We start from the raw sequence: 272123 nt of genomic DNA, 5'->3' as shown, positions 1-272123 counted from the left end.
TATTACAGTAGATGGAGGATTGTGTTAATGTGTAAAAAATATTGTCTCAAATTTTTTCCTCCAAGTGACTTTTTGCTTTGTAATCTCCGTCTCCCGTCCTCCTCATACATCAATTCTTCCGTCCTTCTAAAACTTCAAAATTCAAAATATTCCACCTCTTTCACAGAATTGTATCTCCATTTTCTAGAACTGTATGTGGTCAAACCAAAACATACACTACTCTGTACCTCAGGTACATGCTTTATGGTGTCCTCAAATCTCACAACAGTTACAGAACTGTCCACGGTCCATGAGATATTTCGGTCCCTCAACCTTTTGCAGACCCTCCATCTCACCTCTCTCTCTCCTTCTTTCTTCACAGCCCTCCTCCCTACCTTCTTCATGCACTCTTTTCAGGGGCACAGTGGTTGTCCACTTCTCTTTTCCAGCTCACTGGCTCTGAAAATCCTCAACTCACTCACTGTCCACCCGTTTCTTCTCTCTGTCTGTCTGTCCTTCTCTTCTCCCCCGGTGTCTGTCGCTCATTGTTTGTCTGTTAAGCTTTCCTCCCTCTCACGTTCTCTCTCTCTCCTCCCAACTTTTCTGTTTTGATTTCTCCAGTGAACTACCCCCTTCCTCTACTTCTCTGTTTATAAATACACCACTGCTCCTGCCTCCCTCCCTTCAAATCAGCCTCTCTTTTTCTTTTCTTGTCTCTCTATTTTATTCGAATGTTTCATTGTTTTCATAGCACATCCTGCAGAAAGCATGCTTTATGCTGATGTATACTTACTGCTATTATAAACTGGTTACCAACTTAGTTAGAGCAGTAAAAATACATGTTTTGTCATACCTGTGGTATATGGTCTGATATACCGCGACTTTCAGCCAATCAGCATTCAGGACTCGAACAACCCAGATTATAATTCAATACGGTGTTCATTTAAACTCCATATTGATAAGTGTGTTTTGAATTGTGTTTCTGTGCGTGTGGGTACACACTTGCATATTGTGCCTCTCAGGGCTGGGTGTCTCAGGCTCGGCACACTCCTGGATTGCAGATTGCAGTCAGCAAGAATGTCCCTCAAAACTTGAGACATCTGTGACATTGTGTTAGGTGACAAAAGTACACATTTTAGAGTGGTCTGTTATTGTCCCCAGCGGTATAATGATCATGCTGTTAAATCAGATCTTGAGATGCCAAACCTGTCAGGTGGATGGATTGTCTTGGCAAAGGAGAAATGCTCACTAACATGGAAGTAAACAAAATATGAGAGAAATAAGCTTTTTGTGCATTTCAACATTTTCTGGGATGAACATGGGACCAACACATGTTGTGTTTATATTTTTGTTCAGTGTAGCATATCCGTATGTGCACAGTGTGTGTTTGTATTATGTGTGCATAGCATATCTTAGACGTAATGAATAAGTGTGTGGTGCCCATGTGAGAGGGTTTGTGTGCTGTTGTGGAGCCCACAGCAACAACAGCACAGCAGTGTGGTGCAGACGGTGTCAGTGGAATGTTTTCCTAAGGAAGTGGTGCTCTGGGACACGCCAGGAAACAGCACAGAACACTGGGCAGCTAGCTTGCCATGTGTGTTTTGTCCTATATTTATATTTTATTTATTTAAACATTTTAATCCCAGCCCCCCTCCCCGCAGGAGGCCTTTTGCCTTTTGGTAGGCAGTCATTGTAAATAAGAATTTGTTCTTAAGATCTTAACTGGTGTCACACCCTGACCATAGTTTGCTTTGTATGTTCTATGTTTTGTTTGGTCAGGGTGTGATCTGAGTGGGCATTCTATGTTGGATGTCTTGTTTGTCTGTTTCTGTGTTTGGGCCTGATATGGTTCTCAATCAGAGGCAGGTGTTAGTCATTGTCTCTGATTGGGAGCCATATTTAGGTAGCCTGTTTTGTGTTGGGTTTTGTGGGTGATTGTTCCTGTCTCTGTGTTTGTTGCACCAGATAGGCTCAGTCACGTTGGTTTTTCTTTTTTTCCTTGTTTTGGAAGAGAAGAGAACGAGCGCCATTCTCCTTGCGGAGATGGTGCAAAATACATCAACACGGTCGGTCCCTGGGATTGGGCTAGCCAACACGATTCGGTTTGCTTGGAAGGAAAAGGAGTTGGAGCCTTTAGGACGGGAAACTTTTGGAAGGATAATATTGATGGGGATTCTAAAGCTGACGGTGAAGGACGTGTTTTGTTTCCAAGGCAACTCGTTGGAGGGAGCATACGACGTGGCACTATATACAGAGGAGAAACACGATGATATCCTGAGAAGGGCAAGAGCAGTGGGAGGTGAGAGGCTGATGAACCACTATGAAATAACAAGCCTGGCAAAGAATAACTTTAGGGTTGTAACTGTCAACATTTACAACCCATACGTTAAGGACGAAGAGGTGAGGGCCTTTCTGGGGAGATACATGGATAACGTCTCCTCAGCAAGGCACCTCAAAGACTCTCTTGGGGTTTTGGAATGGGAGGAGAGGCTTCCAGGCACTCCTCAGGGAGGACCCAAAGGGACATGGTGGCTACCTCCATCCTCCTGCTATGTTCTCCCTAGGGGCTGACAGGGGGACGTTGTTTTATGCACGCCAGCCCCCATTTTGCAGGCGCTGTATGGCCTACGGCCACATTTTCGCCTCGTGCAGCACAAGAAAATGCAGATTTTGTGGATCTGAGGAACACAGGCGAGGGCCCGGCTCGTCAGAGGTCATATGCGTCTGCGGCTGGGGGGGGAGCAGGAGCGGGGGATGGGGGAAGAAGAGGAGGGAAAGGAAGCACGCCTCATGACCAGAGTACAGGTCCAGAGGGGAAGGCCAAGGAAGGAGGAGGAGCAAGAAGCGGCGGATGGAAGAGAGAAGGAAACGGAAGCACGGGAGTAGGAGAACCAGGAAAAGTGGCGGAAGAATGCACCGAGTGGAGGAGGATGAGAGAGAAGAAAGTGAGGGAGGAGTGTTGGAGAAGGAGACGGTGGAAGAGCAAGTGGACTGGGGGGAAAGTGCACTGGTGGAAGAGATGAGGGGTATGGTGGAGGAGCTAGCGGGGGGGTGGTGGAGCCAAAGAAGAGAATGAAGAGGAGATGGGGGCCGACAGTGAGAGGGAGGGGATGGCCAAGAGAGTGATGGGGGTGGGAGAAACCTCTGGGTTGCTGTTGGTTTCCCCAGGCCCTCAACTTCTGTTGACACACCTAACAAGACTCAGGACTGGGTACAGGAGGAGGTGGGGAGCACTCAGCCTCCCCGATTTCTTTCCAATCCAGCTGCAGTACTGGGGAGGGGGAGGATGGAAGAGGGTGCAGGGCACCCGGATTCCTGCATCCTGGGTTGGTGAGATGGAGGAAGAGGGGGATGTCGGGAGGACATGGTGTTCTCACCGGTAGATATGGAGCAGGGGAGCATCGGGTGAGTCTCCTGTTTTTTTTCTGTCTGGGTTTAGAATTTGAGTGTATTACATGTTTTTATTTTATTCTTTCATGGGGTCTAATTTTACTTTTGTTAGTTTAAATGTATGGGGTTTAAGGGATTTTGTTAAGAGGAGGGCGGTTTTTAGTTATTTGGAGGGTGTGGGGTTTGATTTTTGTTTTTTACAGGAGGTTCACCTGAGGGATGGAGGGAATGTTAGTAGGTTTATGAGGGAGTGGGACAAGGGGGAGTCGGTTTGGGGTATTGGGGGGTGCACTCATCGGGAGTAGGGATTTTGTGTGGGCACAGGGAGGTAAAAGTGGAGGATTCTTTTGTGGTAATGCAGGGGCGGGGTATAGGGGTGGATGTCACGATAAGGGATTGTAAATTTAGATTAGTGGTGGTGTATGGGCCACAGGTGGTGGCAGACAGGAGGGAGATGGTGGACTGTCTGACGCCCGTGTGTCACAAATAGGAAATTAGTGATAGGGGGGATTTTAATACAGATTTAGGAATAGGGGCGGGGTAGCAGTGCAGGCGCCATTGCCGGGCTAATGGCTTGCCATGGTCTGGTAGATGGTGGTCTGCACACTACTCCGAAAATGGACGGTCCTACATGGCGCAACTCCAGGGGGGTTGAGCGGAGGCTCAACTATATTTTTGTACCCAGGTCTTTGGGTAAGTTGTCTGGGCGGCTGTTGCCTGTTTTCTTTTCGGATCACGATGGGGTGCTCCTGCAGGTGGGGTCGCCAACCTGCCTCTTTGGTAGGGGCTACTGGAAGTTAGATCGGGATGTGCTGGAGGAGCAGGCTTTTGTTGACGGGTTTTATGGTTTCTTTTGGAGGCTTGAAGGCCTCCGGTCCATGTGCGAGGGGGTGTTAGAGTGGTGGGAATTAGTTAAGGTGAGGATTAGGGCTTTTATAATAGGATATTGCAAGAGGAAAAAAGGGAGGAGAGGAGGGAGGTGGATCGTATCCAAAGGTTAATTGAACTCGAATACGAGGCAGGCAACCTCGGCGGGTCGTTTGACTGGGAGAGATCCGCAACCCTAAAGGCGCAGCTCAGGGAGTTGCAGGAGCGGAAGGCTCGAGCTTTCCTGGAGCGTGCGCATAGTGGCTTTCTAGAACATAATGAGACTTGTTCTGCTATGTTCTTTAAGTTGTTAGGGCCAGACAGAGTAGGAAGGTAATGCATGGTGTTAGGGAAGAAAATGGTAGTATAGTTAGAGAACCAGAGGATATGGTCAGGGTGACAACTGATCATTTCCAAGGTTTATTTAAGGAAAGGGAAATAGATGTAGAGCAGGGAAATGTGTTTTTAGAACACTTGTCCAGGCGGTTGCCGGAGGAAATTAGAGAAGTGATGGAGGCCCAGATTTCACTAGAAGAGGTTGAGACCGCTCTTAGGAGGATGGGAAAAGGGAAGGTGCCTGGGATGGATGGTCTGCCGGCTGAGTTTTATCTCAAGTTTTGGGGTATACTTGGACCAGTGGTCCTCGAAGTCTTGAAGGCCATCCTTGAGACGGGGTCCCGGGGGATCAATGGCTGTTGGTGTGCTGTCACTTTTATATAAGAAGGGGAAGTAACAGACCTTGGCAACTGGCGGCCGTTGACCATGCTGTGTGTAGATTACAAGCTACTTGCAAAGGTTTTAGCAGACCGGTTGCACACAGCCCTTCCCTACGTCGTCCATGAGGATCAGACATGCGGGGTAGAGGGCCGCTCTATTAGATGGAACCTACAGTTAATCAGGGACTCCATCGCTTGGGTTGAAGATAGAGGACTGCCTTTAATGGTAGCAGCGCTAGATCAGGCGAAAGCTTTTGATCGCGTGAATAGATCCTTTTTATTCAGAGTGTTAGGTCGATTAGGATTTGGGGAGAAGTTCATAGGATGGATTCGTACATGATATGTCGGAGCGGGGTGCCGAGTTAGTGTAAATAGTCACTTGGGTGACGTTTTTGACCTCTCGTCTGGGGTCAGGCAGGGGTGCCCACTCTCGGCTCTCCTCTTCGTTCTGTATATGGAGCCTCTGGGGGCTGCCATTAGGGCAGACACAGGGGTGGAAGGCTTGTTGATCCCTGGAAGTGGTGGGCTGCGTGTTAAGATGACGCAGTACGCCGACGACACTTCCTTGCTGCTGTGTAAGGACTCGTGCCCGATAAGGTCCCTTGCCATCTTTGGGGATTTCACCCGAGCGTCGGGAGCAGTTCTGAACCATGCAAAGTCTTCCGTCAAGTTTTTCGGAAGATGGCGCGGTAGAACGGATGTGCCTGGGGGGTTATCTCTCTGTGAGGGGGCCCTGAGGATTCTCGGGGTCCATTTTGAGACCTCCGGCTCAGCGACGCTAAACTGGAACATGCGTATCGCAGTGGTACAGAGGTAGCTAGCAATGTGGAAGGCTAGGTATTTGTCATTTATGGGCAAAGTCCTGGTCCTAAAGGTGGATGTGTTGCCGTCTCTTTTGTTTTTGGCGTACATCTACCCATTGCCGGCTTGTCTGAGGAGGCCTCTAGTGAGGCTTGTGTTTCAGTTCATGTGGAGTGGCAGGTGCGAGTGGGTCGCCAGGGCACGCATGCTCTGTCTCATCGGGGAGGGAGGTAGGGGGGTACCACATTTCCCCCTCAAGTTGGACGCAATTTTTGTTTCTTTCTTGTTAACGGAGCTTGCTCAGCCAGTGATACACCCGTCCGGTTACCTCCTGCGGGTATTTTTCTCGTATCAGGCGAGAAGCATAATGGTGTGGTCTAACACGGGTCCTCGGGCGGAACAGCTGCCGTGGCACTTTGGTCATGTGGCCAAGTGGCTGCATGCGCACCCTGAGGTTGAAGTTGCCAGAGTAGGTTTAGATCACAGGCACCTGTACGAGGAGGTCAGAAAGGCAGGGAGTCCGGCGACTGTAGTGGGCATCTCGGAAGTGGTCTGGGAGGGGGTGCAGGCGCGGGGTCTGGACAACAGGCTCAAGGACCTGAATTGGTTGAGCCTCCATAAGTGCTTGCTGGTACGTTCCATCATGTTCCGGTATAGTTTGGTGCAATCCCCCACCTGTCCAAGATCCTCTTGTGGCAGGGAGGAGACTGTGCGCCATGTCTTTTGGGACTGTGCCTTTGCCGAAGTAGTATGGGCTAGGGCACGGGTGTTGTTAGGTTTGGTAAGGGGGGATTTTGTATTGACGTGGGCCAGGTTAGAGAGGGGTGTAGGGAGAGCGAGAACGACGGATAGGGACAGGTTTCTGCTCTGGCTTCTCATGAGTCTCTTTAAAAGGGGGCTGTTGGAAGCAAGGCAGAACATGGTGAAGACAGGGAGAGATTGGGGGGTGGAAGGGATAGTGAGGAGGGTGGAAGGAGATTTGAGGGGAGGATGAAGAGGGAGGAGAGGAAGTCGGGGCAGCATGCTGCTCGGGAGAGGTGGAAGGGGGTTTAGGGCTGGGTGTTATTTAGATTTGTAAGGGGATAGATTAGGGACGGGGAGATAGGGAAAGGTAGTTTGTAGGGTGACGGGGAGGGAAGATGCTCCCCTGAGGTTTTGTTTGGGGTTGTTGTATAGTTAAATTAAAATACCATTATTGGAGTATGTATGAAAATTATGAGTTGTAAAGAATGAATGGTATTGAAGGTAATAAATTATTTTTTATAAAAAAAATAAAAGAAAATAGGGCTGTTTTTGGTTTTTCATGTTTTCGTGTTTTGTATATTGTTCTATTTTCATCTTTAGTAAAGATGTATAAAAATAACCATGCTGCGTTTTGGTCTGCCTCTCTTTCAACAGAAGAAAACCGTTACAACTGGCTTGCACATTAAACCTTTTTTTTTTTTAAAGCTTCACCCTTGTCAGACCCAATGCTGATCTAATGTTAGCATTGACTGGTTAATATTGGGATGGGGTAAGCTGATCCTAGATCTGCTTCAAGGGTCAGCTCTGTCCAAAACCAATGCATGCTGGGAGAGTAGTGTGAGCACCAGGGTTGGGGTTAATTTCCATTTCAATTAGTTGAATTCAGAAAGTGAACTGAAATTCCAATCCCAATGTTCCCTTTTTTCAGTTGACAAAATCTCTTTACCTCCTTGAATAGTTTCATTAAAATGGAATTGACCCCAACCCTGGTTGGCGCCCACATAGACCACACAGAGTAAAGGGAAGTTGCCTCTCGATGCTGATTTATGATCGGTTTTTGCATTTTACCCTAAATAGTTGTGGTTAGGATTTGAGGGAGAGTAATCTGACCCTAGAGACGACTTCTACCCAGGCACAGTGTGGGCGCTCATGCAAAGACAGAGACAGAATCCCCTTGTGAAAAGAGGAGTTAATACTCTGAGGGACACATCTTAACACGTGAGCCACAATACAGTAGAGCCCATGAGTCATTGGGTGTCCCCCAAATGGCACCCTTTACAGTACACTACTTTTAACCAGGGCCCAGTGCGCCATATAAAGGGAATAGCTTGCTATTTCAGAGGCATCCATTATCAAGCACACACTATGAGACACTGTCTGGGTCTTTATTTTACTAGGCAAGTCAGTGAAAAACAAACTCTTATTTTCAGTGACAGTCTAGGAACAGGGGGTAAACAGCCTTGTTCAGGGGCAGAACGATAGATTGTTTTTACCTTGTCAGTGTAGGGATTCAATCTAGCAACCTTTCAGTTACTAGTCCAACGCACTAACCACGAGGCTACCTGCCGGTCTATTGTGCAGCAGGAGAGAGAAGTGCTGTTCAGTCACGATAGAGTACCACTGCACACAGAATAGAACAGAATGTAAGAAAATAGAATAGTTATTTAGAATAGAATAGATATTTATGTCCATTACAACAGAAATGGGATATTTTGCTGACAGCAGCAAACAGAAACATACTGTACACACGTGACAGGCTGGGAGTTGCACACGGTAAGCCGCAGTGCAGTGCCCCTGGGGTGGCTTTGGCGTTAGACGCCTTGCTCAAGGGTACAACGGTAGTAAGTGTCACCTGAAATCCTGTCAGAAGTGCCCCTGTCAGTCGTGTTATTCAAACTTGCAACCCTGGCTCACCGATAATCGTTTACATGTACTAGTGCCGCCAGGTGGTCAACAGCAAGAATGACCCATGAATTGAACTATATTGGGCAGAGCAACTCTAACCTACAGACCAGCAACACAATCACATGCACTATCAATAATAGAAGCATAAAGACGCTGGACAAAACGCTTTACATCCATTTATTCTCTGTAAATCTGAAATCGACTCCGAGGTGAAGTTGCCCCTAGGTACAGATCAGCTTCCCCTCCCCAACCCTAACCTTTACAGATTGTTTTTTTGTCCACTTTTGATACAGTCCTGAAATGTTTAGCATGTCAGCAGTCAAGCTTTCAAGATATTGGACTTTCAAGAAGCAAAGTATCACTTGCCACATCAATATGCATTTTTCATAGTTTGGAAAATGCAAAACTGAACCAAGATCAGCGTCTAGAGGCCACTTCCCCCTACAACAAGAAACGGCAACCAAACAAAATGTCAGTCACCGTAGCTTTAACATGTCAATTCAAGTACATTTCAGAGGTGGAGCTAACAGTTACCAGAACGTGTCTGTGTCCATGTGCTGTGTTACTGCAGCTTATGCTCTAGCTCTCCCCTGATCTGGGGATACACTCATTTGTGTTAACCCTCCATCACTAAAAGACATCTATACCTATTAATTAAAGTAATCATAAAAGTATGATTTGCATAAGTAGTGCACTATAAAGGGAATAGAGAGCCATTTTAGACACCGTTATTTTGTGTGATGTAAAATATGGGGTGCTTTATTAGCTGGGTCATATTTACGAGGACACAAAAGGAATCAAACAAGCTGAAACAGGACTACCTGAGCTCCTGCAGTAATGAATACTTCCCTGGACTCTCTGTCTGCGGTCGCCATTTTTCTCATGGCTCCTTAGTGGCCAACCCCGTGCAACGATAGTCACCATGATGTCACCTGCTCATTTTTAATTTAAAGTGATGTTAAGCCGGTCAGTCAGTAAAGCTGGCTTGGGATCGTGTGAGTGCATGAGTGTGTAGGAACTTACTGTATGCGTCTGTCAGTGAATGGGAGACAGAGAAGAGAGAGGGATCGAGAGAGAGAGAAAGAAGTAAAATAACACAAGAAAGACAGAAACAAAATCCAAAAGAGCATCAGACTTGGGTTCAGTTTTCGGGTGATGTTCCTGATTGATTTGATTTGAAGGTTTGGACTATCTTCTGAACTCAGTACAACCATTTCCAGGACTCTCCATTGGAAATGGTAACCCGGTTACCCTCTCCCCACAGGTAAGATCCGGGGGGTGACGCTTCCCCTAGACACTGATCTTGGGCTGCTTTTCCTCCAATAATTGTTAAGGATATGATTTCGGGAGGGGAAACTGATCCTAGATCTGTACCTAGGAGAAACTTTACCCCGGAGCGTGGGTCAATGCTAGAGCAGGAACATACAAGCTTGGCATTGGCAGCTCAGTACTGACTATCATTCTATAATATGTATCCCCAAAAATTAGGGAGTGTGACAATATCTAGAGCTAAAACAAAACTGCTCAGGGAACCACAACTTGTTGATGTAAATAGATAACATAATGCAAATGTGGTTATGTTGGTTAGTGTCTGTTGGTTCCTGTTACATTGATGATGTTGAGCGCAGAAAGGTGGTTCCTCATTTTGTGTGCTTGAATGTTTACCGGTCAGTAAGCGATCATTGACAACAGAATTGGTCAGTATTAAAGTTGGGGTCAATTTCAATTCAGTTCCTTCAGTATACAAATTTAAATTAAATTCACGATATCGGAAGGGCAATTCATCTTCAATGAGGATCATTCAAGTCACTTTTTCAAATGAATCCAAAATAGAATTGATCCTAACTCCATTCAGTATTTCTGGTGTCCAGGATTGGGGTCCCACCCCCACTGGCAATGGAACCACATCTGTGTTGTGACTTTGTGTCCTTGTTTTCTGCCTAATCATCCCTCTTCCCCCTTCACTTCCTCTTTCCCCAGGAGGGGTGATGAGTCATTTGGGCGTGCAAGCCTGTTACCTCATTAAGGTCTTACTGTGGGGATTTAGCTAACGAGGAGGAGGAGAGACTTTCTCCCCCTTGCCATTAAAGCTACAGCCTGTGATTTGGAAACCACATTTGACTCTGTTCCATTAATTCCACTCCAGACATTACAATGAGCCCATCCTCCTATAGCTCCTCCCACCAGCCTCCACTCTACATATAGAAGAGGGCAGCCCCCAATTGCCCTGTAGAACAGCCAGTGTTGTTTGGGGACATAATGTCACCTGAGCAGTGAGCTTTGATGCATTTCTACTGTATTACATCAGTCACTGAGGCTTTGCTTCGATTAAACTACTTTATGATACAGAAAAGAAAGAAGATTCCTTTGTCTTGAGTCTCAGCCAAAACCATCTTAGATATTGTGGATACTGTATGTAAAAACACTTGTCTAATTAAAGCTAAAGTCTACGATTTGAAAAACAACAAAATGTCCGTCCGCCACTAAGCGATGGTGCTGGAGAAATGTAACCACTGAAATTCATAGACATAGCTATATGGATGCAAGGACTGACCACCCATGAAATTAAAATTATATTTATTATACCTTTATTTCAACAAGGAACACAGACTGAGACCAAGGTCTCTTTTACAGCTGGGCCCTGCGTATACATGTTTACACATACAGTTTATGTACAATGATCAAGAAACTAAACAAGACCAACAAACCGATCACAGATAACACAAAAAATACAGCAGCAGATTACATTTACACACAGGTTATTCCCCTAACAGGTTATTCCCCTAACAGCACAAGAACTTGCATTACCCAAAATTATATTTTAAACCATGGCCGGGATTCAATCAAAGGCATGTTTTCGACAACTGCACGGAACATGACTCTGTAGGTTCTTGTGTGTGTGGCTGTGTTAATAGTGTTAAATGATATCTGTGTGCTATGTGGTGGCATCTTGCTGTGTTTTAACACACTCTTCTTGTGTCTGTGCAGTGTGAATGTGATGACTGCTCCAGTGGATTCAGCAGATCCAGTGCAGAGGAGAGAGAGCAGAGTCTACCAGGTACTCTCTCTCACTCACTCACTCACTCACTCACTCACTCACTCACTCACTCACTCACTCACTCACTCACTCACTCACTCACTCACTCACTCACTATGTATGACAAAGTGACCCACAAACTCAATAACTCTCTCTCTCTCCCTGCCACCCCTCTCTCCCCCTGCCTTTCTCTCCCTGCCACCCCTCTCTCCCCCAGATCTTCCCCTGCACCCTGACTCCCATGGCCACAGAGTCAGAGTCGTTTGCAGAGGACCCTATACACCGCAGGGGGCGGCTGCCTTCCATCGTGGTGCAGACTGACGAGGCAAGTGAGATGGGGGAGCGGCGCTGCTCCCAGGGAGTGGAGGAGAACGACCTCTTCAATGAGCAGAGCCTCCCCCAGACAGAAAGCTGCATCAGTGGGGACAACCAGGATGATATGGTGGTGCTACAGGGGTAAGAACCAGAGATAAAACTAAGAGGGACAAAGGCCCACTCAGGGAAAGCTCTTAGGCTTAGGCACATGTGTAGATCTGAGAGGCCTGGATAGGTGTAGGCACAACGGTTGCCACGATATTGCTTGTACCTATACAATTCTTTCAGATCAGCACAAGTGAATGCTTGCCCTCAACCTACCCACCCACTCACCATCTCTCTCTCTCTCTCTCTCTCTCTCTCTCTCTCTCTCTCTCACAGAAGACGAAAGAGTTCTATTACGGCTCAATCCCTCAACGTTGCCCTTTTGACTCCTCCCCATTCGCCCCTCCGCGAGACTGCCCCGCCCAAGCCTGAGGAGATGAGCCAATAGGAGTGGAGCACAGTGACGAAACTACGGAACTCTTTCTGACATCACCATCGGAACTCTCTCTGACATCATCCGGACATACAGCCTGTGGATTTTTACCTCTCCGATATCTTATGTGACATAAGATGGCATATTTCAATTTCATTGTTTACTGTTAAAATAAAGATTTAAAATGCCATATGATATTAATTGAAACGTTAGGGCCTCCCCTCTTGGGAAACTAGTAAAAATGTGTACATAGAACACAAATACAAAAAGATATTAGCTACCTGTAGTTTTCAGACTGTGTTCAAGAGACAAATCTGTTGCTATGTGACAACATGGAAACAAGCAACTGGCTAGGGCTGCCTCCCTAATGGCATCCTATTCCCTATATAGTGCACTATTGACCAGAGCCCTATGCCCCGTGGTCAAAAGGAATGCACTATATAGGGAATAGGGTGCAATTTGAGATGCAACCCAGGTCTGAGAGATGCTACAGTGCAGTGGGCTACAGTGCAGTGGTTTCGCCTGCGCCAAGTAATAACGTTCGATAAAAGACTATGGTGTCCTCTATCGCCGTCATGGAAGTCACAACATTATTCGCTACCTGAAACAAATAAGCCCATTACACACTCAAGTTGTACAGTACCAGTCAATAGTTTGGACACACCTACTCATTCAAGGTTTTTTATTTTTATTTATTTTTACTATTTTCTATATTGTAGAATAATAGTGAAGACATCAAAACTATAAAATCACACATATGGAATCATGTAGTAACCAAAAAAGTGTTAAACACTGACAGCTTTTCACACTCTTGGCATTCTCTCAACCAGCTTCACCTGGAATGCTCAAAGGAGTTCCCACATTATGCTGAGCACTTGTTGGATGCTTTTCCATCACTCTGTGGTCCAAACCATCTCAAACCATCTCAACTGGGTTGAGGTCAAGTGATTGTGGAGGCCAGGTCATCTAACGCAGCACTCCATCACTCCCCCTCTTGGTCAAATAGCCATTGAAAAACAAATGATAGTGCCACTAAACACAAACCAGATGGGATAGTGTATCACTGCAGAATGCTGTGGTAGCCATGCTGGTTAAGTTTGTCTTGATTTCTAAGTAACTCACTGACAGTGTAACCAGCAAAGCACACCCACACATCACACCTCCTACTCCATGCTTCACGGTAGGAACCACACATCAGGAGATCATTATCAATTCTACCATGAAGGCCTGATTCACACAGTCTCCTCTGAACAGTTGATGTTGAGATGTGTCTGTTACTTGAACTCTGAAGCATTTATTTGGGCTTCAATTTCTGAGGTTGGTAACTCTAATAAACTTGTCCTCTGCGTCAGAGGTAACTCTGGGTCTTCCTTTCCTGTGGTGGTCCTCACGAGAGCCAGTTTCATCATAGCGCTTGATGGTTTTTGCGACTGCTCTTGAAGAAACTGTCAAAGTTCTTGAAATTTTGACTGACCATGTCTTAAAGTAATGCTGGACAGTCATTTCTCTTTGCTTATTTGAGATGTTCTTGCCATAATATGGACTTGGTCTTTCACCAACTAGAGTTATCTGTTGTATACCCCCCCCTACCTTGTAAGAACACAACTGATTGGCTGTTTGAGCATTAAGAAGGAAAGAAATTCCACAAATTAACTTTTAACAAGGCACATCTGTTAATTGAAATGCATTCCAGGTGACTACCTCATGGATCTGGTTGAGAGAATGCCAAGCTGTTGTCAAGGCAAAGGGTGGCTACTTTGAAGAATCTCAAATATAAAATATATTTTGATGTGTTGAACACTTTTTTGGTTACTACATGATTCCATGTGTGTTATTTCATAGTTTTGATGTCTTCTCTATTATTCTGCAATGTAGAAAATTGTAAAATGAAGAAACACTTTTGACTGGTACTGTACAACTGATGTACAGCACATTTGGCACAATGGTTGTGATACACTCTTTATTTTTGTGAAACTGAGAATTTGTGTGCACATATTTTTTTACACAACCATTGTGTGGTGTCTCCACAACAGTTGTGTAACACTTTTGTCAGAATTGGTTGTACATCAGTTCTACAAGCTGCTTGTGTCGTTACCCCTGCATAGTTACTCCTGCATCTCCCTGTTGATAATCTTGTAGAGACACGTTTGGATTTTATTGAGACGCAAGCAGCTGCACAGTAGAATTAAAAGGTAGAAATCACTTGTTTGGAGCCATTTTGAAAAGAGGCTGAGAAATAATTGAATGACGCTACATAGTGTTGTGTAGGACTACTATACTATTTTGATATCTTTTTTTATTACCATACTACAAGTACGTTTTTGTGAGCACGTGCCACTGATTGGGACATTCAAATGAGGATGTTGCACTTCTCTCTAGCACAAAAAGGAAAATAAATGAATACATGAACATAGCTCATCATGAATATTCACCAGATCATTTTTATTCATCACGAATGCATGCAACTTCTAATTGTGGCAGCACAAATGTGTTTGTACATTATCTCCTTGTGTTGAAATTCCTTTAAGGATTATTGAATATTTTGCACGCCAGGCACCATCAAATAGTATATGTTGGAGCAAACCCAAATGGCCCATATTGAGTAAAACTCTGCATTTATGTGTAATATTTCATCAAAGATATTAGTAAACACCTCCTTCAATACTGGTCTGGCATAGTCTTTCCCTATGTGAAACAAGAGCACTGAAACTCAAGAAACACAGCATTTCTGTGAATCCATCCAATTACAGTGCGTTGGGAAAGTATTCTGACACCATGACTTTTTCCACATTTTGTTACGTTACAGCCTTATTCTACAAATTGATTAACATTTTAGTTTTAGTTGTTTTCATCAATCTACACACAATACCTCATAATGACAAAGCAAAAACTTTTTGTTGTTGTTGTAAATGTATAAAAAATAAAAAACATATATAATTTACATAAGTCTTCAGACCCTTTACGCAGTACTTTGTTGAAGCACCTTTGAGCCAGTGAAGAACCTTTCACCTTTGAGCCAGTGAAGCACCTTTCACCTTTGAGCCAGTGAAGACCCTTTCACCTTTGAGCCAGTGAAGCACCTTGCATCTTTGAGCCAGTGAAGCACCTTTCACCTTTGAGCCAGTGAAGCACCTTTCACCTTTCAGTCAGTGCTTAATTTGAGCCAGATCCTGCCGGAACAAGATCTGGCACCTCTCTGTTTTGGACTGTTTTGTTCCGGAACCTATTTGGCTGGATCCTGTACCTCTCGTGGCATGAAAAATAATTAACTTTTTTCAATGTAAAAATTATTTTAAAAAGCGATGTTGATTTGAGTTGTCTCTTCATTAATTCTCCTACCTCCACAAAAAAAAAAACATGTGAAAAAGTACATTTTCAGCCTGGGCCTGATATTCTAAGAGTTGATTTGTGTTGGGCCGCCCGGGCTTATGGTTTGCTCGACATTGTAACATGTTTGAGACCAACGCTTGATGGTGGCTGTGTGAGAAACGCACCAGTATCTCTCACATAACTAGAATGAGATTCCATTGATATGATCCCTCTCCCTCACTGCTCTGATAGACATGAGCTTGCAACTCATGCACTTAATCATTTTTTCCCTTAATGAAGCACTGCAGCACCCCTGATAAATTAAAATACATTTGCCAAAATTATTGAATTACTGCTGTCTGTTAATGACATCATTCAGAATAGCCTACTACTGTACACCATGAGAAGGCCTATAATTTAGACACAGACGATCAACAGCTTATTTAAAAAAATAGCCTAGCTGTGGATTGTAGCCCAATAACAAGGATTAGCCTACAAATCTCTCAGTGAAAAAAACATAATGCAGACAAAACAGGCCTTTCGCAATATTTCAAATACAATCGATTGAAAACACAGGTTGGAAAGTAAAAAAAAGAAGAGAGAGAGTGAGAGAGAGAGATAGGCTTTCGGCATGAGCGCATCAGCCATCACCAGTGAATGAGCTGTGCATCATTGGGTGAGTCAGTGAAACTGGAAAGCATTTTTAGGACTATAATTTCCTCTTCATATTGTAGCCTACAATTTGTCTCCACACACCTATGCCTAGGCGGATGGGGGATGCAAGACAAGGTCGTTTTCATTGATCTCAGATTTTCAGTTTGTCAGTGTCAAAGTAGCCTGCCATTTTGTTAATTTGTGCTCTATTAAAAAATATTTTGCCAAAGTCTCCAGTCATGTAAAATGACGTAGAATTGCATGAAATGCGTTTATAAAAGGCCACGTTTTTCCCAGGCCCTTGGCCACTAAAAATGTTCCCCATATGTGCAAGTTCTTTAAATGCTTCTATTCTACTGCTCTGTCACTACACACATGTGATGATATGCATGCTTTATTATAAAGGTGATCATTTTTTTCTCATGCATTCCGGTACCTCAAAACTTCCCAGGTCACCCCCCTCTTGCGCTCACTTTTGGTTCCGGCACCTCCGGTTTTACATATTGCCTTCATCAGGACAATAACCTAAAACACAAGGCCAAATCTACACTGGAGTATTTTTGTTTTTTTCCAACTAGGCAAGCCAGTTAAGTACAAATTGTTATTTACAATGACAGCCTACCCCAGCCCCGGACAACGCTGGGCCAATTGTGCAACGCCCTATGGGACTCCCAATCACGGCCAGTTGTGATACAGCCCAGAATCAAACCAGCTTCTGCAGCGACACCTCCAGCACTAAGATGCAGTGCCTTAGACCGCTGCGCCACTCAGAAGCCCTAAAGTTGCTTACCAAGTTGCTCCCACTCGGAAGTTGCTTACCAAGAAAACAGTGAATGTTCCTGAGTGGCCGAGTTACAGTTTTGACTTAAATCTACTTGAAAGGACCTGGAAAGGGTTGTCTTGCAATGATCAACAACCAATTGAAGAACTTGAAGAATTTAGAAAATAATAATGGACCTTGCACAATCCAGCTGTGAAAATCTCTTAGAGACTTACCCAGAAAGACTCACAGCTGTAATCACTGCTAAAGGTGTTTCTACAAAGTATTGACTCAGGGGTGTTGAATACATAAGTAAATTAGATATTTCTGTGTTCGTGTTTCAAGAAACGATGCAGTTACACTACCAGACCTCACGTGGGCAGCACAACAGCAGGCCAACTCCACTTTGCTCTCCAACCCTCGCCCAATAACTCCAATGCAATTTCCAACAAGATACAGTTACACAATTACTACTTGAGCATAAGGGCATTTTAGAACAAAGGATCTTGGAATTTTGCTACTAAAATGGCACTGAAGATGGACGAGACAACTGCATCCTCATGCATTATTTATAAAGCAGGATTTGTAGGCTACTGTGGGTTACAAATGTTCAAGCATGCCTCAAATTATTGAGTCTAGACCTCCCAGATGTCTATTTCTGAAACAAAACTCTGTTGCGAGGCACAAAAGGAGCACAATTGTATTACTGCCATTTTAATAGTTGAAGAGTAGCAATACAACCCTTTAATCTTATGTTTACAGTGGTCCTCCACATGTAAAAAAGTTTCAACCAACTCTCATCTCGTATATTAACTCTGAGTGGTACTCAACATGGAGCTTGGAACTTGAAGGAACAACTACATGTACGACATCCATATTAGGACAGTTGTGGCTGCTTCACTTGATGAATGGTTGTCTCTACCTTTTTGCCCTCTGTTGTCTGTGCCGAACAATGTTTGTACCATGTTTGTGCTGTTACCATGTTGTGCTGCTGCTGTGTTGTTGTCATGTTGTGTTGCTACCATGCTCTGTTGTTGTCTTAGGTCACCCTTTATGTAGTGTTGTGGTGTCTCTCGTGTCCTGATGTGGTAGGCCGTCATTGTAAATAAGAACTTGTTCCTAATTGACTTGCATAGATAAATGAAGGTTAAATAAAAAGAAATCTGTCAGTTTCAAGAAAAAAAAAACTAATTTGGCAGTTGTTGTCAGAGCATGCAGTAGGGCCCCACTGGAGGCTGCTGAGGGGAGGAAGGCTCATAATAATGGCTGGAACGGAGCAGGTGAAATGGCATCAAACCATGTGTTTGATACCATTCTACTCGAGCCATGACCACGAGCCCATCCTCCCCAATTAAGGTGTCACCAACCTCCTGTACAATAGGCCTACTACTGACAGAGATCCAGATCTCACATGACCTCGTGCTGAAATTGATTTTTTGTGGCGTCTTTCACAACATTTCACAATGCTGCTTTCACAGTAGAGTCATTGTGCTGATACTGTTTCGTCTGTAAACAACACAGATCAACTGGGCTGTCACAGGAGTCTAAACAGTGGGTGAGAGCTGCTGCCCTTGCTGCAGAGAGAGCAGCACCTGCAAAGCACATCGCCTCTGAACTTTAAATCCTAGCAGACAAGGAAACTACAGGCCCCTCTACCAGAAGCGGGCTAAATATAAAAGCACTCCATGGCAACGAAGATTTAAAAATTAGGCAACCTCTGGGAGAGAACGGGCGAGAGAGAGGAAGAGGGAGAGAACAAGAAAGAAGAAAGAAGGAGTGAGGCTCCATTGAAAACCAAGTGAAGAGATTGATGTTCCAGACAGTGTATGTTAAGCTAGCTGGAATTTGTAGTAAGCCCTTGGTGATAGTAACCAGATTGCCACAACTAGATAGCTAGCAACATTATAATTAAATCACAATGGATACATTTTTTTATGAAGCAGCTGCCTGTTAGAAATTGTGTTGGTGGAGTAGCTAGCTAACTATGTTGTGCTAAATGGTGATGCCAACCGTTTAGCTAACTTTAGCTAGTGTCGAGTCTTTGGCATCATTAAATTGAAGACTGTTAGTTTATCAAATCAATTCTCTGTCATTATTATTACGTGATTAACTAATCAGGTAAATGTAATTAACTAGGAAGTCAGGGCACCAAGGAAAATATTCAGAGTACAAAGTTATAGTTTTCCTAATATAACTTTCAGATATTTTAATATCTGATCAATTAGTCTTCTAATTAATGAATTATTCTTTACCTCACGCTAGTCTCATTTCAAACGTCGTAAATTGTTGGTTATCTGCATGAACCCAGTCTTCACTATTAATCATCCATACATCAATTGTCTCAATCATTTACTTATTAACTCACTGAATAATCACATAAATTCATATACAAACAAAGTAGATATGGTTACTAGGAAATGATAGGGGATGTACCCTAGTGGGCTAAACCAGCATGGCGGCTTGGTAGACAAAAAGGGAAGTGGGTGTAGACTGAGAAAGGCGGGAATTACGCAAATGAATCACTACACACTTGATAATTCTAACAATTGAAATGCTAATCCTTTGCACATGAACGCTCACTCATTCGGGAATAATTGCAATCAATATACATATTTACGCTCAGTGTGTCGTCGTGATCTCTGTTGGAAAGTTTGTTTCTGTTGGAGAGTTTGTCCGCCCTCTGTCTCTCTGCCGTGGTTAGAATGGATAGTTCAGAGTAACATTCAGCGATGTTGTTATAGAATATATGTTTCGGCGGTTGTCGGCCTTCGCATTCACGGGTACATAATTTCTAGCTACAGACTAGCAATTAGTATCGAAGAGTGGCTCTTATTCTATTGGATCGATAGTCTCAAAGTTTAATAACCATGTGGTATGGTTAAAAGATTCAGCAATCTACTCAAACCTTAACTCCCTCTGTGATGAGGTACTGGTCTGAAGGGAATTCCTCCCGGTGGGGGTTATAAGTAAGACATATTTGCTAAAAATAAATAAAGAGTAACACAAAAACATTAACAAGAATGTAGAATGGTGCTGTCTCATGATCTCATGATGCCAGATCAATGTGTATGCTCATGGGGTGGGCCAATGATTTAGTTAAACTCCAAAGGGAATTGGAATTTCCTTCATTAAAGAGTTTAAAACCTGTTATGGCTTCACCCCTTTGTTCTCAATTTCCACCTGAAGACATACCCAAATCTAACTGCCTGTAGCTCAGCCCCAGAGGCAAGGATATGCATATTCTTGGTATCATTTGAATGGAAACATTCTGAAGTTTGTGGAAATGTTAATTGAATGTAGGAGAATATAACACAGTAGATCTGGTGGAAGAAAAGAGAAAGAAAGAGCATACGTTTTCTGTTTATTATTGTTGTAGTATCACATGTACTAGAATAGCCACACAGTCAGATAGGATGCTGGAGATAACACAAGAGGGCAACTGTAGGTGTGCAAAGTTTCAGACTGATAACTTCAGGAATGGGTGAGCTATATGACATTTAGCATGAAGTCACCCAGGTGTCCCACACAAGTTGCCCAAATGTACCCAAGTGGCCGAATTGGTGAAATGACCTATAACTATTTTCCACAGTTCAAAAAACTATATACAACATATCAAAAAGCAATTCTAACACACACACACAAAAAAAAACAGTACACCCCTTGGAAGTCCTCGTCACAATATTTTGCTGCCTGTGCCATGTCCCATAGCAGTCTCTTTCTGATGTAAAGCAGAGGCAAACTGAACAAGTGGTGCATTTCATGCGACACAGAACACAACAACGCCTCCATGCTGTGCCCTTTTGGCCCTGAGGCACAGTCATGCCTGCAGTAATGAACTGTGGCATATGAACACCACTGGGGGCAGAGGTAGAGCGGGCAGCTTGGCACCGGGGGCTCCCAGTTGGAGTCGCTATCACTGTGAAAGAAAACATTTAAAAAATATTTGTATTGTATGAGCCTTTTATCATCACATAAAATAAACAGATATGTATTGTATAGAGCAGAGGGAACAGTCACTAAGGTGAAGTGCTGTTCTATTCAACTCCGGCCATTGTTGTATGTATGTATATATATATATATATATATATATATACACACACACACACACACACACACACACACACACACACACACACACACACACACACACACACACACACACACACACACACACACACACACAAAACAAACCACACATTTCATTGCAAAAAAACTGTTTATTTTTATATATTATATATTTTATATTTCATAAAACGGCATTAGCACTTACCCGTCCAGAAGTACGTCCTGTCCTTGCAGAAACAGCTCCTCAGTTCGTTTGAATCATAACACTCCAAGATTCCTCAAACAAAAAATCTGTCTCACTCTCACTTTTTCACTTTCACTTTAGACTTTGACTTCGCTTTACCTGATTTATTCGCCATGATATCTTCAATGAAATCGTTGAAACTACAACTTTCCGAAATACAGCTGCACGTAAAAAGCCTTACAGCAACTCCTCTGATCGTCAAGGCGAGAATGGAGTTCCCTGCGTGTGCGATTACAAACAAGGAATTGTGGTCCAACCCCAAACCATTACATACTGGCATTTACCTCAGCTCATTGGCTATCTACCCAGCGAGATTTCAAGAAGATCAGTGGTCATTGGGCAGAAATATAGTCAATCAATGAAGCTTCGCTAAAATTATTGGTGCGTAACGTAGTCATTGTTCTTTGTCTTCAAATCAGTTCACTTCGGTCAATACTCCCCGCAAAAAAACCAATGACGTTTGGCTGTGTTGCAAACATCCAGAGGAATGCACTGAAACCAACCATGACTAGATAAACGATTGTTTACGGGGGGTAATCACGTCGAATGCTCCGTAAAAAAATTGATAGAGATGGAATTCACGGCACAAACGGTTTACAAAATGTTTCGATTTAGGCTATAAAAATGGAAATGGCACTTCATTTGATCACTGGGACCCTCAGGAAGAGAAATAAGAGCAAGATATCAGAATGTAAGTCATAATTATACTTTTTTTCATAATTTTACCAGATGTGAATGTGTAAAAACTGTCATGGCGGAAAATGTTTCTGTTGTTGATTGCTCTTCTCAAACAAAAGCATGGGATTTGTTCTCTGTAATAGCTATTTTAAATTGGAAAACTTAGTTTGATTACCGAGATTCTAATATTTTGAAGGGTGTAAGACACTTGCATTTTCAAGAATGTTTAATGTTACAAAGTTGTATTTTTAGTTGTCACTCTGAAATTTCCCCTGATGTTGATCCCTGTACGGGGATTGCAGTCAAAACAGGTTAAAATCACATTACATAATTTCACAAATAGTTTCATCTTTACTCATTCATTTTATACAACAATTATATGCAAGCCTCACAACTGAGACTCTTGTATAAATAGAGTTATGGTAATGTGGCTGTATTGTCTTTCCTGAGGTCACCAAATTGTACAAAACGGACCAGTTCGTAGCTGGCTACTTCACCGACCATTCATATATTCTCCAGAACATGAATATTGTTCAGTTCTCAAGTTCTGTGATGTGGAAGAAGTTCCTTTGTTCTCCCTATGAAAACTCACTCTCTCTTATACTCTGGCCATGAGGAGAGAACTCCTCAAGGAATTTATGAGCTGCCTAACAGAGCCTGTTGGTAGGGGGAAGAGAGAGAGGTGGTGAGAGAGAGGGATGGTGCAGAGAGAGAGGGATGGTACTCTCTATCTCCAAAGAGGGCAACGTCATGACACAAGCAAGTGAACTGGCACTGGTAGTATGGGATAATGGAGAGTAAATTACAGTACCAGTAAAATGTTTGGACACACCTACTCATTCAAGGATTTTTCTTTTTTTTCTATATTATGGCAAGAAGAGCTCAAATAAGCAAAGAGAAATGACAGTCCATCATTACTTTAATATGGAACATTTCTAGAACTTTGAAAGTTTCTTCAAGAGCAGTCGCAAAAACCATCAAGCGCTATAATGAAACTGGCTCTCATGAGCACTGCCACAGAAAAGGAAGACCCAGAGTTACCTCTGCTGCAGAGGATAAGTTCATTAGAGTTACCAGCCTCAGAAATTGCAGCCCAAATAAATACTTCACAGAGTACATATAACAGACACAACTGTTCAGAGGAGACCGTGTGAATCAGGCCTTCATGGTTCAGTTGCTGCAAAGAAACCTCTACTAAAGGACACCAATAATAAGAAGAGAGGGCTATTTGACCAAGAAGGAGAGTGATGGAGTGCTGCAGCAGATGACCTGGCCTCACAATCACCCGACCTCAACCCAATAAAGATGGTTTGGGATGAGTTGGACCGCAGAGTGAAGGAAAAGCAGCCAACAAGTGCTCAGCACATGTGGGAACTCCTTCAATACTGTTGGAAAAGCATTCCTCATGAAGCTGGTTGAGAGAATGCCAAGCGTGTGAAAAGCTGACATCAAGGTAAAGGGTGGCTACTTAAAATATTTTTTAACACTTTTTTGGTGACTGCATGATGTGTGTTATTTCATAGTTTTGATGTCTTCACTATTATTCTACAAAGTAGAAAACAGTCAAAATAAACATTTTACTTTTTACAAAATAAAATTTTTTAACCAAACTTTTTACTGGTACTGTATACAAATAATTTATTCATCATCTTGCTAGATAGCTATCTTGATAAAGCATTTATTGTTGTGTTCATTGTGCTGCACTTACCACCCAATTCCATTCATATTACGCGTGTGATTGTGGCTTAGTTAGTAAGCTAACATTAGCTAGCTAGCGAACTAATGAGCAGGTCAAATCAAATCTAATTTTATTGGTCACATACACATGGTTAGCAGATGTTAATGCGACTTCATGATGAAGGAAGTGAGTGCTACATGGCGATAGTCGTTTAGCTCAGTTACCTTTGCTTTCTTGGGAACAGGAACAATGGTGGCCCTCTGGAAGCATGTGGGAACAGCAGACTGGGATAGGGATTGATTGAATATGTCCGTAAACACACCAGCCAGCTGGTCTGCGCATGCTCTGAGGACACGGCTAGGGATGCCATCTGGGCCAGCAGCCTTGCGAGGGTTAACACGTTTAAATGTTTTACTCACGCTGTTTAGTTTATTTGGGACCAAGCTTCGGTGTCCACGACAGGGCTGGTTTTCTTTTTGTAATACGTTGAATTGCAACTCCACTTTGTCTCTATACAGATGGTTAGCTTGTTTGATTGCCTTGCGGAGGGAATAGCTACACTGTTTGTATTCAGTCATGATTCCGTTCGCCTTGTCATGATTAAAAGCAGTGGTTCGCGCTTTCAGTTTTGCGTGAATGCTCCCATCAATCCCCGGTTTCTGGTTGGGGAAGGTTTTAATAGTCACTGTGGGTACAACATCACCGATGCACTTGCTAATAAACTCGCCCCCCGAATCAGCGTATACATCAATGTTGTTGTCTGTGGCTATCCGGAACATATCCCAGTCCACGTGATTGAAACTATCTTGAAGCGTGGAATCAGATTGGTCGGACCAGCGTTGAACAGACTTGAACACAAGCGTTTCCTGTTTCAGTTTCTGACTATATGCTGGGAGCAACAAAATGGAGTCGTGGTCAGCTTTGCCAAAAGGAGGGCAAGGGAGGACTTTGTATGCATCGCGGAAGTTAGAGTAGCAATGATCCAGAATTTTACCAGCCCGGGACGTGCATTCGATATGCTGATAAAACTCAGGGAGCCTTGTTTTCAGATTAGCCTTGTTAAAATCCCCAGCTACAATAAATGCAGCCTCAGGATATGTGGTTTCCAGTTTACATAGAGTCCAATGAAGTTCTTTCAGGGCCGTCGAGGTGTCTGCTTGGGGGGATATACATGGCTGTGACTATAATCGAAGAGAATTCTCTCTGTAATGCAGTCGGCATTTGATTGTAAGGAATTCTAGGTCAGGTGAACAAAAGGACTTGAGTTCCTGTATGTTGTTATGATCACACCACGTCTCGTTAATCATAAGGCATACACCCCCGCACTACTTCTTACCAGAGAGATATTTGTTTCTGTCGGCACGATACGTGAAGAAATCGGGTGGCTGTACTGACTCTGATAAGGTATCCCGAGTGAGCCATGTTTCCGTGAAATAGAGAATGTTACAATCTCTGATGTCTCTCTAGAAGGCAACCCTTGCTCGAATTTCGTCTATCTTGTTGTGAAGAGACTGGACATTGGCGAGTAGTATACTCGGGAGCGGTGAGCGATGTGCCCGTCTACGGATCCTAAACGGAAGACCGCTCCGTCTGCCCCTTCTGCGGCGCCATTGTTTTGGGTCGCCTGCTGGGATCCGATCCATTGTCCTGGGTGGTGGTCCAAACAGATGATCCGCTTCGGGAAAGTCGCATTCCTGTTCGTAATGTTGGTTAGTTGACGTTGCTCTTATATCAAATAATTCCTCCCGGCTGTATGTAATAAGACTTAAGATTTCCTGGGGTTACAGTGTAAGAAATAATACAGAAAAAAAATATTGCATAGTTTCCTAAGAACGCAAAGCGAGGTAACCATCTCTGTAGGCGCTACATTATCAAACTGCACATTATCAAACTGAACCTAACAAAAAAATCTTAGCTAGATGTGAAAGCTAGATGCAGCTTTTTTGTTTTAGTTAGAACATTCTGATAAGAAGGGAAAAGTGTCCTTTTTTTTCATCGTTCTTGTCACATCTGTCGGCTCCACGTGGAGGTTTGTATTCTCACGTTCTCGGCCACTGACAAGCATTGTGATTCTACAAGTACAAAAGTCTGGTTCGTCGGTACCAGGACGATACACAGGAGGAACATCTTTTGTTCTAGCAAAAGCAGGAATGGCCTCCTACTGTGCTAAGTATCTACCAGCAGTCACATTTCTCTGTGTGTCTTTACCATTAAAGGTGAAGTTCCTGCGCTGTACTTGCAAGCAAAATCTAGAGTACATCAGTGTGAAATGTGAGATGGACATTGATTGTGGGACTGTGTTCACACACACACACACACACACACACACACACACACACACACACACACACACACACACACACACACACACACACACAGACACACAGACACACAGGCACACACACACAACCCTGTGCTGCACCGCTGCCGTGGCGTCACAGCGGCTGTTTTGTCTCCGATGCGGGCCACCAGTGTTTCTGTTCTATGTGCCTGCTGCTTAGGGCTCTGTCCTTCATCAGTCGGTCTGTCTGGCTGTCTGACCGCCTGGACTGGAGGGAAGAGGGTTTGGGGGCCAGCTATAGGGCTGGACCCTGGGGGGAGCTGTCTGTCATGGGAGGGGGGTATGAGTTATCCCAGAGGTTGGGGTGTCTGTCCACAAAGTTCTTGCCCCCTCCCCATCAAACAAGCCACTTTCACCCAGTCTCCTCCTTCATACACCCCCCCTTCTCTCTCTCTGTAACATTACTGGCTGGGCTCCCAGACCGTGGTATGCAGAACTGCGGCCCGACACATAGCTCCTGTGTGTGAGCCCCTCTTTATGTTGGGTTATGGATATGGAAAAAGGAAGACATGGTTATTGGGGGTTTGAGGGTGTGTGTGTTTGTGTGTGGTGTGTATATCAAATCAAATCAAGCATTATTTATACAGCACATTTCAGACATGAATGTGCATTACAAGAAAAAACAAAATAAAAGCTGAAATATTTACTACAGAACAAGCATAAGATTAAAAAAAACAAAAGAATGACACAAACTGAACTACTAAAAAGCACCCAGAGGAAAAGCAAAGCTAAAAAGTTTTAAGATCTCTTTTAAATATGTCCACAGAACCACTCAGGTTCTTTGGCAGGCTATTCCAGAGGCTGGGGGCATAATAGGGGCGGCAGGTAGCCTAGAGGTTAGAGCGCTGGACTAGTAACCGAAATGGTTGCAAGATTGAATCCCTGAGCAGACAAGGTACAAATCTGTTGTTCTGCATCTGAACAAGGCAGTTAACCCACTGCTGCTAGGCTGTCATTGAAAATAAGAATTTGTTCTTTAACTGACTTGCCTAGTTAAATAAAGGTTAAATAACTAAAGGCTGACTCTCCATGGATAGTTAAAAGGTCAGTACCTGAGGGACCTACTGGGTACATAACTTAAAAGCACAATTGTGGATTGTTTTAAAAACCTATAGAAGAATCTTAAATAATTCTAAAACTCACAGGCAGCCAGTGCAGAGACCTTAAAACCGGTGTAATATGTGCTCTCCATCTGGTCTTGGTCAGTACCCGTGCTGCAGCATTCTGTATGTTTTGCAGTTGACCAATGGCTTTCTCTGGTAGACCAGACAGGAAGGAGAGCATTACATTAGTCAAGCCTGCTTGCAATAAAAGCATTGATGAGTCTCTCTGTATCAGTCTGAGAGAGAAACAGCCGCCCCTTAGCAATGGTCCTCCTAAAAATATATTTAGGTCACATTCCTAATGTTTAGTTCAGATATCACTTTCCTGAGCATGTCTGTGCCAACCAGGGAAAATAAAACCATACTGCTCTTGCATGGTAGGCTAGGATACATATCAACAAACTTCTCATCAGGTCTTGCTTGACTGATACCCAGCCTAATGTAGGTTATCTTATCTCTGAAATATGCCGCAAACTCATCACATTTAGATGTGAAGGAAAGTTCACATAGGTTTACGGGGGTAGGATTTATCAGGCCATCAATGGTAGAGAAGAGTATGTGTGTGAATTTGGAAGGGTGAGGAGTAGGGGAGAGGAGTAGGGGTGAGGAGAGAGCAGAGAAAGGAGAGACACAGACAGAGTGAAAATGAGAAAAGGAGTGAACGGCTGCTCAGTCTGCTGCAGCTTTTTCTCTTGAGAACAGGACAAAGTCATCAAAGTCGGGGTGCAAGGAGATAAAGACAGCAATAAAAACTAGAGAAAAAGAGAAAATAGGTCAATCACTCTGAATCCAACCAAGTGCCAAAAATAAAGCCCCTTCTCTCTCTGTCTCTCTCAACACCATCCCCCGTTCTTTCTTTCCTCTCTCTCTCTCTCTCTCTCCCTCTCTCTCTCCCTCTCTCTGTCTCTCAACACCATCCCCTGTTCTTTCTTTCCTCTCTCTCTCTCTCTCTCTCTCTCTCTCAACACCATCCCCCGTTCTTTCTTTCTTCCTTTCCCCTCTCTCTCTCTCTCTCTCTCTCTCTCTCCTCCTTCACTCAACACCATCCCCCGTTCTTTTGTCTCTCTCTCTAACTCTCACTCCCTCCCTCTCCCTCAAATCAAACCCAGATGTGGCGCCGTCCAGGCCTCCATTCAGTTGAGTTTGACTCTCCTTTTCCCTTTCTCCCTCCCTCCTTTTCTCTTTCTGTGTTTTGGTTTCCTCTTCTGGCCTGGTGCTGGCTGACTGGCCGGCTCTCTTGTATCACTGCTTCTCAGGAAATACCCCAGGTTCCTTGCCCTGAAGGGAGCATGCTTCTCTAACCAAATCCAGATGGAGGGAGGGAGAGAGGTATAGGGAGGGAGGGTGAGAAAGAGAGGGGGTGGTGGGCGGGGAAATGCCTGAGAGCGAGACAGTGAACGAGTGAAGAGAGGGAGGCTACAGAGAGTTCTTTCTTTTGCCTGAGTTCTCCCTTTCTCTCAGTCTCTCTCCCTCTATCTCTCCTCCTCTCTATTTCCAGCAGGACTGATTAGGGTAAGGGGCTCACTAGTTTCAGCTAGTTTCTCTCAACCACCCATCTTCTTTTCTGGAGCCTTCCTCTCCTCTCCTCTCCTACACTCTCTTTTCTATTCCTGTTGCAGCAGGACAGATGACTGACACAGCTGGAACAGTGTCATAATGCCCAACCCATATCCCAGAAATCCATGTCCTCTTCTCTTCCCCCAGCCTCACACACTCCCTGTTCATTTACTCAATAGTGCTGTGTTCTACAGCTGCCCTAAGACGTGCATTTGTGTGTGTTTACCAGAATGTGGCAATGGAAGGAAAGGTCGTAGTGCAAAGGCCTTTTTGAAGTGTGTAACCGTGTGTGTAAGAATGGGTGTCTGTCAAAATTGTCATAGGAGTTCTCAGCATCTTCCATGATGAAGCTTTCCTGCCCTTCTTTCCCACTTGGTTTATGTGTATGTGTCTGCGTGTGTGTATGCATGTGTGTATGCATGTGTGTGCCTATGGCAGTGCCTATGAATGTGTATGCTAGTGCCTGAATGTGTCTGTGTGTGTGCCAGTGCTTGTGTGTTTGCTCAAGCATGTGTGTGTGTGTGTGTGTGTGTGTGTGTGTGTGTATATGTATGTGTGTGTGTGTATGTGTTTGTAGGAAGTTGCTCCGCTACATCTGGGGCTAATGATCTTGTTCTCCAGGGGAAGAAACTGATTAAGTGTTTATGTGAATTCCTGTTTTCTGGCTTGCAGCCATGTTGGTGACACGCCAGACTAGACCTGCATGACAACAACAACAAAAACAAGATACCATCTCTAACCCAGAAACCAGCCCCTCCCCAGCTTTCACCACTGCTCTCCCTCTGCTTTTCCATGTCCATCTACCCCGCTTTCCCTCCTTCCACCCTCTGTCAACTACCCTCCTTTACCCCTCCCCAACTCCCTCTTTTCTTTCAATTAACACCTACATCACCTGCAGCACCAGGCTTTTCACTGGTAAAAGGGTGTGTGTGTTTCCCTGCCTGTGTGTGTTCCACTACCTACCTCGGTGAAAGGTTATTAGTGCAGTTGGCTCCACTGGTACCACCCAGCACAGCAGATACTCGTTATGTCCCAAATGTCACCCTATTCCCTATATAGTCCACTACTTTTGACAAGGGCCCATGGGGCTCTGGTAAAAAGTAGATCACTATGTAGTGAATAGGGAGCCATTTGAGACTCCCCCACTGTAGTTTACATTTTATCTCCATGAGATAGAGCAACTGGACTGGCTGCAGTGTCAGATATGCCACATGTGGTCTGAATTGTCAGAAGGAAAATGTGTATCATGTATCTCTCTTAAAATGAATCATGTTATCGGTACCTTTACTGCAAGGTTGTCTTTCATCACGTCATAGCTTTATCCTTGCCCTGAAATGGACGTCCAGCTTGGGTTTCTTTTTCTCCCCTAGCATCCACTCTCCTCACCTCCCTCTCAAAATGCATTGGAAGAGAAGGTCTAAGTTTCCTCACCTCAGATCTTTTCCTCTAATACAATTTGACAAGGAGGCGAGGAAAGAGTAAGCAAGAAATTGAAGAAAGCATATTTTAGAAAGAGCCCATCCATGGACGTGTCTGAAAACATTTCTAGCTGACAAATCCTTGCATCCTCCGTCCTTGTTTCCACCAGTCCTCTCCTCCCTCTCAAAGTGCATTGGAACAGAGTACCCAAGATCCCTCCCCTTGGGCCTTCTCCTCCAAAGAACTTTGAGAGGAAGGTGAGGAATTGAGTAAACAGAAACATCAAGGATTTGACAGCCAGTAATGTTTTCAGACACAGCCCATGCATGGTCTTTTGCGTGGTAAACCTGGGTGCGAATCAGGATGGAACACTAACAACACTAATAATGCATCACAGCTTGAGAGCTTTAAAGAGCTAGAGAGGCAAACACACCCACAGTCACTCACTTTCACTCTCTCTCCATCCAATGAAACACACATTGACAGCCGGTGGTCGAGAGACAAGACCTCTGTGGTCCCCTTAAGGTTCTATGGTCCCAGCTCATTTTATTTACAGAATATATTCATAAATACAGGAGTGAGTACAGGTGGTCACACCACACAGGTGGTCATGTGCAGAGGAGGGCAGCGTTCCAGGCTACATTGCATACACCTGCCAGATATGACAACGTCAGATTTCACAGCTAGATAGGTGTTTAACGTATCAGCTAACCCATATGATTTAGCAGTCTGATACCCAACTGCGTTATGCAGTTAATAACATGGCATGTATCCATTTGTTGATACAATGTCTGCAAAGTAGTGTGGCCTGGAGCACAACCTAGACTACAGACACGTTGATGCTGAGTCACAAGACGGGACATATCATGCTCAAGGGGAATAAGGCCAACTCAAGCCCCATAGCATATTATCTTGTCTTAGACCCCGCCTGGCTGGGTTCAAGCAATAGCCGAAAGCTTCACAGCTCTGGGATCATAGTTTAGAGCTCAGGCTCAGCTCTGTTTGCTCGTTCAGGAGGGTTTATGGCAGATTTGAGGCCTGTGAAGGATGCATTGAAAGCCAAAGAGTCTATGTATGCATGTACAGTTAGGCAGTGCAGTGAGTTAAATTTGCTGTCTTCTGTACTTGTGGCTCTTCAAAACAGACGGCGCTTCTACACAAAGGAAACCAGGTGCATATAGAGAAAGACACTAAATTGTCTTAACCCCCAACTACTAAGCACGGGTCCTGTGCGACACTCTAAACGGTGGTCATGACTTTGAGGGAGCCCGTGCGAAAGCGCAGGATCTTCTTCTTCAGCGCGTGGGAGGCCTTGATCTTGATGAAGGCTTTGGGCTGCAGGGGGGCCCCAGCTGGAGCGGTGGCCGTCAGGGGGGAGGAGAGCTGAGGGGGGAGCTGCTGGGGCCACACCAGACCCCCGCTCTCGTCTGAGTCACTTGACAGCGAGCTGGAGGCCGGCGAGTCTTCACTCAGGCTCGACTCGGACTCGCCCTGTCCAGGGTGAGGGTAGCGCTCCTCGGCCCGACACAGGGTTGCGAGCTCTCGGTCCAGGTACTCCAGATGGGGGTGATGATATGGGTGTGGGTTGATGTAGGCATAAGGTGGAGGAGGAGGCCGGGGTTTGCGGGTGCGCCTGGAGCCCTGGTCAGCTGGGGGCGGCTGTGGAGTCTGCTCAGCTTCATCCTGGCTGAGCTCAAGGGTGGAGCGCCAGCGGCGGTAGCCTGTGCTGCCCGGCTGGGGCCTCTTCCCCTTGGACTGGCTTCCGCGGCCGCTTCCTGACCCTGATCCTCCCCCGTCTCTCTCCACCGTGTTGTACTTGCGTTCAGGGACGCCCCGTTGCCCATTGAGGCTGTTCTCAGACTGGGACCTGCAGGCTCGTCTTCCAGGCTTCTTGGAGCCTACTGGCCGCTCCCGCTCTCTCTCTCTGTCTCTCTCCCTCTCCTTGTCCCTCTCCCTTTCCCTCTCCTCGCTAAAGCGACACTTCTTGGGGGCGGCTTTAGACTTGGCTTGCTGCAGCTGCTGTGGGGCCGGTGGCTGTTGAGAACCCCTCTCTGGAGAATAGGCGCCCCGGCTGGGTTTGGGTCCCCCAGGGGCCCCCCTGTGGGAGTGGGAGTGTGCGGAGGCCCTGGCGGTGGGGGCCCGGAGAGGTTGGGCAGGGATGTACTGGGCGTTGACCAGCTGCTCGTCAGGCGAGGGAGGCGAACGGGGCGGGGGAGGGGCCGGGTAGCCGTGGTGGAAGGGATGGGGTGAGTCGGGCTCGTGGCTGCTTGGGCCCTGGGATGGAGGTATGCTGCAGGGGGAGTCCAGGGAGGCAGAGCGGGTGTTGGCCAAGGGCTGTCTGGGCCTTGGTTGGTTGTAGTGAGGGTAAGGGTGGTGATGGTGGAGAGGGGAGTCATTGGGGGGCAAGGCAATGCATGCGTATGGCTCCTGGTCCAGGCTGTGGCAGGCCCAGGATGCAGGGGGACCCTCTGAGGGAGTGGGAACAGCGGCTTGGTGGTGCTCAGGGATGGAGGCAGCGGGTGGTGGAGGCAGGGGGTCCTTGCGGCAGAGGCTGCTCTGGCGGGCCACGGTGATGGCGGTACGGGGCTTGCAGGGCCGAGGGGACAGGGCGCGCCGCTGGATCAGGCTCAGGATATATGTCTCAACACGCTGTGCCTGACGGTAGTCCTCCTCCGTGGGCTCCCCCTCCACATCCAGCCCTCCTCCTGGCCCTGAGCTGTGGTCCCAGGCCCAGGCCTTGTCTTCCCCCTCGCCGGCCCCCTCGGCGATGCCTTCCAGGGAGGGGTAGGGGGCCGAGAAGGAGAGGGGGACTGTGGGGCGGGACCCGGATTCTGGCTGTCCTTCCCGATTGGCCACGAAGAATTCTCCTGGAAAACAGAACCAATAACACCGTTATAATCAGACAAAGCAGAGAACAACACCACAGACAAGAGAACCCACAGACATGAGAACCCATAGACATAAGCTAATGATGCAGCTACCATGAGATTTTGTCATTCGGATCAACTTTATTTGGTCATGTGCTTAAAAAGACATGTTGGAGTGTGTCAGGACACAACATTGGGGAACCACGCTCATCTCAAACCAATAGTTTTTGCTAATTTGGTTTTCTATCCAAAACTGAGACTTTACCTTTATCCCAGATGAAATTAGACCCATGCTCAAATGGGCTATGGCGCTTCTGAAGAAATGCCATCTCTAGTCACTAGCCTGCAGTAGCACTTACAGTATTGTGAGGCATTGCTGACAAACTATCATTGAAAATGAGCACGTTATGGGAAATAGGTATACAAACCCACTCAGGTGAATGAGCAAACATACACCAGGCACCACGGACGTAGCTCTAGCTGTATGTACAATACACAGCTGCAAAAACAGCAGACACTGTTTATTATGACCAGGCGGTTACAGACACAACACAGGCTCTGTTCCAAAAGGCACCCTATTACCTACATAGTGCACTACTTTTGACCAGGGTCCTGCACTATATAAGGAACAGGGTGCCATTTGGGGCGTAGACAGTGTTCTGTTGAATCCTTCAGATAGAATGAGCAGCTGAGGTAACAAGAGGTTGACCACCAGGGATCTACTCTACTGTACATCAAACTGAAGTCTGGCTTGTGTCCCAAATGGCACCCTATTTCCTTTTGAGTGCACTACTTTTGACAAGGGCCCATAGGTTTCTGGTCAAAAGCAGTGCACTATAAAGGGAATAAGGTGCGATTTGGGACACACCTTCTGTTTTCCCTAAACTAGTCTGCTGCATCCCATAGGGACGCATTCCTTTCAGGAACGTCAGCTTAGCACAGCCATGGCCAGACTAAAATGCACTCTAACAGTGTCTATGTAGAGTATGTGTGTGTCTTTGAGAGTCTATGTATGTGTGGGTGTGTGAGTGTTAATGTTTGAGAGTCTCTCTGCCTGTGTGTTTGTTCAAGTGTGTGTGTGTGTGTGTGTGTGTGTGTGTGTGTGTGTGTGTGTGTGTGTGTGTGTGTGTGTGTGTGTGTGTGTGTGTGTGTGTGTGTGTAAGAGAGAGAGTCTGTAAGTGTGTGTGTGTGGCGTGTGTGTCTCTAACATGCTACAGTGGGTATCTTTCTCTCTCCGACTGAGTTTGTACAGAGCAGCCTTGTCTTAATCCCATGACTATAATCTAGGCCCCTGCATAATCACCACAAGACAGTCCACTGATGCCGTTACACATCAAAACATGAACAACCAGTCTCTCCTTTCACCCCTCCACCAGCACACCCAGTACCCTAATTTATCAATGTCACTGGGCACAGGCAGTCCCCTCTTTTACCAGTTCCCAAACTTTTTCACTCTGGCCCCCCTTCCAGCATTGAGGAACTGTTCCCAAGTATTCCTAGGCATAATAGAGAGATGTGATCATATACAAATGTTAGCAAGGTTTGAAATTATTATATTTTAGTCAAATATTATCTGTTTCCAACTCTCGCGGTCAATTTGCTAATTATTTGTAATTATATTCTGCCCCCCCAACCATCTGCTCAATAAAAAATTGACCCTCGGCTGAATCTAGTTGATGATCCCTGCTCTAAGGTATGCAATTACTGGTACGACAAGAGGAAAACTGATGATGTACTACCCAATATCGAAATTTCACCTTGTGCATTCTACTATTCTCACTTTCAAGAGTAAGTTGAAAGCCGGACTGGGTTCCTTCTTTTGGGGGGTAGGGGACCCCCGCGCCCCAGCTGCCTACCCGTCACGCCCCTCCTTTTATTTTTATTTCACCTTTATTTAACCAGGTGGGCTAGTTGAGAACAAGTTCTCATTTACAACTGCGACCTGGCCAAGATAAAGCATAGCTATTCGACACATACAACAACACAGAGTTACACATGGAATAAACAAAACATAGTCAATAATACAGTAGAACAAAAGAAAACAAAAAGTCTATATACAGTGAGTGCAAATGAGGTAAGATAAGGAAGGTAAGGCAATAAATAGGCCATGGTGGCGAAGTAATTACAATATAGCAATTAAACACTGGAATGGTAGATGTGCAGAAGACGAATGTGCAAGTAGAGATACTGGGGAGCAAAGGAGCAGGATAAATAAATATGATAAGTATGGGGATGAGGTAGGTAGATAGATGGGCTGTTTACAGATGGGCTATGTACAGGTGCAGTGATCTGTGAGCTTGCTCTGACAGCTGGCGCTTAAAGCTAGTGAGGGAGATATGAGTCTCCAGCTTCAGAGATTTTTGCAGTTCGTTCCAGTCATTGGCAGCAGAGAACTGGAAGGAAAGACGACCAAAGGAGGAATTGGCTTTGCGGGTGACCAGTGAGATATACCTGCTGGTGCCCTTGCTACGGGTGGGTGCTGCTATGGTGACCAGTAAGCTGAGATAAGGCGGAGCTTTACCTAGCAGAGACTTGTAGATAACCTGTAGCCAGTGAGTTTGGCGATGAGTATGAAGCGAAGGCCAACCAACGAGAGCGTACAGGTCGCAATGGTGGGTAGTGTATGGGGCTTTGGTGACAAAACGGATGGCACTGTGATTGACTGCATCCAGTTTGTTGAGTAGAGTGTTGGAGGAAATTTAATAGATGACATCACCAAAGTCAATGATCGGTAGGATGGTCAGTTTTACGAGGGTGTTTGGCAGCATGAGTGAGGGATGCCTTGTTGTGATATAGGAAGCCGATTCCAGAATTAATTTTGGATTGGAGATGCTTAATGTGAGTTTGGTAGGCGAGTTTACAGTCTAACCAGACACCTATGTATTTGTAGTTGTCCACGTATTCTAAGTGATAGCCGTCCAAAGTGTGGATGCTGGACAGGCGAGCAGGTGCGGGCAGTGATCGGTTGAATAGCATGCATTTAGTTTTACTTGCATTTAAGAGCAGTTGGAGGCCACGGAAGGAGAGTTGTATGGCATTGAAGCTCATCTGGAGGTTAGTTAACACAGTGTCCAAAGAGGGGCCAGAAGTATACAGAATGGTGTCGTCTGTGTAGAGGTGTATCAGAGAATCATCAGCAGCAAGAGCAACATCATTGATGTAAACAGAGAAGAGAGTCGGCCCGAGGATTGAACCCTGTGGCACCCCCATAGAGCCTGCCAGAGATCTGGACTCTGAGAAGTAGTTGGTGAACCAGGCGAGGCAATCATTTGAGAAACCAAGGCTGTCGAGTCTGCCAATAAGAATGTGGTGATTGACAGAGCCGAAAGCCTTGGCCAGGTCGATGAATACGGCTGCACAGTAATGTCTCTTATCGATGGCGGTTATGATATCGTTTGGAACCTTGAGCGTGGATGAGGTGCACCCATGACCAGCTCTGAAACCAGATTGCATAGCTGAGAAGGTACGGTGGGATTCGAAATGGTCGGTAATCTGTTTGTTAACTTGGCTTTTGAAGACCTTAGAAAGACAGGGTAGGATAGATATAGGTCTGTAGAAGTTTGGGTCTAAAGTGTCACCCCCTTTAAAGAGGGGGATGACCATGGCAGCTTTCCAATCTTTGGGATTCTCAGACAATACAAAAGAGAGGTTGAAAAGGCTAATAATAGGGGTTGCAACAATTTCAGCAGATAAATTTACAAAGAGAGGGTCCAGATTGTCTAGCCCGGCTGATTTGTAGGGGTCCAGATTTTGTCGCTCTTTCAGAACATCAGCTATCTGGATTTGGGTGAAGGAGAAATGGTGGGGGCTTTGGTGGACTGCTGTGGAGGGTGCCGGGCAGTTGACCGGGGTAGGGGTAGCCAGGTGGAAAGCATGGCCAGCCGTAGAGAAATGCTTATTGAAATTCTCAATTATAGTGGATTTATTGGTGGTGACAGTGTTTCCTAGCCTCAGAGCAGTGGGCAGCTGGGAGGAGGTGCTCTTATTCTCCATGGACTTTACAGTGTCCCAGAACTTCTTTGAGTTAGTACTACAGGATGCAAATTTCTGTTTGAAAAAGCTAGCCTTAGCTTTACTAACTGCCTGTGTATATTTGTTCCTAACTTCCCTGAAAAGTTGCATATCACGGGGGATATTCGATGCTAATGCAGAACGCCACAGGATGTTTTTGTGCTGGTCAAGGGCAGACAGGTCTGGAGTGAACCAAGGACTACATCTATTCCTAGTTCATTTTTTTTTTTGAATGGGGCATGCTTATTTAAGGTGGCGAGGAAGGCACTTTTAAAGTATAGCCAGGCATCATCTACTGATGGGATAAGGTCAATGTCATTCCAGAATATCCCAGCCAGGTCGATTAGAAAGGCCCGCTTGACAGTGATGAGAGGTGGTCGTTTGGTCGCAGACCCATTACGGATGCAGGCAATGAGGCAGTGGTCGCTGAGATCTTGATTGAAAACAGCAGAGGTGTATTTGGAGGGAGAGTTAGTTCGGATGACATCTATGAGGATGCCCGTATTTACGGATTTGGAGTTGTACCTGGTAGGTTCATTGATAATTTGTGTGAGATTGAGGGCATCAAGCTTGGATTGTAGGATGGCCGGGGTGTTAAGCATGTCCCAGTTTAGGTCACCTAGCAGCACGAGCTCAGAAGATAGATGGGGGGCAATCAATTCACATATGGTATCGAGGGCACAGCTGGGGGCAGAGGGAGGTCTATAGCAAGCGGCAACAGTGAGAGACTTGTTTCTGGAAAGGTGCATTTTTAGAAGTAGAAGCTGAAATTGTTTTGGGTACAGACTTGGATAGTAATACAGAACTCTGCAGGCTATCTTTGCAGTGGATTGCAACACCGCCCCCTTTGGTAGTTCTATCTTGGCGGAAAATGTTATAGTTAGCAATGGAGATTTCAGGGTTTTGTGGTTTTCCTAAGCCAGGATTCAGACACGGCTAAGACATCCGGGTTGGCAGAGTGTGCTAAAGCAGTGAGTAAAACAAACTTAGGGAGTAGGCTTCTAATGTTAACATGCATGAAACCAAGGCTTTTACGGTTACAGAAGTCAACAAATGAGAGTACCTGGGGAGTGGGAGTGGAGCTAGGCACTGCAGGACCTGGATTAACCTCTACATCACCAGAGGAACAGAGTAGAAGTAGGATAAGGGTACGGCTAAATGCTATACGAACTGGCCGTCGAGCACGTTCGGAACAGAGAGTAAAAGGAGCACGTTTCTGGGCACGATAGCATAGATTCAAGGCATAATTTACAGACAAAGGTAAGGTAGGATGTGAGTACATTGGAGGTAAACCTAGGCATTGAGTAATGATGAGAGATATCGTCTCTAGGCTAAGGCATATTGGTTAAGGCATATTGAGCAGGGCTACAGTGAAATAAGACAGTAATCACTAACCAGGACAGTAATGAACGAGGCATTTAGAGAGAGGAATGCATAGCCAAGTGAACATATGGGTCCAGTGAGTGGTTGGGCTGACTGGGGACACGGCGATTCAGACAGTTAGCAGGCCGATGCTAACACACTAAGAGTTAGTAGGCCGGGGCTAAACAAGCTAGCAGTTAGCAGACCGGGTTAGCAAGCAAGCAGTTAGCAGGGGCTAGCAGTTAGCAGACCGAAGCAGTCAAGCTAGCAGTTAGCAGACCGGTGCAGGCAAGCTAGCAGTTAGCAGACCGGGGCAAGCAAGTTAGCCTATGGGGGACGTCGCGATGGTGGTAAGTCTGTTTTTGCCTCGTGACGTCAATAGACCAGTTGTGGAATTAGTAGGGTTCCAAGTAGCTCTAGGTAGCTAGCAGAATGGGCCTTCAGCGGGCATCACGCCTGAGGGACCTGTTGGAATCCTCAGGCAGATTATGTCGGTATTCCAGTCATAGAGGATCAACGGGGTTCCTTGCCCCGTACCGGCAGTAGAAGGGGTTCGGATATTGTAGCCCAGGAGTGGGCTTTGGTGGTAGCACAGGAGCCCTGTCTGGGCTAGCTTCAGGCTAATTGGTACAACAAGAGGAAAACTGATGATGTACTACCCAATATCAAAATTTCACCTTGTGCATTCTACTATTCCCACTTTCAAGAATAAGTTAAAAGCCGGACTGGGTTACTTTTTTGGGTGGAGGCCAGAGGTGTATTGCCCCACAGTTTGGGAACCACTGCCTTGTACAACACACTGCATGTGTCCACAATGGCACCCTATGCCCTATTTAGTGCACTATGTATGAAACAGGGTGCCATGTGGGATGCAGACATCTCATAAGGGGTCTAATGCCAAGATATGCCCACATCCCATGCCTGATTTCTTGACCAACCAGGTTATTATCATAGAAGATCCAGTACCTGGCTAAATAAAGGTATACATTGGCTGTGTGGATCAACCCCAAATGAATGGAATATGCACAGCAAATCAGCAAATTTCATTCATTTTAGATAGTGGCATAGCTGGATCTACAAAACAGATGGCCTGGGACATGGATCTATCTAAAAAAAAACAACTTTTTTGTAGTGTAGTGTCCAGAAAATAAAAGCACAATACAACACTGTGCCTCCCCCAACCCCTCTTTTACGCTGCTGCTACTCTGTTTATCATATATGCATAGTCACTTTAATAATACATTCATGTACATATTACCTCATTTGGCCCGACCAACCAGTTTTCCCACACATTGGCTAACCAGGCTATCTGCATTGTGTCCCGCCATCCACCACCCGCCAACCCCTCTTGTACGCTACTGCTACTCTCTGTTCATCATATATGCATAGTCACTTTAACCATATCTACATGTACTGTACATACTACCTCAATCAGCCTGACTAACCTGTGCCTGTATATAGCCTCACTACTGTTATAGCCTCGCTACTTTATATAGCCTCGCTACTGTTATTTTTCACTGTCTTTTTACTGTTCACCTAATACCTTTTTTGCACTGTTGGTTAGAGCCTGTAAGTAAGCATTTCACTGTAAGGTCTACACCTGTTGTTTCTTGTGCATTTGTCAAATAAAATGTGATTTGATGCTCTTACCAACTGAGCCACACAGGACCAATACCACTTATGTCTCAGCCAAATGACCTTTGGGAGTACTGGTATGCAACAGTCTGTGTTTCCTGTGGATGGTTGTTTCTACAGTCATTGGGTATGCATACAGTCTCTTGCTTACTTTTCTTATGAACCGGAACACTAACTGATTTGAATAGAAAGAGACTGCCATGTTAACTTATATCCACCTTCACTTGTGTGACTTTGTCGGCCGTAGACGGGTGGGTCCCCCTTATATTATACTGGCCTCTCACTCTAGATTTCATTGTAATCTCTTTAGTGTAGTAGTGAGCTTTTTCTTTTTTCATTTGTTATGGTCTTTCTCTGCATGCCACTAAGAGTCATTTTAGGTCTGTGCATTTTTTAAAGGTTATGTTACTGTGAAATAATAAAAGTATAGTAAGCAAGTAAGTACAATTGGGTCCCGAAAATAACTACAGAAGAGTATCCACTCTTAAAAGACTTAAACAGCATCTCTTTCATTTGACTGTAGTTGAGGAACATTCAGTTATGAAGAGAGGACTGGTAGCACATCATTACTAGCCTAGCTTGGAATGTAGGAGAGTCTAGTGTTTTTCCAGTTCATTTAGTCTTTTTCTAAGGGAGATATACTGTGTGTTTTTCACATTGAAAGTGAATGGCACGTTAGTCATTTAGCCATTCCTGAAGGCATTTGATGCCTCTCAAGGTTTCCTTTTCTTAACCTGTGAAGGTTTCTCAAAGCGTTTTTTCAACGTGCCACCCTCAATCTCCAAATAGCCAGCCGTCTGTGTATATTTTGAGGTAAATGGCACAACATTAGCCATGGATTTAAAACTCTGGGAGCCGAAAGTACATTTTCATTGGATGGCTCACAACTCTCCAAGCCAAGTAGTTTTCAACTCCTAGCAAAAATGCTCCTCTGAAAATGGAATCCATTTATCCGTTTAATGTGGGCTTTGGAAACATTTTCTGCACTGATTCATAAAGCACATGCCCTACGCAGCCCTCGACAAATCCCGCTATATCACATATGACTTTGGGTCTCTCTCCAAAAAGACTAGCGTGAAATATACACTACAATACAGTAAGAATGAGGTGAGATAGGGGTGAGATAGCTATACAGATGTAGGATCTTTATTTGAGCCAGTTTGCTACAGAAGGAAAATAATACTGCAGCAACAGGAAATAGTAATAATTATGTGTATTATAATTCATACACATTTTGTAGGGGTTGATACATTTTTCATTAAGGAAAATTAAGTCTGAAATTTCATGGCGGAAATGGCAAACTTTTGAACCCTTTTCGAAACTCAAATACACTACAAGTTTGCATTTCCTTCTGTCCAGGAAAATTCTCTGTAACAAAAGAGTGATCAAATTAAGATCCTACATCTGTACGGAGCAGTAATGGGCCTACTGTGGGGTCATTTAAGTTAACCATTCTAAAATGGCGCTGGCGCGTCTGCCTGCAATTGTTCCTGCCAGGCTACCAAACCACCTCATATAATGATGTCAGCTTCTGAGCCAAGGAGAGAAACTAAATGGGCCTCGGTGACGACTCTCTCTGATGGAACTACAGCATAAAGGCCTGGAACTAGAGCAGGCTCAAGCCCTTGACTTGAGTCCAGAGTTGAGTCACGGTTCCCTAGGATGAGGTCTAAAAATATTTTAAACTATATTTTGTCATGTAGAATGCTAGCTGATAAGGCTAGCTGCTAGTACAGTGGCTATCTAGCATGTTGACTTATGCAAGGGAGAAAGGCTTTATGACAACAAAATCACAACTGGTTGAGTCAGAGTCGAGTCACGAGTCATGAAAATCGTGACTTGAGTCCGAGACTCAGGTAGTACAACACTGCTTTCTCCAACACCAAACAGTCATACTACCGAATATAGCTACGCTGTGTTTAGCAGAAATACTGTATGATAGATTGAACCAATGGCAAGGTTGCAAAATTCTGGTAACTCCCCCTCCCCCAAAACATTTTCTCCAGAAATCCCAGAGGAAGGTTTCCCATATTTACTGCTTATTGCCAGCTGATTCCAGGAATCTTCCAACCAGAATATCTGGAAAACCTGGGAATTTTGCAACCCTCCCTACTTAAGGGTCCAATTTGTGCAGTGTTGTGTTACCTGGGCTGGGCCGAATGTCCATCAGCTCAGTAGAGGCCTCCACCGCATTATCCTCTGTATCCATCCTCAGCTCCCCAACCTGCTGCTCCAGAGATGCCATCAGACCACATGGAGTACACTGTAGACTGCTCTGGAACACAATGAAAGACATAGAATCAGGGTTAAAGACTGTATTTGGATGTTCTACACACACACGCGCACACACAGCGTACACACACACAGCCAAATCTCAAATGGCTAGCGAAGGATAGGAACAGCAACGGCTTTGGAGAGGGTTAAAGCTGTCAAAACAACAGCCCTCAGCGGACGTGAAGAACCGAATATATTAGACAGAAGGAGAGAGAGAGAGAGAGAGAGAGAGAGAGAGAGAGAGAGAGAGAGAGAGAGAGAGAGAGAAAAGAAAGAGAGACAAAGAGTGAGAGAGAGAAGGGGGAGATAAAAGGTACAGAGTGAGAGATGGAAAATAAGAGACAACGGTGGCACCGTAATCGGGGAGGACGAGCTTATAGTAATGTCTGGAATGGAATAAACAGAATGGTATCGAACAAAGTATACATATGGTGTCCATGTATTTGATACCATTCTATTTACTCCATTCCAGACATTATTATGAGACATTCTCCCCTCAGCAGCCTCCTGTGCTATAGAGGTGTACAGAGTTACACACACACACACACTCTGCTGGCTTATAACATCGGGCGTGGTTTGACTAGCTGAGAAGGTAGACAAGCCTGCTGGTCATGTGGTAGAGAAAGTTCCATATTTACAGTAATTCAGAGGAGAGAGGAGAACTCTGGGAATAACGCTGAGACGTCTGAGTGTGTGGGCACACAAGCTGACACTGACAAAGCACACCTGCACACACACAAATTGTACACTTCGAATGAAAACTGACAAACTGATTGAAAAACTCAAACATATTTTGACTCCCCCACCCAAACAAATGCAGACACACACGCACGCGCACGCACACACACACACACACACACACACACACACACACACACACACACACACACACACACACACACACTAGACTCGCTGGGGGAGCCTGCTGTGTAACTGAAGTTAAACATCTGATGGAATGGGGGGGGGGGGGGTTCCACAGTGCAGCTAAGAACAAACTAACTCCCTAACAACCCATAGCCTTACTCAATGGTTTTCCCTGTGTAAATCAGGGCTTCTCACCCAGTAAAAAATACCATATAAAGGCAGGGAAGCTGTGGGTTAAAAACACTGAGATGCTGACCTGTCCATGAAATAATGGTGAACTTACTGGAAAAAGGGGGAAGGAGAAAGGGGGGAAGATGGGAAGAGTTGTAGAGAGAGAGAGAGACAGAGAGAGAGAGGAGAAAGCGATAGATAACAGGGAGAGAAAAGGATAACATTCTGTCTTACTCAGCCATCCTTGTTTTATGTTTGCTTTGACAATGTAAGCAGTGATGTAAAGTACTTCAGTAAAAATACTTTAACGTACTACTTAAGTAGTTTTTTGGGGTATTTATATTTTTGACTACTTTTACTTCCCTACATTCCCGAGTGGGCTCCCGAGTGGTGTAGCGGTGTAAGGCACTGCATCTCAGTGCTAGAGGCGTCACTACAGACCGAGGTTCAATTCCAGGCTGTATCACAAATGGCCGTGATTGGAAGTCCCATGGGGGGCGCACAATTGACCCAGTGTCGTCTGGTTTAGGGTTTGTCCGGGGTAGGCCGTCATTGTAAATAAGAATTTGTTCTTAACTGACATGCCTAGTTAAATAAAGATTAAATAAATAAACATTCTTTAAGAAAACATTGTACTTTTTACTTCATACATTTTCCTTGACAACCAAAAGTAGTAGTTACATTTTGAATGCTTAGCAGGACAGGAAAATGGTCTAATTCACACACTTATTAAGAGAACATCCCTGGTCATCCCTACTGCCTCTGATCTGGTGGAGTCACTAAACACACAGGCTTCATTTGTAAATGATGTCTGAGTGTTGGAGGCCCTGTCGCTCCATAAATAAATCAAAAACAGGAAAATGGTGCCGCCTGGTTTGCTTAATATAAGGAATTTGAAATGACTTATACTTTTGATCCTTAAGTATATTTTAAACCAAATACTTTTAGACTTTTACTCAAGTAGTATTTTACATGCGTGACTTTCACTTTTACTTGATTCATTTTCTATTAAAGTATCTTTACTTTTATGAAAATTGGGTACTTTTACCACCACTGAATGTAAGTGCTCTTACTTTCCATACCAATACGTTTAAAATAAATTGAATTGAAAGAAAGAAAGAGAGAGAGAGAGAGAAAGAGATCAAGACATCATGAAAGAGGGGGAAAATGAGGGAGGAACAGCATACACAATCACCACTAGTCCCTGCACACCATGCATCTTGTCATCACGAATGAGTCTTTTTCCGTTTAGTCTGTGAGTGTCAATCACCCTGACAAAACGCCAGCTCGAAAAACAGAAACTCTCTTTCTATAGCCCTAGTGGCCTCTGCCTTCCCCCTCCCCCTTCCAGGGGTCCATAGTTGAGCGACCTGTCAGACAGGGAGCAGGCCCGTCACTCAGGCCAGGGGCAGGGTCAGTCCAACACCCTCAGGGAAGGGGAGGGGGAACAGGGGATGTAAACATACCACCCTGGGCTGTCAGTCTCTCACCCCCCCCCATCTCTCTCTCTAGTAAGACTGAGTCAGTCTTTGTGCTCTCAGGAACTTTAACTGCTGAGGTGGAGGGGGAGGAGGGGAATTAGGGAAGAGTGGGAGGAGGAGGGGAGAGAAGAGGGAGGGTAAAGATGTTAGAGAGGGGAATGAATACATTCGCTAATTTGAGGGTTATCAGGGTAGTAGTACGACAGGTAGTGCTGGTCTGGAACAAAAGCCTGCCAGGATTGGGGGACTAAAGTTTGGTGACCCTTCCCCACAGTGATTTCTCCATGCCTTTTGAATGGACTGGAATGGAAGTGGAGTTGATTGGTGTACTTGGAGTGGTAATCACATAATACAGAAGATATAGGGCCAGAGCCTTTATAGTTTGACCTCTATAGGGTTAACAGCAATTTGATCTCAGGGATTATACACACAGTGGCTGTGAGGTGTGTGTGTGTGTGTGTGTGTGCGCGCATGTGCTTGTGTGTGTGTGCAGAGGAAACGTGCCCATTGAGCCGGTGTTGTCTCACTTGAGTGACTCCTAAACCCACACACAGGTCCTTTCATCCAACGCATGCATGACATTAGCCCAGTTCATTTGCACACACGTAAACACACACAAGCTATAGAATAAGCCCAAGCCATGCTCACCCTGTGCTTGTTACATAATGGCACAATAAGAGGATGACTTCTTCATTCATTTGATTATGCTAGTCTGGTAAGGTTCAAGGCCACGTGTCATGTTGGCATCACTGTTAGTAAAGACATGATACAAGAGTTCAGTTTACAAAGAAAACAAGTGGAAACAAGAGGGCAGCCTGACCGAGAGCACAAAACCTTTACTAATTTCCAATGTTGTTGAAGTAAAGTTTGGATGGAACTCAGTTCATCTTAAGTGTATCCCATGTGTTTTGTATGTCATACAGGATTTTTAAGCACACAGTATAACTCCAAATCATGTGAACCACTAAAACATTTTAAACAGAAATTGCTTTGAGTTACACCATTCACTGCAGTAAAGAATTACTCCAAGTCCCTCCCTCCCCTACATTTCATCACCCTAAGTGATTATTTTCTCTCGAAATGATTCAAGCCATCTTTAAAAAGTAATTAAATATGACTTAAACTCTTGACTCATTTACGAGCGGCTCTGAAGTTACTTCCCATGACACTGCAGTGATTATTCGCCCTAAAGCCGACACCGCGACGGCTCTGAAAGAACTACAGCGGACTTTGTGCAAACTGGAAACCGCATATCCTGAGGCTGTATTTATTGTAGCTGAGGACTTTAATAAAGCAATTCTGAGGAAAACTCTACCAAAGTTAATTAACACATCGGCTGCGCTACTCACTCATCGAGAACTCTTGACCATTGCTATTCCTCCTTCCTGCACGGCTACAAAACCCTCCCACGCACTCCCTTCGGCAAATCAGATCAAGGCTCAGGTAGCTTAGCGGTTAAGAACGTTGGTTCGAAATCTGCCATTCTGCCCTTGAGCAAAGAAGTTAACCCCCAACAACACCTGTACCCTGGGCTCCGTTGACATGAACATCAATGAAGGCAGCCCCCACACCTCTCTGATTCAGAGGGGTTGGGTTAAATGTGGAAGACACATTTCTGTTGAATGCATTCAGTTGTACAACTGACTAGGTATCCCCTTTTCCCTGTCCCTTTCCCCATTCTGCTCCTCCCTTCCTATAGGCATAAACTTAAACAGTAAGTTCCTGTGGTAAGGACTGTTCAATGTTGGTCTGACCAATCAGAATCTATGCTTCAAGTTTTGATTACGTGGACTGGGATATGTTCCGGGTTGCCTCTGAGAATAACATTGACTCAGTTCATCAGGAAGGGTGGATAGATGACAGCATTGAGCAAAACTGAAAGCGCAAAACCACTGCATTTAACCACGGCAAGGTGACTGGGAACATGGATGAGTACAAATAGTCCAGCTATGCCTTTAGGCGTGTTAACCCTCGCAAGGCTGCAGGCACAGATGGCATCCCTTGCCGAGTCCTCAGAGCATGTGCAGACCAACTGGCTGGAGTTTATGAACATATTCATAAACATATTCTCCCTATCCCAGTCTGTTGCCCCCACTTGCTTCAAGATGTCCACCATTGTTCCTGTACACAAGAAAGTGAACGTAACTGAACTAAATGACTATGTCCCCGTAACACTCACTTCTGTCATCATGAAGTTCTTTGAGAGGCTAGTTAAGGATCATATAAGCTACACCTTACTAGACCCACTACAATTTGCATACTGCCCCAACAGATCCACGGATGACGCAATTCCCATCGCATTGCCTTATCCCATCTGGACAAGAGGAATCTCTCTCTCATTGAATGTGCTAGACAAATAAAGCAGCTAGGTTGCTCTAGCTGAGCCAATGAGTGAGGGTGGAAATGCTCATTACATGTCATATGAGAGCTGACCTGTAGCCTGGTTACCAGTCTGTTTCAAGTGGGCATGACAATTCCATAGGTTGTTGGCAAGAGAGCAGAAACAGACTGTCACCCAGGCTAGCACAACCATACCTGATTCAGCTAACCATGGTGTTGATGAGATGTACATTAGCTTAGTAGGGTATCATCATAGTGCTGGATTAGAACAAAAAGCCTGCACTCTTCAGGGCCATGGTTGGCGACCACTGCCATAGAGTCATTTCCTGACTACGAATAGAAAACTAGTTGACCCCATAATACATTACTGACATTGAGTGAAAGGACATAAGATACGATGTCATTGGAAGCCAACACCAACAATGTTCTCACCGTGGTTCAGTTGATAAAGGTACATTCTATTATGTAAGCATATAGCAAATATGATATGGATTTATTCAATATGTATTTTAAAATTGGATTTTGACAGCTTCCCTAATACCATACCACTATATATATATATATATATATATATATATATATATATATCAATTGAGAGTCATTGATACCCCTTCAATATGATACACATTATACTACAATGAGATTTCGCACTTCACACTGCCTCCAAAAGTAAAATGTAATTATGTGCAAATGACATACTGTTCCATCTGAAATTCAGTATAGTGAAGATAACATTTGAATTGTGATAATTAAAAGGTGTTTACACAGCTGGGCTTGGAAAATAACTCTGACACCAGGGACACAACACATCCACTATGCTGACCCTCAACACAGGGGCCCCAATGGGGTGCGTGTTTAGTCCCCTCCTGTACTCCCTGTTCACCCACGACTGCGTGGCCGAGCATGACTCCAACACCATAATTAGGTTTGCTGACGACACAACAGTGGTAGGACTAAGGACTAATCACCAACGACGATGAGACAGACTATAGGGGAGGTCAGAGACCTAGCAGTGAGGTGCCAGGACAACAACCTCTCTCTCAATGTGAGCAAGACAAAGGAGCTGATGTAGACCACAGGAAACAGAGGGCCGAGCACGCCCCCATTCACATTGACGGGTCTATAGTGGAGAGCTTCAAGTTCCTCTGCGTCCACATCCCTAATAAACTATCATGGTCCAAATACACCAACACAGAGGTGAAGAAGGCACCTCAGGGCGCTGAAAAGATTTGGCATGGGCCCTCAGAACCTCAAAAGGTTATACAGCTGCACCATTGAGCATCTTGACTGGCTGCATCACTGCTTAGTATGGCAACTGCTTTGCATTTGACTGGAAGGCACTACAGAGGGTAGTGCGTACAGCCTATTACATCACTTAGCCCGAGCTCCCTGCCATCCAGGACCTCTATACCAGGCAGCGTCAGCGGAAGACCCTAAAAATTGTCAAAGACAGCCACCCAAGTCATAGACTGTTCTCTCTGCTACCGAACGGCAAGCTGTACCTATGCACAAAGTCTGGAACCAACAGGATGCTGAACAGCTTGTATCTAGCCAAGTTATCATTACTCATTGTGTATTAATTATTACTTTTATTATTACGTGTTTTACTTTTCTATTATTTCTTGATTTTCTTTCTCTCTGCATTGTTGAGGAGGGTCTTCACTGCTAGTCCACATCTGTTGTTTCCGATTACGAAGCATGTGACGAATAAGATTTGTATGGATTATCAATGGTATACTGAACATCATCAGTTTGGTGCATTACCTCATGTATTCCATGTGAATTGCACCACTTTCTGAAATTACTCCGTGAAATCAAGCCTGCCATTTAGAGACTGTGTCCCACATGGCACCCTATTCCCTATGTAGTGGACCACTTTTGACAAGAGCCCTATGTGCCCTGGTCAGAAGGCGTGTACAATTTTGGGAATAGGGTACCATTTGGGAGGCACACAGTTTCCAGAGTGGTGCATCTGAATGAAGTCACATTGTGCTTAACTGTATAGACTTTATTGTATTGTGAGTTGTGCAGTAGTGTGCACACACCCATGCTCACACACACACACACACACACACACACACACACACACACGCTCGCACACCCCCATTGGAGGGCACAAAACCCCCCAGTCCAAACAGTAGCCCCCACACTGTGTAGTGTACTGTGGTGCAGTGGAGTTGTGTAGTGTGTGAGAGTAAGCGGGAGGCCTTTGTGTGGGGCCCTCTCTCTGATAGGTCAACTCACTGTGGTGTGTTTGTGTTTTCTGACGCGGGGGCTTCAAGAGGGCCCGCTGGAAGCTCCCAAAATAAAATCAACTCTAACTTTGCATCCCAGTGTATTCCCTACATAGTGCACTACTTTTGACCAGGGCCCATCAAAAGTAGTGTACTATAAAGGGAATAGGGTGTCATTTGAGACACAGCCTTAAACTTGTTAGCAAACCCAATTATGTAACCCCCCCTACTTTCACCATGGCCACAAAGTGAGGTGCCTTCTCCAGGAGCGAGAGAGGGAGAGAAAAAAATGGGAAGAAAGAATAAGAAATGGGGAGAGATTATCCAGTTACATTGAATGAACTACAGGACAAAATACAAACCCTCCAACCCAAAAAGGCCTGTGGGGTTGATGGTATCCTAAAATAAATGAGAAAATATACAGACCACAAATTCCAAATGGCTATACTTAAACTTGTTAACATCACCCTCAGCTCTGGCAACTTCCCCAATATTTGGAACCAAGGACTGATCAACCCAATCCACAAAACTGGAGATAAATTTGACCCCATGAACTACCCGGGGATATGCGTCAACAGCAACCTTGAGAAAATCCTCTGCATTATCATTATCCGTATACTCGTACATTTCCTCAGCGAAAACAATGTACTGAGCAAATGTCAAATTGGCTTTTGACCAAATTACCGTACGACAGACCACATCACATATTCACCCTGCACACCCTAATTAACAAACAAATAAACCAAAACAAATGAAGTCTTCTCATGCTTAGTTGATTTCAAAAAAGCTTTTGACTCAATTTGGCATGAGGTTCTGCTATACAAATTGATGGAAAGTGGTGTTGGGGGAAAAACATGACATTATAAAATCCATGTACACAAACAATAAGTGTGTGGTTAAAAATGGACAAAAAACACACACATTTATTTTTTAAATATTTAAAACATACTTGCAGTGAAGCCACTCAACAACTCATCTAACAGACTCCCATCCAGAGCGACACACAGAAGCAACCAGGGTCAATGCCCCGCTGTAGGGCAAGTCGACAGATCTCCCACAAGGTCAATAACGAACCAGTGATCCATCAACCATCGGCCCAAGCTCCCAACCGCTAGGCCACAGCCCTCCAAGGCCCCCCCCCACAGTTCCTCAAGAGCTGCCCCCCACCGAGAAAAATACAATAACTCCTTTCCCCACCCCCAAGACCCCTCCCAAATGCACCAACAATCAACAAAATGAACAAAAGAGAAAAAAGATAGACAAAGGAAAACAACAATGCAAAAAACAAAAGATATCAAGGACAACAAAAATAACAACAGCAAGGCCAACTGAATATGTTTGAGTGCATGTATGGCACCATTTACATGTGTGTGTCCATGTATATTCACATGTGTGCATTCAAATGAGAGTGTGTGTATATGCATGTGTACAAACACCTGCATGGCATCAGCCTCAGGCAAACAGGCATTAGCTGTAACAACACTGCCCCTCAGTGTCATTCAAACTTACTTTCTGTTATGTTTAATTTGGACTTTTACCTTTGACCATGGTTCTATCCCCCGCCCAGCAACTCCACTCCCACTTGTCTCCAATTCCACATCCCAACTATCAGCTTCCCTCAGCTACTCTGCCTCCTCCATTTTTGAGCAGACCTTCCCGTACAATTCTCATAACTCCATGACAGACATAATGCTACCATTCCAATTTACAATATAATTTAAACAGAAAAGCCTTATTTCCCATAAATACAGGTATTTTATCAACCAGCATATTTGAGTTCATCCATAATATTTATTGTAATATTTGTTCTATCTTTTCAGGGGGATGAAATTGAAATTGTAGCCAGCTCTGCAATGCTTGTTTGAAAAAGAGAGTTACTTGGAAAAAAGTAGAATTTTCAATTAATCGAAAATGAGACATGGCAATCTGCACAAAGGCAAAAGGCCATATTTAAACAATGGATGAGCTTTTCTTAGTAATTGACTTGTGAACCATTTAGGGTTCAAGTAAAACGTTTGAATAAGTTGAGCTTTTAGAGAGGTTTAGTGCTTTAATATTTAATAATCTCAACCCATCCAATTCATATTCATGATACAGATAGGCAAACTTTATCTTGTCTGGTTTCGCGTCCCAGATAAAGCTAAATATTTTTTGCTCATATGATTCAAAAAACAAATCGTCAGGAGTAGGCAGCGCCATAAGTAAGTGAGTAAATTGAAAAATGACTAAGGAGTTAATCAGGGCAATGTTTCAATAAATAGACAGGTATTTACCTCTCCATGGTTGCCGGATCTCGTCTATTTTTACAAGTTTTCTGAAATTCATTGTGGAGAGCTCATTTACATATTTTGTGACATGAATACCAAGTATTTCTACTTCACCTTCAGCCCATTTTATATGTAAACTGCTGGGTAATGTAAAAGTTGTATTTTTTTAAAGATCCAATATATAATATTGTACACTTATCCTAATTAGGTTTTAGTCCAGAGATTCCAAAAAAGATATCTAGATCTTCAATGAGACATTGCAGGGATCTAGCTTGTGGACTTAATATACAACAACTTGAGTCATCGGCATACATAGACACCTTTGTTTTTAATCTTTGGATTTCTAATCCTCTAATGTTGTTATTGGATCTGATTTTAATAGCTAGCATTTCAATGGCCATAATGAATAGATATGGTGACAGCAGACACTCTTGTTTTACTCCTCTTGACAATTGAAAAATCTTTGAGAAGGAGCCACCATTTACTATTTTACACCTGGGGTTGCTATACATTAATTTGACCAATTTTATAAGAGAATCACCAAATTATAAATAAAATCCAGTCTTACTTTATCAAAAGCGTTTTTCAAAATCCATTATAAATAACAGACCTGGCTTCTTAGATGTTTCATGATGTTCTATTATTTCTACATATATTATCTCCAATGTATCGTCCATGTAAAAAACCTATCTGCTCAGGACGAACAATACCTGGTAAACCCTTTTCAATTCTGAGATCTATGCATTTCACTAGTATTTTTGCATCACAACGTTGAAGTGTAAAGAGTTTTTAAGATGGACTGGATCTTTATATTTGCCATCTGGGTCTTGTTTTAATAATAGTGAAATCAGACCTTCCTGCTGAGTGCCTTACAGACTACCATTTCTATAGAAGTAGATCAAACAAGCTAACAATGGAGCTTTGAGAATGTCAAAAAAATCTTGATATACCTCTACCGGTATTTTTTTATTTTTTTTATTTCACCTTTATTTAACCAGGTAGGCTAGTTGAGAACAAGTTCTCATTTGCAACTGCGACCTGGCCAAGATAAAGCATAGCAGTGTGAACAGACAACACAGAGTTACACATGGAGTAAACAATTAACAAGACAATAACACAGTAGAAAAAAAGGGGAGTCTATATACATTGTGTGCAAAAGGCATGAGGAGGTAGGCGAATAATTACAATTTTGCAGATTAACACTGGGGTGATAAATGATCAGATGGTCATGTACAGGTAGAGATATTGGTGTGCAAAAGAGCAGAAAAGTAAATAAATAAAAACAGTATGGGGATGAGGTAGGTGAAAAATAATATGCTATTAAGCCCTGGGGTTTTTCCAGACTGAAAGGATTTAATAGCCTCAAAAAGAGAGAGGGAGAGAGGGAGAGAAGAGGAGAGAGAAATATTGAGTGAGAGGAGAGAGATCAAGTGTGTGTGTGCATGTACAGTGCATTGCAAAAGTATTCACACCCCTTGGAGTTTTTCCTATTTTGTTTCATTACAACCTGTAATTTAAATACATTTTTATTTGGATTTCATGTAATGGACATACACAAATAGTCCAAATTGGTGAAGCGAAATGAAAAAAATTACTTGTTTCAAAAAATTCTCTAAAATATAAAATGGAAAAGTGATGCATGCATGTGTATTCACCCCTTTGCTATGAAGCCCTGAAATAAAATCTGGTGCAACCAATTACCTTCAGAAGTCACATAATTAGTTAAATAAAGTCCACCTGTGTGCAATCTAAGTGTCACATGATCTGTCACATGATCTCAGTATATACAGTGGGGCAAAAGAGTATTTAGTCAGCCACCAATTGTGCAAGTTCTCCCACTTAAAAAGATAAGAGAGGCCTGTAATTTTCAACACAGGTACACGTCAACTATGACAGACAAAATGAGAAAAAAAATCCAGAAAATCACATTGTAGGATTTTTTATGAATTTATTTGCAAATTAGAGTGGAAAGTAAGTATTTGGTCACCTACAAACAAGCAAGATTTCTGGCTCTCACAGACCTGTAAATTCTTCCTTAAGAGGCTCTTCTGTCCTCCACTCGTTACCTGTATTAATGGCACCTGTTTGAACTTGTTATCAGTATAAAATACACCTGTCCACAACCTCAAACAGTCACACTCCAAACTCCACTATGGCCAAGACCAAAGAGCTGTCAAAGGACACCAGAAACTAAATTGTAGACCTGCACCAGGCTGGGAAGACTGAATCTGCAATAGGTAAGCAGCTTGGTTTGAAGAAATCAACTGTGGGAGCAATTATTAGGAAATGGAAGACATACAAGACCACTGATAATCTCCCTCAATCTGGGGCGGTGAGTAGAACGGTGAGCAAAAATCCCAGAACCACACAGGGGGACCTTGTGAATGACCTGCAGAGAACTCTGACCAAAGTAACAAAGCCTACCATCAGTAACACACTACGCTGCCAGGGACTCAAATCCTGCAGTGCCAGACGTGTCCCCCTGCTTAAGCCAGTACATGTCCAGGCCCGTCTGAAGTTTACTAGAGAGCATTTGGATGATCCAGAAGAAGATTGGGAGAATGTCATATGGTCAGATGAAACAAAAATAGAACTTTTTGGTAAAAACTCAACTCGTCATGTTTGGAGGACAAAGAATGCTGAGTTGCATCCAAAGAACACCATACCTACTGTGAAGCATGGGTGTGGAAACATCATGCTTTGGGGCTGTTTTTCTGCAAAGGGACCAGGACGACTGATCCGTGTAAAGTAAAGAATGAATGGGGCCATGTATCAAGAGATTTTGAGTGAAAACCTCCTTCCATCAGCAAGGGCATTGAAGATGAAACGTGGCTGGGTCTTTCAGCATGACAATGATCCCAAACACACCGCCTGGGCAACGAAGGAGTGGCTTCGTAAGAAGCATTTCAAGGTCCTGGAGTGGCCAAGCCAGTCTCCAGATCTCAACCCCATAGAAAATCTTTGGAGGGAGTTGAAAGTCCGTGTTGCCCAGCAACAGCCCCAAAACATCACTGCTCTAGAGGAGATCTGCATGGAGGAATGGGCCAAAATACCAGCAACAGTGTGTGAAAACCTTGTGAAGACTTACAGAAAACGTTTGACCTCTGTCGTCATTGCCAACAAAGGGTATATAACAACGTATTGAGATAAATAAGTATTTGGTCAATAACAAAAGTTTTCCACCATAATTTGCAAATAAATTCAATAAAAATCCTACAATGTGATTTTCTGGATTTTTTTCTCATTTTGTCTGTCATAGTTGAAGTGTACCTATGATGAAAATTACAGGCCTCTCATCTTTTTAAGTGGGAGAACTTGCACAATTGGTGGCTGACTAAATACCTTTTTGCCCCACTGTATACACACACCTGTTCTGAAGGGCCCAAGAGTCTGCAACACCACTAAGCAAGAGGCGCCACCAACAAGTGGCACCATGAAGACCAAGGAGCTCTCCAAACAGGTCAGGGACAAAATTGTGGAGAAGTACAGATCAGGGTTGGGTTCAGATATTTTGGGGTTCAGATATTTTTACAGTTCTCATACTTTTTTTTTCATGACCTGACTTCCCGTAGAATTTAGTACAGCCATGGTGTTACGGAGCTCTCTCAGAAGAGCTGTCCATCTATGAAAATGTCCATCTATGTCCACAATGAAAAAGCACACTTACCCCCCTCCCTCTGTTTCCTCTGTACAGGATACAGCCTCTTGCGACGTTTGTTTTTTCTCCCGAGAAAATTGGTAATTGAGATGAAATTTGGTCCCTTTATGCTCCCTTCTCCTGCTTTTGATCAGCTCTTTTGTTAGTAATGTTCAAATTTTGCGATGACAGGTCGGGTCGCTCCAAGTCTGTGCACATGGTGGAAAGTAGAGTTGCAAAGGGTCGGAAACGTTCCGGTAAATTTTCCATGGGAAGTTAAGCCTGGGAATTTTGCTTAAAATCATCAAAAAAAGTTAGCTTATAACAGTTTTTTTGAGGAATCACATAAGGCAATTCTAGGTCTTGTGGCATATTTTGGTTAAACTATCCCCAATTCAATGGAATTGCAACCCTCTACATGCACAGTGCATTCCCCCATCACATGTGCAGTGCACTCTTCCATCACATGTACAGCTGATTCTCAAGATCTTGCACACTAATGAGATGCTATTGAGCCCACACTACTACACTGTCTGAGCCAAGGACTACATGCTTTCTGGTAAGTTTTGATTACAATACTGGGTGGGGTGAATATATTTTATATGACATGCATGATTTTTTGTTAACTTGTAAATAGTTCAGCAAGGTGTGTTTAACTTCTTGCGTCGAGCAATCCCGGATTCGGGATTCTATTTATAGCCTCAAGCTCATTAGCATAACGCAACGTTAACTATTCATGAAAATCGCAAATGAAATGAAATAAATATAATTGCTCTCAAGCTTAGTGTTGTTAACAAAAGTCTGTCATCTCAGATTTTCAAAATATGCTTTTCAACCATAGCTAAACAAGCATTTGTGTAAGAGTGTTGATAGCTAGCATAGCTATAAGCCTAGAATTCAGCCAGAAACATTTTCACAAAAACAAGAAAATCATTCAAATAAAATCATTTACCTTTGAAGAACTTCAGATGTTTTCAATGAGGAGACTCTCAGTTAGATAGCAAATGTTCAGTTTTTCAAAAAAATATTATTTGTGTAGGACAAATCGCTCTGTTTTGTTCACGTTTGGCTATGAAAAAAACCTGTATCCAGTTATAGCCTCAAGCTTATTAGCATAACGTAACGTTAACTATTTATGAAAATCGCAAATGAAATGAATGTGCTAGCTCTCAAGCTTAGCCTTTTCTTAACAACACTGTCATCTCAGATTTTCAAAATATGCTTTTGAACCATAGCAAAACAAGCATTTGTGATAGCTAGCGTAGCATTTAGCGTAGCATTTAGTGGGCAACATTTGCACAAAAACCAGAAAAGGATTCAAATAAAATCATTTACCTTTGAAGAACTTTGGATGTTTTCAATGAGGAGACTCCCAGTTACATAGCAAATGTTCGGTTTTTCCTGAAAGATTCTTTGTGTAGGAGAAATCGCTCCGTTTTGTACATCATGTTTGGGTACCAAAAAAAAAACGAAAATTCAGTCATCAAAACGGCGAACTGTTTTCCAAATTAACTCCATAATATCGACTGAAACACGGCAAACGCTGTTTTGAATCAATCCTCAATGTGTTTTTCACATATCTCTTCATTGATATATCGTTCGTGGTAGTCTCCTTTCTCCGGTGAATCGCTTGGAAAAAGACGTGCAGTTGAAGATGACGCACCAATTTCGACGGAGGACACCGGGCGGACACCTGGCAAATGTAGTCTCTTATGGTCAATCTTCCAATGATATGCCTACAAATACGTCACAATGCTGCAGACACCTTGGGGAAACGATAGATCGGGCAGGCTCATTCCTTGCGCATTCACAGCCATATAAGGAGACAATGAAAAACAGAGCCTCAAAAATCCTACTCATTTCTGGGTTGAAGTTTCATCTTGGTTTTGCCTGTAGCATCTGTTCTGAGGCACTCACAGACAATATCTTTGCAGTTCTGGAAACGTCAGAGTGTTTTCTTTCCAAAGCTATCAATTATATGCATAGTCAAGCATCTTTTTGTGACAAACTATTGCGCTTAAAACAGGCACGTCTTTTTATCCAAAAATGAAATAGCGCCCCCATAGATGTAACAGGTTAAATAATTTCTAACAATTTCTGCGAGTTAGTTTCTGCTACCATGTGGGTTTTAGCTTGCTTGAGCCTGCTATTTGTGTAGTGTTAATTCACCTGTTTCCATACATGTTCATTTTAAAACATTTATCTTACAAAGGAGTTGTTTAATCTCACTGCTTAACTATTTATATGTACCTGGAATTGTATTTTTTATTTATTTACTCTGTTTTCTAATCTTTACAGGAAAATACCAGGAAAATCTGATGTGTGGAGACATTTCACTTCAGCTAATGTAGAAGGAAAAGTTGTACATTTGCAAATATCATATGTAAAGAATGCAACAAAGATGAGGAATCATCTGGCCAAGTGCATAAAGTTCCCTCAACGCTCACAACAAGCAACCTCTGACAAAAGTCCATCTACTTCATTTTTGTGTGTTTTATTCCCCGAATTGTACCGGTTTTCTCCCCAATTTCATGGTATCCAAATGTTTAGTAGCTACTATCTTGTCTCATCGCTACAACTCCTGTATGGGCTCGGGAGAGACGAAGTTTGAAAGTCATGCGTCCTCCGATACACAACCCAACCAAGCTGCACTGCTGCTTAACACAGCGCATCCAACCCGGAAGCCAGCCGCACCAATGTGTCGGAGGAAACACCGTGCACCTGGCAACCTTGGTTAGCGCGCCCGGGCCCGACACATGAGTCGCTGGTGCGTGATGAGACAAGGATATCCCTATCGGCCAACCCCTCCCTAACCCGGATGACGCTAGGCCAATTGTTTGTCGCCCCACGGGCCTCCCGGTCACGACAGAGCCTGGGCGCGAACCCGGAGTCTCTGGGAGTCTCTGGTGGCACAACTGGCGCTGAGTACAGCGCCCTTAACCACTGCGCCATCCGAGAGGCCAAGTCCCTCTACTTCTATTCGAGGTGAAAATGACGAATGACAACTTAGATGGTCCTCCTGGAATCCGAAGTTAGTTCTCTGATTATGTTACTCAATGGAGTAACGTAGTCAGAGAAATGCTGATGAATGTCTTGCTCGAGCTGTGCACGCAACTGATTCACCTCTGATGCTCACAGGCAATGTGTATTGGAAGAGATTTCTGAATGTTCTTCACCCAGCATACACCCCTCCAACCAGACTTGCTTTATCAACTAATTTCCTGGATGCAGAGTTCAAGTGAAGGTCAAGCAAATCATAGAGAAAGCAGACTGTATTGGAATCCTCTGATGGGTGGTTGAGTGTTCGTGGGCAAGGAATAATTAACTACATCACCTCCACCTCTCAACCAGTATTCTACAAGCGCACAGACACAAGGGACAACAGACACACCGGTCTCTACAATGCAGATGAGCTGAAGGCAGTCATCAATTACGTTATATACGTTAAATACCACAGAAGGTATTTGCACTGGTGACAGACAATGCTGCAAATATGAAGGCTACTTGGTCTAAAGTGGAGGAGTCCTACCCTCACATCACATCCATTGTCTGTGCTGCTCATGCATTGAATCTGCTCCTCAAGGACATCATGGCACTGAAAACAATTGATACACTCTACAAGAGAGCCAAGAAAATGGTTAGGTATGTGAAGGGTCATCAAGTTATAGCAGCAATCTACCTCACCATGCAAAGTGAGAAGATTAAGAGCACCACATTGAAGCTGCCCAGCAACACGCGTTGAGGTGGTGTTGTCATCATGTTTGGCAGTCTCCTGGAGGGGAAGAAGTCTCTCCAAGAAATGGCCATATCACAATCTGCCGATATCACAGTCTGCCTGTGCATGCATACATTTGCCCACTTCACTGTTGCTCCAAGCAGAGGAAACTGCAGTTCTGAAAAACATCAAAAAGCGTGAAGACTTCTGCCTGAAGCCCAGCGTACATGTTGGACCCCAAGTATGCTAGCAAGAGCATCCTGTCTGGTGCAGAGATCAACAAGGCCTACGGTGTCATTACTACCATATCTCACTACCTTGGCCTGGATGAGGGCAAGGTTATTGGCAGTCTGGCAAAGTACACTTCCAAGCAAGGGCTTTGGGATGGAGTTGCAATATGGCAGTCGTGCCAACATATCTCATCAGCCACCTGGAGGAAGGGACTTTGTGGAACTGAGGCTCTTTCCCGTTGCCTCCATCATCCTCCAAATCTCACCAACATCAGTAGCTTCAGAGCGCAACTGGTCCTTGTTTGGGAACACACGCACCAAAGCACGCAAGTGGCTGACCAATACAAGGGTTGAAAAATTGGTGACCATCTGGGTAAATTTAAGGATTTTTGAGCTTGACAACGAGCCATCCTCAACAAGGTTGGAAAGTGACAGGGAAGATGAGGCCTCAGATTCTGATGTTCAAGAGGTGGACATTGAAGCGGTCCATGGAGAAGATATGGAAGCCTGGGAGGAAGACAACCAAAACTTTAGTTTCTAGACTATCATTTTATAGATATATGTTGAAAACATTTTTGAGAGATGCGATGGATCATTAGGATCATTCAATATTCCCTTTCTTTTGTTCAGTGAAATCATCCCATGTGAAGAGTCAACTCATTTAATTAAAGTTCAATTCATAAATAGTTTTTTTCCTATTTTTTTTCCTGTTTCCAAACCTAGTGGAAAACAACCTTGTTTACAGTCTCTAGAGGAAGTTTCAAAGCGGATTGCATGAACTCTGATTGCCCCCTCTGGATTATTATTGGATGAGTCCTCAGGAATCCCAGAAAATATTATATTTTCACACATGCTCCAGGTTTGTATGTCTAGTAGCGACCCACTTATCACCCTGTTTTCCCTAGACAATCCATGTTGGAATCGAGGAATTTTATCTTGGCTGTGAGTGCCTTGTTCTCTCCTTGGCACATTAGAATTTCACTCTGGCAAAACTCCAAAAACTTACCCTTAGCCCTGCTACCTGCAAACACAATTTGTGTTGCATGGATTCCAGCAAGTGTACTACCCTCTACTTCAACGTAACTAAATAGTCCGTGTTTGTAGATTAATCTGTCTTTCTTTTTTTTGTAGGGTTAGAGTTATTCTGTGAGGTACAGTAGGCAGATCTTTCCAGGATGGCGTATGTTGTTCCTCTATAGCATGAAGCTGTTGATTCTCATCAATTTCCCCCAGGATTTCCTCAGTATCCAGGTTGGCTCTGAACAGCAGACAGTTGTTTACAAATGTTTTTAATGATGCATATTTCCCACGATGACCGAAGACGTAATCATGAGTTGCAAAATGTGCAATCCCACTTCAATACAAAGCTTTCACTGTTTTGTTTGTAATTAACAGGCTGCACCGTGAAGAGTCTGAGGCCACTCCACTCTAATTTTAGCCAATTTTCTTTTTGTTCCAGTTTTCAATACTACTGTTGTCTATTCAGAGCATTCGACTTAACCAACTGTGCTTGATGCGCTGCCACACATTTATTTCCACAGGGCCAGGGGGTGAGACAGGGATGCAGCTTAAGCCCCACCCTCATTAACATGCACTACCGTTCAAAAGTTTGGGGTCACTTAGAAATATCCTTGTTTTTGAAATAAAAGCTCATTCTTTTGTCCATTAAAATAACATCAAATTAATGCGACTCCGGGATATTGGCCTTCTAGGCAGAGTTCCTCTGTCCAGTGTCTGTGTTCTTTTGCCCATCTTAATATTTTATTTATCAGTCTGAAATATGGCTTTTTCTTTGCAACTCTGCCTAGAAGGCCAGCATCCCGAAGTCGCCTCTTCACTGTTGACGATGAGATTGTTGTTGTTGCGGGTACTATTTAATGAAGCTGCCAGTCAGGACTTGTGAGGTGTCTGTTTCTCAAACTAGACAGTCTAATGTACTTGACCTCTTGCTCAGTTGTGCGCCGGGGCCTCACACTCCTCTTTCTATTCTGGTTAGAGCCAGTTTGTGCTGTTCTGTGAAGGGAGTAGAACACAGCGTTGTACGAGATCTTCAGTTTCTTGGCAATTTCTCGCATGGAATAGCCTTCATTTCTCAGAACAAGAATAGACTGACGAGTTTCAGAATAAAGTTATTTGTTTCTGGACATTTTGAGCCTGTAATCGAACCCACAAATGCTGATGCTCCAGATACTCAACTAGTCTAAAGAAGGTCCATTTTATTGCTTCTCTAATCAGCACAAGTTTTCAGCTGTGCTAAAATAATTGCAAAAGTGTTTTCTAGTGATCAATTAGCCATTTAAAATGATACACTTGGATAAGCTAACACAACGTGACATTGGAACACAGGAGTGATGGTTGCTGATAATGTGCCTCTGTACGCCTATGTAGATATTCCATTAAAAATCATCAGTTTCCAGCTACAATAGTCATGCACAACATTCACAATGTCTACACTATATTTCTGATCAATTTGATGTTTCTGAGTGACCCCAAACCTTTAAATGGTAGTGTATGTATATAAAAGGATTGGTGATGGCACTAGAAGTCTGCGGCACCCGGCCTCACCCTACTAGAATCTGAAGTCAAATGTCTATTGTTTGATGATAATCTGGTGCTTCTGTCCCCAACCAAGGAGGACCTACAGCAGCACCTAGATCTTCTGCAAAGATTTTGTCAGACCTGGGCCCTGAAAGTAAATCTCAGTAAGACAAAAATGGTGTTCCAAAAAGGTCCAGTTGCCAGGACCAAGAATACAAATTCCATCTAGACACTGTTGCCCTAGAGCACACAAAAAATTATACATACCTCGGCCTAAACAGGTAACTTCCACAAAGCTGTCAACGATCTGAGAGACAAGGCAAGATGGACATTCTATGCCATCAAAAGGAACATAAAATTTGACATACCAATTTGGATCTGGCTAAAAATACTTGAATCAGTTATAGAACCCAATGCACTTTATGGTTGTGAGGTCTGGGGTCTGCTCACCAACCAATAATTCACAATATGGGGCAAACACCAAATTGAGACTGCATGCAGAATTCAGCAAAAATATCCTATGTGTACAATGTAAAACACCAAATAATGCAAGCCGATACCCGCTAATTATCAAAATAAAATAAAAAGAGTTGTTAAATTCTATAACCACCTAAAAGGAAGTGATGCCCAAACCTTCCATAACAAAACCATCACCTACAGAGTAATTAACTTGGAGAAGAGCCCCCTAAGTAAACTGGTCCTGGGGCTCTGTTCACAAAGACAAACAGACCCCATAGAGCCCCAGGACAGCAACACAATTAGACCCAACCAAACCATGAGAAAACAAAAAGATAATTACTTGACACATTGGAAAGAATTTACAAAAAAAACAGAGCAAACTAGAATGCTATTTGGCCCTAAATAGAGAATACACAGTGGCAGAATACCTGGCTACTGTGACTGACTCAAAATTAAGAAAATCTTTGATTAATTGCTTTGCTATTGAGAAAGGGCGCCATAGGCAGACCGAGCTCTCAAGAGCAGACAGGCCATGTGCACACTGCCCACAAAATGAGGTGGAAACTGAGCTGCACTTCCTAACCTCCTGCCAAATGTATGACCATATTAGACACATATTTCCCTCAGATTACACAGACCCACAAAGAATAAAATAAAATAAATCCAATTTTGATCAACTCTCATATCTATTGAGTGATCACAGCTGCAAGATGTTTTAGCTGTTGGCACAAGAAAGGGGACACCAGTGAAGAACAAACACAATTGTAAATACAACCTAAATTTGTTTTTTAATTTTCCCTTTTGTATTTTAACTATTTGCACATCATTACAACACTGTATATAGACATAATGACATTTTAAATGTCTATTATTTTTTAACTTTTGTGAGTGTAATGTTCACTGTTCATTTTTTATTGTTTATTTCACTTTTGTTTTATATATTTCACTTACTTTGGCAATGTAAACATATGTTTCCCATGTCAATAAAGCCTCTTGAATTGACAGAGAGATTGAGTGAGTTATACACAGAGAGAGTGAGAGAGACACCGAAAGAGAGAGAGAGAGAGACAGAGTGAGTTATACACAGAGACTGAGTGAGTTATACAGAGAGAGAGACAGAGAAATAGTGAGACCGACAGAGAGTGCGATTGAAAGCAAGACACAGTGATCCCCTGAGAGCAGTGGTAAATCAACCAGTTGAACTGACACAAAAGCAGAAATATTTTCAGTCAATGAGCCAATAGAGGCCATAATAGGTCTCCCTGGTGGCTTATCCCATCGTTTGTGGATTTTTGGGTAAGGCATGAATAATGCTCCTGATTGGATAGTCTACTTTCATATTCTCATTCTTTTTGCATAATGTCTCACCTTTCCACAAGAGACTTCAGCTTGCAGTGAATGTTATCTTTGAACAGTGGTGTGGGGTCACGTGACAATTTCTGATAGAAAGTGGTGGTGTTCAATTGTCCCCGGATCTCATTCACATAGTCATTACGGTTTAACAACACCACAGCTTTGCTCTTATCAGCATTACGCCCCATCAAAGTGGAATAATTTTTTAAATCATCCAATGCTTGTCTCTGTTCTTTAGGGAGATTAGACTCTCTATTCTTGTTATTTATTCAGAATCAGAGACATCTTTCTCTGCCAATCTGCAGTATGTTTCTAGAGAGGGATTTCTGTATCTGGGCAGACAAAAGGTGGATTTGGCTCAAAAGGGGGTATTCGTTCTGTGGGAAATGTCATTCTCTATTGTGTCTGAACACTCGTCTCAACCATACTTGACACATTCACATTTAGACTCCTCATTAATGGGACAGAAGTCTCAATGTACTAAATCATTTCTAAAACTCTATTGTGGTGTCAAAGTCATTACATGATGCAGTGGGGATGAAAGAAGTGGTGATGGGAAGTGAAGAAAGGTTAATCACACTCAGGCATTCGGACTGCGTGCCCAATAGCAGCGTTGCTCCTTTAGTAGCCATAAAATGTGATTCCTCCCTACTTTCACTCACGCTATAACCAGCACTGCAGGTGCAATGAATGTATATAGCAAAGTGTTTAGATAAGCTTGCGTTGTTATTATTAGCATCTTGTGTCGTTTTTAATATTGAGGAATATTTCACTTTCTCTGGTCATAGGAGTAACAACATGAATTGGTGCATGAGGCAGAAATAATGCAATGCGACTTGAGTTTTGCAATAAGCTGGAAGACTGTGTCCCCTTCTCTCAGCGGAGGGAAGGAGGGCGGAGGGACTGTGAGTCAGGTGAGAGGCAGCCTCACCACTGCTCCCTCCCTCCCTTCAGAAGCAGGCCATCAGTCCAGAATTTTTTTTGAATTATTATGCTCACTCAGCTGTGCCTCACAAGTAATACAACAAATGATCTATTACGAGTGTGATCATATACCTACATTTTTTAAATATATAGTGCCTTCAGAAAGTATTCAGACCCCTTGACTTTTTCCACATTTTGTTACATTACAGCCAATTGTTCGCCACCCTATGGGACTCCCAATCACGGCCAGATGTGATACAGCCTGGATTCGAACCAAGTACTATAGTGACGCCTCTTGCACTGAGATGCAGTGGCTTAGACCGCTGCACCACTCAGGAGCCCTAAAATGTATTAAATAAATAAAATCTTCCGCATTCTACACACAATACCCCATAATGACAAAGCGAAAACAGGTTTTTAGAAATGTTTGCAAATGTATTACAAGTAAAAAACAGAAATTCCTTATTCACATAGGTATTCAGCCCCTTTGCAATGAGACTCAAAATTGACCTCAGGGGCATCCTGTTTCCATTGATCGTCCTTGAGATGTTTCTACAACTTCATTTGAGTCCACGTGTGGTAAATGCAATTGATTGGACATGATTTGGAAATGATTTCCCCACAGTTGACAGTGCATGTCAGGGAAAAAAGGATAAAGGAATTGTCCGTAGAGTTCAGAGACAGGATTGTGTCGAGGCACAGATCTGGGGAAGGGTACCAAACATTTCTGCAGCATTGAAGGTCCCAAAGAACACAGTGGCTTCCATCATTCTTAAATGGAAGAAGTTTGAAACCACCATGACTCTTCCTCGAGCTGGCCGCCCGGTCAAACTGAGCAATCGTGGGAGAAGGGTCTTGGTCAGGGGGGCAACCAAGAACCCGATGGTCACTCTGACAGAGCTCCAGAGTTCCTCTGTGGAGATGGGAGAACCTTCCAGAAGGACAACCATCTCTGCAGCAATCCACCAATCAAGCTTTTATGGTAGAGCGGCCAGACGGAAGCCACTCCCCAGTAAAAGGCACATGACAGCCCGCTAGGAGTTTGCCAAAGGCACCTAACGATTCTGAATGCCAAGTGTCACGTCTGGAGAAAACCTGGCACCAACCCCACAATGAAGCTTGGTGGTGGTAGCATCATGCGGTGGGGATGTTTTTCAGCGGCAGGGACTGGGAGACTAGTCAGGACAGAGGCAAAGATGAATGGAAAAAAGTACAGAGACATCCTTGATGAAAACCTGCTCCAGAGTGCTCACAACCTCAGATTTGGGTGAGGTTCACCTTCCAACAGGACAACAACCCAAAGCACACAACCAAGGCAATGCAGTAGTGGCTTTGGGACAAGTCTCTGAATGCCCTTGAGTAGCCCAGCCAGAGCCCGGACTTGAACCCAATCGAACATCTCTGGAGACCTGAAAATAGCTGTGCAGCAACTCTCCCCATCCAACCTGCCAGAGCTTGAGAGGATCTGCAGAGAAGAATGGGAGAAACTCCCCAAATACAGGTGTGCCAAGCTTGTGCCTAAGAAGAATTGATGCTGTAAATCGCTGCCAATGGTCCTTCAACAAAGTACTGAGTAAGGGGTCTGAATACTTATGTAAATGTTTTATTTCAGTAAATTTTTTATAAAATAACAAACATTTTAAAAAACCTGTTTTTGCTTTGTCATTATAGGGTATTGTGTGTAAATTTATGAGGGGGAAAAACTATTTAATACATTTTAGAATAAGGCTGTAACGTAACAAAATGTGGAAAAAGTCAAGGTGTCTGAATACTTTCCGAAGGCACTGTAATTTCAAAATGGTCTGAGAAGAACAACATTGGCAGGACAATTCAAGTATAGTCAATATGCAGTGATAACGTCTTGGGCCTATAGCCTATTGCACAAACCTCATTGCTACATAACTATTTTTAATTGGTTAATGTTGCATAGGCTTACGTGTAAAAAAAAATCTGAGCGGTAGATCTCGGCTTAAATTTTGACTCAGAACGTGATCTTGACTCAGCGAAGGTTGGTTACCACTGCCTTAGAGCAACACTCAATCAATCAATCTCCACGGGCATCCCCATCTCTCTGGATGAATTATCCAGCCCTCTCCCACTACCAAAACTCACCCTAACAGACAGACACCAGCACTAGATTACAACTCCCTTTCAACCCAGCTATAATACACCCCCACACACACTCCTCATCCCTAGCTTCTCACTCATGTCTCTCCTCAGGCAGGATTCCTGTGCAATTAAACCTTTTGTTCCCATCAATTATTAACAGCCTGCGCTGCAGCTAACCGCTAACAACCGCTAACAGCGTCCCTCAGCACTGAGCATGGCTAATTATGCCCCTGCTGGATCCTCAAACTCCCAGCAGGGAAGACAGGCCAACCCTCTGCTCAGCGAAGCCCAGCAGGGAGCACCGAAGCTGGGTATGGAGGTTGATAGTTGGCTTCCGTGGAGCTCTGTGGTGGTGGAAAGAAGCCAACATGGGGGTTATTTTCAGGGGTTGGAGATGGTGTGGGGTAGAAATTCAAGGTTGTCCTTAGACACAGATCTAGGATCAGATAACCTTACCCCCTTATATAAACCATTTATCATGGTAAAGTATGACCCAGGTGCAGACAGTGTTGAAGAAACTAACATTATTCTTTAAACAGGGGTGGAAAAACGACAGGTCAAGCAGGCAGGGGTCAATGATCCAGAGAGGGTGTAAGGCACCGGAACAGTAGGCAGGCTCAAAGTCAGGGTAGGCAGAAAAGGTCAAAACCAGGAAACAGGGACTATAGCAAAGACAGGAGAAAGGGAATCTGCTGGTAGGTTTGAACAAACAAAAGGAACTGGCACAGACAGAAAACATAGGTATAAGTACCAAGGGGATAATGGGGAAGATGGGCAACACCTCGAGGGGGTGGAGACAAGCACAAGGACAGGTGAAACAGATCAGGGCGTGACACCATTAGTGGGAAGGGAAAGATCTGACCCTACATCAGTGGTTAGGGGCTTCTATCCACATCCCATGGACTGTGTGTGTAGAGGGACTAGGGTGAAGTTACCCCAAGAGGCATATGTTGGGTGAGTTTAGCATTTTCCCCATTAATGGTTAAGTTTAGGTATGGGGATGGGAATACATACACATGGATTTAGTACTGTAGATATGTGGTAGTGGTGGAATAGGGGCCTGAGGGAACACAGTGTGTTGTGAAATCTGTGAATGTATTGTAATGTTTTAAAAATTATATAAATTGCCTTAATTTTGCACGACCCCAGGAAGAGTAGCTGCTGCTTTGGCTGCTGCTTTGGCATGGGGATCCATAATAAATACAAATCTGATCCTAGATCTGTACCGAAGTAAAATGTCACCCCAGAGCTTGTCTAGAAACCCCACAACAAGACAGACGTGACAACAACCTACACTATGCCTCTCACATACCCCCCACTTTGACTCTGTGCACACATTCGCCTGACACTCCACAATGTTAACCCAACACAGCTAGGCTTGAAAACACACACACACACACACACACACACACACACACACTGTAGGCTACGCAAACACACACACACTCATTACAGTAAAGTATGAGAATTGTGTATGTCACATATGGGAGGCTCCGATGACACATGGCCACAGCTGCAAGGGGCTCCATGTGGGCTTACAGTACAGCCTGCTAATGTGAGGAAACACACACACATACTTTGAATGAAATTCTCACACATACTTTGATATCAAAAACAATACACACAATCTGTCCTCCAACACCCCGCACACACCCACATTATTTTATTCTCTCTTTTAAACACAAGCGCACACACTTCCCCTCTGGAACAGGGGCAATATTTGATTTCCCAACTGTTGTCTGATGGCTGTCAGCACCACCACCACAGGAACAAACCTGGAGAGTCTGCTCACACATGCACGCACACAAAATCAACCTAATCACATGGCAGCACCTTCCTCACACACACTCAACTTTCTCCTGTGTCTCACTCTCTCACACACACACACACACACACACACACACACACACACACACACACACACACACACACACACACACACACACACACACACACACACACACACACACACACACACACACACACACACACACACACCTGTCCCTGAGCTTATCTTTACACCTTTTCACCTGGCCTTATCTTTATCCCACAACAGAGGGAGAATCAAGCATTGTTTAGTTAACAATCAGGCAGATGTGAGGTCTGGTCTTAGAGCAGGCTATCGGCAAAGGCTCAGCTTTTTATGTCCCAAATAGCACCCTTTGCCCTATATAGTGTACTAATTTCAACCAGCGCCCCATAAGTTCTGGTCATAAGTAGTGCACTATATAGGGTATCATTTAGGACGCAACCTTTGTGTGAGGAGGAGATCAAATGGCAAAATCATTATTTCCTATGGATTGGCCTATACTTTGCTTAATGAATCTCTCTATCATTGGAGAACTGCTCCCAATGATGATGAATTCGTAACATATCTAGGTAGGAAAGCATTTGAAGACAGTCAATCTTTTTCTTGGTGCATACAGTATTTTGTGCTCCAGAAATTACCTGTCAGTCAGTGGCGGCCGCTGATTGGCTGAATACCTGGGGCGGGAGGTGTTTGGAGTTGTAAACAAAGCAGCATGACAGAAATATGAGGCCATTTTCTCGACCTACCGTTAGTTTCTTTGAGAATATATATAATCGATCTCTGCATTGGAACAACAGCATAGACACACCTAATTAACTTTTGCATGTCAAAAAACGAATGACCACTGCTGCACATGCAACCAGCCAGCTCACGTCATGAACAAACGAGTGCACCAGTAAGAACGCAATAAGTGGAAACAGGTTAACTGGGGATAGCTAGCTAACATAATGTCACGAAGCATGATGGGCTAGCCAATTAACTTTTATTCTCAAACTTCATATTTCCGAGTTAGTCATATTAGTTTAGAAAGCCATGAAATTGGCATTGGAGCGAACTAGCTAGCAAGCTACCAGCTAGCTATTGCTTATCAAAGGTATATAACTGGTTAAATTTAACCATACCAAAAATCGACCAAACAATTTCTCAATGACTTTCAAAATTACTTTAGCTGGCTAATTAATTGGATCATGCTTTGTAATACACCCGGTTTTATGCCGTTTTAGTCCACACAACACGTTGCCCTGTCACCAACAGTAGAACATGATGAACAACATTGGGCGGGGACAAATTCAAATTGGCCATGCTTTTTTGTCCTACCAGATCCACGATGAGAAGGTTCTAGATAGTGTATCCCTCTGTCCCTTGACTCTTGTTGGAAGTAGTTGTCTGGTTTATCATGTCCAATGACTGTTCTGATTATTTACTTACGAGTAAATTACAATTAACTTTTTGCTCTAGCGCCATCTGTACCTGATAGAGCAGATCTAGTCTCACGTGTGGAAGCAAGCCATCTGACAATAAGAGACCTACTGGGATGGAGACTACAGCAGACCCAGAAGTTCTGACTGAATGGACACACATTTGAGCAACCCAGAAAGGTCCATTTAACTTGTGCTGTTATAATTTATGCTATGAAATCCTGCGATTTCATTGGGGCAAATAGCAGGCAAAACAACCCAAGCAATGTTCGAAAGGCCTATGTGCCCACGGAGGGGGAGCTGCTGCTGCTGGCAGTCACTGAGGGGCAGAGTAGGAAGTAGCTGAACAGTTTGTTTTGAACAATATATTTTTTAAACTGGAAAATGTACAAATTCAAAGGCTGGGGGCAGTATTGAGTAGCTTGGATTAATAAGGTGCCCAGAGTAAACTGCCTGCTACTCAGTCCCAGTTGCTAATATATGCATAGTATTAGTATATTTAGATAGAAAACACTCAGTTTGAATGATGTCTGAGTGTAACAGAACTCATGTGGCAGGCAAAAACCTGAGAAAGAATACAACCAGGAAGTGGGAAATCTGAGGTTGGTTGTTTTTCAACTCATTCCCTATTGAAGATACAGTGGGATATTGGTCATGTTGCACTTCCTAAGGCTTCCACTAGTCAACAGTCTTTAGAACCTTGTTTGATGCTTCTACTGTGAAGTGGGGGTGAATGAGAGAGGAATGAGTCAGAGGTCTGCCAGAATGCCTTGAGCTCATGACGCTCGTTCACGTGAGAGCGAACTCTGTTCCATTGCTTTTCTACAGACAAAGGAATTCTCCGGTTGGAACATTTTTGAAGATTTATGTTAAAAACATCCTAAAGATTGATTCTATACTTCGTTTGACATGTTTCTACGGACTGTAACAGAAATTTTTGACTTTTCGTCTGCTCCTAGTGAACGCGCTTCGTGAGTTTGGATTTGTGTACCAAACGCGCTAACAAAAGGAGCTATTTGGACATAAATGATGGACATTATCGAACAAAACAAACATTTATTGTGGAACTGAGATTCCTGGAAGTGCATTCTGATGAAGATTATCCTCCAACTAAACGCTAGTAAAACCAAATTCATGCTGTTCAACCGTTCGCTGCCTGCACCCGCACGCCTGACTAGTATCACCACCCTGGATGGTTCCGACCTTGAATATGTGGACATCTATAAGTACCTAGGTGTCTGGTTAGACTGTAAACTCTCCTTCCAGACTCATATCAAACATCTCCAATCGAAAATAAATCTAGAGTCGGCTTTCTATTCCGCAACAAAGCCTCCTTCACTCACGCCGCCAAACTTACCCTAGTAAAACTGACTATCCTACCGATCCTCGACTTCGGCGACGTCATCTACAAAATAGCTTCCAACACTCTACTCAGCAAACTGGATGCAGTTTGTCACAGTACCATCCGTTTTGTCACTAAAGCACCTTATACCACCCACCACTGCAACTTGTATGCTCTAGTCGGCTGGCCCTCGCTACATATTCGTCACCAGACCCACTGGTTCCAGGTCATCTACAAGTCCATCCTAGGTAAAGCTCCGCCTTATCTCAGTTCACTGGTCACGATGGCAACACCCACCCGTAGCACGCGCTCCAGCAGGTGTATCTCACTGATCATCCCTAAAGCCAACACCTCATTTGGCCGCCTTTCGTTCCAGTTCTCTGCTGCCTGTGACTGGAACGAATTGCAAAAATCGCTGAAGTTGGAGACTTTTATCTCCCTCACCAACTTCAAACATCTGCTATCTGAGCAGCTAACCGATCGCTGCAGCTGTACATAGTCTTATCGGTAAATAGCCCACCCAATTTTACCTACCTCATCCCCATACTGTTTTTATTTATTTACTTTTCTGCTCTTTTGCACACCAATATCTCTACCTGTACATGACCATCTGATCATGTATCACTCCAGTGTTAATCTGCAAAATTGTAATTATTTGCCTACCTCCTCATGCCTTTTGCACACAATGTATATAGACTCTTTTTTTCCTACTGTGTTATTGACTTGTTTATTGTTTACTCCATGTGTAACTCTGTGTTGGCTGTTCACACTGCTATGCTTTATCTTGGCCAGGTCGCAGATGCAAATGAGAACTTGTTGTCAACTAGCCTACCTGGTTAAATAAAGGTGAAATAAAAAAAATAAAAAAGGTAAGTGAATATGTATAAAGTTATTTCTGACTTCTGTTGAATGCACAATATGGCAGATATCTTTTTGGCTTGTTTGGGCTCTGAGCGCCGTACTCAGATTATTGCATGGTTTGCTTTTTCCGTAAAGCTTTTTGAAATCTGACACAGTGGTTACATTAACTTCTTGACGCTACCCATCCCGTTAGCGGATAGCATAGCGGGATGGGTAGCATAGAAAATCTTTGGAGGGAGTTGAAAGTCCATGTTGCCCAGCAACAGCCCCAAAACATCACTGCTCTAGAGGAGATCTGCATGGAGGAATGGGCCAAAATACCAGCAACAGTGTGTGAAAACCTTGTGAAGACTTACAGAAAACGTCTGACCTCTGTCGTCATTGCCAACAAAGGGTATATAACAAAGTATTGAGATAAACTTTTGTTATTGACCAAATACTTATTTTCCTCCATAATTTGCAAATAAATTCATAAAAATCCTAATGTGATTTTCTATCTCATTTTGTCTATCATAGTTGAAGTGTACCTATGATGAAAATTTCAGGCCTCTCATCTTTTTAAGTGGGAGAACTTGCACAATTGGTGGCTGACTAAATACTTTTTTACCCCACAGTAGATACAGTGCCTTGCGAAAGTATTCAGCCCCTTTGAACTTTGCGACCTTTTGCCACATTTCAGGCATCAAACATAAAGATATAAAACTGTATTTTTTTGTGAAGAATCAACAAGTGGGACACAATCATGAAGTGGAACGACATTTATTGGATATTTCAAACTTTTTTAACAAATCAAAAACTGAACAATTGGGCGTGCAAAATTATTCAGCCCCTTTACTTTCAGTGCAGCAAACTCTCTCCAGAAGTTCAGTGAGGATCTCTGAATGATCCAATGTTGACCTAAATGACTAATGATGATAAATACAATCCACCTGTGTGTAATCAAGTCTCCGTATAAATGCACCTGCACTGTGATAGTCTCAGAGGTCCGTTAAAAGCGCAGAGAGCATCATGGAGAACAAGGAACACACCAGGCAGGTCCGAGATACTGTTGTGAAGAAGTTTAAAGCCGGATTTGGATACAAAAATATTTCCCAATCTTTAAACATCCCAAGGAGCACTGTGCAAGCGATAATATTGAAATGGAAGGAGTATCAGACCACTGCAAATCTACCAAGACCTGGCCGTCCCTCTAAACTTTCAGCTCATACAAGGAGAAGACTGATTAGAGATGCAGCCAAGAGGCCCATGATCACTCTGGATGAACTGCAGAGATCTACAGCTGAGGTGGGAGACTCTGTCCATAGGACAACAATCAGTCGTATATTGCACAAATCTGGCCTTTATGGAAGAGTGGCAAGAAGAAAGCCATTTCTTAAAGATATCCATAAAAAGTGTTGTTTAAAAGTTTGCCACAAGCCACCTGGGAGACACACCAAACATGTGGAAGAAGGTGCTCTGGTCAGATGAAACCAAAATTGAACTTTTGGCAACAATGCAAAACGTTATGTTTGGTGTAAAAGCAACACAGCCCATAACCCTGAACACACCATCCCCACTGTCAAACATGGTGGTGGCAGCATCATGGTTTGGGCCTGCTTTTCTTTAGCAGGGACAGGGAAGATGGTTAAAATTGATGGGAAGATGGATGGAGCCAAATACAGGACCATTCGGGAGAAAACCTGATGGAGTCTGCAAAAGACCTGAGACTGGGACGGAGATTTGTCTTCCAACAAGACAATGATCCAAAACATAAAGCAAAATCTACAATGCAATGGTTCAAAAATAAACATATCCAGGTGTTAGAATGGCCAAGTCAAAGTGCAGACCTGAATCCAATCGAGAATCTGTGGAAAGAACTGAAAACTGCTGTTCACAAATGCTCTCCATCCAACCTCACTGACCTCGAGCTGTTTTGCAAGGAGGAATGGGAAAAAAATTCAGTCTCTCGATGTGCACAACTGATAGAGACATACACCAAGCGACTTACAGCTGTAAATCGCAGCAAAAGATGGCGCTACAAACTATTAACTTAAGGGGGCTGAATAATTTTGCACGCCCAATTTTTCCGTTTTTGATTTGTTAAAAAAGTTTGAAATATCCAATAAATGTCGTTCCACTTCATGATTGTGTCCCACTTGTTGTTGATTCTTCACAAAAAAATACAGTTTTATATCTTTATGTTTGAAGCCTGAAATGTGGCAAAAGGTCGCAAAGTTCAAGGGGGCCGAATACTTCCGCAAGGCACTGTATATATACACTCCTCAAAAAATAAAGGGAACACTAAAATAACACATCCTAGATCTGAATGAATGACATATTCTTTTTAAATACTTTTTTCTTTACATAGTTGAATGTGCTGACAACAAAATCACACAAAAATTAATCAATGGAAATCAAATTTATCAACCCATGGAGGTCTGGATTTGGAGTCACACTCAAAATTAAAGTGGAAAACCACACTACAGGCTGATCCAACTTTGATGTAATGTCCTTAAAACAAGTCAAAATGAGGCTCAGTAGTGTGTGTGGCCTCCATGTGCCTGTATGACCTCTCTACAACGCCTGGGCATGCTCCTGATGAGGTGGCGGATGGTCTCCTGAGGGATCTCCTCCCAGACCTGGACTAAAGCATCCGCCAACTCCTGGACAGTCTGTGGTGCAACGTGGCGTTGGTTGATGGAGCGAGACATGATGTCCCAGATGTGCTCAATTGGATTCAGGTCTGGGGAACAGGCGGGCCAGTCCATAGCATCAATGCCTTCCTCTTGCAGGAACTGCTGACACACTCCAGCCACATGAGGTCTAGCATTGTCTTGCATTAGGAGGAACCCAGGGCCAACCGCACCAGCATATGGTCTCACAAGGGGTCTGAGGATGGCGGAGATCTTTGTGGGCTATACTCAGCCTTGTCTCAGGATGGTAAGTTGGTGGTTGAATATATCCCTCTAGTGGTGTGGGTGTTGTGCATTGGCAAAGTGGGTGGGGTTATATCCTTCCTGTTTGGCCCTGTCCGGGGGTGTCCTCAGATGGGGCCACAGTGTCTCCTGACCCCTCCTGTCTCAGCCATCAGTATTTATGCTGCAGTAGTTTATGTGTCGGGGGGCTAGAGTCAGTTTGTTATATCTGGAGTACTTCTCCTGTCCTATTCGGTGTCCTGTGTGAATTTAAGTGTGCTCTCTCTAATTCTCTCTCTCTCTTTCTTTCTCTCTCTCGGAGGACCTGAGCCCTAGGACCTGACATGATGACTCCTTGCTTTCCACCTGGCCGTGCTGCTGCTCCAGTTTCAACTGTTCTGCCTTATTATTATTGGACCATGCTGGTCATTTATGAACATTTGAACATCTTGGCCACGTTCTGTTATAATCTCCACCCGGCACAGCCAGAAGAGGACTGGCCACCCCACATAGCCTGGTTCCTCTCTAGGTTTCTTCCTAGGTTTTGGCCTTTCTAGGGAGTTTTTCCTAGCCACCGTGCTTCAACACCTGCCTTGCTTGCTGTTTGGGGTTTTAGGCTGGGTTTCTGTACAGCACTTTGAGATATCAGCTGATGTACGAAGGGCAATATAAATAAATTTGATTTGAGGATCTCATCTCGGTACCTAATGGCAGTCAGGCTACCTCTGGCGAGCACATGGAGGGCTGTGCGGCCCCCCAAAGAAATGCCACCCCACACCATGACTGACCCACCGCCAAACTAGTCATGCTGGAGGATGTTGCATGCAGCAGAATGTTCTCCACGGCGTCTCCAGACTCTGTCACGTCTGTCACATGTGCTCAGTGTGAACCTGCTTTCATCTGTGAAGAGCACAGGGCGCCAGTGGCGAATTTGCCAATCTTGGTGTTCTCTGGCAAATGCCAAACATCCTGCACGGTGTTGGGCTGTAAGCACAACCCCCACCTGTGGACGTCGGGCCCTCATACCACCCTCATGGAGTCTGTTTCTGACCGTTTGAGCAGACACATGCACATTTGTGGCCTGCTGGAGGTCATTTTGCAGGGCTCTGGCAGTGCTACTCCTGCTCCTCCTTGCACAAAGGCATAGGTAGCGGTCCTGCTGCTGGGTTGTTGCCCTCCTACGGCCTCCTCCACATCTCATGATGTACTGGCCTGTCTACTGGTAGCGCCTCCATGCTCTGGACACTACGCTGACAGACACAGCAAACCTTCTTGCCACAGCTCGCATTGATGTGCCATCCTGGATGAGCTGCACCACCTGAGCCACTTGTGTGGGTTGTAGACTCTGTCTCATGCTAAAACTAGATTGAAAGCACCGGCAGCATTCAAAAGTGACGTAAACATCAGCCAGGAAGCAAAGGAACTGAGAAGTGGTCTGTGGTCACCACCTGCAGAACCACTCCTTTATTGGGGGTGTCTTGCTAATTGCCTATAATTTCCACCTGTTGTCTATTCCATTTGCACAACAGCATGTGAAATTTATTGTCAATCAGTGTTGCTTCCTAAGTGGACAGTTTGATTTCACAGAAGTGTGATTGACTTGGAGTTACATTGTGTTGTTTAAGTGTTCCCTTAATTTTTTTTGAGCAGTGTATATATACACACACTACCATTCAAAACATTGGGGTCACTCAGAAATGTCCTTGTTTTTGAAAATAAATCACCTTTTTTGTCCATTACAATAACATCGGATTGATCAGAAATACAGTGTGACATTGTTAATGTTGTAAATTACTACATTTACATTACATTACATTTAAGTCATTTAGCAGACGCTCTTATCCAGAGCGACTTACAAATTGGTGAATCCACCTTCTGACATCCAGTGGAACAGCCACTTTACAATAGTGCATCTAAATCTTAAGGGGGTGGGGGTGAGAAGGATTACTTATCCTATCCTAGGTATTCCTTGAAGAGGTGGGGTTTCAGGTGTCTCCGGAAGGTGGTGATTGACTCCGCTGCCCTGGCGTCGTGAGGGAGTTTGTTCCACCATTGGGGGGCCAGAGCAGCGAACAGTTTTGACTGGGCTGAGCGGGAACTGTACTTCCTCAGTGGTAGGGAGGCGAGCAGGCCAGAGGTGGATGAACGCAGTGCCCTTGCTTGGGTGTAGGGCCTGATCAGAGCCTGGAGGTACTTGGTCTTGTAGCGGATGCGAGCTTCAACTGTGGAGAGAGCGGAGGAGCGGGGTGACGTGAGAGAACTTGGGAAGGTTGAACACCAGACGGGCTGCGGCGTTCTGGATGAGTTGTAGGGTTTAATGGCACAGGCAGGGAGCCCAGCCAACAGCGAGTTGCAGTAATCCAGACGGGAGATGACAAGTGCCTGGATTAGGACCTGCGCCGCTTCCTGTGTGAGGCAGGGTCGTACTCTGCGGATGTTGTAGAGCATGAACCTACAGGAACGGGCCACCGCCATGATGTTGGTTGAGAACCAGGGTGTTGTCCAGGATCACGCCAAGGTTCTTAGCGCTCTGGGAGGAGGACACAATGGGTTGTCAACCGTGATGGCAAGATCATGGAGCGGGCAGTCCTTCCCCGGGAGGAAAGAGCAGCTCCGTCTTGCCGAGGTTCAGCTTGAGGTGGTGATCCGTCATCCACACTGATATGTCTGCCAGACATGCAGAGATGCGATTCGCCACCTGGTCATCAGAAGGGGAAAGGAGAAGATTAATTGTGTGTTGTCTGCATAGCAGTGATAGGAGAGACCATGTGAGGTTATGACAGAGCCAAGTGACTTGGTGTATAGCGAGAATAGGAGAGGGCCTAGAACAGAGCCCTGGGGGACACCAGTGGTGAGGAGCGCGTGGCGAGGACAGATTCTCGCCAACCTGGTAGGAACCTGTCAGGTAGGACAATCAAGCGTGGGCCGCGCCGGGAGATGCCCAACTCGGAGAGGGTGGAGAGGAGGATCTGATGGTTCACAGTATCGAAGGCAGCCGATAGGTCTAGAAGGATGAGAGCAGAGGAGAGAGTTGCTTTAGCCGCCTCCGTGATACAGAGAAGAGCAGTCTCAGTTGAATGACTAGTCTTGAAACCTGACTGATTTGGATCAAGAAGGTCATTCTGAGAGAGATAGCCTGGCTTTCAAGAGTTTTTGGAAGAAAAGAAAAGAAGGGATACTGGTCTGTAGTTGTTGACATCGGAGGGATCGAGTGTAGGTTTTTTCAGAAGGGGTGCAACTCTCGCTCTCTTGAAGACGGAAGGGAAGGGATGAGTTGATGAGCGAGGTGAGGTAGGGAGAAGGTCTCCGGAAATGGTCTGGAGAAGAGAGGAGGGGATAGGGTCAAGCGGGCAGGTTGTTGGGCGGCCGGCCGTCTGGATTTCATCTGGAGAGAGAGGGGAGAAAGAGGTCAGAGCACAGGGTAGGGCAGTGTGAGCAGAACCAGCGGTGTAGTTTGACTTAACAAACGAGGATCGGATGTCGTCGAAAAAATGGTTGACGAAGTCATCTGCAGAGAGGGAGGAGGGGGGGGAGGATTCAGGAGGGAGGAGAAGGTGGCAAAGAGCTTCCTAGGGTTAGAGGCAGATGCTTGGAATTTAGAGTGGTAAAAAGTGGCTTTAGCAGCAGAGACAGAGGAGGAAAATGTAGAGAGGAGGGAGTGAAAGGATGCCAGGTCCGCAGGGAGGCGAGTTTTCCTCCATTTCTGCTCGGCTGCCCGGAGCTCTGTTCTGTGAGCTCGCAATGAGTCATCGAGCCACGGAGCGGGAGGGGAGGACCGAGCCGGCCTGGAGGATAGGGGACATAGAGAGTCAAAGGATGCAGAAAGGGAAGAGGAGGGTTGAGGAGGCAGAATCAGGAGATAGGTTGGAGAAGGTATGAGCAGAGGGAAGAGATGATAGGATGGAAGAGGAGAGAGTAGCGGGGGAGAGAGAGCGAAGGTTGGGACGGCGCGATACCATCCAGTAGGGGCAGTGTGGGAAGTGTTGGATGAGAGCGAGAGGGAAAAGGATACAAGGTAGTGGTCGGAGAAGGGGAGTTGCAATGAGGTTAGTGGAAGAACAGCATCTAGTAAAGATGAGGTCGAGCGTATTGCCTGCCTTGTGAGTAGGGGGAAGGTGAGAGGGTGAGGTCAAAGGAGAGGAGTGGAAAGAAGGAGGCAGAGAGGAATGAGTCAAAGGTAGACGTGGGGAGGTTAAAGCGCCCAGGACTGTGAGAGGTGAGCCGTCCTCAGGAAAGGAGCTTATCAAGGCATCAAGCTCATTGATGAACTCTCCGAGGGAACCTGAGGGCGATAAATGATAAGGATGTTAAGCTTGAAAGGGCTGGTAACTGTGACAGCATGGAATTCAAAGGAGGCGATAGACAGATGGGTAAGGGGAGAGAGAGAATGACCACTTGGGAGAGATGAGGATCCCGGTGCCACCACCCCGCTGACCAGAGCTCTCGGGGTGTGCGAGAACACGTGGGCGGACGAAGAGAGAGCAGTAGGAGTAGCAGTGTTATCTGTGGTGATCCATGTTTCCGTCAGTGCCAAGAAGTCGAGGACTGGAGGGAGGCATAGGCTGAGATGAGCTCTGCCTTATTGGCCGCAGATCGGCAGTTCCAGAGGCTACCGGAGACCTGGAACTCCACGTGGGTCGTGCGCGCTGGGACCACAGATTAGGGTGGCACGGCCACGCGGTGTGGAGCGTTTGTATGGTCTGTGCAGAGAGGAGAGAACAGGGATAGATAGACACATAGTTGACAGGCTACAGAAGAGGCTACGCTAATGCAAAGGAGATTGGAATGACAAGTGGACTACACGTCTCGAATGTTCAGAAAGTTAAGCTTACGTAGCAAGAATCTTATTGACTAAAATGATTGAAATGCTACAGTACTGCTGGAGTAGGCTAGCTGGCAGTGGCTGCGTTGTTGACTTTGTAGGCTAGCTGGTAGTGGCTGCGATGTTGACACTACACTAATCAAGTCGTTCCGTCGAGTGTAATAGTTTCTACAGTGCTGCTATTCGGGGCTAGCTGGCTAGCTAGCAGGTTGATTGCGTTACGTTACCTTAAAAGAACGACAATAGCTGGCTAGCTAACCTAGAAAATCGCTCTAGGCTACACAATTGTCTTAGATACAAAGACGGCTATGTAGCTTAGCTACGATCAAACAAATCAAACCGTTGTACTGTAATAGTTTCTACAGTGCTGCTATTCGGGGCTAGCTGGCTAGCTACGTTAAAAGAACGACAATAGCTGGCCAGCTAACCTAGAAAATCGCTCTAGACTACACAATTGTCTTAGAAACAAAGACGGCTATGTAGCTGGCTAGCTACGATCAAACAAATCAAACCGTTGTACTGTAATGAAGTGAAATGAAAATGTGATACTACCTGTGGAGCGACGCGGAATGTTGACCGGGTAGTTGAAGTTCAATTCGGTAGAGGTTGGCTAGCTGTTGGCTAGCTAGCTAGCAGCATCTCCTACGTTTGTAGCTGGAAGCGGCAGATTTTGTATGGAATATCTACATAGGCGTACAGAGGCCATTATCAGCAACCATCACTCCTGTGTTCCAATGGCACATTGTGTTAGCTAATCCAAGTGTATAATTTTAAAAGGCCAATTGATCATTAGAAAACACTTTTGCAATTATGTTAGCACAGCTGAAAACTTGTGCTGATTAAAGAAGCAATAAAACGGGTCTTCATTTAGACTAGTTGAGTGTCAGCATTTGTTGGCTTTCTTCTGAAATTCGTCAGTCTATTCTTGTTCTTAGAAATGAAGGCTATTCTAACCGAGGAATTGCCAAGAAACTGAAGATCTCGTACAACGCTGTGTACTACTCCCTTCACAGAACAGCACAAACAGGCTCTAACCAGAATAGAAAGAGGAGTGGGAGGCCCTGGTGCACAACTGAGCAAGAGGACAAGTACATTAGTGTCTAGTTTGACAAACAGATGCTTCACAAGTCCTGAACTGGTAGCTTCGTTAAATAGTACCCGCAAAACACCAGTCTCAACGTCATCAGTGAAGAGGTGACTTCGGGATGCTGGCCTTCTAGGCACAACTAGAGGTCGACCGATTAATTGGAATGGCCGATTAATTAGGGACGATTTCACGTCTTCATAACAATCGGAAATCTGTATTCTTGGGCGCAGATTTTGCAGATTTTTTTATTTTTATACCTTTATTTAATCTTTATTTAACTAGGCAAGTCAGTTAAGAACACATTCTTATTTTCAATGACGGCCTAGGAACGAGGCAGAAAGACAGATTTTTACCTTGTCAGCTCGGGGGATCCAATCTTGCAACCTTACAGTTAACTAGTCCAACGCTCTAACCACCTGCCTCATGAGGAGCCTGCCTGTTATGCGAATGCAGTAAGCCAAGGTAAGTTGCTAGCTAGCATTAAACTTATCTTATAAAAAACAATCAACGACTGTCGTTGCACCAATGTGTACTTAACCATAAACATCAATGCCTTAAAATCAATACACAAGTATATATTTTTAAAACCTGCATATTTAGCTAAAATAAATCCAGGTTAGCAGGCAATATTAACCAAGTGAAATTGTGTCACTTCTCTTGCGTTCATTGCACGCAGAGTCAGGGTATATGCAACAGTTTGGGCCACCTGGCTCTTTGCAAACTAATTTGCCAGAATTTTACGTAATTATGACATAACATTGAAGGTTGTACAATGTAACAGGAATATTTAGACTCATGGATGCCACCCGTTAGATGAAACATGGAACGGAATAAACGTTTTGTTTTTGAGGTGATAGTTTCCGGATTTGACCTAAGGCTCGTATTTCTGTGTGTTTATTATAGTTAAGTCTATGATTTGATATTTGATAGAGCCGTCTGATTGAGGGGTGGCAGCAGCAGGCTCGTAATAGTCAAAGGTATATGGTTTAGAGAGAAATAGTCAACGCGTTATAATTCCTGTAATAACTTGCGGCTGAACTTGAAAGGGGTTCCTTCGTTATTTTACCGTTCATGTCTTCCATACAGAATGTCTTGATCTACTTCAAATAAGGTTTGTGTTTCGTTCAGGCTTAAACCGCCTCTGCGTTTTGATACCCGTGTAAATCTCACTAGGATAAGGTAACGTTTGTCAAAATATTTTCATAAATCTACTCTACAAAAAAAATGATCTTCGCTTATATTTAGCCAATATTGATCAGAGTAACCCTCTCCTATGGATATCTACACCGTTATAAAAGGTGATGTAAAAGGTGGTGTAAGCCTACACGAAACACAGACCTTATTTTAAGTGAATCTAAAAATATCCTATGGAATAAATGAATGAAGGAACCAATATTTTCAGATTTTGCTAGAAAGAGTCATGGGAATGATGACTCGCACTTTGGTAGTCAATTCTTACCATGTCCATTATTAAAATAGGATTTCCTGCATATAGAAATTAGTTTTTGTTTTCAACATTCATCACAGGTAACTAAAACTCTATTTTTATTCAAACAGTTGAGAGTATGTGTCTCCTAAGCAGACTCTTCAGTATCATTGTCACTTCAGAGCTGTGTGTGTTTTACAGATGGCAGAGAAAAGCAGAGCACCAGTGTGGGACTATTACATGGAATTGGCACCAGGGAAAGCAAGGTGTCTTATTTGTGATAAAGATGTAAACATGGGGTCAGCAACGGCTAAATCAAAACATACCACAAACCTGTGGAATCACCTTAAGAACACTCATGTATTATATTAAGTTAAAATAAAAGTGTTCATTGTTCATTCAGTATTGTTACAATTGTCATTATTACAAAAATGTGTTTGTATATATGTATTTAAATACATTTTAAAAATCTGTCCGATTAATCGGTATCGGCTTTTTTTGTCCTCCAATAATCGGTATCGGCGTTGAAAAATCATAATGGTCAACCTCTAGGCACAACCCGTGACTGTGTCAATGTGCATGTGCCCTGCCTGCCATAGGAGTTGCTAGACTGGAGTCGCTAGAGCATGATGGGATAAGGCCCAACAATTACTTTCAATTGAGAATCAATCAGGAAACTGCATGGCCCCATCTTTATTTTATGTAAAAATAGTCATAAAATCATTAGATAATTATGTGGACTAGCCAATATGACTAACATTTTGAAAGTATTGAAACATAATGTTCAAAACCCACGAAGACAACCCAAAACAATATTTTAACCATTAACGCCTAACCAAATGGTCCACAAGGTTATCAATGTGTCACAACACAAGAGCAATGGCCCTATCAATATCCATTTAACCCAAGGCCATTGTTCACACAGTGGCCTGAAGCACCTGAAAGAGAGAAAGCCCATTCACTTATACCTATGACCAATTTAAAGTGACCTCTTTTATAGGGGTCGTGTGCAGGTCATTCTCGTAATTTTTCAGTCTAGATAGCCTAATAAATGTAGTGCAGCCAGGCTAGGCTACCGTTTAGTTTAGGATGCATTTACATACACTTTGTCACTTGATGCTGGAAGCAAAGATGTAGCAGGATTAATTATGGATCCCTTAAGCGCGAATCCCGCTCGAATCCCGTTAGCGGGATTGATTTCACAACATCCAGTGAAATTGTAGCGCACCAAAATCCAAACTACAGAAATATGCATATTCAACCTTCACAAAAATGTAAGTGTAATACATCAAAATAAAGCTTAACTTCTTGTTAATCCAGCCGCTGTGTCAGATTTCAAAAACACTTTACAGCAAAAGCAAACCATGCGATTATCTGAGGACGGCGCCCTGCATACAAACACATGAAAATAAATTTTCAACCAGGCAGGTGCGACACAAAAGTCAGAAATAGCCATATATTAGAAATGCCTTGCCTTTGAAGATCTTCTTTTTGTAATCTCAAATGTCTCAGTGACACAATGAGTGGCCGTTTTGTTCGATAAATTCCTTCTTTATATCCCCTAAATGTCAATTTATTTGGCGCATTTGATTCAGAAATACACCGGTTCCAACATGACTACAAAGTATCTAATAAGTTACCTGTAAAACTTGGTCCAAACATTTCAAACAACGTTCCTAATCCAACTTCAGGTATCCTAAAATGTAAATAAAATAAAATTTAAGACTGAATAAACTGTTTCTAATACCGGATAAAAACAACGTGAAGCGCGCTCCAGTTCACACACAACAAAAGACTAAAGCCCTTCAGAGTGACACCTACAAAGAACAGCCCTACTTCATTTCTCAAAAGAAAAACATCTAACAATTTCTAAAGACTGTTGACATCTAGTGGAAGCCATACGAACTGCAATCTGAGCCTTAATAAATCAGGTCTCCCATAGAAAAATATTGGAAAACACAGCGACCTCAAATTCCCCCCCCCGGATGGATTGTGCTCGGGGTTTCGCCTGCCAAATCAGTTCTGTTATACTCACAGACATTATTCTAACAGCTTTAGAAACTTCAGAGTGTGTTCTATCCACATTTACTAATTATATGCTTATCTTAGCTTCTTGGCCTGAGTAGCAGGCAGTTTACTTTGGGCACGCTTTTCATCCTGGCGTGAAAATACTGCCCCCCTATCCCAGAGAGGTTAATTAATTGTTAAACTAGATAGTTCATTGCCCGCAGAAGTAAATGTATTTACCATAAAAAATATGGATCAATATTTTTGTAGCAAATGTGCAAGGCCATGCATGTCCAGGTTATCCCCACATCACCAATTTCATCCATAGAGAAAATAATACTTGATGAAAAATTGCAAAATATTTTCCTTACCTGTTAGGTTGCCAATGCTGTTGTAATCTCTGCGTTATGGACATCACCTAATACCATGATGAAGAGATAGCAACACTTGCATCAAGCGCAGCACTTGAACAAATGTCTGTTCAAATATTTTAACTGAGAGGGTCTCCATTTAGCTATAAATATACTTTTTGGGGTTTTAAGCATATTATGCTACTCAAACCTAATTAAAGCTACTTCAATTAAGGATATGGAACTCCAACCACATCGCACCCCAGGTATTCTCTTTAAAAAATATATGGAGATGTGATTCATCATATTATTAGCCTACTGAGTGGAAAGATAATTTACAGATGCCCCAAATAATGGTGGAAACTACCACAATAGAGCAACTATAGGCCTACACAGAACTCCAGGATCGACATGGTGGTGGGCACGTTCCGACCATTTCAGAACAACGGACCATTTATCACTAACTCGATAAAGACAATACAGCCGGCTGATATACTTTTATTTTTTCGAAACAGCGTCAAGGGACAATGGAATGAAAAACCCAAGCACCGAAGGTTGCCTTAAATGGTCACGCACGCTCCGGTCACACAGTATGGGGCTGTCTGGTCCACATTTCGGATGGTACCGTTATTCGGCACAGATCTATATAGGTTTGTTATATAGGATAGATTTATAATTTCACGGCCGTCATTCCAAGAGCATTACATGCGTAACAAAGCTTTCCATGAACGCGCAGTAATACCAAATTATAGAAATGTACAATATGCATTATAAGTGCAATAATACGAAAGTCGTCTTACCGTATGGCGCCTATAACTAAAGTCGTCTGACGCACAGTTGGTTGTCTCCGGAACGGGCCAGGCCGGCTTCACATCGCCCCATGCCGGGCGTCCTGGGACAGAGTCCCCGAGGGAGAGGGCACTGAGCACCAGGCATTCCTGCCTCTGTTTCAGCAGCTCCAACTCACACAGACCGGCCAAACTCGCCTCAAGGCGCTCCTTATTCCGACTGCGCTCCGCTGTCATTGGGAAAGAAAACGCTCGGTACATCGTTCTCCCTTGCTCGGAGAGTGGCTGAGTGCTTACTCTTTGGCTCTTTGATCGTTTCTCAGCCGTTGGCCGTTCCTTCCTACTAGTATCCAAGTGAGGCTAAATTGTCTGCATATTTAATTTCAAAGTGACTTTACTCTTTGGTTTGATATACATGTTTTAAAGCGAAGTAGCGACAGTAAACTATAGATACAGCTGCGAACCATTATATGCAGAACCGAACCCATACCTACTGCTCGCTCAATGATGTTGCTGGATTCCAATTCCGTAGCTGTCAATTGTACATTAGCATGCCCGGGTTTTTCAGAGGGTCCATTGGTTACCCAGAACCCACAATAATTGATATTCATAAGTATTCTGCTCTTCAAGATGTGATTGGACAACGAGCTCTCCTTTGTATTCCTAAACGCGCAAGGTCACATTCACCCAGCCAGTTCAATGAATGAATATTTCATTAATGCCTAAAAGTTAACACCAAGGGATCGTGAAGCGTTGATCAAGTTGTACCAGCCTTTCATGAAAATCCAAGCACCTTCTCTGGCTACCTCGCCTATAAACCCATTGTCAGTGACAACGGAATCAGTGATATCGTATGACTAGTTGCAAGGGAGACCGACGGTTCTATACGCTATTTATACTTGAAACAAATAACAAAGGTTGGTTGCAAAGTTCACTGATAAGTAGGCTACTGGAGACATACTCCATGCCTGTAGATCGTGTACATTACAGCCTAACAAGGGGAAGGCGCCATCTGGTGGCCACATGTATCTCTTATTTCTCCCTCTCACACGCACACATGCCCACCCACTTTTGGTATGAACTATAGGTGCAAGACCCAGCCTAGAGTGCAGCATAGCATCTCAATCGTCCTACATAGTCTCCCTTTGGACCTGTGGACAGTTGAAACGTGGGATCTGCTCATCTACAGTGATCTAATCGGTTTTCAGATCATTGCAGAGTGATGATGAAATGAGACTAAAATCACATTAGTGCCACATAACAGATTGGGTGTATATATCAACTTGTTTCTCATCTCAAGTCTTTAGGTGTCTGGAACATTTGCCTATATGGAACATGCAGCCTGAAGAGTCCACACCTTTCACCGAATCATTGCTGGGAGAGAGCTAGTTGCTTCGCAAATGGCACCCTGTTCCCTATGTAGGGAATGCACAGTATGTCTCGAAGTGTATGTCTATGTAGGGATCTGGACAAAAATTGTGTACTGTATAGGGAATAGGGTGCCATTTGCTACGCATCATCAGATAACCTTAAACAACCTCTGATATAACGAGCAAGGACACAAATGAACAATGATTAACAGCTGACATTCGAAATGCCTCCTCTTATTTAATAGGGCTATAAAATGCATGTCTCATTTACAAATGTCTTAGTAACATGGAAGCATCATTATTAGATTAAATTGCATGAATGAAAATAGTGACTATAAATTAATTGAACTGAATGAATGCTTCCAATTGTCAGTGCTACATTTGGTCAATGTGAACATTGCTCAAGGGGGTACTGAAGAATCCCCCATTGAAGAAATATCACAATTCATTGGTATGGACAGAAACAGACAGCTGCAGGGATGAGTCAGACAGAAAATACCTATTTGAATGACTTTATTTCATTCCCTCCATCTCTCCTCCACAAACCAATAAAGCCTTTAGAATCTTTTTCTTTCAAAGTTTTTCCCAAAACCACGACCAGCGCAGAAGGGTTTCACTAGTCTGTGTACACAAACGATACACAACATAGAAATACAATATATTATCTGTATACCACAGGAGGTTGGTGGCACCTTAGGGAGGACAGGCTCACGGGAATGGCTGGAATGGTATCATACATGGTTTCCATGTGTTTGATGTCATTCCAGTTCCAGCAATTATTATGAGTCGTCCTCCCCTCAGCAGAATATTTCAGTCATATATCGGAGTTCAGAAGGCTTTAAAAAAAACATCTGGTATTGATACAGAGGATATAATACCACAGTGTTTGAGATGGAACAAAATTGGAAGAAATTGCACCTGTCTGAGGTGTGTGTGTAATGAAGTGAAGGGTTTGAAAGAATTGGTCAGGCTTCTTTACCTGGCTACCCAAACTCCTTGCTCCAGCCCAACGTTATGCCACGCCCACGGACAATAGTTTCTTCCCCACAATGAGTCTGGATCGGCTCCCCGACGATTTCTAGAATGCTAACTGTTCTGAATTGGTCCCAGAAACGGACAAGTTGGGCCAGAGCCAGAACACACACAGGTAAAGCAGCGTTTTGAAAATAATCTGATTGGTTTGACATGATCCGATCGCTGATGACTGTTTGGTACAACACCCCTCATTTTGACATAACCACAAACGACTTCAACGATGGAAGTCTCAGACTGAAGTGTGTAGCGAACACAGAGCAGTGGAAGAACTACAACCACAAGCTCTAAAATACATCCTTTCAATGAGCTATTTATGTCTCATACTCAGTATAACACATTCTCTATATTCTGCAAATTGTTAAGAATTTATTTAGAATGTTCTGCAATTCGGCAAACATAAACAGGTCTGTGGCTTTGTGAGCATTCAAATGAGTAAAGCTCTTTCAGTTTCAGGTTTTTGAAGAACACTACTCGTTGGCTGCAATATATTTTGTTTGTTTTCTCAGACACTCAAACATGCTTGCTGACCATTCAAGCTTTCAACTTCCAATATATTAGATTCATGTAGTTTGAACAGAGTACATTTTTTTCTGGGCTATTTGAGGCATTCCTGCAATATAAAGCACCCATGCATAGAACACATCAGATTGTGAATGAGAACAAATGGGACAGGAAGCTAGCATGCATTCACTATCGAAGGGTCCACAAGGGTCTCAAGTTTTTCAGAAACCCTAAACGAAGGCATCTTGCTGTCAATGTTAGTGAATTCATTAAATACATGTATTGCATAAGATTAATAGTTTTATCTTTAAGGGTCACCAAGTCATTTGGAAGAGATTACTATTACCTCAGAATACCTTACTATTCCTCCCAAATACTCTTTTTAGTTGCACATCGTCCCACATTGGTTGACCGCTTTCTACTCCTCTTCTAAGTGCCACAACGTCAACAGAAATGATTGCCATGGTGAGATACAGGCAAAAAATGTAAAGTACAGTACAGGTCATTGTAATCTTATCATGGGCCCTTTCTCTTACAAATAAATCTGCCCTGAATTGTCACGTTGTCATTGTTAAAATTGGGCAATTTGACATTAACAAGGTCAAATGGCCATTTTAGTAACATTAAACCATGTCATAGTGCAAGGGAGTCGGGGAAAATCATTCTGCAATAACGTAAATGACTCGCAATCAAACATTTGTATGAAATGCTACCGACTGTATCAATCCATATTGTTTTTTGTTCTTCTTTCAGATGAAACCCTCCTCTTTTTGGAATGTACGTGAGTTGAACCCATCCCCTCTCTGTGCAATGCTAATGAGTCCAGGGTCATATTCATTAGTGCACACCACAGCAAAATGTTGTGCAACTGAAAACAAAAATGAGTATCTTATTTGACAAATTCAGGTATGGATCTGTTTTGGCTCGTTTGCTTCCTACTGAATACAACCCATGGCTAAAGCATTGTATCCCAATGCATATCATTTTTCAATTCTGACATTCTTTTGGCTCTTTTGGCTCCCTAAAATACTAGGATAAAGTAATCCTTCTCACCCCCCCCCCCCCCTTAAATGATTTAGATGCACTATTGTAAAGTGGCTGTTCCACTGGATGTCAGAAGGTGAATTCACCAATTTGTAAGTCGCTCTGGATAAGAGCGTCTGCTAAATGACTTAAATGTAAAATGTAAATGTAAATGTTATTTCTGCACACCGTGAACCAATCCCTCAAACACACCAGTTAGTGGCTGAATCAACTTTTGAACAAGGCTTTGTTTGTTTCCAAAGTCATCATAAGAATCCTAGAGAGTCAATGATAAATACATGTGTGGCTGGCAAATATGGAAGTATATAGCAGTCAAAATTCAATCTGAAAATAAAATGTACTTTGATAGCTATATGCTTCCATAGACAGATGCGGGAGATACTAAACAGATAGCTTCGGCCACAGTAGAAATAATTAGACAAAATCGACAGACACAAAGTGGTAATGGTTGATAGCGTCAACTTGACACATCCAATATGCCAGAATATAGCCCATGGCAGACATTTTTGGGACGACAGAAGGTTAGACCCGAGTTCAAATACATTTAGACATTTTTAAAATACTTTGAGTGTTTGCATTAGCCAGCCTAGAATACCAAGTTGTTGGGGTTTGCAGTTTTAGGACTTTTCTATTGGTCCACAAAGCCAGACAAGCTCAATCAAGCAAAGCTGAAATATTTTAAATAATTTCAAATGGTATTTGAATACAGGTCTGCAGAGGGTGAACACTGATCATTTCCCCAAACGTTTGTTTTACATTTTTCGTAAACACTGTACATAAATAAATCAATAAATATCTGAACTGTACAATATGCATTATTCTTTTTTTCCAGCTTCAAGCATATTTTTCAATGAGGAATTTCACAGTTTTAATCATCAAATACATCGTTGTAATTGCCGTACTTCAGTTCGGCTGCAGTATCCCTTTGTAAATGTCTCTACGGAAAAAAGACCCTCCCTAAAATACTGTCTACTCCCTCACTGGTTAAAAGCGGGACACTTTAAAGTTCATAGAGTGACAGAGTATAACATCCACATTATCATAACACTGGTCATTATTCTCTCTGTCTGACAGTATTTAGGCTGGTAACAAATACTGGGGGGAAAACATGAATGATCTATGTAGCGCAGGTAGGGACAAATTCAAGCTCCATTGCATGTGTAAAATCACTTCGGGAACATACCAAGGCCTATACAGTACACTCTGAGTACATTCTATTCAAGCCAAGGACAGGATGGCCACAGATGAATTGATACAACACAAAGTGGCCAAATAAAAGATGACAAGAATACTGCCCAAATTGAAAAAACATACGTTAGCATAAAAGTTGACACACAAATCTTGGCAACAATGAATAGGTATATCCGTACCCTAAAACAAATCATCCTGAAGGACAAGGTTGGAGACATGTTTGGATAAAACCTAAGCACAACGTTAAGATAGCGTTTGGGGTTGGCTAGGGCAAAGAATGTCCTGTTTATGGAAGAGGGTTGCATCATCAAAACATACTGTGTACCTCTGCAAAAGCAGACTGCTTTCTCATCCATATATGGTAACAACCAATATATTCTCACTGCTGCTAACAGCTATAGCTAGCTCCCCTGTCCACAAATCAAAAGTGGTTGGGCTACTCTACACACAGTAGAGAACATGCCTTAGAAAACTACGAACACTTAAACAGAGAATAACTAAGCCATGGCACAAGCTCTCAGGGAAACCTGCCCTGATACACCACGGAAGCCTGGTAAAAGTGTGCCCTGACTGCAATTGACTTCCACAAAAAATAAATACGGAATTATATTTTCATTTATAATATACTTTGATTCTTTGTGGTTCTATCCTAGAAATGATGGATTGTGTTGAAACACTGCATGCTGATTATCTTTCCGGTATGGTCGTAACCTGTTCCCAGAGTCCAAAGTTATGTAAAAAAAAAAGGATACTGCAGCTCCACAACTTTGTCCAAGAGTTCCTAAAAGGCTATGTACTAACCCCTTACCCAGTCTGAGACAGAGTACGCAGAGGTTTCAATACACATCTCCACCAGGAAAGCAATTTGTTTTCTTCAGACGGAGACAAGAAACTGCATGCTTTCACCGGTCCCCCACGTCATCCCAGTCCGCACGTGGCCCCCAAAACAAAAAACTTTACAGTACGACATTCTCGGAAAACAAGGTGATAAAAAGTTCAGAGTTCAGGCCAAGGTGGGTCACGGCACAGTTAGTGCTATCTGGGATCCTTGGGACGTTCCTACCCTAATCCCTAACATTAACCCCTAACGCTAACTTTCACTATAACCTTTACCTAACCTTAACCCTTACCTTAAACGATTTCAAATTTAAACTTCAATGGGGTAGGGACGTCCCAAGGATTCTGGATGACAAGGACCATCACTGCTGTCTTTTCACATGATGCAACGATGGCTGCCGTCCCACTCCGGCCCTGATGGTGATGAGGTCACTTCATGCCAGAAGTTAGGCAGTGGGAGAGTGGCCCTGTCCACCTTGCAATAGAACATCCTTCTGTTCTTTGCCCAAGAGTTCCAATGAATGGTTGGTTAGATATTGCACATAATGTCCCGGCTGGTGGCCTTGGGATTATTTCTCAGTGATATCGACTCCCTTTCTCATCCGATTCAGAGTTAAAGTCCTTTAAACCCATGCCCTTCTGCAGGTTTAGTAACGAGTCCTTCATCTGTAGAGGGACAAAGGAAACATTTCAACTTCACAAGCTCGACTTCAAAACTTTTTGCAAAAATCATGCATTTTTTATAATACATTTTTTCTTTTGTTGAAAATTATGCATTGAAGACAATAGGAAGTATATGCAATGTCAAAGATTTTTAGCATTCGTAAATTAAGTTGATTCCTAAATTCACATCATATTGAATACACATTACATGCCGTCACATTGAATACAGTACTGCATGTGTTTGAACAACCATCTATGACACACACACACATTCTCAAATGGTAAAGTTTGTGAATGAACAATCCTTCTCTGACCTAATTGGTCAGTTATGCGAAGGCCATCAGTATTCCACTGATTGGCTGTCTCACCTCATCCAGCAACATCACAGACGACTTGATGATCTCCTTCCACTTCTGCAGCTCGTCGTCATGGTAACGCTGCTGCGACTCCAGGAGCTGGGCCCACTCCATCTGGGTCTGGGGCAGTTTACTAAGAGAAGGGGAGATCGAGAAACACACACAAACACTGTTTTTCATCTGTAATTTGTCTGGTCAATTACTGTCATATTGTGGAGTGACACTTTAATAAATGTTCTAAACTCTAAAACGGACTAACATACAATTCTAAAGTCATTCAACAGGGCTGGAATCGATATGGGTTGTTGTGTGAAGTACCTTTCTTGTGGTCGTATGCCATGCCATGAGGTGAGACTCTGTGTGGTGTACTCCAGCATCCACAGCTTATAGAACAGCATCATGTTCAGAAACACCAGCAATACTAGACTGTAGATAGAGAGAGAGTAAACAGAGAGAGAGTGTGAAGCCAGAGAGTGCGAGAGAATAAACAGAGAGAGAGAGAGATGTAGAGAAGAGAGAAAGAGGTAAAGTAGAGAGAGATATTTAGAGTAAAGAGAGAGAGAGGTAGAGATGACATAAATCTATGTTAGACTAAGGATAGCAGGATTCCCCTGGAATGTGCATGCCTTTAACTACTGCAAAGGAAGGATATGTTAACACTCATGTCTAGTGTATGTATGGGGTGAACCAAGTCCATCAAACACAAACAAATCTAATCAACATGGTGTTGTGAAAAAAGTTGAATACCTTATACAGATCCTATAGGATGCATGAATGGAGACAGGGAAAGAGAGAGAGGACAATTACACACACCACCAGACAAGACGATAGGGTTTTTCTGCTTTAGAGTAGTAGGAGAGAGGGAAAAAGAAAATATATTCGATTGTCAATGTTTGGTTTCAGTACGCCTAGAAAGTGGAAACGCATGGAGCGTCACAATGTTAAAATGTTATCACAACTTGAGACACCTCGTCAGTATTTTGATTGTTGTTTTTTTAAACAATAGTGTTACGGTAGTTAGCTAAAAAGTGTAGTAACAGTTAATTAGCAAGAGCACCACCCTTTGCTAGCAAATACGACGCGGTCTTCAAAAGGTGTCTCCATTAATGTTAACCTTTTGACATTCTCCACTTTAGTACACCAAGAACAAGAAAAGTTGAAGTGGACAGATTTAAATCAGATGAGTCACCACAGGCAACTTCAACACATAAATGACACCCAAAACATTCAACATCAACTGAGAAAAGTAGAGACCAGAGATATCTATGGGATCTTCAATGGATAGTTCTCCACCCATAGAATTAGAGTTACTAGAATGGACATTTGAGGGGCTTTGGCCATTCTAGTAATTATATTTATATGGTTGTACCTCACAGTAAACACATGAAAGAGAATCTCAAACAACCAGCCGTGGTGTTGCTGTGGTGACAGCCCCCCAGGGTGGTGGTGGAAGGATACTCACACAAAGCTGATGATGAGGAGTAGCTTGGAGACGCTGTAGAGCGCTAGGCCCCCTGGGACATGGTCCGGGATGTGTCTGGTCTGAGTGGAACCTGCATGAAGACAGGTGACCATTTTGGATCAATACAAAAAGCCACGCAATATCTAATGCTAATGCTTTATTCCTGCCCTAATCAAATATTACAGCTGCAGGTAATAAACGTTTTTGTTTTTCACAACCCTAATACAGTACAGGTTTTTGTGATGACAATCGCTATGAAAATCTACAGCGCAGTGTTACACAAACATTGTGGCAATTGTTCTGACAGTTGTTCCATTTTGCCAGGAAAACACAAATCACAAGCATCTTAAGAATTTGAATATTATTTGAACCCAGGTCTGATTGAAAACTCATTAGCAATTGAGCACAGCTGCTCATGAGGCTTAAGGGTGTCCTAAAATGTACATCATACTCTGAGTCAAACAGTCATCAGCAGTCAGTCTGACCTGCCACTTGTTTGATGCGATGGTGGTGGGCGACCTCCTCGTCCTCTGGGGTGGTGACGGGGCTGAGGGCCTCGTCCATGTGGGGGGGGCGCAGGTGGATCAAGGGCCGTTTCCGCCGCCTCAATGCCCCTGCCCGTAGAGCCCTGGCCTTGGGGGACTGTCTGTGGGGCTCAACCAGGACCACCTCCACTTTACTCAGCTCCAGCTCTGGAAAGAGTTAAAGGAAAGGGGTTATGCTTATTTCACAAGCTGCATAACACAGTTTCTCTCAAATGGCACCCTATTCTCTAGACAGTGTACTACTTTTGATCAGGGCCCCTAAGGCTCTGGTCAAAAGTAGTACACTATATAGGGAATAGGGTGCCATTAGGGATGCAACCCAGTATGACTCTGTATGGTATTCACAGAACCTGGGTCCTAAATCATGGAGAGATTCAATAGCCAGGGTGCCAGTATGTTTCTGCTATTTACTTCTTTGTTGTGAGTTGTTGGCAAGGCAACTACCAAAGGACCCACTTAAGTAGAAACAGACCGGCACGCAAACTACAGGTTTAAGCAAAATAAATTACGTCATTCTTTGAGTTAAATATTTACTTAAATCATTTATCCTGGTGATTAAGCACTATCTAAAGAGTACTCATTCTAGTTTCTCAAGTGATAATACAGTTGATTTAAATGTTTTAAGAAAGACAAATCCCTAGCCTCTCACCACCATCCTGATCTCGCGAGCTTACATTCTGTTTCGCTACACGGATTCTTGATTAAGTGAAGTGAAACGAGAGCACAGCTGGCAGAATGGTGGATCAGGCTAACAAATACTAGGCTCCAAGAATGACACCAGGCTCCATACCATTCATATTCTAGATTAAACTATAGTCCAACTGACCTAAGTGTCTGAAGTACTCGTCCAGGCCGCTCCAGAAGTTCCTCTCGATAAAGCCCTTGACCAGCCCCCACGGCTGCTTCTTGTAGCGCAACTCTGTGGATACCCTGCAGGACACACACACACAGACACACATAATTCAACCGTCATTACACCTGCTTGGTCAACCTTAAATTTGACTTATTCTTTTAATACATTTTGAATACATTTCACCCAAGGAGTCAAGTACTGCATTATCAAGGTCGTGTTCAGTAGGGAGAAAACATTTTTTAAACAGAGTGAAATGAAGTGGTACTACCTAAACATGTCCAATCAGAACACTTGAACACAACCCCACTGAACACAACCCTGGTTGGAATTTTGGTTGGAATTTTAACAGCTAATTTTAACAGAGTGGAGCACCCCATCTCCAATCATAGGAAGAATAGAGGGAAATCTCTCACCTTAGCCGACACTTCTTCCTGGCCACCCTGGTGAGCACGTAGCGGTTTAGGGTGTAGAAGTAGTCATGGTAGGGGACGTCGTGTGCTATCACCTCGGCATCTATGATGTAGCACTCGCTCTCCTGGCTGGCCTTGTACAGCGTCTAAACCACACAGATATGGAATAGTTGTGTTAACAGAAAACAACAAAAGAGGCCTATAAGGGCAATTGGAAGGCTGCAAATGACATTCAGCCATTTGTCACCTGAAAATGAATGTGGTGGTTTTTCTATATGTTTTAGCACCTTCTATAAATAATCAATAATAAGAACATTGCTATCAACATTCATAATATTTTTTATAAGCATTCATAACAACCCGTGGCTCCCAAAAGCAGCCTGTAAATACATTCATAACAACCCGTGGCTCCCAAAAGCAGCCTGTAAATACATTCATAACAACCCGTGGCTCCCAAAAGCAGCCTGTAAATACATTCATAACAACCCGTGGCTCCCAAAAGCAGCCTGTAAATACATTCATAAATACAACCCGTGGCTCCCAAAAGCAGCCTGTAAATACATTCATAACAACCCGTGGCTCCCAAAAGCAGCCTGTAAATACATTCATAACAACCCGTGGCTCCCAAAAGCAGCCTGTAAATACATTCATAACAACCCGTGGCTCCCAAAAGCAGCCTGTAAATACATTCATAACAACCCGTGGCTCCCAAAAGCAGCCTGTAAATACATTCATAACAACCCGTGGCTCCCAAAAGCAGCCTGTAAATACATTCATAACAACCCGTGGCTCCCAAAAGCAGCCTGTAAATACATTCATAACAACCCGTGGCTCCCAAAAGCAGCCTGTAAATACATTCATAACAACCCGTGGCTCCCAAAAGCCTGTAAATACATTCATAACAACCCGTGGCTCCCAAAAGCAGCCTGTAAATACATTCATAACAACCCGTGGCTCCCAAAAGCAGCCTGTAAATACATTCATAACAACCCGTGGCTCCCAAAAGCAGCCTGTAAATACATTCATAACAACCCGTGGCTCCCAAAAGCAGCCTGTAAATACATTCATAACAACCCGTGGCTCCCAAAAGCAGCCTGTAAATACTCATAACAACCCGTGGCTCCCAAAAGCAGCCTGTAAATACATTCATAACAACCCGTGGCTCCCAAAAGCAGCCTGTAAATACATTCATAACAACCCGTGGCTAACAAAAGCAGCCTGTAAATACATTCATAACAACCCGTGGCTCCCAAAAGCAGCCTGTAAATACATTCATAACAACCCGTGGCTCCCAAAAGCAGCCTGTAAATACATTCATAACCGTAATAAGAGCGTCTGCTAAATGACTTAAATGTAAATGTAAATGTAATAGCATTCATAATGCATTACACACAGGTGATCGTAACAGTGACTGTAGTTACGTTACGCCAAACGGAAACAAAGCATGAAAACAAACTATGTACAACATTTAAAACCTCTATGACCTGCATTGCCACTGGGAAGCTCCACTCACCTGAGTCTCGGTGACGGTGGCGGTCTTGGGCGCCAAGGGGTTGGTGAGGGAGACTGTGTACATGATCTCTCTGGTCTGGTTGCCTGCCTCGTCTTTCTCTTTCTTCCAGGGGTGATAGACGATGTCTAGACGAAGAGTGAAGACCGACAGAAAGATCAGCCCTTACTCCTTTAACATTTGCCCAGGTTTTAGTCTGACACACATTGAATTCTTTCAAAATGCAACTTTCCTGCCTTCCTTTAATTCTGATCTGTGAGTTATTGTGGTGTCCACTTTACCAATCCAGCCATGTCAGATAAGGATTTACCTCAAGGGAGGAAGGAGAGAAAAACTGATCAAGGATCAGGTCTCCCCTGTCCATGTAATCTTCATCATTAAGATCTAAAAAGGTAAAACTGGTCTGGGTACTGTGGTGTCACCTGAAAAGCGCCTCTGCTCTAGGAAGTCCCTCATAAAGGTGGACTCGGTGAAGAGGATGTCGTACATCTTGTCAACGCTGAACTCGTACACCTCGTTCATGTACTGCTTCCCATTCAGGTCTTCATGAAAGGCCTGCACCTCCCCTGCTGCACACACACAGAGGAAGGAGAGCAAGTGAGTGAGTGTGTGTGTATGTGTGAAAGGATGTGTTTTAATATACAGGAATAGGACAGTGACAGAGTGAGTGTGTGTGTGTGTGTGTGTGTGTGTGTGTGTGTGTGTGTGTGTGTGTGTGTGTGTGTGAGTGAGTGAATGAGTCGTTGTGTATGCACGCATGTGTGCAAGTGAGCACGCATGTGCATGTTTCAGAGACCCAAACCTTCGTCGTGCGTCTCAGAAGAGTCGCTAAGCTCAGTAGGGAGGTCCTCATTGTCGTTAAAGTCCAGCGAGGGCGAGGGGGCGGGACTGCTGTGACCACTGCTCCGGGTGTCCAAACCCGGCAACTGGAGGGTCAGGAGTTCGCCATCAGGGAGACACAGGGGGAAATCGTCCACGGTGGCCAAATCAAACTACAGAGGAAGAGGGGGTCACGAGCGAAGGGTCAAGTCAAACCATAATCACAGATCATTGCCCTACCTACTGCCTACATACTTGTAAAATTGAAAGCTCAGCAAGGGATAATATGGTTGAAATGCCACTGGTGTGATCTTGGGAGGGCCCTGCATGGGCATAAATTTTAAGCTTGAGCCCTACCCATGCATGCAAAATTCAGGCCCTACCCTACTCAGGCCCTTCCTTTGTTAGTATCCATTAGCTGCTGGTCTCTGCCCCTCACTCCCAGGGCTGCTCTTCTGCTAGTCTATGTGTGAGTATCCATAGCAACAGTTCCACCTTGGGGTGCTCAGGAGATGTGAACAAGAGCAGTTAGCTATTAGCTAGTTACATTTCATTACTCTAATTTATTTATTTATATTTATTTATTTCACCTTTATTTAACCAGGTAGTCAAGTTGAGAACAGTTGAGACCTGGCCAAGATAAACCAAAGCAGTTCGACACATACAACGACACAGAGTTACACATGGAGTAAAACAAACATACAGTCAATAATACAGTAGAAACAAGTCTATATACGATGTGAGCAAATGAGGTGAGATAAGGGAGGTGAAGGCAAAAAAGGCCATGGTGGCAAAGTAAATACAATATATCAAGTAAAACACTGGAATGGTAGATTTGCAGTGGAAGAATGTGAAAAGTAGAAATAAAAATAATGGGGTGCAAAGGAAATTATAGGTGGGCTATGTACAGGTGCAGTAATCTGTGAGCTGCTCTGACAGTTGGTGCTTAAAGCTAGTGAGGGAGATAAGTGTTTCCAGTTTCAGAGATTTTTGTAGTTCATTCCAGTCATTGGCAGCAGAGAACTGGAAGGAGAGGCGGACAAAGAAAGAATTGGTTTTAGGGGTGACCAGAGAGACATACCTGCTGGAGCGTATGCTACAGGTGGGAGATGCTATGGTGACCAGCGAGCTGAGATAAGGGGGGACTTCACCTAGCAGGTTCTTGTAGATGACATGGAGCCAGTGGGTTTGGCGACGAGTATGAAGCGAGGGCCAGCCAACGAGAGCGTACAGGTCGCAATGGTGGGTAGTATATGGGGCTTTGGTGACAAAACGGATGGCACTGTGATAGACTGCATCCAATTTGTTGAGTAGGGTATTGGAGGCTATTTTGTAAATGACATCGCCGAAGTCGAGGATTGGTAGGATGGTCAGTTTTACAAGGGTATGTTTGGCGGCATGAGTGAAGGATGCTTTGTTTGCGAAATAGGAAGCCAATTCTAGATTTAACTTTGGATTGGAGATGTTTGATGTGGGTCTGGAAGGAGAGTTTACAGTCTAACCAGACACCTAGGTATTTGTAGTTGTCCACGTATTCTAAGTCAGAGCCGTCCAGAGTAGTGATGTTGGACAGGCGGGCAGGTGCAGGCAGCGATCGGTTGAAGAGCATGTATTTAGTTTTACTTGCATGTAAGAGCATTGAAGCTTGCCTTTGGCATTGAAGCTTGCCTGGAGGGTTGTTAACACAGTGTCCAAAGAAGGGCCAGATGTATACAGAATGGTGTCGTCTGCGTAGAGGTGGATCAGAGACTCACCAGCAGCAAGAGCGACATCATTGATGTATACAGAGAAGAGAGTCAGTCCAAGAATTGAACCCTGTGGCACCCCCATAGAGACTGCCAGAGGTCCGGACAACAGACCCTCCGATTTGACACACTGAACTCTATCAAAGAAGTAGTTGGTGAAACAGGCGAGGCAGTCATTTGAGAAACCAAGGCTGTCGAGTCTGCCGATAAGGATGTGGTGATTGACAGAGTCAAAAGCCTTGGCCAGATCAATGAATACGGCTGCACAGTAATGTTTCTTATCGATGTCGTTTAGGACCTTGAGCGTGGCTGAGGTGCACCCATGACCAGCTCTGAAACCAGATTGCATAGCAGAGAGGGTATGGTGAGATTCGAAATGGTCGGTAATTTGTTTGTTGACTTGGCTTTCGAAGACCTTAGAAAGGCAGGGTAGGATAGATATAGGTCTGTACCAGTTTGGGTCAAGAGTGTCCCCCCTTTGAAGACGGGGATGACCGCAGCTGCTTTCCAATCTTTGGGAATCTCAGACGACACGAGAGAGAGAGGTTGAACAGGCTAGTAATAGGGGTGAAAACAATTTCGGCAGATAATTTTAGAAAGAAAGGGTCCAGATTGTCTAGCCCGGCTAATTTGTAGGGGTTCAGATTTTGCAGCTCTTTCAGAACATCAGCTGACTGGATTTGGGAGAAGGAGAAATGGGGAAGGCTTGGGCGAGTTGCTGTGGGGGGTGCAGTGCTGTTGACAGGGGTAGGGGTAGCCAGGTGGAAAGCATGGCCAGCTGTAGAAAAATGCGTATTGAAATTCTCAATTATAGTGGATTTATCAGTGGTGACAGTGTTTCCGATCTTCAGTGCAGTGGGCAGCTGGGAAGAGATGTTCTTATTCTCCATGGACTTCACAGTGTCCCATAACTTTTTTGAGTTAGTGTTGCAGGAAGAAAATTTCTGCTTGAAAAAGCTAGCCTTGGCTTTTCTAACTGCCTGTGTATAATGGTTTCTCGCTTCCCAGAAAAGCTGCATATCACGGGGGCTGTTCGATGCTAATGCAGAACTCCATAGGATGTTTTTGTGTTGGTTAAGGGCAGTCAGGTCTGGGGCGAACCAAGGGCTATATCTGTTCCTGGTTCTACATTTCTTGAACGCGGCATGCTTATTTAAGATGGTTAGGAAGCCATTTAAAAAAAAACAGGCATCCTCTACTGACGGGATGAGATCAATATCCTTCCAGGGTACCCCGGCCAGGTCGATTAGAAAGGCCTGCTCGCCGAAGTGTTTCAGGGAGTGTTTGACAGTGATGATAATCTCAGACAAAATTCAAGGAACGTTATTCTTTTCTGTGAAATCATCTCTCCTCTCTGTCTTATATTTGACGAGGTTGAAGTTGATCTTAGTCAGATGTGACTGTACTGCAAAGCAGAGCACAAGCAAATGGCTCAGCTTTAAAAAGTTTGAGATCAATTTAGTGATAACTGAGCCCTGCCTGTATCCTAGATATTGATGTAAAAACAGGCCCTATCCATCCCTAACCCAATGTATAGTGTTGGGGCCCGTCAGGCTTGGGTAGCAGAGTCTGAGGTGGGCTAGCTGAATAAGTTGCTGACTCTAGAACACTTTATACATTTTGTCTGTAGGTGATGCAAAGCAAGAATTGGTCTAATATCTAGTGGTACACACGGGAAGGAGAGGGTCGATGATGCCCGGGCAGGGCAGGACGTTGTCGGGGAAGACTCTGCGGGACAACAGGGGGCTGGTGTCGCCTTTGACGTCTGGCGTCTTGGCGAGGGTGGTGGCGTCATTGGCGTCGTTCTCCTCCACCGGCAGCTCCTCGCAATACCTAAAACACGGGGAAGCGCAACAGCTGTAGGTCACCGTTATCAGCAAGGGGAAGCACAACAGCTGTAGGTCACCGTTATCAGCAAGGGGAAGCACAACAGCTGTAGGTCACCGTTATCAGCAAAGGGAAGCACAACAGCTGTAGGTCACCGTTATCAGCACGGGGAAGCACAACAGCTGTAGGTCACCGTTATCAGCACGGGGAAGCACAACAGCTGTCGGTCACCGTTATCAGCACGGGGAAGCACAACAGCTGTAGGTCACCGTTATCAGCACGGGGAAGCACAACAGCTGTAGGTCACCGTTATCAGCACGGGGAAGCACAACAGCTGTAGGTCACCGTTATCAGCACGGTGAAGCACAACAGCTGTAGGTCCCCGTTATCAGCACAGGGAAGCACAACAGCTGTCGGTCACCGTTATCAGCACGGGGAACAGTGCCAGCGCTTTACCCATGGTCACCGGGGTCACCGATGGTGTGTGTGATTATGGGGTCAAAACTCACCCCATGGTGTTGAAGTCATCGTCTGGAGGCACGTAGTCCTCGTCGTCGCTGGTCAGACCCAGCTCATTGCCATAACACTGATGGACAAAGTGCCATAACTCTTTGGGACACAAAGGCTGAGATAGATAGAAAGAGAGAGAGGGAGAAAGGAGAGAAAGAGAGAGAAAGGAGAGATGAAAGAGGGAGAAGTGATAGAAGGGGGAAAAGGTGAGCTTTGATTAAATTGGCAACAATACACTCTCCACAGTGTTGTATTTGAATTAAAAGTGAACAGTCATACATGTAACAGTCGTACCTTTTCTAGCAGAGCATTCTGCCATAGTCTGAACATCATCATGTATGTGCGATCCCTTGCGCCGAACGAGGTGAAAAAGTGCTGTGGGAAGCAAGAAAAGGTTAGGATACTATATCACCAACCTGATAGGAAAGCCATCCGTCTGTCATAAAAAAGGTTCAATAGTTGTGTATGTACACATACATTTATTTGCGCATGTGTGTATATAAAGTATGTGCATGCATATGTTTGTGTGAGCATTTGGTCTTTTATTTGGTAATTTATTAGGGTCCCATTAGCTGTTGCGAAAGCAGCAGCTACTCTTCCTGGGGTCCACATGAAACATAATACAGAACATTAATAGACAAAAACAGCTCAAGGACAGAACTACATACATCGAGCATCACCGCCTGGTATGGCAACTGCTCAGCATCTGACCGTAAGGCGCAACAGAGGGTAGTACGTATGGCCCAGAGTACATCACTGGGGCCTAGCTTCCTGCCATCCAGGACCTCTATACTAGGCGGTGTCAGAGGAAGGCCCCAAAAATGGGCAAAGACTCCAGTCACCCAACTCAGACTGTTCTCTCTGCTACCGCCTGGAAAGCGGTACCGGAGCACCAAGTCTAGGTCCAAAAGGCTCCTTGACAGCTTCTACCCCAAACGATAAGACTCCTGAACAATTAACGAAATGACTCATCTGGACTATTTCCATTGACAGTGTTCGGGCACTGATGTTAGGCGATTAGGCCTGGCTCGCAGTCGGTGATATAATTTCTCTCAAAGATGTTCGATGGGGTTGAGGTAAGGGCTCTGTGGTGGCCAGTGAAGTTCTTCCACACCGATCTCGACAAATCATTTCTGCATTGATCTGGCTTTGTGCACAGGGGCATTGTCATGGTGAAACAGGAAAGGGCCTTTCCCAAACTGTTGCCACAAAGTTGGAAGCACAGAATCGTCTAGAGTGTCATTGTATGCTGTAGCGTTAAGATTTCCCCTCACTGGAACTAAGGGGCCTAACCCAAACCATGAAAAACATCACTCTGGAGCGTTTCCACTGCTCCAGAGTCTAAACGGCAGCGAGCTTTACACCACTCCAGCCGACGCTTGGCATTGGGCATGGTGATCTTAGGCTTATGTGTGGCTGTTCGGCCTTGGAAAGCGATTTTATGAAGCTCCCAATGAACTGTTCTTGTGCTGACGTTGCTTCCAGAGGCAGTTTGGAACTCGCTAGTAAGTGTTGCAACCGAGGACAAAATGTTTACGAGCTACGCGCTACAGCACTCTGCAGTCCCTTTTCTGTACACTTGTGCGGCCTACCACTTCATGGGTGAGCCGTTGTTGCTCCTAGACGTTTCCATTTGACAATAAAAGCACTTACAGTTGACCGGGGCAGCTCTAGCAGGGCAGAAATTTGACAAACTGACTTGTTGGAAAGGTATCATCCTATGACAATGCCACGTTGAGAGTCACTGAGCTCTTTAGTAAGACCATTCTACTGCCAATGGTTGTCTACGGACTGTGGGCTCGATTCTACACACCTGTCAGTAACAGGTATGGCTGAAATAGCCAAATCCACTCATTTGAAGAGGTGTCCACATACACTACACAAACAAAAGTATCAGTACATACACACAAAATATCTAGGTCACATGGGGGAGAGGCATTGTGCCTGAGGTGTGGCTTTATCTGTTTTTTGAAACCATGTTTGGTGTTCACTTGAGCAATGTGAGATGGAAGGGAATTCCCTCCCCTGTGGAATGCTTTTGACAGCTTGTGTAGTCCATGCCCTAACAAATTGAGGCTGTTCTCAGGGCCAAAAGGGCTGCAACTCAATACAAGGAAGGTGTTCCTAATGTTTTGTACACTCAGTGTATAATACTGTACATTTTCTTGAATTTGTTCTGGATTTGGGGGCTGTGGAATGACCCTGATGGCATGTTTGATGGGGTAAGAGTGTGTGTTAGAGCTGTGTGCAAGTTGACTATGGAAAACAATTTGGAAATTTGAACACGGAGGTTCTAAGAAAAATAAGTGATGCAGTCAGTCGCTCCTTACTTTGTCAAGAGAGACTGACATGCATTGTATTGATATTAGCCCTCTGATTACAGTGAAGAGCAAGACGTGCCGCTCTGTTCTGCGCCAGCTGCACTTTTTCTAGGTCCTTCTTTGCAGCACCTGACCTTATGACTGGGCAATAATAAAGATAACATAAAACTAGAGCCTGCAGGACTTGCCTTATGGAGTGTGGTGTCAAAAAAGCAGAGCATCTCTTAATTATGGACAGACCTCTTCCCATCTTTACAACCATTGAATCAATATGTTTTGATCATGACAGTTTACATTCTAAAGTAACACCAAGTAATTTAGTCTCCTCAACTTGCTTAATAGCCACATTATTCATTATCAGATTCCGCTGAGGCCTAGAATTTAGGGAATGATTTGTACCAAATTCAATCCTCTTAATTTTAGAGATGTTCAGGACTAGTTTATTACCGGCCTCCCATTCTAAAATTCACTGCAACTCTTTGTTTATAGTTGCAGTGATTTCACTAGCTGTGGTTTCTGAAGCGTAAATGGTTGAATCATCAGCATATATGGACACACAGGCTTTGTTTAATGCCAGTGGCAGGTCATTAGTGAAAATAAAGACGAGTAGAGGGCAAGGAGAGCTGCCCTACGGTACACCACACTTTACATGTTTAACATTAGAGATGCTTCCATTGGGCCTCCCGGGTGGCGCAGTGGTGAAGTGCCATCAGAGACCATGGGTTCGCGCCCAGGCTCTGTTGTAACCGGCCGCGACCGGAAGGTCCGTGGGGCGACGCAAAATTGGCCTAGCGTCGTCCGGGTTAGGGAGGGCTTGGCCGGTAGGGATGGCCTTGTCTCATCACGCACCAGCGACTCCTGTGGCGGGCCGAGTGCACTGAGCGCGCTAACCAAGGTTGCCAGGTGCACGGTGTTTCCTCCGACACATTGGTGCGGCTGGCTTCCGGGTTGGATGTGCGCTGTGTTAAGAAGCAGTGCGGCTTGGTGGGGTTGTGTATCGGAGGACGCATGACTTTCAACCCGTACGGGAGTTGCGATGAGACAAGATAGTAGCTACTAAAACAATTGGATACCATGAAATTGGGGAGAAAAAGGGGTAAAATAAAAAATATATATATATTTTTAAAAGAGATGCTTCCATTAAAGAAAGCCCTATGTGTTATTTTAGATGGATTCACAGCAATCTACAATACGGCAGGTTGAAATAAATTTAAAAACATAACACATACATTTTAACAGAAGGTAATGGTCAATAATATAAAAGGCTGCACTGAAATCTAGCAGTACAGCTCCCACAATCATCTTCTTATCAATTTCTTTCAACCAATCATCAGTCATTTGTGTCAGTGCAGTACACATTGAGTGCCCTTCTCTATAAGCATGCTGAAAGTCTGTTGTTCATTTGTTTAGAGAGAAATAGCAGTGTCTGGTCAATCACTTTTTCCCCTTCTTAAAAAAAAAAGTTTTGCTAAGAGTCGGCAGCAAGCTGATTGGTAAACTGTTAGAACCAGTAAAGGGGCTTTACCATTCTTGTGTAGCGGAATGACTTTGGCTTCCCTCCAGGCCTGAGGACACATTTTTCTCGACTCAAATAAAAAAATGACAAATAGGAGTGGCAATCGTCCATGCCTGTGTATATATGCATGTGTGGGTCCAGTGCTGACCTTGTCATTGTCAGTGCACAGCTGGATGGCGTTGGGAATGAGGCGGGCAGTCTTCTCCTTTGTCATGCTGCAGATATCCTTCAGCCGGACTGTCAGCTAGAGAGGAAAAGCGCAAAACTGTGTTAGACTACAGATAACATCCCTCCTGAAAAGCCCAGAACTACATGAAAGATGTTATCATTAAAGCTAGTCTGATTGGAAAAACAACAGAATGGGGTCCTCAACCAGACAGCGGAGGGAAACATAACACTACTCAAATTGATAGACAGTGCACTAGCTGCAAGTCATTGGCATCAAAGATTCTATGGTTTTAACCATATTCTGAAGATATACATTGTATGATTACATTATTGTTGCTTGTTAACATTAAATAATAAAACCTTATATTTTGGGTTCTGATAAGACATATGATTTTACAGAATCACAAATCCTGGACTGTAGCTTTAATACTGCCGTATATGGAACAAACCAAGCAAATCACTTTAATTTGAAGTCAAATACCTTCTATTAAGAGAAAATAGATGGCCTATACATAAGTACGAGGGCAATTTGGCACATTGTGCATTAAGGGACAGAGTAACCCAGCGTAGAGAATGGTAAAGGAAACTAAAGTCCATACCAGTGTTTCCCAGCGGAAGATGTTGCTATAGAAACAAATCCAGTTTTCTGAGACGTAGAGGCGCCCCTGCAGCAGGATATCTCTTTGCAGGGCACAGGAGTAGTCTGCCACACAGGGTCATAGGTCATCAGGTTATTAAAGGTCATGGGGTTTATAAGAAGTCATGGCTCTACCAATAAATATAAAACATCTGCAGATCAAATTTTTATTTTACATTTTATTTAACTAGGCAAGTCAGTTAAGAACAAATTGTTACTTCTAATGACAGCCTACCCGTCATTGTACATCTATCCAGTCTATTTATTATTCATGCCAACTCCTTGTCACTCATTATCATGCCAAAGTCTGCCCTCATTAAGGATAGAATGTATGAGCACAAACAGATCTGGGACAAGGCTGCATTCAAACTCAGAAAAAAAAGAAATGTCCTCTCATTGTCAAATGCATTTAATTTCAGCAAACTTAACATGTAAATATTTGTATGAACATAAGATTCAACAATTGAGACATATACTGAACAAGTTCCACAGACATGTGACTATCAGAAATGGAATAATGTGTCCCTGAACAAAGGGGAGGGGGGGGGGTCAAAATCAAAAGTAACAGTCAGTATCTGGTGTGGCCTCCAGCTGCATTAAGTACTGCAGTGCATCTCCTCCTCATGGACTGCACCAGATTTGCCAGTTCTTGCTGTGAGATGTTACCCCACTCTTCCACCAAGGCACCTGAAAGTTCCCGGACATTTCTGTGAGGAATGGCCCAAGCCCTCACCCTCTGATCCAACAGGTCCCAGACATTTCTGTGAGGAATGGCCCAAGCCCTCACCCTCTGATCCAACAGGTCCCAGACCTGCTCAATGCAATTGAGATCCGAGCTCTTCGCTGGCCATGGCAGAACACTGACATTCCTGTCTTGCAAGAAATCAGCAATACCGCTCGTTATGTGGGTGGTGGCATTGTCATGCTGGAGGGTCATGTCAGGATGAGCCTGCAGGAAGGGTACCACATGGAGGGAGGAGGATGTCTTCCCTGAAACCACAGCGTTGAGATTGCCTGCAATGACAACAAGCTCAGTCTGATGATGCTGTGACACACGGCCCCAGACCATAACGGACCCTCCACCTCGATCTCGTTCCAGAGTACAGGCCTCGGTGTAACACTCATTCCTTCAACGATAAACACGAATCCGACCATCACCCCTGGTGAGACAAAACCGCGATTCGTCAGTGAAGAGCACTTTTTGCCAGTCCTGTCTGGTCCAGCAACGGTGGGTATGTGCCCATAGGTGACGTTGTTGCCGGTGATGTTTGGTGAGGACCTGCCTTACAACAGGCCTACAAGCCCCCAGTCCAGCCTCTCTCAGCTTACTGCGGACAGTCTGAGCACCGATGGAGGGATTGTGTGTTCCTGGTGTAACTCGGGCAACCCATGTCAGAGACGCAAACACGGTCTCAACCTTTAAGTCTTTACTGAAGACTTATCTCTTCAGTGGGTCATATGATTGAGTGTAGTCTGGCCCAGGAGTGGGAAGGTGAACGGAAAGGCTCTGGAGCAACGAACCGCCCTTGCTGTCTCTGCCTGGCCGGTTCCCCTCTTTCCACTGGGATTCTCTGCCTCTAACCCTATTACAAGGGCTGAGTCACTGGCTTACTGGGGCTCTCTCATGCTGTCCCTGGAAGGGGTGAGTCACCTGAGTGGGTTGATTCACTGATGTGGTCATCCTGTCTGGGTTGGCGCCCCCCCTTGGGTTGTGTCATGGCAGAGATCTTTGTGGGCTATACTCAGCCCTGTCTCAGCATGGTAAGTTGGTGGTTGAAGATATCACTCTAGTGGTGTGGGGGCTGTGCTTTGGCAAAGTGGGTGGGGTTATATCCTTCCTATTTGGCCCTGTCCGGGGGTGTCCTCGGATGGGGCCACAGTGTCTCCTGACCCCTCCGGTCTCCAGTATTTATGCTGCAGTAGTTTATGTGTCGGGGGGCTGGGGTCAGTTTGTTATATCTGAAGTACTTCTCCTATCCTATTCGGTGTCCTGTGTGAATTTATGTGTGCTTTCTCTAATTCTCTCTTTCTTTCTCTCTCTCAGAGGACCTGAGCCCTAGGACAATGCCCCAGGACTACCTGACATGATGACTCCTTGCTGTCCCCAGTCCACCTGGCTATGCTGCTGCTCCAGTTTCAACTGTTCTGCCTTATTATTATTGGACCATGCTGGTAATTTATGAACATTTGAACATCTTGACCATGTTCTGTTATAATCTCCACCCGGCACAGCCAGAAGAGGACTGGCCACCGCACATAGCCTGGTTCCTCTCTAGGTTTCTTCCTAGGTTTTGGCATGTCTAGGGAGTTTTTCCTAGCCACCGTGCTTCTACACCTGCATTGCTTGCTGTTTGGGGTTTTAGGCTGGGTTTCTGTACAGCACTTTGAGATATCAGCTGATGTACGAAGGGCTATATAAATACATTTGATTTGATTTGAGTTGTTGTTGCCATCCTGTACCTGTCCCGCAGGTGTGATGTTCGGATGTACCAATCCTGTGCAAATTGATTTGTTATGAACAAACATTGGAGAGAAAATATAGTTAACAATCTAAGCCAACCCCATCTGTTTTGTCCCATAGTTGTACAGGCGTCGTTTTTTTTGCTAAACAACCAACCCGTCTATCGAAAAGGGACTCCACAAATATTTTACAGGACATCTGGAGATTTGTATTCCCAACTACAAAAGACCACACCTTTAAAAAAATAAAATGACAATGCACAACAATATACTGGTTCTAAAATCCATGATATAGTGATATCGGATCATTCTCATGAATCATGCATAATTAAACCAAGAAAATACACTTAGTGACAGAATATGGAGAATAAACATTGCACATCTTCAAGACAAGAAGTGTATTAAATATAGTAATCCGTTAAGTATACAATTGCTTTAATTAAACAATGCCTCTAATAACAATTATAAAAGCTTGCATGAAAATCTATATAAATAAGAATTATATTTCAGTTGGACTGATTCTACAGCCTTCTTAGACTCAATAACCCTAAAGTAGAGATCAACAAATGGAACTCACCCAAAAATAAATAAGACACCGTTAAAACATTCGCTCAGAGAAAGCACCAGGGATGGACCGCTTTCACGTAGAATTTGATTTGATATTCTGGGACAAAGTAGCACTCCTATTTACGCAAATGACAAACACACATGCCACTCAATGCAGTGCTTCTGAGTTCCATGTATCAAACAGTTATTTCAGGAGAGTCCCCAGCAGATTACAGAGTGATAGGTTTAATAAATTGAGACAATAAAATAACAAAACTCAATCAACAGAATGGCAAAAGTATTACCAGACTTGATACATACTAAAATAGACACTTGCAAACAAATACAAGAACATGTTTTAGTATAATACAATGCGCTAAAAAACAAGATGTGCATTTTCCAATAATGGCTGATGATGACAAAAACGCGTTCGACAATCGAGTGGCCTTTTCTAATCAAAACTTTGGAAACATTCAACTTTCCAGATGGAATAACAAATGTCATAAAAATATATACAGTGCCTTGCGAAAGTCCTCGGCCCCCTTGAACTTTGCGACCTTTTGCCACATTTCAGGCTTCAAACATAAAGATATAAAACTGTATTTTTTTGTGAAGAATCAACAACAGGTGGGACACAATCATGAAGTGGAACGACATTTATTGGATATTTCAAACTTTTTAACAAATCAAAAACTGAAAAATTGGGCGTGCATAATTATTCAGCCCCTTTACTTTCAGTGCAGCAAACTCTCTCCAGAAGTTCAGTGAGGATCTCCGAATGTTGACCTAAATGACTAATGATGATAAATACAATCCACCTGTGTGTAATCAAGTCTCCGTATAAATGCACCTGCACTGTGATAGTTTCAGAGGTCCGTTAAAAGCGCAGAGAGCATCATGAAGAACAAGGAACACACCAGGCAGGTCCGAGATACTGTTGTGAAGAAGTTTAAAGTTTGGATACAAAAAGATTTCCCAAGCTTTAAACATCCCAAGAAGCACTGTGCAAGCGATAATATTGAAATGGAAGGAGTATCAGACCACTACAAATCTACCAAGACCTGGCCGTCCCTCTAAACTTTCAGCTCATACAAGGAGAAGACTGATCAGAGATGCAGCCAAGAGGCCCATGATCACTCTGGATGAACTGCAGAGATCTACAGCTGAGGTGGGAGACTCTGTCCATAGGACAACAATCAGTCGTATATTGCACAAATCTGGCCTTTATGGAAGAGTGGCAAGAAGAAAGCCATTTCTTAAAGATATCCATAAAAAGTGTTGTTTAAAGTTTGCCACAAGCCACCTGGGAGACACACCAAACATGTGGAAGAAGGTGCTCTGGTCAGATGAAACCAAAATTGAACTTTTTGGCAACAATGCAAAACGTTATGTTTGGTGTAAAGGCAACACAGCTCATCACCCTGACCACACCATACCCACTGTCAAACATGGTGGTGGCAGCATCATGGTTTGGGCCTGCTTTTCTTCAGCAGGGACAGGGAAAATGGTTAAAATTGATGGGAAGATGGATGGAGCCAAATACAGGACCATTCTGGAAGAAAACCTGATGGAGTCTGCAAAAGACCTGAGACTGGGACGGAGATTTGTCTTCCAACAAGACAATGATCCAAAACATAAAGCAAAATCTGGAATGGTTAAAAAATAAACATATCCAGGTGTTAGAATGGCCAAGTCAAAGTCCAGACCTGAATCCAATCGAGAATCTGTGGAAAGAACTGAAAACTGCTGTTCACAAATGCTCTCTATCCAACCTCACTGAGCTCGAGCTGTTTTGCAAGGAGGAATGGGAAAAAATTTCAGTCTCTCGATGTGCAAAACTGATAGAGACATACCCCAAGCGACTTACAGCTGTAATCGCAGCAAAAGGTGGCGCTACAAAGTATTAACTTAAAGGGGCTGAATAATTTTGCACGCCCAATTTTTCAGTTTTTGATTTGTTAAAAAAGTTTGAAATATCCAATAAATGTCGTTCCACATCATGATTGTGTCCCACTTGTTGTTGATTCTTCACAAAAAAATACAGTTTTATATCTTTATGTTTGAAGCCTGAAATGTGGCAAAAGGTCGCAAAGTTCAAGGGGGCCGAATACTTTCGCAAGGCACTGTAAATATCCTAAATCAAAAATATACAAAAATACATTATCTGATTAAATTGCTTTAGAAAGGGGTAAGAGACAGTGATGTCCTCTCTCCCCCCCCTGTTTCAACTGGCAATTGAACCGCTTGCAGATCACTGCACCTGTACATAGCTCATCTGTAAATAACCCATCCAATCTACCTTATCCCCATACTGTATTTATTTATGTGTCTTGCTCCTTTGCAGCCCAGTATCTCAACTTGCACATTAATCTTCTGCACACCCTACCATTCCAGTGTTTAATTGCTATATTGTAATTACTTCGTCACCATGGCCCATTTATTGCCTTACCTCTCTTATCCTACCTCATTTGCACATGCTGTATGTACATTTTTCTACTGTATGTTTGTTTATTCCATGTGTAACTATGTTGTAGTATGTGTCGAAATGCTTTGCTTTATCTTGGCCAGGTCGCAGTTGTAAAATGAGAACTTCTCAACTAGCCTACCTGGTTAAATAAAGATGATATAAAAATATAAAAAAAATTAGACAGGACCCAAAAGTAACAGATATCAGTAAACATGTATATAAACTAAACGGATTTGCCGCCCATCTCCTCATACACCTAACTAATATTGAAAACTCAATGTAAAAATATTTCCGGAATAATCTAAAAATCTCAGGATATAAAATGAACCTGGAAAAAACTGAAATAATCACGATACTTGTGGTCCACAAAAATACTACATACTTAAGATGATTATTAAGTGACAAACAACAAATACATAAATACAACTTTAACCCATTACTCAACAACATGAAATCAGATAATTCCATTGAATTATCTCCCCATAAATCTTACAGGTAGAATAAACCGCTTTAGAATGGCAGAGCTCCAAAATGTTTTAGAATTTATTTTCGGTAATACCAATAAGACTTCATTTCGGCAAATAAAACTCAGAATAAAGTGGAACATTTCCCAAAATCTGAGGGTGTTTTTAAACTTTCAAATTTGGAATTGTATCAACTCGCCACCCAAGGTGTATATTGTTAAATACTCTAAAGAGGAACAATGTTAAAACGGACAGCTTCCGTCAGCTGATTCTAGCCATCCCTTCTGGTTAGTTCTAGTCGGGCAGCTTTGTCTTCCATTCAGAGGAGCCCCACTTTTGTTAGAGTCTTATTGGTCAAGGTCACACCAAATACATATCACATCTCATTCAGCTTATCAGTGGCCTTGATTCCTGGGACTTCAGTTTCAGTTAGTCTATGACCCCAGCACGCTGTGTGGTCAGAAACGTGCTTTCCCCATCCTGATGAGTATTTCCACAGTTTTTTCCTGCTTAACTTTTGTGCACTAATAGCGTTTCAAACGTCACTCGCTCTGAGCCTTCTAGTAGTTGTTCCCCTTGCTCTGCATGGGTAACGCTGCTTTGATGATGGCTGTTGTCGTTGTGTTGCTGGTTCGAGCCCAGGGAGGAGGAAGCTATACTGTTACACTGGCAATGCTAAAGTGCCTATAAGCACATCCAATAGTCAAAGGTTAATGAAATACAAAGGGTATAGAGGGAAATAGTCCTATAATTCCTTTAATAACTACAACCTAAAACTTCTTACCTGGGAATATTGAAAACTCATGTTAAAAGGAACCACCAGCTTTCATATGTTCTCATGTTCTGAGCAAGGGACTAAAACGTTAACTTTCTTACATAGCACATATTGCACTTTTACTTTCTTCTCCAACACTTTGTTTTTGCATTATTTAAACCAAATTGAACATGTTTAATTATTTACTTGAGGCTAAATAGATTTTATTGATGTATTATATTAAGTTAAAACAAGTGTTCATTCAGTATGGTTGTAATTGTCATTAGTACAAATACATAAAAAAATAAGTTAATCGGCAGATTATTATTAAGGTATAGGGGGCAGCATTTTCACTTTTGGATAAATAGTGTGCCCAATTTCAACTTCCTGCTACTCATGCCAAGAATATAGGATATGCATATTATTGGTAGATTTGGATAGAAAACACTGAAGTTTCTAAAACTGTTTGAATCATGTCTGTGAGTACAACAGAACCTATGTAGCACGCATATCCCCGAGGACTAACCGTTAAGATTTTTTTTTTTTTTAGGTCTCTGTCTGTTCAGTGAGTTCTCATTGGAAAACAATATTTCTTAGGAACTTGTGTTCAGTTCCTACCGCTTCCACTGGATGTCACCAGACTTTGGAATTTGGTTGAGGTTATTCCTTTGTGCAATGAAGAAGTATGGCCATCTAGGAACTGCGTAACTGTTGAGAGTTGCGCAAGACTTGAAAAGTAGCTTGGTTTGTCGTCTTCCTCTATTGAACAGAGATAGACCCATCTTCAATTTGACAGATTATTAACATTTAAAAATACCTGAAGTTGTATTACAAAAGTAGTTTGAAATGTTTTGGCAAAGTTTACAGGCAACTTTTGTAATACTTTGCAGTGACGTTGCGCAATTTGGAAGTTGTTTTTTTCTGGATCAAACACGCCAAATAAATGGACATTTTGGATATATATGGATGGAATTAATCGAACGAAAGGACCAATTGTGATGTTTATGGGACATATTGGAGTGCCAACAAAAGAAGCTAGTCAAGGTAAGGCATGTTTATATTTTATTTCTGCATTTTGTGTAGCGCCTGCAGGGTTGAAATATGCTACCCTCTTTGTTTACTGTTGTGCCATCATCAGATAATAGCTTCACAACGAGTGTAGCTTTAATTTAGTTTCTTACATGTGTGATTTAATGAAAGTTTGATTCATATATAATTTTATTTGAATTTGTTGCGCTGCATTTTCCCTGGCTTTTGGCCAAGTGGGATGCAAGCGTCCCCTATACCATAAGAAGTTAAATGGGTATCGGCTTTTTTGGTCCTCCAATCGGTATCAGTATCGGCGTTGAAAAATCATAATCGGTCGACCTCTAATATGCAACTTAAAAGTTGTATTTTACGAAATTTCGATCTGAAAGCTTTTGGTCATCAGAGCAATGTTGAGGGAATCCTTTTCGAGTCAGGAAAAGATACTCGCTCAAATAATAGGTAGGATATACAACAACATTGTTAAAGAACTGATATTTGCACAAGATGGAGGGAGTGTTGGAACATAACGAACAAAATTACAGTTAATGTAGAGTTATGGCCAAAAGTTGAGAATGACACAAATATTAATTTTCACAAAGTCTGCTGCCTCAGTTTCTATGATGGCAATTTGCATATACTCCAGAATGTTATGAGTGCAATTAATTGCAATGCATCTGATCAAAGTCCCTCTTTGCCATGCAAATGAACGGAATCCCCCAAAAACATTTCCACTGCATTTCAGCCCTGCCACAAAAGGACAAGGCTGACATCATGTCAGCGATTCTCTCGTTACCCCAGGTGTGAGTGTTGACGAGGACAAGGCTGGAGATCACTCGGTCATGCTGATTGAGTCCGAATAACAGACTGGAAGCTTCAAAAGGGGGGTGGTGCTTGGAATCATTGTTCTTCCTCTGTCAAACATGGTTACCTGCAAGGAAATACGTGCCGCCATCATTGCTTTGCACAAAAAGGGCTTCACAGGCAAGGATATTGCTGCCAGTAAGGTTGCACCTAAATCAACCATTTATTGGATCATCAAGGGCGCCCAAGAAAGTCCAGCATGCGCCAGGACCGTCTCCTAAAGTTTATTCAGCTGCGGGATTGGGGCGCCACCAGTACAGAGCTTGATTAGGAATGGCAGCAGGCAGGTGTGAGTCCATCTGCACGCACAGCAAGGTCGAAGACTTTTGGAGGATGGCCTGGTGTCCAGAAGTGCAGCAATGAAGCCACTTCTCTCCAGGAAAAACATCAGGGACAGACATTCTGCAAGAGGTACAGGGATTGGACTGCTGAGGACTGGGTTAAAGTAATTTTCTCTGATGAATCCCCTTTCCGATTGTTTGGGGCATCCGGGAAAAAAAGCTTGTCCAGAGAAGACAAGGTGACCGTTACCATCAGTCCTGTGTCATGCCAACAGTAAAGCATCCTGAGACCATTCATGTGTGGGGTTGCTTCTCAGCCAAGGGAGTGGGCTCACTCACAATTTTTCCTAAGAACACAGCCATGAATAAAGAATGGTAACAACACATCCTGGTGACGAACAATGCCTTTTCCAGCATGATGGAGCACCTTTCCATAAGGCAAAAGTGATAACTAAGTGGCTCGGAGAACAAAACATACACTGCTCAAAAAATAAAGGGAACACTTAAACAACACAATGTAACTCCAAGTCAATCACACTTCTGTGAAATCAAACTGTCCACTTAGGAAGCAACACTGATTGACAATAAATGTCACATGCTGTTGTGCAAATGGAACACACAACAGGTGTAAATTATAGGCAATGAGCAAGACACCCCCAATAAAGGAGTGGTTCTGCAGGTGGTGACCACAGACCACTTCTCAGTTCCTATGCTTCCTGGCTGATGTTGTGGTCACTTTTGAATGCTGGCAGTGCTTTCACTCTAGTGGTAGCATGAGACGGAGTCTACAACCCACACAAGTGGCTCAGGTAGTGCAGCTCATCCAGGATGGAACATCAATGCGAGCTGTGGCGGGAAGGTTTGCTGTGTCTGTCAGCGTAGTGTCCAGAGCATGGAGGCGCTACCAGGAGACAGGCCAGTACATCAGGAGACGTGAGAGGCCGTAGGAGGGCAACAACCCAGCAGCAGGACCGCTACCTCAGCCTTTGTGCAAGGAGGAGCAGGAGGAGCACTGTCAGAGCCTAGCAAAATTACCTCCAGCAGGCCACAAATGCGCATGTGTCTGCTCAAATGGTCAGAAACAGACTCCATGAGGGTGGTATGAGGGCCCGACGTCCACAGGTGGGGGTTGTGCTTACAGCCCAACACCGTGCAGGACGTTTGGCATTTGCCAGAGAACACCAAGTTTGGCAAATTCGCCACTGGAGCGCCATCTCTTCACAGATGAAAGCAGGTTCACACTGAGCACATGTGACAGACGTGACAGTCTGGAGATGCTGTGGAGAACGTTCTGCTGCCTGCAACATCCTCCAGCATGACCGGTTTGGCGGTGGGTCAGTCATGGTGTGGGGTGGCATTTCTTTGGGGGGCCGCACAGCATGTGCTCGCCAGAGGTAGCCTGACTGCCATTAGGTACCGAGATGAGATCCTCAGACCCCTTGTGAGACCATATGCTGGTGTGGTTGGCCCTGGGTTCCTCCTAATGCAAGACAATGCTAGACCTCGTGTGGCTGGAGTGTGTCAGCAGTTCCTGCAAGAGGAAGGCATTGATGCTATGGACTGGCCCGCTCGTTGCCCAGACCTGAATCCAATTGAGCACATCTGGGAAATCATGTCTCGCCCCATCCACCAATGCCACGTTGCACCACAGACTGTCCAGGAGTTGGCGGATGCTTTAGTCCAGGTCTGGGAGGAGATCCCTCAGGAGAATATTTCATTCATTCAGATCTAGGATGTGTTATTTTAGTGTTCCCTTTATTTTTTTGGAGCAGTGTAGATATTTTGGGTTCATGGCCAGGAAACTCCAGACCTTAATCCCATTGAGAACTTGTGGTCAATCCTCAAGAGGATTGACCACAAATTCTTACAAACTCCAAGCATTGATTATTGAAGAATGGGCTGCCATCAGTCAGGATGTGGCCCAGAGGTTAATTGACAGCATGCCAGGACAGATTGCAGAGGTCTTGAAAAAGAAGGGTCAACACTGCAAATATTGACCTTTTGCATCAACTTCATGTACAGTGGGGCAAAAAAGTATTTAGTCAGCCACCAATTGTGCAAGTTCTCCCACTTAAAAAGATGAGGAATGTAATTTTCATCATAGGTACACTTCCACAATGACAGAAAAAATGAGAAAAAAAAATCCAGAAAATCACATTGTAGGATTTTTTAAATGAATTTATTTGCAAATTATGGTGGGAAATAAGTATTTGGCCAATAACAAAAGTTTCTCAATACTTTGTTATATACCCTTTGTTGGCAATGACAGAGGTCAAACGTTTTCTGTAAGTCTTCACAAGGTTTTCACACACTGTTGCTGGTATTTTGGCCCATTCCTCCATGCAGATCTCCTCTAGAGCAGTGATGTTTTGGGGCTGTTGCTGGGAAACACGGACTTTCAACTCCCTCCAAAGATTTTCTATGGGGTTGAGATCTGGAGACTGGCTAGGCCACTCCAGGACCTTGAAATGCTTCTTACGAAGCCACTCCTTCGTTGCCCGGGCGGTGTGTTTGGGATCATTGTCATGCTGAAAGACCCAGCCACATTTCATCTTCAATGCCCTTGCTGATGGAAGGAGGTTTTCACTCAAAATCTCACGATGCATGGCCCCATTCATTCTTTCCTTTACACGGATCAGTTGTCCTGGTCCCAAAACAGCCCCAAAGCATGATGTTTCCACCCCCATGCTTCACAGTAGGTATGGTGTTCTTTGGATGCAACTCAGCATTCTTTGTCCTCCAAACACGATGAGTTGAGTTTTTATCAAAAAGATATATTTTGGTTTCATCTGACATTCTCCCAATCTTCTTCTGGATCATCCAAATGCTCTCTAGCAAACTTCAAACGGGCCTGGACATGTACTTCCTTAAGCAGGGGGACACGTCCGGCACTGCAGGATTTGAGTCCCTGGCGGCGTAGTGTGTTACTGATGGTAGGCTTTGTTACTTTGGTCCCAGCTCTCTGCAGGTCATTCACTAGGTCCCCCCGTGTGGTTCTGGGATTTTTGCTCACCGTTCTTGTGATCATTTTGACCCCACGGGGTCCACCTTGCGTGGAACCCCAGATCGAGGGAGATTATCAGTGGTCTTGTATGTCTTCCATTTCCTAATAATTGCTCCCACAGTTGATTTCTTCAAACCAAGCTGCTTACCTATTGCAGATTCAGTCTTCCCAGCCTGGTGCAGGTATACAATTTTGTTTCTGGTGTTCTTTGACAGCTCTTTGGTCTTGGCCATAGTGGAGTTTGGGGTGTGACTGTTTGAGGTTGTGGACAGGTGTCTTTTATACTGATAAGTTCAAACAGGTGCCATTAATACAGGTAACGAGTGGAGGACAGAGGAGCCTCTTAAAGAAGAAGTTACAGGTCTGAGAGAGCCAGAAATCTTGCTTGTTTGTAGGTGACCAAATACTTATTTTCCACCATAATATGCAAATAAATTCATTAAAAATCCTACAATGTGATTTTCTGGATTTTTTTTTCTTCTCATTTTGTCTGTCATAGTTGAAGTGTACCTACCATAAATTACAGGCCTCATCTTTTTAAGTGAACTCTCACAATTGGTGGCTGACTAAATACTTTTTTTGCCCCACTGTAATTGTCAATAAAAGCCTTTGACACTTATGAAATGCTTGTAATTATACTTCAGTATTCCATAGTAACATCTGACAGAAATATCTAAAGACACTGAAGCAGCAAACTTTGTGGAAATTAATATTTGTGTCATTCTCAAAACGTTTGGCCACGACTGTACGCTTAATCCAATATAAACTAATGTATAGAATTTATTACACAAGAGACAAAATTCACAAATTCTACAGCACAAAGGCAGTCATGTCTTAAGTATAAAACTAATAAAGACTCAATTTATGCCTTCTGGGAGTGCTATAAAGTCCAAAAGTTATGGGCTGAGTTAGAAAGTTGGCTGTCAGACGTTTTACAATGTAAGTTTACTTTTAAAATCAGTCTCTCTGCATATTTCAAGACATGGCATATGTGACCAACTGCCTTGACTCAGTCTTATGTAGCATTGCTTTTATCCAGAGACACAGAGATATTATACAAAATGGTATACCATACACTGCATGAGGAACAATGGGAAAGTAATTCTGCTTTTAAAGTTAATAAACTTGTAACCTCACTTTTTAGAAAATAGCCTTTGTTTTTGTACCTACTGGAGAGCTCTTCTTTGTCAACACCCATTCAGAATCGTTCACACCCTCTTAAGCTTTAGCCCCCACTCAAACTCTGACTATTTTACTCAGCCTAGCAGAGCTGATTAGGCTGCTTTCATGTTATCCGGAGCGTGGTGACGTAAAAAAGTTTACGTTGAAACGGATTTCTTGTGAAGTAGTGACCCGCGACATACGCCTAGTTTCCTGAAACGGGTCGCATATGAGGGTGCGGTGAGATACCCACACGGGATGGAACATACTTTTGCAATTTAAAAAAAATGTCTACTTAAAAACTCCCTCACTACGATAGTGGAAGAATCAAATGTATGATTATTTAAATATTGAAAAGGTGTGGGCTACTGAGAAAAATAGAACTATAAGCACTGGAAAGTTCCAGGGGATGAAGGTTGAGCGGGAGTGTAGTTGTGAGACATACGTGATGTGTAGGGTTGCGGTGGGAACATGTGGGTCTGAGCAGGTGTGATGTCATTAATGTTTGTTGAAATTTGTGTTTATTGTCTTTTGTTTATGTATGGTTTTTATTGTTCGAGTGCTTGAGTTAGTTCTACTGGTTACATTTCCATCTGCAATGTTCTAAATGTTTCACATCTCTGAATATACTTGTGATGGGGTGACATTGCACATTAAATCACTCCTAACTCAGTTTGTCATACTTTGTCATACTTTGCAGACATCAAAAAAAGCCAAGGGAGATTAAGATCTGTTCTGTTGAGGACAAAAAGAAATAGCTAGGTCATGTTAAGCGGGGAGAAAACAATTGAAACAGAGAGTCACTATCTGAATTTAGGAAAACAGACTGTCATTCCGTTGTAATATGTTTTTGCTACTGTACGGTGTGCCCTGCTGAAAACCACCAAGGTGTTCAAGAATAAATATGAATATAGTTTTCATTGATCCTTCCATCTTACTCACCCACGATGAGGCGTTCTGAGTCGGGTAGCTGCTTGAAGAGTTTTCTGAAGTCCTCATTGCGTTGCTTATACGTAGGACTCAATACCTGTATCGGGGATAGAAGGAAAACATAAAAAACACATTTACACTAAATTAACAAACAAATATAAAATATTTTATATACGCAAACAAGTGTAATGCCCCCACTGACAGCAATAAACAGACAGGGAACTAATTTACTTATCTGTATAACATGACTCTGCCCAATTTTTTTATGAAAATGGTAGTAGACATGACTATATATTTTATTCCAGTTAAATTGACATTTCACTCATTTAGTAGACGTTCTTATCCAGAGTGACTTACCGGAGAAATTAGGGATAAGTACCTTGCTCAAGGGCACCGACAGAATTTTCACCTAGTCGGCTTGGGGATTTGAACCAGCGACCTTTCAGTTACTGGCCCAATGCTCTTAACCACCAGGCTAGCTGCCACCCCCATTCAGTGATGTTATCTGACCATGGCTACTCCAGAAATTGAATCAAACTCTGTCTCTTTTCTTTCTCTACAGATTGTCAGAGTCTGAAATAACATAAAAACTCCTATCACAAACGGGAACACTTTAAAATATGCTAAATGATCCACGCTGATGCTAATAATACTTCAGCTGGAGTTCCTCCTGTCTTTCTCTCCCTCACATTCAGATAAACACATTTCCTTCTAGAGGGCCAGATAAAGAGAGAGTTCTCTTATCGGCAGTTGCAGACCACAGCCAGTCCACCTGTCTCTCCAAACAAACACTGCATTGTTTATCCTGAAAAGGGAGGGAATGCAGCCAATGAGCTCTCAGTGTGGTGGTGATGGTGTTAGACTGGACACTAACATTGCCTTGGGTCATTCTAACCAGCCCAGTGCACAGCAACGGAAGAGCCTATGGCCTAGAACTAAAGCTTGAGTTGTAGTGTTAATGTGTTGGTCATCAGGTCTAGCCATAGAGTTGGATAGAGGGTACCACTACTTTAAAATGGAGACTGGCACTTGTCTCAATGCCGCTGGCCATGCTGTCACAGAAGAGGCCTTTACAGATAGATGAGCTCTCTATTACATCTCTATAGGCAGTGAAGTAAAGTACTTAAGTAAAACTACTTTAAAGTACTACTTAAATTTTTTTTTTTTGGGGGGGGGGTATCTGTACTTTACTATTTATATTTTCTACAGCTTTTACTTTTACTCCACTACATTCCTATATAAAATTATGTATTTTTTCCCCCACAACTGTCTACCCTATTTATTTATTTTTTAATGAACCTTCAAATAAACTAGGAAAGTCAGTTAAGAACAAATTCTTATTTACAATGACGGCCTAAGAACAGTGGGATAACTGCCTTGTTCAGGGGCAGAACGACAGATTTTTACCTTGTCTGCTCAGTGATTCGATCTGGCAAACTTTTGGTTACTGGCCCAACGCTCTAACCACTAGGCTACCTGCCGCCCCAAATCAGTGCGCCTAAGCGAATCTTCTAGAGCCACTCCACTCGCTGTCCAGCCTACCCTTACCCCTAGTCCTGTATCAACCCCCAAAAATGTGCAAGACAATGACCGCGACCACAAGTTCACCATAAGTCACTTTGCAGCACAGCACAACAATATCACATACTAGTTTAGAAACCGATAATCAACTTGGGATTTAAAACTGTAACCCTCACCCACTCATCCCCCCACACCTGTCTCCACCCCAGCTCCAGAGAGGGTGACTTACAGCTGGCACCCTCTCTGACTCCCAGTCCCAGGTCTCCCAGTGGGCCAGGGCATCTTCAGACAGAAACACCTGGTCTGTCTCAGTGTCCATGCTGACTGCAACGTCCATGGCCTGGGTGTCCGTTTTCTTTTGGCTCCCACCCGTCCCCTCCCTCTTGCTTTTTTTTCTTTCTTTCTCTCTTTCTTTCTTTCCTCAGGTGGAAGGTGTGAGCAGGATCTTTCAGTCCGGTGAGTGGTCTGGTGTTGGTCTGGTATTCCCCCTTTGTCGATGAAGGAATGGAATTCCTCTAAGAGTCAAATGTTGTCTAGCCCTGGCTCCTCTTACACACAGCGCCTAAGCTGCAGTTGACCTGCAGTAAACTCAGCCCTCAGGGGACTGGTCATTTGTCATCAGCTCCTCCCTCCCTCTCTCTCTCCCCGTCTCTCTCCCTCCCTCCCCTGGGTGGAACAGAGAACTTCTCTGAACCCTCCCAAAGAGGCTGGGGAGACAGAGATACCTGGAATAATATCTCTCACCACTACAGGTAACTAGCAGAGCTTAAGAGCTCACTAGAACTTAACAATACAGAATTAATAAGAGCATATTTCACATTACTAAAGAATGAAGGAATGTGAACGTTTCCTAACTCTCTGAACTGTTTAGCTACAGGACCCCAAAATCTAGAACTGCAGAACTCAGAGAGAGTACTCCATAGAGTACAGTTAGGCATGAGAAACTGGGTGGAGGGCGTAAGGAAATATTGATTTACACTCAGGACAGCAGGAGCCCCCTTCTTCTGGAGTGGAAATGTCCCTTCCCTCCCTCCTGTTTTTGAAAAATAGTTGATCCCCTTGTACGTCTTAATAGGCCATTTGGGCCAAGTGCACTGGTTGGTCCGGCTTAAGAATGGGTTAAGACCAAGTCAGAACCAGGTTTAAACAGGGTTAAGACAAGGTTAAGGCCTGGGACACAGAAAAGGCCTCCAGTCAGTTAGTTAGACTACAGAAAATATGCTTTGCAGTCTGTAATTGACGGAAAAAGTTGGTTTAAAACAATCCTCTTATAAAACAATCCCACTTATACATCAAGGATCGAGAAGCCTAGAGTTCAGGCACTGCAGTCATCCCCAAAGTCATTTCAGATAGGGATACCTCCAAAGGTGCTGCAGAATGGCATGGTCTCCTCAAATGATTTCTCAAAGCAATATATATCTATATCAAAACACACACAATCCACATGGAGAAAAAAAGCTCTCTTTCTGCACTAACAGAAACCATATATATAAGCCCAGCTCAAGCAGTCTCAAAGTCCAATTGCTCTCTCTCTCTCTCTCTCTGAAATGGACACACACAGTCTTTGTCCTCAGGGAGAGCAGAAAACAGAACAATCCACTTGACCAGTCCGGGATGCTTTAGCTTGTCCAGTGAAGAGACGATTGCTCATCAATAAAAGTGGTCAACAGTGTGTCCCAGGACAGAGTGGAACCCATGTGACTGACCAAAAAGGACCACTGCACACTACTGACCAGGCAAACCACAACAGAGCCGTGTGCTCCTACCAGGACTCGAGTCCTACTGTTGAAATCTCTCCCTCCCTCCCTCCCCTATTCTTGAGGAAAGTGGTGTTGGAGGAGCATTGAGAGAGAAAAAAGAAGGAGGGAGTGGCAGAGAAAGAGAGAGGGAGGGTAAATGGGAGGGCCTAGCGTGCACTTGAGTGCAGCAGAAGGTGTACCCGCTTGTATGTTTTTAAGGCTATAAAACACCTCAAAAAACCATCTCTCAGCATGAAAAGCTCTTTGAACAGTCAACCTCTATGGTTCTCTATGAAGACCCTAAGGCTAAACTGTATGCACATGTCATGTATCCACGGGTGTGTTGTGTGTGTCTATCTGGAAGTCCTGACTTGAACCACAAAGGCTTTTCTTATGATACCCGCTGTGAATTTAGTAGGTTAGTAACCCAACTACTGCTTCCTATCCTAGACTATGGTGACGTCATCTATTAAAACACAACCAAGACCTTACTTTGTCATTCATAACAATCTTTGCATATTGATTCTTGGATGCCGTTATAAGACATCATTTCACACTGTCTGAATCACTCAATGGGCTGTCCCTCCCAAACAACTGCATTGGTACCAATCTATTTTGAAATGTATCAACTAGAGGTTGACCGATTAATCGGAATGGCCGATTAATTAGGGCCGGTTTCAAGTTTTCGTAACAAATCGGGTATCGGTATTTTTGGGCGCCGATTTGGCGATTTATTTATTTATTTTTTATATATACCTTTATTTAACTTGGCAAGTCAGTTAAAAACACCTTATTTTCAATGACGGCCTAGGAACAGTGGGTTAAATGCCTTGTTCAGGGCAGAATGATAGATTTTCACCTTGTCAGCTCGGGGAACCAATCTTACAACCGTACAGTTAGCGAGTCCAACGCAATAGCGACCTACCTCTCTCTCGTTGCACTCCACAAGGAGACTGCCTGTTACGCAAATGCAGTAAGCTAAGGTAAGTTGCTAGCTAGCATATTGAAGACCCATGTTAAAAGGAACCACCAGCTTTCATATGTTCTCATGTTCTGAGCAAGGGACTGAAACGTTAGCTTTCTTACATAGCACATATTGCACTTTTACTTTCTTCTCCAACACTTTGTTTTTGCATTATTTAAACCAAATTGAACATGTTTAATTATTTACTTGAGGCAAAATTAATTTTGATGTATTATATTAAGTTAAAATAAGTGTTCATTCAGTATTGTTGTAATTGTCATTATTACAAATAAATAAATACAATTCTGCCAATTAAATCGGTATCGGCTTTTTTGGTCCTCCAATAATCGGTATCGGTATCATGGTTGAAAAATCATAATCGTTCGACCTCTAGTATCAACTGTATATATTAAGGAACACCTAACTTTACAAGACTCACACTAGTCCATTCAACAACAGCAGTAATTATAAATTCCAAGAGTACATCATGAGGTTGGAGTAAAAGATGTTTCAGATTCAAAGACCCAAATGACTGGAATCATTAACCTATAGAAATCATGGCATTAAAATCCCAGTGAATTTAAGAAAGCCCTTTTTCAAATGTTGAGAACTAATAGAACCATCACCATGTGAAGATATTTGAAAATATGTATGTATATTTTATAGGTACTTAATTGTATTAGTAGTTTATTAGCTGGAGGCCTATTTCAAATCTTTACTAACGACATGCAGCCTTTGAGTAAGGCCAGTGTGTATGTATGCAGATGACATCACACTAACACTTAAAGAGCTGCAGTTAGTTTCGGAATGGGTTGCAAGGAATAAGCTAGGCCTAAATATTTCCAAAATTAAAAGCATTGTATTTGGGCAAATCATTCCCTAAACCTCAACGACGTCTCGTAATGAATAATGTGGAAATTGAGGTGACTAAACTGCTTAGAGTAACTCTGGATCGTAAACTGTCATGGTCAAAACATATTGATACAACAGTAGCTAAAATGGGGAGAAGTCAACAAGGTAGGTCCTACAGGCTCTAGTTTTGTCGCACCTTGACTACTGTTCAGTCATGTGGTCAGGTGCAACAAAGAGGGACTTGGGAACATTGCAGTTGGCTCAGAACAGGGCAGCACAGCTGGCCCTTAAAAGTACACCGAGAGCTAACATTAATGGCATGCAGGTCAATCTCTCATGGCTCAAAGTGGAAGAGAGATGGACTTCATCATTACTTGTTTTTGTAGGAGGTGTTGACAAGCTGAATGTACCGACCTGTCTTTTTAAACTACTGGCACACAGCTCGGACATTCATGCATACCCCACAAGTCATGCCACCAGAGACATGTCTCTTCACAGTCCCCAAGTCCAGAACAGACTATGGGAGGCACACAGTACTACATGGAACCATGACTACATGGAACTCTATTCCACATCAGGTAACTGATGCAAGCAGTAGAATCAGATTTAAAAAGTAGGTAAAAATACACCTTATGGAACAGCGGGGACTGAAGAGACACACACAAAAAGGTACAGACACATTGTGGTATTGTTGTATGGTGGTATTAAACATGTTGTGTTGTGGGTATGTGGTGGTGTAGGGATGTTATATGGATGTACTGTTTTACCTTTAGCTCATTCAGAACACATAGTTCACTGTTTTATATGTTGTTTTATATGTAATGTGGGTGCTTTGGTACGTTTGGACCCCAGGAAGAGTATCTGCTTTGGCAGGAACTAAATGGGGATCACAAATAAATACAAATTAGTAGCTGGACAAAACATTTTTATGCTGTTAATTTATGTTTAATAAAAAGTTTTTATTTTATTATTAGTAGTTTCCATATTATTACCATTACTAAGTATTATTTTTTTCATCCTGCAGAAATGCAAATAAATAAATACATTTATCTTCCAGGAAAAGTATGGGAGGCAAAAATTAATTCAGAGGTTTTGTATGCAGAGAGAGAGCAGCGAACAGAAAAACCCAATGTGTGCGTCATATGGTGTAAACATTGTAGCATGGCCAAGGACAAGGCCCAAGCCAGATCTCGCTGTCTCCCCCTCTATCTCAGGTCATGGGGTGAATGAACTCCAAAGACCCTCTCACGGGGCTGATTTGGGTTATGGGCATGGGAGGCCCTTACTCTCATACCAGAAATGTGATTCACACAGCTACACTGCCCTCCCAACCCAACTCCTGCATCCCATCCTGGCTCTCCCCCACCATCCTCGTCTCCCCCTACACAAACATCTGTCTGAGACTTCGCAGTCTCTCTCTCTGACATTACCCAAAGGAACCAGGGATGAATTCATTAAGACACACTGTAGTAAAACATTTGCAACAGAAAACAAAAATGAGTGTGTCTTATTGGACAAGTTTAAGTAGTACCTCCACATTTCATTCCATTTTAAAATGTTTTCTCACTACTGAACATGACTCTTGTGTGTTGGATTACAGCCTTTATACCAGTGTGACTCATATCCTCTAACCTTTTCCTGGTCTTAAGACTGCCAATGATAGATCGGTTGAAGTCCAGATCCATTGCAGAGCATAGAAATATTTGGTTTTCCCACTGTGCCCCTGGAACAACAGGTTCAAAAGGTGTGTGAACAACCCTATGATAGACAGGTCACAGTCGACTATGGCTGCCCGTCTATTGACTAACTATTAGGATTACCATGCAGTGAAACTCCACCTTCCTAGTTTAACCCTTTCTCTTTTACCCTATTTCTTTCCTTTCCTTTCTCTGGCTGTCTGGATAGGTCTGTTGTTTTATGACCTCATGGTCATAATGAAGACTATCCACATAGCCTGTAAACAGTAAACACAAGACGTTGTGGACCCAGGAAGAGCAGCTGAACATCTTCTGGAACAGCTAAAAGGGATCCTAATAAAGAAACTAGACCTAAAACGGCTTTTTATCTGCTCAGTCATATGGTGGTTTTGTTTTACAGGTCAAACTGTTCGGTTCAGAAACACCTCATCTGTATCTAGTTAGGCATCCCGTCATACTGTCCTCAATCCCTGGAGTTTGGTTCGGCTGGACTTAGACTCCACTATAGGGGCACTTCATAGCGGCTCTTCGAAGTTCTGCTTTGTGACTTCACTGCACACCACACGGAGGGCTCTGCGCAGAGATTTCGGTGTATACCAGAATTTGTAACTTCACTCAAGCATCAGTGATGTTTTGCTAAGGATAATGCTAGGTGGAGTGTAAACCTAGCCTTACTTTACCACCAAAGGTTAGCCTAAATCTAAACATGACTGACAGAACCAAATGTTCGGTACTGATGTAGGCTGCCATATGTGTTCCATGGACACCTAAAAACAATGTCCCTAATTCACACTTCCTGTTGATATTCAGAAACAGGAAGCACATCACACTTCTCACTATCTGCACCAGCAATAACTAAATCTGGCACAATGTAACTCAACTGAAAACAGAAACAAGCATTTCCTATTGGACTAATCCATAGTCAGATAAAAGGAATATTATTGGTGCCTAATGAACACGGGCTAGACCACTAGAGTGAGTACATGAGAATTAAAATACAAGGTCATGTTCATATAATATACTGCAACTCTTTTGACATAAACTAGGAACAGCAAAAAAGGGAATAGGTGCCATTTAGAATGCAGCCCTGGTCCACTTGGTTAAATCAGAGATCGGCCCCTGGTCCACTTGGTTAAATCAGAGATGGGCCCCTGGTCCACTTGGTTAAATCAGAGATGGGCCCCTGGTCCACTTGGTTAAATCAGAGATCGGCCCTGGTCCACTTGGTTAAATCAGGTCCACTTGGTTAAATCAGAGATCGGCCCTGGTCCACTTGGTTAAATCAGAGATGGGCCCTGGTCCACTTGGTTAAATCAGAGATGGGCCCCTGGTCCATTGGTTAAATCAGAGATCCCCTGGTCCACTTGGTTAAATCAGAGATGGGTCCCTTGGTTAAATCAGAGATCGGTCCACTTGGTTAAATCAGAGATGGGCCCCTTGTCCACTTGGTTAAATCAGAGATCGGCCCCTGGTCCACTTGGTTAAATCAGAGATCGGCCCCACTGGTCCACTTGGTTAAATCAGAGATCGGCCCCTGGTCCACTTGGTTAAATCAGAGATGGGCCCTTGGTTAAATCAGAGATGGTCCACTTGGTTAAATCAGAGATCGGCCCCTGGTCCACTTGGTTAAATCAGAGATGGGCCCCTGGTCCACTTGGTTAAATCAGAGATGGGCCCCTGGTCCACTTGGTTAAATCAGAGATCGGCCCCTGGTCCACTTGGTTAAATCAGAGATGGGCCCCTGGTCCACTTGGTTAAATCAGAGATCGGCCCTTGTCCACTTGGTTAAATCACAGATGGGCCTCTGGTCCACTTGGTTAAATCAGAGATGGGCCTCTTGTCCACTTGGTTAAATCAGAGATCGGTCCCTGGTCCACTTGGTTAAATCAGAGATCGTTAAATCAGAGATCGGCCCTGGTCCACTTGGTTAAATCAGAGATCCCCTGGTCCACTTGGTTAAATCAGAGATGGGCCCCTGGTCCACTTGGTTAAATCAGAGATGGGCCCCTGGTCCACTTGGTTAAATCAGAGATGGGCCCCTGGTCCACTTGGTTAAATCAGAGATGGGCCCCTGGTCCACTTGGTTAAATCAGAGATCGGCCCCTGGTCCGATTGGTTAAATCAGAGATGAGCCTCTTGTCCGCTTGGTTAAATCAGAGATGGGCCTCTTGTCCGCTTGGTTAAATCAGAGATCGGCCCCTGGTCCGCTTGGTTAAATCAGAGATGGGCCCCTGGTCCGCTTGGTTAAATCAGAGATCGGCCCCTGGTCCGCTTGGTTAAATCAGAGATGGGCCCCTGGTCCACTTGGTTAAATCAGAGATGGGCCCCTGGTCCACTTGGTTAAATCAGAGATGGGCCTCTTGTCCACTTGGTTAAATCAGAGATCGGCCCCTGGTCCACTTGGTTAAATCAGAGATCGGCCTCTTGTCCGCTTGGTTAAATCAGAGATCGGCCCCTGGTCCACTTGGTTAAATCAGAGATGGGCCTCTTGTCCACTTGGTTAAATCAGAGATGGGCCCCTGGTCCACTTGGTTAAATCTGGGCCCCTGGTTAAATCAGAGATGGGCCCTGGTCCACTTGGTTAAATCAGAGATGGGCCCCTGGTCCACTTGGTTAAATCAGAGATGGGCCCCTGGTCCACTTGGTTAAATCAGAGATGGGCCCCTGGTCCACTTGGTTAAATCAGAGATCGGCCCTTGTCCACTTGGTTAAATCACAGATGGGCCTCTTGTCCACTTGGTTAAATCAGAGATGGGCCTCTTGTCCACTTGGTTAAATCAGAGATCGGCCCTGGTCCACTTGGTTAAATCAGAGATCGGTCCCTGGTCCGCTTGGTTAAATCAGAGATCGGCCCCTTGTCCGCTTGGTAGGGAGGTGGGAGATTAGCCTATTGTCAGCTACTGCTTAGTTACAGTCAGGGAACACAGGCCCTGGTTACAGTCAGGGAACACAGACCCTGATTACAGTCAAGAGGCAACCAAATACAACAAAAGCCCTTTGTGCGCACACAAAAGTGCATACAAACACAAAAGTCAATACACACACACACACACACAAGCATATATGCAGACACAAAGGTTTGCAAATGCACACCCACCCACATACGACGTGACTGAACAACTTTCTCATACTGAATGGCATTTGTCTCTAAGATCTCTCCATTTCCCATGGGAAAAATCACACTAGGCAACTGCATTGTTAAATGTGTATTCACTATTCACCATGGTGCAATGCGAATCACAACTGAAGACAATTTCATGATTAATTTGATGCCATATTAAATTAGCCTCTAATTTTCAATAATTTCTTTGGATAAAAAGTTAATTCATAATTTCATATGAATGCCATCATTACCAGGAATGTGTTGACATACTATTTGTAAGGGAAGTACTTCACAGGCAGATTTGAAAAGTCCTGCATAGCAACTGTTGGCTCTATCGGTTTCCCCATGTGCTCTCTTTTAAAATGATATATGGAGAGGAAGCAAAGGTGTCCATACAGCACTTCCTAAAATCATTCACCATGAGATGGCGCTCCTCAGAAATCTGATTTTAAACTGGGAAAACGTACTTCACACCTTCTGCTTCATGTCGGTTTAGGGTTGATGTTCGGTTGCAAATCAACGTTGTTAAAAACTTTAACTGTTCCCATGCTCAGCCAATATCGGTCTTCAAATGCTGCTTAGGTATAGCATGATAGCCCAACATGTATAAACTCTGGTAGACCTAAACCTTGCAACAGCCAAATGACAAAGTGCAACACAGTCTGATAACATGAACACCAGTCCTACCCATATCACTGAAATATATAATATGGTTATAATGGTATTTTTAACAGTTGCTTTTCTCCCGAGCAACTTCAAACAAACACACACTCCCTTATACTGTATGAGGCCCATGTGAGAATCAAACCAACAACTGCAAGCACCTTGCTCCAACCCACTGTGCCATCAGAACGTGCAACACATCACCCACAGTTACATACAGCTCACCAAGGAGAGGTAGGAGAAGAGTTAGAGACTTACATTGTACCAGCTCTGGCTTTTCTGTGCTCACAAACAAGAGTCGAACATCAAGGTGGAGAAGGAGACAAAAAAGAGAGAAAGATGAGATGTGTTAGTGCTAGGGCAACAAAAATACACAGAGAAAAGCTTTCACACCTTAAACACAAGCAGGGTTGGGTAGATCAGTAAAGTCACTATTGGATAATACAAACTGAGTAACGTAATACGATTACTTTAGGTTACTTTTGGATTACTTTCCCTTTAAAAGTAATTGGAAGACAAAAATGATTAATTGAAAGAATTTGGTATGTTATCATAGTGGTCTCTGAGTGTTGGTCAAACTCAAACTTGCGCCTTTTTCCATGCTGAGTTGAATGTCATTGAAAAAACAGAACGGTATCATATAATGTTTTTTTTCTCAGACATCCTTTCTGGATTTTTTATTAATCCAAGAAGTAATCTAGTTTTTCAAAAGTATCTGTAATCTGATTACAATATGTTAGCTGGTAACAGGTAGGTTTTTTTTGTAAATCAGATTACATGTAATCAGTTACTCCAACCCGGTACAGAAGTATCCCACTCACAGTCAGTCTTACTGCTTACAAAAACATTTGAAAAGTAAGTAATTTGTAAGTCGCTCTGGATAAGAGCGTCTGCTAAATGACTTAAATGTAAATGTAAATGTAAGTAACAGTTAATATAAAAGTCAATACATATATACGCCAGAAGAGGGCAACAATGGGCTACATATAACTGGGGAAAAAAAGATTGCCCTCAAAAGTTAAGTTATTGGCAGGAAGGTATCTTGTCCATATTATAGTAGACTTGAAGACTAAATCTGCATCCCAATGGAAAACTAATCTCCAAAAGTGTACTACTTTTGGCCAGGACCCATTAGGGCTGCTCAAAAGTATTGCATTATACAGGGAATATATTGCATCCTACATATGTATGAAGACCTCTCATAACAGCAGCTTACAACTAGCGGCCTTCAATTGCGTAATAATAATGACATTACAAATTAACCATCCATATTACACATGAAATAACCGACCATCAACATCCTTTGGATTATGCATCAAATTATTTTGAGTTGATCTTTGCTCATCGGGATGAAATTAACATTAATCAAGTGTCTGAGTAGAACTGCGAGGTGTGGTTTCTTGATGGGAGGCCATTGGCATGAACTGTAGGAGGTGTTCTTTACATTCCACAGTTCTAAAAACACACACACACACACACACACACACGTAATTTGTAATGTAATTTTTCCTAAAATTGCTTATAGACAGATTACTGCACTTAGAATTCATGGAATCACAATTTCAGGGGGTCAGAAGTTTACATACACTAAGTTGACTGTGTATTTTAAACAGCTTGGAAAATTCCAGAAAATAATGTCATAGCTTTGGAAGCTTCTGATAAATTATGTCAATTGGAGGTGTACCTGTGAATGTATTTTAAGGCCAACCTTCAAACTCAGTGCCTCTTTGCTTGACATCATGGGAAAATCTGAAAGAATTCAGCCAAGACCTCAGAAAGAAAATTGTAGACCTCCACAAGTCTGGTTCATCCTTGGGAGCAATTTCCAAATGCCTGAAGGTATCACATTCATCTGTACAAACAATAGTACGCAAGTATAAACACCATGGGACCACGCAGCCGTCATACCACTCAGGGAGGAGACGTGTTCTGTCTCCTAGAGATGAACGTCCTTTGGTGCGAAAAGTGCACATCAATCCCAGAACAGCAGCAAAGGACCTTGTGAAGATGCTGGAGGAAACAGGTACAAAAGTATCTATATCCACAGTAGAGCGAGTCCTATATCGACATAACCTGAAAGGCCGCTCAACAAGGAAGAAGCCACTGCTCCAAAACCACCATAAAAAGCCAGACTACGGTTTGCAACTGCACATGGGAACAAAGATCCTACTTTTTTGGAGAGATGTCCTCTGGTCTGATGAAACAAAAATAGAACTGTTTGGCCATGATGACCGTCGTTTGTTTGGAGGAAAAAGGAGGATGCTTGCAAGCCGAAGAACACCATCCCAACCGTGAAGCACAGGGGTGGCAGCATCATGTTGTGGGGGTGCTTTGCTGCAGGGGGGACTGGTGCACTTCACAAAATAAATGGCCTCATGAGGTAGGAAAATTATGTGAATATATTGAAGCAACATCTCAAGACATCAATCAGGAATTTAAAAGCTTGGTCGCAAATGGGTCTTCCAACCAAATGGGTCTTCCAACCAGACCAGACTTCCAAAGTTGTTGCAAAATGGCTTAAGGACAACAAAGTCAAGGTATTGGAGTGGCCATCACAAAGCCCTGACATCAATCCCATAGAAAATTTATGGGCAGAACTGAAAAAGCGTGTGCGAGCAAGGAGGCCGACAAACACCAGCTCTGTCAGAAGGAATGGGACAAAATTCACCCAACTTGTTGTGGGTACCTTGTGGAAGGCTACCTGAAACGTTTGACCCATGTTCAACAATTTAAAAGGTAATGCTACCAAATACTACTTGAGTGTATGTCAACTTCTGACCCAGTGGGAATGTGATTAAAGTAAAAAAGCTGAAATAAATCATTCTCTAGTATTATTCTGACATTTCACATTCTTAAAATAAAGTGGTGATCCTAACTGACCTAAGACAGGGAATGTTTACTAGGATTAAATGTCAGGAATTGTGAAAACTTTAAATGTATTTGGCTAAGGTGTACAGTCGTGGCCAAAAGTGTTGAGAATGACAAATATTAATTTCCACAAAGTTTGCTGCATCAGTGTCTTTAGATATTTCTGTCAGATGTTACTATGGAATACTGAATTATAATTACAAGCATTTCATAAGTGTCAAATGCATTTATTGACAATTGATGCAAAGAGTCAATATTTGCAGTGTTGAGTCTTCTTTCAAGAGCTCTGCAATCTGCCCTGGCATGCTGTCAATTAACTTATGGGCCACATCCTGACTGATGGCAGCACATTCCTCCATAATCAATGCTTGGAGTTTGTCAGAATGTGTGGGTTTTTGTTTGTCCTCTCACCTCTTGAGGATTGACCACAAGTTCTCAATGGGATTAAGGTCTGGGGAGTTTCCTGGCCATGCACCCAAAATATCAATGTTTTGTTCCCCGAGCCACTTAGTTATCACTTCTACCTTTATGACAAGGTGATCCATAATGCTGGAAAAGGCACTGTTCACCAAACTGTTTCTGGATGGTTGGGAAAATTGCTCTCGGAGGATGTGTTGGTACCATTCTTTATTCATGGCTGTGTTCTTAGGCAAAATTGTGAGTGAGCCCACTCTCTTGGCTGAGAAGCAACCCCACACATGAATGGTCTCAGGATGCTTTACTGTTGGCATGACACAGGACTGATGGTAGCGCTCACCTTGTCTTCTCCGGACAAGCTTTTTCCGGATGCCCCAAACAATCGGAAAGGGGATTCAGAGAAAATGACTTTACCCCAGTCCCCAGCAGTCCAATCCCTGTACCTTTTGCAGAATATCAGTCTGTCCCTGATGTTTTTCCTGGAGAGAAGTGGCTTCATTGCTGCCCTTCTTGACACCAGGCCATCCTCCAAAATTATTTGCCTCACTGTGCGTGCAGATGCACTCACACCTGTCTGCTGCCATTCCTGAGCAAGCTCTGTGCTGGTGGTGCCCCGATCCCGCAGCTGAATAAACTTTAGGAGACGGTCCTTGAAGGGCACCCTGAAGCCTTCTTCACAACAATTGAACCGCTCTCCTTGAAGTTCTTGATGATCCAATAAATGGTTGATTTAGGTGCAACCTTACTGGCAGCAATATCCTTGCCTGTGAAGCCCTTTTTGTGCAAAGCAATGATGACGGCACTTGTTTCCTTGCAGGTAACCATGATTGACAGAGGAAGAACAATGATTCCAAGCACTACCCTCCTTTTGAAGCTTCCAGTCTGTTATTCAAACTCAATCAGCATGACAGCGTGATCTCTAGCCTTGTCCTTGTCCACACTCACACGTGTGTTAACGAGAGAGTCGCTGACATAATGTCAGCTGGTCCTTGTATGGCAGGGCTGAAATGCAGTGGAAATGTTTTGGGGGGGGATTCAGTTCATTTGCGTGGCAAAGAGGGACTTTGCAATTAATTGCAATTCATCTGATCACTCTTCATAACATTCTGGAGTATATGCAAATTGCCATCATACAAACTGAGGCAGCAGACTTTGTGAAAATGAATGTGTCATTCTCAAAACTTTTAACGACGACTGTATGTTAACTTCCGACTTCAAATGTGTGTGTGATTGATAGGTATATATCTACAGCGTTGGGCTGGTGTGCACTGTGTCACACATTGATAGTGCTTGATGATGTCGTAGCTGTTCAATAATGATGTCCAATAATAATAATAATAATAATAATAATAATAAAAAAACATTGGTCGGTTGCTAATCAGTTGATCATATATGTTGATTATGTTCGTTGTGTCCTGCTTGTCATAACTCAGGCTGGAGAGGCTGAAGATATGAGTGTGTGCTCCAAATAAATGTCTTCACGGCTCCACCTGTACTTGAATACCCAAGAGCGGGTCCGGATCCAGAATTGTAAATAATGTCACGGGTCTACGTCGAATCTCATATGATTTTCACAGGTCTCGGGGTTGGTCATTTAAACCGTACAGATCTGAATGCGACTGCTGCAGTAGAGAGAGAGAGACATTATGATTTATGCTGCTGCTCTTGCTTTTCACGAGAGTGGTGCATGTAGCTTGTTGTTGGCCAATCAAGTCATCAAAGCAGCAAAAGACTACAGGCATTGTGTGGCAAAAGCTGGGAGATATCTAAATCAATGGAAGATGGAATTAAAAGTTAAAGTAGAAGGATATAGGCTACAACGACCAAGAGCCAAAAGGTAGGCTGCTACTTTCTATTCTGAATGGAGTTGTTTGTAACTGTAGGATGAGAAAGCGCGTGCGACTTCAATTAGCATAGCTAGCGAGCATAACTAGCTTCTCCCAGTTTGATGCAGTCAAGACCGGGACTACGTAATCATATTGGATGATAATTAATAGCTGCCATGGATGCGTTATTTAACTATAGCAAGAGTTGGCATGGTTGGTGGCCGTCTCTCCCTCCCTCCTTCCGCCCTGCACCGTGTCACTCACTCACACTTACAGTAAGCCTACACACACAGCATGGCCCCTGTTTGAGCATTGACTCCCGATACCTCCCCTCCCTCACGCTTTATCGGCTACGGTTAATAAAGTAGTTTAAAAATGGACTTGTTTGCTGCTTCTCTCACTCGGATCGGACTGGATCTGGATCCGACCAGGTCTATACGGAAACGGGTCTAGTTGTCCTCGGGTCCGTTCTAGAGGTCGCCCATTTATGAATTTTCAACGCTGATACGGATTATTGGAGGACCACAAAAGCCGATACCGATTAATTGGCCGTTATATATATTTGTAATAATGACAATTACAACAATACTGAATGAACACCTATTTTAACTTATATTGCATAAATAAAAATCTATGTAGTCTCAAAATAATAATGAAACATGTTCAATTTGGAGCGTTGGAGAAGAAAGTAAAAGTGCAATATGTGCCATGTAAAAAAAGCTAACGTTTAAGTTCCTTACTCAGAACATGAGAACATATGAAAGCTGGTGGTTCCTTTTAACATGAGTCTTCAATATTCCTAGTTAAGAAGTTTTAGGTTGTAGTTATTATAGGAATTATTAGGACTATTTCTCTCTCTACCATTTGTATTTCATCAACCTTTGACTATTGAATGTTCTTATAGGCACTATAGTATTGCCAGCCTAATCTCAGGAGTTGATAGGCTTGAAGTTATAAACAGCGCTGTGCTTCAAGCGTTACGAAGAGCTGCTGGCAAATGCAGGAAAGTGCTGTTTGAAATTAATGCTTACGAGCCTGCTGCTGCCTACCACCGCTCAGTCAGACTTAAATATAATAAACACACAGAAATACGAGCCTTAGGTCATTAATATGGTCAAATCCGGAAACTAGCATTTCGAAAACAAAACGCTTATTCTGTCAGTGAAATACGGAACCGTTACATATTTTATCGAACGGGTGGCATCCATATGTCTAAATATTGCTGTTACATTGCACAACCTTCAATGTTATGTCATAATTAAGTAATATTCTGGAAAATGAATTACGGTCTTTGTTAGGAAGAAATGGTCTTCACACCGTTTGCAACGAGCCAGGCGGCCCAAACTGCTGCATATACGCCCAATTTTTCAGTTTTTGATTTGTTAAAAAAGTTTGAAATATCCAATAAATGTCGTTCCACTTCATGATTGTGTCCCACTTGTTGTTGATTCTTCACAAAAAAATACATTTTTATATCTTTATGTTTGAAGCCTGAAATGTGGCAAAAGGTCGCAAAGTTCAAGGGGGCCGAATACTTCCGCAAGGCACTGTATATTGAATTTAAAAAGTTGATTAGCTGGGCATACTGGGAAATATGGATGCATACCTCTCAGTAAATAATAACCATCAATTATTCAGCCAAGCCAAAGTATAAATACTATTTTATATTTGAGAATGTATAAAAGGGAATCTGGGGGAGCCAGTTTGAATGGGCCTGATGCAGCTGATGAAATTAATAATAGTTTTGTTATCTATAATATACAGGTGCTATGCTTAAGTTTGTCAGTAGAGGGAGATGCTGGCTCATCAGCCAGTACAAGCACAGACTTAGTTGATCCACATCCAGCCTCAGCCAGTACTAACACAGACCCAATACAGCCAGCTTCAGCAAGTAGTACTAACACAGACCCAGGTAAAGTACAGGAAGCCTCAGCCAGTAGAGGGAGATGCTGGCTCATCAGCCAATACAAGCACAGACTTAGTTGATCCACATCCAGCCTCAGCCAGTACTAACACAGACCCAATACAGCCAGTAGTACTAACACAGACCCAGGTAAAGTACAGGAAGCCACTAGCACAACCAGAGGTGTACAGCCAGCATCAGATACAAGCAGCTCAGACCATAATAGAACAGTTGCTGCTCCATCAAATGACCCAGCAGATTGACCCCCAGTTGCAGTTTATTTTACTAGGCAAGTCAGTTAAGAACAAATTCTTATTTTCAATGACAGCCTAGGAACAGTGGGTTCACTGCCTGTTCAGGGGCAGAATGACAGATTTGTACCTTGTCAGCTCGGGGATTTGAACTTGCAACCTTTCGGTTACTAGTCCAATGCTCTAACCACTGGGCTACCCTGCCGCCCCAGTAAATTTAATCTCAAATGCAAAGAACACCCTCACTACATACCGGGAAACTGGATTCTCTGAGGCCCAGATAGCAGCCAAAAGCATTTGTGAAGAAATTAATGTGGAGGCTGTTCTGAAAGAAAAGAGTCTGAGAAACAGCAAGAGGCATTTCAGCTATGAGGCTCCTGATGAAAAACCTTGAAGTCAACTACTTCAACACTGTGGTCGACTCTGCTGTGACATCCATGGATGAGAGACTTGGAACACTCAACCAGGTGAAAACCAAATATGGAGTGCTCCTGAACTTCAGCACTGCCTCTCAGGTGTTCAGTGAATCTTTAAAGGCTCACTGCATGGAAGTTGAAAACACTCTAACCTTCACAAATGGCTGTGACCTCAGCGGAATGGATCTGGCACATTCAGAATTGACCTGATCTGCCAACAGATAAGATGACTGACTGCCTTTGAGCCGCTTTTCTTTCTCTGTGAGAAAAACCTAAAAGGAAATCTATCCTAACCTTTGGATGGCCCTAATAATTGCAGTCACCCTACCAGTAACAGTAGCATTGGCAGAAAAGAGCTTTTCAAAATGAAAGCACATCAAAAGCTACCTGAGGTCTCCCATGTCATAGTGGTCTGGCCATCATGAGCATAAATCATGACGTGGAGAAAAACATATCCTATGATGACATCATTGATGATGATTTTGCCTTAATAAAGTGCAGAAGAGTAATATTTTGATGGTAAGATTTTAATTCAAACATTGAAATGTTTATATACTTAGTAACATTTAAGATTGTATGGCAGAAGTGCATTTGTGTAAATGACTTCTTAACTAACTATATGACATACTTTCTCCATTTCTTCCAGACAGTCCAGAGAGACCCATGATGCTGAAAATGCCCAGGATGTAGAGGGAACCAAAGTTAATCACACAGATGTATAGGTTTTATTGAACTATTTTAAGACATATAGCTGCAGCCATAGCCTATAGGCTCATGTTTACATTGTCAATACAAAGTTCATTGTATAATGTTTTGAGGACAGGACTAATTACCAGGCAGCAGAGCCAAAGCTCAGTGTTATATTTTATTATTTTCTACAATTTCTTGTTAATATTCACTTATCTTAAGATGCTATAGAAAATATTCTATTCAATAAACATTGTTTGCATTTGTTATCCCTTTCATGCTCTGCCTCCAGTCCACTTACCGATAACTGAACAAGAGAGCCTCATCGAAATTGCAACAAGCGGTTTTGTGAAAATTGAATTTAAATCTGAAGCCACTGCCATATTTCTGGATTGGGCTGCACTCAGAGTATCCTGCCTTGGCAAATCCCTGACACGGATGCCTTTTGCAATCACATACTATTAGTATAGAATCTTGGTATAGCCGTACTCTTGGTATAGAATCTTGGTATAGCCGTACTCTTGGTATAGAATCTTGGTATAGCCGTACTCTTGGTATAGAATCTTGGTATAGCCGTACTCTTGGTATAGAATCTTGGTATAGCCGTACTCTTGGTATAGAATCTTGGTATAGCCGTACTCTTGGTATAGAATCTTGGTATAGCCGTACTCTTGGTATAGAATCTTGGTATAGCCGTACTCTTGGTATAGAATCTTGGTATAGCCGTACTCTTGGTATAGAATCTTGGTATAGCCGTACTCTTGGTATAGAATCTTGGTATAGCCGTACTCTTGGTATAGAATCTTGGTATAGCCGTACTCTTGGTATAGAATCTTGGTATATCCGTACTCTTGGTATAGAAACTTGGTATAGCCGTACTCTTGGTATAGAATCTTGGTATAGCCGTACTTTGGTATAGCCGTACTTTGGTATAGCTGTACTCTTGGTATAGAATCTTGGTATAGCCGTACTCTTGGTATAGAATCTTGGTATAGCCGTACTCTTGGTATAGAATCTTAGTATAGCCGTACTCTTGGTATAGAATCTTAGTATAGCCGTACTCTTGGTATAGCTGTACTCTTGGTATAGCCGTACTCTTGGTATAGATGTAATCTTGGTATAGCCGTACTCTTGGTATAGAATCTTGGTATAGCCGTACTCTTGGTATAGAATCTTAGTATAGCCGTACTCTTGGTATAGAATCTTAGTATAGCCGTACTCTTGGTATAGCTGTACGCTTGGTATAGCCGTACTCTTGGTATAGCTGTACTCTTGGTATAGAATCTTGGTATAGCCGTACTCTTGGTATAGCCGTACTCTTGGTATAGCATCTTAGTATAGCCGTACTCTTGGTATAGAATCTTAGTATAGCCGTACTCTTGGTATAGAATCTTAGTATAGCCGTACTCTTGGTATAGCCGTACTCTTGGTATAGAATCTTAGTATAGCCATACTCTTGGTATAGAATCTTAGTATAGCCATACTCTTGGTATAGAATCTTAGTATAGCCGTACTCTTGGTATAGAATCTTAGTATAGCCGTACTCTTGGTATAGAATCTTAGTATAGCCATACTCTTGGTATAGAATCTTAGTATAGCCATACTCTTGGTATAGAATCTTTGGTATAGCCGTACTCTTGGTATAGCCGTACTCTTGGTATAGAATCTTAGTATAGCCGTACTCTTGGTATAGAATCTTAGTATAGCCGTACTTGGTTGGTATAGAATCTTAGTATAGCCGTACTCTTGGTATAGCCGTACTCTTGGTATAGAATCTTAGTATAGCCATACTCTTGGTATAGAATCTTAGTATAGCCGTACTCTTGGTATAGAATCTTAGTATAGCCGTACTCTTGGTATAGAATCTTAGTATAGCCGTACTCTTGGTATAGAATCTTAGTATAGCCGTACTCTTGGTATAGAATCTTAGTATAGCCATACTCTTGGTATAGAATCTTAGTATAGCCGTACTCTTGGTATAGAATCTTGGTATAGCCATACTCTTGGTATAGAATCTTAGTATAGCCGTACTCTTGGTATAGAATCTTAGTATAGCCATACTCTTGGTATAGAATCTTAGTATAGCCGTACTCTTGGTATAGAATCTTAGTATAGCCGTACTCTTGGTATAGAATCTTAGTATAGCCGTACTCTTGGTATAGAATCTTAGTATAGCCATACTCTTGGTATAGAATCTTAGTATAGCCGTACTCTTGGTATAGCCGTACTCTTGGTATAGAATCTTAGTATAGCCGTACTCTTGGTATAGAATCTTAGTATAGCCGTACTCTTGGTATAGAATCTTAGTATAGCCGTACTCTTGGTATAGAATCTTAGTATAGCCGTACTCTTGGTATAGAATCTTAGTATAGCCATACTCTTGGTATAGAATCTTAGTATAGCCGTACTCTTGGTATAGAATCTTAGTATAGCCATACTCTTGGTATAGAATCTTGGTATAGCCGTACTCTTGGTATAGAATCTTGGTATAGCCATACTCTTGGTATAGAATCTTAGTATAGCCGTACTCTTGGTATAGCCGTACTCTTGGTATAGAATCTTGGTATAGCCGTACTCTTGGTATAGAATCTTAGTATAGCTGTACTCTTGGTATAGAATCTTAGTATAGCCGTACTCTTGGTATAGCCATACTCTTGGTATAGAATCTTAGTATAGCCATACTCTTGGTATAGCCGTACTCTTGGTATAGAATCTTGGTATAGCCGTACTCTTGGTATAGAATCTTAGTATAGCCGTACTCTTGGTATAGCCGTACTCTTGGTATAGCCGTACTCTTGGTATAGCATCTTAGTATAGCCGTACTCTTGGTATAGCCGTACTCTTAGTATAGCCGTACTCTTGGTATAGCATCTTAGTATAGCCTACTCTTTACTATATACACATACTAAAATTCTATACCAAGAGTATAGCCGTATTCTTGGTATAGCCGTACTCTTGGTAAAGAATCTTAGTATAGCCATACTCTTGGTATAGAATCTTAGTAAAGCCGTACTCTTGGTATAGCCGTACTCTTGGTATAGCCGTACTCTTGGTATAGCCGTACTCTTGGTATAGCCGTATCTTGGTATAGCCGTACTCTTGGTATAGAATCTTAGTATAGCCGTACTCTTGGTATAGCCGTACTCTTGGTATAGCCGTACTCTTGGTATAGCATCTTAGTATAGCCTACTCTTTACTATATACATACTCTTGGTATAGAATCTTAGTATAGCCGTACTCTTGGTATAGAATCTTAGTAAAGTCGTACTCTTGGTATAGAATCTTAGTATAGCCATACTCTTGGTATAGAATCTTAGTATAGCCATACTCTTGGTATAGCCGTACTCTTGGTATAGAATCTTAGTATAGCCGTACTCTTGGTATAGAATCTTAGTATAGCCTACTTTACTATATACATACTAAGATTCTATACCAAGAGTATAGCCATACTCTTGGTATAGCCATACTCTTGGTATAGCCATACTCTTGGTATAGAATCTTAGTATAGCCGTACTCTTGGTATAGTATCTTAGTATAGCCGTACTCTTGGTATAGTATCTTAGTATAGCCGTACTCTTGGTATAAAATCTTAGTATAGACTACTCTTAGTATAAAATCTTAGTATAGCCGTACTCTTAGTAAAACATCTTAGTATAGCCGTACTCTTAGCATAGCCTACTCTTAGTAAACTCATTAGGTTTTAGTCAGTAATAAGTTAGCCTTGTGTATGCAGATGAAAGGTAAATGTGGGGATAGGTGGGTAAAAGGTACACTCTGTATGATATCATACGAAGCGGGGCCACTTCCCGCATACAGACGTCAACAACTAAACTATACAACTTTTTTTTTTTTTTTTTTTTCACCTTTATTTAACCAGGTAGGCTAGTTGAGAACAAGTTCTCATTTGCAACTGCGACCTGGCCAAGATAAAGCTTAGCAGTGTGAACAGACAACACAGAGTTACACATGGAGTAAACGATTAACAAGTCAATAACACAGTACAAAAAAAGGCGAGTCTATACATTGTGTGCAAAAGGCATGAGGAGGTAGGTCGAATAATTAAAATTTTGCAGATTAGCACTGGAGTGATAAATGATCAGATGGTCATGTACAGGTAGAGATACTGGTGTGCAAAAGAGCAGAAAAGTAAATAAATAAAAACAGTGTGGGGATGAGGTAGGTGAAAATGGGTGGGCTATTTACCAATAGACTATGTACAGCTGCAGCGATCGGTTAGCTGCTCAGATAGCACATGTTTGAAGTTGGAGAGGGAGATAAAAGTCTCCAACTTCAGGGATTTTTGCAATTCGTTCCAGTGTCAGTCTTAGCAGATTTTAATTCAGTTGTCTGTAAACAGGAAGTTGTCCCCAGCGCTGGATGAAGACATATTGATGAGCGTACCTTTAAGATAGGTTTGGATAATATAGTGTGATAGAGATGGAAAGTTCAGCAATGGTAATTTAGGGTAATGTTGAATAGACTGAGGGTTTCTGGTTACCATGGTAACCATTTTAACATGTGCTCAAGCAGTATAGAAATGAGATTCTCCAGAAAAATGATGGTAACCGGTATTGATATAGTGCAGCATAGAGTAAGGAGAAATGGAGTTTAGGATCACAAAGTCTAATAAATGAAAAGTTTGGTTAAAAAAAAATAGTAGTGGCGTTACAGGGTGGGATAGGTAAACACAGGGCAAAGTGAGTTAGCGCTTCTAGCTATCAAGGCATGAGGGAAACAAGATCAGGTCAGTTCAAGGGGTAGGCTAATACAGTTGGTTAGCAAGGGGTAAGCTAGGTTAGGCAAACATAGTTTAGGTAGAGTAAAGTAGCATAGGTAAAAACAGGACAGAGGCACACGTTAACTTAGCATAATGTAGGGTGGCATAGAGGAGAAACAATTAGCGTATTGCAGGGATAGTAGGAAGGTCACCAGGCATGAGCACAAGCTAGCGGGAAGGAGAAAGGAGAAAGACCAGAAAAAGATTGATGCTTACTTTGGAAAGTCGCTTGTGAGACTAGCATGCATGAGAAGAAGAACAAAGAAAATCAGAAAACAAAAACAAATAAACAGCAAACACCTAAGGCAGAAAAAAGAAATCCATAAGAATTTCAAGTTAAAGACTTGGATTGTGAGTGGTTTTAACATAACAATGTCTCGAAAGTAAAACAGAGGAGTAACATGGCATGACAACCGACGGACAAGTCAATCCCTAAGATTGGAAATGAGGCAAACATCACCATGGAATGGGATATGAAAAAGGTTGAGAAGAACCTTAGGATGATACTTGACTAAGAAGCAGATTTTCAAAATCCACTACTGAGTGGCAGACAAACATTCTTCACACAAGAACTTTGTCGATTTCATTCAGACAGCCCACACTGAAGTTCATTCTACAGTATATTCATTTCAACTGGGATGAAGTAATCGAGTTGACCATTTGTACCGAGATCTCTGCTGTTTCTTCTGTTGTGAGAGCGTGGATTACTTTTTAGCCCCAGTGGATCAGAAGGCCCAAAAGGCAAACAACTTTATTGTCCTGTGAAGATGTGGTTAAAAGGCAGAGCAAATGTGTGAGGATATGCAGTGGGCGGGCAAGAGAGGCTATGTATTTGGGGCGTGTCCACACCTGCCCATTGGCCCCTGGTCCAGACCAGAGCATGGTTATTTCCCGAAGATTACAGGACTGAGATAGGGGGAAACCCTCCTTCAATGGAGATTTAAGAACATGATAGGTATGTAATGTGGAGTATTTTGTGTGTGTGTCTGCACTGTGTACGAAATGCATGCGTGTGTGTGTGTGTGTGTATGTGCGTTACTGCATAAATGTTCACCCCCTATACACAATTGTGTTTTGTCCCATGTGTGTGTTATATCCAATGTATGTCTGGTGCAGGTGCATGGGCTCACCTTGGAGTTCTTGCCTCCACTGCTGCGTGTGGCGGAGTGTACCGTCTGGCTGTAGGTGCGCTGCACCACCTGCTCTGGGGTGGAGGGGGACTTGTCCTTGTCAGAGGCGGGGTCCAAGTGGCCCTTCTCCACCATGTTCTCACCACTGTGCTCCAAGCTCTGCTGGGGTGTGGGCGAGCGAGAGCGATGGCGCAGGATGGGCGAGCAAGCAGGCGTGCTCCGGTTCGAATTGCTGGCAGTGCTGTCAGTGAGAGATGGAAAGATTAGGAATGATTAAAATAATTGTTTAAACTCTGAGATACTCAGAGCACTTATGGGCTGAATCCTTGAGATCCAAAATGTGTACTCCAGGGGTCCTCAACTACTATTTGAGAAGGTTCAGTCACACAGGGGTGTAAAAGGTAGGGATGGATATGATAATTTATCAGCATAGTAACAAACCCCGACCTTGCAACCCCACACCCCTGTTGATGTCAGAGAGAACATTTAGCCTTTTTAAAAAGGTCATTTCCTGCAATTCTACACTTTTTGCCATGGGGTTAATTAATAAGAAAATGTTGTAGTTTTAATGCTAATTTCCAGAAATTCTACTTATTTTTCCATGTCTTATGTGTTCATATGATACCTGAGTGACTCAACAAAATCAACAGGGTCTAAAATTAACACCCACCACCTGCGGGTGGATTTTGACATTGGCTGGTAAGATGCCTATTTCAACAGCAGTGTTGGCGGGTGGTCGGGGCTCCACAGTTTGAGCATTTCACTAGCATTTGCAAAAAAAAAAGTAAAGTATGATCATATTTATCGTCAAATAAATGCTGTGGTAGCCATCTCCAAAGTTTCGTATATAACCTATTCCACCTTGCGCTGCAACACAGCCAGGCTGGGGGCTGTGCGCATGTGAAGAGCTGAGTGAAAGATTCATTTTTAGATGCACTGCGCACAGGAATAAAAGTTTGTCTAATTTACTTGAAACAAACATTTACTGAAATGAGAATCTGTCCTTGTGTTTCTTGGCTATTTACATTGTTTTGTTCAGAAGCTAGATTGTTTTTCTATGTTTGAGTTTCAACTGCTAGGGAAGAGAAGACAACACTTCTACTAGTCAATCTCACAGGTACAAACATGACTTGAGTCGTGATACTTTGGATAAAAGACAGGTACCAAACATTAGTTACTTCTTACTAGTAATTCATGTACTGTTTTAGAAACATTACAAAGCATGCTTATCTGTTAATATGTGGTTTGTTGGTGTAATTTAAGCAGCAAAAAATACTTGGCTGGTAGACCAAAAAGTTAATTTCATGCCCTAATAATCAATGTGGGCTAGTAGTTGATCAACTGGACATTTCTGACAGGTTATAAATAGCTCTCTAAGGTCTGCCAGTGAATGACATAAGAGGAAAACTGCCCGTGCACTAACACATTTCAAAATTGCACCTACTATTACAACTCTCAACAGCAGGAAAAAAAAGTGTTTCTGGACCCGGACCGTGCTCCTCCTGTTGAGTACAGTATGGCTGGTGTACTCAATTAAACAAATATAAGTCTTGACATGATGCATGATTTACAAAGACCCTATAAAAAACATCCACTCCATTGTAAGTTACGTTGTTTGACCATCAGACAATTTAAGATAGCAGGAACTTCCCCAATGACAATGTGTTCACTTCCTCCAGAGGGCCAGATTAGTCTTTGATTCAGAGCACATCAATGAGGCACTGTCTCTGCCCTTGACGAGAGAGGACAATGTATTGACTAACTGATTTCCTATCCAGACTAGAGTGTCTACTCTGCAGGGCACGTATTCATAAAGCGTCTCAGAGTAGGAATGCTGATTGAGGATCAGTTTGCCTTTTTAAAATCAATGAATAAGAGAAGGGATCTGATTCTAGATCAGGACTCTAAGATATTTTATGAACACGCACCCAGAACTTCAGGTCTAAATGCTGGCAGATTCAACAGATGTACTTCATTTGATATCAGTTAACTGAGGCTCTTTTGGCCATGTTGGTGTAGCTCAGTGGAGAGAACACTAACTTCACTAAACCCTCTTCATGGTTGGTGAGAGAACAGCAGCTCTGCTGCAGGTGTTGGCGCCCCCTCTCACTCTATCCCAACAGTAAGCTCCCATGGAGTGTACCCTGTGGAGTGTCCTGCCATCAGCTTTCACACTCTCACTCCTCCCACCTCTTTCTCCACAGTTCACTTTCTATATCACCCAGAGGCTTTGGGTGAAGACTATTATTTAAGCAGAGTTTGTGTGTGTGTGTGTCAGGCTGGAAAAGCAAACAGATTCCAACAAAGAGAGAGGGAGGTCATAGGACACATCCTAGACAGCTACAATATGAGAAATTATAGTGCCATTTTACTATTGAGGCATGCGTTTATGCTTGTTAAATTGCTGGGTCATTGCACACACAACGCTTCAGTAATACTCCCTAATTCACTCGAGACATCTAACTTGCATTCAGTAGATTACAGCTTATTGGTGGAACTTTGGTCTGCTGTGGGCAACATTACAGGCATAGACAATTACACACAGGTGTGTCTTGACTAGCTCCAGCAGGTGAGAGTGATATTATTGAAACAGTACCCACCTGGTTGGAAGTGATTGTATAATACATTCTGTGTGTGCTGTTGCCTTACATAAGGGATGGTGGGAGGATGTGTGTACAGTGCCTCACCTTCTCATCTATCATTTCATTACTCTATCCATCCTTATCTGGTCTATTTCAGACTACACACAGGAAGACCGCTTGATACACCATACTGGGATGCTTATTATAGCTGGGTAGGAGGACGAGGGTGTGTGTACCTGTGCATCTTCTCAAGGGTGTTATCATCAGTAAAAAACTATCTTAGATCAGTGTCTAGAAACAACAATGTCCTGACATCCATTAGCAGTCATTACACATCCGCTTTGTGGCTTGATCCATTAGCAGTCATTACACATCCGCTTTGTGGCTTGACAGCATTCAGATGAGGACACTTATTCACCTGCTATACAGGTGAAGCCCATTTCCTAAATCTCAGGTTGAGCCTACTAGCATCTGCATTTTACCATTGTATAAAGACACAGAACATTTTTTGACACTGAACCCAAATTCCACTGGAGAGGGAGAAGTGGAGGCCAACTGTTGCTATGCGTACTGACGTCAAACGGCACTATCGTTGACACAGGTCAAGCTACTCTTCATAAGGTCATACTCCTGTTCTTGAAAACAAGAGCCCAGCAGCACAGGTTACACTTCTAATAACACTGAAAAGGGTGAAACGATGGATTATGTTTCAGGTTATTCTGTGACAAAACAGAGTCATTGTATGTAGTCATTGTAAGTGGGATGGATCAATTGCGGCATGCAAAGACAGATGTCATGCTTAAAACATGACAACTAAAGGAAAGGAAATGTGTAAAACGTGTAACGATAATCATGGTGCTTTCCCAATATGCATCAAATAATTGCTACAATACAGACAGCTTAGATATGCTCATAAATGAAGGTGATATGAATACGGAATGATGGATGCATCTTGCAGACAGCATTCCTGAATCTTAATATCTCTCTCCTCTCGTTTTCTTTCTGTAGCGATCATGGTTATCAATTGGCTATTCAAATGATTGGTTGTTAGCATTAGCGTGCTACAAAATACTAAGGCTCCGAGTCACTCACTTTGATTACTCTGCTTAACATGCATCAGCCCTAAAGCCAGACAGTTAAGCTTAAACAGTTTGGGCATTCATGCAAGACATCCCTGATGTTTACGTATAGCCAACGTACATTAGCATCTTCACCTTGCACTGTACAGTATAAATGAACAGGAGGGGGGCTAACATGGCTAATTAGCTCACGCTAGGTTAATGCTAATCAGAGCGTCCGATAACGGAGGAGACAGATTACCTTGTTAGTTGAAGTGCTGGGAATGGAGGAAAAAAAATAACATTGCCAGCACGTCTACAGACGAGATAACCGGTCTCCTCCGTCATCGGATGCTCTGATAAGCATTAGCCTAAGCTAATTAGCCCTCCTATTAATTTCTACTAGACAGTGCAAGGTGAGGATGCGAATGTGAATTACCCCTGAAGCAGTGATAAGAACTAACCTGGTAGCCATGAAGGACTCAACCCGCCTGTTGGCTTCCACCTGCTTCATTCATCCATTTACTCAGTGACCAGCACGAGGAGGGGAGGCAGAGGAGATGGGGGGGATGCCTCCCGTTGCATCCCAGACAGGGGTTCGTGTGTAGGGTCTGGGTTAGACACGACCGTCTTGCCCTCCGATATCACTCGCATACAGGGTTTCGGAGCACACCCTCTCTCAAACAGACACCGTGATGGCCTCCCTCTCTTGCTCCCTCTTTCCCTCTCGCTGTCTTTCCCTCTCTCTGCAGTGATTCACAGGCACGTTATTCGCCTACTGCAAAGCCTCTTCTTTTCCTTATTCCCTTCTCTCTATCCTTCATTGGCTTCTTGTTCGCTCTTCCCGTTCTCCCTGCTTCCGTTACATGCCTTTCCCTTCCCTCTCCCTCTCTATGGTGTGGGTGATGCTGAAGCTGGGGAGAGATGGCTGCCGATGCTAGCTGCTTTGCATAATGGCTTCTGCATGGTGCAGCACTGTTCCGGAGGCCGGCTAGTCAATTATTCAGGCTGTTCATGAATGGAGCCGCACTGGCTGACGTCACCTAACCCTCGCTGTCAGCCCATCCGCCCCTCCCCCCCAAACACACACACACACACACACACACACACACCAACAACAACCTCTCCTCTCAGTCTGTCTCTCACACGCATGGGAGATCGCACGCATACACCTGCAAGAATTCACGCGCACACATCAAACCATCACTACTCTCACTTACACTTTTGCACCATTAACACCCCAGTTTGCCAGTAAAGTTTATTCCTATATTGTTAGGAAACAATGTTTTTTTGTGGAGGGCAATCTACTCCAGCTATGACATGTTATTTTGTTCCGATACAGAAACGTTTATTTGTGGAAAATATCAAATCAGGCCTTCAGGCTTTCGTTTGCACAGTGATAGTGGAGAAAAAAAGCAATATTCCTTTTACTACATGCTCAGATATGCTTGAATGTTCAGACGAACATTCCATGAAACAGGGCGATAGAAATAAACACAGGTTGGGAAGTAGAGAGAGGGAGGGAGGGAGAAGAGAGGGATGGAGGGAGAAGAGAGAGGGATGGACAGCAGTAGAGGCAAAGAGAAGGGTGGGGGGGGGGGGGCATTTTGACACAACTCCCAACAAGCACACAGCTGGCTCTAAAGAGCGCCTGGCATCAGAACACACTGCAAGCTTTCCTTCATCCCGCTATCCCCTCATCCTCCCCGGCCCAGAAGACATGAAAGGAGAGAGGGGGGGGACAGTGCAAAGTAAGATAAACAAACAAGCCAGATAATTTTACTCTGAAATGAGACTGACAGGGTTTTCAGAAAGATTGTGCCGTGACCTTTAATTGATCTATGACCGTAGGTGCTGTCTGACAAGTGCCATACTACACCTCTACGACCCTGTTCAAGTCTTAATAATTGCAGGAAGAAAGGAAGGCTGCAGTTAACACGTTTTGGGACAGGGCATAGGACTCATGTTCATTAGGGCCCGCAATCGAAACAATTTAATAATGTTTTGTAACAGAAAACGAAATCAAGCATTTCTTATTGGACAAGTCCCTCCCCGTTCAGTCCACTTTCTTCCGACTGGTGCCTAATGATAATGACCCTGCTTTGGCTGATGTTGCTACCTGCAGAGATTCTAAGCCTGTGTTCCCTGGGGAAAAACAAGTTCCCAACACATTCCCAATCGATATTCTCCAATTTGCGCTGTCATCGGTGAATATACATTTCCTTCGCATGCTTATGTCAGCTCATTAAATCAACTCTAAACAAGTTAATTTAATTACATACGTGATCAAGTATCATTTCAAAGGGCCTCAACATTAAATGAGGAATACATCTCCAGGTAATTCTGTTGTCACAATGCAAGTTCTTTTGACTTTTTTGAAAATAAAAAAGCCAAGGGAAAACATTATGAAAACCTACAGAAGCACAAAGAGATGTGTTATACTTCATTCTGTACTGGAGCCTAAAAACTAATATATGGCACACTATGTTATGCTTCATTCAAAGTGCATAGCTTCAGCTTCCACATTACCAACCATTCACTGTGCCTTGTAGAGACTGTTTTCTGTTGAGTAACGCTGAATATGAATCCCCACAGGACTATTCTGCTGATTGCACATAGCACTATGTGGCCTGAGCCAAAAGCAACCAATCAGACCTCAGCGCACAGCACACTGAACCAAATCGTCATATCCGAGAGCACCTAACTGCTGAGTGAGCCAAAATGTAGCCAATCGTGGGCTGTGAAGGTGTAGCCTATATAATGTAGATGGAGAGGTTTTCAAGGCAGACATACACTCTCTACTTTAGCTGTGATATAGTGAACTGTGTGATGACTTTACTTGTAGAAGATAAAGTGTCTGGCGTACACACAAATTCTTCTCCTTGTGGTAGTTAGGCTAGTCTGCCATTTTAGAAAACGCCAAGCCATCATTTCTTTGACGTTACCCTGGGAGAATCACTGTAATAAAGCAAGTTCATAGACAGAGGTTCTCCATTCTTATTTTACAGGGTAAATTCATATGAATTCAATCCCTTTTGACAGCATCCCGTAGGATTTAAACAAAACTTTCCATATGTTTTCCCATGGAAGAAATGGCTGAAAATGACTTTTTGGACCCGAATGCCAAAGGAGATAGAGGTGCTCAAAGTTGACCCATTTTGAACCACCCCACCATTCCATGAGAAATCCATGTTTTCATCATTGGAAAAAATAAACTTTTGAGTTGATACAATTTAAAAACATAAAGTTTTTTTTATTGTTTATACATATATATATATATATATATATATATATATATATATTTAAATATTCAATTATTTAATCATGCATGAACTTGATTTTTTAAATATGTGCATATTTTGTAGCTTAGACGCTATTTAATATTTGTTTTTTGCTGATAACTGAACTAAAATGGGAACACAATTCAAATGTAAACTTTCAAATGGTACCACAAAGATGGTTGGAAAATTAATGTGTTTATGCAAGAATGTTAGTGCATTCAATCGCATCGAACCGAAACGCATCGATTTGTTCTCTAATCAAACCGAATCGCACAGAATCGTTTCAAACAAAACACATCGTTCCAGTATCATATCGGGGCCCATGTACCTAGATGTGTATCGAATTGTCTTAAAAGGGAAAGATGCACATCCCAAATAGATAACCATATCTGTGTCTTCTCTGCTTCCCTGCAGGAGGTTGATTAAATAAGAGAGTCACAAAGAGGACAACATGGCTCAGAGTGAAGTATTGTAACGTTTCAATCAAGGATTGTTCTGGCAGTGAAAAAAAAAACATCTGACAGAAAAGGTATTATTCCATACCTAGATAGAAAAGCAATCTAGATATGGAATAGGTAATATTGATGGCGATATCCTCAGTAATTTAATATATATATAACTGTCAAGGGACAGTTTCCCAGACGCGGATTAAGCCTACTCCTGGACTTAAAAGCAAGCTCCTTTTGAAGAATAATTTTATAGTCCAGGATTCAGCTTAACATTGGCTTTAAGACCAATAGAAGAATCAAGTTGCAACATTGTAGACAAAAAAAACAGGACTAACAATATGGTGGAATGTTGGCCTACATGCCTTGTCAGTTGACAAAAACATGCACACACAGAAAAATCCATGCGGTGCCATTTTTAGACAGCAAACAGCTGACATCTGTTCAATGACCCCTCTGTCTCTTGTCCTATCAATTCTATTCGATGACCACACAGCAGAGCCAACACAACAAGGTCAAACGGCTCTGAACTGATTGGTAGACAAACAGTCTCAAGTTGCCAAACCTCCAAAATCACATCGTGTCACGCCTCCCTTGGAGGTCTAGAGAATGTTGTATTGAAAAAAACAGTTTGAATGCTGGGAGCCAGCGGACCAGCAAGATTTTGATTGGATGTTACATTTCAAGAAGTGATAACACCTTTGATTGGGATCTGTTTCCCCAAAGGTCACGTGCTCCACTAAGGATGTTATTTATCTTATAACTTGTCCTTGTGGTAAAAATTATGTGGGTAAAACAAAGCGCGAATTAAAAGTACGAATCTCGGAGCACCATTAGGTGCAAAAACTTGACATACCCAGTTGGGGCCCACTTTTTGGAAGCGAACCACTCGATTTCATCCCTATGTTATATCGGCATCAAACATGTCACTCTCCCTAGGAGAGGGGGTGACCTCGACAATTTATTGTTAAAACAAGAGGCTGCCTGGATCTTTAAATTAAAGACCCTCGGTCCCTTTGGTCTCAACGTGGACTTTGATCTGAAGCCATTCTTGTGATTATATTGTTATGTTGCTATTCATTGTAAATGTTGGTAGGCCTATATAGCCAAATTGTATCTATGATCGTATGCTCTGATTCATGTTTTTAGTATTTTTTAAATCTGAGAAATAACCAACGATATCAGACCACACCCGGCCATGATTACAGACACCTGTGTGTGTCCTTTGACACTATATAAACTAGTGACCCGCAGTGTTTGTCATCATACACTGACGAAGTCTGTCGAAACGTTGGATATTGGGTTATTCAATTATTGCATCTGAGCTCCTAGAGTGTGCGTCTCTCCTTTAATTTTGTTCTACTTCGCCATCCAGCACCTCGCCTAAACAGGTGTTCTACTTCGCCATCCAGCACCTCGCCTAAACAGGTGTTCTACTTCGCCATCCAGCACCTCGCCTAAACAGGTGTGCGTTTCTTTCGCCTCCAGATTATATTCTCAAATGAACATTTCCTTTTTGTCTAGTTGTAAGATCTCACATCTCTTTTATTTGATTGTCACTCTCTCTCAGTATATCAGCTACGGTATGTGAATCCATTTAGCAGCTTATCATATGGCTGCATTGCCAATGCAGCCATAGACCTACAGTTTGAGGGCATTACTGGCCTTAAGGGTATCTGAAGCAGAGAGTAGCTTATTTTCACACATGTTTTACATGTTGAACTATTTGTTCTCAATTTAAAATTATACCAGTAGACAATGTATACTGAACAAAAATATAAATAAAACATGTAGTGTTGGTCATGTTTCAGGAGCTGAAATAAAAGATCCCAGACATTTTCCATACGCACAAAAAACGTATTTCTCAAAAATGTTGTGCACAAATGTATTTACATCCCTTTTAGTGAGCATTTCTCCTTTGCCAAAGATAATCCATTCACCTGACAGGTACGGCATATCAAGAAGCTGATTAAACAGCATGATCATAACACAGGTGCACATTGTGCTGGTGACAATAGAGTACCACAGTATGATTCATAATGCCCATAAAACCTAGTGGTCAAACAGCGAAATGGTTCCAATTGTTTTCCCACTACTCATTTCTCCCATAGGGAATTTTAGATGCACTTAAAAAACGGCTGTGTTTTGTGTAGGCTTACCCTGGTGTGCATGTGTATATCTCTCTAGGACAAGGTGACTTTTAACAATATATTCATTTCAATTTACCACAAAAATGAAATGGTAATTAGCAGCTAATGATAAAGAACTACAAACACCATGATGATCTGGAAGAGACTGCCGAATCGAGGCAAAGGTAAGCATCTCTGGATTAACTATCTAATGTTAGCTAAATTTAGTAATGAATAAATTGGATACATTTCTTTAAATTGACAATTCTGTGAACGGTCTTGTGCAAGTTTTAAATTGACAATACCTGTTAGCAAAGGTGTCAGCTCGAGATGACATGCAGGAGCTTGCAGGGATTTGTAGTCTTGCATGATTTTCAATTTGAGAGTAAATAGTGGAGAATATACAGTTGAAGTCAGAAGTTTACATACACCTTAGCCAAATACATTTAAACTCAGTTTTTCACAATTCCTGACATTTTATCCTGGTAAAAATTCTCTGTCTCAGGTAAGTTAGGATGACTACTTTGTTTTAATGTGAAATGTCAGAATAATAGTAGAGAGAATGATTTATTTCAGCTTTTATGTCTTTCATCACATTTCCACGGGGTCAGAAGTAAACATACACTCAATTAGTATTTGGTGGCATAGCCTTCAAATTGTTAAACTTGGGTCAAACGTTTTGGGTAGCCTTCCCACAATAAGTTGGGTGAATTTTGGCCCATTCCTCCTGACAGAGCTGGTTTAACTTAGTCAGGTTTGTAGGCATCCTTGCTCGCAAACACTTTTTCAGTTCTGCCCACAAATTTTCTATGGGATTGAGGTCAGGGCTTTGTGATGGCCACTCCAAAACCTTGACTTTGTTGTCTTAAGCCATTTTGCCACAACTTTGGAAGTATGCTTGGGGTCATTGTCCATTTGGAAGACCCATTTGCGACCAAGCTTTAACTTCCTGACGTGCTTTATTGTTGGGATGGTGTTCTTCGGTTTGCAAGCCTCCCCTTTTTTCCTCCAAACATAACGATGGTCATCATGGCCAAACAGGTCTATTATTGCTTTTATCAGACCAGAGGACATTTCTCCAAAAAGTACAATATTTGTCCCCATGTGCAGTTGCAAACCGTAGTCTGGCTTTTTTATGGTGGTTTTGGAGCAGTGGCTTCTTCCTTTCTGAGTGGCCTTTCAGGTTATGTCAATATAGGACTCGTTTAACAGTGGATATAGATAATTTTGTACCCGTTTCCTACAGCATCTTCACAAGGTCCTTTGCTGTTGTTCTGAGATTGATTTGCACTTTTCGCACCAAAGTATGTTAATCTAAAGGAGACGGAACACGTCTTCTTCCTGAGTGGCATGACGGCTGCGTGATCCCATGGTGTTTATACTTACATACTATTGTTTGCACAGGTGAATGTGGTACCTTCAGGCATTTGGAAATTGCTCCCAAGGATGAACCAGACTTGTGGAAGTCTACAAAAAAGAATTCTGAGGTCTTGGCTTATTTCTTTTGATTTTCCCATTTTCCCACTAAGTTCGAAGGTCGGCCTTGAAATCCACAGGTACACATACAATTGACTCAAATTACGTCAATTAGCCTATCAGCTTTAGCTCATTTCGAAATAACAGAAATGCTGTGTGAACCAGTGTGCTGTAAAAATGTTTTGTCATCAGTGCTTGTTTTTTATCCTCACACACTGTTGCTTCCACAGCACTAATCTGGTGAACAGTAACTCCGTCCAAGTAAGGCATTTGGTTGGTTAGAATTTTTGTGAGGCGTCACTGATTTACACCGGGTTCTGACCCATCTTTAGCTGATTTCTGCCATGGAACTTCCCTAGGCTTCCCATTTTAGGGAATGTGGAGTGTGTGTGCATGCGTGCGCATCGTCAAAATGTACGGTATGGTTCTATGCAGACCCATTAATATACCGTTAATGAACCGTTTAGAAATTACTGCACTTTTTGTACATAGTACCCCCCATGTAAGGGGACCAAAAGTATTGGGATAAATTCCCTTATGTGTATTAAACTATTTAAAAAGTATTTGGTCCCATATTCATACGATGCAATGACTATATCAAGTTTGTGACTCTACAAATTTGTTGGTTGCATTTGCTGCTCGTTTTGGTTTTGTTTCAGATTATTTTGCGCCCAATAGGAATTAATTTATAAATAACATGTCATTTTGGAGTGACTTTTACTGAAAATAAGAATGGAATATGTTTCTAAACACTTCTGCATGAATGTGGATGCTACCAGGATTATGGAACATCTTGAATGATTTGTGAATAATGGTGAGTGAGAAGGTTTCAGACACAAACACCATACCCCCAGGACATGCTGACCTCGTAAACATTACAATAATGGGGGAGTAGGTTTTTTTTGTTTTTTTTGTGCATCTTTAACTTGGCTGCAAGTATATCTGGCAGCAAGACAATAACCCCAAGCACAAAGAAATGGTTAATTGACCACAAACTCAACCTTTTGCAATGGCCATCTCCATCTCCGGACTTGAACCCCATTGAACCCCATTGAAAACCTGTGGTTTGAATTGAAGAGGGCAGTCTATAAGCACAGACAAAGGATATCAAAGATCTGGAAAGATTCTGTATGAAGGAAAAAAAGTATTACTGGTTAAACAAAATCTTTCTCTGAGCAATTGTATTAGTATAAAATAAGGTAATTGTCAAAATGTTTGGAGCATACAATATAGTTCAGTATTTGTATCATTTATTTTATACAGTCATTTTTGCTCATCTTTATCAATGCTGACAATAATTTCAGATGTGACCATGTGCACACATGCACATCATACAGTGTACACACTAGTGCAAGGAAATTCACAAATACATGTACACCCACACGTCAACTGTTCTCTCTGCTGCTGCATGGCAAGCGGTACTGATGCATCAAGTCTGGAACCAACAGGACCCTGAACAGCTTCTACCATAAGTCATAAGACTGCTAAATAGTCCTGGTAGATATTTGGTTAACTATCTGCATTGACCCCCCTTTGCACTAACTATTTTGACTCATCACATACTCTGCTGCTACTGCTCATCATCTATCCTGTTGCCAAGTCACTTTATCCCTACCTCTACGTACATATCTACGTCAATTACCTCGTACCCCTGCACATCGACTCGGTACTTGTACCCTGTGTATCGTTATTCATTGTGTATTTATTCCTTGTGTTATAATTTTTATTTAATTTTTCTCTCTGCATTGTTGGCAAGGTCCGTAAATAAGCATTTCACTGTTAATCTACACCTGTTGTTTACGAAGCATATGACAAATACAATTTTATTTGATTTTGGGTTATTCAAAACAAACGCGCAATGAGGGGAGAGGAGGATTGAAGAATGGAGATCTAAAATTAAGTGGAGAAACTTCGGGACACTGTGGGAGAAAAATATTGCTCAGAATGCCACTGACAGTGGTGTTACTGTTGTGTTCTCTTTGCCTGGCTAACCAGACTCCCTGCTCCGGCCAAATGCTATACCACGCCCACGGACGTTAGTTCATCTCCGCAATGAGTCTGGATCAGAGAACCTCCCCAACCCTTCACCGAATGCAAACACATTCAGGGCCGTCTAATTGGTACAGAAACCGATGAGTTGGGCCAGAGCCAGAACACACGTGGGTAAAATTTGATACTCTGATTGGTTAGAGACAATCCAATCGTTGATGACTTTGGTTTATACAATGCCCCTCACCACAAATGACTTCAATGATGGCATCAGGCTAACGTTCTCTCTCTCCCTCACTCCCTAGTGTAACAATCAGTGGAGGCCAGTAATAACAATATATGACAGAGGCAGGAGGGAGACGCATTCACAAACACTGGAAACAGAGGTTAATCGAGGAGAATAGAGGAGAGGAGAACTGAGCAGAACCAATGAAAACCAAGATGAACTGGGGAGAGGAAATGAGAAACAAGGACAGGAGAGATGAGGATAACTGAGAAAAAATGCAGGGAAAAGAAACTAGAAGAGGCTGATGAGAGGAGACACGAACCAATGAGAGGAGAGGAATATGATGCTCTCTTCAAGGCTGCCATATTATAAAGGGCTCAGTAAAAATCTCCCATCATTGATGCCAGGAATGGACAGATGGTGTGAAAGAAAGAGAGAGAAGACGAAGGAAGGGAAGGATTGAGGAAATAGCAGGTCAGGGCAGGGAAGCACTCGGCTACTCCTCCTCCTAAACCTCATCTTCTTCCTCCTACCCCTATCATCAGTGTCTCCCAATAAAGACAGATATTAGTCTTACCAGGCGAGCTTGAAGCCCTTCATTAGTGCAGCGATGAGCAGAAGCGTTGCTGTCCAATGCCCATAGTGAGGTCTCCCCACTCGGACGGCCAGTCATTCCTTGCCATGTTGAGTGGCAACAGGAGGGGTAGTCCCGGGGCCCTAGGTCTGTCCGCAGGGCCCATGTGAGGGGGAGAAAGAGGGGAGCTTGCCCTGGCTCACAGAGAAACGGAGGAAGGAGAAGAGGAGCCAGCTAGCTGAAAATGCTACAATGCTAACACTAGTGCTGATAAAGCTGTCCTTTCCTGCTGCCTGTCCCAAACACTTTCAGCCTCATCTGTGTGTGTTTGTGGATGAGAGTTTGAGTTTGAGTGTGAGTGTGTGAGTGAGTGTGAGTGAGTGTGTGTGTGTGTGTGTGTGTGTGTGTGTGTGTGTGTGTGTGTGTGTGTGTGTGTGTGTGTGTGTGTGTGTGTGTGTGTGTGTGTGTGTGTACGGTGGTAGCAGCTGCTCACATGCAAACTCTCCCATATGCAGTAGACTCACTTACTCTCTCTCGCTCTGCAGATGAAAGCAAGAGCTGAGTCGCTTGCAGGGCTGAGAGACCTATTGGGCATGCTCCGTTCCTCTCACATCCAATCCAGCGAGCCCCCTCTTTCTCTCTATGAGCTTAGCTCCTCCCCCCAACAGAACAGTACTGTGGCGCCAACCTAACGGTACCTTTTCCCTCTCTATTTCACACACACACACTCTCTCATGTCTGTTAGAGTCAGACCCTCAGAGGGGATTACAGTGTGTGTGTGGCCACAAACTCCAGTATCCGTCAGTCCTAGCAGCTGGCTCTCTAATCTCTTAATGCGGGATAGATGGAGCACACTGCGTGTGTGTGTGTCGGTGTGGCTGTGAGAGAGAAAGATAATGTGTGTGTGTGTGAATGAAAATTAGGGAAACCTAATTGTACTGTTTTGTATATGTGTGTGCTTGTATGTGCCTGTGGCTGAGTCAATTTCCATATTTCCAACTTCAAATTTTCTCTTTGGTCAAGTCACATTCATTGTCACAGGTTGGCATATTTTGTCATCATTCTTGCCCTGGAGGGAAAACTGCAGAGTGGTCACTAGCTGGCAAAGCCACAAACTCATCAAATCTGATCATAAGCCTAACCTTAACCACAATGCTAATCCTAATGCTTAACCCTAACCACACTGCTAACCCTAACCACCCTGCTAAACCTAACCACACTGCTAAGCCACTGATATTGTAAGTCAGTATTCTAATTTATTGTAATTTATGGACCTCTTGGGTAACATTTAACTAAAGTACACACGCAAACTAACTAAGATATTATATAGACAGGGGGAGTAAAATTATCATCTGTGACACAATTTATGTTGTAACTTTTCTTAAATCAATGTCTGTGAGAAGGAGATGATTACCCTGTTCAAGTAAACACGCTGCATTTTGTACATGGTGCACACAATGCAATCCCCGTATCGTCTATAATAATACTACAGGCCATTTTCTTACAGCACGTGTGTCTAAGTTAAAGAAGCTATTTATATGCTGTTTTTGTTTAAATCAACAGGAGCCTTAAGTGACCATTTCATTTTCAGACTCCTTCCTCATTTGGTTTGAGCTCTGGGTCAAAAAATTAGCCTTGCTTTGCTCCCTGCACTATACGTCCTGCTTCAGCACATTTTGGCAGCACGCCAACAGGGAAAAGGGGAAGGACTGAAGAGGGAGTTGGAGAGAGAGACGGAGGGAGGGAGTGGACACTGGCTTTCTCCCTTTCTCTCTCTTTCCTTCTCCCTCTCTTTCCTGCTACAGTCAAGTTTTGCAGAGTCACCTTACCCAAAATGCACTTGGGCCAAGGCTGGGTGTCACATGGCCAAGGACTGTTGTCATGGAAACCCCCCCTTAGACGCACGGGTAGTGCAACGATGACACAGGAATTCAAACCACTCAAAACCAATGACTTGTGTCACGTACATTCAGGTTTCATGAATGCAAATCAATCCATCCTAATCTGGTAAAACACATAAAATATCAGTATGAGTGTTTCTAGTCTGGTCGATTCCACAGTCTAGTAACAGAGAGGACTGCAACAGTGATGTGCCTACAGCCTACCATTTAATCACAGCGGTTACCTAAAGAAAGTAGGCTTTTTGAACTTCAACCTTCCCCGAGTACCCCCTTACTAACCCGCACCACACGTTTGACTGCGCTTTAATCAACAGAAAGTGGGTTTGAAAATGATTGTATTTTTTACACATTCATAATCGATTTGGATTAATTTAAGATTGAAAAATGTTTTTTCACTGCATTTGAATAACTTCTCAACACATCCAGTAGCAACATATTGATGACGTGAATGTCCCAAAAAAACTTTACACTGGTACTCAGACAGGGATGTATCACTACAATGTACCTGCTACAACTGACCAGTGTTGCATTTAGCCCTGGTAACACTAAAGTATTATTCTTACTATTTTTAGACAGCAGTGAAGAGAGGGGGAGACTTTGGGTCATTGAAAAGTGCTATATACACTGGGTATACCAAACATTAGGAAAACCTCATATTTGAAGAGGCATGGACTCCACAGGGATGCTGGACCATGTTGAATCCAATGCTTCCCACAGTTGTGTCAAGTTGGCTGGATGTCCTTTGGGTGGTGGACCATTCTTGATACTGTACACACAGGAAACTGTTGAGAGTGAATAACCCAGCAGCGTTGCAGTTCTTGACACCTTCACACCAATGCACCTGGAACGTAATACCTGTTCAGAGGCACTTCAATATCCCTCTGAATGGCATACATACACAATCCATGTCTTAATTGTCTCAAAGCTTAAAAATAACCTGTCTCCTTAACCTGTCTCCTCCCCTTTTTATTTTCATTTATTTATTTCACCTTTATTTAACCAGGTAGGCAAGTTGAGAACAAGTTCTCATTTACAATTGCGACCTGGCCAAGATAAAGCAAAGCAGTTCGACACATACAACGACACTGAGTTACACATGGAGTAAAACAAACATACAGTCAATAATACAGTAGAAACAAGTCTATATGCGATGTAAGCAAATGAGGTGAGATAAGGGAGTTAAAGGCAAAAAAAGGCCATGGTGGCAAAGTAAATACAATATAGCAAGTAAAACTGTCATGCCCTGGTCGAAGTATTTTGTGTTTATCTTCATATATTTGGTCAGGCCAGGGTGTGGCATGGGTTTTTGTATGTGGTGTGTTTGTATTGGGATTGTAGCTTAGTGGGGTGTTCTAGTTAAGTCTATGGCTGTCTGAAGTGGTTCTCAATCAGAGGCAGGTGTTTATCGTTGTCTCTGATTGGGAACCATATTTAGGCAGCCATATTCTTTGAGTGTTTCGTGGGTGATTGTCCTTAGTGTCCTGATGTCCTTGTTCTGTGTTTATTTGCACCAGTATTAGGCTGTTTCGGTTTTCGTTACGTTTATTGTTTTGTAGTGTTTGTATTTAGATTCGTGTTGCTTCAGTTTAATAAACATGGATCTCAATCTACACGCCGCATTTTGGTCCGACTCTCCTTCACACCTAGAAAGCCATTACAGAATCACCCACCCCAACAGGACCAAGCGGCGTGTCAACAGGCAGGAGCAGCAGGAGAAGCAACAGCAGCAGCAGGAGATACGAAATAAGGAATTCTGGACTTGGAAGGAAATCCTAAACGGAGAAGGACCCTGGGCAAAGCCTGGAGAATATCACCGCTCCAAGGAAGAACTGGAGGCGGCGAAAGCGGAGAGGCGCTGGAATCAGGAGAATCAACAGAGGCAGCAGCAGCAACAGCAGGAGAAGCAACAGAAGCAGCAGCAGCAGCAGCAGTGGGAGAGGCTGCATTACTTGGAGAAATGGACTTGGGAGGAGATCCTTGACGGAGAAGGACCCTGGGAACAGCCTGGAGAATATCGCCGCCCCAAGGAAGAACTGGAGGCGATGAAAGCGGAGAGGCGCGGGTATGAAGAGGCAGCACGGCGATGCGGATGGAAGCCTGAGAGTCAGCCCCAAAAATTTCTTGGGGGGGGGGCTCAGGGAGAGTGTGGCAGAGTCAGGAGTCAGACCTGAGCCAACTCCCCCTGTTTATCGTGAGGAGCCAAGGAGGAGACCAGAACCAGAGCCGGTGTTGGAGGTGAGCGAAGCAGAGACTGTGAAGGAGTTAATGGGGAAATTGGAGGAGAGAGAAATGAGGGAGATGCTGTGTTGGTGCTTTAAGCATGGAATTCGCCCGACGGAGCGTGTAGGGGATTTGATGGCACCTGGGTCAGCGCTTCATACTCGTCCTGAGGTGCGTGTTAGTCGGCTGGTGAAGATGGTGCCAGCCTCACGCACCAGGCCTCCTGTGCACCTCCCTAACCTTGCACGTCCTGTGCCAGCCCTGCTCTCAAGATCTCCAGTACACCTTCACTGTCTAGCCCATCCTGTGCCACCTCCACACACCAGCCCTCCGGTGGCAGCTCCCCGCACCAGGCTTCCTGTGCGTGTCCTCGGCCCAGTGCCAGCACCACGCATCAGGCCTACAGTGCGCCTCGCCTCTCCAGCGCTGCCAGAGCCTTCCTCCTCTCCTGCGCTGCCGGAGTCTCCCGCCTGTTCAGCGCACCCAGAGCCTTTCTCTTCTCCAGCGCTGCCAGAGCCTTCCTCCTCTCCTGCGCTGCTGGAGTCTCCCGCCTGTTTAGCGCTGTCAGAGCCTTCCTCCTCTACAGCGCTGCCGGAGTCTCCTGCCTGTTCAGCGCAGCCAGAGCTGCCAGCCTGCATGGAGCAGCCAGAGCTGCCAGTCTGCATGGAGCAGCCAGAGCTGCCAGTCTGCATAGAGCAGCCAGAGCAGTCAGTCTGCAAGAAGCTTCCAGAGCAGTCAGTCTGCAAGGAGCTTCCAGTCTGCAAGGAGATGCCAGTCTGCAAGGAGCTGCCAGTCTGTATGGAGACGCCAGACATGCCAATCTGCAAGAAGCCGCCAGAGATGTCAGTCAGTATGGAGCAGCTAGAGCCGCCAGTCAGCATGGAGCAGCCAGAGCCGCCAGTCAGCATGGAGCAGCCAGAGCCGCCAGTCAGCATGGAGCAGCCAGAGCTGCCAGTCAGCATGGAGCAGCCAGATCCGTCAGTCTGCCAGGATCCGCCAGTCAGCCAGACTCTTCCAGATCTGCCAGTCAGCCAGACTCTACCAGATCCGCCAGTCAGCCAGACTCTACCAGAACCGCCAGTCAGCCAGACTCTTCCAGATCCGCCAGTCAGCCAGACTCTTCCAGATCCGCCAGTCAGCCAGACTCTTCCAGATCCGCCAGTCAGCCAGACTCTTCCAGACTCTTCCAGATCTGCCAGTCAGCCAGACTCTTCCAGATCCGCTAGTTAGCCAGGATCTGCCAGAACCGCCAGCCAGCCAGGATCTGCCAGATCCAACTACCTGCCTGAGCTTCCTCTCAGTGCTGAGCTTCTTCTCAGTGCTGAGCTTCCTCTCAGTGCCGAGCTTCCTCTCAGTGCCGAGCTACCCCTCAGTGCCGAGCTACCCCTCAGTGCCGAGCTACCCCTCAGTGCCGAGCTACCCCTCAGTGCCGAGCTACCCCTCAGTGCCGAGCTACCCCTCAGTCCCGAGCTGTCCCTCAGTCCCGAGCTGTCCCACAGTCCCGAGCTGTCCCTCAGTCCCGAGCTGTCCCTCAGTCCCGAGCTGTCCCTCAGTCCCGAGCTGCCCCTCAGTCCCGAGCTGCCCCTCAGTCCCGAGCTGCCCCTCAGTCCAGTGGGGTTCTGGGTGAGGACTACTAGGCCATGGTCGTTATGTTTATTGTTTTGTAGTGTTTGTATTTAGATTTGTGTTGCTTCAGTTTAATAAACATGGATCGCAATCTACACGCCGCATTTTGGTCCGACTCTCCTTCACACCTAGAAAGCCGTAACAAAAACACTGGAATGGTAGATTTGCAATGGAAGAATGTGCAAAGTAGAAATAAAAATAATGGGGTGCAAAGGAGCTAAATAAATAAATTAAATACAGTAGGGAAAGAGGTAGTTGTTTGGGCTAAAATATAGGTGGGCTTTGTACAGGTGCAGTAATCTGTGAGCTGCTCTGACAGTTGGTGCTTAAAGCTAGTGAGGGAGATAAGTGTTTCCAGTTTCAGTGCTTTTTGTAGTTCGTTCCAGTCATTGGCAGCAGAGAACTGGAAGGAGAGGCGGCCAAAGAAATAATTGGTTTTGGGGGTGACTAGAGAGATATACCTGCTGGAGCGTGTGCTACAGGTGGGAGATGCTATGGTGACCAGTGAGCTGAGATAAGGGGGACTTTACCTAGCAGGGTCTTGTAGATGACATGGAGCCAGTGGGTTTGGCGACGAGTATGAAGCGAGGGCCAGCCAACGAGAGCGTACAGGTCGCAATGGTGGGTAGTATATGGGGCATTGGTGACAAAACGGATTGCACTGTGATAGACTGCATCCAATTTGTTGAGTAGGGTATTGGAGGCTATTTTGTTAATGACATCGCCGAAGTCGAGGATTGGTAGGATGGTCAGTTTTACAAGGGTATGTTTGGCAGCATGAGTGAAGGATGCTTTGTTGCGAAATAGGAAGCCAATTCTAGATTTAACTTTGGAGATGTTTGATATGGGTCTGGAAGGAGAGTTTACAGTCTAACCAGACACCTAAGTATTTGTAGTTGTCCACGTATTCTAAGTCAGAGCCGTCCAGAGTAGTGATGTTGGACAGGCGGGCAGGTGCAAGTAGCGATCGGTTGAAGAGCATGCATTTAGTTTTACTTGTATTTAAGAGCAATTGGAGGCCACGGAAGGAGAGTTGTATGGCATTGAAGCTTGCCTGGAGGGTTGTTAACACAGTGTCCAAAGAAGGGCCAGAAGTATACAGAATGGTGTCGTCTGCGTAGAGGTGGATCAGAGACTCACCAGCAGCAAGAGCGACCTCATTGATGTATATAGAGAAGAGTCGGTCCAAGAATTGAACCCTGTGGCATCCCCATAGAGACTGCCAGAGGTCCAGACAGCAGACCCTCTGATTTGACACACTGAACTCTATCAGAGAAGTAGTTGGTGAACCAGGCGAGGCAATCATTTGAGAAACCAAGGCTGTCGAGTCTGCCGATGAGGATGTGGTGATTGACAGAGTCGAAAGCCTTGGCCAGATCAATGAATACGGCTGCACAGTAATGTTTCTTATCGATGGCGGTTAAGATATCGTTTAGGACCTTGACTGAGGTGCACCCATGACCAGCTCTGAAACCAGATTGCATAGCAGAGAAGGTATGGTGAGATTCTAAATGGTCGGTAATCTGTTTGTTGACTTGGCTTTCGAAGACCTTAGAAAGGCATTGTATGATAGATATAGGTCTGTAGCAGTTTGGGTCAAGAGTGTCCCCCCCTTTGAAAAGGGGGATGACCGCAGCTGCTTTCCAATCTTTGGGAATCTCAGACGACACGAAAGAGAGGTTGAACAGGCTAGTTATAGGGGTGAAAACAATTTTGGCAGATCATTTTAGAAAGAAAGGGTCAAGATTGTCTAGCCCGGCTGATTTGTAGGGGTCCCGATTTTGCAGCTCTTTCAGAACATCAGCTGAACGGATTTGGGAGAAGGAGAAATGGGGAAGGCTTGGGCGAGTTGCTGTGGGAGGTGCAGTGCTGTTGACAGGGGTAGGAGTAGCCAGGTGGAAAGCATGGCTCGCCGTAGAAAAATGCTTATTGAAATTCTCAATTATGGTGGATTTATCAGTGATGACAGTGTTTCCTATCTTCAGTGCAGTGGGCAGTTGGGAGGAGGTGTTCTTATTCTCCATGGACTTCACAGTGTCCCAGAACTTTTTTGAGTTAGTGTTGCAGGAAGCAAATTTCTGCTTGAAAAAGCTAGCCTTGGCTTTTCTAACTGGCTGTGTATAATGGTTTCTAGCTTCCCTGAACAGCTGCATATCATGGGGGCTGTTCGATGCTAATGCAGAACGCCATAGGATGTTTTTGTGTTGGTTAAGGGCAGTCAGGTCTGGGGAGAAACAAGGGCTATATCTGTTCCTGGTTCTAAATTTCTTGAATGGGGCATGTTTATTTAAGATGGTTAGGAGGGCATTTAAAAAAATATCCAGGCATCCTCTACTGATGGGATGAGATCAATATCCTTCCAGGATACCCCGGCCAGGTCGATTAGAAAGGCCTGCTCGCTGAAGTGTTTCAGGGAGCGTTTGACAGTGATGAGTGGAGGTCGTTTGACCGCTGCCCCATTACGGATGCAGGCAATGAGGCAGTGATCGCTGAGATCTTGGTTGAAGACAGCAGAGGTGTATTTAGAGGGCAAGTTGGTTAGGATGATATCTATGAGGGTGCCCGTGTTTAAGGCTTTGGGGAGGTACCTGGTAGGTTCATTGATAATTTGTGTGAGATTGAGGGCATCAAGTTTAGATTGTAGGATGGCTGGGGTGTTAAGCATGTTCCAGTTTAGGTCGCCTAGCAGCACGAGCTCTGAAGATAGATGGGGGGCAATCAGTTCACATATGGTGTCCAGAGCACAGCTGGGGGCAGAGGGTGGTCTATAGCAGGCGGCAACGGTGAGAGACTTGTTTTTAGAGAGGGGGATTTTTAAAAGTGAAGTTCAAATTGTTTGGGTACAGACCTGGATAGTAGGACAGAACTCTGCAGGCTATCTTTGCAGTAGATTGCAACACCGCCCCCTTTGGCAGTTCTAACTTGTCTGAAAATGTTGTAGTTTGGGATTAAAATTTCAGAATTTTTGGTGGTCTTCCTAAGCCAGGATTCAGACACATCTAGAACATCCGGGTTGGCAGAGTGTGCTAAAGCAGTGAATAGAACAAACTTAGGGAGGAGGCTTCTAATGTTAACATGCATGAAACCATGGCTATTACGGTTACAGAAGTCGTCAAAAGAGAGTGCTTGGGGAATAGGAGTGGAGCTAGGCACTGCAGGGCCTGGATTGACCTCTACATCGCCAGAGGAACAGAGGAGGAGTAGAATAAGGGTACGGCTAAAAGCAATAAGAATTGGTCGTCTTGAACGTCTGGAACAGAGAGTAAAAGGAGGTTTCTGGGGGCGATAAAATAGCATCAAGGTATAATGTACAGACAAAGGTATGGTAGGATGTGAATACAGTGGAGGTAAACCTAGGTATTGAGTGATGAAGAGAGAGATATTGTCTCTAGAAACATCATTGAAACCAGGAGATGTCATTGCATGTGTGGGTGGTGGAATTAATAGGTTGGATAAGGTATAGTGAGCAGGACTAGAGGCTCTACAGTGAAATAACTCAATAAACACTAACCAGAACAGCAATGGACAAGGCATATTGACATTAAGGAGAGGCGTGCTTAGTCGAGTGATCAAAAGGGTCCAGTGAGTAGAGAGGTTGGTTGGGGGTCACGGCGATTTAGACAGCTAGCCAGGCCATCGGTAGCAAGCTAGCATAGGATGGAGGTCTGTTATTAGCCACCTCTTGCGTTCCGTCAGTAGATTAGTGGGGTTCCGTGTGGTAGAGGGGATTAATCCAAATCACACAAAAAAAAACAATAGATATAGTTATAGAGGCCCAAGAAGAGAAATAATAATAATAATAATAAAAATAAATAAATTGTCCGATTGTCTATTCAGATAGCAGCCGATAAGACAGATAACGGTTAGCGGGCCGCAGATGGGCGTTCAGGTAACGTCGCGACGGAGGAGCCAGCCGGATAACTCCTTTGGGTAGATAACGTCGGCAGTCCAGTTGTGAAGGCCTGGTGGGGCTCCGCGTAGGCAGTAAAACGGGTCCGGATAGGTGATTGTAGCCCAGGAGTGATTGATGGAACTCTTCAGCTGGCTAGCTCCAGAATAATTGATGTTTGCTCCGGAATCAACGAAAGCCGATAGTCACACGGATAGCAGCTAGCTAGCTGTGAGATCCAGGTATGAATGTCCAGAGTTAGCGGTTGAAATCCAGGGACACGGAGAGAAAAATTGGTCCGGTATGTTCCGTTCCGAGCCGCGCCGTACAAAACTGCCGATAGATTTTCGAGCTAAAGGATAGCTGATGACCACAAACCGTGGTTAGCTGAATACTAACGATTAGCCAGTAAAGAAGCTAACTAGCTTCTGATTAGCTTCTGATTAGCTTCTGGATTAGCTTCTGGCTAGCTCCTGGCTCGCTTCTGGCTAGTTTCTGGCTAGCTTCTTGGAAGATTACAGATTTGAGGTAAATAATACTTTTTTTATAAATATAAATTGGTGAGGCGGGTTGCAGGAGAGTGTTTTGAAGATGATTTTATGGAAAATTAAAAAATATATATAAAAAGGTATGTGAAAAAAGTTGTAAATATATATATATATATATATACGGGACACGACAAGACGAGGACAAAAGATGCCATCTTGGAATCATGACCCTTCATCTACACTGAACAAAAAAACAAGCATTTAACTACACTTCCATTAACATCTGCTAACCATGTGTATGTGATAAAATTTGATTTGAAGTGGATTTAACAAGTGACTTCAATAAGGGATCATAGCTTTAACCTGGATTCACCTGGTCAGTTTATGTCATGGAGAGAGCAAGTGTTCCTGTTTTGTATACTCGGTGTAAGTCCCATATATTATTATTACAAAACAACATACAGGGTTGAAAGAGAGAGACCTAAGGGCGGACCTGTGAATCGAACCCGTCTGACAGAACTGCGGTATGCCATGCAAGGTGTTCTAGCCGGCCTACATTGCTGCTGTATTTTCACTGTAATTGTAGCTCTGGATGTGGGCCTGCTGATTTCCAGTGCTTGGTCTCTGGAGATGTGGCTGAGATCACTGTGGACCCAAGGCTCTCCTTACACACTCATGTACGCACGCATACAGACACACTTACAGCTATTTCAGCACACACACACAGCTTCCTATGCTTGGAGCGGCGCAGCAGGGACACACACCAAGCCAGAGTTCAAAGGGCCAGGCCCCAGAGCGCCCACACACTGGCTCTCAGTCCCCTCTATAACCTTATTTGGTATTTTTAGCCATGCTGCTATATACCGGCCAACCAATGAGAGGGCGGCGAGAGAAGTCAGGTGACAGACGGGTGCCTGTCGGGCTCGGTTAGCATCAGAAACAGAGCCTCTAGGCTGTGGTGCTAATCCCTTAGCCTAGCATCTGCTCTTCTACAATATGCACCGGGCGAGCCTCCCATAGAAAGGTTGACACTGCTCCTGGGTACAGATCTAGGATTAGCCTTTCTTTACCTAAACCATTAGTGAGGGGAAACGCTAAACTGACACAAAATCAGCGTTTAGGGGAAACTTCCCCCTATTCAACATGGCACACAGTTTCTCTCACGATGCCACCAACACAATATAGTGAGACTACCGAGACATTAGTAACTCAGCAAGACTATAATTAGCAACATAATTATATGCTATCTAGCACCTTCATCTAAATGAGCACACAGTCAGTGGAGGAGAGGCTGAGGGAATTAATCTGAGATGGAAAGAGGAGTTTAGTGAAAGAAAGTGATGGGCTGGAATGAGGGCGAGAGAAACGTTAACAGTTGGGAGTTTTAACTGTTACACCTTAAACCTTTTAGCTCTTGTCTGACTGTAGTGGAGTGTGTGTGTGTGTGTGTGTGTGTGTGTGTGTGTGTGTGTGTGTGTGTGTAGGGGTTCAGATAACCCTAGTCTGCTGCATGCTGCAGTATGGTGGTGATGAATCATCAGATGTAATATGAATCCCCGCTGCTGCTGTTACTGCTGCATCACTGAAGCAGCCTCTATCTCCTCAGATCAGAGCAGCAAACACCACTCTGACCTCTGAACAGAGATCCCTGAACGGATACGCGCGCTCAGACAAGCGCACACACACACAAAGATGCATGCACACAAAAACCCCCCTCTCTCTGCTATCTTCATATGACAATTCCTTTTATTCAGTCTCACTCGTTTGTCCCATGTGGTTTGACTCTCAGGCCACGCTGCTCTTGCTTACAAATGGACAATACAGTTCTATTTTATTGAATTATATTCTGCACTGATCTGAAAAGAGGTGAAAGCAATCAGGAACGACTACTGGAAATCTGCTCTCGCCTGTTCCATTTCTTAAGATAATTAATAACAAATAATTTGGGGGGGTCCTATATTTATCCTGTCACAGAATTGCACTAGCGTGTCATGGAAATGTGTTTCTTGAATATCCCAACTCCTCCTGAGACACCTGCAGGGAGTGGGCTCATGGCCAGGGTCACCATTCTCCAGCGGCATTGGAGCAATTTGGGTCAAGTGCCTTGTTCAAGGGCACAGAGACAGATTGTTTTCACTGTGATTTGATCCAGTGACCTGCCTCCAGATCAGGGCACATGAAGGAAAGGAGTCAAGGAAAGGAGTCGAGGAAAGCTACTTTACCCCTTTAACGCTAGGACCGCTAAAGCAGGCATTCTACTTTACCTCTTTAACACTAGAACCACTAAAGCAGGCATTGTGACTGCTCATTCATGTATTTATTTTATTACATTTTTAAAGTCATGCTCCCCACAGTCTTTGTCATTATTTGAATGGTTTAACCCCGTTGCCCCTCCTTCTCCCGACGGGAGGGCCTGCTCTGCTCATTCTCCCGACATTGGAAGGTGCAATGGCCAGTCGATAATCACCCCGATACTGAACCTAAACTAATTTCACACATATAACATATGAAGTAAAGTATGATGGGGACGAATGGGTGAGTTGATGAGCGAGGGGAAACGGACAATGCATAACTACGTAGTAACCAGAATGAAGAACAGGGCGGGCCATTGTATTGGTATATTCTATTTATAATCTCAAAATGGTATGTACCCTTTATCAGTCCACCCAATCAAAGCAGTTTGATCAGCCTACTCTGGCCTACTTGGAGTACACAGTGAGAGCATGCGTGATTGATAAGGGCAAGAAGACCAAGACGAATGGATGGATGGATGGATGGATGCACATGCTGATGGATGCACAAGATCGGAAGGAAAATGACTCAGATGGCGGGGAGGAATTCAATCATGACATCTCAGATGATTATTCTTCTGATTCTGAGCCTCAGCCTGAATCTACACTTCCGAGGCCTAGTCATAAAAAAGCCAGAACGGTATGCCCGGGCCAACTACAAATGAGATGGTGAGACAGGAGAGAGGAAGGAACTACACCGTTTCAGAAAAGATCCACATTGGGCAGCAGGTGAGCAAGTTTCAGAGAATGTGGTGATGAGGGTTGTGGAACCTTATGCTGGCAAGGGGAGAAATATCACCATGGACAATTTCTTCACTTCACTGTCATTGGCGAACAAGTTGCTTGCAAATAAAACAATCCTAGTCGGCACCATGAACAAAGCGAGATGGGAGCTCACCCTCTCTGTGCAAAATATGCACTTGCATAGCTGTTTTACTCCACAACGGTGGTGAAGAATGACAAGACAACACTCACACTATACCAGTGCAAGGCAAGAAATAACATTTCTGTCGTTAGCACCATTTTTCTGACAGCTGCCATTGACAGGACATGAAGAGAAAACCGGATATTATTATGCACTACAACCAAACAAGTATTCAGAACCCTTGACCTTTTCCACTTTGTTACCATACAGCCTTTTTCCCCTCAATCTACACACAATATCCCATAATGATAAAGCAAAACATAAGTATTCAGACCCTTTGCTCAGTACTTTATTGAAGCACGTTTGGCAGCAAATACAGCCTCGACTCTTCTTGGGTATGAAGCTACAAGCTTGGCACACTTGTATTTGGGGAGTTCTCCCATTCTTCTCTGCAGATCCTCTCAAGCTCTGTCAGGTTGTATGGGGAGCGTCGCTGCACAGCTATTTTCAGGTCTCTGCAGAAACGTTTGATCGGATTAAAGTCCTGGCTCTGGCTGGGCCACTCAAGGACATTCAGAGACTTGTCCCGAAGCCACTCCTGTGTTGTCTTGGCTGTGTGCTTATGGTCGCCCCAGTCTGAGGTCCTGAGTGCTCTGGAGCAGAATTTCATCAAGGATCACTCTGTACTTTGCTCCGTTCATCTTTCCCTCGATCTTCACTAGTCTCCCAGTCCCTGCCGCTGGAAAAACATCCCCACAGCATGATGCTACCACCACCATGATTCACCGATGGGATGGTGCCAGGTTTTATCCAGACATGACACTTGGCATTCAGGCCAAAGAGTTGAATCTTGGTTTCATCAGACCAGAGCATCTTGTTTCACATGGTCTGAGAGTCTTTAGGTGTCTTTTGGCAAACTGCAAGCGGGCTGTCATGTGCCTTTTACTGAGGAGTGGCTTCCGTCTGGCCTCTCTACCATAAAGGCTTGATTGGTGGAATGCTGCATAGATGGTTGTCCTTCTGGAAGGTTCTCCCATCTCCACAAAGGAATTCGTGAGCTTTGTCAGAGTGACCATTAGGTTCACCTCCCTGACCAAGGCCCTTCTCCCCCAGTTGCTCAGTTTGGCCAGCCGGCCAGCTCAGGAACAGTTTTGGTGATTGCAAACTTCTTCCATTTAAGAATGACGGAGGCCACTGTGTTCTTGGGGACCTTCAATACTGTATACATTTTTTGGTACCCTACTCCAGATCTATGCCTCGACACAATCCTGTCTCGGAGTTCTACGGACAATTCCTTCGACCTCATGACTTGGTTTTTGCTCTGACATGCACTGTCAACTGTGGGACCTAATAGAGACGTGTGTGCCTTTTCAAATCATGTCCAATCTATTTAAATGTACCACATGTAGACTCCAATGAAGTTGTAGAAACATCTCAAGGATGATCAATGGAAACAGGATGCACCTGAGCTCAAATTCGAGTCTCATAGCAAAGGGTCTAAATACTTATGGTAATAAGGTATGTTTTTTTTCAATATATAACAGTTTTAACTTTGTCATTATGGGCTATTGTGTATAGATTCAGGGTAAAACAACACAAATACATTTTAGAAGGTAACAAAGGTAAGGTAACAAAATGTGGAAAAGGGGAAGGGGTCTGAATACTTTCCAAATGCACTGTATAAGTATGTGGACACTTCTTCAAATTAGTGGATTCGGCTATTTCAGCCACACCCATTGCTGACAGGTGTAGAAAATCGAGCACACAGCTCCATAGAGAAACATTAGAAGTAGAATGGCCTTACTTAACAGTTCAGAGACTTTCAACGTGGCACCGTCATAGAATGCCACCTTTCTATCAAGTCAGTTCAACAAACCGTAAGTGCTGTTAGTTGTGAAGTGGAAACGTCTTGGAGCAACAACGGCTCTACCGTGAAGTGGTACGACACACAAGCTCACAGAACAGGACCGCCGAGTGCTGAAGTGTGTAGGGCATAAACATCTTGTGTCCTTGGTTGCAACACTCACAACCGAGTTCAAAACTGCCTCTGGAAGCAATGTCAGCACGAGAACTGTTCGTCTGTAGCGTCATAAAATGGGTTTCCGTGGCCGAGCTACCACACACAATCCTAAGATCACCATGCGCAATGCCAAGCGTCAGCTGGAGTGGTGTAAAGCGTGCCGCCATTACACTCTGAAGCAGTAGAAACGTATTCTCTGGAGTTATGAATCACGCTTCACCAGCTGACAGTCCAACGGAATAATCTGGGTTTGGCGGCTGCCAGGAGAACACTACCTGCCCAAATGCATAGTGCCAACTGTAAAGTTTGGTGGATGAGGAATAATGTTCTGGGGCTGGGGTTTTTCATGGTTCGGGCAAGGTCCCTTAGTTCTAGTGAAGGGAAATCTTAACGCTACAGCATACAATGACATTCTAGACAATTAGGTTTTTTCAACTTTGTGGCAAGAGTTTGGGGAAGGCCCTTTCCTGTTTCAGCATGACAATGCTTCTGCGCACAAAGAGAGGTCCACACAGAAATGTGACTGGCTTGCGCAGAGCCGTGACCTTCACTCCATTGAACACATTTGGGATAAATTGGAAAGCCGACTGCGTGCCACCCGTAATCACCTAACATCAGTGCCCAACCTCACTAATGCTCATGGCAGAATGGCAGCAAGTCCCCACAGCAATGTTCCAAAGTCTATTGGAAAGCCTTCCCAGAAGAGTGGAGGCTGTTATAGCATCGAAGGGAGGACCAACTCCATATTAATGCCCATGATTTTTGGATGAGCATGTGTCCACATACAGTGCCTTGCGAAAGTATTCAGCCCCCTTGAACTTTGCAACCTTTTGCCAAATTTCAGGCTTCAAACATAAAGATATAAAACTGTATTTTTTTGTGAAGAATCAACAACAAGTGGGACACAATCATGAAGTGGAACGACATTTATTGGATATTTCAAACTTTTTTAACAAATCAAAAACTGAAAAATTGGGCGTGCATAATTATTCAGCCCCTTTACTTTCAGTGCAGCAAACTCTTTCCAGAAGTTCAGTGAGGATCTCTGAATGATCCAATGTTGACCTAAATGAATAATGATGAAAAATACAATCCACCTGTGTGTAATCAAGTCTCCGTATAAATGCACCTACACTGTGATAGTCTCAGAGGTCCGTTAAAAGCGCAGAGAGCATCATGAAGAACAAGGAACACACCAGGCAGGTCCGAGATACTGTTGTGAAGAAGTTTAAAGCTGGATTTGGATACAAAAAGATTTCCCAAGCTTTAAACATCCCAAGGAGCACTGTGCAAGCGATAATATTGAAATGGAAGGAGTATCAGACCACTGCAAATCTACCAAGACCTGGCCGTCCCTCTAAACTTTCAGCTCATACAAGGAGAAGACTGATCAGAGATGCAGCCAAGAGGCCCATGATCACTCTGGATGAACTGCAGAGATCTACAACTGAGGTGGGAGACTCTGTCCATAGGACAACAATCAGTCGTATATTGCACAAATCTGGCCTTTATGGAAGAGTGGCAAGAAGAAAGCCATTTCTTAAAGATATCCATAAAAATTGTTGTTTAAAGTTTGCCACAAGCCACCTGGGAGACACACCAAACATGTGGAAGAAGGTGCTCTGGTCAGATGAAACCAAAATTGAACTTTTTGGCAACAATGCAAAACGTTATGTTTGGCGTAAAAGCAACACAGCTCATCACCCTGAACACACCATACCCACTGTCAAACATGGTGGTGGCAGCATCATGGTTTGGGCCTGCTTTTCTTCAGCAGGGACAGGAAAGATGGTTAAAATTGATGGGAAGATGGATGGAGCCAAATACAGGACCATTCTGGAAGAAAACCTGATGGAGTCTGCAAAAGACCCGAGACTGGGACGGAGATTTGTCTTCCAACAAGACAATGATCCAAAACATAAAGCAAAATCTACAATGGAATGCTTCAGAAATAAACATATCCAGGTGTTAGAATGGCCAAGTCAAAGTCCAGACCTGAATCCAATCGAGAATCTGTGGAAAGAACTGAAAACTGCTGTTCACAAATGCTCTCCATCCAACCTCACTGAGCTCGAGCTGTTTTGCAAAGAGGAATGGGAAAAAATTTCAGTCTCTCGATGTGCAAAACTGATAGAGACATACCCCAAGCGACTTACAGCTGTAATCGCAGCAAAAGGTGGTGCTACAAAGTATTAACTTAAGGGGGCTGAATAATTTTGCACACCCAATTTTTCAGTTTTTGATTTGTTAAAAAAGTTTGAAATATCCAATAAATGTCGTTCCACTTCATGATTGTGTCCCACTTGTTGTTGATTCTTCACAAAAAAATACAGTTTTATATCTTTATGTTTGAAGCCTGAAATGTGGCAAAAGGTCGCAAAGTTCAAGGGGGCCGAATACTTTCGCAAGGCACTGTACCTTTGGCCATAAAGTGTAGCTCAGGCTACTAAGCAAAGAGTAAGTAGCATAATAAAACTTAAAATTTGTGTTTTGAAAAACATTTTCTTATTTCCATGTTACTTTAGACCTGCCCCCCAAAAGTACAATGTTTATCTTTCTGATGTTTTTTCATTTGTACATACAGTACAGTAGCCCCAATTACATTCAGCCATGGGTCTCCTTTAGCAGATGGTGATGGGGCCCGAACGTAGTTATAAATAATTTGTACACTGCAAATTGACCGCAAGAATCCCAAACATATGTTTTATTTTATTTTGATTTAACCCTTATTTTATCAGGTAAATTGACTGAGAACACATTCACAGCAACAACTTGGGGAATAGTTACAGGGGAGAGGAGGGAGGATGAATGAACCAATTGTAAGCTGGGGATGATTAGGTGACCATAATGGTATGAGAGACAGATGGGGAATTTAGCTCGGACACCAGAGTTAACACTCCTACTCTTACGATAAGTGCCATGGGATCTTTAGTGACGACAGAGAGTCAGGACACCCATTTAACATCCCATCCGAAAGACAGCACCCTACACAGGACAATGTACCCAATCACTTAAAAAAATATGATTGGACCAGAGGAAAGGGTGCCTCCTACTGGCCCTCCAACACCACTTCCAGCAGCATCTGGTCTACCAAACAGGACCAACCCTGCTTCGCTTCAGAAGCAAGCCAGCTGTGGGATGCAGGGTGGTATGCTGCTGGCAAATACAGATGTAGTATTTGACAAAAACATTGATTGAGTATTTTCTAACCTTGATTACATTGGGATATGATCAGATATGCCTCTCTATTTATGAGTGAAAATACTTGGGAACATATTTCCTAAATTAAAATTACTTTAAGCTAATTTCTTGGTGATTTTAGAGTCTTTAATTTGATGGGTATTTTATTTGGCCAGCCAGAAACAAATTGGGGACCCTGGCTTACAGTAACAAATTTTTGTATTCTAATGTTACCTAAAACCTTCATAAATGCAACCAAATTATTATTTTTCCGATAGCATTATTAGACTGTTAGAATGTTGACGTCCAAAAGATGCATCATTGGCTCGGGGGTCCTCAAGTCCTTTCTAGTGTTAAACGTTGCATAACCATTCCAGTGCTTCCACAGTGAACACTCTCTCTGATGGGCACGGCTCTGCCTATCAACCAGATTATGTTCACGCATGCACACACACATACACACAATACTTTGCACCTGGAACTAACAAAACACCAGAAACAGACAGTTCGACCAATACAAAAGGCTGAATACTCTTCACACAATTAGAGGTGTAGTTTGTCTGAAAACTAAAACAATGGCATTTTCATCATCTTGGAGCGGAAGTCATGATTCAGCAACCATCTTTTAGCACATTCTCTGCACAAAGAGACAATTCTTACCTCACCTTGCCTGTCCCACTGTCGGACCTGTATGAAAACAAAATGATTTTTTTTAGCTTATAAAACTACTAAAAACAATAGTTTTCTGGGTGAATACTTGTCACATCATGGCAATCAATTCATAATTCAAAAAGACAACACCACAACACATTCATTAATCTGGTTGTATTTATGAAACTGATAGCATGGCAATCAGACGTAAATAAATCGTGACTGACTCATCCAAACGACCTGGTAAAGTAAAGAAAGTATACAGACCCCTTAACTTTTTCCATATTTTGTTACATTACAGCCTTATTCTAAAATTGATTAAATCGTTTTTTTCTCCTCAATCTACACACAGTATCATTTTTTAGGAAATGTTTGCAAATGTATTACAAATAAAAAACAGAAATATCTTATTTACAGACCCTTTTCTATGAGACTCAAAATTGATCTCAACTGCATCCTGTTTCCATTGATCATCCTTGAGAAGTTTCTACAACTTGATTGGAGTCCATCTGTGGTAAATTCAATTGATTGGACAAGAGGGTGTCTATATAAGGTCCCACAGTTGACAGTGCATGTCAGAGCAACAACCAAGCCACGAGGTTGAAGGAATTGTCCGTAGAGCGCCGAGACAGGATTGTGTTGAAGCACAGATCTGGGGAAGGGTACCAAATCATTTTCGAAGCATTAAAAAGTTCAAAAACACAGTGGCCTCCATCTTTCTTAAATGGAAGAAGTTTGGAACCACCAATACTTCCTAGAGCTGGCCGTCCAGCCAAATTGAGCAATCGGGGGAGAAGGGCCTTGGTCAGGGAGGAGACCAAGAACCCGATGGTCACTCTGACAGAGCTCCAGAGTTCTTCTGTGGAGATGGGAGAACCTTCCAGAAGGACAACAATCTCTGCAGCACTCCACCAATCAGGCCTTTATGGTAGACCGGCCAGACGGAAGCCACTCCTCAGTAAAAGGTACATGACAACCCTACTTCCGGCGCCGACAGAGATGGCCGCCTCGCTTCGCGTTCTTAGGAAACTATGCAGTTTTTTGTTTTTTTTACGTGTTATTTCTTACATTAGTACCCCAGGTCATCTTAGGTTTCATTACATACAGTCGAGAAGAACTACTGTATATAAGATCAGCGTCAACTCACCATCAGTACGACCAAGAATATGTTTTTCGCGACGCGGATCCTGTGTTCTGCCTTACAAACAGGACAACGGAATGGATCGCATGCAGCGACCCAAAAAAACGACTCCGAAAAAGAGGGAAACGAGGCGGTCTTCTGGTCAGACTCCGGAGACGGGCACACCGTGCACCACTCCCTAGCATTCTTCTTGCCAATGTCCAGTCTCTTGACAACAAGGTTGATGAAATCCGAGCAAGGGTAGCATTCCAGAGGGACATCAGAGACTGTAACGTTCTGTGCTTCACGGAAACATGGCTCACTGGAGAGACGCTATCCGAATTGGTGCAGCCAACGGGTTTCTCCACGCATCGCGCCGACAGAAACAAACACCTTTCTGGTAAGAAGAGGGGTGGGGGCGTATGCCTTATGGCTAACGAGGCATGGTGCGATGAGATAAACATACAGGAACTCAAATCCTTCTGTTCACCTGATTTAGAATTCCTCACAATCAAATGTAGACCGCATTATCTACCAAGAGAATTCTCTTCGATTATAATCACAGCCGTATATATCCCCCCCCAAGCAGACACATCGATTGCTCTGAACGAACTTTATTTAACTCTTTGCAAACTGGAAACCATTTATCCGGAGGCTGCATTCATTGTTGCTGGGGATTTTAACAAGGCTAATCTGAAAACAAGACTCCCTAAATTTTATCAGCATATCGATTGCGCAACCAGGGGTGGAAAAACCTTGGATCACTGTTACTCTAACTTCCGCGACGCATATAAGGCATTGCCCCGCCCCCCTTTCGGAAAAGCTGACCACGACTCCATTTTGCTGATACCTGCCTACAGACAAAAACTAAAACAAGAAGCTCCCACGCTGAGGTCTGTCCAACGCTGGTCCGACCAAGCTGACTCCACACTCCAAGACTGCTTCCATCACGTGGACTGGGACATGTTTCGTATTGCGTCAGATAACAACATTGACGAATACGCTGATTCGGTGTGCGAGTTCATTAGAACGTGCGTTGAAGATGTCATTCCCATAGCAACGATTAAAACATTCCCTAACCAGAAACCGTGGATTGATGGCAGCATTCGCGTGAAACTGAAAGCGCGAACCACTGCTTTTAATCAGGGCAAGGTGTCTGGTAACATGACTGAATACAAATAGTGCAGCTATTCCCTCCGTAAGGCTATCAAACAAGCTAAGCGTCAGTACAGAGACTGAGTAGAATCTCAATTCAACGGCTCAGACACAAGAGGCATGTGGCAGGGTCTACAGTCAATCACGGACTACAGGAAGAAATCCAGCCCAGTCACGGACCAGGATGTCTTGCTCCCAGGCAGACTAAATAACTTTTTTGCCTGCTTTGAGGACAATACAGTGCCACTGACACGGCCTGCAACGGAAACATGCGGTCTCTCCTTCACTGCAGCCGAGGTGAGTAAAACATTTAAACGTGTTAACCCTCGCAAGGCTGCAGGCCCAGACGGCATCCCCAGCCGCGCCCTCAGAGCATGCGCAGACCAGCTGGCTGGTGTGTTTACGGACATATTCAATCAATCCCTATACCAGTCTGCTGTTCCCACATGCTTCAAGAGGGCCACCATTGTTCCTGTTCCCAAGAAAGCTAAGGTAACTGAGCTAAACGACTACCGCCCCGTAGCACTCACTTCCGTCATCATGAAGTGCTTTGAGAGACTAGTCAAGGACCATATCACCTCCACCCTACCTGACACCCTAGACCCACTCCAAGTTGCTTACCGCCCAAATAGGTCCACAGACGATGCAATCTCAACCACACTGCACACTGCCCTAACCCATCTGGACAAGAGGAATACCTATGTGAGAATGCTGTTCATCGACTACAGCTCGGCATTCAACACCATTCAACCTCAGGAGGCTGAAGAAATACGGCTTGTCACCAAAAGCACTCACAAACTTCTACAGATGCACATCACAGACAAACTGAATTGGTCCAACACAGACAGCATCGAGAGCATCCTGGCTGGGCTTGTCATCACAGCCTGGTACGGCAAACTGCTCCGCCCTCAACCGTAAGGCTCTCCAGAGGGTAGTGAGGTCTGCACAACGCATCACCGGGGCAAACTACCTGCCCTCCAGGACACCTACACCATCCGATGTTACAGGAAGGCCATAAAGATCATGAAGGACATCAACCACCCGAGCCACTGCCTGTTCACCCCGCTATCATCCAGAAGGCGAGGTCAGTACAGGTGCATCAAAGCTGGGACCGAGAGACTGAAAAACAGCTTCTATCTCAAGGCCATCAGACTGTTAAACAGCCACCACTAACATTGAGTGGCTGCTGCCAACACACTGACACTGACTCAACTCCAGCCACTTTAATAATGGGAATTGATGGGAAATGATGTAAATATATCACTAGCCACTTTAAACAATGCTACCTTATATAATGTTACTTACCCTACATTATTCATCTCATATGCATACGTATATACTGTACTCTATATCATCGACTGCATCCTTATGTAATACATGTATCACTAGCCACTTTAACTATGCCACTTTGTTTACATACTCATCTCATATGTATATACTGTACTCGATACCATCTACTGTATCTTGCCTATGCTGCTCTGTACCATCACTCATTCATATATCCTTATGTACATATTCTTTATCCCCTTACACTGTGTATAAGACAGTAGTTTAGGAATTGTTAGTTAGATTACGTGTTGGTTATTACTGCATTGTCGGAACTAGAAGCACAAGCATTTCGCTACACTCGCATTAACATCTGCTAACCATGTGTATGTGACAAATAAAATTTGCAGAGGAGATGTTACACCATTATATGTCCTCCTTTGACACAAATTAATAGTGTGTTCTTGCCACAGCTGGTGCCAAGAGTAAAAAATGTTTTGAAATGTTTGGCTATGGTGTGCCCTAATGAACACGAGTCCCTTTATTAAGGGCTCTACACAGTCTACGCACGTTTTGTTCTTGGTCACAAATGTGACAGAGTTGTCAGAAGAAGCAAAACACATCTTCATATGGAATCACGTAGTAACCAAAAAGTGTTAACAAATCTAAATATATTTTAGATTCTTCAAAGTAGCCATCCTTTTCATTGATGACAGCTTTATACACTCTTGGCATTCTCTCAACCATGCCAAACCATCTCAATTGGGTTGAGGTTAGGTGATTGTGGAGGCAGGTCACCTGATCCAGCACCCCTCTTATTGGTCAAATAGCCCTTACACAGCCTGAAGGTGTGTTGGGTCATTGTCCTGTTGAAAAACAAATCAGAGTCCCACTAAGCGCAAACCAGATGGGATGGCGTATCGCTGCAGAATGCTGTGATAGTCATGCTGGTTAAGTGTGCCTTGAATTCTAAATAAATCACTAACAGTATCACCAGCAAAGCACCATCACACCTCCTCCTCCGTGCTTCACGGTGGCAACCACACATGCAGAGATCATCCGTTCACCTAATGTGCATATCACAAAGACACATCTCAAATTTGGACTCATCAGACCAAAGGACAGATTTCCACTATCAAATGTCCATTGCTTGTGTTTCTTGGCCCAAGCAAGTGTCTTCTAGTAGTGGTTTCTCTGAAGCAATTGAACCATGAAGGCCTGATTCACACAGTCTCCTCTGAACAGTTGCTGAACAGTTGATGCTGAGATGTGTCTGTTACTTGAACTCTGTGAAGCATTTATTTGGGCTACAATTTCTGAGGCTGGTAACTCTAATGAATTTATCCTCTGCAGCAGAGTTAACTCTTGTTCTTGCTTTCCTGTGGTGGTCCTCATGAGAGCCAGTTTCATCATAGCCCCTGCTGGTTTTTGCGACTGAACTTGAAGAAACTTTCAATGTTCTTGACATTTTCGTCATTGACTGACCTTCATGTCTTAAAGTAATGATGGACTGTCATTTCTCTTGGCTTATTTGAGCTGTTCTTGCCATAATATAGACTTGGTCTTTTACCAAAGTGTGCAAAGCTGTCATCATGGCAAAGGCTGGCTACTTTGAAGAATCTCAAATATAAAATATATTTTGATTTGTTATTTCATAGTTTTGATGTCTTCTCTATTATTATACAATGTAGAAAATAGTACAAAATAAAGAAAAACCCTTGAATGAGCAGGTGTCCAAACTTTTGACTGGTACTGTACATCCTGACAATGTTTGGCTCCACATACAGCTGTGAATCAGGTTTCTCCACAATTAACTTTGTTAAAATCAAATACTGCACCAGGGTCACAATGAACACCTGCACCAGTGTCTCAGAGTTGCTCTCACTTCATTTGTGTCAAGGCCCATATACATTGGTTCACAGCACACTTTTTGTTTTGCATAGACAATTATGCAACCACTTTTGTTCTTCGGCAATGTTGATGCATGTTGCACATGTTTACATTCAAAATAAATAAGTTGTAATTAATTCAAATTCTTAGTCTCATTTAATATATGTTTCCTAAGTCATAAACGACTATGCGTGTTACTATGCTGTACCACAGAGCCGATAAAGGACGATATCCATCCTGACCTTTGCCACCTAAGACATTTGTGTCACTGGACCTTCTCAAATAGTAGTTGAGTACCCCTGGTGTAGACTGTGTAGAGCCCTTTAGTCAAGTTTATTCAACCTCACCAGTGCTCAGTGTGAGGAAATGAAACTAAAAGAGAGAGAGAAGAGCTGGAGACATTCTCTGAGACAGTGTTGTAGAGAGAAGGAGAATAGGGGAAATTCTCTGATACTGTGATGTAGTGTGTACAGCCTCCTGGTGGTCAAGCCCAGAAGACATTCCTGTGTTCCAATTTGTTTCAAAGCAACTTAACACTTGTGAATTGAACACCCCTCTTTAAAGCAGTCAGGGGGACTTCCCTTCTCCCTCTCTCCCTTTCTCTCACACTTGGTCATGCACATGGTCCCCTCTCTCTAATTGACTCTAAACCTGCACTACTGTGTAGCAGCTTTGCCCTCTAGTGGAATGATCAGAACAATGCAGGTAGTTCACAGACCATATATTTTTTTTTAACCTTTATTTAACTAGGCAAGTCAGTTAAGAACAAATTCTTATTTTCAATGACTGTTCAGGGGCAGAATGACAGATTTGTACCTTGTCAGCTCGGGGGTTTGAACTTGCAACCTTCCGGTTACTAGTCCAACACTCTAACCACTAGGCTACCCTGCTGCCCCGGCATTTCTTTGCATGCTAGCAAGTTGGGTTAAGTTGGCTGATAAGCGATACATTAAAAACACAATGTCTTCCAAAAGTCTTTATGAGCAATACATACCATTTTTATTTGCTCTCTCATGGTCATTTTTTGAACATGCATATGCACGCAAGTCACACACACCCCCCCAGGCACATAAATAAGAACATGCTACACACCTCTCCTCCCGGCTATGAGGGGTCAAGAAGTGAGCAGAGTCCTCCTCATGGCTGCTTTGTAGGCTGCTCTCCCTGCTGGGGAAACACACCACAGAGAGACAGTGTTAGGTGTAATGTGTGTTGCAGGCTGCTCTCCCTGCTGGGGAAACACACCACAGAGAGACAGTGTTAGGTGTAATGTGTGTTGTAGGCTGCTCTCTGCTGGGGAATCACACCACAGAGAGACAGTATTAGGTGTAATGTGTGTTGTAGGCTGCTCTCCCTGCTGGGGAATCACACCACAGAGAGACAATGTTAGGTGTAGAGAGTCGCCTCTTCACTGTTGATGTTGAGTGGTGTTTTGCAGGGTACTATTTAATGAAGTTGCCAGTTGAGAACTTATGAGGTGTCTGTTTCTCAAACTAGACACTCTAATGTACTTGTCCTCTTGCGCCGGTTGTGCACCGGGGCCTCCCACTCCTCTTTCTATTCTGGTTAGAGACAGTTTGCGCTGTTCTGTGAAGAGAGTAGAACACAGCGTTGTACGAGAGCTTCAGTTTCTTGGCAATTTCTCTCATGGAATAGCCTTCATTTCTCAGAACAAGAATAGAATGACAAGTTTCAGAAGAAAGTTCTTAATTTCTGGCCATTTTGAGCCTGTAATCAAACCCACAAATGCTGATTCTCCAGATACTCAACCATTCTAAAGAAGGCCAGTTTTATTGCTTCTTTAATCAGAACAACAGTTTAACATTAACAATGTCTACACTGTATTTATGATCAATTTTATGTTATTTTAACAAACATCAAAATTTACTTTTCTTTAAAAAACAAGGACATTTCTAAGTGACCCCAAACTTAACGGTAGTGTATATTATTAATTTAAAAGTCCCACAAAAGGTATTTAAGCAAATCCCCCAAAATCCCAAAGCAAATAGGACAATCTGATTACTTAGACAACACACGATGTCAAATGTCAAACTCATAAAACCAAAGTAAAAAAAAAATGACAGTAAACCAGACAGTAAACAGACAGAAAAAAGATAGAAGCCCCCACTAGAGAGCAGCACAGATTATGTTATTTTATTGTATTACTTTTTATATTTTATTTTTTTACTTTAGTTTATTAGTAAATCTTTTTTTAACTCTATTTTCTTAAAACTGCATTGTTGGTTAAGAGCTTGTAAGTAAGCATTTCACAGTAAGGTGTTGTATTCGGCGCATGTCACAAATAACATTTGATTTCACTTTGTCAACAATGAGGGTAAATATGTTATGGTAAGGCCAGGAGTCGTTCCTTAATGTGATTTGACTAATCATAGTCGTGAATAGCTGTGTCTTGTTTCTAGTCTATAACTAGGATTAATCTGTGTCCGGGAAACTGGCCTGTAGAGACTTATACTGTGTCTCTGGTCGTCTTGTTAAGCTATAATTTGTCCTATTGAAAGTCTTCCTTGCATTGTTGCCAGTTATAAGGCAGTAACATTTATGCAAATACAGTGAGATGTTTTCCGTGAAGGGGTATCCAAAGACAAAAACAAAAGACAAGCCTCCATTTGTTGAATAGGCCTCTTCACATAACCAAGAGTGGCACGACTACAATCTGCCTCACATGTACCACAAGAAAGAGTGAGACAAAGAAAAAGTGCCACCTCCCGCAGCAACTAATATACCGTCAGAGCAGCCTGGGAGCCAGTCTGTTTCTGCAATAGCCAACTTGGCAAGACTTGCCATGACAACAACAAGGCGTGGGTGCAGAAACAGTCTGCCATCCAGGCTGTGTGTCAGAGCACCGGAAACTAAAGGCTGGCTGGGATATGTAAGCAGCAGTACTGTTTTATATTTAGCAAATCAGAGTTGCGTTTCAAATGGCACCCTATTCCCTATATAATGCACTACTTTTGACCCAGGTCGTCACAAAGCAGTGTTGGTTGAGAATATTTAATATAGCCACGTAACTCCTTCCAGTACTGTCCCCTGGCACTTTTACATGGGATATGTCTCAAATGGCACCCTATTCCCTATATAGTGCACTACTTTTGACCAGAACCCTATGGGCCCCAAAAGTAGAGCACAACATAGGTAATAGGGTGTCATTTGGGACGTAGACAGTACCTAGCTCTCCTCTCTAAGGCTGTACATGTCAGGGGACTAGCACGCTTGTCAGCTCCAGAACTATCTATTTTACAGTAATGAGCTTGAATTGTAGCTTCGCACTTTGTCTCCTGGGATGGCTGTAGTATAAAGTCAGAGATGGGCTTCACCTCATCTCTTGTGAACACCCCAAAATTCGGCCCCAATTTGGTTCAGGGTGTCGATATTGCAGGTTGACATTTATTGGGATTAATCTTGTCCTGGAGGCAGATGTAACAAGTGCGCTGAGAGTCGGGGAGCAAGTTCTGGGAGTGAGTGTTTTAATAAATAAATGAAACAATAAACAACACACTGACATGAAAACAGAGTTAATAACACCTAAGGAAATAACCAAGGGGAGTGACAGATATAGGGAAGATAATCAAGGAGGTGAAGGAGTCCAGGTGAGAGTCATGAGGCGCAGGTGCTCGAGACGATGGTGACAGATGTGCGGGATAATCAGCAGCCTGATGACATAGAGGCCGGAGAGTGACAGCAGAGCTGAGCGATTTCCACAAGATGGGCCAGCGGCAGAGTCAGAATTGGCTATATGTATTGTAAAATTATCTCTTTGGTCTTAAATTAAGGTCATGGTTAGGCATAATAAGGTTAGCAGTGTGGTTAAGGTTAGGTTTAAAATCTGATTTGATTATCTGAGTGACTACCCTGTAGAGCTGCCTCCACTACATGAGTCATCCCAAAAAATGCCAACCTGTGCTGAGATTAATGTTCACCAGTTCCAACTATCATCACAGTAGAACCAATGTTACAAGTGGTACAAATCATACATATTTGAAAGTACTGAACAGCCAGGGACAATACCATAGTAGTCAATACTCCTCATAAGACTCAAATATGCATTCTCTCACTTCTTCCAACCTAGACGAAGCTAGTAACAAACACCAGGCAACTTCTAGAAATAAACATTATGCTCATCAAATATGTATAAGGCCAAAACATCAACTTCCAATAGTGAACATACACCCACATTTGAATAAATATAAAATGTATTTATTAATTATTAAGTCATATTCAAATTATTTATTGCTTAAACTATGTATTATGGCAGTGCAGTGCATAACATCTACATTCACTGAAGACCAAACTCTGTCAGTAAGGGCATTTGTATGTATTAAACATTTGTATCCATATTCTTAAGTACATTCCTGCATTTCCTGTTGTTTGAGGATAAATAGCATGGGGCTGGTTTTATTTATAATGTATAGGACAATTCATACTCAGCACTGTGGCTTATGTAACATTCCAAGGAGCCTATTCGGAGTGAAGGTAAGCTTGGGGGTAAAAATAACCTGTTTATAGAACAGACTGGGACGTCACCAGCTGGTGTCTATGGCTACGTTTAGACAGGCACCCTAATTCTGATTTCTTTCACGAATTGGTCTTTCGACCAATCAGATCGCTCTGAAAAAGATCTAATGTGAAAAGATCTAATGTGATTGGTCAAAAGACCAATTAGTGGCAAAAAAATATGAGAATTAGGCTGCATGTGCAAACGAAGTCTACTAGATCACAGAAACCTGGGATGGAGTTTCAATGAACAAATAGGGGCCCACTGAGGACTTGAAACACTAGTTGCACTCTGACCTTTCGTGTCACTAATTCCTACTAATGGCTTGTTCGAGTGAAAAGTGATAAAGGTCGTTTAAATCAACAAACTATATTTCTCTTTGATAAAGGTAGGTGGGTGTGACATTTTTTACAGAACAGATTTTTTTCAGGACCAATCTCATACACAAAGACAAAAACAAACTACATCCCAGCAACTCTACAGACCAGGGCTTGTATTCATAAAGTGATAGAAAATGATATGGACAAAGGCAACTCCAGCTCTAATCATACCTTTCACTTAGTGTGTATTTATACGTTTTCTGGTCATACAGAGACTGTTTTGTTCTATGGTTCCACTTCTACATGGTTCCAACTTCCGACTAAACTTTGATGCTTGAGAATGCCCGATGCTTGAGAATTACCCGACTTTATATACAACACTTAATGGGTAACCCACTCTTTCTGTATACATTAATAACACTTGGGGACTACCCTCATTTGTTATGTGATTGCCTGGCAGTAGGTTGAAGTTTCCCCTAGTTCCTGATCTTAGGTCAATTTTGCATTTTTCCCACTAATGGTTAAGGTTAGGATTGGGGAGGGGAAGCTAATCCTAGAGGTAACTTCAGATGGAGCTTCTATACAGACCTGCTCTCACTGCTGTGCTCCTTCCTCTCTCGCACGTTCAGCCAACGGCGTAGCAGGAAGCGCTTGCGTCGCGGCGAAGCGCTGGGTGTGGAGCAGTTGGACCAGGTGGCTGCCGCGTCCTCGTCACTGATTGGCGTTATCTCGATGGACGGCAGCTGAAGGTACTCCATGGCCCCTGAGAAGGAGCGTGACCCATGGCCCTTACTCATGACCTCTGACCTTGTGGCAGCCGCCACAGACACAGCCGGGGTCACACTGCTCTCGCTCTGCACGTTCTTCATGCGTCGCATCTTGAAGCGCTTGCGGCGGAGGGACGGAGTGGCGGAACCGGAGAGGGCGGAAGGGTCACCATCTCCGGTGGGTACCTCAACTTTGTCTCCTGAGGCGGAGGCTTCCAATCCTGGGTCGCCATCCTGGGTCTCCCAGTCGCCGGGGGCCTGCACCTGGAAGGAGGGGAGCCGAAGGTTCTCAGACATGATCTTCTGTCCCACCAACAACTGGCTCATAAAAGCAGCCGAGGGGCACCCTCTATCCAGGGAGGCTGATAGAGAGGGAGAGGGAACGGATGTCTTGCAGGATGCTGCGGGGAGTGCAGTAGTGTAGGTGGAGAGACCTTTGAACGGTTTTGTCCAGAGTGATAGGGAGTATACAGAATCAGGACTTGGTCGAGGTTGTAACTCTACCTTGTTTTGTGTGACAGAGATCAGGGCAGTTCCTCAGTGGTCCTGATAAGCAATGGCCTTGCCAATCCAGTCCTGTTGTCTGTCCTCTCCAATGAGACTAGAAGGAGCAGAATCTCTGCCTTCACTAGTGATCAGCGACATCTGGCTCTATCTAAGTACTGTGTTCCATGAGGTATGTCATTTTGAGCTGACAAGTGGAGGTTTAATGTTACACAAATTCTTCCAAGTAGACGGTTTGGATGCAAAAGCACTATGGCATCTTCTTGTGTCATTACTCGTCCTGATGACTTGCTCTATGGGCCGAGGTCTCGAGAATTTCTGATCCAGCCGCCATTTGGTGTCAGTAGCCCATTAAGATGAGTGCTTTTCAGCGCCCCCTTGCTCTAGTCCCTGGTATCACAGCCATGGCCTAAAAGTCAGAGGAAAATTAAAGGATACCGTATGCTAAGTACGGTGTAGCCACATGCATGTAGATATTCACAGCACCAGTCACAATTATACAATGACACAGAGACCCACACACAGCGAGAGAGAGAGCGAGAGACACACAGCAAGAGAGAGAGAGAGAGAGAGGGCAAGAGAGAGAGCGCAAGAGACACAGCAAGAGAGAGACAGTGAGAGAGAGAGAGACACACACAGCGAGAGAGAGAGAGAGACACACACACAGCAAGAGAGAGAGCGAGAGAGAGAGACACACAGCGAGAGCGAGACACACACAGCGAGAGCGAGAGAGACACACAGCGAGAGCGACACACACAGCGAGAGCAAGAGAGAGCGAGACACAGAGAGAGAGAGCACAAAGACACACAGCGAGAGAAAGAGAGAGAGAGCGAGAGACACACAGCTAGAGAGAGCGAGACACAGCGAGAGAGACAGAGACACACAGCGAGAGAAAGAGAGAGAGAGAGAGAGAGAGAGAGAGCGAGAGACACACACACAGCGAGAGCGAGAGACACACACAGCGAGAGCGAGAGACACACACACAGCGAGAGAGAAAGATACACACAGCAAGAGAGATAGAGGCTTATTTATTTTCCCTTCTGTACTTTAACCATTTGTACATTGCTACAACACTGTATATATACATAATATGACATTTGTAATATCTTTTTTGTTTTGAAACTTCTGTATGTGTAATGTTTACTGTTCATTTCTATTGTTTATTTCCCTTTATATATTATCTACCTCACTTGCTTTGGCAATGTTAACACATGTTTCCCATGCCAATAAAGCCATTGAGAGTGAGAGAGCGAGAGAGCGAGTGAGCGAGAGAGCGAGAGAGAGAGAGAGAAACACACAGAGAGAGCAGGGAAGTGATATTCATCTCCTTCCCAGCAGGGAGTTAATTCAGAGAAAATAACTGTTGATTGCCCTAATGGGAAGCTAATTTCTGTCTGCAACCCAAATGGCATCGCTATACTCTCTCTCTCCCTGGTCAAAAGTAACAAACTATGTAGGGAATAGGGTGCCATTTGGAACGCAGCTCTGAGTTGAGTGAGCCACCATCTATCATCCTACTATTTCTCTGCAGATTAAGGCCAAAACAGATCGGGGATGCCATTCACATCAGACGATGACAGACAAACAGCCCATTCTATATGTGGATGATAAACTCCAGCTCCAAAATTCCCAGCTTTCAGATTTCCATAGAAGTCAGATAATACAGAGATGATTTCCTTTCCCATATTTTCTGTATCCACTTTTCATTCTGATCATGCCAGTCGTGTTTAACTCATAAAGCACAGTTAAAAACTCACTCTGTATAAAGCCTTATAACACAAACTCAGCAAATAAAAGATACGGCCCTTTTTCAGGACCCTGTCTTTCAAAGATAGTGTTTAAACCCTTTACAATGAAGATCTGTGAAGTTAATTAGATTTGTATGATTTGTTTCCCATGCTTGTTCAATGAACCATAAAACAATTAATGAACATGCACCTGTGGAACGGTTGTTAAGACCCTAACAGCTTACAAATGGTAGGCAATATTTACACATGTTAAGTGTGCTGAAAATAAACACAGTTGACAGTGAGAGGATGTTTAGTAACCAAAAAAAAGTGTTAAATAAACCAAATATATTTAATATTTGAAATTTTTCAAAGTAGCCACCTTATAGCTTTGCACACTCTTGGCATTCTTTCAACCAGATTCATGAGGTAGTCACCTTGAATGCATTTCAAGTAACAGGTGTTCCTTGTTAAATGTTAATTTGTAGAATTTCTTTCCTTCTTAATGCGTTTGAGCCAATCAGTTGTGTTGTGACAAGGTAGGGGTGCTTTACAGAAGACAGCCCTTTTTGGTAAAAATATTATGGTCAAGAACAGCTCAAATAGCAAAGAGAAACGACAGTCCATCGTTACTTTAAGACATGAAGGTCAGTCCATCCGGAACATTTCAAGACCACTTCATGCACTTTGAAAGTTTCTTCAAGTGCAGTCGTAAAAACCATCAAGCGCTACGATGAAACGGACTCTCATGAGTGAGATATAGTTTTGCATCAGATGACCTGGCCTCCGCAATCACCCAACCTCAACCCAATTGAGATGGTTTGGGATGAGTTGGACTGCAGAGTGAAGGAAAGGCATCCAACAAGTGCTCAGCATATGTGGGAACTGCTTCAAGACCGTTAGAAAATCATTCCAAGTGAAGCTGGTTGAGAGAATGCCAAGCATGTGCAAAGCTGTCAAGGCAAAGGGTGGCTACTTTGAAGAATGTCAAATATAAAATATATTTTGATTTGTTTAACACTTTTTTGGATACTACATGATTTCCTAGTTTTGATGTCTTCACTATTATTCTACAATGTAGAAAACAGTACACAAAAATAAACCCTGGAATGAGTAGGTGTGTCCAAACTTTTGATTGGTACTGTAAATGTCAAAGAACTTCTCTTCACAACTGAATGGAGACCTGCCATTCTAGACATGTATACAGCTGCGTTTACACAGGCAGCTCAATTCTGATATTTTTTTCATCATTACTTTAAGAAATACACTGACAGGTGTATTACTTTAAGACATGGAGACCAATTAGTGAAAAACAGGTCTGTCTCTCTTGACAAAGAAAGCAGAGGGAAGTGTGGTCAGTGACCAGTTATTTATTTTCAATGTGTTTCCCCTCTTAGGAAGAACATCAGTTGACCAACAATGAATTCAACTGAAATGTGTCTTCCGCATTTATCCCAACTCCTCTGAAACGACATCAACGTCATCAACGTCATCGGTGCCCAGGAGCAATTGTTGTTGGGGTGAACTGACTTGCTCAAGGGCAGAACTGCCTCTGGGATTCAAACCAGTGACCTTTCAGTTACTGGCCCAATGCTCTTAACCTCCAGGCTAATGGAGACCTGCTTATATAGGACGTTGTTTGAATTGTGTTCAATACAGATTCCAGGCTACTTACAGATTCAGCATTAGATAAAATAGCTAACTGCATCGAATGTAATATATGATGTTGAAAAGAGCTTGAATATAATGTTTCAAGTTCATATTAGTCTGTGGTGCAACAACATCCAGTCCTGTGATCACAGGATGTGGTTAAAACTGAGGAATGTAACATTTGGCTGCAATCTAATTACTATAAAATGAACGTACCTCGTATGACCTTTCACACAATCTCCTTCATGCACGCACACACACAGCTTTTAAAATTGTGATCAGCTCTGAAAAATATTTTGATGTGATTGGTCAAAAGAACATTTTTAGTGGAAAAGTATCGTAATCGGGCTGCCTATGTATTGTGTAGAAATCAAACTGTTATAAATGTCCAAGGCCAACTTGGTTTGGCAAATGAGTGTTGGTCTTATTTCAGGAATTGTACTCTCTGAAGAAGTTACATAGCCTAACATCCTAATCTGAAACTGCAGGACCCATTCAAAATGTTAATAGGTGACATTTTCTAATTTGACAATTCCACAAGAACGTGTCAATGCTATGACAAAGTTGTGTAGTGCCCCATGTCACGCATTGTCATAACGTAACTACACGCAATTGCCAATGTCCTTATGCATTAATATCTGAACGTACAATACGACTACTCCGTATCGCTGTAGGCTATATCACAGCAATGCATTAAAAGTAAAATAGGACAAAGAATGTCAAATAAATGAGATATTACGTGGCAATTATTTCATACAAAACCAGCGGAGAAAAGCTGCACTAGTCACCACAATATGACAATGTACATATTAGAACGTTTTTCAAAACACCAAAATGTAATGTTTCAGCAAACAATAAGGCTGCTATCCGTATCTACCTTTTCAGACCCAGGCATGAATTGTTGAAAAAGTAGCCAGCTGTCAAACTGCACCTTGTAAACTTTGTCACAGCAATAGACCGCGTACTTTCACAATGTATTTCCTTTCGTTAAGATGTGTCCACGCACAGCCTTGGGTGGAAGTTTTAACAACAAACTTAGCTTGTTCTATCAATCACTATTTATCAAACGTATCTCAGAAATCATTTGTGATTTATCCTTTTGTCAACTTTATTTCCTGCACATAGGCTAACAGGCAGTATTCGATTGACACATCCTTCATTCAATCAGAATGGCCTTTCAGTTTCAATGTTCCGAGAAGGCTAGGCTTTTCGGAAGGTCTTAGCTGTGTCCGGTTGCGGTTGCATTTCGTGCCTGAACTGTTAACGCTAAGTGAGAATGTGACAAGTCCGCAAACAGTTATCAATTTTATATGGCCTCGTACTTATTCACATCATGATCTCAGAGATCTTTGCGATACACCCCATCAAAATTCTACCTTTTCATATAATCTCTCTCCAATCATTTATCTATGCCTATTATCTCAAATCACAAAATACAGCCCTAAATAGACTGAACACTAGAAATGATTAAACACATTTTTGACATTGAGAGTCCAGCACAGTCAAAAGTCTCATTGTCAGATGTTGTTCATCATAGCCTATTATGCTTCATGGTGTAGGCCTATAATGAGACCTAATCATCAGTTTCTCATGAGAAAGGAAGGCCAGTAAGATGTTTCTAATTTTGTAGATAGCCTACAGTATCATAACAGCTGTGGATAGTTGCTCTCTTTAACTATTTTCCTCCTATTCCCTTTCATCTATAATTTTTGCATTTGCATTCAGGCTTGAATTTAAAAAAAGCCCATTATAAAATAGCCTAGAGCCAGACCATTAATGTCCATATTGAGGTTATTGTGATTGACAGAATGGGTTGGTTAGTTACATGACTTGGGGGTGAAACACAATTACGTCCTAAATGGCACGCTATGGACCCTGGTTAAAAGTAGTGCACTATAAAGGTAATAAGGGTGCCATTTCGGACACATTCACAAATTATTTTCAGATTCCAACCTTGCCACACGTCAGCCTGGCAATGACACAATGAGTTGTGATGTCATTCTGAAAGCATCTTTACTGGCAAGTAGGGTGACCGCATGTCCCGAATTGTGCTGTCAGTCGGGAAATTTGGCCCTTTGTCCCACAACCAAACCAAACAACCAATCCCAACAAATTAAAACACCACCAATTTAGGAAAAATGCAATTTGTCCCGTATTTCAGTCAGACATTCCAACCTGTCTCTTGCAGTCATGTTGCGCTTATGAAAATATATCATAAGGATGTGGTAGCCTAATGCCCCGTGTACACTAACACGTGGTGCCGCGCAGGGAAACACCACTTCCCATTCATTTTCAATGGAAGGAAAATTGGTGAGAAGTGGAGAGAGCAGGGACCATTGGGCAGCACGAACGTGCCAAAAAATGTAAAAATGTAAAAATGTCCCTACTTTATGCAAATCACCAGCGGCGACCAATCATTTTGAGTGGTTCCCATGACGATTTTGAAGCTATGCGACCCAAGGCTGGAGACTTTCTTCAACAAATATGGCTGACAAAAATACTAGGATGGAAGCAAATGTAAGTAATTATAACATCATAACGAATCAGGCAAAAAAAAAGTACAGATGAGAGGAATGTTAGTTCATGTAAAGACAAACAATTATGCATAGTCTTGTCATAAAGTTTATTACAAAAATCCCTATTTAGCAAGCTAGCTGACTAGCTAAATTAGCCACCTAGCTGTCTAGCTTTATGTGTGTTGTGACATGAGTTAGAAATTGTAATTCTGGTAGTTTAATGTTTTAGGGACTCCTGAAACAACCAGCAAACCAGGCTGTCATCTTGTGAAACAGTGGATGTAAAGAGTCTAGTTAGCTAAAGCTTTTACTGCAAATTGAATGTACAATTTTGTAGGCTTGCCTTGCTGATATTTGCCATGCAATGCAGCTGAAGTAACGTAGCTAGCCAACTATTTTCTTGCTTATTGCACAGTGGAGGATAAAAATACCTATATGCCTATGGACGTGTAGCTAGCCATGTAGCCAATCTGTGTATGGACCCTAAAACGTTTGGTATATATATTCGTTCAGAACCTAGCTACAGAACCTCAGTTATCATAGCCAGTTGTATCAACTTCAACGAAGCCTATGGATTGAGTAGAATGTAATATAATTTCGTACCAAGGATGCAAGTCGTATATACATGTGGTTCCCAATCAATCAATCAAATGTATTTTTTACAGCCCCTTCTTACATCAGCTGATATCTCAAAGTGCTGTACAGAAACCCAGCCTAAAACCCCAAACAGCAAGCAATGCAGGTGTAGAAGCACGATGGCTAGGAAAAACTCCCTAGAAAGGCCAAAACCTAGGAAGAAACCTAGAGAGGAACCAGGCTATGACGGGTGGCCAGTCCTCTTCTGGCTGTGCTGGGTGGAGATAACAGAACATGGTCAAGATGTTCAAATGTTCATAAATGACCAGCATGGTCAAATAATAATAATGCCATGCATGAGATCTTAACATTGTAACCTGTACATTTAATATATTCACTAATCATGTACTCTACCTTGGCAAATAAAGGTGCAGTTCAGGTATGAATGTCTGTGAGATTCTTTTTCAGTCATATCCAATACCAGGGGTATAAAATTCCAGTCTTTGAATGATGCTCTGTCTGCATGTATATATAAAAAATATACACTTCAACAGTGTTTACCAATCCTGGTCCTGGGACATCAATGGTTGTCCCAGGACTAGAATAGACTAGAAACATGATGTAACTAGTTAGGCTGATTTGTAATACATATATACAGTACCAGTCAAAAGTTTGGACACACCTACTCATTCAAGGGTTTTTCTACATTGTAGAATAATAGTGAAGACATCAAAACTATGAAATAACACATGGAATCATGTGTTAAACAAATAAAAAAAGTGTTAAACAAATCAAAATATATTTTATATTTGACATTCTTCAAAGTAGCCACCCTTTGCCTTGACAGCTTTGCATTCTCTCAACCAGCTTCACCTGTAATGCTTTTCCAACAGTCTTGAAAGAGTTCCCACATATGCTGACCACTTGTTGGCTGCTTTTCTTTCACTCTGCGGTCCAACTCATCCCAAACATTTGAATTGGGTTGAGTTCGGGTGATTGTGGAGGCCAAGTCATCTGATGCAGCACTCCATCACGCTCCTTTATGGTCAAATAGCCCTTACACAGCCTAGAGTTGTGTTGGGTCATTGTCCTGTTGAAAAACAAATGGGATGGCGTATCGCTGCAGAATGCTATGGTAGCCATGCTGCTTAACTGTGCCTTGAATTCTAAATAAATCACTGACAGTGTCACCAGCAAAGCACCCCCACACCACCTCCTCCATGCTTCACGGTGGGAACCACACACCGGAGATCAAATTTCCACCGGTCTTATGTCCATTGTCGTGTTTCTTGGCCCAAGTATTGCTGCTTCTTCTTAGTGTCCTTTGGTGTCCTTTAGTAGTGGTTTCTTTGCAGCAATTCAACCACAAAGGCCTGATTCACAGTCTCCTCTGAACAGTTGATGTTGAGATGTGTCTGTTACTTGACATCTGTGAAGATTTATATGGGCTGCAACTTCTGAGGCTAGTAACTCATGAACTTATCCTCTGCAGCAGAGGTAACTCTGTGTCTTCCTTTCCTGTGGCGGTCCTCATGAGAGCCAGTTTCATCGTAGCGCTTGATGGTTTTTATGACTGCACTTGAAGAAACTTTCAAAGTGCATGAAATGTCCCATATTGACTGTCCTTCAAATCTTAAAGTAATGATGTATTCTCATTTCTCTTTGGTTATTTGAGCTGTGCTTGATATAATATGCACTTGTTTTTTTTAACCAAAAAGGGTTATCTTCTGTATACCACCCCTACCTTGTCACAACACTACTGATTGGCTCAAATGCATTAAGTAGGAAAGAAGTTCCACAAATCAACTTTTAACAAGGCACACCTGTTAATTTAAATGCATTCCAGGTGACAACCTCATGAATCTGGTTGAGAGAATGCCAAGAGTGTGCAAAGCTGTCATCAAGGCAACGGGTGGCTACTTAGAACAATCTAAAATGCAAAATATATTTTGATTTGTTTAACACTTTCTTGGTTACTACATGATTCTATATACATGTTATTTCATAGTTTTGATGTCTTCAGTTATTCTACAATGTAGAAAATTGTAAAAAATAAAGAAAACCCCTTGAATGAGTAGGTGTGTCCAACATTTGACTGGTACTGTACATAAATATAACTTAAAAAACAGTACACTACACCTCCTATGCATCATGTAAATACTCTAAAAACCAGTTCATCTCAATATCACATTTTTTTCATCTGCATTGATCTGATAAACACAGGATAGGTGTAGTATTTCATCAAATGAGAGACTTAATTTCAACCAGTAGAGAATGTGAAACGCTTTATTGAAAGAAGTTCATTATCCAAGTGTTATAAATACATAATACATGCATTATAAATAGAATTGTAATATTATATATACAAGTTCAAGCTTTACTTCAATGCACATATGGTGTGCATTATAAAAACAGAGGAAGAAAGGAGGTGATGAGAGAGGTGTAGAAGGGAAATAGGTATGAACAGAGGAGCAGGGAAGACAGCAATTGTGTTTCTATTGGTGTCTCCTAACCAGGTAAATTTAAGAGCGAGTGAGGTAGCGATGACGGGACTGGGGGTTGGCATCCTCTCTCACATCAAAACATACCTTGTGACAAGAGAGAGAGAGAATTTAAAAAAACCAGGCTTAAACATGCTAACATTGTCAGTCATCATAATCATCAGAAGGTGAAATGCAAAACTGACCTTGGATCATAAACTCTGGGACTACTACATCTCTATCTGTATTTCAATGTAAAGCATCTCTTTAATAATACTTCCTGTTGACCCGACCAAGTGACCTCTCACCTCTGATCATGCTGTGCCCTCTTTGTAGCCAGTTCAGATGTGGGAGGGGTTCACCAACACAGCTGAAATAACCTAAAGGATTTGGGGAGAAGGGGAGAGGGATGAAGTGAAGGAGAGCGACTGTTATTGAGAAAATAAGGTAGTTAAAGAGAGTGTTTAATGGGAATCTGTGTGTGTGTAGCCTCACCTGGTGTCCACACTAAGTGGCTGCAGAGTACTTTATGCTGTAAAACATGCACAGACACACAAGAATAAATAATATCGCGTAGTAATAGAAATAATGAAGTGTCTTACTATTCTCCATGGTTTTTTTGTACTCCCTGACGAATGCCATGCTGCCGAAACGCTTCGGTTTAAAAAAAATCTTTGTTTCTATTGAACATACCATACTAATAAAGGCATTTAAATTAATTATAGGAAGAGTGCCTTGGTCCTCCTTTCTTTTTGATGACCAATTTACCCCTTTTACCAAAGAACACCTATCTACCAATATGTACTATTGTGTACCTTAGAAGCACTTCCATTCCCCCTCTTTCTACTACATAAAATAGCCTGTTTTTTTTTTACAGACATCCCACCCTTACCTAAATCAGCACCCTCACCAGAGAAGTAGAAATCAAAAGGGATATAAACTGGGAACTGCAGTTGACATAGCTAAGTAAATGGAAGAATACTCTTATTGCAATGTGGATGGCTCTTAAAAGAGCCGTTGGTTGTGCATAGTGTAGTCTATGGTGTTGCCAGGGAACAGCACCCCCTTCGAAGAAGTAGGAGGTGAAGTTCTCACACACACAGCTTGCCTCTCTTGCTGCGTTGTTGGACCCCATCCTTGAAACATCCTACAGATCAGCAGACTCGGTCCTCGTGTCGATCCTCATGAAGATATGCAGGACACAGGTAGCCTTCACATGCCTGAATTCCCCCAAGAGGCAGTCCCAGATGGCCCTGGTCACCCAACCTTGCAGTGCCCTACACGGTAACTGTAGGGAATCGTTTTGAAGGAATCTCCAGTTACAAGGTATCTGTAGGAATATGGAAGATAATATCATTATTAGACTTTTACGTCACCAGGTCATTGTGGACTACTAAAGTATAATATCCCGCATAAAAAAAATCATGATAACATTGGATAGATAGATGCATGTGCATACACATGTGCATGTGACAATAGCAGGATCATATCAAGGATAGCATCACAAATTAATAAATAAATATCACTTGAAGCTTGATGATGAGTTGATCATTTAACCCACTGTTCCTAGGCCATCATTGTAAATATAAATATGTTCTTAATGGACTTGCCTAGTTAAATAAAGGTAAAATAAAACATTTGAGTCAGCTGTGCAGTGCTAAGGAAAAAAAAAAGTGCTCCCCATTGAGTTCCCAGGACCAGGACTGAGAACCACAGCTCTTCATTGAGACCTCTTCATCTGCAGGCAGGCTTTCACAGCTCTCTGTTTCTGAGGACAGAAAACATCACAAGAAATAGACTTCGTTATACTCAAATTAAAACCTCACTGAATATTATGTTACTATTATCTCCGGCCCCACTTCTATGGACTGGAACTACACAAAAGTACCTGTCTTATCCAGAATAACCCACTCTCTCACTTTGACAGTTGGGGCTGCTATCCTTTCACCCTCCTCCATGGCTGTTAGCTAGCTACCTACAAATGCATTTGTAGTTTATTTTTATTATTACAGTGATACATACATCAAGATAACTTCATATTAGCTAGCTATCTGGTGATATTTAATTCACTTAGCTAGCTATCTATACAGTATGTACAGTTGGCCAGATAGCAAGTTAGCTACGTTAGCAGCTCATTTGAATTAGCCTGCACTGTAGCTCGTTAACTAGAAATACATATTTTTTAAATGTATTTACTTACGTGAATAGTATCTCCCAGCCATGTGGACGATTGGAAACAGGTCAGCAAAGTTGGTTTGCCACCAGAGAGTTTTAGAGCATTACTATTGGATTAAACTACACTGTTCAAAAAAATAAAGGGAACACTTAAAACAACACAATGTAACTCCAAGTCAATCACACTTCTGTGAAATCAAACTGTCCACTTAGGAAGCAACACTGATTGACAATAAATTCCACATGCTGTTGTGCAAATGGAATAGACAACAGGTGGAAATTATAGGCAATTAGCAAGACACCCCCAATAAAGGAGTGGTTCTGCAGGTGGTGACCACAGACCACTTCTCAGTTCCTATGCTTCCTGGCTGATGTTTTGGTCACTTTTGAATGCTGGCAGTGCTTTCACTCCAGTGGTAGCATGAGACGGAGTCTACAACCCACACAAGTGGCTCAGGTAGTGCAGCTCATCCAGGATGGCACATCAATGCGAGCTGTGGCAAGATGGTTTGCTGTGTCTGTCAGCGTAGTGTCCAGAGCATGGAGGCGCTACCAGGAGACAGGCCAGTACATCAGGAGATGTGGAGGAGGCCGTAGGAGGGCAACAACCCAGCAGCAGGACCGCTACCTCCGCCTTTGTGCAAGGAGGAGCACTGCCAGAGCCCTGCAAAATGACCTCCAGCAGGCCACAAATGTGCATGTGTCTGCTCAAACGGTCAGAAACAGACTCCATGAGGCTGGTATGAGGGCCCGACGTCCACAGGTGGGGGTTGTGCTTACAGCCCAACACCGTGCAGGACGTTTGGCATTTGAGAACACCAAGATTGGCAAATTCGCCACTGGCGCCCTGTGCTCTTCACAGATGAAAGCAGGTTCACACTGAGCACATGTGACAGACGTGACAGAGTCTGGAGATGCCGTGGAGAACGTTCTGCTTCCTGAAACATCCTCCAGCATGACCGGTTTGGCGTTGGGTCAGTCATGGTGTGGGGTGGCATTTCTTTGGGGGGCCGCACAGCCCTCCATGTGCTCGCCAGAGGTAGCCTGACTGCCATTAGGTACCGAGATGAGATCCTCAGACCCCTTGTGAGACCATATGCTGGTGCGGTTGGCCCTGGGTTCCTCCTAATGCAAGACAATGCTAGACCTTATGTGGCTAGAGTGTGTCAGCATTTCCTGCAAGAGGAAGGCATTGATGCTATGGACTGGCCCGCCCGTTCCCCAGACCTGAATCCAATTGAGCACATCTGGGACATCATGTCTCGCTCCATCCACCAACGCCACGTTGCACCACAGACTGTCCAGGAGTTGGTGGATGCTTTAGTCCAGGTCTGGGAGGAGATCCCTCAGCATGCCCAGGTGTTGTAGGGAGGTCATACAGGCACGTGGAGGCCACACGCACTACTGAACCTCATTTTGACTTGTTTTAAGGACATTACATCAAAGTTGGATCAGCCTGTAGTGTGGTTTCCACTTTAATTCTGAGTGTGAAATCCAGACCAAATCCAGACCTCCATGGGTTGATAAATTGGATTTCCATTGATAATTTGTGTGATTTTGTTGTCAGCACATTCAACTATGTAAAGAAAAAAGTATTTAATAAGAATATTTCATTCATTCAGATCTAGGATGTGTTATTTTAGTGTTCCCTTTATTTTTTGAGCAGTGTATTTACCCATTTAATAACCAGACCTCCATACAAACTTGCTATGCTGAATTCTTGACCCACAATCGAACGTGCTGCTATATGCTGCAAGGACACCCACAAGCGAGCCACTCTGGGCGGCCTAAGCGACACGCTGCAATTTACCGCATGCTAGTGTACACGAGTCGTAAGCCTACTGGTGATGTTAAACATTCCAATCATTGTTGAGATCTGATACCATACACAGTGCAAGACAAGATGTAGGCCAATGTCATAGGCCTATCATCAACCAATCATATTTCTCAAACCCTTTCGGTCTAAATTTGAACTAAACTTCAACTAAGCGTGCTTCTGACAAGTAAATAGCTGTATTACACTCAAAGTTGTGAGGCTCTCCTGCTCATTCAACATATTTTCTGCTACTTCACTCATTCCGGTTTTAAAAGACTCCCATCCTAACCGTTTTACATTCTCCGAGACCAACCAGAATTTTTTCCTTTGACAAATATTCAGAGAGAATTTCATAAAATTAGCCACACATGGTCTCTTGCTTCTGCTTCAATTGCTTGGTCGTTGTAGTGGACTACAGGGGTGTATTGCTGCCAGAGCACACCGGATGGTGGTTGTCACAATGGTGGTAGTTTAGTAAAGTTATAGCAAAGCTGAATCAATGTCTTGGAAGATGACAATGATAGTATGACTTTACTGTTACACCAAAAACACCACATTTCAGGTTGGTTAGCTGAATAGCCCCCCAAAAATGTAATGCGGCCAAAACTCAACAGCACGCGCCACGAGGCAGAATGTTCTTTGATTCAAACAAAATATAGGAAGGCTATGTAGTTTAACACGATCTGCTCTAATTTGATCACTAAACAGTAATTTACAAAACTTTGAATGCATATTCCCATGAAACTGACTTGAGATCAAATGATTGGGATTAGACGCGGTTTGGAGGTATTAAAAATTGTATTGAGATAAAAGGCAGATGTTGCAATTGGTGGATGTATTTTGTGCATATTCTATAATGATATCTATCGGTACAAATTTTGAGAAATTATGCTACTAAATGTTTTTATTCATGTAGGGTCACACTGTCTGGCAAAACCATCCTGTTGTCCCGCATATGGGTAATTTAAATGTGGTGACCCTAGTGACAAGTTTTATCTGTTCAAAGTTTGATAAAAAAAAAAAAAAAAAAGTGAATGGCCTGTGTAATTGAGGAAACTGTACCACACTCAGATAATGTGTGTGCTGATATAGATACAGATTGAGGTACATTGATGCCACAATATCATGCAAGAAGTAATCACCCAAATCTCCAAACACATTTGTCATCGGTTGTCTTTAAATGATTTAGGGAAAACTTTGCCACACATGGAAACCACTGGCCACATCTTTGACGTCGCCAATTATTGTCAACTCCAAGGTTTTGGCATCTTCCAAAACATTGCGGCTGCAAATCTGCCAAATTAATAGTTAAAAAGAATAAGATGATGCTCCGGTAAAGATGGATAACTATTAAAAGATAGCTGATATGCGTTTTTCTACATTGTAATGGACACAGAACTTTTGGCTGCTGGCAGGGTTCGGCACAGCAAAGCCAAGTCAGACCGTGCTCATGGTTCTCACGGGAAGTAAAATGAAAGGCTTCAATGAATTAGCTCATGATCATGCATGCCACAAATAACATGTAACTATAATTTCCCCGAATTTATTTTGAGGGGGCTTTTCATTATCTGGATAGACATTTCTAGCTAATGTTACACCAATCAAAGCAGTGGACCGTGTAATGAAGCAAAACTCTTAATCTTGGGGCAACAGGGGGAGCAGGTTTGCAAAATGCTATCATATCACGGAATTATACTATTTAATAAATGGTCAGATATACGGGCGCAGAAGGTAGCCTGGCGGTTAGCGTTGGGCTAGTAACTCAAAGGTTGCTGGTTCGAACCCCCGAGCTGACTAGGTGAAAAATCTATCAATGTACAAGGAACTTAACCCTAATTGCTCTGGATAAGCGCATCAGCGAAATTACTCAAATTTTAATATTTTTTCAGATTACAGACTCGTTAAAAAAAGTGAAAATTGACAAAATATCCAATAGATTATGATTATTTTCTGGTAAAAAAAACTAAATAAAAATGGATGTGCAAAAACACAAGTTTGCATCCCCTATTTGAATTTGCTCCATGGCTGGGGCGAGCAAGTGGTCAAGTCTGTTTGGCTCATCTCAGTCTTGAAGAGGAATATCTTTGCATCTGTTTCTTATTAATAAACAATCCCATGCTGATGGGTGGTAACATTCAAATAAAACCCAGCCCTGACACGAAACATAGGCTGGAAATAAGTTGAATACAGTTGGCCAAAAGAGTATTTAGTCAGCCACCAATTGTGCAAGTTCTCCCACTTAAAAAGATGAGAGAGGCCGGTAATTTACATCATAAGTACACTTCAACTATGACAGACAAAATTAGAAAAGAAATACAGAAAATCACATTGTAGGATTTTGAATGAATTTATTTGCAAATTATGGTGGGAAATAAGTATTTGGGGTATAACAAAGTATTGTGATAAACTTTTGTTATATACCCTTTGTTGGCAATGACAGAGGTCAAACGTTTTCTGTAAGTCTTCACAAGGTTTTCACACACACTGTTGCTGGTATTTTGGCCCATTTCTACATGCAGATCTCCTCTAGAGCAGTGATGTTTTGGGACGGTTGCTGGGAAACACGGACTTTCAACTCACTCCAAGGATTTTCTATGGGGTTGAGATCTGGAGACTGGATAGGCCACTCCAGGACCTTGAAATGCTTCTTACGAAGCCACTCCTTCGCAGGCAGTGTGTTTGGGATCGTTGTAATGCTGAAAGACCCAGCCACGTTTCATCTTCAATGCCCTTGCTGATGGAAGGAGGTTTTCACTCAAAATCTCACGATACATGGCCCCATTCATTCTTTACTTTACACGGATCAGTCGTCCTGGTCCATTTGCAGAAAAACAGCCCCAAAGCATGATGTTTCCACCCCCATGCTTCACAGTAGGTATGGTGTTCTTTGGATGCAACTCAGCATTCTTTGTCCTCCAAACACAATGAGTTGAGTTTTTACCCAAAAGTTATATTTTGGTTTCATCTGACCATATGACATTCTCCCAATCTTTTTCTGGATCATCCAAATGCTCTCTAGCAAACTTCAGACGGGCCTGGACATGTACTGGCTTAAGCAGGGGGACACGTCTGGCACTGCAGGATTTGAGTCCCTGGCGGCGTAGTGTGTTACTGATGGTATGCTTTGTTACTTTGGTCCCAGCTCTCTGCAGGTCATTCATTAGGTCGCCCCGTGTGGTTCTGGGATTTTTGCTCACCGTTCTTGTGATAATTTTGACCCGACGGGGTGAGATCTTGCGTGGAGCCCCAGATCGAGGGAGATTATCAGTGGTCTTGTATGTCTTCCATTTCCTAATAATTGCTCCCACAGTTGATTTCTTCAAACCAAGCTGCTTACCTATTGCAGATTCAGTCTTCCCAGCCTGGTGCAGGTCTACAATTTTGTTTCTGGTGTCCTTTGACAGCTCTTTGGTCTTGGCCAGAGTGGAGTTTGGAGTGTGACTGAGGTTGTGGACAGGTGTCCTTTATACTGATAAGGTGCCATTAATACAGGTAACGAGTGGAGGACAGAGGAGCCTCTTAAAGAATACAGGTCTGTGAGAGCCAGAAATCTTGCTTGTTTGTAGGTGACCAAATACTTATTTTCCACCATAATTTGCAAATAAATTCATAAAAATCCTACAATGTGATTTTCTGGATATTTTTCTCATTTTGTCTGTCATAGTTGAAGTGTACCTATGATGAAAATTACAGGCCTCTCATCTTTTTAAGTGGGAGAACTTGCACAATTGGTGGCTGACAAACACTTTTTTGCCCCACTGTATATCATATCACAGGAAAATGCACCGCATTCAGACAGATTTGCACGAAATGGGCACTTCGGAATTGTCACTTCAAGCCCAAATATATAATTCTTTGACTAAAATGATGACTTATCAACTTAAATCGTTGTGCAACATCATGAGTAAGCTCTGGCTATCGTCTTACAGCTCGAAAAAGTGGATTTCTACTGGTGTGGGTGTTTAAATTCCTATATCAAACAATCATGCTGCCCAAAAACAGGGTTGTCTGCAGGCCGAATCTGGCACACGAGGGGGTCCAAAACAGTTAGAGTACTTTACTTTAAAATGACTAAAACCAAATGGAAACGGTGTAGAAATGATAATGGACCTACATTCATACAGTTTCTTGACTGTGTCCAGCTCACTACTAATCACCAAAATGAAAGCTAGAGTCAGGGAGCATCAAAAAAAAAAGAAGAAGAAAAGATAAGACTATTTTGTTCAAAATTTGAATGTCAAAGAAATATTTTTTAAATCACTGCGGCCCTCCGGACCTCGTTTAAGACCGAATGCAACCCCCAGGGAAAAATTTGTTTGACCCCCCTGCCATAAAACATCAACAACGCCCCCACAACATTCTTCCTCCGCAGTCAGACCCTGTTCCTCATGTCAAGATGAGTAACCAACCACATCTCAACAGTGTGGATGCATTCAATGCTTCACTTCAAACACCCCCACAGTCCTCCAGCCCTTGGCTGATGTGTTACTAAACACTCTTAAATAAATGGATAAATGATGTGTAATATTTGCCTTAAATTAGCATTTTGCCTCCACAGCTCACAATGCACTGGAGTACAACCAGCCCAGTGCACACTGACTATACAGGACCAAAGTCCCTTAAAAAAAGGTACAGTAGTCTCTGAACAATGTTTTAATAATTGCTCTTCTAAGGACAGATAAGATCATCTGTAATCGGGGTCCTTTTCAATTCAGGAAGTAAATTGACATTACAATATTTTCTTCAATATGAGGGAAAAAAAATATTGGAATTTGTTTCCTTCCTGAATTGAACTGGAAATTGACCCCAACCCTGAAATACTGTAACTGAAATAATTTGAATACTAGGTCTGGACCCTCTTCAATTTGGATCTTGGCTTGGCTACAGATGGACCCTTTCTACTGTATCTCCCTTTGCCGCTGAGTTCAGAGCCATTTCATCATTTTGTTCATAATGACTAATGCTCAACATAATTTACCCAAATGTCAACTGCCTCTTTCAAATAAGTGTGTTTTGTGCCCTAGTTAAAAGCCTCAAACCCCCCACAAGAGCATCAGTATGACACATAACGGCACAAAGCACACTTTAATGTCACTCCTCTAATTTCCATCAGTACCACTAAAGACTCACTTGACTTCAGGCTATAGAAATCCACTGGGGACACAAAAGTGCTTCTCAAACATGCACCCTATTCCCTACATAGTCCACTAAAGGGAAAAGTGTGTCATTTGTGACACGGTCAAAAATAGTTATGTATTTGGTCATGTTTAAGCCCCCCCTTTGGGGCTGTCAAATCGCTCTCCCGTTCAGAATATGCCTATAGGAGTTTGGACATTCAAAGCCACATGTACACTTTAGTAAAACACTGCTCAAAAAAATAAAGGGAACACTAAAATAACATCCTAGATCTGAATGAATTAAATATTCTTATTAAAACCTTTTGTGACAAGGGGGCAGTATTTTCATTTTTGGAAAAATAACGTTCCCGTAGTAAACGGGATATTTTGTCAGGACAAGATGCTAGAATATGCATATAATTGACAGTTTAGGATAGACAACAATCTAAAGTTTCCAAAACTGTAAAAATATTGTCTGTGAGTATAACAGAACTGATATTGCAGGCAAAAGCCTGAGAAAAATCCAATCCGGAAGTGACTCATCTTTTGAAAGCTCTGCGTTCCAATGCGTCTCTATTGAGCAGTGAATGGGCTATCAACCAGATTACTTTTTCTCCGTATTCCCCAAGGTGTCTACAGCATTGTGACGTAGTTTTACGCATTTATGTTGAAGAATACCCGTAAACGGCTACATTGCGCAACTGGTCACCTGATGGCTCCCAGAGTGATTCTCGCGTAAAATACAGAGGGATCCATTATTCCAATCGGTCCTACTGAAAAACCAATTGTCCCGGTGGATATATTATCGAATAGATATTTGAAAAACACCTTGAGGATTGATTATAAACAACGTCTGCCATGTTTCTGTTGATATTATGGAGCTAATTTGGAATATTTTTCTGCGTTTTCGTGACTGCAATTCCCGGGCGATTTCTCAGCCAAACGTGAAAAACAAACGGAACTATTTCACCTACAAAAATAATATTTTGGGAGAAAAGGAACATTGGCTATCTAACTGGGAGTCTCGTGAGTGAAAACATCCAAAGCTCAAAAGTAAACGATTTAATTTGATTACTTTTCTGATTTCCGTGACCAAGTTACATGCTGCTAGCTGGACAAAATGCTATGCTAGGCTATCGATAAACTTACACGGATGCTTGTCTAGCTTTGGCTGTAAAGCATATTTTGAGATGACAGGGTGATTTTATTTATTTATTTATTTCACCTTTATTTAACCAGGTAGGCAAGTTGAGAACAAGTTCTCATTTACAATTGCGACCTGGCCAAGATAAAGCAAAGCAGTTCGACACATACAACGACACAGAGTTACACATGGAGCAAAACAAACATACAGTCAATAATACAGTATAAACAAGTCTATATACGATGTGAGCAAATGAGGTGAGATAAGGGAGGTAAAGGCAAAAAAAGGCCATGGTGGCAAAGTAAATACAATATAGCAAGTAAAACACTGGAATGGTAGATTTGCAATGGAAGAATGTGCAAAGTAGAAATAAAAATAATGGGGTGCAAAGGAGCAAAATAAATAAATTAAATACAGTAGGGAAAGAGGTAGTTTGGGCTAAAATATAGGTGGGCTATGTACAGGTGCAGTAATCTGTGAGCTGCTCTGACAGTTGGTGCTTAAAGCTAGTGAGGGAGATAAGTGTTTCCAGTTTCAGTGCTTTTTGCAGTTCGTTCCAGTCATTGGCAGCAGAGAACTGGAAGGAGAGGCGGCCAAAGAAAGAATTGGTTTTGGGGGTGACTAGAGAGATATACCTGCTGGAGCGTGTGCTACAGGTGGGAGATGCTATGGTGACCAGAGAGCTGAGATAAGGGGGGACTTTAACTAGCATCGTCTTGTAGATGACATGGAGCCAGTGGGTTTGGCGACGAGTATGAAGCAAGGGCCAGCCAACGAGAGCGTACAGGTCGCAATGGTGGGCAGTATATGGGGCTTTGGTGACAAAATGGATTGCACTGTGATAGACTGCATCCAATTTGTTGAGTAGGGTATTGGAGGCTATTTTGTAAATTACATTGCCAAAGTTGAGGATTGGTAGGATGGTCAGTTTTTTATTTTATTTATTTTACCTCTATTTTACTAGGCAAGTCAGTTAAGAACAAATTCTTATTTTCAATGACGGCCTAGGAACAGTGGGTTAACTGCCTGTTCAGGGGCAGAACGACAGATTTTGTACCTTGTCAGCTCGGGGATTTGAACTTGCAACCTTTTGGTTACTAGTCCAATGCTCTAACCACTAGGCTACCCTGCCGCCCTGAATGGTTTTACAAGGGTATGTTTGGCAGCATGAGTGAAGGATGCTTTGTTGCGAAATAGGAAGCCAATTCTAGATTTAACTTTGGATTGGAGATATTTGATATGGGTCTGGAAGGAGAGTTTACAATCTAACCAGACACCTAAGTATTTGTAGTTGTCCACGTATTCTAAATCAGAGCCGTCCAGAGTAGTGATGTTGGACAGGTGAGTAGGAGCGGGTAGCGATCGGTTGAAGAGCATGCATTTAGTTTTACTTGTATTTAAGAGCAATTGGAGGCCATGGAAGGAGAGTTGTATGGCATTGAAGCTTGCCTGGAGGGGTGTTAACACAGTGTCCAAAGAAGGGCCAGAAGTATACAGAATGGTGTCGTCTGCGTAGAGGTGGATCAGAGACTCACCAGCAGCAAGAGCGACCTCATTGATGTATACAGAGAAGAGAGTCGGTCCAAGAATTGAACCCTGTGGCACCCCCATAGAGACTGCCAGAGGTCCGGACAACAGACCCTCCGATTTGACACACTGAACTCTATCAGAGAAGTAGTTGGTGAACCAGGCGAGGCAATCATTTGAGAAACCAAGGCTGTCGAGTCTGCCGATGAGGATGTGGTGATTGACAGATTTGAAAGCCTTGGCCAGATCAATGAACACGGCTGCACAGTAATGTTTCTTATCGATGGCGGTTAAGATATCGTTTAGGACCTGGAGTGTGGCTGAGGTGCACCCATGACCAGCTCTGAAACCAGATTACATAGCAGAGAAGGTATGGTGAGATTCGAAATGGTCGGTAATCTGTTTGTTGACTTGGCTTTCGAAGACCTTAGAAAGGCATGGTAGGATAGATATAGGTCTGTAACAGTTTGGGTCAAGAGTGTCCCCCCTTTGAAGAGGGGGATGACCGCAGCTGCTTTCCAATCTTTGGGGATCTCAGACGACACGAAAGAGAGGTTGAACAGGCTAGTAATAGGGGTGGCAACAATTTTGGCAGATAATTTTAGAAAGAAAGGGTCCAGATTGTCTAGCCCGGCTGATTTGTACGGGTCCAGATTTTGCAGCTCTTTTTGATTAACAAAACGCTAAGCTGTGTCTCATTATATTTCACTTGTGATTTTCATGAATAGGAATATTTATGTCCGTTGCGTTATGCTAATTAGTGTCAGTCGATGATTACGCTCCCACACGCGGGATGGGGAGTCACTAGAGGTTAAATACTTTTTTCTTTACATAGTTGAATGACAACAAAATCACACAAAAATTATCAATGGAAATCAAATTTATCAACCCATGGAGGTCTGGATTTGGAGTCACACTCAAAATTAAAGTGGAAAACCACACTACAGGCTGATCCAACTTTGATGTAATGTCCTTAAAACAAGTCAAAATGAGGCTCAGTAGTGTGTGTGGCCTCCACGTGCCTGTATGACCTCCCTACAACGCCTGGGCATGCTCCTGATGAGGTGGCGGATGGTCTCCTGAGGGATCTCCTGCCAGACCTGGACTAAAGCATACGTCAACTCCTGGACAGTCTGTGGTGGATGGAGCGAGACATGATGTCCCAGATGTGCTCAATTGGATTCAGGTCTGGGGAACGGGTGGGCCAGTACATAGCATCAATGCCTTCCTCTTGCAGGAACTGCTGACACACTCCTGACACTCCAGCCACATGAGGTCTAGCATTGTCTTGCGTTAGGAGGAACCCAGGGCCAAACGCACCAGCATATGGTCTCACTAGGGGCCTGAGGATCTCATCTCCTTACCTAATGGCAGTCAGGCTACCTTTGGCGAGCACATGGAGGGCTGTGCGGGCCCCCAAAGAAATGCCACCCCACACCATGACTGACCCCCCGCCAAATCGGTCATGCTGGAGGATGTTGCAGGCAGCAGAACGTTCTCCACAACGTCTCCAGACTCTGTCACGTCTGTCACATGTGCTCAGTGTGAACCTGCTTTCATCTGTGAAGAGCACAGGGCGCCAGTGGCGAATTTGCCAATCTTGGTGTTCTCAAATGCCAAACGTCCTGCACGGTGTTGGGCTGTAAGCACAACCCCCACCTGTGGACGTCGGGCCCTCATACCAGCCTCATGGATTCTGTTTCTGACCATTTGAGCAGACACATGCTCATTTGTGGCCTGCTGGAGGTCATTTTGCAGGGCTCTAGCAGTGCTCCTCCTGCTCCTCCTTGCAAAGGCGGAGGTAGCGGTCCTGCTGCTGGGTTGTTGCCCTCCTACGGCCTCCTCCACGTCTCCTGATGTACTGGCCTGTTTCCTGGTAGCGCCTCCATGCTCTGGACACTACGCTGACAGACACAGCAAACCTTCTTGCCACAGTTCGCAGTGATGTGCCATCCTGGATGAGCTGCACTACCTGAGCCACTTGTGTGGTTTGTAGACTCCGTCTCATGCTACCACTAGAGTGAAAGCACTGCCAGCATTCAAAAGTGACCAAAACATCAGCCAGGAAGCATAGGAACTGTGAAGTGGTCTGTGGTCACCACCTGCAGAACCACTCCTTTATTGGTGGTGTCTTGCTAATTGTCTATAATATCCACCTGTTGTCTACTCCATTTGCACAACAGCAAGTGATATTTGTCAACCAGTGTTGCTTCCTAAGTGGACAGTTTGATTTCACAGAAGTGTGATTGACTTGGAGTTACATTGTGTTGTTTAAGTGTTCCCTTTATTTTTTTGAGCAGTGTATATTAAACTCACAATGGGTCTGACTGGAACGGAGAGAGAGTCAAAAGAGTGGTGGTGATTTCAAGAACAACCTGTCGGTTACACTGTAATAATCATTACAAGATGGATGCCGTTGACAATCAAGAGTCTATCTAGAGTCATGACACAATCCATTAGTTTCTTTGTTTTACACTGAACCAATATCTGACCTAAACACTGAATCATCATAAGAGTGCAAAGTCCATTGTCATTACCGTTTGTTATGTCATGACTATATCAATTTAAGTGTTACCAAAACTACTTCTACCAGTGTGTAGAGAAAACGTAGTATGAATATCTAATGAATAATTGTAGACCAAAGCTGCTGTTCTTAATTCAAAAGACATATGAAAAGTAGGTCTTGTATTCCCAAATGATATAATGCGGTCCCAAACGATTCGTACTACTAGGCCGGTCTACTGACGTCAGCCGCTATGAATAAATTATTACACTTAATTTAAAAAATGTGCTGCACAGTGCACTTTAATAGGTGCTTTCTGTGCAGTAATCAGTCAGAAAGTAATCTTTATTTAGTTTTTTTGATAATCAAGTACTGTACTCAACACTGAAATTAATGACTGGTGAAGTGATTCAAAGTGATTTTAGCCAACAACAAACTAATTCATCAACTCCTTACCATTTAGTGCATAGCTGATCGAAAATCTTCCATGTTACAAAATGAATAAAAAGGTGTTTGGCTATATGAGCTATGAGGAACGGTCAACTACCCGACAGCATCATTACTGTCCAAAAACGTCTGTCTCAAGTCCTCAAATAAAGATCACACTTGAGAACAGCAAACAGTGAGTGGACATTCACTTTCTTGGTATGGCTATACTTTTTTTGCAGCTCGTGACATTTATATTTGCATATTTCCTCTATTTTTGTATAATTTATTGAGATTAGCTCCACTCCTGTTACATATTCATAACGATCTGCTCCTAACCAATCCCTAGGGACTTAACCTCGATCAGACCCATGTCATGTGTGTGGGGGATGAGACCTCTCTAGGCTGCCATGATGACAATTCCCCTTGATGGTGATAAGCCTGTCTGTGCTATATGGTACCCCAGGGGTGCTGAGATGCGCCTACACACACAAACACATACACTGAACCTCCCACTGGGAAACCCACTCTGGCGTGTGACACCAACTCAGAACCATGTGGTATACATTGACAATGTGTGGAATGCTTTATTTTGTGTGGTGGCACATACCAAAACGATGCACTTTCACTTCTCTAGAGCAGTATTTTTCAGTCCAGTACTATTCTCACAAAACTAATTCCACTAATCAAGGGTTCAGTGATTAGTTAAATAGGTATATCAGGTGCAGTATGTTAATGCTGGCCTAGAACAAAAGCCTGCACACACCCTGTGGGTCCCCAGGACCAGGATTGAGGAGCAGTGCTCTAGACTAGAGATGATCCCCATAGTCTTGGTATGGAACCTGCTCCTGGGTGAATTTTCTCCTGCATGTACAGATCTAGGATCAGATTTCCCTCCCCCAATCTTAACCATTAGTGGGGAAATACACATGACCCAATGGCAGGTCTAGTGGCAACTTTACCCTACACTATGGAACCTCTGAGATCAGGCATGGTAATAGAGATCAGGCATGGTAATAGAACACTAACTAGGTGAAATAGAAGCGTCTGATTGGACATTACGTAACAAGGGCTGTCACTTCTCATTTCACCAGGCCAGTGAGAGAGGGCGGGCTGAGGAGTCAGACAACGTCCACTGTAAGAGTAATGGGATTTGATTTCATTTTCATCGAGATACAAAGAATTACAATCCCACAAACTAGCAAACCATTAGGCATATTGCGACAACGTAATTTAGGATTAGGCAAAAATGACTTCTCGGCAGAAGGGGTGCATATGAACTGTCATACAGAATGTCCAGCCTCAGGACATGAAACAACCCTCACCATTACCAACCAATATTACTACATCTTCTCAGCTGACATAGATCTTTCAGTTTTTAACGAGAATTCAAATGTAGGTGCGGCATCTCAGAATATGTTGGGGAATATATTGCTCACAGTTATTTTTGTGAAACTGTGAGTGACATTCCTATTTAACTCTGAAAAACAACAGCAAGTGTAAACATTTGACACTTCCACACCTATCAGGTGTCTAACACTGAACTTTATGGTTTTTAGGTCATTTCCTTACACTTGATGTATGACTGCATGACTGCCTTTAACCTAGTCATTCTCAACCCTTATCCCTCTAGTTCAGGTTATGCAAAAATAAATAAACCGCACCATATTCCTACCAAGTTAGACGGCGGGCTGCCATTAGACCACACACACTTCACGTGAGACTTCCTACCATGAAATCTACCACCGTTTACACAGCAGGAATATGATGCGGTTTAGAAAAAAGCTGGATTCTAAAGTTTATTTGATAGCAAGGGACACATTTCATTATGTCTGGTAAGTAGAGTTCCTAGAGATTCTACAGATGCTTTTATTGCCAGGAAGAAGAAGAAGAAAAAATGTGAAGCCGGCAATATTGTGGTATGGTTATTTTCCATCGCCAACCACCAGAACCATACACAGACTCCTGATGTTGTGTCCCAAAGCTAGGCCACAAATATGCCCAAGGTGAATGATTGAGCTGTGTGTTTCAGTGCAGCCAGCCTGATACAGTGTATATCCGGCCAGTCTAGCCTGGACTGACCCCATATTTAGGGAACACATATTAGCAACTTCATCATTCCTCCTCCTGAAACGTCACCCCTCCTCAAGTCAATGTTTCAACCCAGCATTAGTCAAGTCTGGGTGACTAGTGCAGGGTTGAGACATGACTAGGGGAGGGGTGAGGTCTGAAGAAGAGGAATGTGGAAATTCCTAACATGTTTTGGTTGAAGTTGGCTCAAAAGTGGCGCAGCGGACTAAGGTACTGCATCTCAGTGCTAGAGGCGTCACTACAGACCCTGGTTCGATCCCGTCATTGTAAAAAAATGTAGGATTTGTTCTTAAATGACTTGCCTAATTAAATAAAGGTTAAATAAAATAACATTTTAAAAAACGTTTCTGAAGTTGAACAGTTTTCTCCAGTGGTTAGCTTCAAGGCAGACTATTCTGGACTGATGTGCAGTGTGCTTTTCTGCCTCCTTCACAGCTGTCGTGGCATTCATTCAGGTGGATGCTGCACATCAGTAGTGAGAGAGTTCTAGCCATAGCTTCTGACTTCAGATTCTAATACTGAGAAGCGCTGCTTCAGAAACCAGGGACCAGGGAGCACTGATGAATGACTACAGACCAGTCAAACACCCTGGATGTGACCCCCCTCTATTTCATCTCTGAATGCCTCCTCTCTAGCCTTCCCCTTGGGGCTGACTGCTCAAGCCATGAAGGAACTACCCTGCCTGCCATAATCTATTGAACTATTTGTTTTGTTTTTCAAAATTGCATGAATTTGTTTTCTCTTAAAGTGCTTTGAGAGTTTAATGAAAAGCGCTATATAAGTTTAATAAACCTATTATTATGATGATGATGATGTATTCCGTACATGCTCACCTACTTTCTCCAGACTGCACGCTCAGCTGCACCGTTACGGACCTGCTGTTAAGACAGCCTTCCTTGGGTGGAAAGAGCAGAACACTCCACAAAACAGCCTAAGTTGCATTGCAAAAGCAATGCTCTCAGAGCACGTAGCGTATACTAGTTAGCTAGAGTACTGTATGCATGATTTGCTACAATGCAAAAACAATGCCTCCAGAGCACAAAACGCATGCTAGTGTAAGGGTGATTTAATCTGTTCAGACACGGTTTGCATCTGGGGAATATTTTAAGTCATCTGAGGCCCATGTTTTTAAATGTACAGCACATATGTAGCCTATGTGCCCCCTTGGACTTCATTAAAGAAACATATCAATATCCTTCAGCTCAAAATAACATATTAAGATCTCTAAATCAGGAGGATTAGCTTGGTGATTTTTAAAATAATAGGATTACTATTAACAATGGGTAAGTTTCCAGCTACTATTGTGGGTTTACACTAGGAGTATGTTGTTGTTTTCCACACAAGCCAATGATAATAGCCTAAGTGTCCCAATGAGAGCAGTGGGATGTGGGAGTGAAATGATATTGTTACATATTATTATTCATTGGCTCAGCATCCACTCTTAACAAGGAGGATTTCAGCTATAATTCTCTCAAAATGCCACCAATTTTTTTTATAGCTGGTATTTATTGTCTGTTATTTTCATTTTTTTTTAAACCGCGTGGCATAATCTAGGAAGGGAAAGAGGTAACTGTCTTTCAAGGGTTGGATATAATATGCAACTGTGCATCTTACTGTACAAGCTGAAGAATGGTGTTTTCAAAATGAGGTTCAAGCCCACAGACCCCACTGATGCTACTCAAACTATTTTGGGAGAAAGAATAGTCTGTGATTAATTGTGTTTAGCAAAAGGATGAAGGCTGACGACGCTAATAATTTTTTAATTTTTAATTTTATTTAACCCTTATTTTATCATGTAAGTTGACTGAGAACACATTCTGATTTACAGCAACGTCCTGGGGAATAGTTATAGGGGGGTTACAGGGGAACCAATTGTAAGCTGGGGATGATTAGGTGGCCATGATGGTACAGTATGAAGACCAGATTGGGAATTTAGCCAGGACACCGGGGTTAACACCCCTACTCTTACGATAAGTGCCATGGGATCTTTTAGTGACCACCAAGAGTTAGGACACCCGTTTAACATCCCATCCGAAAGACGGAACTCTACACAGGGAAATGTCCTCAATCACTGCCCTGGGGCATTGGGATATTTTTTTAGACCAGAGGAAAGGGTGCCTCCTACCGGCCCTACAACATCAATTCCAGCAGCATATGGTCTCCCATCTAGGAACTGACCAGGACCATATGTTATGAATGCACGGCAAATGCAAATTAGTTGTGCCTTACGTGATAAACGATCGTTCAAGCTGTAGTCAGATTTTCTTAATTACTAAACACATTGTCTAAGTGTGGAGTATTAAATTATGAGAAAAAGAGTACATATTTCAAGGAACAATTGGGTTCACTCGTCATAGCTGGCTGTATGGAGACCTGAAGCATGCTGAACACACATTACCTATCAGCAACAGAACACTTTCCTTATTAATCCTCACAGAATGAGGTCATTATTTTGTCAAGTGTTGACAAAAGCCCTATGTCCAATATGAATGAGGGCCTACTTGTTTTAATGGCAGATAATTCTTCAGAGCAAGGTCATAGAATTGTTCAGGGTCCCCATGGAGCGAATGTTAGAAAGATAAGAAAGCGCACCGTCAGATGTTGGTAGTGGGATAGTCACAAGGTGGCCATTCCAAAATGGACAACCGAATGCCGAGTAAGTTAAGCTATTTTAAGGATATAACTTAGGGTTAGAGGCTTATGGTTAGAACCATATATATGGTTAAAAAGTGTAGTTACAGTACTTTCATCCTTCCCAGTATGGCTAGTGCTAATGCATTTCCTTGATTCCTTACGTTCTCTCTCCATACGTCCTCTCTCCATACGTCCTCACAATACATTGAAAGGGGAAGGTCTGAGGGGAGGAACTTAAATCTTCTCCTCCAATGCATTTTGAGAAGGAGGCGAGAAGAGAACACACGATGAATCAAGGAAACATCATCAACATTCACCCGGTGAGTGAAGGGAAATGGAAAATGATGGAGGGGAGGAGACATCTCTACTGTCTCAATCACTATACAGTCTGCATGGAAGGTCCCCAAATCCATCCTCTCAGACAAGCCACTCACTTTACCCCCATGGGTAATTTGAAGAGGGCTTAGAGAAATCCCCCTATCTTAGCTCTCTGCAGAGGGGAGCCCGTACTGTATGGCGATCACAGACATCCACTGAGAAGCAGGGAAATAAACAGAGCTGGATGGAAGAAAAGTGGGGCACAGTACATTCTTCTCCAACAGTTGAATAAACTATAACGGATCATTGAGTGGCATTTATGAACTACAACAGTGATTACCTAAATGAGCATTAACCATACTCACCTTTCAGAGTCACAGGTTGTGAGGCCAAATAATTTAATGCACTGCAAATTCAGCAATGTGATACTTTAAAGTAACTGTCCAGTGTTTCCAGATTTCTATGAAATATTACCTATAATTAACTACAATATCGCTACACTTGCATTAACACCTGCTAACCATGTGTATGTGACAAATAAATTTGATTTAATAGGAGTTTGTTTTTCTTGGAATGGTGTAGGCGTAGCCCAACAGAATGGTGTGGGCATATACCAGTCATTGAAATATTCATGTGAGTAGACCGCTGATTGGCCAGCTCATCCTCTAGGAGACTGACATCGTCCTCTTTGAGGAAATAGCAAGCATTTTTTAAACGTTCTGTTTGAGATACAAGTTTGTGGTAGGGTGTATGGAAGTTTCTTTCTCCAATTTAAGCTTTGGCCAAAAATATGAGTATTTGGATTCAACAACATTATTTGAGTTAATAATATATTAACTTTTATAAGTTATATTTTCACTGGCCAGTTACTTTAATTTGATATCAAGCTGGGTCCCCTGTATTCGGCTGCTTCAGGTCAATGTCATGGCTCATGGCTTCATGAGTAGGAGACATGATATGTGTGATGATGGCAACATCTTTGGCAGACCTTAATACAGGTTATATATAAGCTGCATTTTTAAATCAGGGACAGTAGGAGACCGTACCAGAAGCGATCTAATGATGTGATGGCTTTCACATTACACCACCTCCTCCATTGCCTCTCTATAACAAGGTGTGCCTCATTTCAAAATACTGAAACAAGATAAGACTAAAGGACATGACGCAAGTCATTGCAATAATACATTTTGGTGAAATTCTGAAAGCTGGATCTCTTGAAAAAGGACACCATGCCCTGGAATAACTAATATCAATCCAGTCAAGATTGTTGCAAACTGATCACTCCCTGTTCCACTCATCACACTTGTGACTTCACAAGTTATTCATCACTGGACATCTCCATTGACTCAAGACCAGTGACTAAAGCACTGGTTGGACTCTGTTACTCTTCATCATTTATGGAGTCTTTCATCAATGTTAGAAGTTGATTGGCAATATTAAAAAGTCTACATTGTGCTCTGTCCCCTCACATTAATCATATACAATAAAAAAATGCAAGACTTTACAATTAGTTACTATCAAATCTAACCTTCAACATACAACTTTGAAGCAAAAAAATGGTTGGATTTACCTCTCTCGCGCACCATAGCGCTTTCTCCAAATTTCTTGGCTTGTTGTAAAACACTGTTTAAATGAACAGCCTAATAATCCATTTCCTTAGAGTAAAACTAGAAAAGGAGTATCATGTGTATCCTCTCCTGTATTCCCACTACCGTCCAGTCTCTCTGAATGCAACTCAGAGAAGCACTGTTTTCCGTAAAGAAAAAAGGCAGGGGAGAACTCTCATTCTTAAGATGCGTGTCATCCTCCCCAGGTCTCATTCACTCACATTTATTTTTCTTCTTTTGCATGCCGTCTCGCTCTCTATCGGCCTCGCTTTCGCTCTCGTCTTCACCGACTCACAGTTTCATCCCTATTATTTTGCTCTCTCTCTCTCTCTCGTCTCTTCACCGACTCACAGTTTCATCCCTATTATTTTGCTCTCTCTCTCTCGTCTCTTCACCGACTCACAGTTTCATCCCTATTATTTTGCTCTCTCTCTCGTCTCTTGCAGCTCACTCCACTTGCTCTTGTCCATCTCCCTCTTGCGCTCTCTCTTCTCTATTTGCCTCTCTCTTCACTCACTCCTTGCATGTTCTTGCACTCATATGTATATATTTTTTTCTCTTTCTCTCTCTCTCCCTCTCTTGCTCTAACCAGTGAATCTTGCTGTTATCGTATTTTCCGGTGTGCCTTGATTCCCAAGCCAGAGAGCACCACCACCAAAATAACACACGCACCACTTAGACCAGGCCCTTTTACAATTGTTTTTGGTCGAGTGGACAAGGTGACATGGTGTTCTAGGGGGTAAATATATCCCAGCGGAGCATGGGGTGCATCTCAAATGGCACCATAATCCCTATATAGTGCACTACTTTGTGCTCTGGTCAAAAGTAGTGCACTATATAGGGAACAGTGTGCCATTTGGTACACAACCATGCTGTCTCAATCCTGATAATTCACCACTCCATATCCTCCAAAAACACCCATGCAGCATGTGCAGCTTTGTAGAAATTCAGCCTCGGAGCATTCACAGCAACAACAATAAACATGTTTTTTAACGCATAAGCACTTCCTCTTCTGCAAATCCTTATTATTTGGCGTCTCGACAGTCTGGTTTTGTGCATGCATTACAAAAGAGAGTTATCAGTCTTTTTAAAGCATTGCGGCATCATAAAACATTCAAACCCAAGGATAATCTTCCACAAGAGGGAAGGACAAATTGGGTTGACAGTGAAACAGAAAACAATCCTTTATCCACCATATATTGCAACATTAGTTTAGTCGTGCTCTTAATAAAAGCAACTAACCGAAACGTTAAGCACAAGTGTTTGTTTCTCTTTACCATGACAAAATGTTTACCAATATTATTTATTAGACACGGTAATAAAAAAAGTTAAGTGCATCCAATCCTTTACAATATTTTCGAATTGACAACACTCATGAGAACATTCTTTATGCTAATATATTCATACAGCTCATGACAACAAGTGTCTGAAATCTCAATTTTTTTTTTACATCAAGTCAGTAGCTTCTTCTGACCTACTTTCAATGGAATCTCATCTAGAACAGTGCAAAAATATTTCTGCAGCCCCAAATATTAGCCTAATTTGACACTTCGCTATTTACAGGTATTGCAGGCTGCAGTTGTACCCTTCTCAGTGTATGAGGTAATTAAGGTAGATACAGTATGTACATATAACTAGGAATAAAGTGACATAATAAACAGTAGCAGCAGCATATGTGATGAGACAAAAAAGTTACAGGTATTTCATCACAATATTCTCAATGCAAACCTGTTTACAGTGACATATAGCCTACATATAATGAAAACAGAAGACTAACAAAAACTGCATACACAAATGCTAATGGTATTCATATGCTATTTTTATACATTCACATTTATTTGATATCAAAACATAGTAAGTTAGATAAAGAGGAACCCATATTTCCTCTTGTAAGGACTGGGTGTCTAGTATTGTTAGGGCCATCGAGACCAAAATGATTGAGTGTGCTATAAATAGCATTTTCCCCTCAACAGATGCAGTGTTTGTGTGCTGTTGTTCTGCAGATAGTGTGTACAGTATGTTACTCTGATGCTGCGGTTAGAAAGATTAACTGAACTGTTGCAGTTAACTTAGAACAAGGCCTTAGGTCCAATCTGGTAGCTGGCTCTCAAGCCAGGAATGAAGGTATGTAGCAGTCTAATCTATATGTACACAGATCCCATTTGTCATATGGCATGAAACGCTCTCTGGGAAAACTACATATGGAAAGGAGGAAGTCCCCAGAAGAGAATTGGTTGACTTTGCGTCCCAAAAGGCATCCTATTCCCTATACAGTGCACTGCCTTTGACCAGAGCACTATGGGCCCTGGTCAAAAGTAATGCACTATAAAGGGAATAGGATGCCATTTGGGATGTACCATTTATCCGAGGATGTGTCCCAAACAGCATAGGGTTCAACTATATAGGGAATAAGGTGCCATTTGGGACGACCACAGAATTGTGAATAGGGAGACCAGAGACCACCCTGTCTGCTTCTTAACAAGGTGGCCACATTAAAATTGATACATTTCATGTATGTAGAGTTTTACAGTACTGTACTCAAAAAAGGCAAAGCTAAAAGACAATGATTTTTAACACCTTGTGGAAAACCTTGATAAACATATAATTTCAGACAGTGTTTCCTGACTTGAATCATATAAAAACATCTTCCCAGAAACAGGAGACCACACACCTATTTTCTATACCTCCAGTCACGAGAAGCCATACACCTCAAAATGATACATTTCTGTTCAACCATTTTGTCTATTTTTTTTGTCGCAGCACTTTCACTCACAACCTTTAGCTATAAAAATATCCAGCAGTGCTGTCTGACTCAAATCATATTACCATCTTCCCACAGTGCAGGAGACCATGTAAACTCACCCTGCTCACCACCCCCAGTCTATGACCAAGTAGCCATCCCAGTCACGCTCCCATAACCAGCCTGGTACATGCCATGAAAACTCAACGACAGAGTAGGTAGAACGCAATTCAGTTAAGTTCTGTTCATTCAGTTGGCCTTTTACAGGCTGGCTTTCAAGTGCACCGAGTTAAAGATAACATTAAACCATCAAAATTTAGGGGCTTCCCGGTCGCAGCCGGTTGCGACACAGCCTGGTATGAAACCGGGAGGCCCCTAAATTCTGGCGAAGCACAATTGGCCCAGCGTCGTCGGGGTTAGGGGAGGATGTGGCTGGCCGGGATGTCCTTGTCCCATCGCACTCTAGAGACTCCTGACATGGTCGCCAGGTGTACAAGTGCTTCCTCCAACACATTGGTGCGGCTGGCTTCCGGGTTAAGCGTGAATTGTGTCTAGAAGCAGTGCGGCTTGAAAGGGTTGTGTTTCGCCTCTCACGAGTCCGTATGGGAGTTGCAGGGATGGGACAAGACGAACTACCAATTGGATATGAAAAAAAGAATAACCAACATTTTGAGACAACATGACAGATGACAACTACTACATGAAAACAGATAGAGCTATTTACACACCACATGAGGCCGCTAAGCGGAGGACGGCTCATAATAATGGAACGGCGCGAATGTAATGACATCAAATACAGTACCAGTCAAAAGTTTGGACAAACCTAATCATTCAAGGGTTTTTCTTTATTTTTACTATTTTCTACATTGTTGAATAATAGTGAAGACATTAAAACTATGAAATAATGTATATGGAATGATGACAGCTTGGCACACTCTTGGCATTTGGCATTCTCTCAACCAGCTTCACTTTGAACGGTCTTGGACGAGTTCCCACATATGCTGAGCACATGTTGGCTGCTTTTCCTTCACTCTGTAGTCCAATTCATCCCAAACCATCTCAATTGGGTTGAGGTTGGGTGATTGTGGAGGCCAGGTCATCTGATCCAGCACTCCATCACTCTCCTTCTTGGTCAAATAGCCCTTACACTGCCTGGAGGTGTGTTGGGTCATTGTCCAATTGAAAAACAAATCACAGTCCCACTAAGAGCAAACCAGATGGGATGGCGTATTGCTGCAGAATGCTATGGTAGCCATGCTGGTTAGGTTTGCCTTGAATTCTAAATAAATCACAGGACAGTGTCACCAGCAAAGCACCCCCACACTGTTTCATGGTGGGAACCACACATGCAGAGATCATCCGCTCACCTACTCTGCGTCTCACAAAGACACGGCAGTTGGAACCAAAAATCTCAAATTTGGACTCATCAGACCAACGAACAGATTTATACCGGTCTTATGTCCATTGCTCGTGTTTCTTGGCCCAAGCAAGTCTCTTCTTATTATTGGTGTCCTTTAGTAGTGGTTTCTTTGCAGCAATTCAACCATGAAAGCCTGATTCACACAGTCTCCTCGGGAACAGTTGATGTTGAGATGCGTCTGTTACTTGAGATCTGTGAAACATTTATTTGGCCATTCTTGCCATTTGTCTTAGTCAAGGTTAGGGGAAAATAATCTGTACGTGGATCTGTGCCTATAGGAGCATTTACAGTGCCTTTTGAAAGTACTCATACCATTTGACATTTTTCACACTTTGTTACGTAAGTTTTATTCTAAAATTTCCACAGCAATCTACACACAATACCCCATAACAACAAAGTGAAAACAGGTTCAGACATTGTTTGTAAATGAAATACCTTATTTACGTAAGTATTCAGACCCTTTGCTATGAGACTCGAAATTGAGCCCAAGTGCTTCCTGTTTCCATTGATCATCCTTGAGATGTTTCTACAAATTGATTGAGTCCATTGATTGAGTCCACCTGTGGTAAATTCAATTGATTTGACATGATTTGGAAGGTCACACACCTGTCTATATAAGGTCCCACAGTTGACAGTGCATGTCAGAGGAAAACTCAAGCCGAAGGAATTGTCCATAGAGCCCCGAGACAGGATCATGTCTTAGCACAGATCTGGGGAAGGGTACCAAAACATTTCTGCAGCATTTTCAGATCCCCAAGAAGGCAATGGCCTCCATTCTTAATTGGAAGAAGTTTGGAACCACCAAGACTCTTCCTAGAGCAGGCTGCCCGGCCAAACTGAGCAATCAGGGGAGAAGGGCATTGGTCAGGGAGGTGACCAAGAACCTGATGGTCACTCTGACAGACCTTTGTGGACAAGGGAGAACCTACCATCTCTGCAGCACTCCACCAATTAGGCATTTATGGTAAAGTGGCCAGACAGAAGCTACTCCTCAGTAAAAGGCACATGACAGCCCGCTTGCAGTTTCCCAAAAGGCACCCAAAGACTCTCAGACCGCAAGATATAAGATTCAATGTTTTTCAGAGGCATTTAGTAAATCATTGGGTAAATCCGACCACAACTCCATCCTCCTGATTCCTGCTTACAAGCAAAAATTAAAGCAGGACGCACCAGTGACTCGGTCTATAAAAAAAAATTGTCAGGCGAAGCAGATGCTAAACTACAGGACTGCTTTGCTATCACAGACTGGAACTTGTTCCGGGATTCTTCCGATGGGCTTGAGGAAAACATCACATCAGTCACTGGCTTTATCAATAAGTGCATTGAAGACGTCGTCCACACAGTGACTGTACGTACATGCCCCAACCAGAAGCCATGGATGACAGGCAACATTCGCACTGAGCTAAAGGGTAGACCTGCCGCATTCAAGGTGCGGACGTTTACAAGAAATCCCTCTATGCCCTGCGACGAACCATCACAGGCAAAGCGTCAAAACAGGGCTAAGATCGAATCATAATACACATCATAATACACCAGCTCCGACGCTCGTCGGATGTGGCAGGGCTTGCAAACTATTACAGACTACAAAGGGAAGCCCAGCCGCGAGCTTCCCAGTGACACGAGCCTACCAGACAAGCTAAATAACTTCTATGCTCGCGTCGAGGCAAACAAGAGAGCATCAGCTGTTCCAGACGTCCGTAGCTGACGTGAGTAAAACATACACAAGGCTGCGGTCAACACCATTATCCCAGAAACCCTACACCCACTCTAATTTGCATACCGCCTAAACAGATCCACAGATGTGCAATAGAGATTGCATCTCCACAATACCCTTTCCCTCCTGGACAAAAGGAACACCTATGTGAGAATGTTGTTAATTGACTACAGCTCAGCGTTCAACACCATAGTACCATCAAAGCTCATCACCAAGCTAAGGATCCTGGGACTAAACACCTCCCTCTGCAACTGGATCCTGGACTTCCTGACAGGCCACCTCCAGGTGGTGAGGGTAGGTAGCAACACATCTGCCACGCTGATCCACTGGATCTCCCCAGGGGTGTGTGCTCAGTCCCCTCCTGTACTACCTGTTCACCCATGACTGCATGACTGCATGACCAGGCACGACTAACACCATCATTAAGTTTGCTGACGACACAACAGTGGTAGATATCCCTCTAGTGGTGTGGGGGCTGTGCTTTGGCAAATCAGATCAAATTTTATTTGTCTCATACACATGGTTAGCAGATGTTAATGCGAGTGTAGCGAAATGCTTGTGCTTCTAGTTCCGACAATGCAGTAATAACCAACGAGTAATCTAACTAACAATTCCTAAACTACTGTCTTATACACAGTGTAAGGGGATAAAGAATATGTACATAAGGATATATGAATGAGTGATGGTACAGAGCAGCATAGGCAAGATACAGTAGATGGTATCGAGTACAGTATATACATATGAGATGAGTATGTAAACAAAGTGGCATAGTTAAAGTGGCTAGTGATACATGTATTACATAAGGATGCAGTCGATGATATAGAGTACAGTATATACGTATACATATGAGATGAATAATGTAGGGTAAGTAACATTATATAAGGTAGCATTGTTTAAAGTGGATAGTGATATATTTACATAATTTCCCATCAATTCCCATTATTAAAGTGGCTGGAGTTGAGTCAGTGTCAGTGTGTTGGCAGCAGCCACTCAATGTTAGTGGTGGCTGTTTAACAGTCTGATGGCCTTGAGATAGAAGTTGTTTTTCAGTCTCTCGGTCCCAGCTTTGATGCACCTGTACTGACCTCGCCTTCTGGATGATAGCGGGGTGAACAGGCAGTGGCTCGGGTGGTTGATGTCCTTCATGATCTTTATGGCCTTCCTGTAAGATCGGGTGGTGTAGGTGTCCTGGAGGGCAGGTAGTTTGCCCCCGGTGATGCGTTGTGCAGACCTCACTACCCTCTGGAGAGCCTTACGGTTGAGGGCGGAGCAGTTGCCGTACCAGGCTGTGATACAGCCCGCCAGGATGCTCTCGATTGTGCATCTGTAGAAGTTTGTGAGTGCTTTTGGTGACAAGCCGAATTTCTTCAGCCTCCTGAGGTTGAAGAGGCGCTGCTGCGCCTTCTTCACGATGCTGTCTGTGTGAGTGGACCAATTCAGTTTGTGATGTGTATGCCGAGGAACTTAAAACTTGCTACTCTCTCCACTACTGTTCCATCGATGTGGATAGGGGGTGTTCCCTCTGCTGTTTCCTGAAGTCCACAATCATCTCCTTAGTTTTGTTGACGTTGAGTGTGAGGTTATTTTCCTGACACCACACTCCGAGGGCCCTCACCTCCTCCCTGTAGGCCGTCTCGTCGTTGTTGGTAATCAAGCCTACCACTGTTGTGTCGTCCGCAAACTTGATGATTGAGTTGGAGGCGTGCGTGGCCACGCAGTCGTGGGTGAACAGGGAGTACAGGAGAGGGCTCAGAACGCACCCTTGTGGGGCCCCAGTGTTGAGGATCAGCAGGGAGATGTTGTTACCTACCCTCACCACCTGTCAGGAAGTCCAGTACCCAGTTGCACAGGGCGGGGTCGAAACCCAGGGTCTCGAGCTTGATGACGAGATTGGAGGTTACTATGGTGTTGAATGCCGAGCTGTAGTCGATGAACAGCATTCTCACATAGGTATTCCTCTTGTCCAGATGGGTTAGGGCAGTGTGCAGTGTGGTTGAGATTGCATCGTCTGTGGACCTATTTGGGCGGTAAGCAAATTGGAGTGGGTCTAGGGTGTCAGGTAGGGTGGAGGTGATATGGTCCTTGACTAGTCTCTCAAAGCACTTCATGATGGCGGAAGTGAGTGCTACGGGGCGGTAGTCGTTTAGCTCAGTTACCTTAGCTTTCTTGGGAACAGGAACAATGGTGGCCCTCTTGAAGCATGTGGGAACAGCAGACTGGTATAGGGATTGATTGAATATGTCTGTAAACACACCAGCCAGCTGGTCTGCGCATGCTCTGAGGGCGCGGCTGGGGATGCCGTCTGGGCCTGCAGCCTTGCGAGGCTTAACACGTTTAAATGTTTTACTCACCTCGGCTGCAGTGAAGGAGAGACCGCATGTTTCCGTTGCAGGCCGTGTCAGTGGCACTGTATTGTCCTCAAAGCGGGTGGGGTTATATCCTTCCTGTTTGGCCCTGTCCGGGGTTGTCCTCGGATGGGGCCACAGTGTCTCCTGACCCCTCCTGTCTCAGCCTCCAGTATTTATGCTGCAGTAGTTTATGTGTTGGGGGGCTGGGGTCAGTTTGTTATATCTGGAGTACTTCTCCTGTCCAATTCGGTGTCCTGTGTGAATCTAAGTGTGCGTTCTCTAATCCTCTCCTTCTCTCTCTCGGAGGACCTGAGCCCTAGGACCATGCCCCAGGACTACCTGACATGATGACTCCTTGCTGTCCCCAGTCCACCTGGCCGTGATGCTGCTCCAGTTTCAACTCTTCTGCTTTATTATTATTCGACCATGCTGGTCATTTATGAACATTTGAACATCTTGGCCATGTTCTGTTATAATCTCTACCCGGCACAGCCAGAAGAGGACTGGCCACCCCACATAGCCTGGTTCCTCTCTAGGTTTCTTCCTAGGTTTTGGCCTTTCTAGGGAGTTTTTCCTAACCACCGTGCTTCTACACCTGCATTGCTTGCTGTTTGGGGTTTTAGGCTGGGTTTCTGTACAGCACTTTGAGATATCAGCTGATGTACGAAGGGCTATATAAATAAATTTGATTTGATTTGGTAGGCCTGATCACCGACAATGAAGAGAGAGGAGGTCAGAGACCTGGCCGGGTGGTGCCAGAATAACAACCTATCCCTCATCAGGAAACTAAAAATATTTGGCATGGGTCCTGAGATCCTCAAAAGGTTCTACAGCTGCAACATCGAGAGCATCCTGACCGGTTGAATCACTGCCTGGAACGGCAATTGCTCAGCCTCCGACCGCACGGCACTTCAGAGGGTAGTGCGTACGGCCCAGTACATCACTGGGGCAAAGCTGCATGCCATCCAGGATCTCTAAAAATTGTCAAAAACCCCAGCCACAGACTGTTCTCTCTACTACCGCATGGCAAGAGGTACCGGAGTGCCAAGTCTAGGACAAAAAGGCTTCTCAACAGTTTTTACCCCGAAGCCATAAGACTCCTGAACAGGTAACCAAATGGTTACCCTGACTATTTGCATTGTGTGCCCCCCAACCCCTCTTTTAAGCTGCTGCTACTTTGTTTATCTTATATGCTTAGTCACTTTAACTATACATTCATGTACATACTACCTAAATTGGCTCGACCAACCAGTGCTCCCGCACATTGACTAACCGTGCTATCTGCATTGTGTCCCACCACCCGCCAACCCCTCTTTTTACACTTCTGCTATTCTCTGTTCATCATATATGCACAGTCACTAATGATACCTACATGTGCTACTACCACAATAAGCCTGACTAACAGGTGTCTTTATATAGCCTTGCTACACTTTTTTCAAATGTCTTTCTACTGTTGTTTTACTTATTTCTTTACTTACCTACACACGCATACCTTTTTTGGGCACCATTGGTTAGAGCCAGTAAGTAAGCATTTCACTGTAAGGTTTACACCTGTTGTATTCGGCGCATGTGACAAATAAACTTTGATTTGAAGCCTTGTGTCCATAACCAGAGGTAATTAAACTGTTCTGTGTTATTTTTCGCTCTTCCTCTCTGCCTGTCTTGTTGTACATGGAACCTGTCTCACATGCATTCATCATTTCTTTTTTTTCAGATTTACACCACATAAACACAGCCATTGTCACTGGACTATCAAGCCCCTGTTGCTGCCAAGTCATGATTTCCCTAGGGGTTAGCCTTGCAATAACCAAGTGGTGAGACTCATAGCCCTCTATATTTAACAGTTTCAGGTACACTTCAGATTGGTGTCCACGTCACATACAGTCAGTAACCACTCACAGAGGCACAAACAACTTACATTTCTATAACCTCGGACCCACCTCAGTGTTCACTATTCATGGAGGAAGACCACAGGACCACAGAGATTAGGTCCCACCAACAAAACCTTTTCTTTCTCTCTGTTAGAGTGGAACGCTTATGGAGAGATGTTTGGAGTGCTGTGACATGTCAGTACTACAACTTGCTGCACAGTTTGGAGGAAGAAGGCTACCTTGTCAAATTCTACCCACCTCTTCTGTGTGGAATATGTGTTCCTACCTCGTCTGTGGGCAGATCTGCAGCATTTCACAGATTTGGAATAATCACCCTTTAACTTGTTTGGGATAGGGGGCAGCATTTTCATTTTTGAATGAATAGCGCCCAGAGTGAACTGCCTCCTACTCAGTCCCAGATGCTAATATATGCATATTATTAGTGGATTGAAAACACAAGTTTCTAAAACTGTTTGAATGATGTCTGTGAGTATAACATAACTCTGTCTTATCTCAGTTCACTGGTCACGATGGCAACACCCACCCATAGCACGCGCTCCAGCAGGTGTATCTCACTGACCATCCCTAAAGCCAACACCTCATTTGGCCGCTTTTCCTTCCAGTTCTCTGCTGCCTGTGACTTGAACGAATTGCAAAAATTGCTGAAGTTGGAGACTTTTATTTCCTTCACCAACTTTAAAGAGATGCTTTACATTGAAATACAGATAGTGATGTAGTAGACCCAGAGTTTATGATCTAAGGTCAGTTATGCATTTCCCCTCCTGATGATTATGATGACTGACCGTGATGTAATAAAATAAAAAAACAAGCTTAATCGTGATCTCTCGATCCATCTGTCGCTCGTCTGCAGGTATGTTTTGATGTGAGAGAGGAAGCCAGTCCCGTCATCGCCACCTCACCTACTCTTAAGATAACCTTCGGGGCGACTGGGAGCCCAAGGCTGGTTAAGAGACACCGCTATAAACACTATGTAATTATGATGAACTGAGAGAATATTAGGGTAGCACTGTAATTCATTAATCATATGCTGCCTTCCCTGTTCTTCTGTTTGACCTATTTCCTTTGTCTTCTACACCTCTCCCCACCTCCTTTCTTCCTCTTTTTTTATAATGCACACCATATGTGCTTTGATGTACAGATTGAACTTGTATTTATAAATTAATATTACAATTATAATATTTATAGTGTATGTATTATGTATTTATACACCTCAATAATGAACGTTCAATAAAGCCTTTCACATTCTCCACTGGTTGAAATTAAACTCTTGAATCTATAGGGGCGCTATTTCATTATTGGATAAAAAAACGTGCCCGTTTTAAGCGGAATATTTTGTCACAAAAAGATGCTCGACTATGCATATAATTGACAGCTTTGGAAAGAAAACACTCTGACGTTTACAAAACTGCAAAGATATTGTCTGTGAGTGCCCCAGAACTGATGCTACAGGCGAAACCAAGATGAAACTTCAAACAGGAAATGAGCAGGATTTTTGAGGCTATGTTTTTCATTGTCTCCTTATATGGCTGTGAATGCGCAAGGAATGAGCCTGCCCGATCTATCGTTTCCCCAAGGTGTCTGCAGCATTGTGACGTATTTGTAGGCATATCATTGGAAGATTGACCATAAGAGACCACATTTACCAGGTGTCCGCCCGGTGTCCTGCGCCGAAATTGGTGCGCAAACCTCAGCTGCAAGTATTTTTCAATGGGATTCAGAGAAGAAAGCAGGCTTCCACGAACGATATATCAATGAAGAGATATGTGAAAAACACCTTGAGGATTGATTCTAAACAGCGTTTGCCGTGTTTCAGTCGATAATATGAGTTAATTTGGAAAAAAGTTCGGCGTTTTGATGACTGCATTTTCGTTTTCTTTTTGGTACCCAAACGTGATGTACAAAACGGAGCGATTTCTCCTACACAAAGAATCTTTCAGGAAAAACTGAACATTTGCTATGTAACTGAGAGTCTCCTCATTGAAAACATCCGAAGTTCTTCAAAGGTAAATGATTTTATTTGAATCCTTTTCTGGTTTTTGTGCAAATGTTGCCCGCTAAATGCTAAGCTAGCTATCAATACTCTTACACAAATGCTTGTTTTGCTATGGTTGAAAAGCATATTTTGAAAATCTGAGATGACAGTGTTGTTAACAAAAGTCTAAGCTTGAGAGCAAATATATTTATTTCATTTCATTTGCGATTTTCATGAATAGTTAACGTTGCGTTATGCTAATGAGCTTGAGGCTATAAATAGGATCCCGGATCCGGGATTGCTCGACGCAAGAAGTTAAGTATCTCATTGGAATACTACACATATCCTGTGTCCTCAGATTAATGTAGATGAAAGGAGTTAGATATTCATAGGAAGTGTAGTGTACCGTTTTCTTTCTTCTGTATATATGAATTACAAATCAGCCTTTACTTAAATCATGTTTCTAGTCTATTGCATAGTTATAATGTGTAATCATTGATGTCCCAGGAGTAGTAGTGGTAAACACTGTTGAAGTGTATAATTTTAATACATACATGCAGACACAGAATCATTCAAAGAATGGAGTTTGATACACCTGGTATTGAAACAGAATGTCACAGAGATTCATACCTGAACCACACCTTTATTTGCCAAGGAAGAGTACATGATCAGTGAATATATTCAATGTACAGGAGACGATGTGGGGATCTCATGTGTGGTAATAACTACAGTACATGTACAGTGGGGCAAAAAAATATTTAGTCAGCCACCAATTGTGCAAGTTCTCCCACTTAAAAAGACGAGGCCTGTAACTAGCTACACATCCATGTCACATCTGCTCCTGCCATGCCCTCTAGTGCTCTCTCCCTGTGTGTGTGTGTGTGTGTGTGTGTGTGTGTGTGTCTGTGTGGAGACAGGTGTGCTGGAGTCAGAGCAGATCCCCACCAGCTACAACCTGTTCCATAATCAAGACCTCTACAAATACTCAGTCCTGCCACTTCCACAATGCCAGATCGTAATCTCTGCTCAGTCAGTCTATGCTTCTAGCCATTTGTTCCTGTTGTGCCCGTTTTCCCTTGCCTGATGCTGTTTTCCTCTCTGCTACAGTTCTGCCCACTGACTCTGACCCCGTCTCCAGTCCTACGTCTCGTCAGTCCTGCTACTCTGTCCTGGATCCCTACTCCACGGCTCCCTTGGATTCCCCTCCGGACCTGCTCACCCTGTCCCAACACCTTTCGCTCCAGCCTCAGCCTCCGCACCTGGTTACCTGCAACCCACCTGAGCTTCCCCTGGCCAGCATTCAATCTTCCCCGTGCTTCAATAAATACCATGGTTACCTCATCCCGTCTCCTCATCTGAGTCTGCTCTTGGGTTCACCTGTTTTGCTCCGCGTGACAGTATGATCTAGCCTAAGACGTGAACCCAGCAGACTCGGATCCTCTCCACCAAACCCTTGCAAATGACTCGAGGAGGGCCCGGGCTGTTCTGGGTCTGTTCTGTCTCAAAGTTACCCCTCTGATCAGAAGCTCCAGCCATATGCTTTCTTATTCCGCAAGCTCACACCTGCAGAAAGAAATTTCGACATAGGCAACCGGGAACTTCTGGCTGTGAAGCTGGTTCTTGAGGAGTGGCGTTACTGGTTGGAGGGCTCAGTTTTCCCGTTCATTGTGTGGACGGACTACAAAAACATGTCCTACATCCAGACCGCCAAACGTCTGAACTCCCAGCAGGTCAGGTGGGCATTGTTCTTTGGAAGATTCAACTTCACACCCATTTATCGCCCCGGATCTAAGAATACCAAGCCTGACGCCCTCTCCCGTCAGTTCACTGCTGACAACACAGGTTCCGAGCCAGAGACCATTATGCCATCCACCTGCATTGTTAACACGGTCTCCTGGGAGATTGAGTCCCGTATTCACCAGGCCCAGCAGAACCAGCCTGACCCAGGCAACGGTCCTAGAAAGGATCTGTTTGTTCCAGATTCAATTCGCTCTGGAGTTCTTCAGTGGGCCCATTCTACTCACCCCACCTGTCACCCTGGCATGAACCGGACTGTCACCTTCATGCGTCAGCGCTTTTGGTGGCCCACCATGGTGGGAGACGTCCGGGAGTTCGTCTCAGCCTGCTCGGGCTGTGCCTGGAACAAAACCTCCACCAAACCCACTTCCGGTCTGCTTTGCCATCTTCCCAGACCCAGTCGCCCCTGGTCACATATAGCTCTGGACTTCGTCACTGGCCTTCCCCCATCTAACGGTAATGCAGTCATCCTCACCATTATCAACATTTTCCAAAGCGGCTCACTTCATTCCCCTCTCCAAGCTTCCATACACCAGGCAGAATGCGGACCTGCTGGTATCCCATGTGTTTCGGCTGCATGGCATTCCCACTGACATCTTTTCCGACAGAGGACCTCAGTTTACATCACAGGTATAGATATCCTTCTGTTCAGCTCTTGGTATTAATGTTCGTCTTTCATCTGGATATCACCCTCAGACCAACGGCCAGACCGAACGGGCCAACCAGGAGATGGAGTCTGCCCTACACTGTGTGATTTCTGGCTAACCCTTCCTCCTGGAGTGCTCATCTATCCTGGATGGAATACGCCCACAACACACTCAGCAATGCCTCATCAGGTGTCACCCTTTGGCTGTGCTCTGGCTATCAACCCCCCTTGTTCCCTGCCCAAGAGGTCAAGGTAGCGGTGCCCTCAGTGACCACATGCGAAGATATCATCGCACCTGGAGGAGTGCCCGGGCTGTGCTCAACCATGCCTCCGCCAGGACCCAATCCCAAGCTAACCGTCGCCGTGCCTCAGCTCTAGTCGACACTCCAGGCCAAAGGATATGGCTCTCATTGAAGGACTTGCCTTTGAAAGTGGCTTCCAGGAAACTTGACCCCCGATTCATTGGTCTCTTTGAGATTGATCATGTCATTAATCCCTCTGCTGTGCACCTGAAACTCCCTAACTCTCTTAACCTCTTACACTTATGGTGGCACTATTTCATTTTTGGAAGAAAAACGTTCCCGTTTTAAACAAGATATTTTGTCACAAAAAGATGCTCGACTATGCATATAATTGCTACTGTTCGAAAGAAAACACTCTGACGTGTCCAGAAATACAAATATCTTCTCTGTGCGTGCCCTTTAACGTGAGCTTCAGGCAAAACCAAGATGACTTGGCATCCAGGAAATGACAAGGATTTTTGAGGCTCTGTCTTTCATGATCTCCTTATATGGCTGTGAACGCAAGAGGAATGAGTCTGCCCTTTCTGTCGTTTCCCCAAGGTGTCTGCAGCATTGTGACGTATTTGTAGGCAGATCATTGGAAGATTGACCATAAGAGACCACATTTACCACGTGTCCGCCCGGTGTCCTGCGCCGAAATTGGTGCGCAAAAGTCACCTGCCAGTATTTTTCCATGGGGCACAGACAGAGAAGCAAGCTTCCAAGAACTGCATGTCAATGAAGAGATATGTGAAAAAACACCTTGAGGATTGATTCCAAACAACGTTTGCCATGTTTCGGTCGATATTATGTAGTTAATCCGGAAAAAGTTTCACGTTGTAGGTGACTGCATTTTCGGTTCGTTTCGGTAGCCAGGCGCAATGTAGAAAACGGAACGATTTCTCCTTACACACAGACGCTTTCAGGAAACACTGCGCATTTGGTATGTGGCTGGGAGTCTCCTCATTGAAAACATCAGAAGCTCTTCAAAGGTAAATGATTTTATTTATTTGGTTATCTGGCTTTTGTGAAAATGTTGCGTGCTACATGCTACACAAAATGCTATGCTAGCTTTGCATACTCTTACACAAATTAGTCAATTTCTATGGTTCAAAAGCATATTTTGAAAATCTGAGATGACAGTGTTGTTAAGAAAAGGCTAAGCTTGAGAGCAAACGCATTATTTTAATTTTATTTGCGATTTTCAGAAATCGTTAACGTTGCGTTATGCTAATGAGCCTGAGGCTTAGTCACAATCCCGGATCCGGGATGGGGAGTTTCAAGAGGTTAACCTCTCTGGCCCACCCGGGACGCAACCGCACCCCCTGCCAACAATAAATGCAAATGCGCTACGCCAAATGCTAATAGCACTCGTTAAAACTCAAACGTTCATTAAAATTCACATACAGGGTACTCAATTCAAGCTACACTCGTTGTGAATCTAGCCAAAGAGTCAGATTTGTAAAATGCTTTTCGGCGAAAGCATGAGTAGCTATTATCTGATAGCAGGCAACACGCCGAAATACCAGAATCGGACGTAAACAAAGGAATTAGCGTAGCCGGCGCTACACAAAACGCAGAAATAAAATATAAAACATTCATTACCTTTAACGAGATTCTTTGTTGGCACTCCTATATGTCCCATAACCATCACAATTGGGTCTTTTTTTCAAATAAAATCGGTCCTTGTGTACCCAAAATGTCAATTTATGAACACCATCAGATCCAGTAAAAACATATTTTTTAAACGCTAAGTTATTTTTTTAAATTAAAAAAGTTGCCTATAAACTTTGACAAAACACTTCAAACTACTTCTGTAATCCAACTTTAGGTATTACTAAACGTTAATAAACGATCAAATTGATCACGGAGCGATCTGTATTCAATAAGCACGAGTTTGGGTAACGTAACTAACTTTTCCGGTTCCATTGTTTACAACTGTAGACTTAACAACCGGATGTGGCTATTACTCAGATGACCAAGGATTTAGTTGAATCGAAATCACAACACTGGCGACATCGTGTGGAAGCTGTAGGAACTGTAATCTCACCCGTAATTATTTTTCCTTCCAATAGACAATACATGGGCTGGCAGATTGATTTTTTCTTCGTCGATTTAGTGACCAGGTTTTCTGGCGATTTTGACCACGGAACTCGTTCTGTTATAGTCACAAACACCATTGAACCAGTTCTAGAAACTTCAGAGTGTTTTCTATGCACACATACTAATCATATGCATATACTATATTCCTGGCATGAGTAGCAGGACGTTGAAATGTTGCACGATTTTTAACAGAATGTTGAAAAAAGTAGCCCGATCTCTAAATAATTTATGATCCACCCAAACTTCCATGTGTTCCTGATTAAACCTGTCTGCTCCAGTCCTGTCGCCTCCTGTAGCAGCTCCTCCACCCCCTTGGCTCAAGGATGACCATCCAGCCTATACTGTCCGCCAACTTTTGGATGTGCGCCGCCGGAGTCGCGGCTGGCAGTATTTTGCAGACTTGGGAGGGATACAGGCCTGAGGAGCGCTGCTGGGTGCCCTGCCGGCACATTCTGGATCCCTCCCTTACGGGATTTCTATACCTCACACCCTGATAAGCCTGGTTGGGCGCCAGGTGGCACCTCTGCTCCTGCCACGCCCTCTAGTGCTCATCTTGTGTCTCGACCTGCCGCCACTCCCCCAGTGCTCTTTCCCTCTGTGTGTGTGTGATTGTGTGGGCGGAGACAGGTGTGCTGGAATCAGAGCAGATCCCCACCAGCTACAACCTGTTCCATAATCAAGCCCTCTAGAAATACTCAGTCCTACCACTTCCACACTGCCAGATCGTAATCTCTGCTCAGTCAGTCTACGCTTCTAGCCATTTGTTCCTGTTTGGATCCTGTTGTACCTTTTTCCCCTTACCTGATGCTGCTTTCCTCTCTGATACAGTTCTTCCCACTCTGGCTCTCGTCCCTGCCTCCAGTCCTACGTCTCGTCAGTCCTGATACTCTGTCCTGGAACGCCCACTCTACTGCTCCCTTGGATTCCCCTCCCCCCTTGGATTCCCCTCACCCTGTCCCAACACTTCTCGCTCCAGCCTCCGCACCTGGTTTCCTACAACCCTGTCTTCCCCTGGTCTGCACTCAATCTTCCCCGTGTTTCAATAAATACCTTGGTTACCTCATCCCTGTCTCCTCGTCTGAGTCTGCTCTTGGGTATATCTGTTCTGCGTGACACCATAGGCATAGTTATTTTTATCCTCCACTACACAATAGAAAATAAATAGTTAGCTATGTTACTTCAGATACATTCCATGGCAAATATAAGCAAGGCAAGCTTACACAATTGTACATTCAATTTGCAGTAAATGCTTTAGATATCTAGATTCTTTACATCCACTCTTTCACAAGATGATGTGCTGTTTCTCAGGACTCCCTGCAACATTAAAACAAGAATTACAATTTCATACTCATGTCATAACACTAGCTAGCTCGCTGGCTAATGTAAGCTAACTTGCTTTTCGTAAATTAACTTGATGACATCTTTACATTAACTAACATATTCCTCTCAATTGTACATTTTTTGCTTGACTCATTATGACATAATTACATTTGCTTCCACCGTAATGTTTTGTCAGCCATCTTTGCTGAAGAAAGTCACCAGGGATGGGTGGCTTGCATCAAATTTGTCATTGGAACCACTCGATACGATTGGTCATATAAAAACCAAATAATGAGTGCTCTAACTCCCCCTTGCGGTGGTCTGGGTACCTCTAAGTCCCACGGTGAAAGCTTGCAACTTTTAAAGGCGGAACCACTGTAGGTATCAGACCCAAAGATACCATATTGGTCGCACTGTAATTTCTACCACAGTGCTGATCTGATGTTTTCCTGGTCCCAGAGCACAGCTGTTGCTTCTGGCACTATAGCCTCCATTTGGCAGGTAAATAAAGGGAAGAAAAGTATGCACACGAAAGCAGTGCCAGATTATACACACTGCACCTAAATAAAATAACATTTTTATGGTCACAAGCTTTGTAAACAACAGTTGTAGACCAAATACCCTGACTACACCGCTCGCGTCGCAAAATACATTTAGCAAACTATCTAATTCAATTATTGCACCCACGTGCCAACGAGCGTCTGCGTTGCCAAGGGCTAAAATAGAAGTCATTCCTATTTCTGACGCAGATCGCTCTCCCATCGCCTCATTGATTTATAGAATCAGGTACCCACGTCTCATCTCCTCATTGTTTATACCCACTTGGGTGATTGAAAGACGAACTGTTTTGCCGGTTGTCGTGGTAATACTATGAAAGTGTAGATGCCAATCACCATATAAGTTCAAAGATGAAAAAGCCTGGAAGGAGGAGAGATGGCTAGAAACGATTCAGTTGACCGTTTTATGTGTGGATTAATTGTCAGAGTAGAGGACCTTGTGCATTTCAGGTAAAATAAACTCAATGTTTATATCCCAGGACAAATTAGCTAGCAACAGCAAGCTAGGTAAATAGGACAAATTAGCTAGCATTAGCTAGCAAGTGCAAGCTAACTAGCTAAATTGCCATACGTTTAATGCTTTTCAACCTGTTCCCAAATTAATGTTATTGGTTCAGATTTTGTTTTGATATTTGAACCTGTGTGTCGTGATGGCGTTTGGTGTAGGGGTACAAAATAAATTAATTTGCACAATGGCGCACGCACGCAGCCAGTTTGGGTTCCATGTAACAGTTAAATTCTTACTTTCAGGACCCTTCCCAACAACGTGGAGAGAAAGAAAATAGAGAAATAATAGAAAAGAAAAACACCTACAAATAAATGTAATAATAAAATCACAATGTGTTACAATAACTTAGCTACATACACAGGTCAATGTACCGAGTCAATGTGCAGTGGTACACAATCGTGCATGTGGGAATTCCTGCATCTGCAGGAACGCTTCCCCTCAAGCACCCATTGGTCTCCTGCATGAACGGCACCCCTCGAGCACAACATCTTGTATTATCTGAGTTTTTTGGCTCCGTCTGTTGTGTACTGGAGTCCTCTTTGCTAGCTATTGGGAGCAACACCGCTCCCGCCTGTCAAACACCTGCCTTCCCCGTTATTAACAGAACTGCAGGAAAACAGTGCCCAACAGGCAGGGCGAAGAACACAGTCTACCGGTCGCCCCCGCCTCCCACTAGCACAGCAGGCAGAAGGCTGGGGCAACACTGTGTGCTAACTAGGTAGCAACACCATGTGCTAGCTTGCTAGTTAGCTAGCTATAGCACATGATGTTGCCCCCACCTCCCGCGTACAGGAGTAAACCATGCCCGACAGGGGCAAAGGACACAGTCTACCGGTGTCATCCCAGCCAACAGCTAGCTAGATAGAAAGAGGAGTGGGAGGCCCCGGTGCACAACTGAGCAAGAGGAAAAGTACATTAGAGTGTCTAGTTTGAGAAACAGATGCCTCACAAGTCTTCAACTGACAGCTTCACTAAATAGGAAAAGCAAAACACCAGCCTCAACATCAACAGTGAAGAGGCGACTCCGGGATGCTGGCCTTCTAGGCAGAGTTCCTGTCAGAGTGTCTGAGTTCATTTGCCCATCTTAATCTTTTCTTTTTATTGGCAAGTCTGAGATATGGCTTTTTCTTCACAACTCTGCCTAGAAGGCCAGCATCCCGGAGTCACCTCTTCACTGTTGATGTTGAGATGGGTGTTTTGTGGGTACTGTTTAATGAAGCTACCAGTTGAGGACTTGTGAGGTGTCTGTTTCTCAAACTAGACACTAATGTACTTGTCCTCTTGCTCAGTTGTGCACCATGGCCTCCCCCTCTTTCTATTCTGGTTAGAGCCAGTTTGCGCTGTTTCATGAAGGGAGTAGTACACAGCATTGTACGAGATCTTCAGTTTCTTGGCAATTTCTCGCATTGAAGAGACTGAGTTTCAATAGAATAGACTGACGAGTTTCAGGAGAAAGTTATTTGTTTCGGGCCATTTTGAGCCTGTAATCGAACCCACAAATGCTGCTGCTCCAGATACTCAACTAGTCTAAAGAAGGCCAGTTTTATTGCTTCTTTAATCTGCATAAAAGTTTTCAGCTATGCTAACATAATTGCAAAAGGCTCAATGGAGGAAAGAAGTCAGAGAAATGCTGATGAATGTCTTGCTCGAGCTGTGTATGCAACTGGTTCAACTGATGCTCACCAGGCAATGTGTATTGGAAGATATTTCTAAATGTTCTTCACCCAGCATACACCCCTCCAACCAGACATGCTTTGAAGGTCAAGCAAATCATAGAAAAAGCAGACTGCATTGCAATCATCTCTGATGGGTGGTCGAATGTTCATGGGCAAGGAAAAATTAACTATATCATCTCCACCCCTCAACCAGTATTCTACAAGAGCACAGACAAGGGACAACAGACACCCCGGTCTACATTGCAGATGAGCTGAAGGCAGTCATCAATGCCCTTGGACCACAGACGGTATTTGCACTGGTGACAGACAATGCTGCGAACATGAAGGCTGCTTGGTCTAAAGTGGAGGAGTCCTACCCTCACATCACACCCATTGGCTGTGCTGCTCATGCATTGAATCTGCTCCTCAAGGACATCATGGCACTGAAAACAATGGATACACTCAACAAGAGAGCCAAGGAAATTGTTGGGTATGTGAAGGTTCATCAAGTTATAGTAGCAATCTACCTCAACAAGCAAAGTGAGAAGAATAAGAGCACCACATTGAAGCTGCACAGCAACACCCATTGGGGTGGTGTTGTCATCATGTTTGACAGTCTCCTGGAGGGGAAGTAGTCTCTCCAAGAATTGGCCATATCACAGTCTGCCGATATGGACAGCACCATCAAGAGGATCCTCCTGGATTATGTATTTTTAGAGAGAGTGGTAAGCAGCCTGAAAACTATAGCAGTAGTCATTACACGGATTGAAGGAAACAATGCCATCCTGTCTGATGTTCAGACTCTGCTTGCAGAAGTAAAAAGAAGAAATCTGTACTGCCCTGCCCACTTCTGCTGCTCTTCTTCCACACTTCTGTTGCTCCAAGCAGGGGGAAACTGGAGTTCTGAAATACATCAAAAAGCGTGAAGACTTCGTCCTGAAGTCCATACACGCTGCAGCGTACATGTTGGACCCCAAGTATTCTCGCAAGAGCACCGTGTCTGGTGTAGAGATCAACAAGGCCTATTGTGTCATCACTACCGTGTCACGCCACCTTGGCCTGGATGAGGGCAAGGTTCTTGGCAGTCTGGCGAAGTACACTTCTAAGCAAGAGCTTTGGGATGGAGATGCAATACGGCAGTTGTGCCAACATATCTCATCAGCCACCTGGAGGAAGGGACTTTGTGGATCTGAGGCGCTTTCACCTGTTGCCTCCATCATCCTCCAAATCCCACCAACATCAGCCGCCTAAGAGTGCAAGTGGTCCTTGTTTGGGAACATACACACACCAAAGCACGCAACAGGCTGACCAATACAAGGGTTGAAAAATTGGTGACCACCTGGGAAAGCTTTTTGAGCTTGGCAACGAGCCATTCTCAACAATGTTGGAACGTGACAGTGAAGAGGAGGCCTCAGATTCTGATTTTCAAGAGGTGGACATTGAGGAGGTCCAGGGAGAAGACATGGAAGCCTGAGAGGAAGACAACCAAAGCTTTAGTTTCTAGACTATCATTATACAGATGCATGTTGAAAACATTTCAACTCGGTTAATTAAAGTTCAATTCGTAACTAAATTGTTTAAAATTTCTATTGGAAGGATTTAATAATTTGCAATTATGTATTTTTATGATAAGGTAAAATGTTTGTTTGTCTCCACATAATATGGTAAATATATCTAATGCAAAAAACATCTACATTTAAATGGTATTAATATTATTTTGCATATATTTCCGTTAATTCACATATAGTCCCGTTAATTCCCACGGAAATTTTCAACCTCTGAATATTCCCCAAAATGTGCAACCCTAGTGTGGACTACGATAGATCCTTAGTGATGTGACACTGAGAAACTTGAAGCTCTCGACCCGCTCCACTACAGCCCCGTCGATGTGAATGGGGGTGTGCTCTGCCTTCCGTTTCCTGTAGCCCACGATCAGCTCCTTTGTCTTGCTGACGTTGGAGGTAGAGGTTGTTGTTCTGGCACCACGCTGCCAGGTCTCTGACCTCCCACCTACAGACTGTCTCGTCGTTGTCGGTGATCAGGCCTACTACCGTCATGTTGATCTACAAACTTAAAATGATGGACACCTAGCCACTTATGGCAGTGCTAAATATTTGTGGCCTCAAACTGTGTGTACTGTACGCTAGTTGACAGGTTGAGTTCATCAGAAGGATTGAGTGGAGAACGGTTGTGGATCAACGAGCTAAGGTCAATGTTTGCCATCTCTCCCTCTGCCATCATCAGAGCAGTTTATCTGCACACCAGCTGACCAAAACATCACCTGTTTTACATCAAGTGGATCCCAATCTTCTCTTTTGTGTTTGTTTCCAACAGTCGGTCAAGCTCTCAATTTAATAGTTGTACATGTATGGTCATTGAGGCAACATAAAAATAAGTGAATCAACCTTGAAGATCAAACGTTCCTGTACCTTGACTGAGTGCCTCCACCACATTATAGTGATAATCTGAAGTTAATCGAAATCGGAGAATTGCTACTCTCGTCTTCTCAGTACATACTGTATCCGTCACTGTAATGGTGCCACAATGGAACAGCCCTTAGGAGCTCCTCTGTAAGATAGCCTGAACTGCTGGTCCTTCTGGTTCATAACGGTACCATATCTCCCCAGACTCTTTCCTCTTCTCTAACTAGAATACATGCACACACTGCACCCAACCCTACTGCAAGTTGGCCTCTGGAGCTCAGTGGTTGGACTCATTCTAATTGACTTGGTGGACACAGTGGAAACGTATTCACGAACCATCAAAGGCCTCCCTCCCTGTGCTGCTCAAATCCCTCCTCCACTTAGAAGTGCAGTGAAATATCCAACTCTAAAGTTTGCAGTCATACACATTATACAGTACATGTAGTGTGCTGATTGAATAAAATAGCAGTTTTGCACTGGGTGGAAGGTGAGTCAATAAGGAGGAGAATGCCAATTAGTCACATCACATTAACTGAAACAACCTTCCTGTTGGTGACTGTAAATGCTATTTAAACTAATAGTAAACACTAGAAAGACTGTTTTTGAGTACACAGACAATAGAACTACAACTGGACTGTCAAATACAAACAACTAGAATTGTTGATAACCCTAAAAAGTTAAAATCAGACAAACTATATGGAAATCTATCTGCAGAAGTTCCTAGAGGAACAGATTGCTTTAGCTCTGGAGTTTTTTGACCCAGTCATCCACTCCCAAACCCAGAGCTGGTGAGAAGAAAGAGAAGACCAATCTGCTTCGTGACTTGCTGGCCGTGGGGGTGTATTCGGTCTTCGAGGGGTTGTGTGGGAGAGACTATTCAGACTGTGGAGGAGTTCCAAATGGCACCCTATTCCCATAGGCTCCGGGCAAAAGTAGTACACTACAGTTGAAGTCAGAAGTTTAAGTACACCATAGCCAAATACATTTAAACTCCGTTTTCACAATTCCTGACATTTAATCCTAGTAAAAAATCCCTGTCTCAGGTCAGTTAAAATAAAGTGGTGATCCTAAGAATGGGGAATGTCAGAATAATAGGAGCGAGAATGATTTATTTCATCACATTCCCAGTGGGCCAGAAGTTTACATACACTCAATTAGTATTTGGTAGCATTGCCTATAAATTGTTGAACTTGGGTCAAACATTTCAGGTAGCCATCCACAAGCTTCCCACAATAAGTTGGGTGAATTTTGGCCCATTCCTCCTGACAGAGAAAGTGTAACTGAGTCAGGTTTGTAGGCCTCCTTGCTCACACATGCTTTTTCAGTTCTGCCCACAAATTATCTATAGGATTGAGGTCTGGGCTTTGTGGTGGTCACTCCAATACCTTGACTTTGTTGTCCTTAAACCATTTTGCCACAACTTTGAAGTATGCTTGGGGTCAGTGTCCATTTGGAAGACCCATTTACAAACCAAGCTTTAACTTCCCTGACTGATGTTGAGACATTGCTTCAATATATCCACATAATTTCCCTCCTCATGATGCCATCTATTTGTGACGTCACCAGTCCCTCCTGCAGCAAAGCACACCAACAAAATGATGCTGCCACCCCCGTGCTTCACGGTTGGGATGGTGTTCTTCGGCTTGCAAGCCTCCTCCTTTTTCCTCCAAACATAACGATGGTTGTTATGGCCAAACAGTTCTATTTTGATTTCATCAGACCAGAGGACATTTCTCCAAAAAGTACAATCTTTGTCCCCATGTGCAGTAGCAAACTGCACGCTGTCTTTTTATGGCGGTTTTGGAGCAGTGGCTTCTTCCTTGCTGAGTGGACTTTCAAGTTGTCGATATTGGACTCATTTTACTGTGGACATAGATACTTTTGTACCCGTTGCAACTGCAGAATCTATCACGTCTGTCACATGTGCTCAGTGTGAACCTGCTTTCATCTGTGAAGAGCACAGGGCGCCAGTGGCGAATTTGCCAATCTTGGTGTTCTCTGGCAAATACTAAAAGTCCTGCACGGTGTCGGGCTATAAGCACAACCCCCACCTGTGGACGTCAGGCCCTCATACCACCCTCATGGAGTCTGTTTCTGACCGTTTGAGCAGACACATGCACATTTGTGGCCTGCTGGAGGTCATTTTGCAGGGCTCTGGCAGTGCTCCTCCTGCTCCTCCTTGCACAAAGGCGGAGGTAGCGGTCCTGCTGCTGGGTTGTTGCCCTCCACGTCTCCTGATGTACTGGCCTGTCTCCTGGTAGCGCCTCCATGCTCTGGACACTACGCTGACAGACACAGCAAACCTTCTTGCCACAGCTTGCATTGATGTCCCATCCTGGATGAGCTGCACTACCTGAGCCACTTTTGTGGGTTGTAGACTCATGCTACCACTAGAATGAAAGCACCGCCAGCATTCAAAAGTGACCAAAACATCAGCCAGGAAGCATAGAAACTGAGAAGTGGTCTGTGGTTATCACCTGCAGAACCACTCCTTTATTGGGGGTGTCTTGCTAATTGCCTATAATTTCCACCTGTTGTCTATTCCATTTGCACAACAGCATGTGAAATGTATTGTCAATCAGTGTTGCTTCCTAAGTGGACAGTTTGATTTCACAGAAGTGTGATTGACTTGGAGTTACATTGTTTAGTTTATCAAAAAATAAAGGGAACACACACACACACACACACACACACACACACACACACATATATATACACACATACATTACTGCACTGTCAGAGATAGAAACACAAGCATTTCGCTTCACCCGCAATAACATCTGCTAAACACATATATGTGACCAATAAAATTTGATTTGATGTCAGTAGAAAACAGCTTAAACAAACGCAAATGGAGCTACTTTTTTGTTATTCTAGTTGCTGCAGAGGTCATGACCGCAAGGGATAACGGAACATATAGAATGAACAACTGGGTCGTGTCCTTAAATATTGAACTAATCGAACAAACGAATGATTGGGTAGCGTCTCTAGCAACCAAAAGATGAAAGTATGAATATGCTTATAAAAATATCAATGAATTTTTTTTATTCCTACCGGTAAATGTGTGATCTAGTATTGTTTTCTTTAGTAACTGTGGTATAAGTGGGATAAACACCTCTTGTCCCGCTGAGTAATCCATTATTTCCAAGGTAATGTGCAGAAGGACTGTGGTTATCCGTTACATAATGGCACAAAGCCCCCCCCCCCCCCTGGATTTGACTCATTTTCTGCTGGTAGTCTGACAACACGCCATTGTGTGCCCTGATTGTGCCATTACTGTGTCGTTCCATGTTGATGTGAGACATTTGGCACCACTGGAAGAGATGGCGAGTAACTTAAGGAATCCGATATGCTACATGCTAGATACTGAGGTTACACAACACGCTGGATGAGTAAACAAGGGTGTACACATTGTGACAGCTCCAGTGCACCATTTTGTGCTCTAGATAAGAACATCAATGACTAAAATATCAAATTAAAATTGTAACGTGGATGGAGCAGGCTCAGGGTTTTTGAAGGGAAACATAAGGTGGAGTGTAGTAGTAGACTGTGTATGTAGGAAAATACGTCATGTGCAGTGATGTAGTGGAGAGTAAACACAAGCAAAAACAGTTCACCCACCCTAATTTGTTTGCCCAACAGTTTACCCACCTTTTGCAGAAAAATGCATTTAAAGTAGAGGGAGCGTTTTTTACCCCGACAAGCAATCATAGTTTACCCATCAATTGTTTTTACCACTACATCACTGATCCTGTGACTGTTCATTCCAAAACAATATTGTAGTATTTTGTTAATTAATCCACTTACCCAAATAACTGTGCAAAGACACTGTCTGTCCAGACACAGGCTTGAGTGCACTTCGAGCTCACAAAAACAGCTTCATATGTCCTTGCGCATGCACACACACACAATCTTCACTCCTCTGCTCTGAATGACAAACGGTCTATTCTTCTAGCCTCATACAGGTGGCAGAAAATTACCTGTCAATCATTCCTGCTTTGTCCACAGGGGAAACATCAGCAGTGCATGATGGGACTTAATCTCCTTATCATCATTAATATAACAAGTGACAGAAGACATGTGTACTGTGTTCTCTGTGAACAGAATAGTTCCGCCTGGGTATCTATAGGGCAGTGCATTCACTAAGAACCAAACGCACTAAAACAGAGAGAGACTAACCTGCATTTGAACAATAAGAAACACTTGTTTTCCATTGCAACATGTTTTACTACATTGTGCACTAATAAACACACCCCAGGGCAGTGTTTCACATGGGAATAGCATAGCATCGTCAGTGTCTATGTATTACCCAAGTCTTCCATCTAGTGGCCGTGAGAGTCAAAGACACCAAAGAGGTTCAATTATGATCAGTCCCACACATACTCTGTCAGGCTTCTAGGCTTTTCGAAACACATCAATTTGTCATGCCAGCCCACATTTTCAGTAGGCAGTTACTGATCAATAACAAAGTTACAGGCTGGTGTGCCAGAGGCTGGTCTGGCTGGTCTACTGGGTAATGCCGCCGCCTGCAGCACATATAAACCACCCCAGCTACTATACATCTCCCTCTCTGTTTCCCTATCCATGTCATACTATCCCCAGCTGAATAAAATGGAGGAAAAAATGCCTAAGAAATATATTCTAACAGTTACTGTCTGGCTACTTAACATGGCCCTGCTCTCCAGAATTAGAAGCTATCCACAACAGATTGCGAAGAGCAGTAGAAATTCAACTGCTTCCACTCAAATTGAAGGAACTTTAGAGGTGTTCTAATTTTTACACTACCATATTAATATCAAATGTGTTATTCTGTATATCGCAGGTGGATGAGACTGGATGTAACAATTCAACTGACAAAACTTTTAAACCATCAGACAAAATACGAGACATGAAGTGTCAATAAAGATGGAGTTATTTGGGGTGAATAAAGAACCACCTGAAAAAATGTGTGTAGGCTACTTTGTAAAATGTTAGCCTTACAATATGACTTAGAAGAATACTTTTTTACAGATGTATTCATCCATCATTCATATTCTTCTTCTAAGTCAGCATGGTTATTGATACAGTACTGACAAGAAAAGAGCTAAATTAAATAATGCATGTCCTGTTTTTGCAGAAAGGGTGAAATAGGATACGGAGTGTGTTGCATTAGGGATTTAATTTCCTAATGTTTATATATTATCGACATTACATTCCCATAAGAGGTCTGGACATGCATTACAACAACCTAATCCCTTATTCAAACTGGGGTTCCGACACGGCTGCTTTTCCCAAGGATACTAGATCTAAATCTATTTTTAGCAGCTAGAGGTCACAGATAATTGCTAAGGAGTCGATAAGGCAGCCTGCAGTGTCTATATCCCAAATAAAACATGTAAGGAATAGGCTACCATTTGGGACACAACCAGCGTGCAGGCTAGGGACATGAGGCATGCGGTTTGGGATCTACTGAATGGAAATAATGATCTGGGATTGAGATCAGCTCAGTACGTCTATATTCTATGTTGAGTCTAACATTCACTGGTCACATATCCCAGCGGACACAGACGCTTTTAACCATTACTTTGACACGCAGAGCACTTTTCTCAAGCAAATCTTTACAATGTCCGTCTAGAACAATTGGCAATCAGGTAACCTATTTGTTATGATTAAGCATTTCATAAGCACAACAAATGCAATTTATGCATGTCTGTAAGACTTGGGGGATTTTTTCAGAGGAGGTCTGTCACTATGATTGTCTGCAGGCATTCATTCAAGCTGAGCATAAACAATCAGAGTCTAATGTAAGAGTGTTTCATTCTAACCTGGCTAGAAAAATACCCTGCAGCCGTTCTGTTGTACAACCAACATATTGGTAGCTTTAAAATAAAATTACAATAAGAAAGACTTGTCAATAATCAACCAACTGGTTGTGAAATCTGGTTTTCGCTCAGGTTATGGATGTGTCACTGCAACCTTAAAAAGGTCCTCAACGATGTCCCCATTGCCCTCGATTCTAAGCAATATTGTGCAGCTATTTTAACTGACTTAGCCAAAGCTTTTGATACGGTAGACCATTCCATCCTTGTGGGCCGGCTAAGTAGTATTGTTGTCTGAGGGGTCTTTGGCCTGGTTTGCACAATACATCGGTGAATCGGCCAATATTAGCTAAAAATGCCAACATCGGTATCGGCCCGATGTATAGTTTAACATACCTCTATATCGTAGGTACAAATCGTAATGATGCCACGTAAAATGTTGTACTACACGTGCAACACAGCCTTCCTAACCTAGCCCACCTAACCTAGCCCACAATGTCTGCTGTGTGGATCAAGCAGTCAACAAGTCGAGCCGTCATTTGAAAGAGTAAGACAATTTCAGCGAGCCACGCAAAGGCGAAATCCATTAAAGCCAAGATAATAAAATTCATCGCCCTTGACAATCAACCATTCTCTTGGGGGGGGGACTTTTGGTCTAGACCTGGCACTCGGTACCGCTTGCAGTGCAGTAGCAGAGAAACAGTCTATAACTTGGGTAACTGGAGTCTGACAATTTTATGGGTTTTCCTGTGACAGCGCCTGTTAACTTCTTCGATATAGGGGGTGCTCTTTTAATTTTTGGATAAAAAAAGTTCCCGTTTTAAACAAGATATTTTGTCACGAAAAGATGCTCAACTATGCATATAATTGACTAACTGACGTTTCCAAAACTGCAAAGACATTATCTGTGAGTGCCACAGAATTGATGCTACAGGCGAAACCAAGATGAGATTTCAAACAGGAAATGGCCCAGATTTTGAGGGCGCTGTGTTCCAATGTCTCCTTATATGGCTGTGAATGCGCCAGGAATGAGCCTACGCTTTGTCGTTTCCCCAAGGTGTCTGGAGCATTGTGACGTATTTGTAGGCATATCATTGGAAGATTGACCAAAAAGTTTGGCGTTGTAATGACTGAATTTTCGGGGGTTTTTCTTAGCCAAACGTGATGTACAAAACAGAGCGATTTCTCCTACACAAATAATCTTTTTGGAAAAACTGAGCATTTGCTATCTAAATGAGAGTCTCCTCATTGAAAACATCCGAAGTTCTTCAAAGGTAAATGATTTTATTTGAATGCTTTTCTTGTTTTTGTGAAAATGTTGCCTGCTGAATGCTAGGCTAATGCTATGCTTATACCTTATACCACCCACCACTGCAACTTGTATGCTCTAGTCAGCTGGCCCTCGCAACATATTCGTTTCCTTCCAGTTCTCTGCTGCCTGTGACTGGAACGAATTGCGAAAATCGCTGAAGTTGGAGACTTTTATCTCCCTCACCAACTTCAAACATCTGCTATCTGAGCAGCTAACCGATCGCTGCAGCTGTACAGAGTCCATCGGTAAATAGCCCACCCAATTTACCTACCTCATCCCCATACTGTTTTTATTTATTTACTTTTATGCTCTTTTGCACACCAGTATCTTTACCTGCACATGACCATCTGATCATTTATCACTCCAGTGTTAATCTGCTAAATTGTAATTATTCGCCTACCTACTCATGCCTTTTGCACACAATGTATATAGACTTTTTAAAATCTTTTTAAAAATGTTCTACTGTGTTATTGACTTGTTTATTGTTTACTCCATGTGTACCTCTGTGTTGTCTGTTCACACTGCTATGCTTTATCTTGGTCAGGTCGCAGTTGTAAATGAGAACTTGTTCTCAACTAGCTTACCTGGTTAAATAAAGGTGAAAAAAAATCACTAGTTAACTACACATGGTTGATGATTATACTAGATATTATCTAGCGTGTCCTGCTTTGCATATAATCCGAATAAGCATACAAGCATCTAAGTATCTGACTGAGTGGTGGTGGGCAGAAGCAGGCGCGTAAACATTCATTCAAACAGCACTTTCGTGCATTTTTCCAGCAGCTCTTTGTTGTGCATCAAGCATTGCGCTGTTTATGACTTCAAGCCTATCAACTCCCGAGATGAGGCTGGTGTAAGCGAAGTGAAATGGCTCGCTAGTTAGCGCGCGCTAATAGCTTTTCAAACGTCACTCGCTCTGAGCCTTCTAGTAGTTGTTCCCCTTGCTCTGCATGGGTAACGCTGCTTCTATGGTGGCTGTTGTCATTGTGTTGCTGGTTTGAGCCCAGGGAGGAGCGAGGAGAGGGATGGAAGCTATACTGTTGCGCTGGCAATACTAAAGTGCCTATAAGAACATCCAATAGTCAAAGGTTGATGAAATACAAATGGTATATAGGGAAATAGTCCTTTAATTCCTATAATAGCTACAACCTAAAACTTCTTACCTGGGAATATTGAAGACACATGTTCTCCAACACTTTGTTTTTATATTATTTAAACCAAATTGAACATGTTTCATTATTTACTTAAGGCTAAAATGATTTTATTGATGTATTATATTAAGTTAAAATAAGTGTTCATTCAGTATTGTTGTAATTGTCATTATTACAAATAACGAAATAAAATTCTGCCAATTAATCGATATTGGCTTTTTTTGGTCCTCCAATAATTGGTATCGGTGTTGAAAAATCATAATTGGTCGACCTCTAGTATGTACCCGAACCAGAAGCTATGGATTACAGGCAACATTCGAACTGAGCTAAAGGGTAGAGCTGATGATTTCAAGGAGCGGGACTCTAACCCGGACGTTTATAAGAAATTCTGAGATGCCCTCCGACGAACCATTAAACAGGCAAAGCGTCAATACAGGACTATGATCGAGTTGTACTACACCGGCTCTGACGCTCATTGGATGTGGTGGGCCTTGCAAACTACTACGGACAACAAAGGGAAGCACAGCCGCGAGCTGCCCTTAGACACGAGCCTACCAGACGAGCTAAATAACTTCTATGCTCGCTTTGAGACAAGCAACACTGAAGCATGCATGAGAGCATCAGCTGTTCCGGATGACTGTGTGTTCACGCTCTCCGTAGCCGATGTGAGTAAGACCTTTAAACAGGTCAACATTTACAAGGCCGCAGGGCCAGACGGATTACCAGGGCGTGTACTCCGAGCATGCGCTGACCAACTGGCAAGTGTCTTCACTGACATTTTCAACCTGTCCCTGAACGATTCTGTAATACCAACATGTCTCAAGCACACCACCATAGTCCCTGTGCCCAAGAACACCAAAGTAACCTGCCTGAAAGACTAACGACACGTAGCACTCACGTCGGTAGCCATGAAGGGCTGGTCATGGCTCAGATCAACATCATTATCCCAGAAACCCTAGACCCACTCCAATTTGCATACTGCCCCAATAGATCCACAGACGATGTAATCTCTATTGCATCCCACATTGCCATTTCCCACCTCGACAAAAGGAACACCTATGTGAGAATGCTATTCATTGATTACAGCTCAGCGTTAAACTCCATAGTGCCCAAAAAGCTCATCACTAAGCTAAGGACACTGGGACTAAACACCTCACTCTGCAACCGGTTCCATCATGCGTGATCAGTTCCGCCATGTACTCCCAGTTCACCCATGACTGCATTGCCAAGCATATGACTCCAACACCATCATTAAGTTTCCCGATGACACAACGGTGGTAGATCACTGACAATGATGAGACAGCCTATAGGGAGGAGGTCAGAGACCTGGCAGTGTGATGCCAGGACAACTACCTATCCCTCAATGTGATCAAGACAAAGGAGATGGTTGTGGACTACAGGAAAAGGAGGACCAAGCAATGCCCCCATTCTCATCGATGGGGCTGTAGTGGAGCAGGTTGAGAGCTTGAAGTTCCTTGGCGTCCACATCTCCAATAAACTATAATGGTCCAAATACACCAAGACAGTCATGGCGAGGGAACCACAATGCCTATCCCCCCTCAGGAGACTGAAAAGACTTGGCATAGGTTCTTAGATCCTGAAAATGTTCTACAGCTTCACCATCGAGAGCATCCTGATTGGTTGCAGCATCGCCTGGTATAGCAACTGCTCGGCCTCCAACCGCAAGGCACTACTGATGGTAGTGCGTACTGCCCAGTACCTCACTGGGGCCAAGCTTCCTGCCAGCCAGGACCTCTATACCAGGCTGTGTCAGAGGAAGGCCCTAAAAATGGCAAGACTCCAGCCACCCTAGTACTAGACTGTTCTCTCTGCTGCCGCACGGCAAGCAGTACCAGAGTGCCAAGTCTCGGTCCAAAGGCTTCTTAACAGCTTCTACCCCCAAGCAATACGACTCCTGAACAGCTAATCAAATGGATACCCAGACTATTTTCATTGCCTGCCCCCCCCATTCTTACATTGCTGCTACTCTGTTTATTATCCATGCATAGTCACTTTACCTCTACCTACATGTACATTTTACATGGATTACTTCAACTAACCTGTCCCCACATATTGACTCTGTACCGGTAACCCCCTGTATATAGCCTCGCCACTGTTATTTGTTTTGTTTGTTTTTATTATTTTACACTTCAATATATTTGAGTAAATACTTTAACACTTACTTTTTTAAACTGCAATGTTGGTTAAGGGCTTGTAAGTAAGCATTTCACTGTAAGGTTGTATTTGCTGTATTTCACTGTACACCGGTTGTATTTGGCGCATGTGACAAATAAAATTTGATCCTACTCGTTCCCTAGTAGGCCCACCAATTCTGCACTATGAGCCAAACAAACCGAGGCAGAATCACAGGTGGCTCGAGAAAGAGCCTTGTTGGCCTTGGATTTAGCCAGTCGACATGGCAGAGTGTCAAGAGACAGATAAGTAGCACACAAATTAGAGTGCAGCAGAGACAGAGTGTCAAGAGACAGATACCTCACCACCAAGTTGGCATATTTATTTTGGCCTTATCCAGGCCTCCTTTAAGAGTCCATCAGTAGGTGCTCCAAAGCAAAAATGTATGTAACATGAAGCTTGACTGCTGCCAGCCACTAGGAGAGGTTTAAAGTATATAGACAATATTATAATCTGGGCGGTTCAAGCACTGAATGCTGATTGGCTGACATCCATGGTATATCAGACTGTATACCACTGGTATGACAAAACATTTGTTTTTACTGCTCTAATTCTGTTGGTAACCAGTTTTTTTAGTATCAAACAGGCACCTTGGGAGGATCTATTGTACATAAGAGCAAAGTTAACTCACCAACATTACGACCAGGAATCAGACTTTCCCGAAGCGGATCCTCTGTTTGGTCCACCACCCAGGACAATGGATCAGATCCCAGCCGGCGACCCAAAACAACAGCGCCGCAGAAGGGGCAGACGGAGCGGTCTGCTGGTCAGGCTCCATAGACGGGCACATCGCGCACCGCTCCCGAGTATACTACTCGCCAATGTCCAGTCTCTTGACAACAAGGTAGACGAAATCCGATCAAGGGTTGCCTTCCAGAGAGACATCGGAGATTGTAACGTCCTTTGTTTCACGGAAACATGGCTCTCTCAGGATGTTATCTGAGTCGGTACAACCACCTGGTTTCTTCACGCATCTTGTGGTAAGAAGAAGGGCGGGGGTGTATACCTTATGATTAACGAGACGTGGTGTGATCAAAACAACATACAGGAACTCAAGTCCTTTTGTTCACCTGACCTAGAATTCCTTACAATAAAATGCTGACCGCATTATCTACCAAGAGAATTCTCTTAGATTATAATCACAGTCGTGTATACCCCCCCCAAGCAGACACATCGACGGCCATGAAGGAACTTCAATGGACTATGTAAACTAGAAACCACATATCCTGAGGCTGCATTTCTTGCTCCACGCAAGATCTCACCCCGTGGGGTCAAAATTATCACAAGAACGGTGAGCAAAAATCCCAGAACCACACGGGGGGACCTAGTGAATAACCTGCAGAGAGCTGTGACCAAAGTAACAAAGCATACCATCAGTAACACACTACGCCGCCAGGGGCTCAAATCCTGCAGTGCCAGACGTGTCCCCCTGCTTAAGCCAGTACATGTCCAGGCCCGTCTGAAGTTTGCTGGAGAGCATTTGGATGATCCAGAACAAGATTGGGAGAATGTCATATGGTCAGATGAAACCAAAATAGAACTTTTTGGTCGAAACTCAACTCGTCGTGTTTGGAGGACAAAGAATACTGAGTTGCATCCAAAGAACACCATACCTACTGTGAAGCATGGGGGTGGAAACATCATGCTTTGGGGCTGTTTTTCTGCAAAGGGACCAGGACGACTGATCCGTGTAAAGTAAAGAATGAATGGGGCCATGTATCGTGAGATTTTGAGTGAAAACCTTCCATCAGCAAGGGCATTGAAGATGAAACGTGGCTGGGTCTTTCAGCATGACACTGATCCTAAACACATCGCCCGGGCAACGAAGGAGTGGCTTCGTAAGAAGCATTTCAAGGTCCTGGAGTGGCCTAGCCAGTCTCCAGATCTCAACCCCATAGAAAATCTTTGGAGGGAGTTGAAAGTCCGTGTTGCCCAGCAACAGCCCCAAAACATCACTTCTCTAGAGGAGATCTTCATGGAGGAATAGGCCAAAATACCAGCAACATTGTGTGAAAACCTTGAAGACTTACAGAATATGTTTGACCTCTGTCATTGCCAACAAAGGGTATATAACAAAGTATTGAGATAAGTATTTGGTCAATAACAAAAGTTTATTTTCCACCCTAATTTGCAAATAAATTCCTTAAAAATCCTACAATGTGATTATCTGGATTTTTTTTCTCTCATTTTGTCTGTCATAGTTGAAGTGTACCTATGATGAAAATTACAAGCCTCTCATCTTTTGAAGTGGGAGAACTTGCGCAATTGGTGGCTGACAAATATTTTTTTGCCCCACTGTATGTACTGTACTCTATACCATCTACTGCATCTGGCCTATGCCGTTCGGCCATCGCTCATCCATCTATTTTTATGTACATATTCTTATTCATTCCTTTACACTTGTGTGTGTAAAAGGTAGTTGTTGTGAAATTGTTAGATTACTTGTTAGATATTACTGCATGGTCGGAACTAGAAGCACAAGCATTTCGTGATACTCGCATTAACATCTGCTAACCATGTACATGTGACAAATAAAATTTGATTTATGGCCAACATACCATGGCTAAGGGCTGTATCCAGGCAGTACGCATTGCGTCTTGCGTAAGAACTGCCCGTAGTCGTGGTATATTGGCCATACACCACACTCCCTTAGGCCTTATTGCTTAATTAAACCATTCAAATGTAGAGCAGGAAAGGTATGCTATCTGAATGTTGATATAGAGATTATGGAGGTGCCCTCTATTGCTTATGCAATAGCCTACGTACATGTGAATTATTAGCATATGGTGAAAGAGTTATCCTCCGCTTTAAATGAGGATGTCCAATCTGACTGCTTTGGTATGAAAATTATATTAAAACACATTATTTCCCCCTCAGTGGAAGTACAAGCGTCAGAATCACATTGAAAAAGCCTTTGCTTAGAAGTGAAGTGCCTTTTGCTTAAACATGATATGATTCTTATATCCAATTCATACAGACTTCATACCAGCGTATTGTAAATGTTGCATGTCGCGATGCATCTGAATATCAGCCAGCATTCTGAAGAATATTAAATTCTCATTTTATAATCTTTTGGCATTTTTATTCCAGGTGGGGCGGTGAGCTTTATTCCACATGAAAGCAGACTGTGCGTAAGCTTCAGAGTCCTCCTCTGTAGCCTTGATAGAGCACATAATCATCCATCTTTTCTTTTCCTTGAACTAAACCCTTTCCAACCAAAGGGGGGTGGGGGGTCTGCCACCATCTACCATTCCCACTCGGTACAGTTACAATCAGTAATTTCCTACTTTCCCAGGCCCCATTGACATCCCATGACATGTTGGTGGATCTGAAACATGTAGGATGCTTTTAATTGGCAGGAGGCCTTGAATTGACATGAGGACAAAATGGCAGTGATTTGACTTTGATACAGATGTGGCAGCTGTATTAGTGTTTTAATGACTTGATTGAGCCAACATCCGTCGCGACTGATTACGTCTTATTAAAGGCATCAACTCACTCTTGCGCAACTCAATAAAAAAGGTAAATACTTTAAAGTTATAGTTCAGAGATTTTACATAATTAGGCATGTTTCCTTATAGGCTTGGGCGGTAAACCATATATATCTTACATCAGGGTATTTTGAAATAGCCACCCGGGATGGTTTTTCAATACAGTCAAATCTATTTATTTTAAGTTTTTATATAAATATTTATAGTTGTAGCTACTTAAGTAAATACCTGAAGTCAACTTGTGCAATACGTTAGGAGATGAAGCAGATCGGGTTCTTCATTTCACCTGTCACATTATTTTATATTATGAAGCTTCTCATAGTTCCCCAGAACAGTTGAGCCAGTCAAGTGTTTGTTTGTAAATAGCACAACGGGGAGCAGTTGAGTCCAGCTGTGTATCGACGGGTCGCGTTTTACATTGAAAGTCGTGTTTTTTTGCTTCAATAGAGTGATCTGGGACGTGCCACTATAGTTTTCCTTCACAGAAAATACATTAGTACAACACATTCGGCTGAAAATAGCTTCATTTTCATTGGATGACAACAGAAGTGCAACATTATTTGGCTGGCAGCCACACAAGTAAATGAGCTTACAATGAAAAAGCACAATCTTCTTTGCAAAAATTATACATGGCTATCATATTTTGAATGTTTAGCCAGCTACAGTTACCCATAGTTGGCTAGCTAGTTTATAGTTTGGTCATTTATTCCAATAAATTGTATAATTCCCGAAAACCTATTTATGAAGCTAGTTACATTTTATAGGCTCCTCACTACGAGACCAAGACAATTTGAGCATCATTCCCATTTGCCAACACTAAAATAAATGTCACCTATATATATTTTTTTTAGCAAGCTTGCGTCATAATCTTGTCTCACATGCCGAAAAATGCAGCCGTGCTGATTCAATTATACACCGGAGTTTGACACGGGACTACAGCTTGCATTGAATGTGGGTCATATCAATCCCACAAGTGATCAAAGTTCTTCACTCACTTCCTCAACCAAAATTTCAGGCCGATGGGTCAACATTTGTGAATTTAACCACAAATTAAGATGCCGATCAAACTGCATCCGATTTCGACAGAGGTAAAGTGGCTATCGTGAGGACTGCAGCCATGGATACCGCCTAACCCAATTTACTTACCTTGAAGACAGACAGTCTGGACGAGGAGACAGCAAGCCACTGCTGTCAAGGTAAGGAAACAAATATCTAAACATGTAAAACCGCTGAACTATTCCTTTAGTTTAAGGGAATAACAGGGTTCATAAGTCTTAATAAAAATACAACACTGTGTTGTTCCCTCTCAGCACTTATCCTTGATGAGTACACAATGAATATCACCAAAACATGACCAGCATTTTAGCTCAGTGCTTTAGAAAGGCAAAATGTGGGTAATCAGCCGGAGAACATTAAACAACGGAGATGATAATGAAATCTACCTGACTGTGAGGTGAATTCATGCACTAGGCCTGTCAGACCAAGGACAAACAGCAAAGGATAAAGACATATCATCAGTGCTGGGCTGAACCAAGCACCTCACCTCTGCCACCCTCTTAACTCTCCCCATCTTGAAGCCAAGGTCAGGGGAACTAAAGATAAGTTAATGATAAGCTAAACAAACCTGGTGGTCACTGAGTACATTCAGCAAATGTCTCTAAAATGTGTTGAATAATTGTCCAATACTGAGTCACCTGCTATGTTGATCTTATATAGTGTGCATTACATTGAATATGAAGACATAGTTTGAATGTTTGATTGACAGACATTAAGTGCTTCTCTGTTCTGATTGGTTTGGTTATTTTTACTGTATGTGACTGCAATGACAACACACACAAAAACATCTTAATAGGGGAGAGGTAAAGTTGACATGTAATTACTGTACACTGCATTATCAGGATAGCGTCCTACGTTTACAGTTTATTTGCAGGCCAACACTGAAATAGAGCTGTTGTAGAGAGGGGGACATATATATCTGCACTGTTGGAGAGTGAATTATCCAGGAGCAGGCAGGGCATAATCAGAGTCAATACTGAGAGCAGGGGAAAGGGAACCAGCAACTACAACCCCCACTCTCCCCTGCCTCTCTCCTGGCCAAGCCGCTTCAAAGGTGCCCTTCAAGAGCTGCAGCCTCCAGAACAGCGGCGCCTCTGCTTCTCTCTCATAGGCTGCCTGTGTGTGGTGTGAAGGAAGAACACTGTCTAACATCCAATACACAAGCCTAATGAGGGTAGGCTACTTCCCTGGTCTCTGCCGACTTGAGACTTTTGCCAGCAAAATCATCCAGGCTAACTTTTATGATACATCATTGCCTATAATTGTTTCAAACATAGTACTGTGAAGCATTGGTGTCTGATCATGTCATTGGGTTTCATTAAGTCTACCCTGGGTTATGAGAATCAATACTGTGTGTGTGTGTGTGTTGTGCTGATGTCTAACATGTGATTGGGTTACATTGCTTGTGATTACCTGCTTGGGTTTGATTATATTCTGTATTATTCTAGCCTATTTCATTGCAATGTGTTGAGATACAAGTTATGTAGACTTCCAATTAGTAATGAAATTGTAGGGCTGCCAGCCTGGATATTTGAGAAATGTGATGCTGATGAGAGTTTAAGCAAAAAACACTACAAAGCACAGACGACAACTTCACCGAGTTGGCCAGACAATACGTTGTGTTAAAGTACTTGGAATTGAAGTTTTAATTGCACAATAACTTTCAACAAAATGTTGTAAAAACGGTTTGAATGCAGTGTCAAGTTCACAGGATCAGGCTGCATTCAGTCTTCTGAATCCATGTTTATTCTGTTTATAAAAAAAACATTTTTTTTTTACAAAAGATCCCATCCATTGATGCCACTGGTTTTATTTACTGTATACATATTTAAATAAATATGCAACTTACGTTTTACTCCAACCCAACAAACCTCACGCAATTTGTATTGCAATTTTTTACGTTTGAGTATGAGTATAGTGAAGAACGAGTCTCCTGCCTACCTGTGTCCTCTGGAATTCGACGGAATTGGTGACGGCGGGTTGCTTCGCTGTTGTAGCTGCTGCAAGTACCCCAGACTGATGCTCCTCGTCAAACATTCGTCCTCAGCCTCTTCGAGCTTCAGCTCCGGGATCAAATGTCCGTTGTTTGCCATTTGATAAGTTTAATGCGAAGGGCTAATATACACAATACATGCGATGTTGCACTTCGTAATGTTGTTAAATTGGGGCAGCTACAAACACCGTTAGAGGTTGCACCCGTGTGAAATATTATGTTTTTGCTGTCCTCCCTGCATCGAGAGGTTGACCGATTCTCCGACAGAGTGATGTGACGGAGAAGAGCACACGTCGCGGGGGTGGAGTGGGGTAAACGACGCAAATTAGTACCTCACAGGCACCTGCCCCGTTGCCCTCAAGAAAGAACGTTTGAGCCATGAGTATGCCTATAAAACATAACGATACCCTTATGTTCTTCAATATAACTATTTTTACATTTGCACGCAAAACGTTCAAAATACTTGTCTTTATTTTTTGCCAATGCCTTCCTACTAGTGGAGCACAGCATCAATTCAACGTCCTTCCACGTTGGTTCTAAACTTGAAATTTAGAACCAAAGTTGAAATTACGTGGAAACAACGTTGATCCAACCAGTGTTTGGCCAGTGGGTTCTCGAGGGTAACATGGGGCAAAACGCCCCCATTAATAAAAATGTGTATTTTCTGAAACAAAAAAAGCTACATTTGTATAAGGTATGTCATGATGGTCATTAGGCAAGCAAACCGAAGGGATATGTGTGCGGGATAATCAGCAGCCTGCAGACCTAGAGGCCGGGGAGGGAGTATACATGACAACTCACCAGACATGTCACCCATTGAGCAGTTTGGGATGCTCTGGATCGACGTGTACGATAGTGTGTTCCAGTTGCCACCAATATCCAGCAACTTCGCACGGCCATTGAAGAGGAGTGGGACAACATTCCACAGGCCACAATCAACAGCTGATCAACTCTATGTGAAGAATATGTGTCACACTGCATGAGGCAAATAGTGGTCACACCAGATACCTAGTGGTTTTTCTGATCCATGCCCCTACTTAAAAATAAAAACAAGTATATATGTGACCAACAGTGCATATCTGTATTCCCAGTCATGTGGATCTCTGTGGCCCCGCTGCCCGGGTAGGCAGAGTGTAAAGCGGGTGAAAAGGGATTGTATTAGTTTTGGAACCAGCCAGGTGTTCTACTCTGGCCGATGGCAAAGTCATCTCAAAACAAAAGTGAAGTACAGTGGGTCCTCATTTAGTAGTTGTGTCATACAGAGGCACAGCATGCGAGATGCTGCAGTATGGTACAGTGCACAACGTCATAGTGTTTTACTTTCAGCCATGGTTGATGTTAATACCAGAGGGTATCTTTGAGGGCGTCTTCATTAAGCTTATTGCTGCTTGCTTACTTTTTCAAATAATCCTGCAGAGGTCCATGCAGGCCAGAAATTTTGATTGCTATACCAAATCCGAAAGAGCATATTCCAAAGTTTTTAATGAACCTAGTTTTGCCAAAAACACACATTTGCGCAGGTGGTCCCTGTTTCAAAATATAAAATTTTCCTAGAACAACAGTAGCTCCATGTGTTCCTAGAATAACAGTAGCCCCAGACATACTTGTAACAATCAGCCAATAACCATTTGAGGAAAATATGCTCTCTATTTTATTATTTCATGTTCCATCATCTACGTATTGTAAAATAAGTGGGACTGTGGTAGGACTGGGGAATATAAGCGTAAGTGTGATGAAGTACGGTGTGATGAAGTAGAAGTGTGTGGGTAACCCCCCCATATTACAACCTACACTGTATGTTTTGTGACAATTGCGTTGTTTGCTGTTAATTCGTATTCCTTGTCACCTTGATATATAGGCCTAAAAGCAGAGACAATAAGAAGACAGTGGCAGAATAAATTCAAATACACTTTTGTTTTAGCGCAAAACCAGATAGAAACCTCTGTCTGGTGAAGTCCATGGCGCAAATTGCATGTAACAAACAGTTACATTACCTATAGCATGGTTCAGCAAGTTTTTCTTCAATCTTTATTTAACTAGGCTAGTCAGTTAAGAACACATTCTTATTTACAATGTCGGCCTACTGGGGAACAGTTGTTTAACTGCCTTGTTCAGGGGCAGAACGCTCTAACCACTAGACTACCTGCCCCCCAATGTTTCCAACATTTTCAGACCACTAAACAACTACTGATTTAGAACCACAGTGTTACCGCAAGTTGCAAAGAAACAGGAGCTGCCGCCACTATTCCAGGAACATTTCAACTTCAACATTTCAACATCATCAAATCACCTCTGCTTAGTCTAATACAGTGACAACTCTAAGATACCAAAAACAATTTAGTACAATCAACATAAGCTGAATATGATGTGGCTGTCCATGGTTCTGATTTCTGTTTGCGCTTGCGTGCGATGTTAACTTTTCCTTCAAAACACATTTGAGGATGTTAATTGTAAAATCATTCAAAACAATTGTTCTCTATAAATGGCTCTCATACCTCCTCTGGGAAATATCTCACCTGAATCACTTAATCAAGGGCTTAATGATTAGTTGCCAACTTGTATCAGGTATGCTAGCTCTGAAATAGATCAAATACATGAACAGCTGCGGGTCCTCAAGGAGAAATCCAAAAGAAACTTAAGATCTACCGCTCAGATAAAAAAAAAACATGACTTAAAAAAACGTAAGCCTATGCAACATTAACCAATAAAAAAAAGTTCTGTAGCAATGAGGTTTGTGCAGTAGGCTTTTGGCCCAATACATTATCACATTGTATTGGCTATGTTTGAATTACCCTGCCATTTTGAAATTATATTTCAAAATTGTAAGTATATGATCACACTGGTAATAGATCATTTGTTGTATTACTTATGAGGCACAGCTGATTGAGCATAATAATTAGTTTTTATTTTTTATTTTACTAGACTGATGGCCTGCATCTGATGGTCATCTGATGGTCAGATGGTTTTACTTGGCTCATCGCGCTCTAGCGACTCCTTGTGGCAGGCTGGGCGCCTGCAGGCTGACACCGGTCGTCAGTTGAACAGTGTTTCCTCCGTCAGTTGAACAGTGTTGTCTCTGACTCATTGGTGCAACTGGCTTCTGGGCTAAGCGGGCGGGTGTTAGGAAGATTAGTTTGGCAGGGTCATGTTTTGGAGGACAAGATCGAAATTGGGGAGAAAATACAAAAAAAGACCCGACACTAATAAAAACAACGCAAGCTTATCTAAACACTTTGCTCTACTCATTCATTGCACTTTGCTGTACGCATTCATCAACTTGTAGACTTGTTTACGTGCTGCTGTGCATTTTGTTGCTAACCTTACTTTGCTACTTGACAACTTTACGGTTTTTACCTTTTAATTACCGTTTATATTTTTTGTTTTCCCTCACTCAACTTTTTTTTCATTCAACTTTTTCACTCCGGACGCTTTATCTGGACGTGGTTCATCAGGACCTCCACCAGCCGAAGCTAAGTAGTAACATTAACATGGTGCCTTCTAATTGCAGTCGCTGTACTCATAATATACAGGAGAATGATCGCCTTACGGCGAGGATAGTTGTGCTGCAAGCCCAGCTTCAGTCGCAATCGTTAGGCAAGGGTAATTTCAGTGTGGGAAAGGATGAAACAGCATCTGTGCCACCAGTAAGTACAGATAGTAGTATAAATCCCCTCGCACAGTCCCCGCAGCCGGACAACTTTCTCATGGCTTCTGGAGGGAAATGCTGTAGGAATGCTCAGCCGGTGTCGCTCATTCATCCGAAGAAACTTTGAACTGGTTCTCCCCATTAAGCAGTGAGTCAGAGTCAGAGGCCGAGCCTTCTCTGGTCTCTACTCCTCCCGTTACGGGGTCTGAGACGTGGAAGCCTCCCACCATTAGCTCTGACAAATTGAAAACCCTAGTCATTGGCGACTCCATGACCCGCAGTATTAGACTTAAAATTAATCATCCAGCGATCATACACTGTTTACCAGAGGGCAGGGCTACCGACGTTAAGGCTAATCTGAAGATGGTGCTGGCTAAAGCTAAAACTGGCGAGTGTATAGAGTATAGGGATATTGTTTTCCACGTCGGCACCAACAATGTTAGGATGAAACAGTCCGAGGTCACCAAGCGCAACATAGATTCAGTGTGTAAATCAGCTACAAAGATGTGTCTGCATCGAGTAATTGTCTCTGGCCACCTCCCAGTTAGGGGGAGTGATGAGCTCTACAGCAGAGTCTCACAACTCAATCGCTGGTTGAAAACTGTTTTCTGCCCCTTCAAAGGAAAGAATTTGTAGATAATTGGCCCTCTTTCTGGGACTTACCCATAAACAGTACCAAGCCTGGCCTGTTGAGGAGTGACGGACTCCATCCTAGCTGGAGGGGTGCTCTCATCTTATCTACGAATATAGACAGGGCTCTAACCCCTATCTCCACAATGAGATAGGGTGCAGGCCAGGCAGCAGGCTGCTAGCAAACCTGCCAGCTTAGTGGAGTCTGCCACTAGCACAGTCAGTGTCGTCAGCTCAGCTATCCCCATTGAGACTGTGTCTGTGCCTCGACCTACGTTGGACAAAACTAAACATGGCGGTGTTCGCCTTAGCAATCTCACTGGAATAAAGTGATTATTGAAAGTGTTTGGGATACTTCACATCTCAAAATAGGGCTACTTAATGTTAGATCCCTCACTTCCAAGGCAGTTATAGTCAATGAACTAATCACTGATCATAATCTTGATGTGATTGGCCTGACTGATACATGGCTTAAGCCTGATGAATTTACTGTGTTAAATGAGGCCTCACCACCTGGTTACACTAGTGACCATATCCCGCAAAGGCGGAGGTGTTGCTAATATTTACGATAACAAATTTCAATTTACACAAAAAAACGACAACGTTTTCGTCTTTTGAGCTTCTAGTCATGAAATCTATGCAGCCCACTCAATCACATTTTATAGCTACTGTTTACAGGCCTCCTGGGCCATATACAACATTCCTCTATGAGTTCTCTGAATTCCTATTGGACCTTGTAGTCATGGTAGATAGTATTCAAATTTTTGGTGACTTTAATATTTAAATGGAAAAGTCCACAGACCCACTCCAAAAAGGAGCCATCATCAACTCGAGTAGGTTTTGTCCAACATGTCTCCAGACCTACTCACTGACACAGTCATACTCTGGACCTAGTTTTGTCCCGTGGAATAAATGTTGTGGATCTTAATGTTTTTCCTCATAGTCCAGGAGTATCGGACCACCATTTTATTACATTTGCAATCGCAACAAATAATCTGCTCAGACCCCAACCAAGGATCATCAAAAGTCGTTCTATAAATTCTCGGACAACCCAAAGATTCCTAGATACCCTTCCATCCGCCTACCCGAGGACGTCAGAGTACAAAAATCAGTTAACCATCTAATTGAGGAACTCAATTTAACCTTCAGCAATACCCTAGATGCAGTCGCACCCCTGAAAACTAAAAACATTTGTTATAAGAAACTAGCTCCCTGGTATACAGAAAATACCCAAGCTCTGAAGCAAGCTTCCAGAAAATTGGAACGGAAATGGCGCCACACCAAACTGGAAGTCTTCAGATAAGCTTGAAAAGACAGTACCGTGCAGTATCGAAGAGCCCTCACTGCTGCTCGATCATCCTATTTTTCCAACTTAATTGAGGAAAATAAGAACAATCCGAAATTCCTTTTTGATACTGTCGCAAAGCTAAATAAAAAAGCAGCATTCCCCAAGAGAGGATGGCTTTCACTTCAGCAGTGATAAATTCATGAACTTCTTTGAGGAAAAGATCATAATCATTAGAAAGCAAATTACGGACTCCTCTTTAAATCTGCATATTCCTCCAAAGCTCAGTTGTCCTGAGTCTGCACAACTCTGCCAGGACCTAGGATCAAGGGAGACACTCAAGTATTTTAGTACCTATATCTCTTGACACAATGATGAAAGTAATCATGGCCTCTAAAACTTTGAGCTGCATACTGGACCCTATTCCAACTAAACTACTGAAAGAGCTGCTTCCTGTGCTTGGCCGTCCTATGTTGAACATAATAAATTTCTCTCTATCCACCGGATGTGTACCAAACTCACTAAAAGTGGCAGTAATAAAGCCTCTCTTGAAAAAGCCAAACCTTGACGAGAAAATATAAAAACCAATCGGCCTATATCGAATCTCCCATTCCCCTAATTTTTTTTAGAAAAAGCTGTTGCGCAGCAACTCACTGCCTTCCTGAAGACAAACAATGTATACGAAATGCTTCAGTCTGGTTTTAGCCCCCATCATAGCACTGAGACTGCACTTGTGAAGGTGGTAAATGACCTTTTAATGGCATCGGATCAAGGCTCTGCATCTGTCCTCGTGCTCCTAGACCTTAGTGCTGCTCTTGATACCATCGATCACCACATTCTTTTGGAGAGATTGGAAACCCAAATTGGTCTACACTGAGAAGTTCTGGCCTGGTTTTGATCTTATCTGTCGGAAAGATAGCAGTTTGTCTCTGTGAAAGGTTTGTCCTCTGACAAATCAACTGTAAATTTCGGTGTTCCTCAATGTTCCGTTTTAGGACCACTATTGTTTTCACTATATATTTTACCTCTTGGGGATGTCATTCGAAAACTTAATGTTAACTTTCACTGCTATGTGGATGACACACAGCTGTACATTTCAATGAAACATGGTGAAACCCCAAAATTGCTCTCGCTTGAAGCATGTGTTTCAGACATAAGGAAGTGGATGGCTGCAAACTTTCTACTTTTAAACTCGGACAAAACAGAGATGCTTGTTCTATATCCCAAGAAACAAAGAGATCTTCTGTTGAATCTGACAATTAATCTTAATGGTTGTACAGTCGTCTTAAATAAAACTCTGAAGGACCTCGGCGTTACTCTGGACTCCGATCTCTCTTTTGAAGAACATATCACGACTGTTTCAAGGACAGCTTTTTTCCATCTACGTAACATTGCAAAAATCAGAAACTTTCTGTCCAAAAATGATGCAGAAAAAATAATCCATGCTTTTGTCACTTCTAGGTTAGACTACTGCAATGCTCTACTTTCCGGCAACCCGGATAAAGCACTAAATAAACTTCAGTTAGTGCTAAATACGGCTGCTAGAATCCTGACTAGAACCATTTAAAAAAAAAATCATATTACTCCAGCGCTAGCCTCTCTACACTGGTTTCCTGTTAAGGGAAGGGCTGATTTCAAGGTTTTACTGCTAATCTACAAAGCATTACATGTGCTTGCTCCTACCTATCATCACCTACGATTTGGTCCTGCCTACACAGATGCTACAGTCACAAGACGCAGGCCTTCTAACTGTCCCTAGAATTTCTAAGCAAACAGCTGGAGGCAGGGCTTTCGGTCTGCATACCCACGTGAGAGACACAGACTCGGTCTACACCTTTAAGTCTTTATTGAAGACTCATCTCTTCAGTAGGTCCTATGATTGAGTGTAGTCTGGCTCAGGAATGTGTAGGTGAACAGAAAGACACTGGAGCAACAAACCACCCTTGCTGTCTCTGCCTGGCCGGTTCCCCTCTCTCCACTGGGATTCTCTGCCTCTAACCCTATTACAGGGGCGGAGTCACTGGCTTACTGGTGCTCTTCCATGCCATCCCTAGGAGGGGTGTGTCACTTAAGTGGGTTGAGTCACTGATGTGATCTTCCTTTCTGGGCTGGCGCCCCCCTTGGGTTGTGCCGTGGCGGAGATCTTTGTGGGCTATACTTGGCCTTGTCTCAGGTTGGTAAGTTGGTAGTTGAAGATATCCCTCTAGTGGTGTGGGGGCTGTGCTTTGGCAAAGTGGGTGGGGTTATATCCTGCCTGTTTGGCCACATTGTCACCAGACCCCTCCTGTCTCTGCCTCCAGTATATATGCTGCAGTAGTTTATGTGTTACACCCTCGAAAACCACTGTGATTATTATTATTTGACCCTGTTGGTCATCTATGAACATTTGTACATCTTGTACATGTTCTGTTATAATCTCCACCCGGCACAGATAGAAGAGGACTGGTCACCAGTCATAGCCTGGTTCCTCTCTAGGTTTCTTCCTAAGTTCTGGCCTTTCTAGGGAGTTTTTCCTAGCCACCGTGCTTCTACACCTGCATTGCTTGCTGTTTGGGGTTTTAGGCTGGGTTTCTGTACAGCAGTTGTCGAGGGTGCAGCAAGTCAGCACCTCAGGAGTAAATGTCAGTTGGCTTTTCATAGCCGATCATTAAGAGTATCTCTACCGCTCCTGCTGTCTCCAGAGAGTTGAAAACAGCAGGTCTGGGACAGGTAGCATGTCCTGTGAACAGGTCAGGATTCCATAGCCGCAGGCAGAACAGTTGAAACTGGAGCAGCAGCACGGCCAGGTACACTGGGGACAGCAAGGAGTCATCATGCCAGCTAGTCCTGAGGCATGGTCCTAGGGCTCAGGTCCTCCGAGAGAGAGAAAGAGAGAAATAGAGAATTAGAGAGAGCATACTTAAATTCACACAGGACACCAGATAAGACAGGAGAAGTACTCCAGATATAACAAACTGACCCTAGCCCCCCGGCACATAAACTACTGCAGCATAAATAATGGAGGCTGAGACAGGAGGGGTCAGGAGACACTGTGGCCCCATCCGAACAATATCGCCCTAGTGTAATGTAATAACTATATTTTACCACTAGAGTGCATCATTGCACCTCAAATGTTTAAATGAGACCCCTAGTTTTTTTTGATAGCCTACAGTGTCATAGCCAATGATGGTGGAGGGGAATCTTAAGGACAGTGGTTGGTTGTCGCTTCAATTATTAATTTGAAGATCAGCTGTCTTACTGTCCAGCAGTTTTCCTGATTGTAATGGTTATTTAAGATTTTACCTATAGACCCCAAATCTGGAGGGACATTATACAGATGGACATCGCTTGAGCCGCACTCAAGGGCACAACAGCATACAGACCCCATCTGGTGTATTCACACAGCAACCTTATGGCCAGCCGTCTACAATATGCCTTTCACCGCCCCACCAAATGTTGAGACGGAATAGTCTGTATTCTGATTAGATCTGTATGGTCTGGGTCTGAGTAACCCCAGGGGTCAAACTAGATAATGATCTGAGATATCACCGGGAACTCGTTTATTTTTTATTTTTTCATATTTATTTGTAGGTTTTATTGGTTTTTGGATAGTGGCAGGCTTGAATAGAAGGGACAGGTGAGAAGGCCAGTCGGGCCGGGATTCCATCCCACGCAGGCAGGGGGACCATACATATACAGGAGTCAGGGGCCTTAAACACTAGACTAGACTAACTCCAGGCACTAGTATGTGTATTTCAATACTTTACGGGCCAGTTTCGCAGACAGATTAAATAGCATGCACATTATAAAATCTCCATTGAAATGGCTTAATACAGTGCATTCGGAAAGTATTAAGACCCTTTAAGACTTTTTCCACATTTGTTACGTTACAGACTTATTCTAAAATTGATTCAATTGTTTACATACAATACCCCATACTGACAAAGACCCTTTACTCAGTACTTTGTTGAAGCACCTTTGGCAGCGATTACAGCCTTGGGTATGATTCTTCAAGCTTGGCACACCTGTATTTGGGGAGTTTCTCCCATTCTTCTCTGCAGATCCTCTCAAGCTCTGTCAGATTGGAAGGGGAGCGTCACTGCACAGCTACTTTTAGGTCTCTCCAGAGATGTTCCATTGGTTTCAAGTCTGGGCTCTGGCTGGGCCACTCAATGACATTCAGAGACTTGTGCCAAAGCCACTCCTGCGTTGTCTTGGCTGTGTGCTTAGGGTCATTGTCCTGTTGGAAGGTGAACTTTTGTTCCAGTCTGAGGTCCTAAGGGCTCTGAAGCAGGTTTTCATCAAGGATCTTTCTGTACTTTGATCCGTTCATCTTTCCCTCGATCCTTGTCTCCCATTCCATGCCGCTGAAAAACATCCCCACAGCATGATGCTGCCACCACCATGCATCACCGTAGGGATGGTGCCAGGGTTCTTTCAGATGTGATGCTTGGCATTCAGGCCAAAGAGTTCAATCTTGGTTTCATCAGACCAAAGAATCTTATTTCTCATGGTCTGAGAGTCTTTGGGTGCCTTTTGACAAACTCCAAGTGGGCTGTCATGTGCCTTTTACTGAGTGGCAGCATCCGTCTGGCCACTCTACCATAAAGGCCTGATTGGTGGAGTGCTGCAGAGGTGGTTGTCCTTCTGGAAGTTTATCCCATCTCCACAGAGGAACTCTGGAGCGCTGTCAAAGTGACCATCGGGTTCTTGGTCACCTCCCTGACCAAGGCTCTTCTTAATCAATTGCTCAGTTTGGCTGGTCGGCCAGCTCTAGGAAGAGTCTTGGTGGTTATAAACTTCTTCCATTTTAGAATGATGGAGGCCACTGTGTTCTTGGGGACCTTCAATACTGCAGAAATAGTTTTCTACCCTTCCCCAGATCTGTGCCTCGATACAATCATGTCTCTGCGCTTTACAGAGATCCATTGGACCTCATGGCTTGGTTTTAACTCTGACACACACTGTCAACTGGGGAACCTTTATATAGACAGGTGTGTGCCTTTCCAAATGCCCAATCAAATGAATTTACCACAGGTGGACTCCGAGTTGTAGAAACATCTCAAGGCGTATGGAAACCGGATGCACCTGAGCTCAATTTCGAGTCTCATAGCAAAGGGTCTGAATACTTATGTAAATAAGGTATCTGTTTTTATTTTTTATAAATTTATATAAAATCTGTTTTCGCTTTGCCATTATGGGGTGTTGTGTTTAGATTGATTATGGAAAAAATATTTGAATCCATTTTAGAATAAGGCTGTAACGTAACAAACTGTGGAAAAAGTCAAAAGGTCTGAATACTTCCGAATGCACTTTGTGTCCAGGAAACCGTCCCTACACATGCCGGCGTGTCTGAAGTAGAGAACAATCATACCAAGTGGCTATTCATCAAATGCTTTATTACAAACCAAAACAGTCATTATTCAGATATTGTACAAATATACATTTTTCACTCGAGAAGGAGGTATGTACATTTCCTTTTTGGTTTACAACAACTCAAAGTAACTGCATGACATTGTCAATCAAAGAAAATCGAGTGAGAGAGAACATTTCCCCCCTAACGCTGCCGGTGAAAAGGGCTTAACGCAAGCGGGACACAGAGAGCACAGTTTAAGAAAGTGCAAAGTACTTATGACTGAATTCTTAACCCAAAGGAATAAACTCAAAATGAACATAACTTTCCTTTTTTACAGTCATAGCATTTGTTTTAACTGTAACATTTATTTTGTACAAGATGATCATTTATATATTTATATAAGCATTGAGGCAAAAATACAGTTGTGTTCTTTCTCTAGTTAAGTATCTGTGACATGCATATCCATCATTTTTCAGCTTTGGGTAGATTCTTTCGCTCTTGAACATCACACTGTATGCATGATATCAAAGGTCCCATCACTCAAACCATAGTGGAGTTATTTAGTAGACAGACTAATAAATGACATCAGGATGCAAGTTTTGTACTAGTTAACCTATGGTAATGGCCTTTTGGAGTCGACACATGGTGAAAGGGCAACGTAACGCCTGTGGTTCCCGTTGTTCCTATCCCCAGCATGGTTTGGAGCATTCCCATTC

General features: G+C 43.2%; 3 protein-coding genes across 9 annotated transcripts in view; all 3 read right to left on the bottom strand.

The window, feature by feature from the left end:
- Positions 1-576, bottom strand: part of LOC135550930 (myotonin-protein kinase-like) — a 20623-nt gene extending 20047 nt beyond the window's left edge. Inside the window, 1 exon segment of the mRNA XM_064982182.1 lies at positions 1-576. This exon segment is cut by the window's left edge and continues 751 nt beyond it. The gene's annotated coding sequence lies outside the window, so the exon portion shown is untranslated.
- Positions 577-30560: 29984 nt separating this feature from the next.
- LOC135550929 (dapper homolog 1-like) lies at positions 30561-86179 on the bottom strand. Of its 2 annotated transcripts, XM_064982181.1 has the most exons (4): positions 85329-85400; positions 84550-84596; positions 42061-42190; positions 30561-32907 (listed from the first exon to the last, which is right to left on the bottom strand). In XM_064982181.1, exons 3-4 carry the CDS (start codon positions 42158-42160, stop codon positions 31280-31282), a joined length of 1728 nt encoding a protein of 575 aa, XP_064838253.1. In that variant the 5' UTR covers positions 42161-42190; positions 84550-84596; positions 85329-85400; the 3' UTR covers positions 30561-31279. The 2 variants fall into 2 exon arrangements, with proteins under 2 accessions (XP_064838253.1, XP_064838252.1); XM_064982180.1 differs by lacking the exon at positions 84550-84596 and having other exon boundaries at positions 85329-86179.
- Positions 86180-87184: 1005 nt separating this feature from the next.
- On the bottom strand, positions 87185-194360 carry gramd1ba (GRAM domain containing 1Ba). Of its 6 annotated transcripts, none has more exons than XM_064982173.1 (22): positions 194089-194360; positions 189152-190243; positions 184823-184897; positions 178309-178335; positions 145408-145648; positions 131391-131411; positions 120606-120690; positions 106599-106702; positions 105980-106075; positions 102289-102369; positions 101994-102109; positions 101331-101490; positions 97896-98085; positions 97516-97662; positions 97097-97221; positions 95587-95729; positions 95147-95250; positions 94261-94467; positions 93776-93866; positions 92632-92739; positions 92326-92446; positions 87185-91960 (listed from the first exon to the last, which is right to left on the bottom strand). In XM_064982173.1, exons 2-22 carry the CDS (start codon positions 189655-189657, stop codon positions 91871-91873), a joined length of 2838 nt encoding a protein of 945 aa, XP_064838245.1. In that variant the 5' UTR covers positions 189658-190243; positions 194089-194360; the 3' UTR covers positions 87185-91870. The 6 variants fall into 6 exon arrangements, with proteins under 6 accessions (XP_064838245.1, XP_064838246.1, XP_064838247.1 ...); XM_064982174.1 differs by having other exon boundaries at positions 194143-194360; XM_064982175.1 differs by lacking the exon at positions 131391-131411.
- Between the last annotated feature and the right edge of the window lie 77763 nt (positions 194361-272123).

This window comes from Oncorhynchus masou, chromosome 12, assembly GCF_036934945.1.
Source record: "Oncorhynchus masou masou isolate Uvic2021 chromosome 12, UVic_Omas_1.1, whole genome shotgun sequence".
Classification (NCBI taxonomy): Eukaryota; Metazoa; Chordata; class Actinopteri; order Salmoniformes; family Salmonidae; genus Oncorhynchus; species Oncorhynchus masou.
The sequence above is the reverse complement of the archived record's forward strand: the minus strand, read 5'-3'. Positions and strand labels throughout refer to the sequence as shown.

What these genes read in the sequence shown, in the direction of transcription:
- LOC135550929 (XM_064982180.1), bottom strand. Translation starts at nt 85,577, where the DNA reads ATGTACCGAGCGTTTTCTTTCCCAATGACAGCGGAGCGCAGTCGGAAT. An exon ending in TTAGTTATAGGCGCCATACG is followed by an intron (nt 42,191 to 85,328) that starts GTAAGACGACTT and finishes ATTGTGTTCCAG; the next exon opens with AGCAGTCTACAGTGTACTCC. An exon ending in GGACATTCGGCCCAGCCCAG is followed by an intron (nt 32,908 to 42,060) that starts GTAACACAACAC and finishes TCTGTTTTCCAG; the next exon opens with GAGAATTCTTCGTGGCCAAT.
- gramd1ba (XM_064982173.1), bottom strand. Translation starts at nt 189,657, where the DNA reads ATGAGCCAGTTGTTGGTGGGACAGAAGATCATGTCTGAGAACCTTCGG. An exon ending in GTGGAGGCAAGAACTCCAAG is followed by an intron (nt 131,412 to 145,407) that starts GTGAGCCCATGC and finishes TTGTGAGCACAG; the next exon opens with AAAAGCCAGAGCTGGTACAA. An exon ending in GGCATACGACCACAAGAAAG is followed by an intron (nt 92,447 to 92,631) that starts GTACTTCACACA and finishes CCCTTCTCTTAG; the next exon opens with TAAACTGCCCCAGACCCAGA.